Source organism: Pleurodeles waltl, chromosome 4_2 (genome assembly GCF_031143425.1).
Source record: "Pleurodeles waltl isolate 20211129_DDA chromosome 4_2, aPleWal1.hap1.20221129, whole genome shotgun sequence".
NCBI lineage: Eukaryota > Metazoa > Chordata > Amphibia > Caudata > Salamandridae > Pleurodeles > Pleurodeles waltl.
This window is the reverse complement of record NC_090443.1, coordinates 365,080,733-365,324,014: the sequence shown is the minus strand read 5'-3', so window position 1 is coordinate 365,324,014 and position 243,282 is coordinate 365,080,733. Positions and strand designations below refer to the sequence as shown.

Here is a 243,282-nt window from a genome sequence, read left to right as displayed (position 1 = left end):
GAATTTCTGCGGCGGGTCGGTCCCTCTATGGAGCTTTTTTTCAAAAATTCTCAAATCTTCTCCAAACTTCTGGGGCTTCACCCAGATGTCCTTTTAAAATTCTTTTGGGGTCCACAGCTCACCCCAAGCGTCCAGAAGGTCTGAGATGGTCCTTGGGGGGTGTGGACTACAACTCCCAGAATGCACCTGGCGCAAACTCCTTTTTGGCCACAGGGCAGTGGTCAGCTGGTCGCTTTCTTCAGGAGTTGGTGCAGGGGACTCTGGTTAGCAATTTTTCACCTGTAGCAAACAGGGAGTCCCTCCTTGAACCAGTTGAAGCCAGGCAAAGTCCTTCTTGTGGTGAAGCCCAAGTGTGCAGCTGGTGCAGTCCTTCTGAGTGCAGGTTCCAGGTGCAGGCCAGGGGTCCAGCAGGGCAGTCCTTCTTCTCCTTTAGTTCTTTTCTTCTTGAAATCTGGCGGGGATCTGAGGTGTGGGTGCAGGTCTGCCAGTTTTATCCTTGCTCCTGGGTGAAAAGCAGGGGGGTCCTGGTTCTCCAATCAGGTACAGGGTCGTCCCCCTGTGATGACCACTTCCTGGGAAGTGTGGCAAAAATCCATCCCAGTGGGCAACATTCTCTAGAAATCCAACATGGCTGAATCTGATTTTTGGAGGTTACATCTGGCTGAGCCCACCCACTGGTGTGGCTAAAAATCATAAACACACCCCTCTCCTGCCCTCTCCTAATCTAATCAAGGGGGCACCTAGCTGTCTGGGGTTGCAGGATGTGGGGGTGTTGCTGGTTGCTCCAAATGTCCTTCTCTGCCTTTGAAGACCAGTTTGGCAGCCCTCCCCCTTCCTGCCTCACCATCTGCTGAGGGGAGATTCTCTCCCACAAGCACATTCCTTTGTGTGAAGCCAGGCCACTTCACACTTCATCAAGGCAGCTTGACTAAGCTGCTGCAGGCTGGCCAATCAGAGCACAGCAGCAAAAACAATGCAGGGCTGAAATTGGCAACTTTTTAGGTAAAGTCTATAACTCTTTACCTGAACAAGTTATATTAAATCCAACAACTGGAAGTTGTGGGATTTATTACAACAATGAATTTGATACCAAATTCTTGGTATGCAACATTTAAGGAGACTTTAAAATTTAAAATAAAGTCTCCCCATTCTAGCCTATGAAGGCCATTTACTTCAATGAGGGAAAAACGAATTTGGCTGTTTTTACCTCACCAGGGTTTATAAATCTATTTTTGTAAAGTCCCTGCTTATAGTTACATGGCACCCAGCCCTAGGGGCACATAGGGCACACCTTAGGGGTGACTTATATGTAAAAATAAGGTAGTTTAAGACTTTGGAAGTACTTTTAATTCCAAAGTCGAATTTGCATATAACTTTAATTTAAAAGCAGCCAGCAAGGCAGGCCTGCCTTTAAAATGACACTGGGCACCTCAGCAGTGCACGTAGGTGTGCACCACCTATGCTGTGGTCCCTAAACCTACATGCCCTACCATATACTAGGGACTTATAGGTAGGTTAACTTAGCCAATTATAATTAGCCTAATTTGCATATCCATTTTACACAGAGCACAGGCCCTGGGACTGGTTAGCAGTACCCAGGGCACCATCAGAGTCAGGAAAACACCAGCATAAAGTGGGAAATGGGGGCAAAAAGTTAGGGGGCCTCTGCAATCGGCCCTGTTTTCTCACACAAGCCCCCCCCAGCCCACACGCCCAGGAGACTCAGCCCAACCCTGGGAGAGTCTTCCTTGCTTGTTAGGCGAGGAAGACAGTGAAGAAAACTGGCTGTCCCTTTGCAGGGCCTACTCTGCCTTACATCCTCCTGTCATGGTCACTCCCTCTGGGTAGTGAAGCCATCCCAACAGTGAAAGGACCCATCTCAAACTGAAACTTCCCTCTAGGGGGGTCTTCCTCCTCTCTCTCTGCCAACTTGGGTAGTGAGGTGCCCACCTCCCCTACTCCTAACTTTGCTAGGGCAACACCTAGCTTACCCAAAGAGGTCACCCAACACTTGAGCAACCCCACCATGACCAACAGGGTCAGGGGGCCTACTTTGCTATTGGCCCTGGGGTCTGCCTCCCAGGCCAATTACAGTGCTGCCAGGAAGGCTAGCACCCAGCAGAGGCTACTGACAGCTGTCAGTACCCAGACCCACACCCTAAGCTCTCCACTGACAGGTGGCTGAGCTGCTTTAGGGGCAACTTTGGGGTCCTGGCACCCCTCTTGCTGTCTAGAGTGGGGGGCTACCACCTTCTGTGGCAGACACCCTCCTTCCACTCTCCCTTCTGTCAGTGCAGGGGCAACACCCTGCATCTGGACAGCTGCCTGACTACTCAGGACTTCCTTGGGGTCAGGGGAGGCCTCACCAGTGCCAACTCTGGGCTCCCCCCCTTCTGGGGCAGAAGGCCTTTGGCTCCCTGGAACTCTCTTTAAGAGTGGCCTACCCTTCCTTTTCTTCTTTGCTTTTTTTGGGGACCCCTGTCTCCTAACTGTAGGGACTGACTCCCCAGGACTTTGGTTTGGGGGGGCGCCCTGGGCGACCGCCCATCTGGGACCAGACCCACCTCTGGGAGGTCATTGCCCAGGACACAATCTAGGAGGAGGTCAGCACTGACTACCACCCTAAACCAGTCAAGGATACCCTCCCTCTCTAGGGGCACTATGGCTACAGGTTTGGTGGTGACCTCCCCTGTGGCTATCCTGACTTTCCTTGTCTCTCCTGGGACATACATGTCTGGGGTCACTAACCGGTCACTCACTATAGTGTGACTGGCACAGGTGTCTCTCAGGCCAGTGGTAGGGATCCCATTCACCTGAATGGGGTGGAAGTGCCTACTTCCACCCTCAGGGATCACCAGCTTACCATCTGGTCCTGTCTCCCAGCTCAATGCTAGGAGGACTTCATCATCTGAGGAGTCCTCCGCCATGGCTACACTGGACAGCCCAGTGCTAACCACCTTCTTTGGACAGGCTGCATCTCCTCTGAAGTGACCTGTCTGCTGACAGTCAAAGCAAGCCCTACTGTCCAAGAGCTTTTTTAACCCTGGGTCTCCCTGTCTCTGCTTGTCAGAGTGGGAGTGGGATTTACTCTCCTCCTTCTTTGGGTTCTGGGGTACAGAGGAAGTCTCTGTGGTGGGCTTACCACCTCCCTCCTTAGGTTTTTGAGGACCTGACCCCCCCTTCTTTGAGTCTCCCACCTGGGACTTGACAACCACCCTGGTTCTCAACCACTCATCAGCTGCCTCCCCTACCTCTCTAGGGTTGGTCTGCTTAGAGTCCACTAGATGCTGGCGTAACCTTTCTTGGGTACAATTGGTCAAGATGTGCTCTCTCATGATCAGATTGTATAACCCCTCATAAGTATTTACTTTGTTACCAATAATCCAGCCCTCTAGTGCCTTTAGTGAGGTGTCTACAAAGTCAACCCAAGACTGGGTACTGACCTTCTGGGTGTCCCTGAACTTCATTCTATACTGCTCTGGGGTCAGACCAAACTTCTTGGTTAAGCACCTCTTCATACTAGGGTACGAATCTGCCTCCTCACCCCTTAAGGTCAGAAGCCTATCCCTCCCTGAGTTGGGGACCAACTCCCACAAAAGGGAACCCCAGTATTGAGGCCTAACCCTTCTCATTTGGAGTGCCCTCTCAAAGGCCTCCAACCACTTGTCTACATCATCCCCCTCTACATAAGCAGGAATTACCCCCTTGGGTAATCTGGGGCAAACTCCCCCACCCATGGACACCTCAACTTCTCTGTCGCTGCCACCATCTCTTTTCTCCTTGTTTGCCCACTTTTTCTTTTATAGGGCCAGCTTGTCTGCTTCCAAAGCTATGTATGCTAGCTGGGCCTCCAGCTCTCTTTCTCTGATGGATGGGTTCTCTCCTCCTGAAAGGACCCCCTTCCCACCACTAGCTTTGGGCCTGCCCCTAGTGACTGTATTTACTGAGGACCGTTCTTCCTCGTCCTCACTTAGGCTCAGATGCCTTCCCTCCCCTGAGTGGTTAGAGCTAGCATCCTCCCCTTTTTCTCCCTCCTCTGGAGCTTCCTCTGAGCCTACCTCTTGGGCCTCAGCCCATGCTGTCAGGGATTTGATCAGGATTTGCTTTCTGAGATCAGTGGTTGCAGGCAACCCTCTTTCAATACACAACCCCCTAAGCTGGACTACTGTCAGTGTGGGTAGGCTAGCCAGATCAAGCTCCATGGTTCCCTGGTTTTGTGTCAACAAAAACTTTTTGCAAAAATTGGAAACAAGAATTTAGAAAAATTAAAAAAATTCAATAATTGAAATTAATCCAAATTAATTAAAAAAAAATAATAATAATATTTTTTTTGCACTAGGACAATTTAAAGGATTTTTAATTTGTTTTACTTAAAACTGTAACGTGATACTGAACACAAGTGCAGGATCCCACCGCTGCCACCAAAAATGTTGGAAAATGGGTTATTGGTAAGGGCAGGTAGGTACCTACACCTAGCAACAAGCCACCAACCTACACTTAGGTACAGTTAGGTCTCAGTAAATTAATCCCAGCTCAACCCTTGGTAGCTTGGCAACGAGCGTCAAGGCTTAATTTAGGAGACAGTGTGTAAAGCATTCAAATATCACAAAACAGTAATTAAATAAAACACAGGAAACAGTTTAAAAATCCAAAACCAATTTATAAAAATAGTTTCTATTTTTATCTTTAAAATGACACAAAAACGAATAAAATCGGATAAAGGGAACCGGAGATATGAATTTTTAAAGAATTATTACTTTTCTAGCGCTTAGAAACGAAAAGCGCCAATCGGGTCATCTGGTTGCACCACGACCGGGGCAAAGTCAAAGTTTCAGGCCAACCGCAATGGAGCCCTGCTCGGCTACAAGTCGCGGGAGGCCTCGGTTAAAAAGTTACCTTCTGACTTAGTCTTTATTTTGAAGATTTTCCTCAGCGGGACGAACCTGCCAGTCGAATCCGACCTCCTGGAACCCTTGTCCGGATACGCGATGCTGGATTCCTCGGTGGAGATTTTACCTTCGGACTTAGTTGTTTTTTCGAGGTGAAAATCCTTCGACCGGGGTAAACCTGGATCTTGATCCGACGTCCGTGGAGCCCTTCTCGGATACGATGGCTGGGAGGTCCCGGTCAACTTTTTACCTTCGGACTTAGGCCCATATTTATACTTTTTGACGCAAAACTGCGCTAACGCAGTTTTGTGCCAAAAAAATTAGCGCCGGCTAACGCCATTCTGAAGCGCCATGCGGGCGCCGTATTTATTGAATGGCGTTAGCCGGCTTTAGCCGACCGGCGCTGCCAGGTGTGCGTGAAAAAAAACGACGTACACCAGGCAGCGCCGGCGTACGGAAAAATGGCGTTTGGGCGTCCCAAAATGGGGCAAGTCAGGCTGAGGCAAAAAAATCGTCTTAACCCGATTTGCGCCATTTTTTTTGGGCGCCCAGACGCCATTAACATGACTCCTGTCTTAGCAAAGACAGGAGTCATGCCCCCTTGCCCAATGGCCATGCCCAGGTGACTTCTGTCCCCTGGGCATGGTCATTGGGCATAGTGGCATGTAGGGGGGCACAAATCAGGCCCCCCTATGCCACAAAAAAAAAAAAAAAATACTTACCACAACTTACCTTTTCTTCCCTGGGATGGGTCCCTCCATCCTTGGGTGTCCTCCTGGGGTGGGCAAGGGTGGCAGGGGGTGTCCCTGGGGGCAGGGGAGGGCACCTCTGGGCTCATTCTGAGCCCACAGGTCCCTTAACGCCTGCCCTGACCCAGGCGTTAAAAAGAGGCGCAAATGTGGGGTTTTTTGCCCCGCCCACTCCCGGGCGTGATTTTTGCCCGGGAGTATAAATACCACGCACATGCCTGGGAGTCATTTTTTAAGACGGGAACGCCTACCTTGCATATCATTAACGCAAGGAAGGTGTTCACGCAAAAAAATGACGCTAACTCCATGAACTTTGGCGCTAGACGCGTCTAACGCCAAAGTATAAATATGGAGTTAGTTTTGTGTCGAATTTGCGTCGAAAAAAACGACGCAAATTCGGCGCAAACGGAGTATAAATATGCCCCTCAGTCTCTTTTTCGGAGATTTTTCTTTACCGGGACGAACCACCAAATCAGGCCGGGTCGTGGTTGAGGCAAGCCGGCTAGAATTTCTGCGGCGGGTCGGTCCCTCTATGGAGCTTTTTAAAAAAAATTCTCAAATCTTCTCCAAACTTCTGGGGCTTCACCCAGATGTCCTTTTAAGGTTCTTTTGGGGTCCACAGCTCACCCCAAGGGTCCAGAAGGTCTGAGATGGTCCTTGGGGGGTGCGGACTACAACTCCCAGAATGCACCTGGCGCAAACTCCTTTTTGGCCACTGGGCAGTGGTCAGCTGGTCGCTTTCTTCAGGAGTTGGTGCAGGGGACTCTGGTTAGCAATTTTTCACCTGTAGCAAACAGGGAGTCCCTCCTTGAACCAGTTGAAGCCAGGCAAAGTCCTTCTTGTGGTGAAGCCCAAGTGTGCAGCTGGTGCAGTCCTTCTGAGTGCAGGTTCCAGGTGCAGGCCAGGGGTCCAGCAGGGCAGTCCTTCTTCTCCTTTAGTTCTTTTCTTCTTGAAATCTGGCGGGGATCTGAGGTGTGGGTGCAGGTCTGCCAGTTTTATCCTTGCTCCTGGGTGAAAAGCAGGGGGGTCCTGGTTCTCCAATCAGTTACAGGGTCGTCCCCCTGTGATGACCACTTCCTGGGAAGTGTGGCAAAAATCCATCCCAGTGGGCAACATTCTCTAAAAATCCAACATGGCTGAATCTGATTTTTGGAGGTTACATCTGGCTGAGCCCACCCACTGGTGTGGCTAAAAATCATAAACACACCCCTCTCCTGCCCTCTCCTAATCTAATCAAGGGGGCACCTAGCTGCCTGGGGTTGCAGGATGTGGGGGTGTTGCTGGTTGCTCCAAATGTCCTTCTCTGCCTTTGAAGACCAGTTTGGCAGCCCTCCCCCTTCCTGCCTCACCATCTGCTGAGGGGAGATTCTCTCCCATAAGCACATTCCTTTGTGTGAAGCCAGGCCACTTCACACTTCATCAAGGCAGCTTGACTAAGCTGCTGCAGGCTGGCCAATCAGAGCACAGCAGCAAAAACAATGCAGGGCTGAAATTGGCAACTTTTTAGGTAAAGTCTATAACTCTTTACCTGAACAAGTTATATTAAATCCAACAACTGGAAGTTGTGGGATTTATTACAACAATGAATTTGATACCAAATTCTTGGTATGCAACATTTAAGGAGACTTTAAAATTAAAATAAAGTCTCCCCATTCTAGCCTATGAAGGCCATTTACTTCAATGAGGGAAAAACGAATTTGGCTGTTTTTACCTCACCAGGGTTTATAAATCTATTTTTATGAAGTCCCTGCTTATAGTTACATGGCACCCAGCCCTAGGGGCACATAGGGCACACCTTAGGGGTGACTTATATGTAAAAATAAGGTAGTTTAAGACTTTGGAAGTACTTTTAATTCCAAAGTCGAATTAGCATATAACTTTAATTTAAAAGCAGCCAGCAAGGCAGGCCTGCCTTTAAAATGACACTGGGCACCTCAGCAGTGCACGTAGGTGTGCACCACCTATGCTGTGGTCCCTAAACCTACATGCCCTACCATATACTAGGGACTTATAGGTAGGTTAACTTAGCCAATTATAATTAGCCTAATTTGCATATCCATTTTACACAGAGCACAGGCCCTGGGACTGGTTAGCAGTACCCAGGGCACCATCAGAGTCAGGAAAACACCAGCATAAAGTGGGAAATGGGGGCAAAAAGTTAGGGGGCCTCTGCAATCGGCCCTGTTTTCTCACACAAGCCCCCCCCAGCCCACACGCCCAGGAGACTCAGCCCAACCCTGGAAGAGTCTTCCTGGCTTGATAGGCGAGGAAGACAGTGAAGAAAACTGGTTGTCCCTTTGCAGGGCCTACTCTGCCTTACATCCTCCTGTCATGGTCACTCCCTCTGGGTAGTGAAGCCATCCCAACAGTGAAAGGACCCATCTCAAACTGAAACTTCCCTCTAGGGGGGTCTTCCTCCTCTCTCTCTGCCAACTTGGGTAGTGAGGTGCCCACCTCCCCTACTCCTAACTTTGCTAGGGCAACACCTAGCTTACCCAAAGAGGTCACCCAACACTTGAGCAACCCCACCATGACCAACAGGGTCAGGGGGCCTACTTTGCTATTGGCCCTGGGGTCTGCCTCCCAGGCCAATTACAGTGCTGCCAGGAAGGCTAGCACCCAGCAGAGGCTACTGACAGCTGTCAGTACCCAGAACCACACCCTAAGCTCTCCACTGACAGGTGGCTGAGCTGCTTTAGGGGCAACTTTGGGGTCCTGGCACCCCTCTTGCTGTCTAGAGTGGGGGGCTACCACCTCCTGTGGCAGACACCCTCCTTCCACTCTCCCTTCTGTCAGTGCAGGGGCAACACCCTGCATCTGGACAGCTGCCTGACTACTCAGGACTTCCTTGGGATCAGGGGAGGCCTCACCAGTGCCAACTCTGGGCTCCCCCCCTTCTGGGGCAGAAGGCCTTTGGCTCCCTGGAACTCTCTTTAAGAGTGGCCTACCCTTCCTTTTCTTCTTTCCTTTTCTTGGGGACCCCTGTCTCCTAACTGTAGGGACTGACTCCCCAGGACTTTGGTTTGGGGGGGCGCCCTGGGCGACCGCCCATCTGGGACCAGACCCACCTCTGGGAGGTCATTGCCCAGGATACAATCTAGGGGGAGGTCAGCACTGACTACCACCCTAAACCAGTCAAGGATACCCTCCCTCTCTAGGGGCACTATGGCTACAGGTTTGGTGGTGACCTCCCCTGTGGCTATCCTGACTTTCCTTGTCTCTCCTGGGACATACATGTCTGGGGTCACTAACCGGTCACTCACTATAGTGTGACTGGCACAGGTGTCTCTCAGGCCAGTGGTAGGGATCCCATTCACCTGAATGGGGTGGAAGTGCCTACTTCCACCCTCAGGGATCACCAGCTTCCCATCTGGTCCTGTCTCCCAGCTCAATGCTAGGAGGACTTCATCATCTGAGGAGTCCTCCGCCATGGCTACACTGGACAGCCCAGTGCTAACCACCTTCTTTGGACAGGCTGCATCTCCTCTGAAGTGACCTGTCTGCTGACAGTCAAAGCAAGCCCTACTGTCCAAGAGCTTTTTTAACCCTGGGTCTCCCTGTCTCTGCTTGTCAGAGTGGGAGTGGGATTTACTCTCCTCCTTCTTTGGGTTCTGGGGTACAGAGGAAGTCTCTGTGGTGGGCTTACCACCTCCCTCCTTAGGTTTTTGAGGACCTGACCCCCCCTTCTTGGAGTCTCCCACCTGGGACTTGACAACCACCCTGGTTCTCAACCACTCATCAGCTGCCTCCCCTAGCTCTCTAGGGTTGGTCTGCTTAGAGTCCACTAGATGCTGGCGTAACCTTTCTTGGGTACAATTGGTCAAGATGTGCTCTCTCATGATCAGATTGTATAACCCCTCATAAGTATTTACTTTGTTACCAATAATCCAGCCCTCTAGTGCCTTTAGTGAGGTGTCTACAAAGTCAACCCAAGACTGGGTACTGACCTTCTGGGTGTCCCTGAACTTCATTCTATACTGCTCTGGGGTCAGACCAAACTTCTTGGTTAAGCACCTCTTCATACTATGGTACGAATCTGCCTCCTCACCCCTTAAGGTCAGAAGCCTATCCCTCCCTGAGTTGGGGACCAACTCCCACAAAAGGGAACCCCAGTATTGAGGCCTAACCCTTCTCATTTGGAGTGCCCTCTCAAAGGCCTCCAACCACTTGTCTATATCATCCCCCTTTACATAAGCAGGAACCACCCCCTTGGGTAATCTGGGGCAAACTCCCCCACCCATGGACACCTCAACTTCTCTGTCGCTGCCACCATCTCTTTTCTCCTTGTTTGCCCACTTTTTCTTTTATAGGGCCAGCTTGTCTGCTTCCAAAGCTATGTATGCTAGCTGGGCCTCCAGCTCTCTTTCTCTGATGGATGGGTTCTCTCCTCCTGAAAGGACCCCCTTCCCACCACTAGCTTTGGGTCTGCCCCTAGTGACTGTATTTACTGAGGACCGTTCTTCCTCGTCCTCACTTAGGCTCAGATGCCTTCCCTCCCCTGAGTGGTTAGAGCTAGCATCCTCCCCTTTTTCTCCCTCCTCTGGAGCTTCCTCTGAGCCTACCTCTTGGGCCTCAGCCCATGCTGTCAGGGATTTGATCAGGATTTGCTTTCTGAGATCAGTGGTTGCAGGCAACCCTCTTTCAATACACAACCCCCTAAGCTGGACTACTGTCAGTGTGGGTAGGCTAGCCAGATCAAGCTCCATGGTTCCCTGGTTTTGTGTCAACAAAAACTTTTTGCAAAAATTGGAAACAAGAATTTAGAAAAATTAAAAAAATTCAATAATTGAAATTAATCCAAATTAATTAAAAAAATATATATATATATATATATATATTTTGCACTAGGACAATTTAAAGGATTTTTAATTCGTTTTACTTAAAACTGTAACGTGATACTGAACACAAGTGCAGGATCCCACCGCTGCCACCAAAAATGTTGGAAAATGGGTTATTGGTAAGGGCAGGTAGGTACCTACACCTAGCAACAAGCCACCAACCTCCACTTAGGTACAGTTAGGTCTCAGTAAATTAATCCCAGCTCAACCCTTGGTAGCTTGGCAACGAGCGTCAAGGCTTAATTTAGGAGACAGAGTGTAAAGCATTCAAATATCACAAAAGAGTAATTAAATAAAACACAGGAAACAGTTTAAAAATCCAAAACCAATTTATAAAAATAGTTTATATTTTTATCTTTAAAATGACACAAAAACAAATAAAATCGGATAAAGGGAACCGGAGATATGAATTTTTAAAGAATTATTACTTTTCTAGCGCTTAGAAACAAAAAGCGCCAATCGGGTCATCTGGTTGCACCACGACCGGGGCAAAGTCAAAGTTTCAGGCCGATCGCGATGGAGCCCTGCTCGGCTACAAGTCGCGGGAGGCCTCGGTTAAAAAGTTACCTTCTGACTTAGTCTTTATTTTGAAGATTTTCCTCAGCGGGACGAACCTGCCAGTCGAATCCGACCTCCTGGAGCCCTTGTCTGGATACGCGATGCTGGATTCCTCGGTGGAGATTTTTACCTTCGGACTTAGTCGTTTTTTCGAGGTGAAAATCCTTCGACCGGGGTAAACCTGGATCTTGATCCGACGTCCGTGGAGCCCTTCTCGGATACGATGGCTGGGAGGTCCCGGTCAACTTTTTACCTTCGGACTTAGGCCCATATTTATACTTTTTGACGCAAAACTGCGCTAATGCAGTTTTGCGCCAAAAAAATTAGCGCCGGCTAACGCCATTCTGAAGCGCCATGCGGGCGCCGTATTTATTGAATGGCGTTAGCCGACCGGCGCTGCCAGGTGTGCGTGAAAAAAAAACGACGTACACCAGGCAGCGCCGGCGTAGGGAAAAATGGCGTTTGGGTGTCCCAAAATGGGGCAAGTCAGGCTGAGGCAAAAAAATCGTCTTAACCCGATTTGCGCCATTTTTTTTGGGCGCCCAGACGCCATTAACATGACTCCTGTCTTAGCAAAGACAGGAGTCATGCCCCCTTGCCCAATGGCCATGCCCAGGTGACTTCTGTCCCCTGGGCATGGTCATTGGGCATAGTGGCATGTAGGGGGGCACAAATCAGGCCCCCCTATGCCACAAAAAAAAAAAATATATATACTTACCACAACTTACCTTTTCTTCCCTGGGATGGGTCCCTCCATCCTTGGGTGTCCTCCTGGGGTGGGCAAGGGTGGCAGGGGGTGTCCCTGGGGGCAGGGGAGGGCACCTCTGGGCTCATTCTGAGCCCACAGGTCCCTTAACGCCTGCCCTGACCCAGGCGTTAAAAAGAGGCGCAAATGCGGGGTTTTTTGCCCCGCCCACTCCCGGGCGTGATTTTTGCCCGGGAGTATAAATACCACGCACATGCCTGGGAGTCATTTTTTAAGACGGGAACGCCTACCTTGCATATCATTAAGGCAAGGAAGGTGTTCACGCAAAAAAAATGACGCTAACTCCATGAACTTTGGCGCTAGACGCGTCTAATGCCAAAGTATAAATATGGAGTTAGGTTTGCGTCGAATTTGCGTCGAAAAAAACGACGCAAATTCGGCGCAAACGGAGTATAAATATGCCCCTCAGTCTCTTTTTCTGAGATTTTTCTTTACCGGGACGAACCACCAAATCAGGCCGGGTCGCGGTTGAGGCAAGCCGGCTAGAATTTCTGCGGCGGGTCGGTCCCTCTATCGAGCTTTTTTTCAAAAATTCTCAAATCTTCTCCAAACTTCTGGGGCTTCACCCAGATGTCCTTTTAAGGTTCTTTTGGGGTCCACAGCTCACCCCAAGGGTCCAGAAGTTCTGAGATGGTCCTTGGGGGGTGCGGACTACAACTCCCAGAATGCACCTGGTGCAAACTCCTTTTTGGCCACTGGGCAGTGGTCAGCTGGTCGCTTTCTTCAGGAGTTGGTGCAGGGGACTCTGGTTAGCAATTTTTCACCTGTAGCAAACAGGGAGTTCCTCCTTGAACCAGTTGAAGCCAGGCAAAGTCCTTCTTGTGGTGAAGCCCAAGTGTGCAGCTGGTGCAGTCCTTCTGAGTGCAGGTTCCAGGTGCAGGCCAGGGGTCCAGCAGGGCAGTCCTTCTTCTCCTTTAGTTCTTTTCTTCTTGAAATCTGGCGGGGATCTGAGGTGTGGGTGCAGGTCTGCCAGTTTTATCCTTGCTCCTGGGTGAAAAGCAGGGGGGTCCTGGTTCTCCAATCAGGTACAGGGTCGTCCCCCTGTGATGACCACTTCCTGGGAAGTGTGGCAAAAATCCATCCCAGTGGGCAACATTCTCTAAAAATCCAACATGGCTGAATCTGATTTTTGGAGGTTACATCTGGCTGAGCCCACCCACTGGTGTGGCTAAAAATCATAAACACACCCCTCTCCTGCCCTCTCCTAATCTAATCAAGGGGGCACCTAGCTGTCTCGGGTTGCAGGATGTGGGGGTGTTGCTGGTTGCTCCAAATGTCCTTCTCTGCCTTTGAAGACCAGTTTGGCAGCACTCCCCCTTCCTGCCTCACCATCTGCTGAGGGGAGATTCTCTCCCACAAGCACATTCCTTTGTGTGAAGCCAGGCCACTTCACACCTCATCAAGGCAGCTTGACTAAGCTGCTGCAGGCTGGCCAATCAGAGCACAGCAGCAAAAACAATGCAGGGCTGAAATTGGCAACTTTTTAGGTAAAGTCTATAACTCTTTACCTGAACAAGTTATATTAAATCCAACAACTGGAAGTTGTGGGATTTATTACAACAATGAATTTGATACCAAATTCTTGGTATGCAACATTTAAGGAGACTTTAAAATTTAAAATAAAGTCTCCCCATTCTAGCCTATGAAGGCCATTTACTTCAATGAGGGAAAAACGAATTTGGCTGTTTTTACCTCACCAGGGTTTATAAATCTATTTTTATAAAGTCCCTGCTTATAGTTACATGGCACCCAGCCCTAGGGGCACATAGGGCACACCTTAGGGGTGACTTATATGTAAAAATAAGGTAGTTTAAGACTTTGGAAGTACTTTTAATTCCAAAGTCGAATTTGCATGTAACTTTAATTTAAAAGCAGCCAGCAAGGCAGGCCTGCCTTTAAAATTACACTGGGCACCTCAGCAGTGCACCTAGGTGTGCACCACCTATGCTGTGGTCCCTAAACCTACATGCCCTACCATATACTAGGGACTTATAGGTAGGTTAACTTAGCCAATTATAATTAGCCTAATTTGCATATCCATTTTACACAGAGCACAGGCCCTGGGACTGGTTAGCAGTACCCAGGGCACCATCAGAGTCAGGAAAACACCAGCATAAAGTGGGAAATGGGGGGCAAAAAGTTAGGGGGCCTCTGCAATCGGCCCTGTTTTCTCACAAATAGGCTCCAAAATATACCTCAAACAGGATACTACTTTGGCATGCAATAGCCATTGGCACCACAAGATCCCTCTGCTTATGACATGTAGGACATGCATGCACACACTGATCAAATGGTTGTGCCGAGTGCTGATGTGCAGTAAGGTGACAAGAGTATCTGACACGTATGTACAACAACAGGCTGTGTACTTTGACACATGCAGTTACATTGTGAGTACGTAAAGAGTTATGTCACGGCCCCACCATGGAATTACAGTAGTTCATACAGGAGATGTTTCATACATTTCTGTGTGATCTGAGTGAGCTATCCCTTCCTCCATTCTTACATATGATACCTAGCACATGCTAATTCTATGTAGCCGGGTGTCCATATATGCGTCCTTGCCAAATCAGGCACCCAATGTTGTGACACAATACCTCAGTTGCAGATTTCGCTCATCTCACTTTGGCTAATGCCAATTGAATCGAGGAAATTGAGGGATGCTTAAGGGACAGATGATCATTTCAACATGAAGTGTGTACCATGCCATGGTCACAAAACAGCATTGTTCCTAAGCGTACTCAGTGTTGACATCCTTAGATGTTCTAAGATGGTGCATTTATGTTACGCAACGTTTGCTTTGCGTTGATACTTTGAGCAAAGCCAGTAATATAGAAGATAATAGATATTAGGCAGACGTATGATCACTTTGACCTTCAAGATATGTTTTGGATATGGAAAGTACAACATGTGATGTTTGAAGATAGGATTAACGTATGATGGTTGATGTACATTTCCCAAGTTATCCTTTGTATGATGTGTTTTCTTTATGTTTAAATAGAAACTATGACCCCAGAGCAGAAAAGGCAGCATCAGATCCAGATGGAGAGGTACATTCCGATCTTAAAGGTCCACAAGGCCTATCACAAAATGGCCAAAACATACGAGAAGGCATCCGGGAAATGGGGAGCATTCCCACAGGGAGAACAAAGTCTTGACAGGCCTACCACCATCAAAGCTTGAGGAGACGACAAGGGTGGTTCTGCAGGTGCTGGACCATCCACCTCTACAGGAAGCCACATAGAACCACATGTCTTCCAAGCGCCACCACCAGGACTCACCGCAAACTTTGAAGAGGACATACATAAGGGGTATCAGACCTCATATTTTGTGTAGTGAGCCTGGAGCACAAAATGGACAATATGTCATTCTGCTAAATTAGATCAAGCAGGTAACACAGAGACCCTAGGAGGCAAAATGAGCCACAGGGACCCTTTCTTCATTTCCCCTTGTACATAGTTGTTTTTAGCATAGGAGTCTGTATACAACTAGGTTTAGGTTAGTTAATGTAGTATAGGATAGGTTGTGTCATTTTAATAGGGATAGGTATATTTTTAGGGTTTTGGTTTCATTAGGATTTTTAGTGAGTGGGGGCTTGATGTATAATTTATGTGTTTCTACAATACGAAAAATTATAAAATGTTCCAATAAATACAAAAAATATATATTTGTGTATTTAGTAGATGGATAGATGTAGTTTCTGTTGTCTTTGTCTGAAGATATGGTTTAAGGAGGGTGGGGGTTGATTTTTATCATGTGGTGTTAAATGTATATAGTAAGGTAGGTTAAGGTAGTTGTATTTAGTATAAGGTACTGTAGGTTAGGATAGTTAGGTTTTGTAGGTTAGGCAGTGTAAGTTACAGATATTTAAGGTTTCATCAAATTTTTATGTTTGCTACATACAAGTCTCCATCATGATTTACTATGTAGGAGTTACCATGTCTGCTCAACTAATGTTAGTTACATGCCTTTGTCTTTGCTGTTTGACAACATGTAACTAGGTGATTTCCCTACGGACAGGTGCCAGTCAGGTTGGCCATGGAATTTCATGAGCTATCTATAAACATATTTGAGCACAGTACGTCACAATCTGGATGTGAATGCATAGACAGCCCAAAACGTGTATTCACATACAGTTGCTCTGTGTAGGTAAGTCATGGGACATGCACTGGTGGGATGTTGTAGTTATTGCACTTATCCTAATCCAAGGATTTTTGGCTCACACACTGATGCCTGCCTCTTATACACTCGTATAATTTGCTTGTCACTGAAATGTTGTTTGGTTGCTACTATCCATGTTTAGACCAGTCACCTGTGGTGTGACTTAAATCATCTTTAACAATGACTGCATGAGGCTTGTTACACTTTATGCTTGAGAGCTTTGGTAACTGTTTGCTAGTCAACTTACAGAACATGTTAACCAAATAGGTTTCACTCTGTATGGCTTTGTGCCTAGCTCCAATCCACACACGTCCCTTTGGCAAGTAGTCAGTGTATTGGCTTAAAACAATGCAACATGTTCAAATTAGTCCTGCTTTAGTCACAGATATAACAAACAGGTTGTACTTAGTGCTTTTATTTACTTGTGCAAAATGATATGATGCTCAGAGGAACAAATCATATGACAACAACCCCAACAGATGTTTTGAGCCAGTGGATGTCCAGACAGGGTCCATAGGGGGGGAACATGTAATGAGAAATGTGTAGGAGAGGGGTGTTTCAGTGAGAAGAAGGACCACATTGTCATTAGGATAGACTGGCCTTAATAACAGTCACCAAATGTGTAAGGTCAACAGAGGGCGAATGCAGTAGAGGACAGTGCCAGTTGATTTGATACTAGCATATTCTTAATCACAGGGCAAAGGAGAAAGTAGGCATGTGCCACCGAGAAATGCTACTGGGCACTTTTGCGGTAAAAGATGTGCAATCCACATCTTCTTCCTCTGATGTATGCAGTGCTTCCTGTGAGAGGGGTGTTGTAAGTGTCGGGGTAGAGGGAGGTACACACATATCAGGGCCTGAAGATGTGGATCCTATGTCCAAGGCAGCTTTCATCAGTGGCAACACATAATGCAGCACAGCAGCAAGGGGGATCTGCTGGTTTTGCAACCACTCAGCAGCGTCACAGTGGTAGGCACCTATGGTGGCAATGAGGGAGTCCTGCTTCTACTCGGTGGACTCCAAGATGTTTCTGATTCCTCCAGCTGGTTGGCAACCTCACTGGTGCTACTTTGGCAGGGCATTTGCTCATGCCTCTGCCTCATGACACCAATAATGTTAGCCAGGGACTGCTGGAGGCCATGGAGTGGAGAGTAGGTGCCTCTTATGGCAGAGAAATTGTCCTTATTTGGACTGAGGCACCTATGGACTGCCTCTTGGGTGCCCGCCATGGTCTCCACCCCTCCCCGTACCTGATCTGCCAACTCCCGCTGGACTCCTATTGCAGTCTGTTGAAATGTTAGCTGGAAGTCCTGGGAGTCCAGAGCTCTGGGTGGGCTGGCAGGTGGTGTCTGATGGTTGTTAGGTGGGTCATCTGTAGAACCCACAATGCTGTCATGCCTCCCAGCAACCGCAGATGGTCTCTGAATGGTGCCCAGGATTTTCTGGAGGGTGTCTGGGTTGATGGTTTGCAGCTCGTCATCCACATCATCAGTAAAGTCCAGGACAGTCTGCTGGCCAGGAGGTATGGGATCATCCTCTGCAATGAGATAGAGAAATGTTAATGGTGAGCCCTGTTGGATGTTAACATGAGTAATCAGGTTGACATTCAAGCTTTCAGATTTAGCACTTTCAATTCAACAGTGATGTTTAGTACACTTGTTTAGCATGGGTATTGATATGAAATGTCACCGGATTTCCATTACAGATAACAGTATCTCTGCATTGTTCTCATATGCACTGTGTGCCTACACTGAGAGATGGGCCCTGTCCTACTGGGTAGATGACGATCACTGACATTCCCCACATTTTATCATGATCAGAGTTGTTTATCTGCAGTGTTACATGTCATTTGCATGTGCACATGCCTCCTCTGATTTCCCACTTTTGAGTCCTGGAACACAAGTTAGTGCCACACAACGATGTAACCCAGATCATACATTCATTCTCTCATGCCTATGACACATGTATTATGGGTGACCATATCAATGGTGCTACATGTTGCTTTGTTATTGAAAGCTATGGGTCAGGCATCACCTCACATGGTAGTAGTGCTGGTAATAGTGTCTTGTACCTACATATTACTCCCACATCACTAGGCCCACTCACTTCAGCCTGGGATCTTCCATGACTCCCATGTGTGGTAGCTAAGTAGTTCTTAGTATCCCTTGTCAGGTCCCTGTCTGACATCCTCCAACTTATACATGTGGCACTGTGAGACAATGTTGCATAAGACTCCGCTTGGCACATGCTACCTCTTCCCCCAGATCCACATGACATGTAGGTTATCATACCCCAAAGGCCTGTTCTCTACCAGGTATGACACAAGTGTGGCACAGTCGGACCCAACAATGCATGTGTGTTTGTGAGGCTACATTGTAGTGCACATGTCCATTCTTACCGCCCCAGTATGCACAATCTCCCCATTCGGAGCAAACAAAACTTTTATATGCACAGTCAGCACCTCCCATGCACAGCAACTGCAGTAGCCCACCAGCCCCACACATCATCATTAGTTTGTACATGGTCCTCCGTTGTGCATCTCTTTCTCCCCCGCACACACCCAGTCCGATTTATTAGATGGGAGGAGTTCATGTGGTCCCTTCTATGGCAGCTGACACCTGTGTACTCTCACTCTGCAAGCCAGGTCAGCTGCCTATAATGCAGTTTCATGCAGAGTATTATAGACATGTCTCATGCCATTTCCCTATGTGTAGATACTTCCTATAGTCCACACCTGACTCCCCACTCAGATGAGTTGTTTCTCCTGTGACACAACCATTCCATTTCGAGGCTCTACAATCTAGATTTGTGTGCATGCCCCCAAGTGAGACCAAGTAGCTACATGGTATATGGTAGCCTGCACTCTCACTGTAAGGTTCTGCAGGGTAGCAGTGTGCATGCTGGATGTATTGTTCCAGTCCACATTTTTTGTTGTGTATTCTGGGAGCTGTAGTTGTGGTGAGTTATGTTGTAAATTGACTGCAAGTGACAGAATACAACGAAAGGTAAGTGTGGACTGATGATGCACTTCACACATTGAAGGGAGTAAGATGACGGAGCTGGACTGAGGTGTTCAAATTGTGATTGGTCAGTGCGAATTACATTTATTTTATAATACTATCTAAGCAAAGGGCAGCGGGTTGTAGCTCCATGCACCTAACCATTGTCTCCTAAAGTATACTTGAAACTCGATAAAGATTGAAGAATTGCTAATGTGTGCACTCATTCCAACACATGCTGTAAAGGTGAAATCCTGAGAAAGAACTATACGCAATTCAATTACTGATGGTGCACCACACTAGACAATCTTACGAAGTCCAATTCATTAATATAAGTTAATTCTCTTAATTCTTCTGATCTTTAAAATTAGCAAACATTCATAGCAGAAACAGCCATTTATTTGATGTTTAGCCATAAATGAGCCAGTATACTACCCTTTGGCCTGCAGATAGTGAGCTGGGGCCCTGGGACATAGTTGCCTGCATCTTACATTACCTAGTTGCTACATTGCCCGTCGCTGCAACTTACGTGGTTCTTGATCATCAGAAGCTGCAGTGTCCTGTCGGGGACTCCTGTCACCAATTCCTCAGAGATTACTTATTTTTTATCTGTTTTTTTTTACTGAAGCTAGGATGGTGTGTGTTGGTTTATGTGCCGCCATTCAGCCTAGCGTCACTTTTGCAGCAGTAGCGTTCATTTTCCTTCTGAGGCAGTGCACAGACTAGTGTCAGTTTTTTGACAGCGCCAGGATCCTGATGCAATAGTGTGCCATATTGTAAATACAGCATAAGCATGGTGTTAGAATCTGCCATACCGCAGCGTTAAAAATGTTGACTCATTGCTGCGTTACATCAGCGATGCATCATTTCTTGTTAATGAGGCCCTTTATTTGGTAATGCACAAATGATAAATATTCAGATGATATTTCATGAATATTCCAAGAAACCTGATTTCCGCACTAAAAATTGGACTGCACTTTTACGTTAGGAACCATGCTGGCTTTTTATCATAATGTCAGTTTAAAGCACCCTGCAACCAGCAGACACTTCTCTGGCACCATATCGGTTGTCAGTGAGGCTGCAACAGGCCCAACTAGACGCAAGGGAAATGGGCTTCTCTCCAAATAGCTTAGAAGTTAAAAAAACAATAATTGTTGTGTAGTGGACCTGATGCACTTGACCTCAGGAGGACGAATGGATGAGTGGACCCTCCAGGAATTCAAACCTTCGGCCATAAGGTCAAGCACAGATCCTGTTGTTTTTTCTCCTGTTACACCTGTGCTGAGATTATGTTTCATATTTTTACCTTAAGAAACAGTGTTTAGCAATCCCACAGCTCAGAGCCTAAAATGTAAATGGCAGGAAGACAAAAATATTTATTTTTGACTTTGTGGAATGCAATGTTGGGCAGGGCACTTCAGTGTTAAAAGATAATGCACACATTTAGATGACTGCTAGACATGACAGCCTTAGCGTGGTCATCCCCCAACTTTCTGCCTGCCTGCCTCCACTTTTCTGACATTGTTTTTGCTGGTTTTAGGACTCTGCACACTTTTTCCACTGCTAACTAGTGCTAAAGTGCATATGATCTCTCCCTTAAACATGGTAACATTGGTTCATCCCCAATTGGCACATTTGATTTACTTATACGTCCCTAGTAAAGTGCACTACATGTGCCCAGGGCCTGTACATTATATGCTACTAGTGGGCCTACAGCACTGATTGTGCCACCCACATAAGTAGTCCCTTAACCATGTCTCAGGCCTGCCATTGCAGGGTCTGGGTGTGCAGTTTCACTGCCACTTCGACTTGGCATTTAAAAGTACTTGCCAAGCCTTACACTCCCCTTTTTCTGCAAATAAGTCACCCCTAAGGTAGGCCCTAGGCAACCCACAGGGCAGGGTGCAATGGAGGTAAAACGCGGGACATGTACATATGTGTATTATATGTCCTGGTAGTGAAAAACTCCTAAAGTCGTTTTCCACTACTGTGAGGTCTGCTCCTTTCATAGACTAGCATTAGGACTGCCCTCGTATACTTTTTGAGTGGTAGACTCTGATCAGAAAGGGGTAGTCAGGTCATATTTAGTATGGCCAGAATGGTAATAGAAAATCCTGCTTATTGGCGAGGTTGGATTTTATATTACTATTTTAGAAATGCCACTTTAAGAAAGTGAGTATTTATTTGTACTTAAAAACCATCTCTGCCTTACAGCTTGTCTCCAATCAACGTCTGGGCTGGGCTGGTTGACAGCTCCATTGTGCATGTCACCCAGACAACAACAAACACAGGACACTCAGCCTCATCTGCATACTGAACGGTTCTTCCTGGGATGGAAGGGTGGAGGGCCAGACACTTACATTTCAAAGGCTAGTGGCCTGTCCTCACACAATGGACTGCCAAACCACCTACTGGGACCCTGGCAGACAGGACTGTACTGAAAGTGGAACTTGTGCACTTCAAAGCCGCTCTTTGAAGTCTCCCCCACTTCAAAGGCATTTTGGGTCTATAAACTGGGTCTCTGACTTTTTTACTTCTGTTTTTCTTTCCATCTCTCTTCCTATTCCCTGCCCCCCTTCTGTGCCCTCCTTGCTCCTGCGAAGCACCTTTCCTGCCCTCCCTCCTCCCATCTGATGGTTCCCCCCACCCCTCTCCCCTTCTTAATGGCGGCCACAGCGCTGTGAGAGGGCAACTGCATTGACCTCCTGGTCAGCATCTGCTGCCCTCCCCAGCTTCTCTGGCTGCTCCTGCTGCCTCAGCTTTGCCTGAGATGAACTGAGAGCATCCAGACTCTCAGTTCGAGGCCCTCCTCCACCCGCAGACTCGTCCCTGCGCCTCATCCCTGGTGGTCTAGTGGCCATCACAAGTATCTTCTCTCTAGCTCTCTTTCACTCTTGCTTTTTGCTGCCTTGTTCACTCGTTTTACTTTTTACTTCTGTTTTTCTTTCCATCTCTCTTCCTTCTTTCTGCCCCTCTCCTGTGCCGCTCCAGCCACTGTGGCCCCACCCCCTCCCTCCACAAAGCATCTTTCCCGTCCTCCAGCCTCCCAGCTGACTGCTGCCCCCACCTCCTCCCCTTCTTAATGGCGGCCACAGCACTGTGAGAGGGCAACTGCACTGACCTCCTGCTCAGCATCTGCTGCCCTCCCCAGCTCCTCTAGCTGCTGCTGCCTTTGCCTGGGATGAATGGAGAGCCTCCCGACTCTCAGTTCGAGGCCCTCCTCCACCTGCAGGCTCCTCCCTTCACCTCATCCTTGGTGGTCTAGTGGCCATCTGAAATTAGCTGAAATCACGCCCGTAACGCTGCTTAATACAAACAGGTTTATTTGAATTGTTATCCAAATAAAAATCAACACTCCTTTAATGCTGTTTAATACAAACAAGTTTATTTTAATTGTTATCCAGATAAAAATCACCCCAGTGCAGTGCGAGCCGTCACACCCTTGTTCATTCCAACCGCCCTTCTGTCCGATCTTGGTATAAACCATGCAACACTGCACGCGGCAACTGAACATCGAAAACAGCGCATCACGTGCATAAATATATCTTTGTTCAATCGCCGCATGCAATTGAACAACAAACTCATAGTTTACATACTACACCATCACAAGTAAGTATCTTCTCTCTATCTTTCTTTCACTTTTGCTTTTTTTTGCCTTTTTCACTCGTTTTTCTTTTTACTTCTGTCTTTTTTTCCATCTCTCTTCCTTTTCTCTGCCTCCCTCCCGTGCCGCTCTGGCTCCTGCGGCCCCACTCTCCTCCCACCGTGAAGCACCTTTCCCACCCTCCAGCCTTCCAGCTGACCGCTCACCTCGTCCCCGTCCCCATCTTAAGGACGGCCGCAGCTCAAGCCCGTCTGCTCCCAGCGCCAGGAACCCTGGACCTCCATTAAGCCACCCCCTGGGCAGCCTACGTTACGACGCCGAACCCTCCACCGCCTTAACACTGGACGACTCAGCAAGTGCTGCACCATCTCCCCAAGGACACCCATAGACCTTTCACCTGCAGGAACTGCAACTTCAGCACCAGCCTCAACAAGCTAAAGGTACTGTCCAAACACAGAAATACCAACATCCTCCACAACCCCATCAACTGCCTGCTCCTGAACATCCACCCCTTCCACAAACATGCCACCAAACTGTGATTTGATCAACACCGTCCGACCAGACATCGCCTTCCTTACTGAGACCTGGACTAACCCCACCTCGGGACAAGATATCGCCATCGCCCTTCCCGAATGACCAGCCCTCCCGCCCGGGTGAAGGACTCGCCATCGTACACAAGTCCTCACTACTTGTCAAGGCCGTCCCAGAAGAACAATGCACCAGCATGGAACACCTTCACTTCCTGGTCCACTCCAACCACAACTCCTCCATCCACGTCTCACTGGTGTACAGGCCACCTGGCCCCTGTCCATCTTTCATAGATGACATTGTAGACATTGCTACCCCCCAGGCCCTGGCGTCAGACGACTACCTCCTCCTCAGTGACCTGAATTTCCACCTCGAGGACCACGCCAAACCAAGCACCACCGCTCTCAGACAGCTGGTCTTCGCACCCACACGCATTGCAGAACACACACTGGACCCCATATTCACCTCAAGCAACTGGATCACCATCAAGACCATCTCCACCCCAGACTGGACCGAACACAGCTGCATACATTTCACAATCAAGGCACCCAGCAGCCGCACTCACACACCAGGTCCCCCCACAGGAAATGGAACAAAATCACCAAGGAGCAACTCACCTCATCTCTCGCCAAATCCCTCCATCCGATAACGCCAACACTGCATCGCGCAATCTCAACGCATGGATCACGGAATATGCTGACACTCTAGCCCCTCTCCGGCTGACATCGGCCAAACGCGTATCTAATAAAGCCAGCTGGTTCACCACCGAACTCCAAGAATCAAAGCATACCAGCAGAGGTTTAAAGAAAAACTGGAGGAACAGCCAAACCAGTGAAGACCTCGCCTCCTTCAGAGACGCAATCACCACCCATCGTCGAAACATCAAGAACGCAAGGAAGGATGCACTCCGGGACCGCATCAACTCCTCCACACACAACTCATAGGAACTCTTCTCAGTCATCAACGAGTTCACATATTCCCTCCGAAGCCACCAGCATCCCCCCGTCACATGACCCCTGCGACAAACTTGCCACCTTTTTCCACAGCAAGATCCAAGACATCTACGACAGCTTCCTCTCGGAAAAACTTGGCACCGGAACCTGTGACTGACCCATCCCCCAGAGCCCACCCAGGCCATCTACAGCTGGTCCATACTCACCACGGAGGAAACAGTCAGCATCATTAACAGCACCCACTCTAGAGCCATCACGGACCCCTGCTCACACCACATATACATCAGAGCCAGCACATCCATCGCCCGAGCTCTGAAACAAGATGAATTGCTCCATCAACACTGGCACCTTCCCCGGGGACTGGAAACATGCCGAAATACGCCCTCTCCTGAAGAAATCCTCGGCCGACCCATCAGAACTAAAGCATTTCTGTCTCATCGCGCTGCTAACCTACCCTGCCAAAGTACTGGAGAAAGCAATCAATGCACAACTACTACCTGGACAGCTCCCAGTCCGGTATCCGCAGCAACCACAGCACGGAGACAGCCCTCCTGGCAGCCACCAATGACATTTGATTAGTCCTAGACCGCGGCCACACCACAGCGCTCATACTCTTTGACCTCTTAGCAGCCTTCAGCAAGGTCTCCTACAGCACTCTTCACACCAGACTACATGACATAGGAATCCGCAGACGAGCCCTGGAATGGATCCACTCTTTGCTCTCTGGGAGGACTCAGAGGGTCAGACTCCCGCCCAACACATCCTGACCCACAGGAGTCAACTGCAGAGTCCCCCAAGGATCCTCACTGAGACCCACACTGTTCAACGTATACAGGGCCCCTCCTGCAGCCATCGTCAGAAGCCACGGAATGAACATCGGGTCATACGCCGATGACACACAACTCATCATTTCCCTCACTAAAGACCCAAACATGGCCACAAAGAACTTCCATGGAAGCCTTTGCCACCTGCATGAGAGAAAGATGCCGTAAGCACAACTCCAATAAGACTGAGCTTATCATCTTCAAAAATGCCACCTCAGCTTGGGATGACTCCTGGTGGTCAATATCCCTCAGCGCCCCCTCTGCACCGACTTACACGCCCGCAACCTAGGCATCATCCTTGACTCCTCGCTATCCATGGTCCACTTGGTAAACTCAGTAACCACCTCCTGCTGGCACACACTCCGCAAACTTCAGAAAATCTTCAGCTGGATCCCAGTAGACTGCCGCAGGACAGCCACCCACGCCATAGTCACAAGCAAGCTCGACTACAGCAATGCCCTCTATGCCAGCACCTCGACTAGAACCATCAAAAAACTACAACTCATCCAGAATGCTGCCACCAGACCCATCCTGGACCACCCCCACTGAGAACATATCTCCCAACACCTGAGGACCCTCCACTGGCTCCCGGTCGAGAAACGATTCACCTTCAAGCTACTCACCCACACATGCAAGACCATACACAACGCAGGACCAGCCTACCTGAACCACTGCGCCTCCTTCCAAACCCCTGAGAGATCCCTCCGCTCTGCCCAGCTGGCCCTGGCCACCATCCCTTGCATTTGTAAAACCACCGCCGGAGTACGATCCTTCACCTACAGCGCAGCAAAGAGCTAGAACAACCTCCCCCTGCACCTCAGACAAAGCCCATCGCTCACCATCTTCCAGATGAACTACAAGACATGACTCTTGAGATGAGCCCCCTCCCCTCCCACCCAGTGCCTTGCGACCCTCACGGGTGAGTAGCCGTGCTTTACAAAAACGGATTGATTGACCAACTCAAACACTTCTGGACCTACACCTGCATCCTGTCACCAGGAACTGCCTGGCTGCCCAAAGGACTCATCTGCACTGCTTTGCTGTTAAGAACTGCTGCCCTGCTGGCCTCTGACTTTGCTGAGAAGGACTCTGCCTTCCTCAAAAGTGCTCTCCAAGGGCTTAGTTTGAGCTTGCCTTCTGTTTTCTGAAGTCTCAGGGACAAAAAGACTTCACCTAGACTTCACCTCTACAAAGAACTTCCTTGTGCGTTGAAAAGTGACGCAAAACCTGCCGGAAACAACGCAAAGCCTGCTTTGTGACTGAAGAATCGCCACACAGCCGACCAGAACGAAGCAGTCTGACCTCCCGAGTAGAAATTCGACGCAGCGCCAGCCTTGCGATGAACAATTTGACGCATCGCCTACCGAATCGACACAGTGCCCGTGCCTCCTTTCAACGCGTCAAGGATTTTCCCTGCATTGTCCCTGGGCGTCAAAATAACCCTGCATCGCAGTGAGGAACCAAGACTGCATGCCGAAAAATGACGCAAGCCCCTTGTAATGTGAAAAGAAACAACGCATCGTCTATGTTGTTTCGGAAAATCTGAAGCACACCTTATTTTTCCACACATCTCCTCCTCTGTGGTCTCTGCACTTCGTTATTTTTGACGCATATCAGGTACTGTGTGTAACAGAGACAGCTGTTGATTTCTAAGGATTAAGACTTTTAAAGCTTGCAAAAGTGATATTTTAACTTGTGCTTATTGAATCTTTGTCGTTTTTACCTTATTTTATTCAGATAAATATTATCAATTTTTCGAAACCTGTGTGGTGTATTTTTGTGGTGTTGTCACTGTGTTACTGTATGATAAATTGCACAAATACTTTACACATTGCCTTCTAAGTTAGGCCTGACATCTCAGTGCCAAGCTACCAGAGGGTGGGCACAGGATAATTTGGATTGTGTGTGACTTACCCTGATTAGGACTGTGGTCCCTACTTGGACAAGGGTGTATACCTCTGCCAACTACAGACCCCATTTCTAACAATTATGATTTTTGGCTGGTACACAAGGGGTAAAACAGCATGAGGGAATCGCACACAGACTTTGATACATCAAGAAAAACATGTTAAATGCCACTTCTTGGTTTGTTTAAACATTAAGCAACATATTTAAATCTTAAGGCAACTGTTTAGCCTTGGGCCCCGGTGCCACTGCACCTGCTGTGCTATGGATAGCTATGGTGCAGAGAGGACTATATAGTGTTAACACCAGCCACTCCTCCCAAACACATAAAAGGCCTTTTTAGGTCAAGCATAGCAGCGTGCAAGCGCTGCTTTTCGGACATGTTGGTATGTAACAGGGCTTTTAACCATGCCCACCGCATGCCCATCACTATCACTCGTTCATGGGCTTGCCTTTTAAAAATCCTTTGTTTTCGCTGGTAACTGCTTTATGTTTGTCCCTCCTTAGGGCAGTTTTGTTACCGCCTTGGCCATCGACCCTGTTACATGGATAATTGCACTTTTGCTGATAACTTTGACTGCTAGCGAACTTCTTTTTAGGGTTGAGAGCAAAGAGCTCTGTATCTCGTGTAATCTCTCTGTGGGCTTTTAACCAGGCCCATCAGTTTGGTTGGTTGGTTCGTGGGCTTGCCTTTTAAAATGTGCTTGATTTAATTAGTGAAACGCATGCATAAGTCATGCCTTTTCCAGCATTTAGCCCGCCTCGAGCGAACCGGCCAACTACTGAAAACAAAGGAGGCGCCCTGTTTTCGGAATGGTTTCTGGACTACTTTTTCTCTTTAATTCGTAGGCAGCGCAATCTTGTTGGGCAGTAGTTGAGCACTTCGCATGACATCGACCCTGTTACATGGATATGTGCACTTTTGCCGGTTACATGGATAATTACACTTTTGCCGGTTACATGGTTTATTACACTTTTGCCAAAACGATTCACTGCAAGCGAACTTCTGTTTCGTTTTGTGTGTCTGCTTATGACGCCAGTCGGCTTGCTTATATGAAACTGTTTTACTTTTACTTTTCAGTTATGTGGCAAGAAAAGTCCAGCTAATTATGTGAAACTGTTTTACTGTTCATTTTCAGTTTATGTGGCAAGAAAGGTCCGGTTAGGAGTTCACAACGCTAATAGCTTAAACTCAAACAAATGCTTGTTTCTTTTTGTCTCTCTCTCCGCGCTCACGGCGGCACTTTTGAATCGGCCCGCTTATGTCAACTGTTTGACTTTTTTCAGTTTGTGTGGCAAGAAAAGTCCAGTTAGGAATTTACAACGCTAATAGCTCTACCTCGAGCAAACGCGAGACATATTACATTGCAAATGCTTGTTTAAAATGGAGCCACCTAATGCATTTACACTTTGTCTGCTTCAAAATATGTCTGAGCGGGAATTTTCATTTTCTCATTTGATTATCCTTGGACTTCAAAGAGAAAACCTAACGAGAGGTGGCCACGCGAGACCCTAAAAAAAAAAAGCTTAGGTTGGGAGCACAGTGGTAGGGTCAGTCTTAGGGGCGCGGCTTTGTTATGCTTCTCTTGCCTGCTGCAGAGCAGTTTCTGTGCTAGACGGTTAGTGTCAGATTTTAATTACTTACAGAAAACACCAAAGTGACTTTCCCGCAGGTATAAATTAAGGAGCAGGCGGTGTTTGCATAATATGCCTTCTTCTACGTTAAAGCCTGCCCTGCTCATATCTAACAGTAACTCAACAATACTGTTTTAGAAAGGGAGATACTCTGCAACACAGCGCTGTATTTAAAAAGAAAGGGAGTTACTTGGCAATACTTTATTAAATTACCCAAACCTCCTTACCATCTTCAAATCTTGCTGCTGTCTTCAGGGTTCGATCTTCAAGGAAAAGGAAGGGTAGGGCTCGGGAGGGACGGGATGCAGACAGCAATCAACAAAGGGCCTCTCGTCTCCCTTTGTTCTCAGAAGTGCAGACTGCTGAGGGGCAAGGTGAGAAAGTATCCCTTGTGTGCTGCAGCATAACAAAAGGGCAGAGGGCGAGTGTCCTGGAGCCAGGTCACAGGTCAAGTGCAGGGCCAGTATAGGTAGCGCTTTCATGCGCTAATGGCCCTGCGAATTACAGGAGAAGGGAAAATTCTTCTGTCCCCTCGTCCCCCCCACCCTTGTCCCCCGTATCCCCCCACTCCAAAATCTGGGGGGGACATATCCCCGCGCCCCCCACACTTCTTACGCCCATGCCCCCACAAGACTCAATGACCTTTCACGGAGCAATGAGTCCTGGCGTGCACCTAGAGAAACCTACAAGGCGTTCATTTTAAATGAGCACTTTGTAAAGTCTCTCTCTCTGCATGTTTGGCATACGTGCTATATTTATTTTAAATGAACACTTTATGAAGTCCCTTCCTGCACGTTCGCGCTCTAAAAAATAACCTGGGTGCTTTTAAAAGGAATGGTGCGCGCACTCTAAAAGGAAATAGGTCACAAGTACTTGATCCACCCTCCAACACAAGATAAGTACATGATAGCCACGTGCCGTGACAAACGGGTTTAAACAACTGAGAGCAACTCTGAAGCTAACAAATGGTAAACTGTGGGAGGGCTGTAAGTTCATTGTATGTAAACAAAAGTCTCACAGAGACAGCACATTCGCCCTCTTGCTGGAACCTAAAAATAGGGCAGAGTTTAGGGTACATATCCAATCTACTTTCTAAAGATTAACAAGGGCTTGTGGTAGCAGATTTTAGCTGAAAATTGGAGTTATTTGAAGGAATAATTCTTGCATCAAATTTTAACAAGCCATCTCTCACTAATAGGTCAGCTACATTTAGATGACTTTAATCTTATTGTTCAATATCCGATGAGACACGTGTGGTATTAGTGATGTCATATCTAATCACTGAATAAAAGTGTCTCACACTTATGACCCAATGTATGGCCTTATTTTTTAACGAAATCTAGTTTTTCATCTATGCTTGAGGTCATTTAGCCACAGCAGCCATATACACTGAAACCTTCATAGACTTCCTCACCGATTTAAAAAAAGACTTTCCTCATTCTGTTACCATATCTTTTAGACTATAGATTGGGCTTATCTCGACCATTATATAGTGCATTATTTGGGGCAGCATGCATATGTGTTAGGGATTCTCTCCACCCTCCAAATATCCGCTTGCCCAACGGTGTGGTAGAGGGAGTTTGTCTGCAGTGACTTCCAATAGCTTGTTGTACTAAGAATTATTCTATAAGGCCCTTTTCAGGTGCTTTTCCACTAACACTGGGGATGAAAATTGGTCAGGTTCAGATTGTATTTGCTAGTAGTTTCAGGACCAATAGGAGAAAAATGTTTACTTGCCTGGTTGGTACCGCTATATATTTTCGTGGTAATGCATACATCCTGTTACTTTTACATTAGATTTAATGTACTATTTTCCCTGTTCTATGTATTTTACCCTTAGCACCAAAGTTTTGTGGCTTTGTTTAATTCATCAATTTTCGAAAAATAAGAACTAGAAAACTCGCTGGTGGGTATCTTTGCAGGACGATTGTCGAGGCCTTCTTTCAGATAGTTAACTGTCATAGTTACGTCATAAGGTGCATTTACAGGAGAGGCTGGAACTTCAGTGGTTCCTATAATCCACAGTTGGTACAATGGTTAAGCCTGACCTGCCTGAATTCTCAGGTAGAGATGGATGAGAAAGTATAAGTTGTTTACCTTTGTCTAGAGTCTTAGTTGGAATGCAGTTAAAAATACTTAAGGCCAGATGTACTAAGATTTAATTTGCAAATTGTGCACTGGATGTTGGGAAGGAAAACAGATTTTGTTCACTGATAGGTCAATTCACAAAATCACCATTTGTAGTGTGTCGCAATTTATCCTACCTCATCAATACGCATGAGGTCAGTTGTAAATTACAATTCACTCTGATTCAATGCAAGAGACACGTGGATGGTGACCTGCTGGCGTAAGAAGACCACCATGTCCTTGATATTTAAACAAAGTACTTTTTTTTTTAATGAAGATTGTTTTCCTTAAAGGAAACTGGTCTGTATTTGAAAAATAAAATACTGTTTTATAAAGTTTGTTTACACTGGACACTCCTAAACAAACCATTTTTTTCCATTCACAAAGGGGAAGTAGAAGATGTAGCAGCGGGACCTATTCTACTTTGTACATGTGTTATTACCTCCTTTGAGAAGTCTGTAGCCTAACTCTGGTTTGCAGCCGAAACTGCAGTCACAAAACATTGATACACAGCATTGCAAACCAGAATTTAGAAGCAACGTCCTAAACACTCTCCCTTCCAAACTGAGATTCGTAAAGCATTTCTAAACTCATTTTGTGATTCAGTTGAGTAACCCATTACCGAATTGCAAAATGGGTTTAGTATATTTGCACAAGCCGTTTAGCAGTCACAAACCCTTTGATTTAAAAAAATTGCAGGCTTTGCGACCACTAAATGGCTTTGCACATTTCGCCTGAAGTTTGCTTTTCCAGTGGTCTCATTTCTTTTTTATGTATAGAGCTTTTCGTTTTTTCTTTCTTTTCTTTCAATTAAGACACACGTCTAATTGGTCCTGGTATTTATATATTGGGGTCATTTAATTCGAATTTGCAGTAGCCAAGAGGGATTCTATCTCATCCAATATGGTGGTCATTTTGGAAACGTGGACATCACAGCACCTGTGTAGCTTTTTCAAATTATTATCCACTATATCGCACACACAAATGGGGAGGTGGAAGAAGGTTGTCCAAAGGGGTGGAAAGGGCGCATTCATAGAGTGTATCACGTCAGTGCTTTCATTAAGTGTCTCGCTGTCTATGAGGGTTGTTGCATCTCCTACGCTACATGTATTTCTATTACACTATTTAAGTTTAGCAATGAACAATACATGACCGTTGATTTGAAGTGACTCTGCCATCTTATCTGCTAAGGTAAATATGGTTTATTTTAGTGATGTGACTGTCTTATTAGTACACATAAATTAATAATATATGGGGCAACGTGTTTGTTGAGCATCAAAATGTACTAACTGTAAACTCCATGATAAATTGCTGTTGATTTGTTTCATTCAGTTTGTTAGTTATAAGAGGTTAGCAAGGTGAAGAGCAATGAAATAACCAATCAGTGGATAGAAATTGGACAAGTACATTGAATATGTATTGTTCACTAACAGAATATCTGTGTCTTTATGTAATTTAACTAATAGGATTTCTTAAGTAATGGATACCTACCATTCAAACAAAATTCACGCACACCATCCAACCAAATTCCAAGTTTGGGAAGGTATCTCAAGGCGTGGTCTGAGATCAAAGGCCCTGCCTTCTCTAAGGAAAATATCCTATACATTTTGGTAAAAATATAAAGGGCCGTAGACTTCAGCGTTAAAATAGATAATGATCTGAAGCATTCGCAGGAAAAGGAGAAACTGGGCCCACAAACTTCTAGTCTCTTGACACAATAAATAATGTGGGCACAAATAAAAGGGTTTCTAAAATAAGGACTTAAACCCCGAAGAAAGAACAATTTGTTGCAGGACAATTTAGCATATGAAGTTCTTCTGGTACTGACGGAGCAGTCACAATTGATTATTTTACACATAAACTGGACAATTTAGCACCAGAGAAAAATGTGTTGCTCTACTACACTGTTTTTCATTTGGAACAAAAAAACTCATTTTTTATGTCATTACTTAATGCCAGTGTAATAAGATCAGGGAAATGTGTCTTGGAGACACTGTAGTCTGTGGGGGAAACACAGGGGGATCAAGGGGAAGTGGGGGCTAAGACATCTAAAATGAGATCATACATGATAAGCAGATGGTCTGTCCAGACTGAGGAAAATGTGAATAAGGTCATACAGGGCAGTTAAGGTCTGTGTAGTGCTGGGGTGTTGGAGGGTGCTAAATTAGATCATTCGGAAACGCCAGGAGCTATAAGAGGTGGGATGGAGGAGAGAAAGAGCTGAGGTCATCAAGGGCCACCATAAGGTACTGTGAAGGAAGGGGTTGCTAAATAAGACTATTCAGAAATGCCATGAAGTCTGTGGGGAGGGGGTGGAGAACGAAACACTGCTGCTTTTGTTATTTTGTTAATGGGGACCGATATTGCAGCACTGTTACAAAACCCGTACTTAGTAACAAAACTGTCCCCCACAACTAAAAATACAGCCCCCACCCTTCCAGCCTACTGGGAAAATGCCCGATGCCTGCTCGGCCAGTACGGCCCTGCCTAGAAGATACGCAATTGGTTACTTTTTTTCAAGCCAATGGCCTTGTCAATGCCAAGGAACATACGTAAATGTAGGGCAGATGTATCCACATTATGCTGTCTATCATATTGGTAAAAAATACATTGCCCAATGTATGGGAATTTCTAAAGGGGATGAACATTTCTGCAGACATATCACTGTCTTGGTTGCATGCCAGTTCTGTCTTCTATGATGATCTTTCAGGTGTACCTTAGATATAGTGTTGTTCTTTGTCTAGAGTTTTGGTCCTTGATTTTTCCATTTCGAAGACAAGGGAAAAGTACTTGGAAGTTGTCCAGAGTGGCTCCAGGTATTTTGTTGCTGATAGACCCTAAAGTCACTTACTTTATTTAAAGGCAATGGAGATGGCAAGTACTACTAAGGTAGTTTGCAACCCATGAGATTTAAGACTGGAAACTCCAGCCGTGAAAAAAAGCTCAGAACATGGATTTAGCCCTTCTCAGGATGTGCTAAAAAATGAAGAGAACTCAATTCCCCAGAAACTGTCTTTTAATCCATTGTTTGCTGCCTTCACAAAGAACCTGAAGCAGCTACTTTTTGTTATACACCGATCCTAGCCGCAACGTCATATTGACCCATGCCTTGATATCTTACTATCTATCTCTTATGTGTACAAATCGACATTTACCTCCTAACTCCCCACAGACTGTAATAAGCATTCCGTTAAAGGTCACTTGCTATATCACCTATTAGTTCTGGATCCAGCTCGCTGACCTTACTAGATGAATACATGATGCAGGCTACATTCAGAGTATAAGAAGAATATGAAGGAGCACTCACATTTCTTATGTTAATATTTCAGCCTTGAAAAAGTGCACTGCAAAGCCATGAAACTCTTGTTGACTTATGAATAACTGTAGGGATTATGAATCTACTGACTACTGTTTATCGATAATTGATTGTGAATATGTTTCGTTATGGACTCATTGGATTTCCCAAAATCACCAATGGTACATTATTGAAAGCTAATGTCATGTTCATCTATACATTACACTCACACTTAATCAATGTTGATCTATATGAATATATACCAAGACTATATTGGGTTACTTTATTATTAGGGAAATACATATGGAAAAGTATAGATTTATTGTTCTTAACTCTACATCTACAGATCTTCTTGATATAATGATTAGCAATATTTCAATATTCTTGTAGTTCGATATTTCAATTAGGGTATAGTGACTCTGTAGCAAATGGGTCCTGCCTGTTTAATCACCCCTGGATTCTTTTTTTTTGACTACCTGGTATTGGACCATCATTGTGAGTGAGTCTCACTAGCAGAGTCTCACTCACAGTAAATTCTGTGGAAATAAACTGAGAGTGCTAACCACCAGTCTGTCTTTTAAGAGAAGGGCGCTGCTTCACAGCTAGGGTAAGAGGCTCTGGGCTACTTACACATGAACACCCACATGTGTGGGCTGCACCTGTGGGATTACAGTCTTGTGCAGCCCAGTGCTGGCTCACAGGTAGCCTGTCACAGAAGGGACCTTTCAAGTATTGTGGCTGCCCTGAAGTAGGCCATATAGTGTTAGTGATCATTAATAGTGTAGGTCTGTAGTGTTTACTGAAAGTCTGTGGTGCCTAACTGAATTACACATTATCAGTGAAATCTGCATCAAAGTACAAGTTTGCCGCACTTGTGCCTACAGGGCCAAGTGAGGTATCAATACTGGGGTAAACCTGTATCCAGGGTGTGGAACCACAGTCACTTTTTTTGTCATAACTACACTCCATTGAGAAACGTAATTTCTGATGGATACAACTACCTGTGGATTCCTCACCTAATGAATTCTCCCAATGCGCCGGCATTCGATGGAAATTTTCTTCCCAGCTCTGCACGTCGACGAGGACGTCACAATTGACCGACTTCACGCGATGGCGTCTGACGTCATCGAGGCAATAAGAGGTCCTCGCCGGCGTGCTGACGTCAGTTCCTTTTTTTCCGTGCCTTCGAGTAAAGTTTTTTTCTCCTGGCTCTTGGGGAGCTACTGTTTCTCAGAAGAGATACTTTCCAGTTAAAATGTCTCCACCTCGGAAGTCCACCTTCAAGCCTTGCAGGGAATGCGGAGGTCGTATGTTGGTCACGGACCTGCATAATGACTGTTTATGGTGCTTAAGCTCAGAACACGACGTGGAAGAGTGTGGCTCCTGTCAGCAAATGAATCCAAAGGCATTGAAAGAGCGTGAAGCCAAGCTCTTTTTAGCGAAGTCGAAGAAGAAGGAAAAACATCGACATCGCAGATCTTCTTCAAAATCTTTGCACAAAAAACTGCGCCGTCATGACTCTCGGCGTCTGCATGATTCCCGACGTCGTTCGGGGAAAGATCGATCTCGTTCGAGGTCTCCAGCTGCTCGGCGTCGCTCGGCGTGGGAGGTCAGTCCGACAGTGACGCCACAGCCTCACAGTCCTCAGGCGTCACCGGCACCGTCAGTGTTCGAGGTGGACGAGCCTGCCCAGAGTCCTGCCTTCTCACCTTCTCAGTCAGAGGTGCCGGATCCAGTACCGATGTCGCAGTCGGCACCGATGCCGCAGGGGTATCCTGCCTTCCCAGATCCGGCAGCCTTCTTAAATGCAATGTTCAACATCTTTAGTGCCATGGCTCCTGGCGGTGCACCGGCTGGTCCCTCACGTCAATTGGCTTTTGATCTGGGTGTTCCGGCTTCATACAAGTCGACCCCTTTTACGCCTTTCTGCCCGGTAGAAGGGTCTGGTCCGGTACCGGTGCCTTTGAAGTCGCTGAGGAGACCTTCGATGCCGGTGGTTTCGGCTGTTCGGGTGTTCCACGACTCCAATCGACGCCGGCGAAGAGAGCTCGACTTCCCATGGCGCCAAAGGATCCGGCGTCAGCCGAATCTGAAGATCAGCGTCAGCAGGGGTCGTCGGCGTCGGCTAATTCTTTATCGACGCTGAGGATAGAGGCCAGGTTGTGCTCGAGAAGGAAGGCCTTCAGACTTTTGGAGGAGCAAGATTATCAGAGACAGCTCCTAGAGGAAAGCGAGAACGCAGAGCCCCCGGGGGATTTTCAGGGCTTGGACTCTGCCAGCAGTCTTGATACTTCCCCAGAGTGGGACTTGGCCTCTCCAGGTGAATTCACTGAGGAGGCTGCTTCACTTCACTCTGTGGTAAGAAAGGCAGCAGACTTTTTAGATCTCCTGTTACCTGCAGCTGAGGTGAAAACCAATATTCTCACAGAGGTTTTACATCCGGCTTCAGCTGCTGCAGAGCCACTCCTGCCGTTTAATGAGGCTCTCACTGAACCGATTATGGAGGTTTGGAGGAAACCAGTATCTTCAATGGCAGTTAGTAGATCAGTGGCGAGACGGTACAGAGTGGCCCCTGGGGATCCGGGCTTCCTCTCTAAGCATCCGACTCTGGAGAGTCTGGTGGTTCAGGCTTCATGCTCCTCACGTTCAGCTCCTGGTTCGTTCCCTGGGGGTCCTTCAGACAGGGAGTCGAAAAGGATGGAGCAGTCGGCCAAGAAGGTCTTTTCATCCTGCAGTATGGCCCTGATCTAGTAAGATCTAGGGCCATATGCACGAACACATTTTCCCATAGACACAGAATGGGCAAAACTGCTTGCTACATCTGGCCCCTAGTGTCTTAAAATCCCCATTCCCATTTGATTCTACAATGGAGGCTAAAAGTCAATGGTGAATGCTATATGAGCCCCCAGAACTGATCACTGGGGTGAGAGAACTTCACCCAAGGCGTAGATCAATGGCTCCAGATTCCACCTTAACCGAAGAAGGCTTCAGCAAGACTCTCTGATGCTCTGCAAAGCATCTTGCCTTCACTAACTCCTTGACCTTGTGCTATAAATAGGTGGCAGGCTGTTCCAGTCAGACAACAAACCATGATGCCACAGGTACACGCACCAACTCTGAAAACATGAAAAATACGCTTTCTATTTATTCATTAGCTAGAACTAGCATAGCGCCTAGAGATAGCACAGTTAAGGGCTACAAATCATAATGTTACAAATTTTCCTTATTGTTTTTGCTGTTCATGAAACACTTTACTGCTTTTATTTGTTATCTTCTGTGACGTTACCAAACAATATTTTGTGCACTAGATTCAGGAGTTTTTAAATAACTATTTTAAAATAAAAATGTAAAAATTTAGAATGTAGAAATGCATTTCCCTTTTCAAGAGATCTTTGAGTATGTAACTCATTATCAAAAGATTATTTCGATTACTAAAGCACCCTTGAACGCTTTAAGGGACTGTTAGCAAACCAGTAAGTTTGGACACCGCACCAGCAGGTATGCACAGGGAGTTGTGTGGGGCTACAAGAACCTCATCTCCAGTGCACAAGCGATGGTGCTCTGAACTCTGTGGCCAGGTACCACAGGTTGGAGAAGCCACACCTTGTAGACCTGGGTTACAGCCCCAGGTCATGCAACAGGAGAGGACAGGTCTGAGAAGGGAGCAGCAAAACCAAACTCCATAAGGACAGTCACACTTAGAAGGCATAAGGCTTGAGGAAAATAGTCCTGATGGCTAGGACTCACTGCCAAGAGCAAAATGACGGCAAGATCAGCAAAATTAGCCCTGTGAGTGGCTGGAGAAATCTGCCCAAGAAGCTTGGTTCCCTGGGGGACCAAGTAGGGAAGGAAGCAAGTAGAGAAGGAACCACATGTGAAATTTAAAGCTGCCCATAGGGTGGGCTAAGGCCAGTGGTTTGGCAAATCCTCAATTTATTGATAATGTGTGGGGAAGGGGCACGATCTCCGATGGCCCTGGGGTCCAACGTAATCCTTTATGTCTTGGGGCAACATGACCCAGGATAAAAAGGACTGCTCGTGTGCTTTCCTGTTGGTAATGTGCCTGTGTCTTGGAGGAGAGGGGCGCACATGAGACAAGCACTGCCCACCTGCCAGGATGTTGGCTGGAGAGTTCAGCTGCTGGTTCCCGTGCAGCACAAGTGTTGCCAGATTCCCACGCCACCCTTCAAGGCATGTGGGGAGCCGGCAGAGGCTGTGGCGGCGCTGGGGCCCCCAATGAAAACTCTGGCTACAGGTGCCACAAATTAACTGAAGCAGGATAAATATTGGAACAAATTATAATGCAGGAGCACTTGGAGGCTTATGGGCGTATTACAAATGTGCCTTCAGGACATTTTGTGCTTACCTTGAACATTTCAAACAGATGGGGGCTGCAAATCCTTTTGTATCCGCTGATGTAATGTTTAAGGAGGAGCACATTGCATCCCCGTGTAACGTCAATGGAGTATCCCTCATTGGCGTTGGTGCATAGCCCCATGCAGAGGAGGGAACATGATTGCTCCTGAAAATTAGAAAGTTGCAGTTCTGTACTCTGAAGCCAAACATTTGAAAAAACTGATGAAGGCCTGAACTGCTGAAGATCTTCCAACCACCAACTACATATACATTTTATTCAAGATATGAGGTAAAAAATGACTACCGATCACTGGCTTCAACAAACATTTGGAAGAGAAACATTTCAAAATGGCAGTCAAGTTAAAGATGAACTCCTGCATTCAAATCAGAACCTCAACAAAACCCTCTTCTTACACAAACAACCCTATCCCAATAAACCTATAAAACAAGCACTCACTTCATTGCCCCATAATCCACAGGAAAATCAACATCTCTTTTGGTAAAGATATATTCCCCTACTCTGTCAAGCCTTTATAGATTACACTCCTGCTGAAATAAATGTGGACACTTATGACTTTTCAAACCTAAGAATAATTTAACAAACTAGACTTCCTTGGAACAATTCCAGAAACAACTAATTCAGTTAAAAATGTCGCTCACAATTAAAAAAATAACCAGGTAAGTTCCTTCCATTCAGGATTCTATTCTTTATGGAGCAGGGGAATAGCCATCCTTTAAATACTTGATGATCCAGTTGTAATGTATGGCTGAGGCATCTTCCTTCTGCTACAGTTAGGCTTGTCAGCAGCATTCAACACAATAGACCATGGTATCCTACTGAATATTCTGTCCGCCCAAACTGGAATGGAAAATACCGTTCCAACATGGTCCTCATCCTTCGTCTCATCTAGATGTCAATTTGAGAAAAGTGATCACATCCACTCTACTGCAGCGTAACACAGATTTCTATTCATTGATATACACTGTATTCCATGGATGACCACATCCAAACCTTGTTTTTGACCCTTTAGTTTGTAGCTATTCTTTTAATCTGCCGATACACCTTTTCCTCCCATTACTCCCTCCTGTTACTACAAACCGACCATCAGGTGGAACTGACTAGCTCCCTAATTATGTTCCGTTTGAACTATTGTACAACCATCCACACTGGCCTTTTCAAAATGCTCTTTGCCAGGCAACAAAGACCAGACAGCCAGAATGTGCATTAACCTACACAGGCAAGCCCACATCAAGCCAAGGCAGCCCTGAAAGCACTTCATTGACTACCAGTCAAAGCCAGGATTGAACTCAAAGTTCTATGCACCGTTCACTAAGCCTTCTGGGGGAAAAGGCCAAAATTACTGCAGATCCTAGGTACACCCAGCCAGAAAACCTCTGCTCATTGGCTTCTAACAATCCAGCAACAGAAATAAGTGAGACGACAAGATTAGAGAATGCCCCAACCCTTACTTGAGATGTGAACCAAATGACATTTCAGGAAACTCGTGAAACAGAACTTTCAGACATGCTTTTAAACAGACCTTCCTAGGTACCAAAACTGTCACTTCAGAACAGCATCTAAGGGCATGTACGCCATGTGATTGTGTACATTCTGCCTTTTTTTCACTTCAGATTGGACAGTTTTCTATCAGCTTCTACATTCAAAAGTAACTGAAACGTTGCATTTTGTGTGTTACAAAACTTTCAAATATATAAATAAAATTTGCTTCACGTTTGTTATTGGAAGCACCATAACGTGAGTTGTTTTTTCATTCTGCGCAAGCCATGTTGCTTTGATACTTTTAGGTACAATTTTGGCCCCATGATATCCTTGAAACATTTTATTTTTGTTTTGAAGAAAAACAAAAGCATTGCTTAAAAAGAGCATGAAGAATATATCGAAGACTTAAAAATTTTGAGTTTTGAATAGTAGACCTGGTGTTGTGATACAGTTATTAAAAGCCTTTTTATGTCTGAATAGCTGCAAGGGCACTTTTGTTTATGCCACAATTTAGACTTTTTCATGGTTTGTGGCAAAGAATTAGCTTTGCCTGTTCACACGCTTGCAGAGTGTAATAGTCTGACCTCACGATTGCTGCACTAAATCCCAGGGAATGAATGGTTGGCCTGGCACTCGGAAAGTTCTTGCGTCTCTTGAGGACGCACTACACATAGACACTTTAACACCAATTCAAAAAATATGTTGCCCAAGAGGTCACAGAACTCTCATGATATTTGGAAATGCTTGCAGCCTTCTTGAATTATTCAGTATATGTTTCTGCGTGGTCCAGAGCATCCTTGACAATAGATCACTGATAACATAGATACTTTGTTGCTGCAGCCAGGGCCTTGATACCAGACAAAGTGAAAACATTGGAGATAGTTTCAGTTTAGAGTCTCGGCTGAGTAGAGAAAATTATTCTAAGGAATTGCAGCAACAGTCAGTGCCTTCCTGAGGCTGGTGTATTCTTGATGTGTTCATTATGTACCACACATACAAAGAGGTAATTGCCTTTAAGCATAGGATTTGCACAGAAAGGGACCCCTTTCAGTCTCGGCTGGCGACTCGGCATGGTGGCGGGGTGGGGGGAGGCCAAACAAATACATACATACATACATATATGTATATAGACTGTTTAACAAATTTTTGAGTTGAATTCTAGTGATAATGGTACATTGGTGGTAAATGTGATGAATGGCAACTTGGCCATAATGGTGGCGATTACTATATTAGCCCATGGTCATAGTCTTTGTTAAAAACTCAAAAATTTGTTAAACAGTCTCAAAAAAACTGAAAGAAAATTCGAAAAAGTTCACATTTCGTGATAATGATATTTTTGATATATATTTTGGAAATAATTGAGATATTAATATCAATTTTGACTGATTGTATTTTGATTAAGATTTGGATTTATTTGTGGTGTTTTTTCAAAATTGTTTTAAGGGTGGGTTGTTGTAGAGTTTACTTTATATAATGATCTGTTTTCTATGTCTAGGGAAACCATGGGCATATTTTCTAAGGGAGAGGGGGCTTCTGTAAATAATTTGGGCTGATGAAGAAGACCACAATGGTTGAAACGCGTAGCCTTTGCAAGTTGAGGTATTGTTTCTTATAAAAGACTGTGACAGCCTTGAGTAAATAAATCATTGGTTGTGTGGAGTGCCATAGTTTGGATACTTTTTGTCGTTTTATAATCATTAACGGGTCTTGCACCCATAAACGTGCACTGGCTTTGTCTGTCTCTGTCAGCTGAACAGCAGAAACCATTATCTCTGCTGAAGAAAGGATTGACCTTGAAACACGTGTCCAGAGATGATTTTATAACTTAAGGCCTGGAATAATGAAACTGCTTAAAGAATTCACTGTGATTTGCTGGCTTTGCTTTTTCTTCCCGTTTATAACCTGTTGGGAGTACGCTTTCACATGAGGACAACTTCGTTTTTGATAATTAACCGGCCTGTCCAGCCGGGAAGGCAGCACCACTGTACATCGAAGCAGGTCTGTGTGACTAAAAATGGATTGTCACATAAGAGCAATCAGGTTGGGTTATTCACAGCCAATCTGACAATTTTACTTTGGATTCGCCTACAAAGGTTTTGCACTTTGGGTCATTATTTCGTTTGGCTCCAGCAACCCACTTGGGGCAAAATGAAAAAATTGCAGGACCACCACAACCAGCATGCACTGCTCACTTGAGAGGCCCACTGGGGCGGACTATTGTTTAAAGAGACTAATCAGGTGCCTGTAATTAGACAAGCTGAAGCCATGCCGGTCTTTTCACTAAGAAAGAGATGCCTGGAACACCTCCAGCACTGGCTGCACCTATGAGGGTGAAACACTTTTATATTTTTCTATGCTGAAGAAAGGATTGACCTTGAAACACGTGTCCAGAGATGATTTTATCAATCAATCAATCAATCATTCGCATTTATAAAGCGCGCTACTCACCCATAAAGGGTCTCAAGGCGCTGGGGGGGGGGGGTGGTCAGTGCTCGAAGAGCCAGGTCTTGAGCTGCCTTCTGAAGGAGAGGTGTTCAGGTATGGCGCGAAGGTGGCTGGCAGAGAGTTCCAGGTCTTCGCTGCCAGGAAAGAGAAGGATCTTCCTCCGGCGGTGGCTTTGCGGATGCGGGGTACGGCTGCCAGGGCCTGTCCGGCGGATCATAGGGTGCGCGGAGGAGTGTAGAAGGAGACGCGGTTGTTGATGAGTTTGGGTCCGAGGTTGTGAAGGGCTTTGTGTGCGTGGGTGAGGAGTCGGAAGGTGATCCTCTTGTTGACGGGGAGCCAATGGAGTTTTTTCAGGTGTCCTGAGATGTGGTGGTGGCGAGGGATGTCCAGGATGAGTCTTGCGGCAGCGTTCTGGATCCGTTGGAGTTTCCTCAGTAGCTTGGTGGTGATGCCCGCGTACAGGGTGTTCCCGTAGTCCAAGCGACTGGTGACAAGGGCGTGGGTGACGGTCTTCCTGGTGTCGGTGGGGATCCAGCGGAAGATCTTGCGGAGCATGCGTAGGGTGTTGAAGCATGCAGAGGTCACCGAGTTCACCTGTCTGGTCATGGTGAGGGATGAGTCCAGGATGAAGCCGAGGTTGCGCGCGTGGTCAGTGGGTTGGGGAGTGCTGCCTAGGGCGGGGGGCCACCAGGAGTCATCCCATGCGGTGGGGGTGGGAGTGGGGCCGAGGATGAGGACCTCCGTCTTGTCGGCGTTCAGTTTCAGGCGGCTGTCTGTCATCCAGTTCGCCACTTCCTTCATTCCTTCATGTAATCTGGTCCTGGCTGAGGAGGGGTTGTTTGTGAGGGATAAGATGAGCTGGGTGTCGTCGGCGTATGATATTAGGTTGAGTCCGTGTTTGCGTGCGATGTTCGCCAGGGGGGTCATGTAGATGTTGAAGAGAGTGGGGCTACGGGAGGATCCTTGAGGTACGTCGCAGATGATCTCCGTGGCTGTGGATCTGAAGGGGGGCAGGCGGACTCTCTGAGTTCTTCCGGAGAGGAAGGAGATGATCCATTCGAGGGCCTTGCCTCTGATGCCGGCGTTGCTGAGGCGTCGTATCAGGGTGCGGTGGCAGACCGTGTCGAAGGCTGCGGAGAGGTCCAGGAGTATGAGGGCCACGGTCTCACCCTTGTCGGTCAGGGCTCTGATGTCGTCCGTGGCTGCGATGAGGGCGGTTTTGGTGCTGTGGTTGGTCCTGAAACCGAACTGTGTGGGGTCGAGGGAGTCGTTGGTTTCCAGGGCGTTGGTGAGTTGAGTGTTGACAATTTTCTCAATCACTTTGGCGGGGAACGGCAGGAGAGAGATGGGCCGGAAGTTTTTGAGTTCGGTGGGGTCTGCTGTGGGTTTCTTTAAGAGGGCGTTGAGATCTGCGTGTTTCCAGCTCTCCGGGAAGGTGGCAGTGGTGAGGGAGACGTTGATGACATCTCGGAGGTGCGGTGCGATGATGTCGTCGGCTTTGTTGTAGATGTGGTGCGGGCAGGGGTCCGATGGGGATCCGGAGTGGATCGAGTTCATGACGTGGGTGGTCTCCTCGGTGGTGGTTGGGCTCCAGGTGAGGATGGTGGTGGTGTCGGTAGCGGGTTCCGGGGGGGGGTTCGCGTCGGTGGTCGGGAAGCTGTTGTATATGTCGGTGATCTTGTGGTGGAAGAAGGTCGCGAGGGAGTCGCAGAGGTCCTGTGATGGAGGGATGGAGTTGTTCTCTGCGTCCGGGTTGGAGAGTTCTTTGACGATGCCAAATAGTTCTTTGCTGTTGTGGGCGTTGTTGTCAAGTCTGTTCCGGTAGGCTGTTTTTCGTGCGGCGCGGAGGTGTTGGTGGTGTTGGCGGGTGGCGTCCTTGAGAGCTGACATGTTCTCTTCGGTCTGGTTGAGGCGCCACGTCTTCTCGCGGGCGCGGCATTCTTTCTTGGAGTCCTTGAGGTCGGGGGTGAACCAGGAGTTTTTCTTGTGGTTGTTGGTGCTGGCTTGAGTTTTCAGGGGGGCCAGGAGGTTGGCGCAGTCGGAGATCCAGTTGGTGAGGTTGTTGGCGGCTTCGTTTGGGTCGGTGGTGCTGGTGGGTCGGTTCTGGGAGAGGGTTGATGCGAGCTGATCCGTGGTGATACGATTCCAGTGTCTTCTTGGTGATTGCTGGGTGTGGTGGAGCGCAGTGGTCTTCTTGAAGATGAAGTGGACGCAGCTGTGGTCCGACCAGGTGAGTTCGGTGGTGTGGCTGAAGGTGATGTGTTTGCTGGAGGAGAAGATGGGGTCGAGCGTGTGTCCGGCGTAGTGGGTGGGGGTGTTGACTAGCTGATTCAGTCCCAGGTTGGCGAGGTTGTCCAGTAAGGCGGTGGTGTTGTTGTTGGTGAGGTTCTCCAGGTGAAAGTTGAGGTCTCCTAGGAGGATGTAGTCGGTGGACGAGAGTGCGTGAGGGTTGACGAAATCTGCTATGTCTTCGCTGAACTTGGTGCGGGGTCCTGGTGGTCTGTACATGAGGGTGCCTCTGAGGGTGGTCTTGGGGTCGCTGTGGATCGTGAAGTGGAGATGTTCGCGTCGGGGAGTGAGTTGTCGGTGTCGGTTGAGATGCGGATGGAGTTTTTGTGTGCGATGGCGATGCCTCCTCCGATGCGGTTGGTGCAGTCTTTCCGGATGATTTTGTAGCCGTCGGGGATGGCTATGGCGATGTCAGGTGCCGAGGAGGGATTCATCCAGGTCTCGGTGAGGAAGGCGATGTCCGGGTTCGTAGAGTTGAGGAGGTTCCACAGTTCGATGGCGTGCCTGTGGACGGATCGGGTGTTGACCAGGATGCAGTGGAGATAGCTTCCGGGGGGGTCGTTCTTGGCGGGAGCGGTGTTGGTCCGTAGGCAGGTGAAGTGACAGTTGCTGCAGGTGAAGGGTCCGTGGGTCCGTTTGGGGGTGGCGCGGTGGCAGCCCGGAGAGCGGCCGGGGTTGAGGTTGACGAGGGTGGCGGAGTCGTAGGTCAGGCGGGGGGTGCGGGGGCCAGGGGTTCGGGCGCTGTGCGCGGTCCAGGCGCGGACGGGCGCAGACGGGCTTGCCTTAGGCGCGTCTTCGGCGCGCCAGCGGCGCGCCCGCTGCGCGGCCTCGCAGCAGCCGCCATTTAAGGGGTAGCCGGGGAGGCGGAGTCAGCTGGGAGGCGGGAGGAGGGCGGGTAGGGGGAAAAAAGCGGCAAAAAAAGCGGCGGGAAAAAGGCTCCGAAGGCGAGGAGGCCTAGAAAAATGACAAAGTGCCGAAAAAGGCGCAGAAGCAGGAAAAAAACGAGGGGGAGACGGCGGGAGGGCAGGGGGGGCGGCACTCAGAAGATGCAGGCACTCGGGGATACAGAAGGAAACCAGGGGAGCGCGATCACACAGCACAGGCACTCGAGGATACAGAAGAAAAAAAGGGGAGCGCGAACGCAGACAAACGGCAACACAGACACTCGGGGCACAGGCAGCGATGCAGGCAAAAGACAAGGCAGAACAGGGGATCTGGATCTGGTGGCGCTGTGAGGACAGGGGAGCGATTTTATAACTTAAGGCCTGGAATAATGAAACTGCTTAAAGAATTCACTGTGAGTTGCTGGCTTTGCTTTTTCTTCCCGTTTATATTAACCTGTTGGGAGTGCGCTTTCACATGAGGACAACTTCGTTTTTGATAATTAACCGGCCTGTCCAGCCGGGAAGGCAGCACCACTGCACATCGAAGCAGGTCTGTGTGACTAAAAATGGATTGTCACATAAGAGCAATCAGGTTGGGTTATTCACAGCAAATCTGACAATTTTACTTTGGATTCGCCTACAAAGGTTTTGCACTTTGGGGCATTATTTCGTATGGCTCCAGCAACCCACTTGGGGCAAAATGAAAAAATTGCAGGACCACCACAACCAGCATGCACTGCTCACTTGAGAGGCCCACTGGGGCGGACTAGTATTTAAAGAGACTAATCAGGTGCCTGTAATTAGACAAGCTGAAGCCATGCCGGTCTTTTCAGTAAGAAAGAGATGCCTGGAACACCTCCAGCACTGGCTGCACCTACGAGGGTGAAACACTTTTATATTTTTCTCTGCTGAAGAAAGGATTGACCTTGAAACACGTGTCCAGAGATGATTTTATAACTTAAGGCCTGGAATAATGAAACTGCTTAAAGAATTCACTGTGAGTTGCTGGCTTTGCTTTTTCTTCCCGTTTATATTAACCTGTTGGGAGTGCGCTTTCACATGAGGACAACTTCGTTTTTTAAAAAAACAACATCCACGACGTGGAGGGACTGGAAATTAAATCCGCCCGAGAATTGACGAGTCTCCGTCACTCCAAGGAGAAGAAATAAAGCTTTTATTAGGCGATGTCCCAACGCGTTTCGGAAAATACAATTTCCTTGTTCACGGGTAAACGTGGACTGGCATCGTCTGGCTCTGTCAGCTGAACAGCAGAAACCATTCTTTGTAATATATATATGTATATATATATATATCTATATATAGATATATATATAAAAAAATGACTTAACTCATAGCCGCGCTAATCCAGCGTCGCCACCATAGCACTCCAGGCACAGGCTTCCAGCCTGCCTTGCGCCAATATGATGACGCTGCTCAAAGCAGCGTTAAGATTAGCTGGAGCGCCCCGGCTGGGTGCTCCAGCACAGAATGGGAGCCTGTGCAGGCTCTCTCCAACTCTGCACCACAGTGCCGGGTTGGAGAGAGCCCTTGCGCACATGTGTGTTTGGCCGGACGGAGGCGGCCAAACATACATGCGCACTGAGGGGAGTGCTCTGTGCACTCTCCTCCATGCTCGTCACCCCCATGGCCCCCCCTTTCGAAACAAAACAACAATAAACAGCGTTTATTGTCACTTTGTTTCTAAAGGTTTCAGCTCTGCTGCTGCTGGCGGGGGGGGGGCGATGCTCCTCTGCCCTAAAGGGGGAGCCGCCCCTGACCCCTTCTGGCCAAAAACGATGCTGACATTGTTGCAACAGTGGCAGCTCTTTACCAGGGGCTTCAGTTCACAGTCCTGCCTTTTAAGAGGCCCCACAATCTACCCCTTGCCTCTCCCAACACTGTTCACTATTTAATTTAGCAGCGTTTATGTCACAGGTGTGCATGGCAGTCCTCTTGGCCTCGTCTCCTGGTTTCCGATAAACCAGAGGAGGCTGAGCAACAATCCAACTGCAGAGTGTTGTTTAAAACAGAGCTCTATGTAGGTGGATGTCTGGATTGCCCATAGTTCAACTACAAACACCTCAAACAGGAGCAATCCATTTTATTTTGCAAGTATATGTGCAGGATTAAGACAGAACAGTATATCTGCTCAAATGTAGCTAGGGTGTACATCAGTGCATCCCCAAGGCCAATGAGAAGCCACACATAGCAGCATGGGCAGGATTACCAGCACTATCACATTGACTGAGGTGGGTCTTCCCCCTTTCAAACCTAGCTGTGTTGCACTGTCTGGCTTCTTGTTGGGAGTCATGGCTTGCTGGTTCCAACATCCAGTGCCAGACCCATGCCCTGCTCTGCTGCTGCCAAGGAACCTCCGTGTTGCTAGCAAAGGAAGCAAGGTAAGGAAGAAATGTTGTTTCTCAGTGCATGTGTTTGTGTGTTTGGGAGTGAATCGGAGTTTGACAAAATGAAAGTGAGTGTGAGGGAGTGAGTAAAGGAGAGGAAGTGAGTCAGGGGTGTACAGCTGTCAATGGTGCAGCACCAGGGCTAAGAGTCAGTGAGTGTGAAGTGGTGAGTGTATGTAACTGTGCTGGTGAAAGTAAGAACCAGTGAGTATGAGTATGTTTCTGTGTGAGTATGAGTAAGGATGAGTGTGAGTTAGAGGGGGAAGAGAGTGAATGTTAGAAAGGGAGTATGAGTGAAAGTGATGAGTCTTTGAATGTTTTATGATTGTAAGTCTGCCACTGGTCACAGCATACTCAATATAATTTTGTGCTTATAGCGACACAGGCACCCAAGGTAACATGCTGCCTCTGGCATACTGGAAATACGTCTTGGCATAAGGAAGGGCACTCATGGCGAAATGCCATCCATTGCATACTAGAAGTAATTCTTGGTATAGGGGCCTGTGTGGAAAAATGCAGGCACTGGAGGAAATTCTTGGCTGGGGCACCAGTAGCAAGATACTGGGACATTGCAGGTAAATGTTGGCATAATGGAGGGCAACCAAGGCAAAATGCAGACCCTGAAATACTGGAAGTAATACCTGACATAAGGGGGCACCCACAACAAAATGCTGGTGCTGGCATATTGAAGGTGATACTTTGCCTCAGAGTGGGTAGCTGTGGCATATTGGGCATGGGAGGGGCGGGTTGGGGGAAGCAAACCATGCTGGCTCTGAAATACTAGAGGTAATTTTTGAAATTTGGATCACCCATTGTGTATGGACTGTATCAATGGTATATTTCTGGTACTGGAATATTTTAAGTAATTCTTGTCATAAGGGGATACCCATAACAAACTGCTGGCATGGGCACAACAAAGGTAATTTTCAACATGGGGAACTGTGAAGGCAAATTTTGTAAGAAAGGGGATCATGTCCTGTCAGGTATTATGCCTTTCGAAGATCACCAGCCGGCACTACCTCGCACTTTGGCGCAAGGGTATTTGTATTGACCCATGGATGCTGAAAATGCGCCAGTGAAGGGAGAGAGCAGGACAGCACCATTACTTTGTAGCTATGGTGCAGTTCTGCTGTCTTCAGTTCACGCAACGCAACACAGCAACTTTGCCTGATGCCCCCTGCATTGCCTCAACTCTTTGTAAGTCTGGGCCTTGGATTCTGAACGACGTGAGGAATGGAAACGATCCTGATTAGCTTCAAAGACAGCTGATATTTTACGATGCACTTCTTAGTAATATAGTGGGATGTTCTTAGGACAGTGATGCACTTCTGCCAGTAAGCACTATATACCCCCAAAGAATGCTGATTTAAATTTTAGTTTAAGAACCTACCTTGAAATTCCAGTAGAACCCAAGAGTGTGTGTTTACAAAAACAGGAGGCAGTTGTCTTTACCGGAAAAAAGAGTGAGGTTGTAGTTTCTTACACTTGTTTCTAGGCCTGTTAGGTTAGCTTTCTTTAGAAACACGTACATACCAAGTGCTTGCACAGGTTTCCGCAGTTAGCTCACCATACACTTCACTGTATCCTGCATCTGGGCATTCCGTGTTGCATTCAGATTTTGAGATGTTACCCATGTCTCTTACCTCTCTGTCGGATGCTGGTGTGTGAGCTCTGTACACATTCTCATTACGGAGTCTGCTAGCTCTTACCCCGTTTTTGTGATGAGTACGAGAGCCTACTGGCAACCCATCTAGCTGTTGGTGCACCAAGGATTCATCAAAAATGGTTGCCTAACGTACATTTTGGTTACCTTTAAGTTTTAGGAACGTCAGAGGTCCACCAGTACACCAGAGAATATAAAGCATAGAGGTGTTCTGGATGCATTTCATATCGTTTGTTCTAGCAAGAATTCCACGTGTTTGCACAAAGATATATTTTTAAAGACAATAATCTTGTTTTCGCAGCAGCCAGCAGGGTGGGCGAGACAGAGGGTGCTATCCAGTGTCTCTGTTTATCCTCTCATCTGCTCCCCTTAACCCTGAACTGCTCCTAACCATATTAGACCTACCGTGCATGACTGGCTGTCGATTTGGAGAAAGGCGGGGCATTTCATCACTCCAGTTGGATCCAGAAAACTCGTAAGTGCATTCTGACAAATGAATTATTTTATTTTACAGCCACAAGCGATAAATCTATCACTTACCAGCAGTTCATAATTTGTAAATAAAAAGGTGCCTGTGCCCAAAGCCCTCGTCTTAAATTCGCGGCTGCAGCAATTAAATGTTTGAACACGGAATACTGAGGCGGCGTAATCCTGAAGCCATCTCGGGCCTCTTCAATCCATATAAAGCCACTCCCTGCCCCTTCAGGTCACCCCAGCAGCTTTCTACTTTCTCCCTTTGTGACGCTTTTTCGTTTTTCCCTCCCTCCGTCTGTCCCATATGTGTCTTTTGCTCGCAGCAAATGCTTGAGGCAGAAGAATAAGCCCCGGCCCTCAAAAATAAGTGCCGGTGCTCAGCACCGGAAACAACAAGCACAAATTAAGCAGTGCTTTACCAGTCGATACACCCAAAGCTATGATCTTTGTAGTGTCACTTCTCATGTACAGCCCACTGCTGGGTCTTAACTAGTGGGGTTACCCTTTCCAGTTTAAGGTTTCTGTAAAATTTGACAGGACACTGGTACCAATATCAAGACCACAAACCTGCACGTGTATCAGCCCCAGAATATCGTATTGCACCAGACCACCAAGGCAAGTAAATGTGGAGTTAGAATAGTAAATGTATACTTTCATATGTATGCTTACATTGGTAATTTGACAATATGGTGGAAGTCTGTACTTTGGAGTCGATATATACGTAGGCTGGTATCGTTGCCTTCAAAATCACAACCAACAGAACAGAACGGCATTCAGTAGATTGATTTGTTGACGTACTCTGTCAAATGAAGGTGAATCATTCGTCATTTGAGTTTTTTATTATGCATTCGCCCTCTTGTTCTTGGTGATAAAAAATGCAAAATAAAATAACATAGGAGGAAGTGAAAATGATTAAACATAGAGGAATTGGAATACCAAACCTAGGCATTATTCAGCCATTGTGTCTGATCAATGGGACTTGTCCCAGAACTCTGTCTGACTGAGCTTGGTATCAGGTGAGATGAAGAAAAGTAGGACCAGTCACACAGGCCACTCAATGTAACGGTGGCACCTCATGGTCTCACGGAAATACAAGGGCTGCACGTTAAGCTTTTATCCAAACAAAAGAGGGAGGGTGTCTGTTTAGCCTATACTACGGCATAGCACAAACGTATGAAAAATTAAACAAGCAGAACGTGTTCGGAGGTAGAAACGTCTGTGGCAGAGCTTTATAGGCTTTAGTCTGGCAGTCTTCACGTCCTCCAGGAGTGAATCTTTCTGGTAATAAAATCTGAATATCACTCAACGAATTCAAGATGCAGCCAAAGTGCGCAGCTTAAAGTTTCAGAAATGCTTCCTTTCATTTGAAGACACCCACAAACAACATATTAGTTGATTGATTATATGGCATAACTATGTACCCCTGAGTCATCCAGAAAGATCTCGAAAGTTGATTGTTGTGTTGATGGTGCCTAATTTCGTATCAAATATTGTGAGACGTTGCTGCCTAGCAACTACAAGAATTCAGACTTGAGGGCTTCGGCACACTATGTTCTATGTTGATCGTGTGAATGTTTCTTATATCTTATGGTATGATGACTCCAAAGCCAAACTTCAAATAGAGCTATGTCAACAACATATTTTTAAGGCATGTCGGGATTCAGCCCGAGATTGTTTTTGAATATTGGGAACTACTAAATGCTGAGTCTCAGGAGTCATCCCACTGAGAGTAGAATTTTCTATCCCGGTCATTTTGGATTTGGGGCTGAAAAATAGCACCTTTTCTCAGAAGCTCCATAGAACCTTGAATCAGCTGTGGGCTTTGAATTGTCATTCTGCACTCGGTCTCACTTTAGCTGCTGCTTCTTCCTGTCTACCTATGGGAACTGGGTAGTTTGGGGGGCTTCGTTACAGGAATGCATCTTTCTGGATGACTGTCCTTCCCCATTAGAATTCTGGAAGTAATTAGCTTCATCTAAGTTCGCCTCTTATGCCCTGACACGGCTAAACTTGGATTCTTCCCCTTTCCTGTCTCCACAACTCAGAGGAGGAGTCTTTGATGCCCGCACAGTTTGATATAACACTTGTGATCTGTTCTTTGGTAAGTTCACTTGGATCTTCCCCTGGTGTTATCTTGGGTTTTTTCTCCTGCATTGTTAGTCTACCCACTTCTGCGTCTGAAGGCACATACAGTCTGTTCTAGGACGACAAGCTGGGGGTTCCTTTTCTATATTGGTGTTGGCCATTAGCTGACCTTGCCCAACTTAAGTTTTTTCATAGAGCTGCCTCCTTCTCAGGTCCTGTCGCATAGTGCTAACTGGACTAGCCATAGGTGAATAGACAATGGTCAACCACACAGGTTGTCCCCATCATCTTCGTTGTCATTCTTACCTCTTCCAAGAGTTGTTGTATTTTGTTTAGTACACAGAACGATTTCCTCTACTAGCATGGGCTGTTGAGGAGGAGTTGGTGGGGCATTGGGATTTTGAAACTGCGGAACCTGGTGAACATCAGCAAAATTCTTGCAAAGGAAGATTTTTGCCCCAGTCTAGGGTTAGGAGTTTTGGCATTTCAGCTATCCACATGGAGCCTAAAGAAACTGTATGCTTGACTCGAATCTTCCATCTCTCACTGCCAGTCAATACCTTCTTGGCCTGTTGTTTTGTTTGTCTATAAGCTGGGAAAGGTAGAGTTCTCTAAAACATGAAATAGCTAAATCATGAATTGTAAATATCTTATGGGTTTAGCAATATGTATATTGTGACCTCCTAAGCTTGCTGCTGTGGCCACTGTCCTGATGCCCACAAATCAAGAGGCAGGATGGACAGCAGACCTCCAATATAATGTGAACCGTTATTAGTGTTCAACAACATATTGAAATAGTCTGAGAAGCTAACTACAGTGGGAAATGTGAAGAAGCAGACAAGAAAAACAGTGGGAAAATGGCAGGAAATTATCTTCTTACGGCCAGTTAGAAACTTCAGACCAGGATTCTGCTGGGTTTTCTTATCAGACCGTCACGACCAGCATGCTCACGCTCAAACGCTTGCCCTCTTGCCCAGGTGACAGGTTGAGTGGTTGTATGCCAAGTGTTGCCTGGCGCTGAGACTACCCTGATGTCCTTCTTTCATGACAGTCAACAGCCTGTTGAAGAATTATTGGTGTTTGCTGTTTTTGGACTAGGGATGGCTGGGAAGACTTCCTGCAAGGGCACTTCAGATCTGCTCATGGACCATCCAATGTGCATGTATTCCAAGCCACTTCCTCAGCAGGACCTGTGTTCATCACAATACCTTCATAACGCTAAATATAGCATTTTACTGGAGTCTCTGATGTGTCAGTTTCATATTCAATGTGACTAGAACAGCATAACATGATTGACATTATTCAGTGCTATTCTTCAACACCATGCCTCTGATGATCCATTTTCTTCTGTCAGTTCATCTGAAAGTTTTATTAGTCACTTGAACAACTGGGATCTACATGTCTCATAGTACTAGGTGCCCTTGGTTATTTGGCATAAATGTCCTATTTGCAGGCCAATTACAAAAACAAAGGTACACTAATCATCTTCAGCTTCAAAAACACCATTCAGCCATACTCCGCTTCAGGAATGTGCAGTAGCTTTCTGTCCACGTTAGAAGTGATTTCAAGATACTATCGCTCACGTACACAACGGGTCAGCACCAGCCTACCCACAGAACAGAATTGTACACTACCATCCAGGCTGCAATCCCATTTAACCTAGCCAACATACTAACAACTTACAGAACCCACTGTAAATCAAGAGGAGATACTATTTTCTTAGTCAAATATCTTGCACTGCTCATGACTATGGAATGATACCCACTCCAGCCTTTGCAATAATCCCCAACTCACAGATTTCAGGGCAAAACTAAAAGAACGAGTTAGTCACATTTGGTAACACTCTTTCAGGTGGGTACTCTATCCAACCCCCAACTCCTCACCAGAGTATTCCACCAGGTGCCAGACTGGATCTGGAGAATTGTGTGGCAGTGCTCCAATTTGTTTAGAACAATTGTGGTGTTGTCATTTTTTTAAAATGCCCGCAGTTCACTCAAGCAATGAGTGGATATAATCGCAATGAGAAAGTCTTTAAATTCAGGAGATACAGAGAGCACCTATGGATATCCTCCCAAGGCGTACACATGAGGAATGCTAAGATCAAGTTAAGGCCCCTCTGAGGCATCAAGACTGGCTTGGGAGGGAACAAGTCAAACTTTTCATAAACCTCATGACAATAGGTGAGATAAAGAAGGACGTTTGGTCTGACAAACCTAGAGAGCGGAAAGGGCTTACAAATGCTTATAATGCCTACTGCAAGACCTTGCTGGGCTAAAGACAAAACAAACACAAGGGGCCCAACAGCTTCACCTGTAAGGGGTCAGCACCCCAGGCATCACACAGGCTTCGAATCTGCTCCAGGCCCAGGCATAAATAGATTTTGTGGAGGGCTGTGTACCAGCAAGGATGACATCTACCACTTCAGGTAGCAGATCGAAAGAGTTAATTGCCACTGCTCAAATTCCACGCATAGAGTTGTATAGATTTGAGTGGAGGACTGTTCAGTTAGGAGATCCTCCCAAAGTTGTAGCCTGATCAGAGGACATATGCTCATGCTCAGAAGATCCATGTACCACACTCTCATGACCCAATGTTAAGCCACTAGGATAAATTGGGCCCAGTCATTCTAGATTTTCATCAGAAGCTCAAGCAAGAGACGTAGTAGCAGGAAGGTTGGCAGAAGGCCTTTGTCACATTTCAGCTAGAATGCATCTCATAATGAGTGTTCTGGGAGCAGAAACTCCAATGCTCAGGGATGAAGGCGCCACTCATGACCTGCCAGACTAAGGCCCTCATTCTAACCCCGGCGGTCTCAGACCGCCGGGGCCAGGGTCGGCGGGAGCACCGCCGACAGACCGGCGGTGCCCCGCAGGGCATTCTGACCGCGGCGGTTTGGCCGCGGTCAGAAAGGGTAAACCGGCGGTCTCCCGCCGGTTTACCGCTGCCCTTAGAATCCCCCATGGCGGCGCAGCTTGCTGCGCCGCCATGGGGGATTCTGACACCCCCTACCGCCATCCTGTTCCTGGCGGTTCGCCCGCCAGGAACAGGATGGCGGTAGGGGGTGCCGCGGGGCCCCTGGGGGCCCCTGCCGTGCCCATGCCAATGGCATGGGCACGGCAGGGGCCCCCGTAAGAGGGCCCCACAAAGTATTTCAGTGTCTGCCTAGCAGACACTGAAATACGCGACAGGTGCAACTGCACCCGTCGCACCTTCCCACTCCGCCGGCTCAATTCTGAGCCGGCATCTTAGTGGGAAGGTTGATTTGCCCTGGGCTGGCGGGCGGCCTTTTGGCGGCCGCCCGCCAGCCCAGGGCAAATCCCAAAATACCCTCAGCGGTCTTTCGACCGCGGAGCGGTATTTTGGTGGGGGAACTTCGGCGGGCGGCGGTCACCCCCTAAATGTGCTCACTTAGTCTACTCTGACATTCAGGGACCCAGCAACATGGTTGGTGACCAGAAAGATACACTGGTGGTCGAGCTAGATCCCAAGACCCAAAGCCTTTTGGCACAAGATTCAGGACCTTACAACACCCTTGGTGCAGTACCACATAGCAGTGGTGGTGTTTGTTAGGTACCAGCCTCCCTTTGATGGACAATAGGAAAGCCATCAGGGCCAAATGAATGGCCAAGAGCTGCAATATGTTGATGTTGAACTTGCCCTCTACTGGAGATCAGAGGCCTTTGATCTCCACCTCCACCACATGACACTCCCAACCCAACAGCAATGCATCAGTCATCACAATTAGCAGTAGGAGAGGAAGGGAGAGTTGCCGGCGGCAGGAAAGATTGTGACCAGTTAGCCACTACTGTATATCATGAGCCATCTCCTTTGAGACCTGGATGGTGAATAGGCGCTTTGATGCTGGACTCACTGGGATTCCAAGCTCCACTACAGAACTTGTGCATCTGTGATAGAATTAGGAGGGACTTTGGCTTGTTTGTGACAAACCTAGTGCTTTAAGTGGGATAAAAAAAAAAGGTGTGTGGGTCTCTAAGAGGGGTGTGGTTAAAGAAGTGTAGCTAGGGATGTACTAATCACACTTTCTGTTGCCGCCAGAGGACCAGCAAGGGGACTCCTGGTCCCAGACCCCATTGCGCCAGGAGGCGTTGCCTGTGAGGGGGGAGCTACCCGACACGCTTTAAAGTGCTAACAGGACTCCCACAGTGCAGGATGCACAAGAGCTGCACCGGGTGAAGCCTGGGCCAAGAGCAGGCCCGTCCATGCCCATCGGAGGCTGGGCCGGGCCACCCCCTTAAGATCTGCTGTTTCTGTTAAAAGTACTGTTGGACTTACAAAAACGGGTCAGCAGAATGCTGCACTCGCTGTCTGCCTCACAAATCTATAAACTATTGCTGACTTGATTGCGGAGTTTATCCATTGTCCATTTGATGTATAATTACCCCATGGGGTTTTAGGGAGCACTACTGGTATACTTGACCAGGCAAATTAACAGGGAGAATTTCCCAGGTTTTGCGCAGGAATAGGCCTGAGTGTGTATTGTCCTGCAAACAATACTTATTTCCATCTGCTAAAGGTCCCTAAACGTGAAAACCAAGAATGGGCAAACCTATATCCCCCTCCCAAAGCACATTCATCTATATTAAAATAGCCAGGCGGATTATCCTGAATACATTGCAGGACTGGGTGGAAACGAACGACATCCTGACGGACCTGCAATACGGCTTTCGCCCTGGGGTAGGGATAGTAGAACAGGGTCTGAACCTGAGCATACTTATTGGAAATTATAGTAAGAGTAAGAAAGGGAACTTATAACTGGCCTTTGTAGACTTGTCATCCGCATTCGATTGTGTTGTTCATGGCAAACTATGGAGTATCTTGGCAGATCTGGGGGTAGACCAGACAATAATTCATTTCATAAGGCAGTTGTATTCTGGATGTAGAGGTAAGGTTAGATATGGGGCAAGTGGGGAGTGTACTAGATCATTTAGTGTATAGAGAGGGGTACAACAAGGCTGTGAATTAGCACCCTTCTTACTCTCACTATATATAAATGGTCTAGAGACAGAGTTAGTAGACAAGTGCAAGGATCTCCCCCAAATTGAGCACCGCGCCATCCCAGCTCTCCTCTATGCAGACAATGCCGTTTTTATGGCACAGACTCCAATGGCCCTCCAGCGACTTCTTTCAGGCTTTGGTACTCACATGCTGAATCTAGGTGTTAGGGTCAATCGATCCAAAACTTGTATCACGAAATACAGCTAAGTGCCATGATATGACAATAAACAATTTAAAAAATTGACACCACAGCAACTTTATCATATTTGGGAATTTTGTTTGATAGAGAAGGCATTCGGTCACTGTGTGTTAATGCCAGAAAACTACAGCTGACAAGGGCTAACATGGCTATAAAGAACTTTGCCAAGTGGTTGGGGATGAATTCCTGCAAAGATATGTTAAAAATCTATTGAGCAAAAAGTGTGCCTATTGCCACATACAGGGCGGGTGTCTGGGGATACACCAAGTGCAATGCGCTGCTAATAGTGGAAAACGACTTTCTGAAATTTCTTTTATCTGTATCAAAAGGAACCTCATCATTTGTCACACAGAAATGGGAGATACCTTTTAACTGACTTAATAATGGTACAACCAGTTCTTTTATGTCAGAAAGTTTGGACATCGGAGTATGCAGGTCTAAATTGCGCATTTTGAGGGATTGTTTAGATTCAAGACTTTCTTTAAGAATCCCTTGGCTGACGTACATTAAGAATTTCTTTAATGACTTGGGTCACTCAGATTACTATGAGATGCCTGAATCACTGGCTGCAATAAGTAGAAAAGATCTGAGAACTGAGTGTTCCACTCATTTAGCAGATCTTAGGTGGTCTGTAGAAGTGGGCTAACCAAGTGTCTTAAGGAATCAATTTATGTTGACTACGGATGGCATGCAGCCCTACTTACAGCATGTAATGAATACAAGGCACCGGTTTGTTTTTACTCGCTAAAGATTGAACACGTTTAATTGCTTGATTAGCTTCCCTGTTATGAATGATTGGAGTGCAACATTGATGAATTGTCCTTGCGACTGTTTCACCAGAAGTACAACTCATTTTGTCTTACTTTGTAAATTGTATATCAGTCAGAGGAAGCGTTTTGTAATTCCATTATTAAGATCCTCCCACTTACGCCAATGGCGCCCAGCTTATTTATACTTACAAACTCTCCCGACCACCGAAATATGCTGCTGTCTCTCAAATTACCTATGTACTGTATTCAATGCTAGAAAAAGATTAAATTATTTGAAAGTGGATATGCCTGGAACAGATGATTAAACTGTAAGATGAAGTATGAATAATGATCTGTAAATAACGTGTTTGTATTGTATTTTTAGGACTTATTTTATGGGCATATCCAAACAATTTTATGTAATTATTTTATGATTTGTATCTAAAAGATTCGACTAAAGCTCTATATATATGTACACACTTTCCCACAATTACATTTGGCACATATCCCACCATCACTTTGTGTGCCCTGAAGAGAGGCCAAGGATTGCATGTCCATGTAGTCGGCACACCTTTATGACTCATTGATAGGCAATGTGAGAAACTTGCACTAACTTAAGCCTCAACTTCAGAGCTATACATCTTGTGCAGTTGTTAACTAAATCAGCTCAGACACCTAGTGAAGACTCATTTGAAAGTGTGGTTTACACAGAAGTCATACATTGCTTGAAATGAAACCACTGAAACATCTTGAAAAAAGCAAATACTCATTGGGAATTCAAGAAGAAATAAAACATGTGAAATGCAAACAGGGACTGCATTGCGGCCATGGAATACCTTAAGGATTTTTATAATCACTGTTGAGTTTTTATGCCAGTAAAATTAGGTTCATGACTATAGAGACCAATAGGGACCTGTTTCAAAGCAGTTTTTTAATTACTGTCTGGTCAGAGCCCCGGCATGTGCCAATCCACTTAAAGCCCTAATTAAACTCCAATTATGTGAACAGCTCTGTTATCATTCATAAGTGGCCCACGAATGAATGCCACAGGTGCTTCTTCAGCACCCTTTCCTCGAAGTACAGGAATATAGGAACTCCCGACCTCCTGAGATGGGAAGCAAGCACCATTATAATTTTTGTGAACACCAGAGGGTGCTGGGGAGGCCGAAGAGGAGCATGACAAACTGAAAATGGAGCTGGCTCACCTTGAAATGCAGGTAATGCCTCTGGGACTGTTTGACAGGTACATGAAAATAGTCCAAGGACACCATCCAGTCTCCTGGGTTCAGATAAGAAAGGATTTGAGCCCATGTGAGCATTTTGAAGTTCTCCTTCTACAAGAAGGCATTCAGAGGTTAAAGGTCCAATGCAGGGCTCCCTCCTTTTTTGGAAGTAGTAAAAATAATAAGCCCATCGTTCTCCAAGTCTGGTACAGTATCTATGGCACCCTTAGAGAGCAACCAATGTATTTTCCTTAGCAGGATGGGGACACTCGCCCAAAATTTGCTTTGGGTTGGGAGGGATACTGGGTGTATGAGGGCAGAAATGCTAAATTAATTATATAGCCTTTTTGAATAATCTGCAAGACCCCTTTTGTTGGATGTGATGGATCGCCAAAAAAAGGAATAAGTGCTGGCTCCTTCTTCTGAGGGCAAACTAACGTGGCTTGTTAGGCACTGTAGTAGGGAGAGAGAAATTGGAGGAGTGGTGCCCTGCTGGCCAATGCTCTGTCAGCTGGATGCGTGTCCCTGGCCCCAAAAGAACAGGGCTTTCTAGTACGTCATAGTCTGGGAAGGCTGTCTCTGACTGCATGCCAGTCCTCTAGAGTAGCCCCTAATTTTTCCAGTACTGATGTGGAAAATGATTTGCAGGGGTCAGCAGCCTCAAGTAAAGGGCTGTATCTCTGCCGTCTTTATGTGTTCAAAGGTAAAGTCTACCTTCATTCCGAAGAGGCGAGACCCAACAACAGTCATACCCATGAGTGATTCCTGTAAATAGCAGGACAATGCGATGGACTCTAGGACTGTGGAGAAGATCTTCCTGCCCATGTCCCAAAAGGCATGCGTGTATCAGTGCAGAGACAGACTGTGATCAGGTAATGCAGAGCCAGGCTGCCAACAGAAAATATTTGTTTGCCAGCGGGCACAATTCTTTTGATGAATTCTCTATCCAGAGCACTGGTCAACAAAGAATTGGAGTTTATCTTACTGGTTAAGACCTGTACTATGAGACTCTATGGAACTGAGTGCTTCTAAGAAAATCAGGTGGCAATCTGCCGGCTAACAAACAGGCAAGAACATGGTTTTGACCAGTTAGCAATCATGGTATCTGTGAGGGCATCACTAAACAGGAGTAATGACTCAGATGTTGCTGGCACAGGCTGCAGATTTTATGTCAACACATTTGTCTTAATCTCAGCAGAGGTAGTTTAATTCAAGTAACCTAGTCACCCTCTAAATCACCAATGAGAGGGAGACATACGTTTCTTTTGGTGGCTCACTGGGCAAGAAAAGTTCTCCTCACTGCAGGTGTCAAGTCCACTGCTGCTCTGTAAACCTGCCTCAAAGCCTTGTATCATGCCTACTACTGTTCTGTATAAAGCATCATCAGTAATGAAAGGGGAGTAAATCCATCCTCCTCAAAATTATCTTCATCATCATCAGTATCCTGGGGTACTCCTTGCTCTGGCACGGAAGCAGAGTCAAAGCCAAAATGATAATGATGCCTGTGCATACACTACAGGCACAGATTTACAGTCAGGAGCATGACAACTGGTTGAGCTATATGCAATTTCGGAGTGCAACATTGAGTCGAATTCAAGCCACTGTCAGTATGGGATCCAACTTTGACATTGATTCGAAGTCCATCAGTGCTGGGAGATGACCATGTGCCAGAGTTGGGGTAGTGAGAACCAGCGTGGATTACTGGGCCTGAGTGGAAATATGTACTGAAGTTGGTATGGGCCCTGCAACAGAAAGTAAGGCGACAGACAGTGCCAGGAAGAGACCCACCTGAGGTAATCCAAATGGAGGTCCCAGAGATTCTGTGGAGCTTCAAGGCACACCAGAGGGATGCACTGAAAGTTTGCAGTATGGTCTCTTTGAATGCCTCACTCTATTGCGGGGTCAGTGACGTCTTGGGGAACTCAGGTGGGCTTAGGGCTAACAGGAATTAGTTCCATGTCCGGCGACCTTGATGGAGTGCAACTAACATCATGAGGCACCCCCAAGTTCTCTCTGGAATCAGAGTGGTTGGTGGGATGGGGCTGAGTTTTACTTAGTTTTTTCTAATTGTGATTGGACTAGGACTCACTCAAGGATTTCAAGCGGGAAGTGGAGTAGTCTTGGGAATAGCCTTGAGACCAGGCCAGCGAATTGCAGCTGGATCCCCGCGCAGACTGCTACGTGTTCTTGTGTTCAGCAACGTGTAACATTGACCCAAACTCTTGAATCGCCTTTTGGAACATTAGGGTGCATTTATTACAAGACATAGAGTGCTGCATGAAGCCCAGGCTCCATAGGCACAACTTGTGTCTGTGAGTGAAATCCACTTCCTGCAGTTACGGCACAGCTTCAATCCCGTCATGTATGTTGAAGACATCACTCTCTAATACACTATGGAAATGGTTTATGATTGGAGTGGAGCTCCAGATTGACATTGGAAGACAAGGAAAGAAAGGAAAAGAAGTAAATGTTCAATGGTAGCGCTTATATGCGGCTCTGCTTAATCACTTCTGGGGCAGTATGGAGTCAGTGCAAAGCCCCATGACACCTTAAAGCCACATGCAGGGACACTGCTACAACATTTCCTGGATCCAGTCTGGCATCTGGGGGATATTCTAAGGTGAGAAATCGGTTTGTAAAAGTACCAATCCAAAATCCACCTTTTCAACTGAACAAGCCCTGACATGAGGAAACCAGGAGAATGGTAGCACGTCAGACCTAGGCCCAGCAGACAAGCATTCAATGTCCAACATAAAGACATTCAATTCCAGGATCAAAAGAAGGGCCTCTTGAGTACTAACAACACACTATGCACCAAAACTTTGCACTGACACACCAACCTGGGTGACTCATTACTTTAAGCATGTGAATAAAATACAATAACTGCAGAAATGTAACCCCACCCACCAACATCAACATTATGAGCAACCTGTATCCCATTCAGTGTTAATCTGTCAAAGAGTACGAGAACAATTCAGTTATTTAGTGCGCACCATACAGTAAATAAACATAAACAATCAACATGTCTATGATTCAGCCATATGTGTTTGATTATTTTTGACTGCTACCCATATTTGTAGATCATATAGGTTGACCCTGGGATACCCAATTGACTAGATCTTTGCTGTTTTTGTGATTCTAAGCACCTTTCCCTTCACATTTTTTCTCATTGCTTTATCCACCACACATATACCCATTCAAAAATCTCTGATTTATTCTTTCCCTCGCCGCCAACAGTGGCCTGCCTGCCTAATTTCATTATGTGCAGACCTTCAGTTTGACCATAGCAGAGACTACTCCGTCTCTGCCGTGGCCAAACGTCTCCAATGACCCTGGGGAGTAAGGACCGTAGGAGAAATGGCTACGTATCCTGCTACACAAATTAGATGGTAGACATGAATCCATTTTTTACTGTTCCTTACTGCGAGGCACAACCTGATGTTAAGGAACAGTAAATGCTCCCCCCAACTATGGGGACAAAGATAATTACTAAGGGAACGGAGTAAATGACTATGTCCACATGGTGGAAATGCAGTCCACCTTATTTATGGCGAGGGGAGCATTATTATTTTATTTTTTTACAAAAAGAAAATCCTGCTGAGCTGGACTGCCTCTCCGCCATGCGGACAGAGTCAATTACTCCGTTTCCATGATAATTAACTTTGTTCCCATAGTGGTATGGCGGGCTGCCTGCTGTGAATTAAATCAGGCCCTAAGTTTCTAACCTTGGATAGCTCTCTGCTATGCCATGCTCTGAAGTAACCTCGTGGAAGTATGCAGCACTTTCACAAACCTCTTAATATATATATCATAAATCAAAAATCTAATTTGTGGCCTTCAGCATCCCTAGAACTCTCCTTGCCGTCAACAGAAATCTGGATTTTAGTATTACTATGAGGCAAATTCCCTCCTCCAGCCCTAGGGCTGTTACTCCAATCACTTGATATTTTGAGAATTTGCAAACTTCTCTCCTTTTCATGCGGGTAAACTCTGCGTCAACACCTAAGAAAGAGTACTGCAACAGCTTCCTCATTTAGTAACCTTCAATGCACAACATCTTCTTATCTTAGCTACAGCTATCAACCTTGCCACCTTTAAGCTCTTCAAATCTCTTAGTGACACACCAACCATCTCTTATTGCTGCCAAGTCGTGAGGCTCGCCAAAAAAATATAGCACACTACAAAATCCATGTCCCAGAACTTGAAAATAGGTGAGCACGTCATCTCAACCCCTAGCTTTCCAAGCCTCACCCGATTGTCCCATTTAGGAATGCTGCATTCTGCTAGTCACATTCTAGCTTTCATTAAACCACTCTGAGCCCAATCAAAAGTTGGGTTCTTCACCCTTTATGCCTTTCTCCACTAGAATAGCCTCCTTGCCGAAGTAGGAACGAAATCCTCCCCCTGCTTTTAAGTCAGTTTTAGATGCCCACATCTCCATTATTCAAGACCTAGGATAGATGACCATACCCCCTGCGCCCTACTCTGATCCAATTATATCATACATATTAATCAGTCAATAAACCTTATGTTTTCATACTGTCAAAATTCTTTGAAGGTAATCACTTGTCACAACACCTTATGCAACCACACTGCCACCTACAACCCAATGTACTGACCTTAATACTGTGTACAGTTCATTTAACAGTTCACACTTAAAATCCAAAAAATAAAATACAAAAGTGGGATCAGGATCTCTCTATGCCTGAAATATTGTTGTTTTCAGTCTATTTCTAATATATTTAGCTCACTGTTTTGTTGTGCCTTGCTATGTGTTTTTTGATGCCCTAAAAGAGTGTCCTTTCTACTGAAGCGTTTTCCACACACATAGCACGGATATGGTCTTTCCCCTGTGTGCCTTTTTTGGTGCCTGTGCAAAGCTCCAAGTTGATTGAAGCTTTCTCCACATATTTCGCAATGAAAAGGTCTTTCTCCAGTATGTACTCTCTCATGCTTTATAAGACTTGATATCGATGTAAACTTTTTTCCACACTCAGCGCATGGGTGTCTTTTTACTCTGGGTGGTTGCCGTCGCACATGATAGTTGATCGTTGGGTCCGTTTTCTCATTTTGTGGTTCACAATTCTGCTGTGTGTTTGATTCATATGGAGTAATGTTATTTCTCGCTTTTGTGTCGGATATATAGAATGGTTCTGATCTCTGCACAAATTCTGCCGTCTGACATGCGTTCAAAGAAGTATGTTCAGTACTATTGGGTTGCCAATGTGCAGGTGTCTCTACGCTTATTTTACAATCGCTTCCAGGTTGCATGTGGGTTGCAGAAATTCTTCTCTCTTGGTCAATTTGGGCAACATATACTTCACTTTTTTTAGTCACGGATTTGCAAAAGCTTTCTGAAACATGATGCTTTAAAGAAATGCTCCCTTTTCTCTTTCCATTCTTGTTCCGATTACCTGCAGGTATGAAATTAATGAACATTATAAATTTTTTTAAAAGGGGGGAAATGTGCAAAGATACAATATTCTCACAACGAGCATTGAGTAATGTTCTGCAGCCCTACAACAGGAGTGGATTACAATACAATATGACATATTCGGTTACAGGTCTTGTAATCTCATGCTTGAGATCTTGGAAAAGAGGGCCAATTTATGCTGTGAGGTGACACAATGAGGATACTGCAAGAAGACAACACTGAGAAAAACAAAAATTGATGGGTGAAATGCCTGAATTATTTCCAGACACCGACAATTAACTTCGGCCAGATCGTTTCTTTCCCAACATGCCAGTAAAAACAGGAGGCAGCCATTTGCAGATCAGCCTTGATCCTGCTTCCTTTAGAACAATTCAGCCCGAACAACCAGGCTAGCGCCGTAGTGAATGTGAACAAAAGCAACCCCATGCCAATTTGACTAATTTGGCTTCATCAGTGCATTCAATACCTATGCATAACTGAGACCAACAAGCAAGCACTGGCAAAGCCAATAGGTCTAACCCAACCAAGAGCTATTGGCTCTGCCAATATTTAATAGCCATGGTGCACACCAACGTGGCTACTGTTCAGCATGACTAAAAGTTAGTAGGGTATAGGAAAGTGGCATGTGGTGGCACAAAGTGGAGTAGAGTGGAGTGTTACTGAATGATGTGGAGAGGCACAGAATGGTGCAGAGTGGCATACAGAAGAGTGACGTGGGGTGTCATGGAGTGGTGTGAAGTGTCATGGAAGCAGTAGAGTGTCACAGACTAGAAGGTCATAGAATTGAGTAATAAAGAGTTAAAGAGTGCAGCAGCGTGTCATAGTGTGGCATAAAGTGTCATGCAGTGGTGCAGAGTGGCATAGAGGGTGTTGAGTAGAGTAGTGTTGCTGAGTAAAGTGACATAAAGCAGAGTAGATTGCCATAGAATGGAGTAGTATAGGAGAGTGGAATGGCATAGAGTGGAGTTGAGTGTTATAGAGTCGAGTGGTGGAGCAGCATAGAGTGGCACGATGTACAGTGGAGTGGCACTGAACAGAGTGGTGTGGAGTGGCATGGAGGGGTATTGGCATAGAATAAAGTGGTGTACAGTGAAGTGGCATTGAGAGGACTAGAGTGTCGTAGAATAGAGTGGAGTAAAGTGGCATGGAGTAGCATAGAGGGAATTGCGTAGAGCGTGGTAGAGTTGAGCACTGTTGTAGAGTGGCATAGAATGGAGAAGACTGTTGTAGAGTGGAGTACAATTTAATGGTGTAGAGGGTCAGAGTGGACTATTGTAGAGTGTAGTAGAGTCTTGTGGCTTAGAGTGAAGTAGCATAAGGTACAGTGGTGCAGAGTGCATTGACGTACAGTGCGGTGACGAAGCGTAGAGTGGTGGAGGGCAGTGGCATGAAGTGGTGCAGAGTATACTGCAATGGTGTAGAGTAGATTGTTTCATAGTAGAGCGAAGTTGTGTAGTAGAATGGAGCGGTTCTGTGTACAGTGCAGAAGTTTAGAGCAGTGTAGAGTGCAGAGGAGTAGAGTGCAGTGGCATGGACTGCAGTGGTGCAGAATAGTGGCATGTAGTGATGCAGAAGGTAGTGGCGCAGAGTGGCATAGAGTTGAGTGGTGCAGAGACAAAGTAGAGTGGTATCGAGAGCAGTGGCGTAGTGGTGCAGAGAAGAATAGAGTGGCATAGAGTGCAATGATGTAGAGCGCAATGGTGCAGAGGTCAGTGGTGCAGAGTAGAGTGGTGCTGAGTTCAGTGGTGGAGAGTGTAGTCTTGCAGAGTAGTGTTGTAGAGTGCAGTGGAGCAGAGTAGAGTGATGCAGAGCAGAGTTGTGAAGAGAACAGAATGGCAAAGCGCAGTGACAGAGTGCAATGGTGTATACTGGAGTATCTTGCAGCAGGGTAGAGTGCAGGCTGCTGTGTAAATTATACAGTTGCTTCCAGTCTCATGTGTGTTGTTCTCTGCAGTAATCAGCATTGTCTAGGTTTTTATGGCACTGTGCTACTGCACGTTGCACACACTTAGGTTATTGCTCATTAAGTGTAGTTGTGTAGGCTACACCTTTTGGCTGTTTGTTATTATTAAGAGTGCAGTATTATTAAAAGGGTTTGGTACTCTTGACTATAAACAGGAAGATCATTAGATATTCACTAGAGGGTCACATTCATCAAAAGCCAACAGTGCTTTGATAGAAGAACCTCGACATGAATATTTGGTGCTACAGAAAGCGTATGCCCCTCCTCCCTGCAGGCATGTGTTAAGGGTTATAGTACTGCCTTGTAAACTGTAAAACAGGAGCGGCATGAGCAGGCTCCATGGGGAAAGTTATCTGCATTCCTCCCACTTCCTATAGATGCTCTCACTTTGAAGTCACAGAAAGAAAAGTAAACACCAAGAAGGAGCCAGACTTTTCACCTTTGTGTTTAAATGCACAGCAAATGTGACAAGATAAGAACAAGATTTAAGGGTCTGTTTACAAAAAGGGAGATCTTGGAAGGATACAGTAAACAAGTTTAGGCAAAGGCAGGGACGAACTCAAGCTGGACAGCCTAAAGTAAATAGACAGTAAATAGAAAGCATGGAAATGTGAGTTACAAACCACATAGCCAATTATAAGCAATGGGCAGAATGCATTCTCAAGGAAGATTTCTTAATGTCCCCAAGATGTCTTCAGCAAGCTAGACAGCTGCACTTCTGGTAGGTTTCGCTCTAAAAAGTGATGTGTAGAATGCTTGAATTGATATCAGCCACTGATATTTACTCAGGTTGCATTCCAATTAATCTTTTTTTTGCCCACCTTGCCAATTCAGAATGAAATCAGCCACATGCAAATCAGCACTGGGCGTGCTCAGATATGAACAGAATATCTCAGTCTGCCAAACCAGGACACAACAGTGCTATTGGACTTTGACAACAGCACTATCTTTTGTAGAAGAAATCAAGGGCAGAGACGAACTTAAGCTGGACAACATAAAATAAATAAAGATAGCAAATAGAAAGCATGGAAATGTGAGTTACAAACCACAAAGCCAATGGTAAGCAATGGGCAGAATGCATTCTGAGATTTCTGAATGTCCCCAAGATGTCTCCAGCAAACCAGACAGCTGCGAATGAGTTCAGACACAGGCAAAGCAGCACTGGACCTGCTCAGGAACGGAATATGTCAGTCTGCCAAACTAGGACAAAACAGTGCTATTGGACTTTGACAAAAGCACTATCTTTTCTAGATCAAATCCGTTTCAAGTCTGATAAGAAATATGCATCATATTTATACCCCAGGAGTTAGGGAGCGGCCAATACTTAAAAATTGTAAAAATAAAGAAACAAGACAGACGCATGTAGTCTGCCACAAAACGAACATAATTATTTCAGTGTAGGCCATTAATCAGTGCTTAATTTGTGCTTGTTATTTCCGGTGCTGAGCACTGGCACTTATTTTTGAGGGCCGGCGCTTATTCGTCTACCCCAAAGCATTTGCTGCGGGCAAAATACACATATGGGAAAGAAGGAGGAAGAGAAAAACGAAAAAGCGTCACAATGGGAGAAAGAAGACAGCTGCAAGAGTGAGCTGGTGGGGCAGGGAGTGAGTGTAAATGGATTGAAGAGGCCCGAGAGGGCTTCAGGATTATGCTGCCTCTGTATTCGGTGCTCCCACATTTAATTGCAGCAGCCGCGTGTTTAAGAGGTGGGCTTTGAGCACGGCACCTTTTTATTTACAAATTAAGCACTGCCATTAATGCAATTAGACCTACTGGCAAAGGGAATGCATTGTTGGAGACCTGACAGTTTTTGTTAACACTTTATGAATAAATCTAGCAAATAAAGTATTTATAAATTTTCAAAAAGAAAGAAGCAGAGTGGAGAAAAGATGTGTGAGAGGAAGAAGCAAGAGGGCGCATGAAGGTGCAATTAACGAGGCTGAGGACGATTTGTTAGAGGGAAGGTTGTGTGAGTATGTGTGAGGAGTAGGGTGTCAAAGAGAAAAGTCTCTAAGTGCATCTGAGAAAGAGAGAGACAGCAGGTTGTAACAATAATGTATGAGACGGTGCAGTCAGAAAATATAAGATCGGAAATTCTGTGCAAAGAAAGAATGAGAGAGGGCGTCCCTCCTGAGTCTTTTTTCCATCCAGAGTTTTCCATATTTTACTCGGTACAGCGCAACACCTATGTGAAACACTAAGGGGGTCATTCCGACCCTGGCGGTAAAACCCGCCAGGGCTGTGAACGACGGAAAGCACCGCCAACAGGCTGCCGGTGCTTTCCTGCCCATTCTGACCGCGGCGGTAAAGCCGCGGTCAGAAAAGGGGATCCGGCGGTTTCCCGCCGGATTTCCCCTGGCTGGGCTGAACCTCCATGGTGGCGCTGGGGATTCCGACCCCCTTCCCGCCAGCCTGTTTCTGGCGGTTTTTACCGCCAGGAACAGGATGGCGGGAACGGGTGTAATGGGGCCCCTGGGGGCCCCTGCACTGCCCATGCCAATGGCATGGGCAGTGCAGGGGCCCCCTAACAGGGCCCCAGCATGATTTTCACTGTCTGCATAGCAGACAGTGAAAATCGCGACGGATGCAACTGCAACCGTCGCATCCCTGCAACACCGCCGGCTCCATTCGGAGCCGGCTTCTGTGTTGCAGGGCCTTTCCTGCTGGGCCGGCGGGCGCCCGCCGGCCCAGCGGGAAAGTCTGAATGGCCCCCGCGGTCTTTTGACCGCGGAGCGGCTAAGTGGCGGCGTAAGTTTGGCGGGCGGCAACCGCCGCCCGCCAAACTTGGAATGACCACCTAAGTCTTGAACAGGTGCAGTATGGGCTGATGGTGACACATGTCGAGTGCTTGACACAATGGCTGCTCCGGTCTCAGTGTGAGAAGAACCACTGTTCCTCTTCAAACCAGCTAATAAGTGTGAAAATTGTAGTTATCTTGTAGAAGGATCAAGGACCGGAGGGCCAGCCGATGCAGTTAACTCTGACATTTGTCTCCCCCCACTGGGCCGTGTAAGCAACCACTTTGAGGGAGATTAATATTCAAGCAAAATCAACTTTCGGGCAGGCCCAGGGGCAGTGGATGTATGGATGGCTGTGTACTTAAACCTCCTTCGTTCCCCAGGCCCAGGTAGAAGCAAAAAGGGCAGCTAGACATAAAACTCTTCCAGCTCACAAAAAAAAAGAAAAAACAGGAAGCAGACAAAGTTGAAAGAATAAGTAGCCCGCTTGAAACAAACACTAAACATTGATGAACCCATATCTGAAAAGGGCCTGGAAGTGGTCCACCTCCTTGAATACGTGATTGGAGTAAAAAACAAGTGAGACAATATTATAGAATAAAATGGTGACACTCTGAGATTTTTTTTTTTTACTGCATAGTGATGCAGTGGAATGGTATCACATAGAGCTTTTAATATCAAGACTACAGTACAGGAAATGGCGGCCTCACGTTATTTTAAGGAATCCACAAGCAACAAACTGTGGGAGCAGCTACCTTGGATTGTGCTGCCGTGCTCATGATGCATCTAGGCTGCTCCATATTATGGCACCCATCCGTTATGTTTCTTCTGGTTCCCTCTGCCACTTTCTGGTTCGTACAACATTTGTATCCCAGAGACAATGCGATTCTACTGGGAGTGGTTTTATTGTAACTAGGTAAGTCATAACTTCGGGGTTAACACAACAGTTTTAACCCAAAGGCTGAATCCATCAGAGAATTCCATAGATGTGCAGTACTGGAAAGTATTACCTACAGTTAACAGCACACATCTATAGTGTAAACTTTGTTGCAATAAATGCTCTTAGTACTAATAAATATAAGACATCAAACATATCACTTGTTTTTTGCTGCAGCTTCTATGCACATCGATCCACCATTCAATACTTTATTTCGAGTACCCATACCCATAAAACAATTACACCATCATAACGTCCTAAACAGTTTTTAAAACAATGACTAAAATCTTGCAACACCCTTGGTGTAAGGTGATTAATAAAATCACTAATAAATTAAGTTCATTTCAGACCCCTTTTCATGTTCCTCGTATCATACTGTAAAAACTCTTAGCTCAGAAAAATCAGGTGCAGTGGATCCTACGACTATTTATAAAGTGTTGCATATGTAGAACAAGATCTTTCTTAGTATTTTATATTATTAAAAAAAAGCCCTCTGTTTTCTACTAACAGAGCAGAAATAATGGTACAAAGGGCTAATGATAAACACTTGCCTCTAACTAACCGTACCAGATATATCAACTGTGATTTACCATAATGCCTGTTATGCGGACAGCTACCATAAAGTTCCTAATTCTCATGAGATCAAAAACTAGGACAATTAATTTCATTAAGAGTTTAGTAGAAAATGGACCTAAAACAAAGGGGGCTAGTGTTCTTTCTGTTTTGTTGCAATGCTGGCAACATATCGAAAGCAGTTAAACTCCATCCGGATTATTCCAATATGGTGATATGTTTAGTCTTTCAAACATTTGGCCTATGGCCAAAAACACGGACAAATTATATGGTTTCTTGTTTGTAAGAACCTTTAAAATAGCAGCTTTGTATAGTCCTCGTGCTACATTTCACCAAATTAGGGCCTAGTATAATAAGGGCCTTAACTCTGCATTCGGGATCCCTAGAGCCAAACACATAGGTACAGAAGGAATATGACTAATAGTGTTAGGAAAAAGTGATTTTCAACCACTTTCAATTTATCCATGTTCAGAACACTGCAAAGGTCAGATTCTTAACAGGCAGCACCTTGCGTCTGGTCTGGATAAACCTCCATAAAAGAAGAAAAGGCAAGGGTTCCCATCTTTCTGGCAAATCACAAAGTAGCAGTTGCCCTTTGGATGAATATAAGAATACTCTTAGCAACTGTTTTGTCCAAAAAACATTTGCTGCTAATAAGATGTCCAAATACTCAAAATCATTAATACTTTTTAATCTTGCATCCTCCAAAAATTTATACTGTTGGGATCTCTGGGGGTTAGAAACCTTCCATTTCGTTTTTGCTGCCTTAAAAGAAAAGCCCAGATTCTAGCCAAAATCAGAAAATGTATTCATAGGGATTTGTAACCCCACTGGAGTTTTAGGTAACAAGACAGTATTGTCTGCAAATACTGAGGTAAAATGTCTCCCCTGCTAATCTAGCACCTTCATAAGTTTAGTCTTTAAAATGGTCAACCACATTAATTAATATAAAGGATGAATAAGGTTTGGCACAAGACGCACCACTTGACATACTCTTCTAGTGACAGGAACAGGATCGGTAGTCTCACCTTTTAGGCCCAATGTTATTTTCACATAATTGTTGGTTGGCAACTGAATGATTACATTTAATAGATTATTTTGGAAAACCACTATCACAAAGCACTTTCCACAACCTAACATGTGGCACTGTATGAAATGCTAAACTTAAGTCAACAAATGCAACGTAAAGAACCTTATTGTTTTTTAAAAGAGCAAAAATCCATATCAATAAAGAAAATTGAAGATCTTTGTCAACCCTGCTAATGCTTTCTTGTAATCCTGCCTGAAGATGCGATAGTGTATTTGCCAAACCTTTGGTTCAGGTTTAAATAAATAAACAGGACTTTTGTCTAAGTCAGGTGCCTTGTCTGATTTCTGGCACATTACTGCGTCTACTGCATTGTCAATGGAAAAGTGAACAGGCGCGCCAGAGGCAAGCCCGTCTGCGCCCGTCCGCGCCTGGACCGCACCCAGCGCCACACCCCCTGGCCCTCGCGCCCCCCGCATCCGCTACTCAATCGACGAACTCCGCGCCTTCAACCCCGGCCCCTCCACTGAATGCTGCCGGGCATCCCCGAAGCACACTAAAGGACCTTTTTCCTGCCGTACCTGCAACTTCTCCTGCATCAGAACGACCAATCCAACTACTGAAACATTCAACCCCAACCACCTGAACTGCATCCTCATCAACACCCGCTCCGCACGAAAACATGCCATCGAGCTCTGGGATTTGCTCGACACCACTGCTCCTGACGTGGCTTTCCTGACCGAAACCTGGTGGAACGACTCCTCGTCTCCGGACATCGCCATCGCCATACCGGACGGCTACAAAATCACCAGAAGAGATCGAACCAACGGAATCGGCGGCGGAATAGCCATCGCTCACAAAGCTACCCTCAAAATCCACACCCACTCGGACGACACCCTCAGGACAGCCGAACACCTCCACTTCCAGATCCACACGGACCCCAACACGACCCTCAGAGGAACCCTCATTTACCGCCCTCCAGGACCAAGAGCCCCCTTCAGCGACACCATCGCCGACCTTGCAAGCACCCACGCCCTCGCCTCCCCGGATTACATCCTCCTGGGAGATCTGAACTACCATCTGGAAAATGACAACGACGTCAACACCGCATCACTGACCTCCAACCTCCTCAACCTCGGACTCCGCCAGCTAGTCAACACGCCCACCCACATCGCCGGACACACCCTTGACCCCCTCTTCACCTCAAGCAACCACATTTCCTTCAGCCACACCTCCGAACTCCACTGGACCGACCATCACTGCGTCCATTTCACCTATAAGAAAACCACAGAGCAACACCGCATCCAGCTACCTCCCCACCGCCGCTGGGGCAAAGTCACCCAAGACCAACTGACCAGCACCCTCATCAACAACCTTCCACCCGACGCAACCGACCCGAGCATCAATGGATCCTCGACTGCGCCAACACCCTTGCCCCTCTCAAGAAACCCACCGCCATCCAAGGAAAGAAAAAACCAGCCTGGTTCACAGACGATCTAACCACCTCCAAAAGCATCTGCCAGAAGCTCAAAAAGAAATGGATCCAAGAACGCACACCCGACAACCTCGCCGCCCTCAAAAACGCCAACCGTGAACACCACCAACGGATCCGCATCGCCAAGCGCGCCCACTTCACCGAACGCATCAACAACAACGCCCACGACTGCAAAGAACTCTTCGGCATCGTGAAGGAACTCTCCAATCCAAAAGCCAACTCCAACGACATCCCGCACTCCCAGAAACTCTGCGACGACCTCTCCACCTTCTTCCACCAGAAAATCGCTACCATCCACGACAGCTTCAACACCGGTCCACCGCCAGACCCCACCCCGACGTCTCCTCCCGCGACTGCCGCCTCACCGCCTGGACCCACGTGGACGAGGCAGAAACCATAACAACCATGAACACCATCCACTCAGGCTCCCCCACGGACCCCTGCCCACATCATGTTTTCAACTCAGCCAACGCCACCATCGCCCCCGAACTCCGCAAGATCATCAACCTCTCCTTCACTTCTGCCACCTTCCCGGACAGCTGGAAACACGCAGAAATCCAACCCCTCCTCAAAAAACCCAAGGCCGACCCCAACGATCTCAAAAACTTCCGTCCGATCTCTCTCCTCCCTTTTCCAGCGAAAGTCATCGAGAAGATCGTCAACACTCAGCTCACCCACTTCCTCAAAGACAATTCCATCCTGGACCCCTCACAATCCGGATTCAGACGAAACCACAGCACTGAGACTGCTCTCCTCGCCGCCACAGATGACATCAGACATCAAATGGACAACGGCGAAACCTCAGCCCTCATCCTCCTCGACCTATCAGCCGCCTTTGACACCGTCTGCCACCGCACCCTACTGACCCGCCTCCAGGAAGCCGGCATCCAAGATAAAGCCCTCCACTGGATCTCATCCTTCCTCTCGGACAGAACGCAGAGAGTCCGTCTCTCCCCTTTCCGCTCCAAAGCCACCAACCTCATCTGCGGCGTCCCCCAAGGATCCTCCCTCAGCCCTACGTTGTTCAACGTCTACATGGCCCCCCTCGCTCAACTGGCCCGCCAACATCATCTCAGCATCATCTCCTACGCCGACGACACCCAGCTCGTCCTCTCCCTGACCAAAGACCCGATCACCGCCAAAACAAACCTCCACGAGGGACTAAAATCCATCGCCGGTTGGATGAACAACAGTCGCCTGAAACTCAACTCCGACAAGACGGAAGTCCTCATCCTCGGGCGCACTCCCTCGACCTGGAACGACTCATGGTGGCCCTCCGTCCTCGGACCCCCGCCCACCCCTGCCAGCCACGCAAGAAACCTCGGCTTCATCCTGGACTCCGACCTCACCATGTCCAAACAGGTCAGCGCCGTCTCCTCCTCCTGTTTCAACACCCTTCGAATGCTCCGCAGAATCTTCAAGTGGATTCCAACAGAAACCAGAAAGACGGTGACCCAAGCCCTCGTCAGCAGCAGACTTGACTACGGCAACGCACTCTACACAAGCATCCCAACCAAAGACATCAAACGACTCCAACGTATCCAAAATGCCTCCGCCCGACTGATCCTCGACATACCCCGCCGAAGTCACATCTCCCCTCACCTAAAGGAACTCCACTGGCTCCCGGTAGACAAGAGGATCACCTTGAAACTCCTGACCCACGCTCACAAGGCACTTCACAACACCGGACCCTCCTACCTCAACACCAGACTTAACTTCTACACTCCAACACGTCAACTCCGATCCGCCAACCTCGCCCTCGCCATCGTACCCCGAATCCAGCGCAAGACATCCGGCGGCAGATCCTTCTCCTTCCTCGCCGCCAAGACCTGGAACTCTCTCCCCACATCTCTTCGCCAGACCCAGGACCTCCTCGCATTCAGAAGGCTCCTCAAGACCTGGCTCTTCGACCGCTAAATCAGCAGCGCTCCCCCCCCCCCCCCCTCAGCGCCTCGAAACCCTGACGGGTACATAGCGCGCTTTATAAATGCTATGATTGATTGATTGACACAAGTATCATCTACCATATAAATTATAACAATATCTCATACTTCATTATCGAACATTTAGCCTTAAAATTTCATGGGTTCACAACAATGTGTTGGATACATTTTTATGCATTTTGTGTGTTTCTGGTGTATTAAAGACAAAAACGTCTATGTGCTATCATGTGTCAAATATCTTTGGTGTCTTTAACCCCTTCGCTGCCAGGCTTTTCCCCCTCCTGTGCCAGGCCTTTTTTTGGCTATTTGGGGCAGTTCGCGCTTAGGCCCTCATAACTTTTTGTCCACATAAGCTAGCCAAGCCAAATTTGCGTCCTTTTTTTCCAACATCCTAGGGATTCTAGAGGTACCCAGACTTTGTGGGTTCCCCTGAAGGACGCCAAGAAATTAGCCAAAATACAGTGAAAATTTAGTTTTTTTCAAAACAATGGGAAAAAGGGGCTGCAGAAGAAGGCTTGTGGCTTTTCCCCTGAAAATGGCATCAACAAAGTGTTTGCGGTGCTAAAATCACCAGCTTCCCAACACAATTTTGGCATTGTACTGGGACATACCCCATTTTTATGATTTTTTGTGCTTTCAGCCTCCTTCCAGTCAGTGACAGAAATAGGGGTGAAACCAATGCTGGATCCCAGACACCTAAACATTTCTGAAAAGTAGACAAAATTCTGAATTCAGCAAGGGGTAATTTGTGTAGATCCTACAAGGGTTTCCTACAGAAAATAACTGGAAAAAAAAATATTGAAATTGAGGTAAAAAAACAGCAATTTTTCTCTACGTTTTACTCTGTAACTTTTTCCTGCAATGTCAGATTTTTGAAAGCAAAATATACTGTTATGTCTGCTGGACTCTTCTGGTTGTGGGGATATATAGGGCTTGATGGTTCATCAAGAACCCTAGGTACCCAGAGCCAATAAATGAGCTGCACCTATCAGTGGGTTTTCATTCTATACCGGGTATACAACAATTCATTTGCTGAAATATAAAGAGTGAAAAATAGCTATCAAGAAAACCTTTGTATTTCCAAAATGGGCACAAGATAAGGTGTTGAGGAGCAGTGGTTGTTTGCACATCTCTGAATTCCGGGGTGCCCATACTAGCATGTGAATTACAGGGCATTTCTCAAATAGAAGTCTTTTTTACACACTCTCTTATATTTGGAAGGAAAAAATGTAGAGAAAGACAAGGGGCAATAACACTTGTTTTGCTATTCTATTTTCCCCCAAGTCTCCCGATAAAAATGATACCTCACTAGTGTGGGTAGGCCTAGCACCCGCGACAGGAAATGCCCCAAAACACAACATGGACACATCACATTTTTTGACAGAAAACAGAGGCGTTTTTTGCAAAGTGCCTACCTGTAGATTTTGGCCTCTAGCTCAGCCGGCACCTAGGGAAACCTACCAAACCTGTACATTTTTGAAAACTAGAGACCTAGGGGAATCCAAGATGGGGTGACTTGTGGGGCTCTGACCAGGTTCTGTTACCCAGAATCCTTTGCAAACCTCAAAATTTGGCTAAAAAAACAAGTTTTCCTCCCATTTCGGTGACAGAAAGTTCTGGACTCTGAGAGGAGCCACAAATTTCCTTCCACCCAGCGTTCCCCCAAGTCTCCCGATAAAAATGATACCTCACTTGTGTGGGTAGGCCTAGCACCCGCGACAGGAAATGCCCCAAAACACAACATGGACACATCACATTTTTTGACAGAAAACAGAGGCGTTTTTTGCAAAGTGCCGACCTGTAGATTTTGGCCTCTAGCTCAGCCGGCACCTAGGGAAACCTACCAAACCTGTACATTTTTGAAAACTAGAGACCTAGGGGAATCCAAGATGGGGTGACTTGTGGGGCTCTGACCAGGTTCTGTTACCCAGAATCCTTTGCAAACCTCAAAATTTGGCTAAAAAAACACGTTTTCCTCCCATTTCGGTGACAGAAAGTTCTGGACTCTGAGAGGAGCCACAAATTTCCTTCCACCCAGCGTTCCCCCAAGTCTCCCGATAAAAATGATACCTCACTTGTGTGGGTAGGCCTAGCGCCCACGACAGGAAATGCCCCAAAACACAACGTGGACACATCCCATTTTTTGACAGAAAACAGAGGTGTTTTTTGCAAAGTGCCTACCTGTAGATTTTGGCCTCTAGCTCAGCCGGCCCCAGGGAAGGAAATGGGCTAAAATAAATATTCCCCCCAACCCCCCCGGGGAGCGACCCTTGCCTACGGGGTCGCTCCCCCTGCGTGATATTGGCGCAACAAAAAAGATCCCCGGTGCCTAGTTGTTTCTGCCCCCCTTGGGGGCAGATTGACCTAAAATCGACCGATTTGCCCCCAAGAGGGGCAGAAATGGTCTAAATACAATTTGCCCCCCAGGGGAGCGACCCTTGCCTAATGGGTTGCTCCCCATCTCTAAAAAAAAAAAAAAAACAACACAAACAAAATTTGCCTAGGCGCCTAGAGGTTTCTGCCCCCCCTGGGGGCAGATCGGCCTAATAACAATACACCGATCTGCCCCCAACGGGGGGCAGAAATGGCCTAAAATACTTTTTGTCCCCCCACCCACCCGGACCCACCGGGAGCGACCCCTGCCTATGGGGTCGCTCCCCTTGCGTGACATTGGCGCAAAAAAAAAATCCCCGGTGCCTAGTGGTTTCTGCCCCCTTTAGGGGCAGATTGACCTAAAATCAGCCGATCTGCCCCCCAAAGGCGGCAGAAATGGCCTAAATACAATTTGCCCCTCCAGGGGAGCGACCCTTGCCTAAGGGGTCGCTCACCATCTGTAAAACAACAACAACAACAAAAATCCCGGTGCCTAGTGGTTTCTGCCCCCATTGGGGGCAGAACTGCCTAATTAAAATAGGCTGATCTGCCCCCCAGGGGGGCAGAAATGGCCAAAAATGAATTTGCCCCCCAGGGGAACGAACCTTGCCTAAGGGATCGCTCCCCTTGTGTGAAATTCACGAAGAAAAAAAAAACTCCCTGGTGTCTAGTGGTTTCTGTCCCCCTTGGGGGCAGATCGGCCTCATAAAAATAGCCAATCTGCCCCTAAGGGGGGCAGAAATGGCCTAAATGTAATTTGCCCCCTAGGGGAGCGACCCTTGCCTAAGGGGTCTCTCCCCACCTCTAAAAGAAAAAACAAAAACAAAACAAAATGATCCCTGATGCCTAGAGGTTTCTGCCACCCCTGGGGGCAGATCGGCCTAATAATAGGCCGATCTGACCCCAGGGGGGGCAGAAAATGCCTTCCAAAAAAAATGGCCCCCCTGGAGGCGACCCTTGTCCAAGGGGTAGCTCCCTTATGCCAATTTCCATATAAAAATAAAATCCCTTGTGTCTAGTGGGCGTTCCAAAAGCCGGATTGCTTTGCCTTTGAAGCCTCTCTCGGCCTCCTCCACGTGATCGGAAGAGAAAAGCTGAGCTTCCAGTGCCAAGTAGGAGGTCTCTGTGACGTCACAGGGGTGGGGGGCCGGGGGTGGAAGGGGAAGGGATTCCCCTTCCATCCACGACCGGGGGGTGTGGGTGGGGGGCACATGGGGGGGAGCGCTAGCGCTCCCCCGGTTCCCGGGTGCAGGACGAGGTGATCTCCTTGTCCAAGGCACCGTAGGGGTTAAACTAGGAGCAGTATGTTTATCCACTACTGGATCTTCCATTTTCCCTTTTTGGTTCTCAAGATCGCTTTATAAGATTTAAATGCTTATTTCATCTTTATCATGTGCCCTAAGAGCAGAAATCAAACTGCACTCTGCCTTCTTTCAGTCTGTTATACAAATGATGCTGCTTCATTATAGGTACTTTCCCATTTCCTCTGGCCTTGGAGGAAAACTGGGCTACTCAATGGAATCTAAATGTATTTACATCCAGAAGGTAGGGGTCACAGAAGGACTTGTATAGAACTGATTCCAGAAAGTGGACACCAGTGCTGTAGATGACAGGGAAAGATTCAGATTTCATTGTTGTGTCACATTCTTCTTCAGTTGTTAGCTAATTGAATATTAGGTCCTTTCTGGGAAAAATAGGAGACAGAATTGGTGATAACAAAACGTTCACCATTTAGAGTTAGAGAGAGCAGTTCACAGTTGCTCTTTGGCCTTTCAGGAACATGAATCATGATAAAATCCGTATGTCTTGACTACTGATCCTTCTTGTATGTAGGTTTAATTATTCCATCAGAAATGATACTTCCATTATAGGCAATTAGGCATCATAGTATTAGACTGTATCAACCCCGGCAGCATTAATTTGGGGGATGCCCCAGAATTTATCTTCTTACTAGTGGAATTCAGCTAACGGTTTGAAAATGAAGTTGAAATCTCTGGCCACCAGTACCACTGCGGCAGATACTTGGTTTGAAGGTGTCTAGTCTCGAGAGTTTGAGATTCTTGGGCCTTGCAGTTACTGATAATGTAAATATCATAAATGGTAAATAGAAATAACAAGGTCACTGTTGAAAAATAACTTTTAGGCATTATTGTCTGGACTACATGTCTCAATCTCTTCTACTAAATAATTTAGATTAACCTTAATGCAGGTAGTCTTTATTAACAGTGCAAGCCTAAGTACTATATTTACTTTAGCGTTCTATAAAAACACAAGTGTAGCAACTATTATAGAAGACCAGCAACATTCCACAAAAGTATTGCAATAGAGTCAGTCACACACCTCCTTCTTAAGGATTCCTACTATAAACTCTGTAGAAGAAGCTTTGGACAACAATGGTTGGGGGCGGAGGATATTGAGGGTGCATGGCCAATCTAGTACTTCAAAAGCAACAAGGGCTCCTGGTATCTTTATAGGTAACTAAGGTTATTCTCATGTTATATAAATCAGAGATGCTAGAATGTTGTCTCAATGAGACTTTTACTTGAGGTCTAAAAGGGGTGCAGATTTTAACAGAATATAGAAGCCATTTGAAGGAATTACTCCTGTATCAAATGTTAACAAGCATTCTCTCACTACTAAGTTGGCTGCAATAAGTTCACTATTATTACAATATTCAAGATCAGATGAGATATGGTATTAGTGATGTCACATCTAATCACTGAATAGCAGTGTCTCACATTGCAGACCCAAAGTATGGCCTTGTTTATTAGTGATCTCTGGCCTTTCATCTTCCCCTCAGGCAATTTTGCTACCCCAACAATATGATCTGAAAACCTCACGGACTTCTTGTTTAATTTATAAAACTTACCCATATGGTTGCCTTATTCCATAGACTACATACTTAGCTTAACTATTACATAGTAAAATATTTAGGAAGGGGTGGGTGTAATGAATTCTATCGACTCATCCACCTATCCGCTTGCCCAACTCTGCAGTGACTTTCAAAAACATGTAGTAATAAGGTTGATTTCATAGAGACCTTTTCAGCTTTTCCAGTAACCCAGGGATGAATATTAAGCAAGGGTTCAGGCTATAATTACTATACTAGTAGTCTCATGGTCACTACGAGAAACATATATAAATACCTGGCTATTTTTTCTAGGGAACACCTACATCTGCTACCTTTACCTAATAATGACTACACTATTTTCCTCGTTCTATGTATGGGAACTAAATCACCAGCTTTTTATGGATTTGGCATATAACAACTAGAAAGCTCCCTGGTGGGTATCTTTGCAGGGAAATGTTCAGTACTTCTGTCAGGCAGTGTCAATCATTGTTAGTTCAGAGGAAGAATTTTCTTCAGAGACTAGAACTTCAAATGTATCCTTATAATTCACAGTTGGTACATTTGTTAAGCCTGATCTGACTCAATTCTCAGGTACATATTTATGAGAATCATAGGCTATTTGTCTTTTCTTAGAGTCTAAATTGGACCAGAGTTGAAAATACTAAATTTCAGTGGTTTAATTTATTCTTTTATGTATAGCTCTTTTAGCTTTTTGAGTTATTTTATTTCAAAGTAAGGGACATATCTAATTTGCCCGTAAAGGACCACCAAAAGAGATTCTACTTCATCCAATAAGGTGATCAATTTGAAAAGGTGGAACTCGAAGCATCTGGGTAGCCTTCTGCTAAGGTAAACATGTTTTATTTTAGCGATGTGACTGTTTTCTTTATCAATACACATAAATTAACAAAAATATATGGTGGAACGTGTGTTGTGCATCAAAATGTACTATTCACTGCTTACCAAAGTGGAACGGATATTGTTCCTTTCAGATTGTTACTTATAAGAGGCTACTGGATTGCAACCTGGAAGTACATTCAATATTCACTTTTCACTAAGAGAATATCTGTGTTTTAAATTATTAAACTGGATGGTTACTGAAATAATGGACACCTATCAAACACAGCCCACGTCTACCATTCAGTTAAGGTACGTCTGTGAAGGCATCTCAAGGTACCAATTTACCACCATAATAAAAATGTGACGATATACTGAACTGTTTTTCATCTGGAAATAAAAATGTCTTCATTTTATTTGAGTTTTTATTTAATGCCAGAATTATGGGAATCAGCATGGGGTCATGGAGTCTGAGGGCATATGATGAGGGCTGTCGTTCTGAAAAACGTATAATAAGATTATTCAGGGTCAGGACAAGGCCAATGCAGACAAAGAAAAATGTAAATAAGGCCATGCAGGGCTGCTGAGGTCTGTGTAGCCTTGAGGTGTGAGGGTGCTAAAAGCAATCATGCAGAACCCCCATGAGGTATGCCGTCATGATGTTGCTAAGTGAGAAATGCAGGAATGGCTTGCAGCCTGTGCAAACTGCGTGATGAATAAAATGAGGCCACAGGCCTGCCATGATGTGTGGATTAGGCCATCTATAATGGAAATCGATCGGAGTATCACATGCTGTCACAAAAGGCTGAAAGGGCTTCTAGCCTGTTTGAGTGCTAACATGTCCAACTCCGATACAGCAGCAATCTGACCCAAGGCAGGTGCTATCTGCCATTTTCAAGTTGGTAGCTTCATGATACCCATTTCAAAATTGGTCAACCATAGTGATAATAAGTACCTGGTGAATTTCAGTTGTGCCACCTTTTAATGCCTAATTGTTCATTATTTTTATCAGGACAGTGGTCTTATCAATACCCACACAAATACATACATGTGAGGCAGATAAGTCAACATTCTGCTACTTACCATACTGGCAACAAGGCAATGCCCAGTGTATCGGGATTTCTAAAGAGGATGAGAACTTCTACCAAAGTATCACAGTCTTGGTAGCAGTTCTGCCTTTCACAATGGTCTTTAAGATGCATCTTAGGTGTGGTGCCATTCCTTAAACGCAGCTTGGATCCTTGACTTTTCAGTTTCAATGTCCAAGGAAAAGTACTTGGACGTTTTCCAGAGTTGTTGGAGGTTTTCAGGTGCTGATGGACCCTAAAGTCAGAGATTTTTTTAGGGGCAGTATGGATGGCAAGTACTATCCACACAGCAGTTTTGCAAAACCTGAGATTTTCTGAAAAAGGTTGTGAATTCAAGTCCCCATGAACTGTCTTTCTAATCCATTGTTTGCTACCATCAAAAAGAAACTGAAGCAGATTTTTAATACAAACCCATCCTAGTGGCGATTTATTTTTGGCCCTTACCTTTATAATTATAATTTCTGATGGATACAACTACCTGTGGATTCCTCACCTAAAGAAATTTCCCCCACGTGTCAGATTCAACAGAAATTTTTCTTCTAGCTCTGCACATCGATGATGACGTCACAATTGCCCGACTCCACGCGACGCCGTATGATGTCATCCAGGCAATAAGAAGCCATCATCGACGTGCAGACGTCAGTTCCCTTTTTTCTGTGCCTTCAGGTAAAGGTTTTTCTTCAAGGCTACCAGGGAGCTACAGCTTCACTCCGGTGTAACTATGTCGCAACCGAGGAAGTCGGGTTTTAGACCCTGTAAACACTGTGGGGGTCGAATGTCGGTCACGGACCCCCATGAAAATTGCTTATTGTGCCTTAGTTCCGACCATGAGGTCGAGTCATGCGGTTCATGCCAACGCATGAATCCTAAGGCCCTTAAGGAACGAGAAGTAAAATTATTTCTTGCTCGTCCTAAGAAGAGGAAGGAGAGGCATCATCGGTGAGAGTCTTCTTCAAGATCTTCGAAGACTCATCGGCGCCATAGGGACTCTCGGCGTCGTCATGACTCACGGCGCCGATCGAGCAGAGAACGTTCCCGTTCAAGAGATCAGTTCGGAGCCGGCCGACGTGGGAGATCAGCCCGACTGTCTCAACTCCTCCTCCGATGTCTCCACTGTTGGTATATGAAGTGGAACCACATCAGGAGTCGAGGGCTTCTCCGGAGCAGGAGATGCCTGGACCATCATCGGCTTCCCCTTCGGCGCCGGTTCCTCAAAGTTATCCGGCTTTCCCGGCGCCGGGCACGGACCCCGTAGCATTTTTTAATGCAATGTTCAATATTTTTGCCACCATGGCGCCTGGTGGTGGGCATGCGGTCCGTCAGGTCCTTTGGCCTTTAACTTGGGTGCTCCGGCTCCGTACAAGCCGACACCCTTTATGCCCTTTCTTCCTTCTGGGGGAACTGCTTCAGTGCTGATGCCTTTGGCGTCGCCCAGAAGGCCGGTGACGCCGACGACGTGCGCTGTCCCGGCGCCGATGGATTCGCCACGGACCCAGTTGACTGTGAAGTTGCCTGTGGCGCCGGAGGGTCCCGCGTCGGATGGCTCCAAGGGTCGGCGCCATTGAAGATCTTCGGCGTGGGCCGACGCCTTATCGACGCCGGGGCTCGAGTCCAGGCTCCGATCCGGGAGGTTGGCTTTAAGGCTGCTGGAAGAAGAGGAGTATGAGAGGCAGCATTTGGAGGAAGGTGAAATCGTGGAGCCTTTAGGGGACCTGCAAGGCTTAGATACGGCAAGTGGCCTGGACACTTCCCCGGAATGCGACCTGGCTTCCTCGGGGGAATGTACGGAGGAGGCTGCTTCATTTCATGCTGTGGTAAGGAAGGCAGCAGACTTTTTGGACCTTCCACTTCCTGCTGCGGAGGTGAAGACAAACCTCCTGACCGAAGTGCTGCATCCAGCGCCAGTGGTGGCGGAGCCTCTTTTGCCTTTCAATGAGGCTCTTCTGGACCCTATTAAGGACATTTGGAAAAAGCCAGTGACTTCGGCGGCCGTCAACAGGGCGGTAGCGAGACGCTATCGTGTAGCACCAGGTGATCCGGACTTTCTGACCAAGCACCCAACTCCGGACAGTTTGGTTGTCCAAGCGTCGTGCTCCTCCCGTTCTGCTCCTGGTTCGTTCCCTGGGGCCCCTGCTGAGAGGGAGTCTAAGAAGATGGACCAGGCAGCAAAAAATACCTTTTTTCTTGTAGCATGGCTTTAAAGTCTACCAATGCGACTTGCATTTTGGGGCGTTATATTCATGCCCTTATGGATGAGGCTAAGGGCCACCCTGGTTTGTCACAGGAGGTGTTGAACCTGTTGTCGGACGCTCAGGTCTCAGGTGGCGGCAACCCAGGTGATTAAATCTGGGCTGGACACCTCGGATTCGGTGGACAGAGCTATGGGCACATCCATAGCGTTGAGACGGCAGGCCTGGCTGCGATCGTCAGGGTTCTCCCCTGATGTTCAGACTACTCTCCTGGACCTGCCATTTGATGGAGACAAACTTTTTGGATCAAAAGCAGACTCTGCTCTAGAACGTTTTAAAGAGAGTAGAGCCAAAGCGAGGTCATTGGGTCTCCAGGCAGCCACTTCCTCTGCTTTCAGATCGTTTAGGAGGTTTAGAAGTTTTGGTCGTGGAGCTTCCTTTCGTGGCAGGCTCCATGCGGCAGGACAACAATCTGCAGGAACTCTTCCTTACAGATCTTTCAGGGGCAGGGGTAGAGTACGCACTAGAGGGGCCACCCAGCAGCACTCTGCCTCTTCCTCTTTCTCCGGAGGGGTGCAGCAGGGAAAGCAGCCTTAGTCCTCCACCACTCCCTGCTCACACGTCTCCGGTAGGGGGGAGACTTACTCACTTTCTTCACATGTGGGAGTCCATAACATCAGACTCCTGGGTCACCGGCATTGTGGAGAAGGGGTATGCGCTTCCCTTTCGGTAATTTCCCCCTCTTTTCCCTCCCCGCCCCTCCTTTTGTTATAGCAACAGGAGGTGATGTCCCTTTTGTCAAAAGGCGCAGCGGAGTTGGTTCCAGAGCAGGAGAGGGGTCAGGGCTGCTATTCAAGGTACTTCCTGATCCCCAAAAAGGTTGGTCGGTTGAGGCCAATCCTGGACCTGAGGATTTTGAATTGGTTCCTCAAGCAGGAAAAGTTCAAGATGCTGACCCTGTCACAGGTTCTTTTGGCGTTGAACGAAGGAGATTGGATGGTGTCTGTCGATTTGCAGGATGCGTACTTCCATATTCCGATCCTCAAGTCGCACAGGAAGTATCTCTGGTTTGTGGTGGGGTTGCAGCACTATCAGTTTGCGGTCCTTCCGTTTGGTCTTACTTCGGCACCTCGAGTCTTTACGAAGGTGATGGCGGTGGTAGCAGCGGAGCTCAGAAGAAAGGGAATAGCAGTATTTCCTTATCTGGACGATTGGTTGATCAAAGCCAAGTCTCCGGAGCACTTGCAGTGTCACCTGCAGTCGACAACTCAGTTGTTGTTCGACCTGGGTTTCTCAGTGAATGTGCCCAAATCTCACCTGGAGCCCTCTCAATGCCTCCTGTTCATAGGGGCAGTACTGGACACAACATTGAATCAGGCCTTTCCTCCGCTGCAGCGGATTCGGGACATTCAGGGGTTGATTCCAAATGTTTCAAGATGGAGCGGTCGTTCCAGTCCTCAAGGTCCTTGTCTACTTGGTTTGTTCGCTTCTTGCATTCTGCTGGTCATGCATGCACGCTGGCACATGAGGGCTCTTCAGTGGTGCGTCCGCAGGCAGTGGTTTTAGCACAAGGGAGATCTTGAGGATTCGATAAGGATCACCAGAGACGCTGCAGCAGATCTTCAATGGTGGGCTGCGGTCGGCAACCTGTCGCAAGGAAGGCCGTTCTCGCTGCCTTCACCAGTGGCCACGGTTGTAACGGATGCTTCCACTCTAGGGTGGGGAGCTCATCTGGGGGAACCTGGAGATCAAAGGTTGCTGGTCTCCAGTGGAACAGAGGTTTCACATCAATCTGTTGGAATTGCGGGTGATACGTCTGGCTCTCAAGGCCTTCCTCCCTTCCCTTCGCGGTCAGTCGTTTCAGGTCCTGATGGACAACACTACTGCGATGTGGTATATAAACAAGCAGGGAGGAGTGGGGTCGTATCTTCTCTGCAGAGAAGCTCTTCGACTATGGTCCTGGCTTCAAGACCACAAGATCTGCTTGGTAGCAAATCATTTGGCCGGAGTTCTGAACATGCGTGCGGACGGTCTCAGTCGGCTCATCTCGACCGATCAAGAGTGGCATCTTCATCCGGATCTGGTTCTTTACATCTTCCAGATGTGGGGGCTTCCTCAGATAGATCTGTTTGCCACTCAGGAGAACACGCACTGCCCGTCGTGTTGCAACCTCCAGTATACGGTGCAAGGAGCTTTGGGGGACGTGTTTCAGATGTCCTGGAAGGGTCAGTTGCTTTACGCGTTTCCCACCATACCCTTGATTCCTCGGGTTTTGAGGAAGATCCGCCAAGACTGGGCCCAAGTCATCTTAATAGCCCCAGATTGGCCAAGAAGGGTGTGGTATTCAGACCTTCTCCAACTCTCTCTGTGCCCTCCGCTCCGTCTCCCTTACAGGGCAGACCTCCTCTCGCAGGGGCAGGTTCTACACCCCCACCTCCAGAGCCTGCACCTTCATGCCTGGAGAATGAACAGGGCAATCTGAGTTCATTTTCTCTCCCGCCGGAGGCGGTGGATGTTATTTTATCGGCCAGGCGACACTCCACCAAATCGCTCTATGCAAGCAGGTGGGCCAGATTTGTCTGTTGGTGTGGAGAGAACCAAATTGATCCCTTGAGGGCTCATTTGTCTGATGTATTGTTATTTGTTTTAACCTTGGCGCAGAAAGGTTGTGCACTTGCCACAGTTAAGGGCTATTTATCAGCGCTGTCGGCTTTTCTGTGCCTCCCAGACCAACCCTCTCTGTTTAGGTCACCTTTGGTATTGAGGTTCATTAAGGGTCTCACTAATACGTTTCCGCCCACTCTGTTTGTTATACCACAGTGGGATCTTAATTTAGTATTGACCTTTCTTATGGGATCGCCATTTGAGCCAATGCACTCTTGTTCCTTACGATTCCTAGTTTTAAAGACTGTGTTTCTAATGGCCATAACATCGGCCAGAAGAGTGAGTGAGCTCCAGGCTCTTAGTGTAGACTCCCCATATCTTTCCTTTTTTAGAGACAAAGTGGTGTTAAGGGCCAAGGCGGCTTTCCTCCCGAAGGTTGTTACACCCTTTCATTTGGGGCAGTCCATTACTCTCTCTTCCTTTTACCCTCCGGCTCATCCATCCAAGGAGCAAGAGAGGCTTCACCGGTTGGATCCACGAAGAGCATTGAGCTTCTTTGTCGACAGGACGAGGGAGTTCAGGCAAGACAATCAGCTCTTCGTTGGATACGTGGGGAAGAGGAGAGGCAGTGCAGTCCACAAGAGAACGCTGTCCAGGTGGGTCATTCTCTGTATCAAACTTTGTTATTCCTTAGCAAAGAAAGAACCCCCTGTAGGACTCCCAGCTCATTCCACCAGGGCTAAGGCTGCTTCATCGGCCTTGGCTAGGGGTGTTCCTGTGGTTGACATCTGCAAAGTGGCAACTTGGGCGTCCGTCCATACTTTTGTCAAACATTTTTGTTTGGACTCTGAGGTCAGGAGGGATGGCCATTTTTCCCGCTCAGTGCTGCAGGATTTCTTGGTTTGACCATTCAGGCACCCACCTCTGGAGATGGTACTGCTTTGGGACTCTATTCTTTAGGTGAGGAATCCACAGGTAGTTGTATCCATCAGAAGAACAAGTTACTTACCTTCGGGAAGGCCTTTTCTGGTGGATACATTAGCTACCTGTGGATTCCTCACGGTCCCTCCCGCCTCCCCGTTGCCTGATTGGTCTTTACCACGAATTCCTTGGGTGAGCACCGGTGTATTGTTTATTGTATATTTGTATATAATAAGGAGATGTATATATATATATATATATATATATCTTTCTTTATATATATATATGGTATTTTTCAAAGGAAACATGTTTGAATATGGATATGTATATATATGTTTTTGTTTCCATATGAGTGTGTTGTTTCCATTAGTATCGTTTTATATTATTACAATAAATGTTGGAATATAATTTTATTTGATGTAATTATATTTCTCTGCAAAGTCAATGTTCAACTGTTCACCTCAAAGGCACATAAAAAAATGGTGATAACTGACGTCTGCACGTCGACGAGGGCTTCTTATTGCCTGGATGACGTCATACGCGTTTCGTGGAGTCGGGCAATTGTGATGTCATCGTCGACGTGCAGAGCTAGAAGAAAAATTTCCGGCGAAGCTGGCGCCTTTGGGAAAATTCTTTAGGTGAGGAATCCACAGGTAGCTAATGTATCCACCAGAAAAGGCGTTACCGAAGGTAAGTAACTTGTTTGTCTCTTCTTATGTGTACAGATTGGCATTTGTATCCTAAAGCTCCCCCCACCAAGACTGAAAAATGAACTACATCCCTTTAAAAGTCAATTGCTAGTCCACCTATTAGTTCTGGGACCAGCTCCTTGACACTTTGTATATGGATAAATGACACAGGTTACATTCGGAGTTTGAGAAAAATATGAAGAATCACTCAAAATGTGTTTTCAATATATATTTAATCTATTAATATTTCAGCTGTGAAAAAAGCACAATGCAAAGACATGAAACTTTTACATCATGAAGGTGAAGACCTACAGCCAAATGGTCAACAATAAAAAAAAAAAAAAAAGACGACACTAAAAAACAACAAAAAGACTGCATTCGGAACCCAACCACTAGATGGTGAAATAATGCACACCGTTTAAATCCAGAAACTCTTCAAGCTGCAAAAGTACTATTACTGGTAAGTAACCATTTTGTTATGAGCAAATGTAGTTATAAATCTACTAGCTAACTTATTGTTTATAGATAACTAGTTGTAAATAAATGTAATTAGCATTCATTTGATTAGGTTTCCTAAAATCACCAATGGTACAAAGCTCATTTCAAATTCATCTTCACATTATTCTTACATTGAATCAATATCGACCTGTAAGACCTTTAAAAATACTGGCTGCCACTATAATGTCAAGTCAAGTATATACAGAGTGTAGAATTACTGTTCTTAAATCTATATCTGATTCGCTTCTAAATATAGTGGTTGTCGCTATTGTGGATGCAATTTCCTTGTACAATGATTTTTAGAGCATGATGTAGTGACCCATCCTCAACCCGCTTAGGTGCGAATACAGTTCACAATCAATGATACATTGACTATTATTGAGTGTGATTACAACCTCAGCGTTTCCGCTTTTCTTAAATAATGCATATAGAGTACTTCCCACAAGTATTCCCTCTTCTTTAAATTATGTGTTGTGAGAACTTACATTGAGGACAAGCTAAGAAGACTAACGAGTGGTAAAAGGCTCAGTACTGTCTCGCCTCCTGTTTAGTATGTATGTGTGTTCACTTCCCATAGATATTACAGACCACTGGCATGGCTGTTCTCTGACAAAACCTTGGGTAGGACTCGGTGAAATATAAGCTGCACATTATAAGTGGTTTAAAATGGATTAGTTAGAAAGTGATAGCTTTGAATTCAAGGTCCTGCTAATGAGATGAGATCCGTACATGGCCCTTTCATTGAGCTATGTTACTAGGACAAGCTCGGGGTACAGTGTCAGGAATGTCAGCTTCATTTGAACTGAAGATTAATGCAGCTGAAAATAGATTTAGTTTGATCTGCCTTACGTGACTAAGGTAAGCGCAATGACATGGAAGAGGCAGGCCCTTTCTGATCCAAAATAAAATATACTCATTATTACAGTATTTTACTCCCCCTAAAAAATCTAGTAAGAAAATCTTTTGTTTGCAGAAGCAAAGCATGAAGTTATTTTTTTGGCTTAAAAATCAACTGAAATAAGATTGGGATGGCAGACTGTAGGAGCACTTGGAGGATCATTAGCCTTATTATATACCTGCCAGCAGGATGCCATGAACGTGTACCCATTTTGTGCTTCCCTAAATCACTTCTAACAGAGGGGGGTGCAAATGCTTATGTGGACCATTATGCAATAATGGTCATGGAGGTGCACATGTTTGTGCCTGTGTGATTTCAAAGGGGTGTTCCTCCTTGGCATGGGTGCATTGCCCATTGGATAGGAGGGAACGTGAATGCTTCTAAAAGTCAGAAAGACCAGGTTCTGCACACTAAAGCCAAACATCTTATGAAACAGATATAGGGGGTTATTACAACTTTGGAGGAGGTGTTAATCGTCCCAAAAGTGACGGTAAAGTGACGGATATACCACCAGCCGTATTACGAGTCCATTATATCCTATGGAACTCGTAATACGGCTGGTGGTATATCCGTCACTTTACCGTCACTTTTGGGACGGATTAACACCTCCTCCAAAGTTGTAATAACCCCCATAGTTCTGAACCGCCCAATGATCTTCTAACCCACCAAATCATGAATTAATTGTACTCAAGAAACTATCTCTATGAGCAAAAGTAAAGCCAAACATCTTATGAAACAGATATAGGCCCTCATTCTGACCCTGGCGGTCGGTGATAAAGCGGCGGCCAAGCCGCCAACAGGCCGGCGGTCTAAAATATGCAATTCTGACCCTGGCGGGAACCGCCAACACAGCCCGCCAACTTAACACTCCGACCGCCACAGCGGTACAAACAAACAGCGCGGCGGTTCCCACCAACAGCCCGGCGGCAGACAATGTACCGCCCACCCTATTACGACCCACCAATCTGCCACCTTTTCCGGGGCGGGAGCACCGCCGATAAGAACACGGCGGAAACAGACTACGAACGGGAAAACGCTCACCTCTACGCACTCCACGCGAGATTCCGGCAGTATGGAGCCAGAGTTGCAGGTCATCCCCGCACTCCTATTCCTGCTCATATACCAGGAGCACGCCCGGCGGCGCGGAAGACATCGGTGAGTACTGCACCTACGACACAGGGGAGGGAAAAGATTACCGGCACACACCCACCCACCCACACCCACTACAACACACACATCAATGCATTCCCATAGATCACTGTCACAACCCACAAACCACCCCCCTCCGAAATAATGCAAAGACCAAAAGAAGAGATCATAAACGGGCAGATATATTGAAATATGTACACCAGTAATCCCAATAAATAAATAAACTATGTACAAAATATATACAGCTACTAAATGTAGTCCAACCACTGTCCGTGGATCACAGGGGTCCTGTGCAAAGGGGCAAGGCCCAGTCCCACGACAAGAACTCCACGGAGAGAACACTGCAGGGGCATCAGAAAGAAAATAGGACAGGCACCTCAGGGGGAAGGGAAGGGGGGGCACCTCAGCCACTTGAGTACACGACGCCAGATCCACGAGGGGACTCCATGACCACTGGCCCATCCTGGGGAGAGCAAAGCCACAGTCCAAACAGTCCATACAGTGGGTGGCCTGCCCACTGGGCCATCCTGGGGAGAGCAAAGCCACAGTCCAAACAGTCCATACAGTGGGTGGCCTGCCCACTGGGCCATCCTGGGGAGAGCAAAGCCACAGTCCAAACAGTCCATACAGTGGGTGGCCTGCCCACTGGGCCATCCTGGGGAGAGCAAAGCCACAGTCCAAACAGTCCATACAGTGGGTGGCCTGCCCACTGGGCCATCCTGGGGAGAGCAAAGCCACAGTCCAAACAGTCCATACAGTGGGTGGCCTGCCCACTGGGCCATCCTGGGGAGAGCAAAGCCACAGTCCATACAGTCCATACAGTGGGTGGCCTGCCCACTGGGCCATCCTGGGGAGAGCAAAGCCACAGTCCATACAGTCCATACAGTGGGTGGCCTGCCCACTGGGCCATCCTGGGGAGAGCAAAGCCACAGTCCATACAGTCCATAACAGACCCCACTGCCACTGGAGGAGGCAAGTTGGCCAGAGGACATCCTGCAGCCCTGCCCGAGATAGATCCTGCCCTGCCACGTCTGCCAAAGGGCCAGCGGTTCTTGCCCTGAAGGGCCCAGTTCAGCGGTTCTTGAGACGGCGGGGCCCAGTTCAGCGCTCCTTGCCTTGAAGGGCCCAGTTCAGCGCTCCTTGCCTTGTAGGGCCCAGTTCAGCGGTCCTTGCCCTGTAGGGCCCAGTTCAGCGGTTCTTGAGACGGCGGGCCCAGTTCAGCGCTCCTTGCCTTGAAGGGCCCAGTTCAGCGGTTCTTGAGACGGCGGGGCCCAGCGGAGCGGTGCTTGAGACGGCGGGGCCCAGTTCAGCGCTCCTTGCCTTGAAGGGCCCAGTTCAGCGGTTCTTGCCCTGAAGGGCCCAGTTCAGCGGTTCTTGAGACGGCGGGGCCCAGTTCAGCGGTTCTTGAGACGGCGGGGCCCAGTTCAGCGGTTCTTGCCCTGAAGGGCCCAGCTCAGCGGTTCTTGAGACGGCGGGGCCCAGTTCAGCGGTTCTTGCCCTGAAGGGCCCAGTTCAGCGGTTCTTGCCCTGAAGGGCCCAGTTCAGCGGTTCTTGAGACGGCGGGGCCCAGTTCAGCGGTGCGTGAGACGGCGGGGCCCAGTTCAGCGGTTCTTGAGACGGCGGGGCCCAGTTCAGCGCTCCTTGCCTTGAAGGGCCCAGTTCAGCGCTCCTTGCCTTGTAGGGCCCAGTTCAGCGGTCCTTGCCCTGAAGGGCCCAGTTCAGCGGTTCTTGAGACGGCGGGGCCCAGTTCAGCGCTCCTTGCCTTGAAGGGCCCAGTTCAGCGGTTCTTGCCCTGAAGGGCCCAGTTCAGCGGTTCTTGAGACGGCGGGGCCCAGTTCAGCGGTTCTTGAGACGGCGGGGCCCAGTTCAGCGGTTCTTGCCCTGAAGGGCCCAGTTCAGCGGTTCTTGAGACGGCGGGGCCCAGTTCAGCGGTTCTTGAGACGACGGGGCCCAGTTCAGCGGTTCTTGCCCTGAAGGGCCCAGTTCAGCGGTTCTTGAGACGGCGGGGCCCAGTTCAGCGGTGCGTGAGACGGCGGGGCCCAGTTCAGCGGTTCTTGAGACGGCGGGGCCCAGCGGAGCGGTGCGTGAGACGGCGGGGCCCAGTTCAGCGGTTCTTGAGACGGCGGACGGTCTATGGCCAACTGCTAATTGCCTGGTGGTGCCCTCCTGGGCAGCGGGGATGGTGCTCCTTCACTGCCCACCTGGGCTGTGGGTGGTGGGGCCCTCCTGGCCAGCTGGGCTGGGTCCTCCCTGGGCAGCGGCTATGGGGGTGGTGGGCTCTCCCGGGGCAGCTGTGCCGGTTCCTCCCGGGGCAGCGGCTATGGGGGTTGTGGGCTCCTCCTGGGCAGCAGGCCTGCTGCCTGACCTCTCCGACTTGCTGCCCTTGCCCTCCTTAGTCGTGGGCCTGTGGCCCTTTCCTCCCTTTGGAGCTGTGGCTGGTGACTGTCTCTGGGTGGTGTCCGGGGGGGATGTAGAAGGCGGGCTCCTGCGGCGACCCTTCCGCCTTCTGCTCCTCTTCCCAGGGGGTGGGCTGGCTGTCCCCTTGCTGCTGGGCGAAGATCCAGACATGCGGGCTGGCGGGCTCCAATACCCCTGCACCCTTGTCAAGGGGGCTGCAGGGCTGGTGGTGGCTGAGGTGCTCTTCTTACCCCGACGAGAAGGAGGGGGGGGCTCAGGGTCAGGAAAGAAGTTAGTAGTGGCGAGGAAGAGCTTCTTGGGACAATGGAGAGTGGTAGGTACAGTGGGAATGGGAGTGGAGGGAGAGGATGTGGTTGTAGGTGAGTCACGTTTGCTGTCTTTGGGTGCAGGTGCAGGAGGGATAGGCTGTCGTGAGGTGGATGGCTGTTGGGTGGGTGGGTGGCTGCGTTTGTGTGGTGTGGAAGAGGGGGTGACAGACACAGTGGGAGAGGACACAGGGGACGTGTAAATGGCAGTGGGGGTGGTGACTGCACGTGTGCGGACTGGAGTGGAGGGTGTGCTGGTGATGGAAACACTGGCTGATGGTGAGGTGAATGGAGGTGTGAGTGTAGACGTCACAGGGAGGGAGGAGGGAGACGAGGAGGTGGGGGTCACAGAGGTGGTAGTGACTGTTGGCATGTCTGCATCGGAATGTTGCGTGTGTGAATGTCTGCGTGATCTGTGGTGCTTATGTTTGGATGAGCTTCTCTTGGGTGTTGAGGTGTGTGCAGGCTGGTCTGATGGTGTGGGTGGGACAGGCAGAGGAACAGGAGACTGGGAGGAGGGAGTTAGTAGAGGCAGGCAGGAGACAGGGACAATGGCTGCCGTCAGTGCTGAGGCCAGAGCCTGGAACGATCGCTGATGGGCAGCCTGACCCGAGTGAATGCCCTCCAGGTACGCATTGCTGCGATGAACCTCCCTCTCCACCCCCTGGATGGCATTCAAAAGGGTAGTCTGCCCAACAATGAGCGTTCGGAGGAGGTCAATGACCTCCTCACTGAGGGCAGCGGGGGTAACAGGGGCAGGGCCTGAGGTGCCTGGGGCGAAGGAGATGCCCGGCTTCCTGGCAGAGCGGGCACGGGGCGAACGCTGAGGGGCTGCTGGGAGGGCGGAGATGGTGTGCTGGGTGGCGGCTGTACCTGTAATGGCGGGGGGCACGGATGGTGCCACCCCCGCAAGGGAGCCCCCTTCCGAGGACGTGTCCGTGTCGCTGCAGGGTCCAGTCGTCCCCGTCGTGGAGCTCCCCTCGCCCTCCGTCTCACTGGTCCAGTCTGACTCTGTGGCATGGCCCTCCTGGGCCATGTGAGATGCAGCTCCCTCCTGCCCCGATGCCACTTCTCCTCCGCCTGATGATGCTGATGCACACAAGCACAGAAAGACAAACAAAAAGGGGGGGGGAGAGAGAAATAAAGGGATATTGAGTACATGGATCTCCGGTACAGTTAGCGGACATGACAGACACAGATGCCCCCTGCACTAAGTTGCGCACTTGGGGTCCGCTACGCATTCCGTGGAACATGCCCTACACGCCTAGAGTTGACAACTGCACCCATGGATGACACGGCCCAGGGATGGCTGTACTGACAAACTACTGAGGGTGGTGGCTGGGGACACAGGGGCTTACGGGGGTGCCCAGCCTACAGATATCTCCCTGGCCTAGGGGGACCCCCAGCCCTCCTCCCCCACCCAGACACCTCCACTGCGCGACAACAGAGTAGATAATGCTTGGACTCACCCCCTTGTGTCTGCTGTGCTGCCCTCACGCGCCCATCCAATTCAGGGTAGGCCACCGCCAGGATCCGGAACATCAGGGGGCTCAGTTGACGGCAGGCACCCCGCCTACGTTGGGAGGCCATCCCCAGCAGAGACTCGGCGGTCTTCTTGGTCCCGCGGCGGATGTCCTCCCACCTCTTGCGGCAGTGGGTGCCCCGTCGATGGTGGACCCCCAGGGTCCGGACTTCCTTGGCGATGGCACGCCAAATCCCGATCTTCTCATGGGCGCGGACCTATGTGACACGTACAGGGAGGGAGAAATACCACGTTCAAGTTTCTCAGCATTTTCCTTTCCAGTGGCCCAACGCCCCCCATCCCCGCCAGGCCCCCCGCCATGCCCCCCGCCAGGCCCAACATGCCCCCCATCCCCGCCATGCCCCCCGCCAGGCCCAACATGCCCCCCATCCCCGCCAGGCCCCCCGCCATGCCCCCCGCCAGGCCCAACATGCCCCCCATCCCCGCCAGGCCCCCCGCCATGCCCCCCGCCAGGCCCAACATGCCCCCCATCCCCGCCATTCCCCCCGCCTGGCCCAACATGCCCCCCATCCCCGCCAGGCCCCCCGCCATGCCCCCCGCCAGGCCCAACATGCCCCCCATCCCCGCCATGCCCCCCGCCAGGCCCAACATGCCCCCCATCCCCGCCAGGCCCCCCGCCATGCCCCCCGCCAGGCCCAACATGCCCCCCATCCCCGCCAGGCCCCCCGCCATGCCCCCCGCCAGGCCCAACATGCCCCCCATCCCCGCCAGGCCCCCCGCCATGCCCCCCGCCAGGCCCAACATGCCCCCCATCCCCGCCAGGCCCCCCGCCATGCCCCCCGCCAGGCCCAACATGCCCCCCATCCCCCCCGCCAGGCCCCCAAGCCAGCCAGTGGCCCCAAATCCATATTGAATTAAACTCACTTGTTGGTCTGGAGGACCGTAGAGTAGGGCATACTGGGGGAGGACCCCATCCACAAGTTTCTCCAACTCCTCTCCAGTGAAGGCAGGGGCCCTTTCCCCAGGCGCAGCAGCCATTGTCCCTTCCAGACCGAGGTCACAGCAACACTTGCAGTATAGGTCCTCTCCTGTGAAAGTTCAAGTCGCAAGTGGATAAGTAGATAGAAAATGGCGGTGACGTCCGCGGCGGTGCGTACCGCGGCGGTGCGTCCCGCCACCGCCGGCGCCCTTCGCCATTGGCTCCTGAAACCCATAGGCTTCAATGTTAACCAATGCGGCTTTGCGCCGCGGTCTTCGCCCGCCGCCCGCCGCGGTGTGCCACTCCAGCGCATTGACCTCACATCCCATTGTCACACTTCACAGGTCAGGCAGCCGCCATTTCCAGGGCCCACATGGCTCAATTTCAACAGCGTCACACAGGCCTAGGCCTTGCATAGCCACTCAGACACGCCATTCACTGCATAGAGAATCGTTTACTGTGCTAGCTGTGAGTACGTACCTGTGGGTTGCTTGACTGTGTGCTCCATGTTGTCCTTCCTAGGCACCGTCCGCTGGGTTGGGCGAGGAGACGGATGAATCCTCCCGTGTACCGACCGCTGGTGGACCTGTCGACAATGGAAGAACGCCACATTATCCTGACCTACCGTCTTAACCGTGCCACTATCCATGAACTGTGTGCCCAGCTGGAGCCCGACCTGATGTCCCCCATCCGCCAACCCACAGGGATTCCCCCTCTGGTGCAGGTCATGTCAGTACTACATTTCTTGGCAAGTGGGTCATTTCAGACAACCGTGGGAATTGCTTCAGGGATGTCTCAGCCCATGTTTTCGAAGGTGTTATCCAGAGTGTTGTCTGCCCTGATGAAATCCGTGAGGAGCTACATCATTTTCCCTGAGGTGGGCGAATTGGCTACAGTGAAGGGTGATTTCTACGCCCTTGGACATATTCCCAACGTAATTGGTGCCATTGATGGGACCCATGTGGCTTTGGTTCCCCCAAGAGACAGGGAGCAGGTGTACAGGAACAGAAATAATTACCATTCAATGAACATCCAGGTGGTGTGTTTGGCTGACCAGTACATCTCGCATGTAAATGCCAAATTCCCAGGGTCAGTGCATGACGCCTACATCCTCAGGAATAGCAGCATCCCTTACGTGATGGAACAGCTACAGAGACACCGTGTATGGCTAGTGGGGGACTCTGGGTACCCCAACTTGTCGTGGCTACTGACCCCAGTAAGGAATCCCCGGACCAGGGCAGAGGAACGGTACAATGAGGCCCATGGGCGTACTAGGAGGGTGATCGAACGCACCTTTGGCCTCCTAAAGGCCAGGTTTCGCTGCCTGCATATGACAGGTGGATCCCTAATGTACTCACCTAAGAAGGTGTGTCACATCATCGTGGCCTGCTGCATGCTTCACAACCTGGCTTTGCGCCGCCAGGTGCCTTTCCTGCAGGAGGATGGTCGAGACGGTGGTGTTGTGGCAGCGGTGGAACCTGAGGAGAGTGACGAGGAGGAAGACGACGGGGCTGAAACAGACAACAGGGACAGAATCATTGAACAGTACTTCCAATAGGACACAGGTAACATTTCAAAGATAATTTAGTAAATGTTAACTACTCTCCAGCATCTCTGCTGCCTGTCTATTTGCCCCAGTGTATGATGACTGAGTTTTGGCTTTTCCCTCCCTATTTCAGATCTGGGGTCCCCACTACGAGTCCTGTGCTTCGTTTCCCCATGGACTACAGCTTTGTGGCAGCTGTTTGTTGACTTCACCATGTACAAGGACATATTTGCACTGTCATGTCAATTACAATCTATTGAAATCACAGCCAGACTCATGATATTTTGGTGCAAAATAGGTGTTTATTTAAGTGCTCAAAATGGGATGGGTGGTTTCAAGTGGGTGGGGGCTATGGTGAAGGAATGTCCATGGCAGAGTCCAGAGTAACAGTCACACAGGTGCATTGTCCAGAGGCCTGTGGAGAGATGGAGCATGGGCAGTTCAAGGATGGACAGGGTGACAATGTGGGACAGTGGGATGACATCAGGTGGTATCCATTGCTGGCGGGGGTCTTGACATCCTACTCTGTCTTCTTGCGAGATCTCAGGGCCCTCTTGCGGGGTGGTTCTTCTCCTGCAGGAGGTGGGGGTCTGGTGGGCTGCTGCTGTGCGGGGGCCTCCTGTCCACTAGCGCCGGCGGAGGTGGTTGGCTGTTCTTGGTCCAGGCTAGTGGCAGGGGCCCTTGGGTGTTGTTCAGTGTCCGCCCTGTTGTTGACGAGGTCCTGCAGCAGCCCTACCATGGTAACCAGGGTGGTGTTGATGGCTCTGATGTCCTCCCTGTACCCCCGATAGTGTTCCTCCTGCAGCACCTGGATCTCCTGGAACCGGGCCAGTACCGTCGCCATCGTCTCCTGGGAGCGGTTGTATGCTCCCATGATGGTGGTGAGGACCTCGTGGAGAGTGGGTTCCCTGGGCCTCTCCTCCCCCCCCTGTCGCACAGCTGCCCTCCGAGTTCCCCTGTTTCCCTGGGCCTCTGCCCCCTGGCCGGTGTGCCCACTACCACTGCCCCCAGGTCCCTGTTGTTGTTGGGGTGGTGGGTTATCCTGGGTGCCCTGTAGTGGTAGACACACCGCAGATTGACGCGCCCTGGAGACAGAGGCATGGGCCCGCTGGGTGGGAGCTGTGCTGGTGTTCCCAGAGGGGTTTGGGTCTGTAGTGGCCTGGGCCTGTGTGAGGGGAACCGACTGTCCAGAGGTCCCCGACGGTCCGGGCTGGTCATCGGTGTCCAGGTCGACAGAGCTGCTGTCATCGCTGACGGCCTCTTGGGTGGGGGGTGTGGAGAATTCTGGCCCCTCCGCCGCGGTGTGTTGACGGTCGGGTCCTGCAGGGGTATAGAGGTATGGTTATAGTTTCAATGTGTGGCATATGGGTGTATCTGTGGGTTCTCGTGTCCCCAAGTGCTGGCATTCGTGTGTGGGGGCTTTGGTGAGGGTGGCTTGTGGGGGGGATGTGTATATGCATTGGGCATGCTTTGGTGATGGGTGTCCATGCTTAGTGGACGCATGCAGGCCTAGGTTTTGGGATGTGTGGGTTGTGATGGTGAGACATTGGCGGGGAATAGGTGTGCTGGGGGTGGGGGTGAGGATGGTGGTGGGGGTGAGGATGGTGGTGGGGGTGAGGATGGGGGTGGGGGTGAGGGTGGGGTTCGAGGATGGGGGTGAGGTTTGGGGTCTGATTTGGCATGCAGGTGGGGGGGAAGCAGTATTGAAGCTTCAACTTACCAGTATCCATTCCTCCGCCGACTCCTGCGAGGCCGTCAGGATGCAGGATGTTCAAGACTTCCTCCTCCCATGATGTGAATTGTGGGGGTTGAGGTGGGGGTCCTCCGCCAGTCTTCTGCACGGCGATGTTGTGCCTGGATACCATGGAACGCACCTTCCCCCGTAGGTCGTTCCATCGCTTCATGATGTCTTCCCGATTTCTGGGGTGCTGTCCCACTGCGTTCACCCTGTCGACAATCCTCTGCCATAGCTCCGTCCTCCGGGCAATGCTGGTGTATTGTATCTGTGTGCCGAACAGCTGGGGCTCTACCCGAACGATTTCCTCCACCATGACCCTGAGTTCTTCGTCTGTGAAGCGGGGTTGTCTTTGGGGTGCCATGGGGTGGTGTGTATGATGTGTGGGGTGGAGTATGTGTATTTAAGTGAGTTGAGTGTGGTGGTGTGTGTTGTTTTGTGTGTGGATAGTGTGTGGGTGATGGTGTTGAGTGGCTGTGGCTGTTATTTTTTGGATGCTGGTGTCTCGCTCTTGCCTTCTTGACGAATTTTTTAGCGTAGGGGTTTGTGGGTGATGTGGGTGTGTGTTTTATATTGTATTGTGTGTGTGGGAGTGGTGTGTGTATGTGTATCAGGTGTGTGGGATTCAAATCGTCCAATGTGGCTGAGTTTTGTTCGTTTGTGTGTATTCTGACCGCGGCGGTGTGTCCCGCCAATGGAATACCGCGTTTGAATGACCGCCGCGTGGATTCGTGGGTCGTAATGGGATGGGCGTATTTCTGTTGGCGTGACGGTGGAGGTTTGGTCACCTCCACCTTTCCGCCGACCGCTGGTCTGGCGGTCTGTTGTGGCGGTCGGATTTTCGGAGGTTTGCCTTCTGCGGGTCAGAATGACCGTGGCGGGTTTCCGCGACCGCGGCGGGATTATGGAGGATTTCTGACCGGCGGTAGGCGCCTTTTACCGCCGAGGTCAGAATGACCCCCATAGTTCTGAACCGCCCAATGATCTTCTAACCCACCAAATTATGGATTAATTGTACTCAAGAATCTATCTCTATGAGCACAAGTACAATTGTAAACAATTTTGCTAACTTTCTCTCAGAAAGATGAAAAAATCATTGTGAGATTAAAAGACTCCCCATTATTGGCTTCAACATATACTTGGGACAGACACATTTGGATATGGTCATTAATTAAACAAATTACCATGAACTCCTTTCTTCAAATCAGAACCTCAATGAAACTCTCTTCATATGCTAACACCATCCCTATTAACCTGTAAAACTAGGGCTCAGGACATTACCCCGTAATCATCAGGAAAATGAACATCAACATCTTTCTTGATAAAGATGCAGTCCCCTACTCTGTCAAGCCTGGACAGATTACACTTCTGCTGAAAATAAATGTGGTCACTTATGATTTCCAAAATCTGAGTCGACCTGTTTCAGCCTTTTTGATCGGCCATTCAGGGTCATAGGATTTCACCAGGAATATGATTTGTGCCTTTGGATTATTAATGTTGTAATTCAATCGCTAGTCCTTTCCCTATTATGTCAGGACATATACACAGTACAAAACATGCATGGGGTTTACTTGCCCTCTAATTCTTGTGTCTTCATCCCTATTGTGGTGTAATTGTATGTGTCACAACAAGGGTGGGGGGCATATCCCTGTAGTCAGACAACCCTCAAGGGTACCATGCCACCTTTAGCACCTATTTAGCATCCCTTTCTTTTCTTGTTCCCATAAATGCCCCATGACTGTTTCTATCCATATCACAGACTAGGACTGTGAAAGGGAGCTGGGAGTTTCAAAGGCATTTTTATTGTGTACTCTGCGGGACCAGGATGAGACACGATGATGAAGCATGCCACTAATGGTGGGTGAGGATCTTAAAAAAGAACCACTAAGGGTCCAGGTGGGTTCTCTTTCATCGGCTAGCTTATGGTTTAGGTGCATGAGCCCAGTGATATAGGGTATAGGATACTTTTCGTATGTATGTTATTGAACTAGGGAGATAGTGTCCTATGTCCACAAACATTCTCTCTCCCTCCGAGATTATTCAATCTTTGGTCACAATTGGCTGTCAGTAATGCCATTCCAAAACCAGAGACCAATCAATAAGCTACCCTTCCTTGGAAAACTTGAGCAAAATGTTATTTCTGCACAAATTGTCTCCCACATTTCAAACAATATTCTGCTATATTAATTCCAATAAGGATTGCATGTCAGGACCAGAGGCAAGGATTATGCTCATCTTTCGATCCTTTATTACTTTCGGCAGTTGTTTAAAGACAAAAAAAAAAAAACATTTCCCATAACCCCACTGGAAAGAACTACGAAACAGCAAACAATCAACTTTCTCTGAAAGGAGGTTATCACCCCATCAATTCTACACCCTTGAGGATTCCTCAGCAACCTGTGTGCAGTGGATAAACTGGATGGCGGAGAACAACCTGAAGGAGTTCAATAGCTGGTTGGTCTACCACCATTTCAAAATGCAGGGAATCCACCTCCTTCACTACTTGCTGCGTTCTGACGACTGGATGGTGCGTCTAGACCTCAAAGACGCATACTCGACAATCCAGATTTTTCCACCACACAGTTGATTTTTACAATTCCAATGGTGGGGTCTGATCTATGAGTTCAAAACCGTTCCCTCCGGTTTTTCTTCGCCCCCTTGGTTTTTCACCAAGCTTCTGAAGCCAGTAGAAGAGTACTTACAGCTACAGGGATGCCATATGATCATTTATCCCGACGGCCTCTTCCTGGTGGGTCAATGCCCGTTCAGGATGCGAAACCAACTGCAATACATGATTCATCTAGAGAGCCTAGGCTCCTCATCAATGCCAAAAAGTCGCTTTTGACGCATCGAAACAGACCACCTTTCTGGGTTTTGACATCAACTCAGTTGACAAGACTATCAGCCCTCTGAAAAGATTGCGAAAATTCACAGGAAGTTGCAAAAGACTCTGTCCAAACCCTCAACTTCCTTCTGCCAAGTGGCTCGGATAGTATGGCTCCCATCCTCTATCCAGGCAATATTTCCGGGCCCTCTGCATTACAGGGCCATGCAACTGTTTAAAGCCTTTCACTTATGCAGCGGACGTCAGCATTCAGAGCAAATTCCCCTGACAGAGGAAGTGAAGACCGAAATGCATTAGTGGTTGTCCCATATAGAGGTGCGGAACGGCCACACCATTTTTGGCTCAGACCTAATCATCGAATTGGATTGTGGCAGTAAAATCCTCAAGTTTTTTGCATGCTCAATTCTTGTTGGGGCCCTCTCACAGTAGATCTTTTTGCCTCTTGACTGGGTCATCAGATCTCACTGTATTTCAGTTGGAAGCCAGATCCTCAGGCTTCAGCGACAGACGCCTTCTTGCAAAATTGGTCAAAAGAGAAGGGTTATGCGTTTCCTCCCTTCGCCATGATCATGAGGTTGGTGGCGCAGGGGAGGAAACAGCCTGCAGATGTGGTCTTGATCACACCAGTGTGGAGATCTCAAGTGTGGTTTCCAGTCCTTCTGAAACTTTCTTGGGATTTTCCAGTCCCTCTTCCCCACACTCCCGATATTCTTAGGGAACCCGTAAGGTCCAAAAGGGTGCATTGGTGTATTCAACACAATGAGGATCTCTTTGCGTGCGACAAGGTCCCAGTCTGAAATTTTTAAAATCATTTTTAGCATCTAAGGGCATGGCTTATTGTACAGTTAATTCTTACCGGTCAGCTATATGTGCAAGTCACTTCCTGGTTCAACGACTCCAGGTGGAGGAACACATGCTAGTATGCAAGGTTCTGCGAGGAATTCACCTTGTCTTGCCACCGGAGCCTAGATATTCCAACTTGTGGAGCGAATAGTCTTGAATCTTTTTCAGTCACGGCAATGGAATGAATTTCTTTCACATACGGAATTTTCAGAAAAACTTGCAATGCTCTTGTGTCTAATATCTTGACGTAGGGTCTCGGATGTGAGAGCTCTGGTCATTTCAAACAGAGTCTTTACTCCTCAAGGAGTAACGTTTTATGTTTCCAGGAGAACCAAAACAGATTCTAGGGTGATTTCTTAGCCGGCCTTTGACAAATTTCATAAATTGTGTTGCCCACTGTTTTAAAACGTATGAAAACATGAGGAAGATGTGTGTCCTCCAGAAAAACGTTGGCTTTTGATACCCTTAAAAAAAACCTTTCAAGGCAGACGCATCCCCCAACATTGCCCGCTGGGTCGGCTGGGTTATGCAAGAGGCAGGCTTCAGTGTGTCACTTTTCAGAGCCCATTCAGTCAGAGGAGCTATGGCCTCAAAAGCCTTCTCTCTAGGGGCTAGATTAAAGAATATTTTTAATGCGGCCGATTGGTGCTCAGACTCTATGTTTAAGACTTTTTTTCAAGCCAGTGATGTATATGGTGTCTTTGGTGGTGGATAAGCTTTAAACAAGCATACTCCTCGCCTCCGGTCCTGATAGAATGAAAACTTTACTAGCTAACGTAACAGAAAGTTTCAATTCTATCAAGGACAGGGAGGCGAGGATTCATTTAATTTTTTCTTTCCTCCCCAGCATGATGAAGGTTATTTCATATACTTGTTAAAAGTGAGTATCGTGTTTCCTCTCTTGGTGTTGTTAATGAGTTTGATTACTGTTGTTTTAAAGTGGATATGATGGTCTTTTAGTGCTTATGTTCATGGTATTATTTGATTTTCTTTTCACGGATGTTGACGAGATATATTTTGGAACAACCTCAGTTGGACACCTTAGTCAGTTCAGATTTGCTTTCCTTTTTATTCAGGTAACGACTCCACAAAAGGCGAATAATGCAGATGATGTTATACTGTTGTGACAAGAAAAAGGAAGTGCCTGTGGAATGGGCTGCATAGAAAAGGGACGCATTAAGGACTGTTGATTGGTTACTGTTTTGAAATTCTTTCCCTTGGGAAAGGTGTTTTTTTCACCTCTAAACAACTGCTGGAAGTAATAAAGGATGGAAAGATGAGCATAATCCTCGCATCTGTGTCCTTAATAGAATTGATATTATCTGTTACGTTAGGTAGGAAATATTTCACTGCGTTCTACATGCAGCATGGAAACAGCCACCCTTTAAATCCTCGATGATATGCTTAGTCTAAAGGATGGCTGAGATATTTGCCTTCTGGTTTTGTTGGACGTGTCAGCAACATTCACCACCATTGACCCTGGTATCATATCATACTGAATATCCTGTCCATATAAAATGAAAAATAAAGTTACAAATTTTTTCTTCTTCTTAATCTCATCTGGATGTCAATTAGTGAGAGCTGATCACACCCCTGACCTACTCTACTGCAGTGAAACACAGTTATCTATTCACTGACAGACATTGTCATCCGTAGATGACTACATGTAAACCTTGTTTTTGAGCGCATGTTTTTCAGCTACTCCTTTAATCTGTTGATACACCAAAGCCTCTCATAAGTCCTACCCATTACTTCAAACCGACCATCGGGTGATGCTGACTGAATTGCTAGTCATGTCCGTCCTGGACAACTGTAGCACCATCTTCTCTGGCCTTCCCTAAGTCTTCTTTACTCGGCAACAAAAGCTGCAAAACTAGATAGCCAGAATGAGCATTAACCTACACAAGCAAGCCCACGTCACGCCTCTGAAAGTACTTCATCAGCTACTAGTAGAATCTATGATCAAATTCAACGTTCTCTGCAACATCCATAAAAACTTCTGGGAAAAGGGCATATTACTATAGACTTTATATCCTTGCTACACCTCAACTAGAAACCCCTGCTTATTGGCTTTTAATCTGATCCAGTACCAGAAATTCCAGGAAATGAAACACACAGGCAGATCCATAGGAGTAGAGGGTCCAAGACAAAGGAATGGCCTCAAGCCTTTCTTGAGAACTGAACCATATCGCGTTTAGAAAACTCCAGAAAACTGAACTTTTGGAGTTGCTTTTTAACAGACATTTCAAGCTACTAAAACAATGACAACAGAACATTAGAGATCGACATGTACACACTGTGATTGGATGCATTATGCCCTATATCATTTCACCCAGGTCGGTGCTTCTATCCCCCTTCTACACTCAGAAGAAACAGAAAGGCTATATTAGGTGCATTACAAAACTTCCAAACATATAAATACATTTTGTTTAACGTTTGTTATTTGAAGCACCATAACAATTCGTTCACATTGCGCGAACCCTGTAGCTTTGATACTGTTCGGTTCATTTTTGATGCCATAATTATCATTGAAACAATTTATTTCCATTTTTAAAATCATTTTTACATCAGTATTATTTTAAAAGTGCATGAGGAAATTATTGTAGACATCTTAATTTTGAGCCTGGGATATCAGACCTGATGTTGCGATACAGTTATGAAAAGTCTTAAAGCTTTCTTATATCTTTATAGTTGCATGGACATTTCTGTTCCTACCATAATTGACTGACGTTCTTGCATGATTTATGGCAGATTTAGCCTTCTCTAGTCATGCACTCTTCAAGTGCAATACTCTGGACTCACAAGTGCTGCACTCATTCCAGGGCAATGTTAGCACAGGCCACAGAACTTTCACAATTTTTGGATATGTCAGCAGCTGTCTTGAAGATCAAGAGTGCAAGCTTCTGCATTGTCCAGAGCATTCTTGCTGGTTAATCAAGATACAATGGTGCTGCAGCCATTACCTTGTTACCAGATCATGTGAAATCCTAGGAGCTGGTTTCCATTTGGAAGTTAAGGCTAAAAACGTATATGTATTCTAATGTATTAAGTGGGTTTTGGATATACATTAAATTGTTCAAAGTATTGCTTCAGAGATAACCTGCAGAGACCACTGCAAAAAAGGAAAACAAAGTCAGAACCAAAATTTAGAAAATTAATAAAAACTATTCTTTTGGACAAAATGTTCCACTTTAACAGGGGGCCCGATTGCTATCTTAGCACTGGAAGGCCCTTTTAGGTAGCCACACGCTTTACAAATCCTGGAAAATAGAATAGAATAGAATAACCTTGAAGGGATGTAAACTTTACACTTTTTTGTACATCTATATTCTACGACGTGAGGAACGGAAAAGATCCTCATATTTTTAAAGACTGCTGATATTTACGATGCATTTGTTAATATAAATATAGTGGAATGTGCTTAGGAATGTGATTCCTTTGGAGCAGTAAGATAATTTACTCCTTAAGAATACTGGTTTATATTTCAGTTTAAGAAGCAATCTTAAAAATATAGCAGAAGATGCGAGTGTGTACTTGTAAAAACAGGAGGGAGTTGTCTTTACCATAAAACAGAGTGATGTTGTAGTAGATTGTACATGTTACAAGGCCTGTTAAATTAGCTTTCCTTGGAGACTCTTATGCTGCAAGTTCTGGCAGTTAGCAAACAATACCACATTTCACTGTTACAGGCATCTGTGCATTTTACTATTGCGTTCTGATTTTGAACAGTTAGTACTGTGTCTTACCTCTCTGTCAGAGGCTGATGTACGGACTCTAATACAGACATCCTTACATTGTCTGTATTTCGTGATGCATTTTTGTGATGATAATAACAGCCCACTGCCAACCCGTCTGTTGGTGTAACAAAGATTTGGCTAAAAAAGCTGTCTTTCCATAAAAGATAGTGGTGTTAATGTAGATTTTGTTTATGTTTCAGTTTTAGGAATGTCGGAGTTCCACCAATATCCTAGGGAGTCTAAGGCACAGGGAATAATCTGGAGGCATATCATATCATTTGTTATAGCGAATGGGTTTGCAAAGAAATAAGTTATTAAAGTTAGTAATCTTCACTATACAGAACCTAGCAGAGTGACAAGATATAAAGGTGATGTCCACTGCCTCTGTTTATGATCTTATCCCATTTCTGGTTATCTGGATCTACTACTAACAATAATATTCCTACTGTGCATGGCCCGTCGTGGATTTGGAAAAATGCATAACATTTCATCACTCCCCTTGAATCAAGAAATCAGGTTAGCGCATTCAGACAAATATTTTATTTTGTTTTAAAGTCAAAAGAGATAAAACTGTTTCTGACCCGATAATGAACCCAAAGCAATGATATTTTCTGTAGATACTTCTCATATGTAGCCCACTGGTGGGTATCAACTGGCATGGTAAATGGCAACTGAAGGTTTTTATGTGAATTTGTACCGAAGGTTATGGTACCAACATGGAATTTTGAATATAGTACGGCACAGATACAGGCTTCACGATATCGAGTTGAACCACATAGTCAAGGTAAGTAAATGTTGTATTATGATAGTAAGTCTAGATTTTCACACGTATGGTTACCAGGGTAGCTTAACAATGTAGTGGAAGTCTCTGTGTAGGCAAGGGATCGCAATTTTGACATTAAACCAACACAACAGAACCTTATTTCGTAGGATTGTGCTAATACATTGATGTATAGTACGACTTTCTCAAATGAAGGTGAACTGTTCATAATATTAGGTTTCTATTATGCATGCGCCCTGTTGGTCTTTGTGTACAGAAAATAAAACAACATACAACATGACAGAAAGCAAAACTGTCAGAACTTGTTGCAGAACTCTGCCCCTCTGAACTTGGGCTAGATATGAATTAAAGTGCATAATGCACAAAGGTGCATCCATTCATACAGGCCATTCAATGTAAGGCTACACAGATTAACATTTTTGTCTACAGAAAAACGTTAAATCCCAAAGCTTCCCTGGAAGGGTTTCTGTTTAGCTTGCACTGTGGCACGGCACAACCTTAAATAAAATTAAAACCAACCAATGTGGGAAATGTCTGTGGCAGATCTTTGCAGCTCTTAGTCGGATAATTTGTGAGCTATCCAGGAGTACATCTTTTAGGAACTAAAGATGAGTATCATTCAACAAATTGCAAATGCAAAGTGTGTATTCTAAAGTTTCAGAAATGCTTCCTTTCATTTGAGGACACCCACAAACCAGTTATAAGTTGATTAATTACATGCACATCTAGGTAGCCTCAACAAGTCAAATAATCTTGTACGTTGAGTTTTGTGATGATAGTGCCTTATTTAGAATCAGATACTGTGGGGAGCTGCTGCCCAGCACCTCACAAGGATACCGTCTTGAGTGTTCCAGGCATGCCAAACTTCTATGCTGATCCTGTAGACATATTGTATATCCTACAGTTTGATTATCAACAGCCTAACTTAAAATTGAGACATGACAGCAAATTATTCCTTAAGGCTTCTATGGGTTTAGGCCAAGGTAGTTTCAGAATGTTGAGAATAACTATACATTGTCTCAGAAATCATTGTACTAAGAGTAGAATTTTCTATCATGGTCATTTTGGATTTGGGCTAAAAAGCATCCTCTTTTGTCTCAGAAGCCCTTTGGGTCTTTTGTGGTCTTTGAACTGTCCCTTTGCCTGCTGTCATATGTCAGCTCCCCCTTCTTCCTCTGTCTATTGTCCTTAAAGCAATGCTTCTTTCTGTTGATTCTGGGTGAGTTCCCTTCCCCATGAGATTTCTGGAGGTAGATAGCATCAGCTGAGTGTGCCTCTTTATGCCTCAACATGTTTAACATGGACAATTTCCCCCTAGTCCTCTGTCCCCAACCTAAGAGTTTGATGCTCGCACAACTTGATATAACACTAGTAATCTGTCCTTTGGTTAATTCATTGGGATCTTCCCCTTCTGCTGTCATTGAGTCCTTTTTTTTTGCGTTCTTGCTCTACCCTCTTCTGGGCCAGAGGCACATATTTTTTGTGCAATGATGTTGGCCATAGGCTGTGTTTGCTCACAATAAACACCATATCCCAGTGTTAGAAAAGGTTTGGATTAGAAACAGATGCAGTTTTCTTTGGACTATTGAATGAAGCTTCAATACAAGCTATTTCATACAGCTGCCTCCATTTTGTGTAGCAGTGCTCCTGTGTGCTGCTAGATGGAATCATGTGACTCTACGGAGACTCCACACTGCCCTCAATGTGATAAAAGGGAAACGTATATAAGCTCCTGCACGCTAAAGGAAGCTTCCCTTTTCGCTCCTTCAGACACAGAACAGGAATACATATTAATAATGGGGTGCTGATAACTAGGGACTGAAGGTTAGTAGCTTGTTCTTCTGACATACATTTAACCACAGATTCCTCAACTGGGAATAGATACCAAGGCATAGGGTATAAGGAGTGGGCTCTGACGAAAACTAATTGCAGAATTGAGCAGGCAAAATGTCCTTCCCTGGCAGTCAAGGCATTAGTTCTTTTTTGAAGTAAAAATGACTTACCTTAGTAACCCTCTTTCTAGTGGATAATCTAATAAACCACAGATTCCTCACCTTGTGGATATTCCCTTCCCAGGCATCAAACAGAATCTGGAAACTCAAAAGCAGTATTCCTGCATACCAATAAGTGGCATTGTGCAGCTCTGCACCAACACTGTTCCTCTAAGTAGGTGACGAGCAGGGCCACAAAGAAGCGTCACCAAACTGCATTAACATCAGTTGCTTTCAACTAATTCTTTGCGCCCTCAGACACTGTGCACATTGACAAATAGGCTTTATCAGTGTTACAGATCTCTAATTTGGGACCTTTTTAGATGGGAAATAATCCATTCTACAGAACAGGGAGGTTTGAGGCTCGTGAGGAATCTACAGTCAGATGGCGTATCGACCAAAAAATGGATTCCGGAAGGTAAATCATTTGATTTTCTAAACAAGACTTCTAACCCTATATTCCTCTTGTTGTGAATAGATACCATGTAGTTTTTCCCAATGGTGGTGGGTCTGTGGAATGGCTCAGACCAAAAGGTGCCCATCCTGAAGGACTAGCAGGGCAAAACTGCTTTGTGAACTTGTGCAGTGATGCCCAAGTAGCAGCCTGATAGATATCCAAGACAAGCAGTCTATATACCAGCAGTAGTAGCAGCCTTGGCTCGAGTGGAATGAACCCTCCATTCTTCAGGAGGCTGCTTCTTGGCTAGTGCATAGCAGATGTAATGTAGATTATTATCCACCTAGAGATGGTTATTTTTTTGCCCTGCCTCGGCTTTCATTGTTCCCAAGAAGTCCACAAAGAGTTGTTGGTCCACCCAATGGTCTATGGTACAATCAATGTAGAAATGGGTAGGGTTTCTTGGGGGAAGACGCAGGGGAAAGTATGCGAGAAGGGTGATGGTAGGAAGGCCTTAAACCCCACGCGGATCACCCGCAACTCTCAACAAATTGATGTGGAGGTGGTTTCCGATGGAGTTGACAGTCCTCTGATCTCCACCTCTCCCAGATAGTTATCCTAGCTCAGCAGTGATGCATTCATTACCACCTCCAGCTCTGGGTAGGGTAACGAGAGGGTATCTGACACTGGCCCAAAAATGGTATAGCAGAAACCACTGCAGATCTTTTACAGTTGCCTTCAAAACCTGGATGGAATCCGATACCTGTGCCGTCTGGTGGGGTTGACTAACAGGCTGCAGGAGATTAATTGCCCCAACAGCCTAAATGTCATCCTCACAGAAAAGCAGAACATAGGCTGAAACATCAGGATCATAACCCAAATATCCTGGACTCGCTACTCTGGGAGGAAGGCACAAAACTGTAACATATCCGGGATGGCTCTGATGAAGAGGAGTGTCTGCAAAGGAATAAGCTGTGATTTTGCCACACTGATAATAACATTGTTAGAAGGTTTGCAGTCTTCTGAAAATGTTCTACGCTGTAATCTGGAGGTGCAAGTCAGCGTTCAATAGCCAGTTGCCGACGTAGGGTGAGACTGGCAAATCCACTCTCCGAAGGCATACTGCAGTCACGGCCATAACTTTCATGAACACCCCAGGGGTATTGGTAAAAAAGAGCACCACAAAATTATAAATGCCCACTATAAACTGCAGATAATGCCTGTTGGCCTGCAGGACTGGAATACGGAAATAGGCGTTCTGCAGGTGCAACGTTACCATCCATCCTCCAGGCTGGAGGGTAGACAAGACCTGGGCCACAGTAAGTATATTTAATATGTCCTTCCACAGGATGGAGTTTATAGGGTGGAGCTCTAAAATAGAATGAAAGCCACTATCCTTCTTTAGCACAAGGAATTAAAAGGGGTTACACCCAATTCCTACTTTGAAAGCCGGAACCCTCCTGATGGCTCCTTTGACCAAAAGTGCTTGCAGTGTGTGACCCTTGGTCAGCTGCACTGATGGGGGTAGAAGGTGTGGCAGAGTAGAAAGAAATGGGATGGCTCTAGTCCTGAGGGGACAACCTATTTGTCTGAAGTGATGTCTCACCAGCCAATGAGGAAAAGTCCAGAGGCACTCTTGAAGGAAATGGTGATTCACTTAATGGCATGTCAATCAAAAAAGCCTAGACATCTCCTGAGAAGACTGTAGACCTCTTTTAAACATGGTGCCGAGGCACCACATTTGTACCCTTTGCCTGACCCAGGAAATCAGTTGTGTCCAGACCAGACCAAATAATACATTTTGCTGCATCCCAGCCATCCTGGATTGTTTGGACTAAAGACATCCGTAGCTCTTCTGGAAACGCCAGTAATATTTCACCTACCAGGTCCCACAAAGCAATAATGTATTGGCCCAGAATGCAGCTGGCATTGACAGATGATAAAGCAAGGCTGGAAAAAGAGAACACGTGCTTGCCAAATGTCTTGATGCGGTCAGGAGGGGTCATACGCAAGGCATTAGGGTTTACTCTGCGTGTGTACGCCTGTACCACCGAACTCACCAGAACTGGGTGTTTAGTCAGGAAGTCAGGGCCACCCGGCGCTGGTCCATGGTGATGAGCTACTTGCCTATTGACTGAGGGTTCAGAACATGGTTTTGCACAAGTGCCCAAGAGGGTATCCAGGCTGGGGAATCTCTGAGGAAATTGGTCTTTACACCCATGAAAGGGCGAGGCATGTCAAGGACCTCTGCAGCCCATTGCATAACAATGTCGAAAGAATACCTCTATCCTGTGGCAGGACCAGAAGAAGTGACCAGTCCAGTGTCTGGGAAGGTCCAGACCACCTGCATCCTGTATTTCTGTATGCATACTGTGGGCCAAATTTTTCCCCTGAATCATTGTCATTATTGTGGGAATCAGAACCACAGTGCAAGTGTAATGTATGAGTTCTGCTGTGTGGTAAAAGCCAATTTGTCAGAGTTAAAGGGTTGGCTATTGGCTGCTCTCCTGTGGGATCTGAATGTGGCCTCGAATTAGGTTGATAGGAAGCTAGGTCAGAGTCATAAACTGCTGTATAGGCTCTGGATCCTCTTTCGGCAGCATCAATTTCAAGGGAACTGCTGCAGGAAACGGCACCGGAGCTGAAGTCAGCACTAAAACCACTGCGGAACCCAAAGCAGTTTCAAGAGGTATAGACAGCACTAAAGGTAAACCCACTGGCAGGACAACGGTTGGAGGCAGCTTTGAATCCTTGGGGCCTGAAGGCTCACCAGAGGTATCCAAAAGCATGCCAAATATGCACAACATGGTCTCCTTAAAGGCCTCGATCAGCTACAGATTTGCTAATAGATTAAAAAATGTGGGTTACATTAGGACCAGATTCGAAATCAGCTCCTCAGAAGTTCGGGAGTGAGACAGAGTGGCACGTTGACCCTCTAGCGCCTTCTCTGGAGTTCAAGAATGGCAGGAAGGCGCAGATTCTCGTTTGAACTTCTGTACTTCTCCTTTCACTTACCCAAAGACCTTGACTGCAAAGAGGATCTGATGCAGGAATGACTTTGACCGGTCACAGTGATAGTCTTCGGACATTTGGTGACAGAGATTGGCCTTATGGTCCTGTATGGCCTAAGAGTTCATCTGGTAGTCCAACCCTAGACACTATAGGAATACCTCTTGAAGATGTGCCACAGTCATCTGTTTGCCACAGTCCCTACAACGTTAAAGTCTTGACGTTTTGTGAGATCACATATCTCCTTTGCATACTGGTACAAACATTTTTTGGGGGGGAAAGGTTAATCAAAGACGGGAGGAGTAGAGCTCGGGATCTGGGTCTGAAGGTGCAAAAAGAAAGTAACTGATGTCAGTGCACCTGGGTGGTGCTTACATGTAACTCCACTTGTAACTTTAGGACCGGAATGACACTGGTGCAGAACTGTATGACGCCACCTACTGATGCAGAAGAGTACTGCTTTTTTCAAGTTTCTGGATGCTGTCTGACGCCTGGGGGAAATATTCACATGGTCAGGCAATTGCATTTAGAAGTATCCATCAGAATGTATGCACCACAGCCCACGTTGGAGCTTGGCAGATATCAAAAATATGAACCACTCACACCAATGCAGCGGTAGCAGCCCTACAGCCTTGCACCAGTGGAATTGGCTCTTACACCTTCTGGGCTCTGCTTCCTAGCCAGAAGGCTGCCTCTTCTGCACAGCCTTCCCTTTGTGTGCTCCAGGGAATCATACAAAAATTTGGTCGCCTTCTCAATGGTCAATGGCCATGACCAATATAAAGCAATGCACTTTTGGTAGCCTCTTCTGCTCTTTTCAGGAGGAATGGGGAGAAAAGAGCTCTGGGAGAGATTTATTGCCCAATGTGGAAAGGAGTCACGACTTTAGATGATAAAATGGCCACCCAAGACTCAGCACCTATTTGTCTGGAAAAACTGTGGCATAAGGAACCTGCATTGAAAGTGTCTGTAGTTCACTCAAGCAATGAATTGACATAATCACAATGAGGAAGACAGTCTTCAAGGTCAGAAAATGCAGCTAGCAGCAATGTATAGGCTTCAAAGGGGTACACATGAAGAACGTCAAGACCAAATTAAAGTTCTAGTGTGGCATCACAAACAGCTTGGGAGGAAACATGTGTTAAACCTTTAAAACGTTTCATAACGGGCGATTTAAACACAGAAGGACAAATGACCTTTTACAGTGATAAAACTGAAGGATGTCCAAAAGCTTCGCCTGATGGGGGCATCAGTGCCCTTTTCACCACAACAGGCTTCAACTTGACAAAGCTTCCTGCATAAGTGAATTTTGAAGATGTGCATCTAGCAGTAAGGATTTAGGTATCAGAGCGAAAGTAGTTTATTTCTACTTCTCCATCTCCGTGCATGGAGCTGTAAGTTGTGTAGATTCAAGTGGAGAATCCCACCCTGCTGCTCAGACATGATGTCCTCCAAATCTGGTAGCCTTATCAAAGGATAGATTCTTATGCTCAGGAGTTCTGGGGAGCACACTCTTTTGTGGAGCCACCAGGATGAATTTGCCCCAGTCGTCTCTGACCTTCAGGAGTGGTAGTGGTAGGAAGGTGTATAGGAGTCTCTTGTCATGTTTCAGCTTCTAATGAGTGTTGTTGTAGAAACTCCGGTGCGCATAATTGTTGATTATTGTGGAAAAAATATCCAGTCAGAACTCTCCGTACCGGTGTAAGACGTCCTGGGCTACCTTGGGTTGTAGAAGACCACTTGTGGTCTGCCAAAAGAAATGTAATCAGATCAAGGTGTTGAATAGGTCACCTTGATGCTGGGCCCACTGGGATATCAGGTTCCACTGCAGGGTTGAAGTAGCTGACAAAGACGATGCACAAAGCTAAGAGGCCTAGAAGCCTCGAAGGCACCCTCACCTGGATTGAGTCAGAAACATTGGGATCATAACCCAAATGTTCTAGACACACTGAGGCAGAGAAAAAGCCTTGAACTCCACTGTGTACAGAATCTTCCCAAAGAGCAAGAGCATCTGTGATGGAATCAAGTGGTGTTTTGGATCATGGATGGTAAACCGCAGACATATTAGGTGGTTTGCATCGTCCAGTGCCAGTCGTTGAAGCCTTCAGCAGCCAGTGGTTGAGGTATGAGAAAAGAGAAATCTCCAACCACCACCATCACGTTTGTGACAACAAGAGTGGTGCTGGTGAAGTCAAAGGGAGGCACTGCAAAATAAAAAATGGTCCTGCCCAATCTGAACCTCAGGTAACATCTGTGGGGCTGCAGGATGGGTATATGAAAATACTCATACTGCAAGTCCAAGGACATCATCCAGTTTCCCAGGTTCAGAGCAGAAAGGTCTGAGCCAATGTGAACATTCTCAATTTGTCCTTTTGCAGGAAGGTATTCAGAGACTGAAGGCCTAAATTAGGCCTGAGGTCGCAGTCCTTTTTCGGGATGAGGAAGTAGTGAGAAAAATAAATCCCACATCCCGCTCCTCCCCACTTTCCTTGTTCGGGATCCGCTCTGTGGCACCCTTGGAGAGAAAGAGGTGTACTTCTCTGAGCAGGATGGACAGATGTTCAACCAAAACTCGCTGTCCTGTTGGGAGCAGTTTTGGGTGAGGAGGAGAGAAAAGGTACAGAATTGTCTTTCTGAACCTTTTGTAGGATCTATCAGACGTGATAGTTTGCCAAAGTGGGAGGAAGTGCAGGATCCTGCCTTACCGTCAGTGGACATGTATCTCTCCGGCGGAACTAAAGCAGCATGTTAGCTGTAGTCGCAGGGGAAGAGGACTGGAGGACTTGTGCCCCTGTAGATTCACGCACTATTTGTTGGATACATGTTCGTGACCCTAAACAAACTGAACTCTCGATTACAACACAAGCAAGGAAGACTATCTCTTATGATAAGCCAGCTCCGTAGAATAACCCCTTAAGCTAACCCCTAAGGAAGGTACTGTAAGCTTTGCTGTCTTTAAACATTGCAAAAAGGTGCCTGCCTTCTTTCTGAATAGGAGAGACCCATCAATGAGCTATCAGGAAAACCTGTACATAGCCGGAGTATGGAGTGGAAAGGACAATGCTGGTTCAAAATGCCCTAATAATGCAGTCTGAGGTATTCAAATAGGCATGAATAACAAACTAGACCTTTTCCTGCTCATCATGGATCAACTGAGCCAGAGAGCCCCAATGATATCCTGGGACTGCTCGCAAGATAACACTGGCCATGGCCCAAAGGGCATGAGGATCGGTGTAATAGACAAATTGTGTTCATGGATCGGTGGAGTGGGAAAATATGCTTTTGCCAAAGAGATCAATCCTTTCAAATTCTCTATCCAGAGGACTGGTTGGAAAATAATTAGGATTCATCTTACTGGTTAAGGAATGCACATTGAGACTTTCTGTAGTTGAGTTCTTGGTGAGAAAATCTAGATTACCCGGCACTGCTCTATGGCGTCTTGCCACCTGATGGCTTGTGGGCGAGTAGGTAGCTATCACAGTATATGCCCTCAAGTCACAATGTAAGCAAGGCACTTTCTTCCACTGGTTGCAAATGTTACGAGTCAAGCTCTGTGTCACAGGAGGTATCAAGCCTACTGCAATTTCATAAACCTGTATCAAGCCCACTGCCTTCCTGTATAAGACGTCCTCAGTGTAATGAGGGGGAAGCAAGCCATTCCCCTCAAATCATCATCATTATCATCAATATCCTCGGGTGCACATGCTCAAAGTCAGAATCAAAAGAATAATGGAGAATTTGCTGATAGCTGTGATGCAGTAGAGGCACAGGCTTATAGTCAGGTTGCTTGGGAAATGTTTGTTCTTGAGTATTTTTGTGGTGTGACTTAGGTCTAGCTCAGGCATACGTCTGTTCACGATCCAGCATGGCTGTCAGCACCTGGTCATCTACTAGCTTTGGAACTGGAGTTGGGGTAGCAGGAATTAATGTGGAGTCATGGGATGGCGTTCAAGACTCTGCTGGAGTTGATAGGGGCCTTGTAATGGGTACTACGGAGACAGACTGTGCCAGGAAGGGACCAGTGGCAATAACCCCCGTGGAGAACATTCCGATTCCTTGGGGACCTAAGGTGCAACGGAGGGTGCTGGAAGCATGCTGAAAATCTGCAGAATCTTTGAAGGCCTCAATATACTGCAGGGTCTGCTACGGACCTGGGAACTCAGGCTTGTCTGGACCAACTAAGGAATTGGTTCTATGGCTGGTGACCTTTGTGCCTTCTTTTTGGCATTAAAGTGGGATGGTGCGGAGTCCTGCTTTGTTTTCCTATGTTTGCGCTTGGACTTTGACTTGAGAGAGGATTTCGAGCGGGAAGTGAAGCGGTCATGGTGAAAGCTAGCTGACCATGACAGGGTCTGAGAATTAGAGCGGCAGCAGGATCTGCACAAAGACCATGGCTTCTAATCTTCGGCGCAGAATGACTTTGCCTCCATGTCTGAATTGCTTTTGAGTGCATAAGGTTGCATTTATCACACAAATGTGCCCAGGCTTCAAAGTGGGTCTGTGATTGACATGTTTCCGGCAGTCGAAGCACAGGTTAAATCCTGATGTGTTTGTTGGAGACATAGGTGGTCATTCCGACCTCGGCGGTCTTTTCAATAGACCGCCGAGGGACCGCCGTACGGAAGACCGCCAGTGCTGGCGGTCTTCCGCACGGGCCATTATGACCGTTGGCAGGGCTCTGCCCGTTTCCGGACGAAGAGCCGCCAACAGCCATACTGGCGGCAGCCGGGGAAGTGGAGGTAGCTCCACCGCCACCCCAACAGAACACCGCCCAGCGAATCACGACCTGTGATTCGCTGTGGCGGTGTTCTGTTGGCGTGGCGGTGTCGGCGGAGCTGCCCCCATGGGTCCCGTTCCCTCCCGGAGGATCACCAGAACAGGTAAGGTGACCGTACGTTAGGGAAGAGGGGTGGGGGGGGGGGTGTTGTGAGTTGTGTGCGTGCATGGGGGTGTGCATGTGTGTATGTTGAGGGGGCGTGTGAGTGCGTGCATGAATGCGGGGGTGAGTGCGTGCATGAATGCGGGGGGTGTGTGTATGTGCATGAGTGCGTGCATGAATGCGGGGGGTGTGTGTATGTGCATGAATGTGTGCGTGTATGTGTGTATGTGTGTGTATATGTTGGGGATCGGGTTGGGGAGGGGGGTCCTGAAACCTTTCGGGGGTTGTAGGGGTGGTGGGGGGGTAGGGGAGGGAGTCGGGGTGGGGTTGGGGGAGACCCCTATCAGTGCCAGGGAAGGGATTCCCTGGCACTGATAGTGCTTTCCGCCATGGATTTCATGGCGGTCCCAAACCGCATGAAATCCATGGCGGTAAGCCGGGGTCAGGCGGGTTGGAATACCGCCGGCGGTCGTTACCGCAGTGACGGTCGGAACGGTGAAGCGGCGGCTGGCCATGGCGGTAACTGCCATGGTCAGAATTCATGAAAAAAGACCGCCAGCCTGTTGGCGGTCTTACCGCTGCTTCACCGCCGACCGCCACGGTCGGAATGACTGCCATAATTCTCTACTAAAGTCTTAAGCAGCACTCCGGATCAACATTGGAATGCGCTTGCTTAAATAAAGGAACTGACCTAAGCGCACAAAGGTGGTGTTAATATGTGGCCCTGCTCCGTTATTTGCTGGGTGCTAGGAAGTAAATGCGGAGCTGCACAATGCCAAATAGCGGCAAGCGGGAGCACTGCTACAAAAGTCTTTGGATCCTGTCTGCCACCTAGGGATATTCTAAGGTGAAGAATGTGTGGCTAAAGGTATCTATCCAAAACCCATCTTTTCAATCGACCAAGTCCTGACATGGGGAACCCAACAGCATGGTAGAACAGCAGCTCCAAGTCCAGCAGACAAGCATTCAATGCCCAACTAAAAGACATTCAATTACAGGACCAAATGAAGGGCCTCTTGAGTAGTGCCAACAGAACACATACCAGTACTACACTGACCTACTAACCTTGACGACTAACCATGCACAAATGGAACCCCATATACCAACCTCTAATTTGAGAGCAACTTGGAATCCGTTCACAGTTGGGATCTCTCAAACAGTGTCAGGAAACAACACAGTTATGCATTTATATAACGAATACATTTAAACAATCAACCTGTCTGTGATTTCAGCTGTATCTGTTTAATTATGTTAATTTCTAACCAAGTTTTTAGATTATGTAAATCTGCCCTGGGATACCCTATGTCACTAAATCTTTGTATGGTTTGAGATCCTGTTTAGCCTCTCCTACCACCCCTTCACATATTTTCTCAAGTTTTCTATACAATATACAGGAAACCATTTTAAAATAAGAGACTTGTTAAGTTTTCTGACATTGGGAAGCTCTCTGCTACACAATGCTCCAAAGAACCTAGTTACTGTGTGTACTGCATTTACAAACCTCATAAATATATCATGTAAAACAAAAATCAAATTCTTGGCCTCCACTACCCCCAGACCTCTCCTTGCCTCTACGTCTTTTCCAAACCACATGGCTATTCTTCTTCCAAAAAAACATATGGCCATATAGTTTAACTTGTTTGTGAGGCAGATGTTCCTCTCCAGCTCTCATTCTGTGTCACTCCAGCTACTTATATATGGAGGGCTTCCAAACATCTCTTCGTTTATGCGGGCAAATCCTGTCCGAACACCTTAGGTAGAGCACTGCAACACCCTCCTATTTTTAGCACGTTTCAACGCACAATGCCTTTGACTCTTAGCTAAACCTAGCAGCTCTTCAAATCCCTTAGTTGCAAAACCACAACGTCTTACTGCTACCAGGTCAGGATGCTTGCTGCAAAATACAGGACACTATTCAAAATCATCGTCTTAAAAATTAAGAAAGCATGTGTCACCTCAACCCATAGCTCTCAAAACCTCACCTGAGAGGCCCCAATACAGATGCTGCGCTCACTGTCTAGCTTTGATTAAGTAGCCCTGAGCCCAATCAAATTTTGGGTTCTTCAAACTTTTAGCATTTATCCACTGGAATAGCCTCCTTGACAAACTTGGAACTGAATCCTCCCTCTGCTTTTAAGTTTTCAATGTTCACATCTTTGTTATCAAGACCCAAAACAGATAACCAAATTCACTGTGTCCGACTCTGACCAAATAATATCATGTACACATTAATAAGACAACAGTCTTATGTTTTCATATAGTCAAAATACTGTCCAGACAATCACTAATCATTCTCGCAACACCTCTGCAACCACTCTGCCTCTACAACCCAATGTACCAAACTTGATACTATGCATAGCACTTTTTCTTTTAACAATTCACATTTAGAATAGAAAAAAAATAAAAACGTGGAATCTGGACACCTAAGACTGAAATACTGTAGTAATCAGGCTATTTCCAAAGGTCACTGCTTTGTGGTGCCTTAGTATGTATTTTTTGGTGTCCTAAAAGAGTGTCCTTTCTACTGAACCGTTTCCCACACACATTGCACTGAAACGGTCTTTCCCCTGTGTGCCTTTTTTCGTGCCTTTGCAAAGCTCCAAGTTGATTGAAGCTTTCACCACATATGGTACAATGAAACGGTCTTTCACCTGTATGCACTCTTTCATGCTTTATAAGATTTGATATTGATGTAAAGCTTTTTCCACACACCGTGCATGCATGTCTTTTTACTCTGGGTGGTTGCCGACGCCCAGGATAGCTGATTGTTCGGTCTATTTTCTCACTTTTAGAAGTATATGGTTTGCAAAGCTGCAGTGGGTTTGATTTGCATGGAGTAATGTCATTTCTCACTCTCCTCTCAGATATATTGTATGTATCTGATCGCCGCACGCAGGGTGCCGCCTGACATACGCTGAAAGGAGTATGTTCAGTACTATCAATTTGCCAATGTGCAGGTGCCTCTACACTCATTTCACAGTCACTTCCGGATCGTATGTGGCTTGCAGAAATTCTTCTCTCTTGGTCAATATGGGCTACATTTACTTCGCTTTTTTTCGGTGCGAGTTTGCAAAGGCTTGTTGCAATTTGATGCTTTAAAGAAATGCCCCCTGTTCGCATTCCATTCTTGTTGCGATTACCTGCAGGTATGAAATTAATGAACACTATCAGTTTTTTACAAGCGAAAATCTACACAGTTACAATATTTTCACACTGATCATTGGGTAGTCTTCTCTAGCCCTACAAAATGGAGTTGATTGTGTAATACCTTATGAAAGAAGCCCAAAGAGGTGGTATGCTCTCTGTGGATGACAGAATTGCTAATGTATGCTGGGAAGTGAGCCAATGAGGGGATTGAATAGCTGTGTCTAAGAAGACGACACTAAGAAAACAAAAAAAGTGATGGGTGAAATGCCTGAACTAATCTGAGCCCTGTAAAATCATGGTGCTGCATTCCAGTCAATTATTTTTCCCCACTATGCCATCTCAAGGTAAGGGCCAGGAACTTGCAAATAAGCCTTGGTGCTCCTCAAGTATGAACATTTGAGCCTAAATGACCACTTTAAGTCCTCAATGAATGAGAACACAAAAGCAACCTCATACTGGTTTCAGCCGATTTGGGCTTTATCAATGTCGCGCAGCTTCACTTGCATAGCACAGTGAGCATGGGACCCACGTCTGGATATAACCAGTTGAGCTTGTCGATTCTCACTGAGAAAAATAAAAAAGTGATGTGTGGAATGCTTGAATTTACATCAGTCGCTGATAACTTCTCGGGCTGCATTCGAGTCAGCCGTTGAACCCCACTACGCCATCTCAGAATAGAATCAGCCAATTGCAAAGTCAAACTTTGCTCCAGTAGCTTTTTCGAAGCGTGCAGTGCCTCCGAGATGTTTTTACTCCTAAGTCCAATGCTGTTAAGACCTGATGAAGTCAGGAAGAAGGTGGAGATCACAAAATAGGTAGACTTCAACTCTGAGCTGGACCGACTAGACGTGTCAATGCCACTGTCAAGTGGGATGGTGTGATAGTGAAATACCTACTCACAGAAAAAAAATATGTCCCATTATTTTGCCTCCTAATATTAAATATATCCCCGGAGCTGAGTGTAGAAAATAAATATAATAGCTATAGACATCATTCAGTGGGAACCTGAATATTCATTACGGCTTCTCCGAAGAAACTATCTTAATAACTTATTACATAAAAATGCCTCCAAGAGGCAGCACAACAAAGTACACCATTTAGAAGCATTTAGAAAACCTACAGAATTAGGCAATAGGAAAGCATACAGAATTATTGTTCCCATTATATCAAAATACACAATCTGTTATTGGAACCTCGATTATCTTCAGGAGCCTTTTCTAAAAGGTCCAAATAGGAAATATTACTACTTGTGTTGGCATGAGTCAAAGTTTTAACGTATATGTTACTTTATATAGAGCTGATTTTTTTTCCAACAACTACCCTACAACAGTCACAGGTTCGTCAGTTGTCTCGTCCACAGGTACAGTGCACAAACCGCCATCCTCCAATTTTGCTTCAAAGTCTCCTATGGAGGAACTGCAAACCTTGATGTGCTTGAAAGGTTTAAAATAATCCACTCTGTGCCGTTAAATGGTCTTTTTTCACAGTACCTAATCCTCGACACATGGCCACACAGGATCCAGTGAGCATTGTTACTGACACACACAACAGTAGGTCTAGGAGACCAAGGACCAGCAACAGAATTCTTTAGACACCAGAGGCCAGATGTAGCAAAGGTTTTTACCCATTCTGTGTCTATGGGAAAAAGTGTTCGTACATATGGCCCCAAGTAACTCCTCAGATGTCTCGGCAGATATTGTATCATTGTCACCCTCTGCATGTGATGGATTACTCACCTAGACTGTTGGAGCTTTCCCCTCTCGGATAGTCTTGAATGCCAATAGGAGGGGTCTCTTCCTCTTCCTTAATACCGGTAAATGCAACTGCTGGTTTAAGCTCCAGATATTCACCTCTCCGGTACGGCTGGCTGCCGATGCGGTAGGTCTCTCCCTCTTCATTAAAACCAATTGGTGCAACTGGTGGTTTAACTTCTGGACTTTCACCTCTCTGGTACTCTTGCACACCCATGTGATACGTCTCTCCCTCTTCATTAATACCGATTGATGTAAGTGGTGGTTTAACGTCAGGCGCTGTTATGAAAAACACATCTTTTTTATTTTTACTCTAAAAAACATGCATTTACACACTTCTACCAATTACTATCAGTTCATGTATGACAAACTAATGCAAAAGAAAACCAAATGATAAAAAACTACACATAAGTAAAATGAAAACAGATGTTGCATTTTTCACTAGTGCATTCCTCTCAAATGTTTTTAGACCTTAAGTCTGCGTAAATCCCAAAAACTATTCACTGTTTTTCTTTTATGGAAATGCATGGTAAGTTGCCCAGTCAACCATGCAACCTATACATGTTATGTTCACTGTTAAACCAAACTCAGAGTAAATCTTAAAAAATGTTACTGTAATCACAGTGCCAAAAACGGCATACAGTGTAATACTTTGACACAATCCCACACAATACTATGATAACCACTGTCTCCAGCAACCAGTTATAGATCATGAGAGAATACCTTATTACAGAAAGGGAATTTTTTTGACATTTGGCCGCCATATGCAATTGTTACAAGTGTCTGGAGGGGAAGGACGGGAGGGTGGTGCTGGTGTGCTGGCTGCCAAGAGGGATGTGTGTTACAGAGTTTCATTTATCCAGCCCAGGGTCGAAGAAATAAACTCAGTGCAACTGAGCTGTGCCCACCTGCAAAAACAGAGGAGCAGTACCATGAGTCAGAAGGGGGGTTGGGCATTGATGCTTTTGCGACGTCTTTGTCAGGCTGCGCCACATTATGATCCCCAAAAGCAGAAGCTAGCCTGGCAGCTATAACAGCTGCTGGGGAGCCTGTGGTTGTGACCTTTTATTGGCCCGCAGAGTTGGGCCAATAGAAAAAATGGAGGGCGGATGGTTGGGTGAAGGAGGGTGGATATTGCTGAGAGGAATTGAGCTCTGTTTGCCCTGACTTTTTTCCTTAAAAGATGCTGAGTTAAGCGGTAGTCGGTGAGCTAGATCCTGGGCATTGGAGATGGTGACCTGTAATATTATAGGGAGGGGTAACAACAGGTGCATTCTTATGGTGTGCAGGTGTGAAACTGACCTCTTGTAGGGTGGGGACGTCTCCCCATACAGACTGGGGATGACTTCCCTCTTATAATCAGCTGCAGTGGTGTAGTCTTGGTGTGCCGTAGTAGAACGCGAGGCAGCATATCAATGGGCAATGCGGTCGCCAGACTGAATGGTTTCTTCAGATTGGGACTATTGTTTCGATATATGTCCCAGCAGCGATGGTGGTGGGATGCTTGGGGTGTATGGTGGGGGGGAGTAATCTATGGTCTGGATGTTGACGCCCTGGCTTTGGAATCTAGGGAGGCACAAAGGCATGGGTGCTGCTAAGCTCTTTTGCTGATTTTTGTACAGTTGTGAAAGCTTACTATTAAGGCATAAGCATTGTGTGTACACCGATCACCATTTGCACTCCTGGCATCGTCCTGTGGTGGGTTTACACGTGAGTCAGTGTTGCAAAGGGTATTGCTTAGTTATTTGCTTCTTAGAAGGATGGTATATGCTACCAGCACAAGACTAAAGCTGAGACATTCGGCTGTGCAAGGCTGCACCACACGTAGACTGACAGCACTAAAACTTGCATTGTGGCTGTGGCAGCAGCATTTACTTTACAATCCCGGTAGACAGCGGTATCCAAGTCTGGCCACTAGACAGTAGTAACTCCGTGAAAGTGGCTCAGATTTTCCGAATTTACTAAGCATGGCAGATTCTTGCCCTACCCTAAAAATGCAACAACATTAAACAAAGGGGTCAGAGCCCATAATGAGGCGATCACAACAGACAATGGTGCTGCAAAGGCCGATACTGATGTCCACTCTTCGACTGGATAGGAAGACTAGTCTGCACACTTCCAAAGGCAAGAGAGTTAAACAACGATCCTTGATCAAAAAGCAATCAATAAGGATTGACATAGCGCATTGAAGGATCCCAAAACTGCGGATGACACAGGTTTTTCCAAATAAAAGTAAATGGCTCAAAATACTAGGACCTGGGACACACGCTCCAAAATAGCATGCAGATTATTGGAATTCCTGTACAGAAGAAATTGGGGAAAGAGGATTCTCTGCTGAATCGGCTATTAAATATGGTAGAGGTACAATTTGTTTCACCTCTTCATAACTGAGTTAGCTCACCTCTCATTGACCTAAGGCCATCATCAGGGGCCCATGAAGGGCCAGTATCTGTGAATCCTGAACGACAGGGATCCCTACGCTGCAGTAATCCTAGTGAGGGAAAAAGTCAAGCTGCAGCACAAAACAACAAAGGTGCCACTATCGTAAAATACCTGGTTTACACCATACAACTGCAAGAGGTCAGAAGAGCATTCACATGCATCAGAGACTCACACAGCACAGGATCTCTTAGACCATGTGCATGCGGCACCCTGATGAACTAAGTCTAGTAAATAAAAATAAAAAAGGTGGAATTCGTAAACACAAGCCGCCATAACATTTGTGAATGCCTAGATTTAGAAGAGCCATAGCAGACATGGCTTCAGTGTGGCGGAGTGGGACTGTGGGGAGGACGGAAGGGTGGGAAGGCATTCAGCACACCCCAGATAGGCCAGTAGCGCAAGTGATGCAGAAATACTCTACTATAGCATACAGGTATAATCTGAGGATACGTTTGTAGGGTGGGGCATACAGATATAATTTTAGAGATTATTTTTATTGCTGTAACCCTAGGAAAATTGTGCTGCTTTAGTATGGGGTATTATAGTGCAGAATTGTGTTTCTTAGTGATAAGAGAAATAGGTTCAACACTGGGATGGTAAGACTGATCTTGTGATGCTGTACCGTTGGGTCAGAACTACACTGTAATCAGTAGCACTCACAGGTAAATAACTCACTGTTGTTACGTTTTGGTTCTGCTGCAATGTCACTCCATGGTTTGGCCATGGGCAGGTGGGTTAAAGCTCTACATCATGGTTGGCTACAAGGGTATTCATATCATATCCTTTCTTCAGGGATTTGATGTGAAGCACAAAGAGAGTGGGCTCCTAGGCAGGAAAGTCAGGGGCTCTACAACCAGTAATAAACAAGGCAGGGGTAAGCGTATGTAGGATGGCATGATGCTAATATACTTATGATGTAGTACACATGCCCGTCTTATTGAAGACAGCATCATTTGGTAATGAAGTGTGGGCATGACATATTCATTGCTTCTTATGTTACCTGTTTGAGGGAGGAGGAGGCCAAACTTATGCATAAAATCATTGATCTTACATCCTTCACAACCTATGAGGATGGAGAGGGAAGGATGCGTTTTTTGATACCACAAACGATCCAAACATTGATTCTTTGAAGTTCAATGATGCAAAGCTTAGTGAATGCTGTGAGAAGTGGACTCGTAGAATATATTATATGGGCGGTGACTTTAACACTACGTTACACTGGGCCTTCGATTCAGATCATCAAATTGAAGTCTGTCTTCTGTGGCATAAACTCTCCAATAGATTATTAACATGGTAAATGGGGTCGGTATTTAGAGGAAGCAGCATGGACAGAAGGAAGGTTTCTACACTTGCGTTCAAGACTCTATGTCACGTGTTGGATAGTAGTTCATTTGCGGAAACCTGGCACAATGGGCGAGTTGTGCTGAAATACTTGCCAACACAAAATCACATCACTTTCTTGTCACTTTGACAACTAAGGTTTTCAATAACATCCAGCTGTGTCATATTTAGTGGCTCCCTGGAGAGGCATTTCGTTGTGGAATTCTTGGAAACTAAAGTAGGCTTGCTTCTAAAGTACGGGAAGCACAGTATGGGAAGCCATCAAGGTCTATATGAAAGGCTTTTGTATCGCTAAACAGGACAGCGTTCTTAGAGTAAACAACCTGAAAGTAAAGAAAAACATTTTGCCGACTCAAAGGGAGAGGAACTATTAGCAGAGTTAAACTTGATACTGTATTTGTTGCATGAGCTGGACCAAGGTGCGTAGCACTATTTGGCAGGAAAACCAAGACCAACCCAAGCACGAAGAGCGAGAAAGATCAGGCAGTATATTTCACTTCTTAGTAAGCCTTTCACCCAGCATACTGTGCTGGGTGTGAGGGAAGAGGTCAGGGGAATCAGGTGAAGTGGTATTTGACAAAAAAGGGCAAACTTGATGTCTTAACCAAACATTACTCAGCTGTGTAAGACAAGGTCAGCAATGCATTAAGCCCAAGTCGTAGAGGGACTCAAGTTATCATTCTACAAGGAATACAGAGACTTGCATTCTCCTTGGCTACTAAGTTTTTATGAAGAAGTGATTGTGGATACATGTGTGCCAACCACCTTCTGGTTAACAGTCATGACTATCCTATTTATGCCCAGAAAGTACATCCTTCTCAGTCTAACCTATAGACTACCGTCAATAACAAACATCGATAGCAAGATATGATTACAGCCAACAGGCTGAATTCACTGATTCTAGGGTTGGTGCTTCTTGAGCAAGTAAGGTTTATACCGGTAATGGAAACAGAGCATAATTTATCAATGCTACCTGCTGTGTCCACCAACTTGTCCAAGAACTGCAGGCTATGTTTCCAGACACAGAGAATTCCCTCCACTTTCAATGGAATGGTCTTTTCTCGTAGGGAACTAAATTGGGGATATGGATTCTTCAACTCCTATCTCTGCTCTACCTTTGTCCTTCGGCCAGGGTCAAAATAAATTGACAACTGGCAGGGTCTTTCAAAATCACCAAGGGGACGAGGAACATATGTACATTACTGCTGCTGCTGTTCATCACTGGGAAGGAGCCACCGGAGGCATAGCATTTAGCAAACATGGTCTTTTACAATCTATCAATAGGCTGTAGTCCTTGTGAAGCTTCTTCCCTCTTTTCTGTGCTATTTCATTTGGCCAGTTTTCTGATTTGAACATCAACTGTTTCCTCCACGGTTGTCGAGCATGAGCACCCGTTCTGAATGGTGGTTGGATTCCACATAGTATTTTGGCATGTAGATGCAAAGGGAACTGTAATGTGGTTATCAGTGATAATTATGGCCCAGTGATTGAAATATTGGTCAAGATCCTGCTTTCTAGTAATCAAACTGCCCTGATTCCAATGGTTGTATTCCCTAAATTTCTATATTTGTATCGTAATATTCCAAACCTGCTGAACAAGGCCTTTTTGCGATACTGTGACCATATTTGACCTAGATAATGTGGCAAACCCCCTTACTCTGCAGTGAAATAATGTCAACAAATGAGAGGGATGGACTAAAGTTTCTGAATTTCAGCGTAATTATTATACCGGCCAAGCGCACTTTGCAGTGTTCTGGTATCAAGCACTCATCTGCCCCATTTGGTGGCTGAGATAGGCCAGATCGAGTACGGAACACTGCAATAGTGCTTTTATATATGATGCACATGCCCCCAAGCAGATTACCGCAGGGACAAGCACAAATATGACTTGGTACTGGTTGGCCAGAGTGCCCTGTACGACGCAACTCTATTTACAAGTAATTGATTTCCCAAATACACAATGCTGGTTGTTGTGCATAAACACAATGGCTGTTGTACAAAGTAAGGAGTTACTTAGATCTCTAAGGAACAACAGGCCACAGATGTAGACACAGACACCACTGAGGGGAAGTGAGAGTTTTGCTGTGCACAAACTGCCCCGGTCTCTTATGAATAGTAGACACACATTGATATACCTTATTTTTCTGCACTGTATTTCTTACATCCTTATGGATGTATGTAAATGTGACCCATCCTTGATTAGTGTCCCTTGTGCTGGCACTCATCTAGTGATCTAATTCACCAAGCCTGGTACTGGCTGTGGAAACAGCACTACTGTCCTAGAGTGTTCGATCTGTAAATCTGACTTTTTTGACTTACAAAAGGGTTTTTAAGAACGTCTATTTCTGTGTGTAAGCTACGCATACATGCAAATAGGTTTACTAATCATGCCCACCTTAGAGTAAGACCTGTTTTTATTAGCAAAAAAATGAAAACAGTAACTCAACCAATTTCGTATTTTGCTGAATGGTCTCCACTGTGGATTCTATATATTAAGTGAACAGTCAGAACAATAAGAGGCAAGACTGCCTAGCTCCACGTTTCAAGGAGAACATGATGGACATTTTTTCTATTTCATTCGCCAATTTAGCATCACATGTTTTATCAACAGTATGGTAAAAACTTGTATCCAGGCATGGTTCACTTTGGATGAGCCAGTCCTTCCTCCATCTACATTACTGATTAATTTAGAGGATTATGGAGTGCTGTCCTGGCCTCTATCCCTGTTCTCAATGCATACAGGGGGCAGGGTCAAGCAGAATGTAGAGAAGGCATGTTGGTTTTCAGCTCCAGGTACACCCCCTTGAATATGATTAAAATCCTTTATTACAACAGTTAAAGGTACACAACTTTGATGTGGCAACTTATGGGATCCGGAAGGTAGCCACTGGTGAGCATTAGCACTGAGCTGTAGCACTTGAAAAGGCACTGTGAGACAGTATAAAGAGGCTTCCTCCTCCCCGCCAGCAGACGGTAAGATGACACTGACAGAAGTGTGATGTAAGAAGGATGGGAAAGACGAAGCTTTAGACTACCTTCTGGTGTGGTGGGCTTATTGGAAAGCAGAGGTGCACAAGTGCCCAAGGACTGGGGGCCCAACTGAGATAGAAGATGAGCAGGAGTGGGTGCTGTGGTAAACGTGGTGATGCAGCTGTGGTTAGGGGAGGGGGATAGAGGAGCGGGGGCTAGGCAGAGCCTTAGCTATGAACAGGGGTGTGACATTGAGGTCCAAGAGGGTGGAGAATACAGTGGGCAGTGAGGGGTGGAAGCACCGAGTTTGGTGGACACAAGGGGTGAACAGAGGAGTAAATACACTGGGGAAGGTGCAGAGGAAAACGCGCACTCCCTTAAAGGTAATCTTGTGTTGGTGCCTTAGGGTAAGTAGCTTCACTACAGGACTGGAAGAGCACATAGCCCTTTAAAAAGATGGAATTACACATTACAAGTGAAGTGGCCCCACAAAAAGACAATGGGATCTCCTAGAGCTACCTACAGTGAAGCATGGTAGACCATGGGGACCATTACGTGTGAGACAATACACATCAAATAGCTATGGAAGTCCTGCAGACCCCCACCCATCAAAGGGAGGGGGGAAGTGTTTAGTGGTGGAAACCTTCTGCCTGTATTACACTGTGCAAGAGATAGAGCACAGTAAGCTCGGACAGTCTAACATGCTCAATGGAGAAGAAGCTAACTAGGCTGGCGCCGGCCAACAAAGTCACAATTATACCCAACAAATAAGCGCTGGCCAATGGAGATATGTTTAAGATGCTAAAACCAGTATCGCCAGTCCAGTGTGTTGAGCACTGCCCACAGCAGGAAGACAAACCTACTATAAAAAGATGTCCTGGCAGCTATCGCGGATATACGAACATCACTGGAAAGAAGAATAGAAACAAAAGCAACAGACAATCTTAGTTCATGACGATGGAGAGTAACAGTGGTGGAAGCAATGACAAATTTGATTTGAACCAGTTGAAAAAGATGATGTTGCCACACATGCAGAAGTCCATCAGATATTGGTGATGATACAGGAACATCAAGGAGATACTCCGAGTAGCAGTAGCTGGAAAGTGAGGGAGGGTGCACTGGGCAACGCAGCAATTATACAGTCAATGACCTGGAATATGAAAGAGCTTTATGTTCCCACCAAAGAGAGAAGAGTGTCTTTCTATATGAGACTCCACGGAATTGGGGTGACCTTTCTACAGGACACACATTTGTCAGATGCTGAGGAAAAAAGGTTCTGAAGAAGTGAAAAGATAGGTTTTATAATGCATCCTACACAACAAGTTCTGGGGGGTGGCATCTTAGTAACTGGGTGTCAGCTACAACAACGCTACTAGTTGAACAGCCCTCTGCGAACCTGTTGCGTAAATCTGGCCAGCTGGTAGGTACAGTTGATGGGACTGTAGTGGTACTATTGAATGAATGTGTACCCAATTAAGAATGAAGAAGAGTTTTATAATACCTTTTTTTTAACTTTTCTTTTATTGTTAATAACACAATATGACACAGAGTCAGTGGGATCAGGGTCCCGTCAATCGGGAGTAATTACACATCAGTGATATTAGGAAACCGAAGGAGAAGAAAAAACTCATAAGGCACAAACAAGGTATCAGTCATAATATAAAAACTTGAGGTAGAGTTCACTTCCAACTTATTTTAGGCTATGTGGGGGGGTTTAAAGAGGGTAAAGATATGAGGGTAAACAGTAGGTTGTACCTGTTCAGACGAAAGAACCAGGGAGTGCCACCCTGGGAAGCGAGGGATGTTGCTGCACGGATAATGGGTGTTGCAGCTCATGTCAACTCTGTGGTCAGTTTCGGTTGGGACCAGGTGACTAGCAGACGACATAGGGAAAAGGATGTCCCATGGAGGTCTGTTTGGAGCGTTGCTGGAAGGCGACGTTCGGACTCTAGTGGGTATTTTAGAAAGAGACGTGGGGATAAGGGGCGAGAGGGAGAGAGAAAGAGAGAGAGAGAGGAAAGAAAGTAAGAAAGAGGGAAAAGGAGAAAAGAAGAAGAAACAGTAGGAAAAGGGAGAGGGAGAAGGGGAAGAAGAGGAAAGAAAAGGAAGAGTGGGAGAGGAGAAAAGAATAGAAAAGAGAGGAAGAGAAGGGGAGATAAGGAGGGGGAGAGGGGGGAAATACAGAGGGAGGGGGAGGTACGGGAGCGAGGGGGAGAGGGGGGAAGAGATGCATGTGGGGGAGGGGAGGGAAAGGGAAGGGAGAAGGGAACAGTGGTGGTTCCGGGTAGGGCACTATTGCCCCCTTGTGAGGAAGGGAGCCCATACCTGTAGGAATAATTGAGCTTGGTCTTGTTATAGATGATCCGTTCATGCATAGCAGTGCGGATCATGGCTGTAATCCATTCCTCCGGGCTTGGGGGGGTCTCTGACCGCCAGTGTCTGAGTATGCAAATTTTTGCAGTAGCTAACGCTGTGTGCAACAGTCTCTTGTGTGGTCTAGGGAGGTCTGGTAGGGAGGTCGTATCTTGCAGAAGTATAAGGGCAGGAGGAAGTGGTGACGGAAGGGACATTACTTCAGCCAGAGTGGAGCTCACAGCATCCCAGAGTGGTCGTACTGTTGTACAGTTTACTAAGATATGTATCAGGTCACAGGATGTTTCTGGACATCGCCAGCAGTTCGCATGCGGGAGGAGTCCGATCCTATGCAGTTTCGCTGGGGACCAGTGCCATTCATGTAAGATTTTGAAGAGGCAGAATTTCAAGCGTGCTTCCCGGGTGCCTCTGTCTAGTGTCTCTAGGGTAGCTTCCCAATCATCTGGGTCTAGATCCTGCTGCAGCCTGGTTTGCCACCGTAGACGTAGTTTGTCCATTAGCGGTTGGGAGTAAAGCCGTCTAATAATTAGATCATATAGACCCGACATTACTCCCTTGTATTGTCCCCATTGCTGCAGGTAAGCCACTATCGGTGAGGGCAGGGATCCCCGCTGTGGAGGTGTACTCCCTTGGGAGAGACAATGCTTGAGTTGCATGTATCTCCATTCCTGGTTCGGGTGTAGGCCGAACTCCTCCCGTAGCTTGGGGAAGGGTTTGAGCACATTGTTCTCCAGGACCTGTGAGAGGGTGAGGATGCCTGTCTGTTTCCATTGCGGCCAATGGAGTACCTCGCCACCTATGCGTAGGCCACTGTTGTGCCACAGGGGCGCTTGGGCATGTATGAGGGGGTGGACCCCAAACAGTCGGTGGGCCCTTTGTCAGAATGCCCTGGTCGCCGCCAGGATAGGATTCACTGAGTTAGTGGCTGGGAGGTCTGCACGGTAGGGTCCACCGAGTCCTTCGTTCGCAGTCAGGAGTCATTTTTCCACTGCTATCCACAAGGGGGGGATCTGGTATATTCGATAGTGTATTGGATAACTGAGACATTTGGAGGGCTAAAGAGTAGTGTTCCACTGATGGGAGTCCCATTCCCCCGTTTATGCGGCGGGCCAAAAGCTTGGCTGGTGATAGCCGCGGCCGCATTGTGCCCCACACAAATGATCTAATTAGTGCATCAATGCCTCTTAGTGTGGAGAGGGGCACTTGTAAGGGCAGGAGACCTAGGATATAGGTGAAACAGGGTACCGTCACCATTCTAACCACTTGTACTCTGCCCCACATGGAAAGGCCTAACTGGGTCCATTTCGCAAAGTCCAGTTTCATCCGCGTGATGAGAGGGTCAATGTTGTCCGCAACCATGTGTGCCAGTCCAGGGTTAACAAGCACTCCTAGGTATTTAAGACGTTTTGGCGTCCACCGGAATGGGTAGCCTAGGAGTGCCGCTTTTGTGGTTACTCGCGATAGCGGAAGTGCCTGGCTTTTGTCCCAGTTAATACGGTATCCCGATAGGGCTGCGAAGTCCTCGATTACCTCGAATAGGGCCGGTATGGATCTTTCCAGGTCTGTGAGTGTTAAGAGGATATCGTCAGCATAGAGGTATATCTTGGAGGTGCCTTCGGGAAGTGGTAGGCCGGTTATGGAGGGGGAGGACCGGAGAGGTGAAAGGGGGCACCCCTGCCGTGTACCCCTTCGGATAGGGAAAGGGTCTGAGAGGAAGCCTCCGCAGTTGACTCTGGCCGCGGGTTGATCATAGAGCAGTCGTACCATGGAGATAAATTTGTTGCCTAGGCCAAATCTCTCTAAGGCTGCAAATAGGTAGGGCCATTCTATGCGGTCGAACACTTTTTCGGCGTCTAAGGACAGGGCCAGCGCCGACTCCGGGGAGTCTCTGGCCGCCCATAAGGTATGGCATAGGGTTCGTAGGTGGTTCCTAGACGTGCGGCCCGGTACAAACCCCACCTGTGTATAGTGTATTAAGGACTGGATTACTTTATGTAGTCTGTTTGCCAGGACGCTTGCTAGAATTTTGATGTCCCCGTTTAGTAGAGAGATGGGTCGGTAGCTGCCGCATAATAAAGGATCTCTCCCAGGCTTCGGTATGACAGCTATTGTGGCATTGTTGGATATGGCCCCTAATGTCTGTGTTTCGCAGGCTTCATTGAGGGCTTCGCATAGGATATCAATCGCCTCTGCCCATACCCATTTATAAAATTCTGCAGGGTATCCATCCTCTCCGGGTGATTTGTGGTACTGGAGGTCAGAGATGACTTTATCTATCTCCTGTCTGCTTATTTCCCCTTCTAATAGGCTACGGCCCTCGTCTGTTAGGGAGGGGAGGTCTAGCTTCTTTAAAAAGGTGGTAGCTTGCGCTAGGTTGGTCGTGGTTTCCGGCGTGTAAAGGCGTCTATAGAATTGGGCAAATTTGTTTGCAATGGCCTGCGGGTTGGTCAGTATGTCCCCGGACGGAGAGCGAATGGCTGGGATGGCTAGGGCGGCTGCTCTTTGACGGAGTTGGGCTGCGAGCAGTCGCCCCGCCTTCTCACCCTGTTCATAGTGTCTCCCTTGGAGTCTCTGTAATGCGAATTCGGCCTGGGTGGTGTATAGCTCATTAAGGGCCATTTGTGCTTGCTCTAAACTTCGGCGGCCAGGAAGGGAGGGGTGTGCCGTATATTGTCTGGTTAGTCGGCGTATGTAGAGTTCCAGAGCCGCTTGTTGCTCTTTTCTGTCTTTGTTCGCTATCGCCGCATCCCGCATGAGCTGTCCCCGTATCGAGGCTTTGGCTGCAGCCCACATAGTTCGACTCGAATCAACCGTACCAAGGTTGTCTTGGGCAAAAGTGGTCGCATGATCCTGTAGCTGCAACTTACCTTGGGGGGATCGATATCGATGGATCGCTAATCTCCAGGGTTTTCGGCCCGGGGATACCAGGCCTAAGCGGATGGCTATAAGGACTGGGGAGTGGTCTGATAGGCCTCTCTCCAGTATATCGTCCTCCAAGGTGTGGGCCATAAGATTGTGGGATAGGAGAAAGTAATCGATCCGTGATTGGGTACCGTGCACCGGCGAGAGAAAGGCAAATTCTCTGTCCGTTGGGTGAGTCAGCCTCCAGTGGTCAACCAAACCGTTATCCGCGAGTATATCAGACTGGATGGCCCTGTCTGCGTTGTTACTCGTGTCTAGAGGCCCCGTCCTGTCCAATGCTGCGTCCCTTGCTAGGTTCCAGTCTCCTCCTATAACGTAACGGGATGCCCCTATCTCGGTTAGAAGTCGATTGAGCTGGAGAAAGAAGAGGCGTTTGGGACCTCTTGGTGCATAGACTGATCCCACACACAATGTTGAGTCCCCGATTTTCAGTTTGGTAAATATGTATTGGCCCTCGGGGTCTGTCCACGATTTGACACCGTGAAAGGGAGGGTTTTGCGTAAGAGGATCGCCACCCCGCTTTTTCTTGGGACATTCTCTGTATCGGGTGTGGGTGGGGTGCAACTAAACAAGACGGTTCCCACCCAGTCACGTAGTAATCTATCAGATTCAAGACTGTCTAGGTGTGTCTCTTGTAATAAGGCGATGTCTGCCTGCTTAGAATTAAGGTAGGATAGGACTTTCTTCCGTTTGATAAAGTGGGTAAGGCCGTTTACGTTCCATGATATCACCCTGAGGGGAACTACCGGTGCTCCCATCTGGTTGGGTATCCTTGTTTCCTGTGTCCGCCCACCCGGGGGTATGAGCTCGGGGGAGTGGGGTGGACTCTGTGAACTGAAGAGGATGTCGGGGAGAGGGAAGAAGGGGGGGGGGGAAGGGTGGGTGGCGGGCGCGTTGGATACGAAGAGGAGTTGAAAAGAGAATAAAGAGAAGACAGTGGGGGGGGGGAGAAGAAATAAAAAAAAGAAGGTAAAGAGGGGAGACCGGGATACAAATCCCGAAGTACACGAACTTTGACCGGCGGGTCTAAAACCTAGGCCGAATGAGCTTCGACACCCGGCCAGCGGGCCCCGTGCTGGGGGGGGGGGCGGCGCCCACGAGGCGCCCCAGACCTCCGCGTGGATGCATCCAATTATGTCCGGGGGGGGTGTGGAATGTGTTTGTGACCAGAGGATGGGGGGGGGGGGGAGGAGGGGAGGTCGCATGTTGGCCGCGTCCCAATGCGGGGGGGTGAGGGGGGGGGGATGGGGGAAGCGCGAGGAAAGGACAGGGGCAAGTATTGTTGTTACTGAGGTCGCTTCCCCTTGGTTATTCTGAGGGGTTGTGGCATGTATATGCTCTGGGACTTGGCATCTGTGGTCTGTTCTGCTTTGTACCAACGCCCATCGTTATGTCACTATTGCGTTTGTTAGTAGATCGGGGTCTAGAGCTCAAAACCCAGTTCAGAATCGTTTTGCCCCAACCCTGCCAGGGCAAGCCAGTAGTGTGCAAGGGTATTGCGTCAGTTCCCATATTTTCCAGAGGACGCTATGGATCCTGATTCTAGATGGGAGAAGTGATACGGGACATGGAAAGTGTTACCCGGCATGAAAGGGAGGGACGTAGAGAAACAAAAGTAATCGGGGCCAACAAAAACTATCACACAATCCGAACAGTCTAAGCAGTCCGAGGCGGTTAAAGCCTTCTGGGGGGAGGGGGGGCGGTTCTCCGTGGTTCCATGTCTGAGGAGTGTACATTAAAGTAGAGTACTCATCATGTCTCTGTGTCTGGGCTTTTTCATCAAAGTTCCTATGTTTCCTGCAACGTTTCTATGGCAGTCTGTGGTTGTAGATATCGAGGGCTTGTAGGAAAACTGTGTCCATGTTGGTTTCAGGTAGTAGGCACCTAGGGTTTCAAAGGGGATCGGGACTTGTCTCTGTCCGGCAGTTGTGTGTGCATTGCCACCGCCTGTAGGACCTGGCCCCTGTCATCAAAACTTTTTGTTAACCTCTCCAGGTCTCTGCCCCTGGTTTGGGGGTCTGTAGTAGGTCTTCCGTCGGTGTCCAGAGCAATTTCCGATTGGCCCATTCCCCTGGTTTGGTTCTGTGTGTCTTGGGGGGTTGGGTTGTTGATTCCATGGATTGTGTCGGATCATGCAGCCCCTCTAGGAATGACTTCAAATCCTCTGGGTCATAGAAGGTTCGTGACTCTCCGTTCTTAGTTATCCACATCCTGGCTGGCTCGAAGAGGCCGAATTTAACGTCCAGATGGCGAGGGCGGAAGGAGAGAAAGGCTCTTCTTCGATCTGCTGTTTCTTTGGAGAAGTCTGCTGAAAAGGCGGATTTCGAGGGGACCGAGCCGGAGTGGGCCTTGCCGTCGGGACAGCTGTAGCAATTGGCGGACCTGCCCGTGCCGGAGGAAGCAGGCTATGATTGGACGAGGACGATCTTGTCCGTTTTGTCTCTGGAGACCAAGTCTATGCGCTCTTTGAAATTCCAGAGGGGGGTCAAATGTTATGTCGGCTAGTTTGGGAAGCGTGTCTCGCAGGTAAGAGAGGATATCTGTACCCTCAATGCCTTTCGGAAATCCAAGGAAGCGGATGTTGTTTCTGCGGCTTCGGTCCTCAAGGTCGGTTAACTTGCTGCGAAGGTACAAGAGTTCCTGATCTCTGTCAGTCTGTAAGACCACTTGACTTTCCACGGCCGCTACTCGATGGTCCAGTCTGGAGATTTGTGACTGGAAGCCCGCTATTTCCAAGCGCATGGATCTCGTTTCCGCTGTTAATGCTGACATGGCAGTGTCCATACCTTCCAGTTTGCGGCCTACTGCCGATATCTCCTGCAGTATACGATCCATTGATGCTCCTTGAGTATTGTCTGACATGGTGTCGTGTGAGGGGGGCGGAGAGGCTGCGGGAGCAGGATGTTTCTGTTGACGCAGGGCTTCAGAGAAGAGTAGTTGGCGAGCGGGTTTACACAGTGCTTTACCCGCCGTCTTGCCTCTGGGCATTGCGGGTTTCTCCCTGCAGGTGGGGATCCCAGGGGGTGCCTGTCCGTGTCTCAATGAGGGCGATCAGCGTGGGCGGCAGAGGAGAGAGGGTGGCGGGTGGGGTTCAGAGTTCAGAGGGGTACCTCTCTGAGTGGCCTGCTGGGGAGGGCTGTCGTTGGTGTATATGTACGAGGGGAAGGATCACGGTGTTGGCTCTATAGCATTCAGCGTCCCGCAGGGCTGTTCCGTGGAGAGAGGGGTTGTTTTGGAGCCGAGCCGAGGTCCGATGTTACTCCTGGCCCTCTTTGCTCTTCATGCCTCGTTAGTTCCTGTTAGTGTGGTATTGCTTCTTTTGTTGTTATGTTTGTGTTGATCGTTTTCCTTTCTCTTTTTTTTTTCTTTTTCTCCTCTTTTTTTTTTGTTTTCTTACTCTTTGCCCCCTCTTGTGCTTGCCCCTCTTTTTATTAGGTAGTTTGCTCCTTTACTCTTTGCCTTCTCCTCTTCCTTTCGTCTTCCTTCTCTCTCCGCTCGTTGTTATATTCCTCTCTCTCTCTCCCCACTCCCGGCCCCTCTCTCACTCATCCACCACCCTCATCTCCGTACGTCTCTCATCCTCCCTGACTCACCGGCTCGGCTCTCACCTCTCCATCCTCTTTGGGGCCTCTGTCGTTTCTCAGGGGGTCTTCTCTGGAGCAGGTAAGGCTGGGGGGGTGGGGGGGTAGCCGTCCGTTGCGCTCCGCTGGTGGTGAGGCCTCTTGTCGCCGATCCCGTCACCCCCGGCAGAAAGGGGAAGGGTGGAGAGGCACTGGGAGACGCGTCGTCAGCATTGGGCCACCTCCTGTTGTTGTTCCGGGCCCTGATGGTGGTCGGCTCCGTTCTCCCCCTTCGGCAGCTATCGATCAGGAGGGAGGGAGGGGTCAGGCGGCGTCCCGGCCTGTTGCCGGCTCCGGGAGCCGCAGTTGAGCCGCTGTCAAGGCGCGGGTAGGGACGAAGGGCGCGCTCTCTCCCACTTCAGGCTTCAGCGAGGGACGTGTCTCTCCGTGTCGGGGTGATTCCTCACTCAAGGCCGCGGCTCAGAGGCCTGCTGTAGGCCTCAGGCCTGCTCCCCTCGTTCCGTTCGGCGCCTCCGGGGAGGGCGCTCCCCCCGCGTCACAGACGTTGGTCGTTCACTGTCTCCAACTCCTATGTCGGCCCCGGCTGCGTTCGGGGGTCCCGTGGAGCGCCTCCAGCGCCGCCGCCACCGCCGCGTGGCCTGCCGCCGTGCGGAGCTTGGCTCTCAGGCGGCCATTATGGATCGCGGCCAGACCACGCCCCCCTTTATAATACCTTAATGGAGAAGTGTGAGCCACGGATGGGCATGTTAGCGGTTTGAGTGGGCAAATTTAATTGCATATTAAAAGGAAGGTGCCTACCATCTACAATATGTGTCATGTTAAAGGATGAAACATTAAGAAAGGGATTTGAATAAAATGGATGTCTGAAGGCAACATCATGTGGTGGAAGAGGTATAGTCATTTTGTTCATCAGTACCTGATATTCATCCTAGAATGACCGAGGGTCACCACAAATAGCACAAAGACTGCATGGCAGGGTAAGATGATGTTAGATGTTGGTGCACGGTTTGCCAGAGGTGAAAAAAGCTTCTATGGCGAAGAAAATGAGGGGGTATAGAGCTTTGATTTAAGTAGTTTTAGCAGGTATTCAACAGAACTTAGAAAGAGATATTACTTGAAAGAAAAGGTTTTAACTGGACCCAATTTGAGCAATGGCTCCACAGAGAAGGAGAAAAGCCTAGTAAACGTATGTCTTGGATTTTAAGATGGAAGAAATTAAGTAGAAATATAGGGGGTTATTACAACTTTGGAGGAGGTGTTAATCCATCCCAAAAGTGACAGTAAAGTGACGGATATACCACCAGCCGTATTACGAGTTCGATAGGATATAATGGACTCGTAATACGGCTGGTGGTATATCCGTCACTTTACCGTCACTTTTGGGACGGATTAACACCTCCTCCAAAGTTGTAATAACCCCCATAGTGTTTATAGATGGTGGGGATGAGAAACAGTATAATCAAGTAATGGGGATAAATGTGGTATTTCTGAGACATTTGTAGTCTTTATACCATTTACACAGACATAGCAGATTTATCAGGATTAAGGGAAATATTGGGGGGGAGGGGAAGAGTAACAATGACCACTCTGATTGAAGATCAGGAGCGACTGGAGGCAGAAATAGACCTGGCAAAGCTGTTAGCCGCTATTAAATACCTAAATAGTGGTGAGAGCCCAGGAGGGAATGGTTTTCCAAGTGAAATTTAAAAATGTTATTGGCAGTACCGACTGAGCTACAGCTCAAAGGTATGCTAGGGTGCACTACAGTAATGATTAGGAGAGCACAGAATAATAACAGTGCCAAAGCTTAGCAGCTAAACCACAGATTACAAAAACCCAGGTGCAACATTTTGGTGCTGCTTAGGTGAGTGGGCACAACTGATGGCTTACTTTGACCTCAGATTGCATTGGAATAAATCAATTCTTTTTTCCATGGATGCATTAGGGAGGGTTAGTGGTAAGGGATTACTGACCCTCCTCCCCCTACATTAAAGGAAAGAGAAGCTCATTTTTGTACCTGGGGATAATGATAATGTTGTGGATTCATTTTAGAGCCTTGCTTTGGCACACATATTTTAGCTTAGGCCTGTGGTCTTTTACCCAGTTACATGATTTATTTGTATTTATTTATTTTAATTCATTTTAGCATAACTGGGTTTTAGCGGAGATGTTTTATTTTTCTAATCAGCTGCTATTCTGCAAACGTGTTGTTATTGCTCACAGTGCACAACACTTAACCGTGTACCTGTGCCCACGGCTGTTCAGGGCTGTACATGATAATCTATCTAGTACTGCTGCCACAAGAGTGCGCAGACAGCCTGACACTTAGACACATGATTTTGTCAGGCCTGTTTCTCAGAACTCCAACACGTTTTATTATAAAAACATCACACAGGCCAAAGGTTAGAGAGGCCATTCCATCCAGAGGATTCGTCCTGTGCTGTATGCCATTTCATTGTCATGTTGCTGACGTCAACTCTGTCTCTACAGCCAACCAAGGAGACGGCAGGCAGACCCCGGCATTTCAGGTATGGGGGGGGCAAAGGGGGGTGGGTGAGGTGTTCCTTCTATGGACTAAGTACGGTCAGAGAAAAGGGCTAACACTGGCAGGCTCTCACACAGATGCTAGGAAGTGCCTGGCACAGGTTTATTCCAATATGCTGGAATTGTTTATTTCTTTTCACTCATGGTAACAATCCTAATTGTGCTACATTTCATCTTCCTAATAATCGCAGCTCATATATTTTATTATAGACTGTAGTCCTTTCAATTAATATATTGAAAACTGTCCTGCATCTTTTTGTCTGAAATGTGAGAGAAAGGGGCAGGATCTGCTAACCACAACTTCCCTGAATGAGTCAGAGTGTCATGTGTCAGGCTGCCACAAATCATTTTTACTTTTAGGTTTGGTTGAGGTGCTGCTAGCTAGCCGAAAGGGTTAGGCTGACAGCTACCTGGCAGTGTCGGATTGACCCAGTCCCCTACACATGGTGGTGCTGCCGCCCGAAACCAGCAATCATGTCCCCATGACAGGAGTCCTAGACATGGCACCAGCAACCATGGTAAGGCACTAATTTTAGAGGTCTCCTTAATATCTTTCTCACACATGCTAAAGATACCCTAGGTACCATAAAACAGAGAAGTCTGTCATCTGATGGAAAAATCCTACTCATCTAAATAGGGAGTACCTATTTTAGGCTGTACGTTGTTCAAGCTTGAATCTTAAAAGGGTTCCTAGTTGGTGTTCCCAACTCCGATGCCTATCTTTTTATATGGCACAACCCATAAATATATCAGAAAGCTATAGACAACCCGTCACACAGTTTCTCCTAGCTAATGGACTAACCAATGAGGGTGGGGAAGTTACGTTTGTGGTTGAGACACACGAAGTATACAGAAAAGAAATATTCTACTCATGGGTCTCCTTTCCTGCAGTCAAAACATACTCAAATAAATTTCACACAGAGAATAGCAAATGTACAACAACAATACAGAGCATACCAATACTTAGAGATACCTGTAACTTATAAAGAATACCATGATTGGTTTTATGCAGCCCTCCCAAATGTAATACAGCCAGTTAGGTTAGGTTCTTTAAGTAATGATGGACTTACCTGGCCAACATTCAGGCCTCGAAAAATCATAAAAATGTTACTATACATGCATGTTGAGTAGCTTGAATAATCTACTTGACCTAACTGTAATGTACTTGCCCCGGAAACCTTTCTCAAATTGTGTGATTCTATGCAAATATTGTATTTTACAGAGTCGCCTTTTTCTTCATTCTCACGTATGAGCGCACCTTCAAATTCGGGAGTTCAGCATTTCTGCTGTAAAAAAAATCCTCTTTTTTTTTTAATTACATACACTAAACGTTTGCTCCATGTATAATAAATCTAGCCCACATATAGGGTACACATAATCCATAACTTGCCTCTTAGTTTACTAATACACTTTGTTATCAGGGCAGGAGCGGTTCTTGGTTTATGTTTAAACACTCACTTTTAATAAGTATATTACTAAAGCATGATGTGGTAGCACACTGTCATTTACAGGCAGTAGATTTCCACGAAATGTCCAAAACCGTCCCACTAACTTGCAGCTTTACTGATAAAACTATATAGTGTATCAACAATAATCTGTGAAAATTGGGTTTCAGAAAACATATTTATCGTTTGCACATCATCAAGTAAAGTGTTCTGACTTTTTTCATCCTATTAAAATATTTTTTTCATCACATACAAGTACAAAAAATTGTCTTTCACAGCTACTGAAATATATTTTGAAATGTTTGTAAAGTTGACTAAGTTATATAAATATTGCGTGTTAGGAAAAACCTGATACCAACAGACTTTCATTTCACATAGGTCAGTCAGTTCACCTTACAAAATACTGGAACTCTGCAGTCACAAGGAAAAGTAATTGCATTGCAAGAAGACAAACTGACTTTTGACTTCTGTCTCTGAACACATAGCAGATGTTACAAGAATAAGATTTCAAGGCATCTTAATTGGTAATTGAGTTTCTGACTGACTGGAACACCTGTTCATTGACAACTCGTCGGAAGGGGCGAGTAGGTTCTAAAAATAGCTCAACCTGATAAAATATGATTCGCCATAGTGAGTGGTCAAGTATATTTTTCGAGCCCTGACACTGGCTACATATACATCACATCCCAATGTACATATATAGACTTTATACAATGATCTAGTAGCTATATATAGATGATTAATACAATTCGGAATGCAGACTTCAAACACCACCTCAGCGAAGGTTGCTCCTGCTACAAATCAATTCACCGTTACAGGGATTAATCCAAAAAGCTGTCCGTTCAACAATGGGAAAAGCACCCACTGAGCAGGATAAGATTCCATTCTGGGTTGCACAAAAAAAAGAACCAGGTGAAAGCAGTATTTCCCCATATGGGACCCCGAAATAAACACAGAATTTTCACAATGCGGTTGCCTTTTAGAATGGTTCTCTCAATAGGGGATCGTGCCACTTGGGGCATAGTCTTTGCCGCAATATATACCACCACGCATGGTACACCGACACTTGCAAACTTACTGGAAGTATTAAAACAAATTCAAAATGAACCTGGGGCAGCCCTGGATTGGGGGATGAAACTGATACACTATTATTTTATGTAATATTAAAGGGGAAGTAGCAGCATTGGCAACCCACCAGAGATTCATAGAGATTTCTCAAAGGGATCAGTAACGCAAACTGCCAAATACTGTTTCAGAAACTTATACTAGTACTGGTCGGGATAATCTCGGGCCTGTGCCAACTAAACCACAACTATAGAGTACTTCCAGAAAGGAAAGTAATAAGCAGGCATAAGAGAGCTCTAAAAATGCTGGGATAAACAAAAACAAAATAAAGAGAGAAGAAGCCAAAAAGGAGAAAAGATACAATCTTAGAAGTAGGGAAACTTTAAAAACTCCTGACAGATAACAATATACTGAGGGTCAACTTGGATATTTCCATTTTTTTTCTGCAAAATTCAGGCACCTGAAAGCCACAATTTAAGCGTCTTTCCAGCGCTAGGCACACATAGCATACAATTCACATTTGTATTCCATTGCAGAACAACGTTTCACACCAATAGAAAAAATACTGACTACTGTTCAGATGGCGGTCATTAAGGAGAAACCTCTTTCCCAGGGAAAACGCATCATTGTCGTTACTCCAATAACACCCCTTGAGGTTGTCACCAAGGCTAGCGTACCAAACACAAATGCATTTCACACGGGATTCAATAGGCAACCTCACCGACGGTCACTGTTGTTGAGTAGGTTTTTGACCCTAAACTTCAGGCCCAAGAATTCCTTCAATATGAACTGGAGTACCCCATGTCCACTACCATCTTGCCTCTTGATCAGTACTGAATCATCTTTTACACTCATGGTTCAGCACGATCAGCTGTACATACCAAACATCAACATTTCGTTGCTTGCGCATCTGTTAGCTGAATAATGAGGGATGGTACATTCCATCCTCAACATACCTGCATGCAGACCCTAAGGGACTGCACAGCACAACTTGCAGAGCTTAAGGCTCTGATTTTTGGCAATGGAACACAAGGTTCCTGAACTTTCTACTTTGACTGGGTGTGATTCGTTCTATACCCTGTCCTTCTATGCTTACATTACTGCCACCTACACGGGTTCAGAGGTTCAAAAAGGAACACCATCAAACATAAATTCTTGTAGGGGAGGGTAGCAGATGTTAAAGACAGACTACCAAAAGCTCATGTAGTTCATACATTGAGCCATCAATTTGTAGGAATACACGTTGTAGAAACACTTTGGCTGATGACACTGCCAAATCTACAGTAGCTACAGCTTCCCCTGCTGCTATTACTCGTTCTCATACGAGACTGGATGATCAAATACAGGCTGCTGTGAAAGCCTCAGCTGACAGCAAGCCCTTTCCAAAAGTATGCCCTGTAAAATATTCCTACTACTTAAGTGCGCAAAATATTGAATTTGCAACAATTCCATGGGAGAGTGATTGCATGTTCCCCAAAAAAGACCAGGGATTAGATCTCAGTAAAGCAGCGCATGAGGGTGTTGCTACTGCCCATGCTGGTGTGGCGGTTACCATCTCACTGGAAAAAGCTATTGGTTGCTGGGTCTATACAAACAGACCAAACAGTCCTTTGCTGTGACACTCTGCAAACAAATTCAAGGGTCCACCATCAAGCACCCACCACAGACACCCCTCTTAGTTTCCAACAAACAACTACAGTGTGTGTACTTGGACCACTGTGGTCTCTGACAATCTGATGGTGCATACAAATACATCTTAGTTGCTGTAGATTCATGCTCCAGATTTCTGTGGGTATTGCCACAACGATCGGCTGACACCTGAACTGTCATTATAGATTTGCAAGTCTTCATTGGGACATATGCTGTTGCATCATTCCACTCGGACCAGGGCCCTGCTTTTGCCTACAGAGCATTAAAGGACACCATGGCGATGATGGGTTTTCAACTCCATTTCTCACCTCCATACAATCCTGAGGGAAATTCAGTCGTGGAGTGGAAAAACGAGACTTAAAGCAACCCTTAACAGTGAGGGTATTAGGTTCTGGTCGTAGCTGGCTTCATCACCTATATGGGGTCCAGAGAGCACTAAACAATCTGCCCAGAAGGTCCTTGGGAGGACATACCTGTTATGAGGTCTTATTTGGGATACCTATTTATGTACCAGATCTTGATGGACCTGGCGCGGTGGCAGCAGAAACACCCTTTGACATAAATGAACGTGTCGCTGTTTTACAGGAAATGCAACAATTCTGTGATGAAAATTCATCTGCCTATGGTGCCATCTTGGGAATGAGGGATTTGCCAACAACATCTACCAGCTGGATTCCTAAAGTTGGGGATCTAGTGCATGAAATAAAGGTTGCTGCAAAGAAAGAATTTGGCCCATCACATTGAGCACTGGTTCCAGTCCTGGGAATACACAGCACTAGAACTGTCATTCTACCAACGCTGCCTGGTTCTGTCTACGTAAAATTGCACCATGTGGCTGATCCTGCACAGTAGACCAAGAGGATTCCTGGGTAGCTCCCTTGCCTCTCTCTCTACCCCAAGGGATATGCATCTTCAATTACTCAACAATGCTTCAACATTCAACAATGCTACAATTATCTTCCTGAGCTTGGGGAGGGTGGAGAATGAACTTTTGTTGATTTCTGTCACCACTTCATTAACAAGAAATGTCCAAAATGTAGATCTCTTCTATTACAATGCAACACAAATGGATGACATTGTCTATTATGAACCACTAACTTTGGGTACATCTACCAGTTCTGCGCTGGCTCCAGTTTTTGCACAAACTGCTTCTGGTTACTTTGCTGACACTGTTGACTTTTCTTCAAACTCTTCAGCATCAGCAACTGCACCTGAATAAAGAGCACATAAGCTTTACAACTAGCATAAAAACAATTATTTGGTCTGTCCATGGTACTATCTATGGATACTAATACCACTGCCTGTCTTTCTGCTTTGGATTGGTTTTGTCATCGTTTTCTTCCTGCTCATAAATGGTCACTGTCTTAATGAAAGCTCTGCTGTTGAACTGGCGGATGAGGTTTCAACACCTTGCCTGCCTTTCCAAAAGGTCCAAAGAGACTTGACCTTTGTGAACATTTCAGCTGTTCCAATTCTTGATGGGATTGTTTGGGATAAATACCATTTGATCTTTAGCTCTACAGAAATAATTTACACCACGCATTCTCTGAACCCAAAGGGGCCCAGGAGCCCACGGACAGTCTCCCATGTACAGAGCTCTACATTGTTGGTGAACCCCATACTTTATTGTGGTAACTAGTCTTTCAAACAAGGGAGCTAGTATGGGACGTTTCCCACAAAATATATTTTGCTAATCTCCCTCTCAACTCTATGGTAGTGTGATTATGAATTATATTATTACACCTGGGGTTGTTTCTGATGACTGGGATGTAAAACAGTTGATTCTATACTTTCTGAGCTGGAATATTTTACTGTGCCTGAAAGCTCTGCTGTTGAACAACTACAAATGATGGGGAAATGCTCTGTTACCATCATTAAGGACAATGGACAAAACTTTCTGCACCAAGCTAGTACCCCAAGATCAGTCTATAATTACACACAATGGCAACACTGTAACTCCATCAGTGGGAATTTCCAAAACATACATAGACAAGTTTGCCTGTTTTACTGGGCAGGATGATAAGAACACAGAGTCATATTATTTCACATTTCCTCCCTCTAAAGCAAGAAAAATCACATAGATTTAGACAGATTCCTTTGTCTCCCAGCTGCCCATTGAAGGTTATGATCTAGTGCATGAAATAAAGGTTGCTGCAAAGAAAGAATTTGGCCCATCACATTGAGCACTGGTTCCAGTCCTGGGAATACACAGCACTAGAACTGTCATTCTACCAACGCTGCCTGGTACTGACAACGTAAAATTGCACCATGTGGCTGATCCTGCACAGTAGACCAAGAGGATTCCTGGGTAGCTCCCTTGCCTCTCTCACTACCCCAAGGGATATGCATCTTCAATTACTCAACAATGCTTCAACATTCAACAATGCTACAATTATCTTCCTGAGCTTGGGGAGGGTGGAGAATTAACTTTTGTTGATTTCTGTCACCACTTCATTAACAAGAAATGTCCAAAATGTAGATCTCTTCTATTACAATGCAACACAAATGGATGACATTGTCTATTATGAACCACTAACTTTGGGTACATCTACCAGTTCTGCGCTGGCTCCAGTTTTTGCACAAACTGCTTCTGGTTACTTTGCTGACACTGTTGACTTTTCTTCAAACTCTTCAGCATCAGCAACTGCACCTGAATAAAGAGCACATAAGCTTTACAACTAGCATAAAAACAATTATTTGGTCTGTCCATGGTACTATCTATGGATACTAATCCCACTGCCTGTCTTTCTGCTTTGGATTGGTTTTGTCATCGTTTTCTTCCTGCTCATAAATGGTCACTGTCTTAATGAAAGCTCTGCTGTTGAACTGGCAGATGAGGTTTCAACACCTTGCCTGCCTTTCCATAAGGTCCAAAGAGACTTGACCTTTGTGAACATTTCAGCTGTTCCAATTCTTGATGGGATTGTTTGGGATAAATACCATTTGATCTTTAGCTCTACAGAAATAATTTACACCACGCATTCTCTGAACCCAAAGGGGCCCAGGAGCCCACGGACAGTCTCCCATGTACAGAGCTCTACATTGTTGGTGAACCCCATACTTTATTGTGGTAACTAGTCTTTCAAACAAGAGAGCTAGTATGGGACGTTTCCCACAAAATATATTTTGCTAATCTCCCTCTCAACTCTCTGGTAGTGTGATTATGAATTATATTATTACACCTGGGGTTGTTTCTGATGACTGGGATGTAAAACAGTTGATTCTATACTTTCTGAGCTGGAATATTTTACTGTGCCTGAAAGCTCTGCTGTTGAACAACTACAAATGATGGGGAAATGCTCTGTTACCATCATTAAGGACAATGGACAAAACTTTCTGCACCAAGCTAGTACCCCAAGATCAGTCTATAATTACACACAATGGCAACACTGTAACTCCATCAGTGGGAATTTCCAAAACATACATAGACAAGTTTGCCTGTTTTACTGGGCATGATGCTAAGAACCCAGAGTCATATTATTTCACATTTCCTCCCTCTAAAGCAAGAAAAATCACATAGATTTAGACAGATTCCTTTGTCTCCCAGCTGCCCATTGAAGGTTATGATCTAGTGCATGAAATAAAGGTTGCTGCAAAGAAAGAATTTGGCCCATCACATTGAGCACTGGTTCCAGTCCTGGGAATACACAGCACTAGAACTGTCATTCTACCAACGCTGCCTGGTTCTGACAACGTAAAATTGCACCATGTGGCTGATCCTGCACAGTAGACCAAGAGGATTCCTGGGTAGCTCCCTTGCCTCTCTCACTACCCCAAGGGATATGCATCTTCAATTACTCAACAATGCTTCAACATTCAACAATGCTACAATTATCTTCCTGAGCTTGGGGAGGGTGGAGAATGAACTTTTGTTGATTTCTGTCACCACTTCATTAACAAGAAATGTCCAAAATGTAGATCTCTTCTATTACAATGCAACACAAATGGATGACATTGTCTATTATGAACCACTAACTTTGGGTACATCTACCAGTTCTGCGCTGGCTCCAGTTTTTGCACAAACTGCTTCTGGTTACTTTGCTGACACTGTTGACTTTTCTTCAAACTCTTCAGCATCAGCAACTGCACCTGAATAAAGAGCACATAAGCTTTACAACTAGCATAAAAACAATTATTTGGTCTGTCCATGGTACTATCTATGGATACTAATACCACTGCCTGTCTTTCTGCTTTGGATTGGTTTTGTCATCGTTTTCTTCCTGCTCATAAATGGTCACTGTCTTAATGAAAGCTCTGCTGTTGAACTGGCGGATGAGGTTTCAACACCTTGCCTGCCTTTCCATAAGGTCCAAAGAGACTTGACCTTTGTGAACATTTCAGCTGTTCCAATTCTTGATGGGATTGTTTGGGATAAATACCATTTGATCTTTAGCTCTACAGAAATAATTTACACCACGCATTCTCTGAACCCAAAGGGGCCCAGGAGCCCACGGACAGTCTCCCATGTACAGAGCTCTACATTGTTGGTGAACCCCATACTTTATTGTGGTAACTAGTCTTTCAAACAAGGGAGCTAGTATGGGACGTTTCCCACAAAATATATTTTGCTAATCTCCCTCTCAACTCTCTGGTAGTGTGATTATGAATTATATTATTACACCTGGGGTTGTTTCTGATGACTGGGATGTAAAACAGTTGATTCTATACTTTCTGAGCTGGAATATTTTAGTGTGCCTGAAAGCTCTGCTGTTGAACAACTACAAATGATGGGGAAATGCTCTGTTACCATCATTAAGGACAATGGACAATACTTTCTGCACCAAGCTAGTACCCCAAGATCAGTCTATAATTACACACACTGGCAACACTGTAACTCCATCAGTGGGAATTTCCAAAACATACATAGACAAGTTTGCCTGTTTTACTGGGCATGATGCTAAGAACACAGAGTCATATTATTTCACATTTCCTCCCTCTAAAGCAAGAAAAATCACATAGATTTAGACAGATTCCTTTGTCTCCCAGCTGCCCATTGAAGGTTATGAGTTTTGGAGAAAAAAAATTGATTTAAAGAGTGTGTGGGGGACATGAGATTAGTACATACAGAGTAGGGAAGCTTTATTTAGAGCATGTCTTATTCCTTGCAAATTATATTCTGAAATTACACCGTTCAGCAAACAACTTGCCGTGGGTTAGCAAAAATAAAAGAGCTGAATGCGCCCAGTATTCCCACCTTTGCAAAATTTGACAATTTGAAAAAGCTTTTAAATGTCACCGAAGAACAACTCAATAGTTGAGTTCAGACTAGTAACTTTAATTCATCACTTTCACGTTCTGAAAGGTGGTTATTGTGGCCAGTGGAGACAAATGGTTGTCATGCATGTTTTGTAAACTCCACACGGGTTTTGGAGCGAGTCGACTGGGCCCTCATTACGTTACCGCAGAACAATCAGGTAACATCACAATTTATAATGTGAGCAAACTGGGCCAACAGTAGTTACGCTCTTCCACATTAACAGCTGTAAAAGAACACCTTAGTCACCTTTCAGAAGATGTTGATTTGCAAAATTTCTTGTTCAGTCCTAGAAAGACACGCTCAAAATGTTTTTTATATGCCATCTAGAACAGTGGTTCTCAACCTTTCACTTCTGTGGACCCCCATTTTATCAATACTGGAGCCCGGGGACCCCCACTGAATCATTACTGGAACCGGGGTACCCCCACTGAGTCAATACTCATAGCTGGGACCTAATATTATTCAATTTTTTAAGCTGCCGCGGACCCCCTGACGAGGCTTCGCCGACCCCCAGGGGTCCCCGGCCCACAGGTTGGGAACCACTGATCTAGAATCAGATATGGAACCCTGTGTAAATGGAAGCAGCTGAACGCTCAAGGCAGATTGATAAGGAAAACAATGAGAAGGCTCTAGCCGTTGTCGATAGTAGCATGAACACTTCGTCCAACTGCATTTACACACTCAATGACATTGTCTCATCTACAACTGACATCATTCAAAATGACATGTCACTTTTATATCATGGCCAGAGTCAGCTTAGGTTCATTACTAAGCAGGGTTGGACGTTGCAAGTTCTCTAAAGTGGCTGCGAGCCCTGGCAGCACGTTAAATCCAAGAAGTTATTGGCCACATTTATTTCAACAAGACACAAACAGATAATGGCTAAGAAACAAGCGAGTTACATCATGCTTAATATCAAAAAGTTAGAAAAAGTTGCCTTTTACTGTGGCAGAAATTCCATTGTCAGTAGGGTTAATACATGGAGTGAAAATCTGCCAATTTCAACATTTCAGCTCACTTCATGTTTAAAACCTTTTCCTGTAGGTAGATTTGAGTGTTTAGGGGACAGTTACATCCAAGAGGTGTGAAGTTTGTTTGAACGGCGAGACAGAGGTCTTTCTTAGCAGAAGCAAATACAAGACTTATGTTAGTCATTCTAGAATTTGCAAACAGGTGTCCCTGAGTGATACATGCAATGTGGCCATGACAACCTTGGCTTGCTAAATGAAGGGTACTCCTGTTTCTTTGATTTGTCCGGTATTCTGATACTTTTCAATGGAAGTTATTTGATGCTGAGTGATAAAGGCTACTGTGGGATGAAACCTGGAGTCGCCTACATCATTTTGGTTTCCCAAATTGTAACTTGCTACGGCAATGTGTTATTTACCCCAAAGGAGAGATAAAGGTAGAATTGTGGCCTCGCATCGCTACTTCAAATGTCAATTTTGACAAGCTGAGCAGACTGAAGGCTCTTCGGTTTCAAAAACATGCGGCTCTGACATCAGCCAGAGAGACCTGTGACCTCCAAGTAGCAAGATCATCTGCAGAAATACAGTCCCTATTAAATACCAACTTCCCCAAACACTTTGGAGAATTAGTGAGCGGGATTGTTATTGCATCTAATACTGTGGAGATTGTACACTTTTTGAAAGGCTGTTGGTTCTGGATTCATTAGCACTTTCCACACTGAATGTGGAGTTACACCTTCAGACATCCACTCACTTTTTTCGGTGTCTTTGGTGGATTGCCAATAACTTTCGCACTGACAGGCATTATCCTTCTGTTGCTATTTTTGATTTGCAATGGCTGTCTCATCTCAACAAAGGGGAGTGATGGAGCTCCCACCACCCCAGAGTTGTGACCACTTGATGTAGTATTTCGGAGCTTCACTGTTGGGGGATCTGGAATTGAATTGGTCACTGTCATTCAGACCAATTCTCACTTGTGTGCAGAAAATGTTCCATTGCTTGTGGAGCTGTTTCAAATGTGTAGAGAAGGTGTGTCTTGCTGTGCAGCCTGTGCCTTCTTTGGACACGGATCTGCTGGTGTTCCCAATGAGAGTACATTCACAGACTTGCCCATTGAGACTGCGGTTGTAACGCTAGGCATCCTATGAGCTGTCCCTTGTGGATGTCCTGGCTCCTTCTACATCCGGCACACCACAGAATGCTTCCCTTTCAGTCGGTCCTATTGCTGAGGCATCTGCACAAGTGTGCTCTGTGGATCTTTCATCTAACTAGCTGGTCAGCTTATCGCCAGACGAAGCAGGGTCCTTCCTGGCTTGCATCTCTAATGATGACATTGGAGATTTCCTGCAGGACCATGACGAATGTTGAATTAGACCCTTGGCATTTCTTGATTTCAATTCTAAATTGTCCTTTTAATTTGGCTTGCTTATCAGCATGCCTTGCTTGTCAACTTCGATATTGTATCTCTTTTTATGTACATTTTAATATGTTTTTAGTATTCTAGCTTTAGAGAATACTTACTTTTAGGTCTTGAGCCCTGCACTCTTGTACCAACAATGGGGAGGAAAGTCGTGGGTTCATTTTAGAGCCTTGCTTGGAAACACATTTTAGCTTAGGCCTGTGTCCTTTTACCCAGTTACATGCTCTATTTTCATTTAAATTCTTTTTAGCATAACTGGCTTTCAGCAGGGATGTTTTATTTTTCTAATCATCTGCTATTCTGCAAAAGTGTTGTTATTGCTCTCAGTGCACAACATTTCACCGTGTACCTCTGCCCAAGGCTGTTCAGGGCGGATTATCTAGTATTGTCGCCACAAGAATGCGCAGACAGCCTGACACTTAGATACATGATCACGTCATGTCTGTTTCACACAGACACAGACATGTTTTACTATAAAAACATCATACAAGCCAAAGAAGGTTAGAGAGATCATTCCAGCCAGAGAAGCCATCCTATGCTGTATGCCATTTTATTGCTTCGTTGCTGACCTCAACCCGGTCTGTACTATTAACCGAGGAGATGACGAGCAGACCCAGGCTTTTCAGGTATTGGGGGGTGTGTTCCTTCTATGGACTAAGTACGGGCGGAGAAATGGGCTAACACTGCCAGGCTCTTGTGTAAATGCTAGGAAGTGTGGGAAAGTTTATTTCAATATGCTGGGGTTGTTTATCCTCTTTTCACTCATCGTAACAATCCTGATTGTGCTACGTTTCATCTACCTAATAATCGCAGGTCATATATTTTATTATAGATTGCAGTCCTTTCAATAAATGTATTGAAAACTGTCCTCCATCTTTTTGTCTGCCTACGTGTGTGTGAGACCTGAGCTAATCTGAGAAAAGGGCGGGATCTTCCATCCACAACTTCACTGAGGAGTCAGAGTGTATCATGCGTCTGGCTGCCCGAAGTCACCTTTAATTCTAGGTTTGGGTGAGGTGCTGCTAGGTAGCCAAAAGGGTTAGGCCGAGAGTTATCAGATGGTGTGGGATTGACTCGGTCCTCTGTACGTGGTGGTGGCGTCAGTCCAAACTAGCAGTCTTGTCCCCATGACAAGATTCCTACGACAATAACAGCCACAGTACACCAGGGTACAATACAGACTTTTGACACATTAACAAACGATTTAAGGAAATCAGTGGAATTCTAGCTGACTCTACGATTGTCACCAGCAGGCTCATCACCATTGCCTAAGATTATTGTGTTTTCCTGTGGCCTATATATTACTGCAAAGCCCACAGGTTAGCCACTGCTTCTGAGGAGGACTGCTCTACAGTCTGTGCAAAGCATGTGTATCTACAGTCACACATGCCTCGAATGGAAAATGTTACTTACCCTGTAAGCATTTGTTTGTGGCATATAGTGCTGTAGATTCACATGTGCCCACCCTCCTCTCTGGACATCTATGGTTGTGGCGGTTTTTAACTTTATATTCACAAGGACATCTCATTATATACACTTACTCTACACTTCATTCCCACCCATCTGCGAGAAAACAGCCTAACAAGGGAGTTGATGCCCATGCGTAATATCACCAAGAGGAGGAGTCACTCTACCTCGTGATTCGAAAGACTTTTGCGAAGAAAAACAACTTGCACACATCCAGACCCAACACAAAATGGCAAGTCTTAGGGGTATACAAAGCAAGTGTATCTACAGCCACACATGACTTGAACCTTGCGCTACTCAAGGATACTTCTAATTGCAGATTCCTCACCTTTAGAACAAGATATGACATCATTACTGCCCAAAGAAGGCAGGTCGGAGGAGTTGAGTCACGTTAGGAACAAAGTGAGCAAAACGCTTCACCCATCAGATTTGCACACCCTTTGCAAATGCCATTGTTGCAGCAGTGGCCCTGGTGGAATGAGCTGCATACTTCAGGGGGTTGCTTCTTGGCCTGCACACACCGGATTTTAGTGCAGAGAAATAGCCACCTTCATAAGGTTCTTTTCTGCAGTGGGTTTACTCCAGACTCTTTGCTCCAGAGACTCCTGCCAAAACATGATCCTCCACATGTCATTTTGTGTGTTCAATGTAGGAAGTCAAAAGTCCTTTTAGGGTCGAGCCGATGGAGCCTCTCCTACTCCTTGAGGGGTGAGGTGATGTAAAAAGACTGGCAAAGTGTTGGACTGGACAACATGAAAAGGTGTCCCAACTTTGGGCGAAAAAAAGTTTCTAAGGTGCTCAGACCTCATTTACACAAAAATAAACTGATTTAGGGTTGTTGTACACCCATGCGATGTTCAGTGGTGCTGGCAATCAGGAAACTGTTTTAAGTGTTAGTAGTCGCAGTGAGCCGCTGTGCATCAACTCAAAAGGCGTGTGTGTAAAAAATGTCAACGCCAAATCCCATCTCTGACCTCCACTTCTTTCAGGTGACCACCTCAATCCAGCAGGTTAGGTTGGTGAATGTCTGCCACCACACAGGATCCTGCATCATCTCCTAAGAGAGCTGGGTGGAGTAGTAGATGCTACCCTGATGCTAGGTTCACAAAATCTGAGGCTCCACTGAAGGGTCAGTATTTGCCATCTGGAGTTTGGGACGAGGAGGCTGCATAAGGCTAGCAGTCCAAGGAGCCTTACAGTTGTCCTCACTGAAGACCCAGAAATGACCCTGAAACATGGGGACCATATCGTAAACATCCTAGATTTGCAGCAGAAAGGAATTAAACACCACTGGGTTTTGGACAGATCTAGTGAAGGAAATCCTCTGTATGGGGCCCAGGTGGGACTTCAGCTCATTGATGGAAAACCCCAAATATGTCAGGAGTCCGTCAGCCATCTGGAGGTGGCCTACAACTGATTGCAGCAAGCCTGTCTTAAGCAACCAGTCAAGATATAGCAACAATGTATCCCAGACCTCCGAAGGTGGACAGCGACCATCACTTTCGCGAACGCCGACGGAAGGCTGAAAAGGAACATGGCACACTGAAGTGTTCCAATCCCTCAGTGAATGCAATTAGGACTGATATGTGAAAATACATGTTCTGCTAGGCCAGGGACACGACCCAGTCTTCTTCATCCACAGCAGAAAGATTCGGAGCCAGGGTAAGCATTTTGAATTTGTCTTTCTGCAGAAAGGCATTTAATGGGCAGAGCTCCAGTAAAGGCCCGAGGACTCCATCCTTCTGTTCGAGGAAGTAATACAAATAGCACCTCTCTCTTTCTCTCCGAAGTCAGTACCAGCTCAATAGCACCCTTAGCCAGTAGAAGGCTGACTTCTTGCAGCAAAATTGCAGAACGTTCTGCTTAGGGTGCCTTTGTTGTGGGGGGAGAGTGGGGAGGAGGAAACAGGGCAGAGGAAAAAGAAAGGGTGTAGGACCTTTGAATGATTACAAAGACCCATGTGTCCAATGTGATATATCAACAGTCAGGAAGTTAATGTCATATGCTGCCCCTTACTGGTTGAGTATGGGCTTGAAAGGGCACTTTAAAAAAAAAAAAACTTAACAGCCCCTGCAGTAGCAAAGAAAGGGTTAGAAGTGAGCTGTCTCTACTGGTGCAATAGAACTAGGCCGCTGCCACAAGCTCGGCCCTGAAAGGACTGGGTCCGTGGTTGCTATACAAATTTGGAGGGCTAGTGTTATCTGTAAGCTAGCCCCCTGGGAATAACCCATACATTTCCTGTAGCACCGGTGGAACTACATGGCAGGAGACAAGGACTGTACTTTGGCTTAACTTTCATTAAATCATTCAGGCGCTAAACCAGCCTTCTCTCCAAACAATCTGGTGCCATCAAAGATGCTTGACCATCTCCTGAAAACTCAGTTGATCTCATCCCAGCATGACTTCTAAGTACTGGTACCAATAGGTCTAACAATACAGTCTGTGTTGTTTAAGACAGCACATAAGACATGTTTTGATACATTATAGCCATCTTGTATCTTTTGAGTCAACAAGGCTTGAAGTTGTCTCGCTAGCCATGTACCATAAAGCATGGATGTACCTGCCCAAATTTAAAAATGTACTCAAGAATTGCGGAGCCAAACTAACCTAAAAGAACATTAGCACATTCTCTTTTTGAAGGTATCCATATATTTTGACTCTAACCCGGAGATCGGTAAGAAAAACATTACGAGTGAGTTCGCTAGTTGATGCAAGCACTTTGGGGCACTGCGCCATAATGTATAACAGTTGTCTAATATCATTGTTGTGCATCTGTTAGAATGAAACCCACTTGAACAGGATGAACCAGTCCCGTCATCAATGAAGTCAGCATATTGGCCAGACTCTCAGCCAGTATTTTATAATCAAGTTTAAGCATCAACAAGGGTCAATATGCATTAAGGGTTAGTGAATTCTGGTTTGCCTTTGGAACTGCAACTACGATCGCCTTGTTCAGATTGTGGAAGCCTTACATTATCATATGTTAAGTCATATCCCTCATGTAAGATAAGGACCACACTGTGGCATAACTGGAATAAAATTCTATTGGTAGTCCATCCCACATAGGGTTTTAGTTATAGCCATTGCTTTGATGGCGGCCAAGACTTCCCCAAAAGTCATCAAGTGCTCTTGATCCCCTTTCTGTACTCCATTCAAACTTCTGACTTCTGCATCTTCAGCAAAATTGGTCATGAGAAGTATCACAGGCACTCAAATTTTGATACAGGGTGCTCTAGTAATCTTGCATCACTGTATTGTGTGGTCACTACATTTCTGTCTTCATCTCTATGTGCCATTATCTGTCCCCTGCTGTCTTAACTTTTATCAGCCAGGCCAAAAGACGACTGGGTTTAACCCCATCTGCACGTTACCTAGCCAGCACCACTCTGTAATCCAATTTGCATATGTTATTTGTGAGTTCATGGTGTTTCTCTTTGACCTGCATCAGTGTTTCATGTAACCTTGTGTCCGTCGCCACCCTGCAATCAAGTTGGCCTATTTCCCTTTTAAGAGCACTAATTGTGTGCCTTAGCACTAAATTCATCCTATATAATGTTGTTATGCATATACCACAAATAAACGCCTTGAAGGTGTCAAGTTTTATTCAGGTGTCATTTTCTGAGACTCCAAATATAGTATCACATCAAATCTCAAGTGTAATTTATGTGTATTTCCTTTGCACCTGGTGAGGCAGCCACCAGGTATCCTGAAAATACCCCTGGGCCAGCCAGGCAGCAAGTGGATCCAAAACTATTGCTGTGCTCATATTAAGACGCAGTGGAAAAGCTCTATCTAATGCCTTATCAGGTACACTATTGAAGTCTCCACTCAAGATGATTTATGGGTGCTGGATATTATCCGCTGCTGTAATGAGAAAAAAGTCTCCCTTCATTGAATTGGGTGCATACATACTAACCAGAATCAGAGCTTTTTCTTTCAAACAGACATTTACAAACACATTTCTGCCCTCAACGCCTATGTTAACTTATTGTATTTAGTTTGGTGCCCCTATCCATAGCCCTTCTCTTTCCGTGGTACTTGTGCTGTGCTCCGAAGTTTTCCCATTTTCTTTAAGTAGGTACTGCTGACCATTATTCCTAGGGTATTTTACTTCCTCTGACTTTTGTTGGCAAGTGAGCAAAAGGCAAGTAGACACAAGGGTCTGGAGAAGATTGTTGATAGCCCAAGTTCATGAGCTGCGACTTTTAATCCAGGAGAAGGAGAGTGGATTGGCACATGTCTTTCATCAAGAAATCCTTTAATCAGTTCAAGTTGCAGACCTTCATTCCTGTATTCTATCGTCAGAGTCGGCATACATCCATGGGCAGATAAGTTTATGGTCAATAATCTATGCTTCCATTCAGGACTCACCATATCCTATGGCCCCAACATATTCCTTATATCTGTTCATGTAGATTGAGTGGAGGGCAGGCTCCATTCGCACAGTCATAGCATGTAATCCATTGACCTTTTTTGTACTGTCAGCCTCTGGTCCGCAGTGATTTTCCTTCATTTGAGGTTTGAGTCTGCAGTAGTGTCTACTGTTCCTCTCAACTCATGTCCTTTGTAGGCAGCTACTGGGAGGGTGGCCTGGCAGGATGATTCCATAACATTGCTCCTCGAACTCCTCCCCCGGCAGTCTTCACAACTATCCTGCCCCTCTGCCTGTTCATGGAGGTTTCACCTGCATCTTTTTTAAGCTTTTGATCTAAGGTTCGTGCTCTGAGGCGTCCACTTAGATAACCCACTTCTCTGGAGAGCATCCACAGATCCCACAGCATGCACAAACTCTGTCTTGCTTGAAAAAGGATAGGCCTGGCACCCACCATATCTCTCTGGCCATTTCTGCCTTACTCAGACAAGGGCAGGGCCGGCCCCAGTGAGTCCCTGCACCACCTGCCCAGCTAGCCTCTTTTCCTCCTCTGTCACACGCCTGACTCTCAACTATGCCGCAGTCTTAGTGTTCACAGCCATGGGTCTGCTAAGCTTCCCGGTCATCTTCGAGGTTCCCAAACAAACTGGGCGCAAACAAAACCTTCCTCATGGAGCTGGCCACCCCTGCAGTACTCAGAGATGACAGGAATAACGGCTTTGGCTCTGGAGCTCTGGTCTGACATGTCTAATCGGGCATATTGCTCATGCCACACCCAACAGCAGGTAATAATAAATCTACTACTTCTGCTGCCCTTCCCTACAAGTGGGGATCTTTCTTAGAGCAGTAATGCCAGCTTAGTCTTTTAAGAAACATTTAGCCTACTGGCATACTATAGATCCAGGTACAGCCAGTCATCTGTATAATGAGGAGAAAGTGGGATGTGCATTTCTTCATCATTAACGGTGTAGTGGGAAATATTTTGCATTCCCTGAACTGCGTCAAAGTCAGATAAGAATAAGGTCTCCAGTGTCTGATAATACTAGTGTTGATAAATGGGCTGAAGATTACAGTCTGGTTGTATACTGATGTGTTGCACTTTTGTAATCTTGAACCATGACAGGGCATGGAGTGCACTGAAAACAGCTCAGGATCAGAGTCCAACATCAGAACTGGGGACAGCGCCAACACGGTTGGGACTACTGTGAACACAGGGTGGTGGAAGTGTGAACTGGTGTGTGAAATTGGGTTGTTGATGGTCTAGGGTGCGAACCCTGGCCCAGCAGCAACCACAATACTTGTCAGGGTCACCCTCTGGTAGCTTGGCACAGAGCAGTCAGGTCTAATTTAAAGGCAACATGTAAAGAATTTGTGCAACACTTCAAATAATAAAAACAGTGAAAACATCACACAAAAATGATCCAGCACCAAGTTAAAAATAAAAGATAGTAGATTGTAATAAACAAAACAAAACCAAAATAACGAGAATCCAATCACTAGAACCTGAATTATGATTTTTTAAAGAATAAACTGTAGAATAACACATACAATCAAAAAGCACCAAACAGGGATATCTGGTCACGCCAGACCGCAACAAAGTCAACAGTTCATGCCACCTGGGATGTAGCCGAGTCAAAGATGCTTTGTGCAGCTAAGGCAATGCATTGGTTACTAGAGGCTGTGGTGTGAGGTCCTGTTGGGTTGTCATTGCATGCCCAGTCAACAGGATGCTCAATGTGAAGGCCGATGTCGGGGGTACATTGCACAGTTGTGGCGATGCTTTGGTTCTGATGAGCAGCAAGGCTGGGATGCGGATCTTTGGTGTCCTCAAGGCTGCCATTAACGAGGGTTGTGAGGGCCTGCTCCGGAGAAGCGCTGCACAGCGGCAGTTCCGAATGCGTTGCGTCAAACACAATATGTGGGATGCAGTGGTGATGCAAGTCTTTTGCACCAGGTCCAATCCACATAACCGCTGCAATATGTCAGTTCTGCTAGAGAATGCGCTGCTCAGCCGAGGAAATACGTGGGTTTTGCTTGGGGATGCGTCACTCAGCAGACAGGATGCGTCAGTTCCGCTGTTAAGCACCACTGGTGCATTTTTAAGGGTCCAGGACAGGGTGGCACCACTTGGCAGGGTGGATTTGCAGATGGCAGAGTCCAGGTGCAAAAGCAGAGTGGCTGGAAGTCTTTTATGACCATGAGACTTCAGATCAGGAGGCCAGCCAAATAATTTTTGGAGTCACTGTGTTCTGGGTTGGAGAGATGCAGATCTAGTCCTTCTCACTCACCGGCAAGAGGGCAGCACAGTAAAGCATGAGTCCACAGCAGAGTGCAGCCCAGCAGAGTGGCAATCCTTCAGCAGAACAGCCGTTCTTCTTCCTGGCAGAGTATCCACAGGTTCAGATGGGTACTGAAGTCTGATGTCCAGCTCTTATACCCTATGGTGCATTTTATGTGAGGGAGACTTCAGAAACATGCCTTTGAAGTGCACAGGTGTCCTGCCCTCCATGCCATGGTTCTATAATAATTACATGGGGTATGGAGCTTTTTGTGCGGGAACAAGATACAGACTATAAAGGTGTAAGTGAGGCTATGTCCAGCTCCTCTCTCCAATGCTGCACCGGATGGCCCATCCAATATGCCTAAGCTCCTACTGTGTGTGGATGTCTAGGAGGAATAAAGCCCAGCTGCCAACAACACCCAGTCATGTGACCAGCTGCCAACAACACCCAGTCATGTGACCAGAGACAGACTGAAGGAACCAAATGGCTAAGGCAAGAAAATGCCAACTTTATAAAAGTGGCATTTTCTGAATTTGAATTTAAAATCCAAGTTCACCTTTAAATTGTGATTTCAGATACCAAACTTGAAGGGGTTATCTCGGCCCACTTGGAAATTGCGCTTATCATTTTTAATAAGGCAATTCCAATCTTCACCTATGGAAGAGAAAGGCCTTGCGGTGGTGAAAAACAAAAAAGTGCATGTCCTACTTTTTAAGCACATTGCACCCTGCCATCTTTTCTGTCCAGGTCCTAACCTAGGGGTGACATATATGTGTTAAAAAGGAAGGTTTGGGCTTAGTAAAAAGTTTATTTTAACAGGTTGAAATGGCAGTTCACAACTGCTCCCACAGGCTCTGTAATGGCAAGCCGGAGACATGTTTAAAGGGCTACATAAGTGGTTGGCACAATCAGTAGCATTTAATCTACAGGCCCCAAGAACAAGTAGTGCACTTTACTAGGGACTTATGAGAACATTAAATATGTCAGCTGGGTACATGCCAATGTTACCATGTTTAGGGGGAGAGCACAAGCTCTTTAACACTGATCAGCAGTAGTAAAGTGCGCAGAATCATTAGGCTAGAAAAAAAGGCAGCAAAAATAGGAGGTGTGAAGGCAAAAGGTTAGGAGAATCCACACCAAGGATGCCAGGTCCAACAACTAACATCACAATGAGCCCACAAATGTGTTGCACAGTTAGTTGGTACAGAGTAAGGGCCTGCCAGCGGAAGTGCAACCAGAACCCACTGCAGTTCCATGGGGCCTGAAGGCAACCCAAAGGGAGTCAGCAGCATCTGAAAGAGGTGTAACATGGGCTCCTTCAAGGCCGCTCTTTGCTGAAAAGTCTATGATGAGCTGATGAGTTTGGAGCTGAGACTAGTTGCAGGACTGGATCAGAGTAAGAAGACGCTTGTGGTGTAAGTTCTTTCAATTGATGACCTCGAGACTTCTCGCTTTAATTTGAGTTGTGAGACTGGGTCAAGAGCTACATAGGAGTGGAGGAACAATGGTAATATCAGATTGGGAAGGTTTATTGGAATACAGAAAAAACACTCCCATCTTGTTTGGGCAGGAGAAAAGAGATTGTTGCTGTTCAGCGGCATACCGCTTGACACCCTCAGTACTCTACTGCATATCTGCAACCAGCTTCCCACGCCACTCCTATACGCCTAACCAAGGAGACGAGCAGCTCATCTACCTTGACATTGGTGCGGACTATAGATCACTCCTCCAGAAAAGAATGGAGCCAATCAACCCCCCCATCCCAGCCTGTAGCAGTCCCAGGTGAGATGCAACCAGAGAGGATCCTTGCGCCTCCCCCACCCAAAAACCTAGTGCATCAGCAAAGTACAGGTATAGGTTGGGTGAGTACATAAGCGTGGTCCACCGGGATCCCAAAAGTGTATGAACATATTAACCAATGGAAAACTGTTGCAACTGGAATATTCTTTGGAAGGGTTTGTAAAGTTTTAGTTTGGCCTTTTTTTAAGGATTAACTGATGTATCGTTTTGAAACAAGAGATAAGATGACAAACGTAAAATCTATTAATTTTCAGATGACTGAAAGTAATTGAAATCTCTTTATGAAGGAATACTATGTTCCAAAATACATAGAAAAAAGTTAGCTTACTGCAGCAGCTGCCTCAATGGGTGTAATGCACAATATTTTATGCATATTTTATGCATACATTTTGACAAACAGTACACTAATTGATTTCTCCAGTATTGGATCTTTCATAGATTCACATGCTTGAATCATCCCTGTTACACACTAGGCCCTAATGGCCCAAATAGGCACTTTTATAGCCTATCCATGTTCTTTTATAAAAAAGGAACCACACTTGAGCCACAGCCAATATGGCGTCAACACCCTCTAGAATACTCCAAACAGAGGCTGTTTCCCTCAGCTTTTCAACCATACATCGTGTGAAGGGAGTCTCCCTGAGCTCTGCTCAGTTTATTCTTCTGACAGGATTATTTCTCTCAGAGAACCCAGCTTTGCAGTGGACAATATGTCCCAACAGACTAAGAAAGGTCTTTTCAGAGATTGTGGCAGTTGTGGGAAGAAGAGACTTATTGATAATCCCCACAAGAAATGCATCTACTGCCTGCATCCAGATCACAAGGTGAGAGACTGTAAGATCTGTTGCACCTTCAGTCACAAAACCCTCAAGGACCGTGAGGGTAGACTCTTGTTGTGGCTACAAAGGCAGAAAGCCATGGAAATTCTGTCTTCAGATGAGAGTGAGACCTCATCTAACACTTCTCACTCCTTAAAAAGGCCTGGAGAAAGGGGAAAACTGCCTGCGGAGCCTCCGAAGAAGGTGGCTAAAAAGACAAAGTATACATCTGTGGAGAAGCATAAGCGCCAAGAGAGTGCTACCTCAGGATCAGAGACCCACTTAAAACAGGTTCGCTAAGAGCCTACTATGCCTATGGAAAAAAAGGCACCCCCAAGAAGTGCGTCTCTGTCCCTGTCGCTGGAAAAGGAATTGGTAAGATTCTCCTCAGATACTGCCAAAAAAGGCCCGTTGACGACGACCCCGTCGACAAACATGTCGACGGTCACTGGGACGACGGTAACGTCGACGTTTACTACAGCTGTGTCCCCGATGATAGTTACGTCATCGCCGTTTCATCAACGACGATCATCACTGCCAAGATCTTGAAAAAGGCATTGTTGACGACAACGGAAGCACCTTTGGTCCATCCGTTGAAGATGGCACTCCCATCGACGAAACACCTGTCGATGAGGATGAAGAAGGCACAGTCGACGAGCACACCAGTGATGACGGCACCGTCGACAAGAGGACTGTTGACGAGAGAACCGTCGACGACGAAAACTGAACTGTCGACAATATTAGATGTTTCGTCGGCGCAACTGTCGGCGACGGTACCAACCTTTGGAGATTTGATGGTGCAACAGGATTCGGCAAGATTCCTCCCTCTTTCTTTTATCACCATGGGGGATAAAACATTGCAGATTCTTCCGAGACCTACCTCTCCGAGCAAGGTATTGCTGTACCCTCCACAGCAACTCCTAGATGATGACGAGGACATTTATTCTCAGGAGGACGGAATGTTTGGCGCAGCCAGTAGTCCGTCACCATTGCATGTAAAATGCCAGGACTTGGATGAGGAGGATGAAGGTCAGGAACAGCCCAACTATTTGTCGACTACATTCCAGCAGGATCCATCATACCCAGCAGTAGAGGCAGAAGCTTCCTTTCCCGTGCCTAGATCGTTAGTGTCAGATCTCCAGGGCATGTTGAAGGATTACTATCAAAGGTTTTCACCGTCGATGCCTGCGACTCCATCCAGGCCTTACAGCCAGCACACGCCTCTGCAAACCGCTGTGACCAGTCACCCGGGAACGCCACACAGAAGCGTCCAGTTTGTTCACCAACCACAGGATGATCATCTTTCTACAGATGACGAGAGGGAAGAAGGTGAGATAATGGAGGCAGCTCCTAATGAGTGGGATGACTACCTCATCCCCACACCGCCACCACCGCCGGCAGGGCCAGTTGATTCACTCCCTGAGGATATAGGGGGCTTCCATAATTTGCTGGAAAGGGCGGCCAAGACATTTGACTTACCCATTACCTCTCAGGAAACGGATTGTTTCTCATATGACTTCAAAGAGCCTTCAAAGAGGTCGGTGAGGGCTATTCCGACAGTGGATTTTCTATGGCAGGAGGGGTTGAAGGTGATGAAAAATCCGGCAACAGTGCCTTCCCAGATGCCGAGGCTGGAAAAGAAATAAAAAGCCCCTGATAACACTCCGGCCTGCTTGGTGTCCCAACCGAAACCAGATTCAGTAATATCTCAGGCGGCACAGCGTAGCTCTAAGAACCCTTCAGCACCTATTGCATCGCCTCCAGACAGGGACGGAAGGCGGTTTGACAATATTGGGAAGACATTTTCCTCTGTGGCGTCAATCACAGTGAAAGCGGCTAACTCTTTGGCCATTTTAGGAAGGTATGATCGCCAGATGTGGGCAGACATGTCTGCTTATTTAGACCTCTTGCCTGGGGATGCCAAGTTGGAGGCAAACAAGGTGCTGCAGGAGGGTGAGCGGATTGCAGCTGAGATCATAGATTGTGCAATCAAAATTTCGTTGACAGGTTTCCAACAGCTGGCAGGTGCAGCGGTCTTGTGTAGACAGGGGTGGCTGAAGTCTACTTTCTTCTGCCCGGAGGTTCAGAGCAGAATTCTGGACATGGCGTTTGATGGAGAAAGCCTCTTTGGGAAGCATGTGGATGACATGCTACAAGCCATCAAGACTGATACGGACACAGCAAAATCCCTTGGTACGTTACAGTTCAGGAAACAGCCTTTTAGAGGTGTGAGGGGTAGAGGAAGTTACTCCTTTCGAGGTGGTTTCCAACAGTATAGACCGCAGTACCAGTCCTCTTCGGCAGGACCCTGGCAGCAATACAGTCAGCAACAGCAGCATTATCGGCTGCCACCTACAGCTGCTTATAGACACCCCGCAGAGGGAGGATCGGCTGCCCGTGGAAGAGATACTGGCATAAAACAATGACCGAACGGCCATACCAGCTTCCTACACTACCCGAGGCTCGAGAATTGGGGGGCGCATCACTTCTCACTTCCTTCGATGGTCAAGCATAACATCCAACAGGTGGGTGCTGGATATAGTGGCGAGGGGACATACTCTACAGTTCGTTCAGAGATCACCAAACATCCCTCAGTCAGGCCCACAGCCTCCACAATTAAAACAACTCCTCAGGGAAGTGGATGTGATGCTGCGCAAAGTGGCAAAATAACTGGTCCCTACTCCTCACAGGAACAAGGGGTTCTATTCACACTTCTTTCTGGTAAAGAAACCTTAAGGAGACTGACGCCCCATTCTGGACTTAAGATCATTGAACAAGTTCCTGAAGAGGCAGTCGTTCAGGATGGTAACGTTGTAGGACATCTTGCGCCTCGTAAATCCCAGAGATCACAGGTCATCCCTAGACCTCCAGGATGCGTATTTCCACATCCCAATACATTGAAACCATTGCAAATTCCTCAGGTTCAAGGTGGCTGGTATGCATCTACAGTTTTGTGTCCTTCCCTTCGGTTTGAAATCAGACCCCAGAATTTTTCCAAAGCTGCTCGCTCCAGTGTCAGCGCACCTACGCCACTTGGGCATGCAGGTGTTTCCTTATCTCGATGACTGGCTCATCAAGGCATCCTCAAGAGCTCAGGTGGTACGCCACACAACCGCCTGCCTCCAGTTGTTCGAAGATCTCGGACTTACCATCAATTACCAAAAGTCACACGCTCACCCCACACAGAAATTGAGTTTCTTGGGAGCAGTACTGGACACCACTGTCTGCAGCAAGGCATACCCGTCTCAGGAAAGAAAACAAAAGCTAAACACCTTGGCCCGCAGTCTCTCGACAAAAAAGTGCATTTCAGTTTGCACGTATAAGTCATTACTGGGAATGATATCGTCATGCATTCCGCTGATCCCAGATTGCAGACTACATATGTGACCCCTACAGAAGCAATTGGACGCTCAGTGGCTTCAGGTACAGGGCTCTTTCGAGGACAAAATTCTCATCACATCGGCAATGCGGACCGCCATGTCTTGGTGGGCGACACCGGCCAACTTGACCAGCGGTCTCACGTTTCTTTATCAGGTGCCCTGCTACATAGTGACAACGGATGCCTCCCTCGAAGTTTGGGGTGCCCACCTTCAAGATCTACAGATCAGCAGGTCCTGGACTCGAAAATACAAACAACTGCACATAAACCAGCTGGAGCTCAAGGTGATAGATTTGGCTATAAAGGCCTTTTTACCAAGGCTTCAAAACTCGAATGTTTTGATCAGGACGAACAATACTACGAGCATGTTTTATCTAAACAAGCAGGGTGGCACAAGGTCTCTACAGCTCTCGCAACAAGCTCAGAACATCTGGAAATGGGCCATAGCAAACAACATTTCTCTGAGGGTGGAGCAAGTACCAGGACAGACCAACATTCTGGCGGATACCCTGAGCAGGACGATTATCCCGTACCACGAGTGGGAACTAGACCAGGAAGTTCTCGAATAACTCTTCCGGTTATTGGACAGACCAAATCTCGATCTGTTTGTCACATTCGAGAACAAGAAATGCCCTTATTATGCAAGCTGGCTTCCCCAAAAAGGGTTGTGGGGGAATGCGTTTTCGATGAGATGGTCAGGAGTCTATGCCTACGCCTTTCCTCCGATCCCAATAATACCAAGAGTCATCAGCAAGATGTAGACAGAAGGATGTCGCCTTCTACTAATAGCACTCAGGTGGCCCAGGCAGGTGTGGTTCACGGAACTCCTCATGTTCTCGGAACAGCCACATGTGCTACTCAGACGGAAGCCGTCATCTCTGCACTTGTCGGCCTGGCTCCTGAATTCAATGAATACACTTTAGACATCTCATCGGAATGTAGGGCAATTCTAGCCAGGGCGGAACCACCAATAAGACCTACAGGCTGAAATGGAAGCGTTTTTATGTGTGGTGTGCAGCGGAAGGAATCCATCCTATCTCTTCTCTTCCGGAACAAGAACTTCCGTATTTGTTGCACTTGGCAAAGTCTGGTCTCTCGTATTCCTCCATCCGAGTGCACGTGGCAGCAATTTCAAGGTACCGCCGATCTCAAAACACTGCCTCGTTATATTCTACAAGGATTGTGAAGCAATTCCTTAGGGGTCTGTTTTGAGCTTTTCCACCGGTGTGGAAACCTCCGCCGTTATGGTCCCTAAACGTAGTGCTGGGGCAACTCATGAAACCCCCTTTTGAGCCAATCCACAAGGCGGAACTGAAATTAATCTCATGGAAAACTGCGTTGTTACTGGCTTTTACTTCGGCTAAGAGAGTAAGTAACATACAGGCCTTAACCATCAAAGAGCCTTTTCTTCAGTTCACCACTACTGGCGTAATTCTTAGGACGAATCTTAAGTATATTCCGAAAGTGCCCTCAAGTTTCCATTTGAATGAGCCGGTCATCTTGAAAAGCTTTTTTCCTAACCCGCAGACGATAGCAGAAAAGGCGTTGCATTTGCTGGATATTAAGAGATGTTTGAAGTTTTACCTTAAAAAAACACGGAACATACGCAAATCAGACCAGTTATTTGTGGCCTTTGGAGATGCGAGGAAGGGCTTCCCAGTGTCCAAACAGACTATTGCCAGGTGGATCGGCCTACCGATCCAATTCTGTCATGCTCAGGCTGGTAAATTGCTCCACAGCAAAGTGAGAGCCCACTCTACAAGGGCGGTAGCCACGTCTGCAGCACTCTTCGCGGGAGTGCCCTTGCAGCATATTTGTAGAGAGGCCGCAAGGTCCAGCCAACATACTTTCACAAGACACTACTGTCTCGAAGAGAAGAATAACGTGGACACAGCGGTGGGGCAAGGATTGCTGAGGCGTTTATTCCGTTAAGGTGAGCCTCTCTGGTCATCCTGCCATCCATAAAAAAGGTATGTGCATTACGTTTCCTTAATCAGGTCAAGATTAACTTTGCTACTTTCAATGATTATAGTGGTTATTATTATGGTAGCTAGCTTGATACTTATCGTGATGCTGATGATGATCGTTATTGTGCCTATTGTTATCTTCAGGTGAGAATTGGTATATGGCTATAGAATAATGACTAGGAGTAGGATAACTCTTATTATTATTATTATTATTATTATTATTGTGCTTGTTATGAGAATACAGCTGGTACTAATACTGGAGAAGAAAATTAGTTACTTACCTGTAACTGTGGTTCTCCAGTATTGGTATCTTTCATAGATTCACATGCGATCCACCCTCCTCCCCTCAGAGGCTTCCTTATAGATGAACTTTCTGCTTCACACTTGTACTATACAATCTGAGGGAAAGAAGCCTCTGATGGGAGTATTCTAGAGGGTGTAGACAACTGATCGGCTGTGGCTCAGGTTTGGTTCCTTTTTATAAAAGAACATGGATAGGCTAAAAAGTGCCTATTTGGGCCATTAGGGCCTAGTGTGTAACACTTACTGCTATATGTATTTCAAGTTACCGTGAGGCTCCCACCTCGATGACAGGCATGATTCAAGCATGTGAATCTATGAAAGATACCAATACTGGAGAACCACAGTTACAGGTAAGTAAGTGTAGGAAAGTACCATCTTGCCTGGCATGTTACCCACATTTTTACTTGTGTGTCAGTTTGTTTTTGCCTGTCATACTGGGATCCTGCTAGCCAGGATCCCAGTGCTCATAGTTTGTGGCCTGAATGTATTCCCTGTGTGGTGCCTAACTGTTTCACTGAGGCTCTGCTAACCAGAACCTCAGTGCTTATGCTCTCTCTGTCTTTAAAATTGTCACTGCAGGCTAGTGACCTTTTTTACCAATTCTGATTGGCACACTGGAACACCCTTATAATTCCCTAGTATATGGTACCTAGGTACCCAGGGCATTGGGGTTCCAGGAGATCCCTATGGGCTGCAGCATTTCTTTTGCCACCCATAGGGATCTCAGACAATTCTTACACAGGACTGCCACTGCAGCCTGAGTGAAATAACGTCCACGTTATTTCACAGCCATTTTACACTGCACTTAAGTAATTTATAAGTCACCTGTAGGAAGTTGGCTCTGTATGTACTATTTCAAAGTAAGAAATAGCATGCACAGAGTCCAAGGGTTCCCCTTAGAGGTAAAATAGTGGCAAAAAGAGATAATTCTAATGCTCTATTTTGTGGTAGTGTGGTCGAGCAGTAGGCTTATCAGAGGGTAGTGTTAAGCATTTGTTGTACACACACAGGCAATAAATGAGGAACACACACACTAAAAGACAATTCCAGGCCAATAGGTTTTATATAGAAAAATATATTTTCTTAGTTTATTTTAAGAACCACAGGTTCACGATTTACAAACAATACTTTAAATGAAAGGTATTTCACTTAGGAACTTCAGGAACTTTGAATTAGCAAAATAGCATATACAGTTTTCACACAAATGGCAATAAGCTATTTTAAAACTGGACACTGCAATTTTCAACAGTTCCTGGGGGAGGTAAGTGTTTGTTAGTTTCGCAGGTAAGTAAACCACCTACAGGGTTCAAAGTTGGGTCCAAGGTAGCCCACCGTTGGGGGTACAGGGCAATCCCAAAGTTACCACACCAGCAGCTCATGGCCGGTCAGGTGCAGAGGTCAAAGTGGTGCCCAAAACGCATAGGCTTCAATGGAGAAGGGGGTGCCCCGGTTCCAGTCTGCCAGCAGGTAAGTACCCACGTCTTCGGAGGGCAGACCAGGGGAGTTTTGTAGGCCACCGGGGGGGACACAAGTCAGCACAGAAAGTACACCCTCAGCGGCACGGGGGCGGCTGGGTGCAGTGTGCAAACAGGCGTCGGGTTTGCAATGTAGTTCAATGGGAGACCTAGGGGTCTCTTCAGCGATGCAGGCAGGAAAGGGGGGGGGGGCTCCTCTGGGTAGCCACCACCTGGGCAAGGGAGAGGGCCACCTGGGTGTTGCTCCTGCACTGGAGGTCAGATCCTTCAGGTCCTGGGGGCTGAGGATGCAGTGCCCTTACCAGGCGTCGGGTTCTTAGAAGCAGGCAGTCGCGGTCAGGGGAAGCCTCTGGATTCCCTCTGCAGGCATCGCTGTGGGGGCTCAGGGGGGTCAACTCTGGCTACTCACGGGCTCACAGTCGCCGGGGAGTCCTCCCTGTAGCGTTGGTTCACCACAAGTCGAGCCGGGGGCGTCGGGTGGAGAGTGCAAAGTCACACGCTTCCAGCTGGAAACGTGTGTTCTTTCAAAGTTGCTTCTTTGTTGCAAAGATGCTTCTTTCTTGGAGCAGAGCCGCTGTCCTCTGGAGTTCTTGGTCCTTTTAGATGCAGGGTAGTCCTCTGAGGCTTCAGAGGTCGCTGGACCCTGTGGAACGCGTCGCTGGAGCAGTTCTTTTGAAGTGGGGAGACATGCCGGTAGAGCTGGGGCCAAAGTAGTTGGTGTCTCTGTCTTCTCTGCAGGTTTTTCAGCTCAGCAGTCCTTCTTCGTCTTAGGTTGCAGGAATCTAGTTTCCTAGGTTCTGGGGAGCCCCTAAATACTGAATTTAGGGGTGTGTTTAGGTCTGGGAGGGCAGTAGCCAATGGCTACTGTCCTTGAGGGTGGCTACACCCTCTTTGTGCCTCCTCCCTGAGGGGAGGGGGGCACATCCCTATTCCTATTGGGGGAATCCTCCAAAATCAAGATGGAGGATTTCTAAAGGCAGGGGTCACCTCAGCTCAGGACACCTTAGGGGCTGTCCTGACTGGTGGGTGACTCCTCCTTGTTTTTCTCATTATCTCCTCTGGACTTACTGCCAAAAGTGGGGCTGTGTCCAGGGGGCGGGCATCTCCACAAGCTGGAGTGCCCTGTGGCATTGTAACACGAAGCCTGAGCCGTTGAGGCTCACTGCTAGGTGTTACGGTGCCTGCAGGGGGGAGGTGTGAAGCACTTCCACCCAGAGCAGGCTTTTGTTTCTGTCCTCAGAGAGCACAAAGGCCCTCACCACGTGGGGTCAGAAACTCATCTCTCAGCAGCAGGCTGGCACAGACCAGTCAGTCCTGCACTGAACAATTGGGTAAAATACAGGGGACATCTCTAAGATGCCCTCTGTGTGCATTTTTTTAATAAATCCAACACTGGCATCAGTGTGGGTTTATTATTCTGAGAAGTTTGATACCTAACTTCCCAGTATTCAGTGTAGCCATTATGGAGCTGTGGAGTTCGTTTTTGACAGACTCCCAGACCATATACTCTTATGGCTACCCTGCACTTAAGGTTTTGCTTAGACACTGTAGGGGCATAGTGCTCATGCACCTATGCCCTCACCTGTGGTATAGTGCACCCTGCCTTAGGGCTGTAAGGCCTGCTAGAGGGGTGACTTACCTATGCCACAGGCAGTGTGAGGTTGGCATGGCACCCTGAGGGGAGTGCCATGTCGACTTAGTCATTTTCTCCCCACCAGCACACACAAGCTGGCAAGCAGTGTGTCTGTGCTGAGTGAGGGGTCCCTAGGGTGGCATAAGACATGCTGCAGCCCTTAGAGACCTTCCCTGGCATCAGGGCCCTTGGTACCAGGGGTACCAGTTACAAGGGACTTACCTGGGTGCCAGGGTTGTGCCAATTGTGGAGACAATGGAACATTTTGGGTAAAAGAACACTGGTGCTGGGGCCTGCTTAGCAGGGTCCCAGCACACTTCTCAGTCAAGTCAGCATCAGTATCAGGCCAAAAGTGGGGGGGTAATTGCAACAGGAAGCCATTTCCTTACATCACCTATATGTCTAACCCTCACCTAGTGAAGGTTAGGTGCAAAGTTACTAAGTGTGAGGGCACCCTGGCACTAGCCAAGGTGCCCCCACATAGTTCAGGGTAATTTGCCCAGACTTTGTGAGTGCGAGGACACCATTACACGTGTGCACTACATATAGGTCAATACCTATATGTAGCTTCACAATGGTATCTCCGAATATGGCCATGTAACAAGTCTAAGATCATGGAATTGTCCCCCCATGCCAAATCTGGGATTGGGGTGCCAATCCCATGCATCCCGGGGCTCCAGCCTGGACCCCGGGTACTGCCAAACTAGCGATCTGGGGTTTTCACTGCAGCTACTGCTGCTGCCAACACAGACAGGTTTCTGCCCTCATGGGGTCTGGGCAGCCAAGTCCCAGGAAGGCAGAACAAAGTATTTCCTCTGAGAGAGGGTGTTACACCCTCTCCCTTTGGAAATAGGTGTTAAGTGCCTGAGAGGAGAAGCCTCTCCTGGCCTCTGGTAATGCTTTGCCTCCTTGCATAAACCAGTCTTCACCGGTTCAGGGATCCCCCAGCCCCTGCTCTGGTGTGAAGCTGTACAAAGGAAAGTGGAGTGACCACTCCCCTGTCCATCACCACCCCAGGGGTGGTGCCCAAAGCTCCTCCAGTGCGTCCCAGACCTCTGCCATCTTGAATGTAGAGGTGCGAGGGCACAATGGAGGCCTCTGAGTGGCCAGTGCCAGCAGGTGACGTCAGAGACCCCTCCTGATAGGTGCTTACCGGGTTAGGTGGCAAATCCTCCTCTGAGGGCTATTTAGGGTCTCTCCTGTGGGTTTCTTGTCCGATAACGAATGCAAGAGCTCACCAGAGTTCCTCTGCATCTCCCTCTTTGACTTCTGCCAAGGATCGACCGCTGACTGCTCCAGGACGCCTGCAAAACCGCAGCAAAGTAGCAAGAAGACTACCAGCAACATTGTAGTGCCTAATCCTGCCGGCTTTCTCAACTGTTTCCTGGTGGTGCATGCTCTGAGGGCTGTCTGCCTTCACCCTGCACTGGAAGCCAAGAAGAAATCTCCTGTGGGTCAACAGAATCTTCCACCTGCTAACACAGGCACCAAATTTCTGCATCACCGGTCCTCTGGGTCCCCTCTCATCTCGACGAGCGTGGTCCCTGGAACACAGGAGCTGGATCCAAGTGACCCCGACAGTCCAGTGGTCCAGCTGTCCAAATTTGGTGGAGGTAAGTCGTTGTCTCCCCACGCCAAACAGTAATCCTGTGTACTGGGTGAACTGCAGCTGCTAGGGCTTCTGTGCACTTTTGCAAGGAATCCTTTGTGCACAGAATAGCCCAGGTCCCCAGCACTCCGTCCTGCATTGCTCAACTCGCTGAGTTGACCACCGGCTTCGTGGGACCCTCCTTTGTAGTGTTGAGACGACCGTTGTGCTCAGTTCTCTTGAACCTGTGTTTAAGTGCTTCTGCGGGTGCTGCCTGCTTCAGCGTGGGCTCTCTGTACTGCTGGGCTCCCCCTCTGTCTCCTCCTCCAAGGGGCGACCTCCTGGTCCTTCCTGGGCCCGGGCAGCACCTATTTTCTTAAACTAAGACCTTTGCAGCTAGCAAGGCTTGTTTGCGGTCTTTCTGTGTGGAAACAACTCTGCATCCTCCAGCACGCCGTGGGACATCTTCTCTGCAAAGGAGAAGTTCCTGGCATCTTCCATTGTTGCAGAATCTTCAGCTTCTTCCACCCAGAGGCAGCCATTTTGCACCTTCATCCGGGGATTAGTGGGCTCCTCCCCCCCCCCCGGACATTTTCGTGACTCTTGGACTTGGTCCCCTTCCTTTGCAGGTTCTCAGGTCCAGGAATCCGTCTTCAGTGCTTTGCAGTCAGTTGTGGTCTTTGCAGAATCTCCTATCACGACTTTAGTGTGTTTCTGGGGAAGTAGCGACCCTCTACAAACTACACTAGGCCTGGGGTCCCTAAGTGGTTTACATTCCACTTTCTTAGTATATGGTTTGAGTTGCCCCTAGGCCTATTGCATCCTACAGGTTTTGCACTACTTTTCTGTTTACTTACCTGAGTTTGGTTTGTGTGTATATTTTGGGTATTTTACTTACCCCCTAAGGGAGTATATCCTCTGAGATATTTTTGGCACATTGTCACTAAAATAAAGTACCTTTATTTTTAGTAACTATGAGTATTGTGATTCTTATGATATAGTGCTATATGATATAAGTGGTATAGTAAGAGCTTTGCATGTCTCCTAGTTCAGCCTAAGCTGCTCTGCTATAGCTACGTCTATCAGCCTAAGCTGCTAGAACACTACTAATCTACTAATAAGGGATAACTAGACCTGGCAGAAGGTGTAAGTACCATCAGGTACCCACTATAAGCCAGGCCAGCCTTCTACAGTAACTCATTTTCTTATTGTTTATTACGACATAGAAGAAGCTTGCTACGCAAACCAAGAATACACACAGTAACTCTTACAAAGTGAACCTTACCTAAGGTAGGGTCTGTGCTGCTTCCTCCATCTTCTGAAACACAAGGTTTCACTGAATCCAACTCAAACTCTTCATCCACCCTCAAAATGTTGTCAGACGTGATAACTGAATCACCTGTTAAAAAAACACAAGTAGTGTCATGGATATTGATGCAACAAAATTTTAGAGGCAGAGGATTTTAAATCATGTGTCATTTGCATTTCAAAAAGATGTGATGCCTTTAATCAAAATTATTTCACAGAAAGTAAAGTCACATGATCGGTGATCATTAGATACTGATGAGACTAGGAAAGGTTGCAAAAGAGGAGACACTCTAATATGGATCTCTTCCATTATCCAAAACAGTGCAGACCTGATAATAATCCCATGGTTTACCTCAGCTTGTCACACTCTGCACTGCGCTATCCCACAAAATTCAATCATCTCCCTGCCCTGCTCATCCTCTACATCATGGCCTTACCCAACCAGATCAGATTATTCAATCTCACATGTTACAGTTATGCAGAGGTCACAGAGGTTATCCCAAAGCTGGAAAACACGACTGACCTGAAATAGAAATATCTAAACGAGATGAGAACCTTCTTGCCATTGATGGAATGAATGATGACCAACCATTGTATACTCAATTCCATGAAAACTGAGATCATGACCTGTAGATGACGGAACAACTACCAATCTACACCAACAACAGTGAGGGAAGTAAAAAAACACATTGAAGCTATTTTGGACTCATAACTAATCTTGACCCTACTGGTTGATGAAACAATGAGGAGAATTTTCTCCACAATGCGAATGGAAAGACTAATCTTCTCTCCCCTGGTTTATCATCAAAAGCTACAGGTCATTCTCACCCTTTTACGATTGTACATTTTTTACACTAATTGCTGACTGATTCATATTACAACTATAGGATCCCAAACTCTGCACCTAGACTGCTATTACTACTAAAATCAAGGGCATACATGACACCAGTACTTCGAGCACAACAGTACCTATTGATAGTCAGATGCCCGGCCATTAAGGCAGAGCCAATCAAAGGAAAGGTTTGCGATAATCACAAGAGAAACTCCACCAATATTGCTAGAACAGTACACTACGCTTAAGACTGGTACCACGATTCATCCTTCCTTTGTATAAGGAATAGCATTTTCAGTAGAGATAGAAAATCTAGAGAAACTCCCTACCAGCCAGGATCAGAAACATACAGTGCCATCTGAAAGTTGTTAGAGAATGGAAACATAGCTCTCGCCAAAATGAAGATCTATAACAAATGGGTCTGCTGACAAACAAAATTCATGACCAGAACAGAACACCCTTCACAAGACTGCCTGAAGGTCACAGGAGCACCACAACTGGGCTCTATCATGGCCAGCTGCAATCGGTACAGTCAGTTTGACAGTGTTCCCCAACCGGCCCAGCAATCCCAAAACTGGGCTCGACCATGGTTGATGTTAATCAGTGCTGGCTCGGTGACAGTTGTACCTGATCGGCAGTCCTGATAAGAGACTGATGGCCAAATATCATAGAAATTATAACTGGACTTCACCACAGCCAAATGCAATCAGTGCATGATGGATGACAGTTATACCCCCTTCTGGACTGTTGGCTTACAAGACTAAATCTAACTTAGGACACAATAATATGACCAGAAAACCACTAAGTATCCACCACTAAAGCACCTAAAACGCCAGCCTACAGCTTCAGATGATCCTTATATGATAGCCTGTTGTGATGAGAGGTGATGGATGTGGATGTGATGGTGATGAGGAAAAGAGTTTCTGCCACTGACCCTAGACTCCTCTGCACTGCTGTAGTGTCAGAAGGTGACAGGGTGGACCATTAAAACATAAACATAGCACTGAAAAGTTCCAAGCATGCTAAATTTGGAAAGATGCCCACACTGTGGTCCAGTTCCAGACAGGAGGCAAGAAGACTATGGTGGGTCAGAGGTAAAAACAGAGATTTACAGTGCGCAAGGAAGAAAAGGTTGACAAGCCAGTGTTAAAGATAATAAAGTATAAGCCGAAAGAGGCCTTTTGTGCCACTGTAGCAGTTCTGTTCATCCTATCTGCTACTTTACTGTTTCGCAATCATAAACAGTAGAGGTCAGTAAGACTTTGGTACCTGGAAACCTGTGCGTAAACCTCAGCTTCCATCTTGATCAATTACACAAATCATTAACTCTGTTGTCTCCACTTTCCCATCTTCCAAATATTAGAAACACCTACAGGCCATTCACCTCTCAGTATGCTCTATCCAAGAAAAGCATGCACTCTATGTCCCCTTTGCACAGATGGCAGCGAATTTAAATAATTTCTGGTCTTCTATATTGGACACAATATCATAGCAATCAACGTGTCAGAGTTATCCTCCCATAAAGGAATCCAGATTAAAATGTTCACTGGAGAGCATCATACCACATGGATACTGCTGCACGATACAAAATGTAACATGTCAATTCCCTACTTAATTGTAAAATGAGTGTCTTGAGAGCTACGAACTGTTAATTGCTTGGGACATTCCTCGTGAGAAAGGGTGTTCTTCAAAAAATATTTTCTACAACAGAGGGCTAGGTATTTTATAAAAACTAATATGATATGTGGTGGTAGAAAAACGTAGGACAGGAGCAAATAATTCTTCTGTTGCTGACAAAAAATAGCATTTTCTGACATTTCGGTGTCTACGCTCTCAAAAAACATTGTTGCAGTTGGGAATAATGGCTGCCCATGGAGAGGGAAGAAAGCCACATCTTATACTTAGTAGAATGTCCTAAACATTTGGTGTGGTTTGCCACACCACTCCTTTCAAATGTGCTCACATCTGCACATCAGCTGCAACACAAGCTCCTTAGCATATTCAGAGTCTGTCCCCTCCTCCTTGCCGATTTTCTGTGTGCCTTCTACCTGTGATGCAGTAAACTAGAACAGAGCCAGCCCAATAACCACATGGAACAGGGGGCACATACACACAACAAGAACAATGATTTTTGGTGGATACAACAATAATTTTACATCACAAATTGACAAAAAGCCGGAACCAATGGTTAAATGTTATAAAGCATGTAATTCTTTCAATTATAAGTCTACAAAACAAATGCTCTGTGCTTAAATGATGATAAGATCTACAATACCAAAACCAGTGCAAATGTGGGTATGACAAAAAAGGCAATAAGAATTCATTGGTTAGGACAAGGCGCAAATCCTAGTATATAAAAAATTAGAACAATTCATCAATTTAGTGTCCATTATGCCACATTCGTTGACGGCGTTTCAACACAACTGTATTTAAAGGTTATCATCAAGACTACAAATCAAAAAAAGAATTCCAGAGCAAGATATACGTTTGATCAATGAATGGAGTGGCGGAAAAATTATGACCACCAAAAGATCGAGTTTGGGTGAGCAGGCATGAGTCAAGGATCACTCGGCAGTTGTGCATCACTGTTGATGCCAGCAGTGTAGATTTGGGAGCCGTGTTGTCACAGGGAAAGGACAACAATGATCATACCATTGCTTTTCCATCCAACACGTTAAACAATCATTAACGCCAATACTCTGACTTTTAGGAGATTCTTGCTTGTACCCAGGCAGTCAAGAAGTTAAAACCTCATGTTTGGGTACGAAATTTAATTTATTCACAGATCACAAACCTCTCATGTCAATTCTGAATGGTCGTAATGTTAATTCCACAAAGGCAACTGCTAAATGGATACGTCTTAGTTCCAAACTATTGGACCATCATTTGGAAATTGAACATATACCAGGGGGAAAATAAGAAAGCCTTTCTCATTTGCCTATTTCTGACGATATACAAAAAACAATGGAGGATGAAGTGAATGTTTGGTTGCTATTGTATGTTGGTTTGAAAACAAACACATATAAAACAGAATGGAGAGATGAAATTACCAAAAATCCTGAAACGATCAAAGTTGTGGAACTTGTTGTTGAACGATGGCCTCCTGAGAATTCCTTGTCACATTACATTCAACCTTACAGTAAATTTCAGAATGATCTTTCACTAGAGAATGTTTTCTTTCTTAGAGATGTCTAAATAGTTTCACCATGTAGTATTAGAGGATTACTTGAAATTAATGAAACATTCAAAAGGTGATGGGAGGCTGCTTGCAATAAGTCTAATCACAGGCAACAGCTCAGGGTAGCACTCCAACCCATCAACCTTTTGCTCACTATGCCACCTCAGTTTGGTCCTAGTCATACGCAAATCAGTCTTGACCCTACTCCTCATGGCAACAATTCAGAATGAACTGCAAAGCCAGGTCGTCCGTGAACCAGAATACAAGCAACCTAGGACCGGATTCACCCTAGTTATGGGCTCATCAGCCAGGTACAGCTTTGGTCCAGTGACACAGGAAGCATGGGACCTATGCCTGAGCATACCCATGCCACTTAGGAAGGTGCATGAAACATACATAAGTGTGTCTTAGTGTTACTTAAGTCCCACTGTTTGTGGCTCTGAGGGGCCACATAGCGAATGACAAGTTATTCCCTAGGTGGTTATGTAGAATTAAAGCCAAGTTAGAAGTTAGGTCAGAATGTGATCAGAGTAGAATGTCTGCAAATGACAGAAATACATTTTTTTTAAAGTCACATGAAATATCAAAGTAGGTATGAAATATTTAATGGGACACAGAACCTGGTCAGTTGGTAATCTGGCACATATTAAATTGCCTAGTAACATGGTGAAGAAAGTCAGTTTGAAATATGCACCTGTTGAGGAACTTTCTGAAGTGAGTGCTAGTGGATGGTGCGTCAAGGTAATTAATGGTCAATGGTGGGATTACGAACGTGTAGTGAAAGTTGGAGTAAGTCAGGAGAAAGAAAATATTTCATGTGGCGTTCAAGGGGAAAGTGATGTGGATTTTGCTTCAACATTGAGTTTGCAGAGAGAAGAAGGCTTGGGTCATCGTCCTCATGAAAGACAATTACCTAACAAATTCAAGGATGTTGTTATGTCTAGGAAATAAGATAGTAACATTTCTGCCAAAAGCTATGTTAAATTTTGATGTCACAATATGCTCTTACTGTCTTGATGTACCAGTCTATGATGATAACAAGTTCACGGACTGCATTATAAATTTGGAAATGAAACTGGAAATATTTATTATACATTTTGATGTCATAAGATGTTTTAACATATTATATGTCAATAGATTTGTTGTTGGGAGGTGTGTTGTGATTTAGTGTTATGCGAATGGCTGATCATTTTCAGAATTCTTGGTATTTGTGAGAGACATTGAGAATTCTGGAATGATGAGCTTCGAGGGGAGAAAAGTGACAGTTGAAACTGGATGCAAGCTCAGTAGTACTGTTGGTTTTTTTGCTCCATTTTTACTAATTTTCTAATAAATATTACCTTCAGTTAAAGTGAATCATGTGAAGATATTTTCTTTTCGATACCTGCTGAGCTTGCAAGATGAAAAAAACGTTATCATCATACAGGGGTGAATGTGAAGGTGGCTTACAGATGTTTTTCATAGGCTACCACTGTGGACGTTTCTTTGTAAGAACTGACCAATTGATCTAAGATAAGGATTGTACCTCCACCCAAACACAGACCTCAAATGTCTCTAAAAACATTTTGTTCTGAAATTAATTTAACATCATGGTTCTGGCCACTACTGTTAAGCCTGTAATCTTTCCAAGTAATGCTGCAGAAGCTTCATGCATCAGATTCACAAGGGGAAGTATCTGGAGAAAAAGATTATGTCCCAGACATTTTATAATTCTTGCAAAGGTGTTTTAAATGTTATCTTTTGGTGGATGGTTGTCAAGGGTGAACGTCCACGTTTGAAATGTTTTCTATATTAGCACATCTGGATGATGTCAAAGAATTGCCTACTTTCATATATCAACTTGGTCTGATGGGGTGGGTCCCACAAGTATATCAAGATGGCTCAAGCCACATGTGAGGCTTTTTGCTTAGACGTTTTGTCTTGTGCAGTCTCCTGCACTGGAGTTGCTCTTGGTTCACTGTGGTTCCTGTTGCTAACTGCTGACTATGGGGCAATGGGTTCCACCAAAAGGCTCTACTGGCCTTTAAAGAAAGAGTAGTGGCTTACGCCACTAACAATACTGGATCCTGGGCTCTGATTTAAAAGTAAACAAAACTCAGACCTACATTTAAGATAGAAATTAGGCAAATATGGTATAAACAACAAGAGTAATGTTTTGAAAAATAACAATAGAGGCGAGGGAGAGTTTGCCAATGTTTCTTTACCACCAAGTAAGCAAATGTTATACTTGTCAGTTAATAAAGCATTAGACAGAAGCCTGTAAATGTCACTAATTTTTTCCTAAATGCACTTGCTGTAATTCTGCACAGATAGGTATTTTATGACTGTGTCCCTAAATGGGTCATTGGAAATGGCCCATTGTGAAAGAGCAGGAACAGACATATTGCACGGATCCTTTCCAGCAATTGATTACTTTGAATAATATAGTTGCTTCTTTTACTAAATGCAATGTATTATGAATGGATGAGTAAATAGAAGGCTTTGGGAAAGAACATTCATGTTTAGATGTTGAACCCATCAGAAATATTGGAGTAGATAGATCGCTCGAGTACCACAGGACTACTGGCAGGGTCCTTTAGCAAATCAGCAGGAGTTATTTCAAGAAGAAACCAAACAATTCCCGAAAAAAACAGAAAGGAGAAAAATGTTGCTACCATACATTTAAGTGTAGTCTTTTGAGGTGTCTTCCTGATGTATAACCTGGGGCAAGCCACCAAAAATTACTGTAAACCCACCACACCTTGCCTCACGTATCCTGCTTTCACAAGTGATAGGTTTGAGGATTCAGCTGTTGCCCATGGGGTTGCTGTGGCTGCCTCTGAAAATTATGGTATCCAACCAACTTCAATGTTTTAACAATGGTTTTCATTTTTACAATAGCTTCATCCGTATTATATACAAACAATGAAGACATGAAGAATGTGAGGTCAAAATATTTTGCAGTACATTCAGACTGCAGGATGCAGAACCTGTTTCAGTATCACTCAAACAATAACCCGATCCAGTGTTATAATCCACTCCTTCCGAATTTCCTTCAAAACCTTCTTTCAATTTCTGGGAAGAAACTTCATGAACACTTCCGGAGAAACCAATAAAGCGCACTTAATAGAGGCCCATGAGCACTGTGGAACATGCTGCACAGAGGAACATTGATGCTCTCTAGCAGACCTTGTTTCCCAGAAAATCCACACACCTGTTCCATTTGAGAAACTAACAAAGTTGACGATTCCTCTGGATCCTGGTCAGGATATAAGTAATTTGCAGAGGTAAGTGGTGTGTCCTGTTCTTTTTTTGCAGGCCTGCGAGCTCTCAGACTATCTCGTTCTAGGTACAGAGGCTGACGTCTAGGTAAAATATTGGTGTTATGTCAATGGCAGAAAATGCCGTAGTAGTGAATGCCATGGAAAACTATGCCTAAACACCAAAAAAGATAGTTTTTCAGAGTCAGAAATGGCCAGCCAGTTTCAGAAGCAAATGAATACCTCTCATGGAACTTCTTCTGATTTGAGAACCTGATGCTAAAGGTTCTCATTTTCCCCCAGAAACTACAACTTGGCCCGCTCACAAGCTTCCTGTCTTTCAATGTACTGTATGGACTCTCATTACAAATGCAGTTCTCAATGGTGTGTGAGTCTGAAAGATAAAATGGCATAAACTGAGTGTACATCCTTCTGAAACTACCACAATATGAACCATAGGGACCAAAGGGAAGCTGAGAAGAAAATGACACTGGAAAGTGTAAAAAAACAAAATTCCCCTATCAGATTGCTTACACAAAGTTGTTCAGTGCAGCACAAAACTCCATTCACACTTGCACTTGCTTTCTTTAGAGAAAAATATTGCTAAAACAAGCAAAGCTATGGTCAGAGATTCTCACTTTGTCTAGCAGACAAATTACCTGCCAACCTGACACTTAGGTGCATTCCGGAAAGTGGATCTTATAGAATCTGGAAGGGGAAGTGTTATAATTTATTCCATTTATTACTTATAGACCACTTCGATTGCTTTTTTTGTCTCTGGAAAGAAATATAGATACATTCTTCAGCCGACTGCACAGTTTTTAAAAATTATCATTTTATCTGACAAATCGTGTATCGGTTTCCCACGCTGGAGATGTTCTAAATGAATCAAAGAAAATTTCATAAAGGAAGTACCGAATTAGTTGGTTCTAATATTACTTCCATCAATGTTATTTGAAAGATTACCCCCTTGTTAAATTGGCAGGTGGCACATCTAATGTGTTTGAAACAACATGAAATAAGAAGAGAGATGAGACCCGACTTTTCTCTTGAATATTCAAAGATCACGCTTGCCTCCTTCCACTTACCTGAAAAAGGGTTAATTCTGTCTCCTTCGCATAATTCTTGAGGACACAGGCCTTCCTTTTTTTTTGGTTTTATTGGTTTTAATGAAAAGACAGAGGTCGCAATCAGAGGACCTATTATGATAAAGAACACCAACATTAAAAAAGGTATTGTTAAAATACTAAATATACTAGTAGAGATTGGGGCAAAGATAGATCTTCCAGTGTTCACGTTTCAGTGTTATTATTCTCAACACAAATGCTACCAAGGCTGTACATTACATAACGTCGGACCTGATTTAGATCCTGGCAGAGAGAATACTCAGTCACAAATGTCACGGATATCCCATCCGCCATATTATGATCCCCGTAGGCTACAATGGGGTCCTAATACATCAGATGGGATATCCGTCACGTTTGGGACAGAGTAACCTCCTCCACCAGCATGTAAATCAGGCCCTTAGCTAGATGGTATAAAATAAATATATCAGAATACAACTTCAATACCTTAAGTAATTGTGTGTGGTGCTGAATATTAATACAAGCTGTGAACAAAGGGACGTTTGTGCATGGATCTTAATTCCGTATTTCGCAGCAATGAGCATAGCCCAAACATTTACCCATGGTAATTTCACTGGGAAATGCCTGACAACATTTGTTGAGGTAAAGAGCTGGAAAAAGAAATCACAATATGCAGAAACCGGTGCTGTAAGCACTGATTCTGCATGCTGTGCCTGATTCCTACCTGAAAAAAACTGCTAAGAAAATATTTTCCCTATCAAATACATACACTATCCCAAGGGTACTAAATATCACCCTATTGTGCTCGTGAGCAATTGATGCATTAGTCTTTTTGTAAAGGAAGATATTTGAAAGAGAATCCAGGTTCAGTTTTGTTCAAGGTGTTAATATGGAAAAGCACTTTTGCCTCTTATCTGATCTCTTTGACAAAGACAAAATGTCTAGTTGTTTAAACATTAAAATTACACACTACTTTCTCATTCTAAGATATAAAGTGAAATAATATTAAAACCAATTATACTTATGCAGTCCAATAAGTAGAAATAATCAATTCTCAACAGTTACATGCAAATCATTAATTGAAATGCAATAATGCACTTTATCATACCAAACGTTAATTATCACTCTTTCAGAATAAAGTCAAAAGTATCAAAAATGTGGGGAGGCCTCATTAAATGACAAACCTTTTACATGCTTATCACCAATAAGAGATTGACAATGCCACTGTAATTATGAGCTACTATAGTGCTCTATTTCTCAGGAAACTGCTAATAACCCCTTACAGTCGTTTTTGTTTAAAACGGCATGGCTACAATTTGTCAGGAATATGAATGAGCCCCTGTTAACTTTATGCTGTGAAACCACTTTTGTTATGCACCTTGGCTCACTAAAGTCCAAAAACTTTCCATGGCACGAATGCTAGAAGGAAGCATTACATTGGTTCTCCTATGGACATCTGCAAAGGTAAAATACTTAAAAACAGAAGAAAACAGTAGCAGCATTAAATGAGAGACATGTTTAGTATGTTTCTCAAGAGAGGCAAAGTCTCAAGACTCTAAACAGATCACTGGTGAATCACTATTGAGTAAACCCTCTTTACATGCAACCGAGCTCAGATAGCTTTAGACACATTTCATTAATTCCCTATTTATCAAACATTTTGGAGAAGGCAGTAATATTACAGTTATAATGCACTGTCAAAAACTGTAAGCTGCCAGACCCTGCACAAGACGGTTTTTGGGAACAGATGGAGGCAGACTTAGACATATCAGCTATCAATGAGCTTAAGATAATAGCAGACAGCAGCGGTACTGGAGCTGCAATTTTACTAGATCTCATTGCAGCATTTGCTATTGTCAACATTACCTTACTCGTTAACACATGGGTAGTTTAAATATTAAAGCTAAAGACCTTAAATGACTCTCCTCCTTCCTATCAGAAAGAACACAAGCAGTCTGGCTAGATAAATAGGCAGTACCACTGGGATTCCTGTTATCGCCCTTACCTTTTAACCTTTATGTCTTCCCAGTGGCCCAAATCCTTCAATAATTTGATATTAGTTCTCATTAGGTGAAACCTACCGAAAGTGCAAGCTGTCTGGGTTCAAAAGCCCATCATCTGTTGTTTTTGCATTAGTTGCCCTAAGTGGGAAGGACATGCCCAGACATGGGTCCTGTGCTTGCTATGCTCCCAGATTTAGGCTACGCTGGCTGATGAGGGACGATACCCTGAAGCCAGTTCCAGGATGCTTGATTCTGGCCCAGGAGGACCTGGCTTGGCAGTTTGGGCTTGACTGTTCCATGAGAAGCAGGGTCAAGACTGATTTACATATGGCTGGGTCCAAACTGGAATGGAGAGCCAAGCAAAAAAAGATGGATTTAGGCCCCAATCTGTGATTGGGGGTGAATGTTTGACATTGTTCAGCAATCCGTCCATCTTCTGTTTTTGCAAAAGACCTATTGTTAGCTTACTAAGATTTTACAATGGGCTTAAAACCACCCACTACTTTTTATTAGTTGTCTGTGTTATCAATATCATTTCCTTGCTTCTAATTCAAGCGCTTGCCTTGTCTAGATTGTGTTTGTCCCTCCTTGGTGCAATTCCTCTTTACTAATGCCCTTCCACAGCTCACTTTTAGGGAATTATTTTTTTCTTTTGCTTAAGCACTAAACAAGAGTGCATGTGTTTTCCAACTCTCTCCCCCATGCATTTCTGTGGCCCCTCCTACTCGTTTGTTCTCTCTCATTCATCTATTGATTCTCACTTGTTTCATTTTGTTAAAGCACTCCAAAAGTGCATGTTTTCCAACCGTCTCCCTTGTGTGCTTCTCTCTCCTTTTCCACTACAGTGTTGCTCTTTCTCATCCATGTGCTTCTTTGTCCCCACCCTGCTCTCTTTGTCGGTGTGCTACTCTCTCCCCACCCCAATCTCCATGGTGCTCTAGCATGACTGTGTGCTTCTGCGGTGTTCTCTCCCTTTTGTCTTCTCCCCTCCTCGCCTTCCATGTGCTGCTTTTCCCATTCCTCACCCCCACCCAGTCTTCCCTATCTTGTCACAGTTCCCCAACACCAGCAATCCCTTTTGTTTTTAATTGCTGCTTTTGTGCTTAAAGAAACATTTTTTTTAAATTTATTGATCCAACTGTCATACGCCATCTATGATCGTAAACCAAAGGCAAATGGCGCCCACATCATTCAGCTGGCATATTCTGACACATGCATGTGTCAGTAAAATGACAAGGCCGTCACTGCACCTTTTTAATTTTGATTAGCCTGCACAGCAACCCAGCAATGTACAGCACTGCTAAGAGCAATTGTGTACATCACTCACATCAATGTATCACGTTTTATATTATTATCATATAAGAAACACACAGTGTATTTTGCATTTTTTTAATTTTGCTCAATGGACTCTCACCATCAATGCTTTCATCCACTTCAGACTGGATTTTGGAAATGCTGTCGTTTTAGGCACGCCCGCAAAAAATCTTTACCCCTCCCGTCTCCCCCTGAACCCCTGTATATTCAAAATACAGCAGCCATACTACTGCCAAGGTTGGGAGAAATTCCACCAAAAGTCTGAGCATCTTTAGTGGCTGCCAATGAGAAACAAATGCAGGGTTCAAGGAGGCCTGCACTGTATCCTGCGACTGCCATATGGCCAGCCAAATCTGCTCTTTGGAGCATGCAGCCATTTCCTACTGTGCAAGACTGAAGGATATACACAACAGTGGTTGGATGCCCAGAGAGTGGGGTGCAGGGCCTGGCCAGAGGTGAGGCCCTAAGCCTTACCCTGGTGCACACAGCCATAGGATGAGTGTAACGGGGGCTGTCGCCTGTGGAAAGTGGGGTGCAGCCTATGGTTGAAAGTCATGTGTAGCTGGGGTAGAATGTCCATTGAGGGTGGGGCACGGGTTTGGGAACAGGGTCTTGCGAGTCAAACCCGGGTACAGCTAGTCTATGAGGCATTGCAATAGAGCTCAAATTACAAAAGGTCATGTGTTGTAGGGGTAAGCAGCCCACTACAGGCTGTGGACAATGCCTACAGCCAATATCAACTACTAACAGCCAAAGTCTCTCCTCAGTGAAGATTAGCTGTAAACAGAGAATGAGGTCAACAAAACAGGAAGGCTGGCAGTTAGCCACAATCTAACCCTCTGCAGATGCGTGACCACAGCTGCGCATGGCCTTTGGGTAATGTGCAGCAAAGTCGGCTGCAGGGCCTGGCCTCTACTCCCTACATCCAACAATCCACAGGCATCCACTCCTCACATCGCTAGGCCTTTGGCGATTTGCAGTTGTGGTAAGACGGAGGCCTGGCCCTTAGCCAGGCTCTGTGTGCAACCTTCTGTGGAAGGCAAACCCTGCCTTGCACACCCCTCAACCAAGCACACTGGTGGGTTAGCTGCTCAGCATGGTGGTGGGTTAGCTGCAGGGTGAGGACTGAGGCCACACCCTGCTCTCATCCTACCTCATACAGCCAACCCCATGTTTGACTGGTAACCAAGAGTAGCAGTAATACACAAAATACTTTTTTCTTCTTACTTTTTACAGGATTTGTGAATTCTGCAATGCAAATATTTGTTGATACTTATTTTATTGCTTGGGGCCCCAGGGGAACCCTCACAAGGTTCTTGGGGAGCAGGTTAGGTGAAACCCACCCCTCTTACTCTGCAATTCTTTTTATTTTCTCCAACTGATGCTTGTTGCAGCTTGCTGATAATGGTGGCCGCAAGAAAACTTTTTCTGAGATGGCCAGCCATTCAGTGTGCAGCAGATTTATGAATTTGCAGCCAGAATAGTGAATCAGCAATGCGCAGAGATAAAGCTCCATTGTCCCATGATACACCTTTTAAAAAAAATAAAAAAAAAGATTTGTGAATACTCTATGGTCTCACAAGTCAAGATATCAATTTAACCTCTTCATGCACAGACAGGAATACTTTTTGAAAGCTAATTTCTCGAAAACTACTACACCAAACCAATTAAAGGCACTTCCTTGAGAAAAACGATATTTGCATGCCAAGTTTGGTGTAATTTCATGCAGCTGTTTTTTAAAGTTTTAAGCAGCTTAGAATCCTATGCGAGTTAAAATGGCAAACGCCACTTTTGGGACCTTACCCCAACTTTATTTAGGTCCTTGCTTGATGAATCTGCTTGAAACTTGTCATGAAAAACCCAAAGTGGATGCACGTTTTTCTTGAAAAGTTTTGTACAGATATGTTGAATGGCACCAAAGTAATTAAGAGAACAAACAAGCATTGGCAAATGCAATAGGACATGCCAATGTGAAATCTGTTGAAGTTGTTAATGTTTTTAAGAGATGCTGCACAGCAGCGCATGACAAAATCATGAAAATAAATGCTATGGCATGGCCAACGTTGACCGTGTCATATTTCTTTTTTTATAAAGTCATGTTGCACAGCAGCCCACACTGCTGTGCAATATGTCTGAAAAAGGCTGGGGGGTATAGGGAAAACAAAACAAGGGAGGTGGGAGTACAAGGCAGGGGAGTGAGGGAGGGAAGAATAAATAGTAGGTCAATCAAATCGGGAGCAGCTGACGGGCACTGATTAAGATCTTTAAGGCTCTACTGCAGCCCTGTTAAACATATATACATGGTGGTAATAGCACCAGTGTAGTTATAGTTTGATCTGGCTTTCAAGAGGAAAGGAATTTTTTGCTTCTTTATCAACCTGGCTGCCGTTTGACGAATATGCACTCAGTTCAGCTCAATCTTTGAAAGTTTTGTACTGATTCATCAAGCAGTGGGCAAGAAAAAAGGGGTGGAAGCAAAACACTGATTTCCCTTATCCCATTACAGATAAATGAAAAATGGCTAAACAGAATTACATCAAATTTGGCAGAAAGTTAGAATGTTACTCAGAAAGTTTGCTTTTTTATTATTATTTGGTGTAGTCTTCAAGAAATTTACGTTTGAAAAAATACTAGGGTTGTCATCACGAGGTTACTCTCCTAGAATAGTTATTGATATATGGACTGCTATGTACCACAGGACTCTAACAGTACAGAAAATGAAAAAATATTTGAATCCCACTGGCTAAGGAAAGCTCCCCTCCCAACAACCAATGGGGAACTGCGGTACCTAGAACATTATTGCAAACTAATTGGCCAGTCATAACATCTTAGCAAAATGTGGCAGTGGCAATTACAGAACTGGGGAACTTGGCCCTTCTGTGAGGTACTGCCATAATCTTCTGGGACTAACTGTACAAATATAAACCCTATGGTACACCTGTACCATGTAAGCTTTCCTGACCATGCATGAAAAATTGCACAGCTGGTTCTGCGAGAGTACTGTGGTATCTGGAAAACTTTAAAAAGAAAAAAACAAGAAGAGAATGCAGGTTGGGCGCAGGTGGTCGAAGGAGGTGCAATTTGGGGGCTGGTTGCACACGTGAGGGGCTGAGCCAAATGCCCGTAAGGCCAAACCCTGCACCATACAGGCGAAGGTTTTGCACAGCATAGGTTGGCCCCGCATGCTAAGGGTTGGCCGTTGATCTAATTTAGAATCTGATAAAAATAAAAAAAAAGACTGACTGAAAAAAAAAAACAATTAAAATGACGTTATAGTTAGGTGTTGACATGAGCTAACATTTCAAGACCCAAAAATCACTGAAATACACCAACCCGAGTTTAGTTGAGTAAGTTGACCTTGCACCCCCCATCATTCACTGCTTATGACTTCACATTTTACATCACGTATGACGTGTTAAAACATTAAAAAAGAATGTGAGTTTGGGGGCTTTGCGAAGAGATGGGTGGTTTTTCTTCCATGCTGGATAATAAATAAGCTTCCAGCAAACTTTGTCAAATGCTTACTAAGTGACTACAAACTCAGCAGTGGAAGTATTCTTTTCGACTATCATCAATGTACAAGCATCTTCACGCTTGGCACCAGAGGCAATTTAATGTAGTCAAAAGAAAAAAGGCTCAGAAGAGGCAACAGAGACTAAATTGTCATCTAAAATGTCAAATGTAACTGATATAACTTTGAGAACAAGTACCAGAAATTTTGTTTCCGAACGAAGCAATTTCGTTAGCTTGTACCAGGTGTTTTTTTTTTTTTTTTAGCAAGGAATGCAGATTTCTTTGTAAAAACGGCTTTATGCATGATGGTGAGAGCTTTGAAAGTAATACATTTTTGTACAGATAGCCAATGCAACATTCTTAGAACATGGGAAACCAAAGCATGTTTTTTGAGGTCTCGGAGCCGGCGAGCAGACACATTTTGAGTAAGTCGAAACTAGGACAAGAGGTGAAAAAAGCATATCTTGGACATTTTGGAAACATGAGAATTCAGTCCAAGACTGAATCAATAAGTATGTCCAGATTGCGGACTTGTAAAGCACCAGCCGGAAGGTGGCCAGTAAGAACCTGGAGCTGGTTTTGTTTTTGGGGGGTTGGGGGCGGGGGTTAGAATTATTTCTATTTTGTTGTGTTTAATTTTTCAGGGGGGTTAGTCGTCATCCACCAATGGGTTAAAAGTTTCCACTTTCAAAGGAGAGACCCAGCTTTCCTCAGAAAAGATGTGTGAAATAAAGCGAAGTATCACTGGTGGACACAGAGAGTCATACTTTCATCTGGTTGAAGAGGTATGCCAATGGTCTCAAATAAATGGTGAAAAGCAAAATGGATAAGATAGAACCCGTTATGTACCACATTCAATGGTTCTTGGTTCTGAGGAAAAAGGGTTAAGCATATCTGATGAAGTGGCTCCAGGTCCTTTGTATTTATTAGTCTTCGAAAATCATTTGCAGCAGAGGCCATTGTCAATTCAGTGCTCATTTCAGGGCTGAAACCAGTGTGAAGAGGATCAAGTCTATAATTGGATTCCACAAAATCCTAATGTTGGACAAAAACCCATTTTCCCAAATAATTTTGGCAACTGGAGCAGCAAGAAAACAAGTCTACAGCTATTTGGGTCTGAGGGATAAAAAAATAAAGGTTCTATTACAGTGTTAGAAATGTTGGTAGTCGGTTTGCACCCTGTCCAAGTTGGGACTCTCACTCTAATTAGGATAAGGGAGATACCCAGCTCAGAGAACCCCTGCTCACCCCCTTCCTAGCTTGGCACGAGCAGTCAGGCTTAATCCCAGAAGCAATGTGTAAAGTATTTGCACATAACACATAGTAATACCGTGAAAACACTACAAAATGACACCACAACAGTTTTAGAAATAGACAATTTTTATCTGTGTAAAACAAGACGAAAACAAGAAAAATACAACATACAGTAGTAAAGATATGAGTTCTGCAAGAATTAACTTAAAAATACAGTTCCTTGAAGTCAATAGCTCCACCTGGGGCCATTACGTTGTCCTGAACAACAAATCCCACCGTTCAGGTCGGCCATGAATTCTCGGGCCAGCTACAGTGTAGGGAAGACCCGCAAACAGTATCTTGGAAATGTAGGCCGTTTTGATCCTCGCTATGAGATCTGAAGTGTGGCGTCGCTGGCATTGGTTCCGGAGGTTGTGCAGGGGCCATTGGGCCCTTGAAAGCACACACGCTGCAGATCGAACTCCGGGCTGATGACAAAGTCAGGAACACTGGCGTTGATGGCGTCGAGGCTGCGGTGTAAAGCGGGACGATGCGATGTGAGGTGCCCACAGGTCACGATGCAGGCAGAGGCTCGGTGACGGTATCCTGCGGCGTCGGCGAGACCAGGGCTGCAGTGTGGTGTCCAGGTCTCCAGGTTGCAGTTCAGGCACTGGCGGCATCGTTGCTAAAGCGCTGTGGGAAACTGCACTTAAAAGATATTTAAAGGCAGTCCCTATGTTAACCTATGGGAGAGGTAGGCCTTACAATAGTGAAAACCGAAATTGGCTCTATTTCACTATCAGGACATGTTAAAACACAACAGTACATGTCCTACCTTTTAAATACACTGCACCGTGCCCATGGGGCTACCTAGGGCTTACCCTAGGGGTGCCTTACGTGTACAAAAAGGAAAGGTCTGCAAGGGTGTCGCAGAGTTCCTGCACACACAGACACTGCAGTGGCACGTCTGAGACATGTTTACAGGGCTACTCATGTGTGTGGCACAATCAGTGCTGCAGGCCCACTAGTAGCATTTGGTTTACAGCGCTGGGCCCACATAGTGCACTTAACTGGGGGCTTCCTAGTAAATCAAATATGCCAATCATGGATAAACCACTCACCAATACAATTTACACAGGCAGCACTTGCACTTTAGCACTGGTCAGCAGTGGTAAAGTGTGCAGACACAATAAACCAGCAAAAGTGATCTGAGAAGATAGGTGGAAAAAGGCAAAACGTTTGGGGATAACCCTGCAAAAAGGGCCATTTCCAGCACAACCCCCTCCCAGCCTAAAACCAGGGAAGGCCAATCAATACCTTGCTGGACTTCCCTGCTTAGGGCGACAGAACCTGGACAATGGTCCACTACTGCAGGGGCTCTTGCCAGTTCTACGCCTCTCTGAACACTGGTGAATCCCTCGGCCAAGACTCTCAGGGACCACTGAACTAACCTGGGCGGAACCCTTCGCTTCATCTGAGGACTCCATCTGTACAGCACCTAACCTTACCTTGCTCACAGATGCATCCCAGTAGTCACGAAGTACCACCATGGCCAACAGTGTGATGTGGCTCCTTTCACCCCTTGGGTCTGACTTTAGTCCCCACCCCATGGTAAACTCTGACTACAAGGAGACAACAACCAACAGAGGCCACTGACAGCTCTCAGTGACAAGAGCCAGGCTCCAAGCCATCCTAGGGTCTCAAGCCTCTGTGGATTCGAAAAGTGAGAGGAAGTAACTCAAGGTGACTTGCACCCTTCTTCTACTTCACCTCCCACCGGTTCAGAGGTGGAATGCTGAGACTGGTTACTCAACTGAGCGTCTGTACCCTCAGGATGAGCCGAGTACAGAGGTGGGCTCTCCCTCCCCCTTCTCTCTTGCTGGGGTCCTATACCTTCCAATTTGGAGTGGTACCTTCAGAAAACTAAATTGTTAGTGCGCCTTTGGTGGTCGCCCTTCCTAGTTCCCGACACCTGGGGCAACTCATTCCCAAAAAGGCAGTCTATGGGGATCTGGGGACTAACTATGATCCTCCTCTAGGTCGCCTCCCGACCCCACTCTAGTGATACCAGGCCCATACAGCTGAAGAGGTCTTGCCCATGGGCTGGTGTCACCCAAAACACCTGGCAGGTGTATTGCTCTGGTGAGACAAGCCTTGCCACCATCATGGTATGGCTAGCCCCACTGACCCTCAGAGCAGTGACAGGGACCACGTTCAATGTCACCTGGTGGAAGTGACGATTCCCACCCTCAAGGATTACCAACTCACACTCCGAGTCCACCTCCCAACTAAGGGATATCATGGAGTGATCTATGACCTGCCCCTGGGGACTACCTCCCCCTAAAGCCACATGGGCCACTCCTGTGAAGGGGCCACTCCTGTGAAGGGGCCACCAGTCGCGGGTTTCTTAGGACAGACAGAGTCCCCTTACTTGTGTCATAACTGGAAACATTCAAAGCACCAGGGTTGAAAATTGGGTGCCCTGGGCCACCGCCCACCAGAACCACCCTCCTTCCTGTCAGAAGGGACATGGGACCCTTTTTCTTCCCCCTTATCCTGGGACCGGTCTGTGTCTCCCTTGACCTCCCCCTCCTTCTCACCTCCATAGCAAGCTTCCTGGGGTCAGCCAGCTTGCTATCACTCAAGTGCTGGCGCAGCTCTGCAAAACACACTAGACAAGTGCTCCCATGCTATTAAGTTGTACAGCCCCTGAAAATCTGTGACATTGCTGCCCTTCACTTAACCATCCAGGGCCCTGCTAAAAGAATCCACACATTCTAACCGGGTCTGTGGATCAGTTTCCTTACTTCTCCTAAACTGATCCCTTTACTTGTCAGGAGTGAGACCATACTTAGTGAGACGAGCCCCCTTCATGTCAGAATAGATAAGGGTGTACCCCTTATCGAAAGCTAACAAGGTGTCCTTCCCCTCTTCTGTGAAGTGGTTCCACAATCCTGCTCCCCAATTCTTCGCAGGGACCCCTTTAATGTGAATAGATGCCTCATATCCCTGAAACCACCTCTGGATATCATCTGTTCTTGTACTCCCTTCCTACATTCTTGAAAATCTGTACTATCCTGTTAGACCTGACAGCCTTAGGGTGGTCATCCCCCATCTTTTTGCCTGCATCCCTCCACTTTTCTGATACTGTTTTTGCTGATTTTAGGACTCTGCGCACTTTACCACTGCTAACCAGTGATAAACTGCATACACTCTCTCCCTTAAACATGGCAACATTGGTTCATACCCAATTGGCATATTTGAATTACTTGTAAGTCCCTAGTAAAGTGCACTACATGTGCCCAGGCCTGTAGATTGAATGCTACTAGTGGACCCGTAGCACTGGTTGTGCCACACACATAAGTAGCCACTTAACCATGTCTCAGGCCTGCCATTGCAAGGCCTGTGTGTGTAGTTTCACTGCCACTTCGACTTGGTATTTAAAAGTACTTGCCAAGCCCTAAACTCCCCTTTTTCTACATATATGTCACCTCTAAGGTAGTCCCTAGGTAACCCTTAGGGCAGGGTGCTATGTAGGTAAAAGGTAGGACATGTAAATGTGTGGTTTATATGTCCTGGTAGTGGAAAACTCCTGAATTGGTTTTCCACTACTGTGAGGCCTGCTCCTTTCGTAGGATAACATAAGGGCTACTCTCATATATTGTTTAAGTGGTAGACTCTGATCAGAATGGGGTAACCAGGTCATATTTAATATGGCCAGAATGGTAATACAAAATCCTGCTTATTGGTGAGGTTGGATTTTAGATTACTATTCTAGAAATGCCACTTTTAGAAAGTGATAATAATAATACGTGTTCACTACAAGGAGGAAGTAAACCTAGACTTCCGGGAAAAATATTTTGATTATATTCAATACATCCAGTCTCCTTGGATTAATTTCTTTTTTTTAATTTCTGTTATCAACTCGATTAAAGTCCTCTAAAAGACTCAACATACATTATTTCTTACTGAAGAATAAGCGATGTATAATTATAGGTGCTCCTATATTTATAAACCCAGTGAAAGTGAATATTGTGAACAAAAGTGATGGTGTTATGTACAATATATACAAAATATGTGGTTAAAAACAGTGCGAACTTCCAGTGGCTCCGTCAATCCAGGAGTCCTGAAGTCACTTAGAAAACATGTAATGTCAATCCACATTCAATTTATGTCGACGTTTTGACCCTGTATATAGATATGAATCAACAACGAGTCATCATCAGGACTGGGAATCATTCTCTATAGTGTAGCACCTACAAAATAATAATTAAACATCTAATTTAATCAGGGGACTCTATTCATAAAAAACATTGTATCAATTATCCGGATAAGAGTAGTAACTCACCCAATAGTTCAAATTATAGATTATCATTTCTTGAAAGAGTCATCTTCCTAACAGAGACATAAATGCTGTGAGCAAATAAAGTTTCTTAAGCTAATATTGCAAAAAAGTGAATAAACAAATAATGCACCGTGTAGACGTACTTACAATATTAATGGTTCTGCACAGTAAAGCTTATTCAACGAAGCCTCAAATTAGGCTGTTCATCAGGAAAATAGTCTTTCCCTTAATTCCTTTAAGCCGCCAGTATTGGCAGGACTCTTTTTATTGAGGAGATAAAGGATTTAAGGGAAAGACTATATTCCTGATAAGCAGCCTCATTTGAGGCTTCGTTGAATAAGCTTTACTGTGCAGAACCATTAATATTCTAAGTACTTCTACATGGTGCATTATTTGTTAACAGAAAGGAAGGGGGGGGGAACACTCCCCACATCCAGATGTCCTGGGGCGCAAGAGGATCCCCCAGTCTTTTGTGCTCTTTCCATACTCTTTTCCTCTTTGTTGGGCAATCACTGGTCCACCATCCTGGAAGTCCTTTATAGGGTCTGTTGCACTCCCGACTTCATCTTTTCCCTCAGGAGAGTGGTCTCTCCTATCTTGTTCTCCCCGGTGAAAGTCCAGTGGGGGTGGGGGAGGGGGGGGTTGTACTTGCACTGGAGGGCAGTCACCCCGAAGCACCCCTATCCCCTCAGCCACTTGCCTGACCATTCAGAGGTTGTCATCAAATCTTTCTATTAAGTTGGCAATGTTTAAATATGTCTACACTTATTTAAACACTGCAGTTACGTTCTATTACCTTTTTATAAATGCGCCCCCCCTCCCCTGGGATCACTTGAGGCCCCCCACTTTGAAGACCTCTGGTCTAAAAGGACCAGTGAATGCTTCTCAGATCCAAAATGGCGTATATATATATATATATATATATATATATATATCCAAGCAAAAGGTCAGGATCATGATCTCAGCAGTGCACTCAGCTGCAGGTGCCGGTGACAGAGGAGACCACCATCGAAATATTTATGTATCCAAAAGAATTATTCACTGCACTCCAAAGAATCATTTACAGCATTTATTGTTCAAACAAACAGCAACAGTATATCAAACAATAGCATGATTTGTGTAAATTAGTACTCGAGTTGATATAGCGTGCTATAATATGAAGCTCCAACTGCTGTTACCTGTGTTAATGGTCTCTGTCTGGATTACAACACTAATAAAATAAAAAGAATATATAAAATAAAACAGTAGTGCTGTCCATTTTAAAGGTGTAGTAGTGAAAAATACAGTGGCAGGTGCATTAGCCATACAACTATAAATGCTATGAAGGAAATCAAGAAAAGATTCAGCATGTGTAAGTTTCACAGGAAAATAGTAATGAAAATCATTTATGGTGTTTTAAAACTAAATACTGACCAGAAGTGGTTTTCCAAAGAGGTGCATTAACCACGTATAGGAAACTGGGTTATTAGCTGGGGAGGATGTGAGCATTTTCCAAGCAGTTAGTCCAAAATCTTTTCAGGTGCACACACAAGTTCAATAAATAAACTTGGCCTCAACCACTGGTACGAATGGATAGAACAGACAGGCTTAACTTAAGGGAAAGTGTGCCAAATAGTTAACAATATCAACATAATTAAACGGCAGACCACAATACAATGAAGATCCCACAACCAATTTCTAAAAATAGATAACATTTTATTAGAAAAATTATGAAAAAAAGATTAAAATCGAATACGGGGAACTAGAGAATTGAATTTTTACATTTTTAGGATAAAAAGCAGTAAAAAAAGACAAAGCAACCATCAGAGGTAGTTGTTCATAGTTAACTATGACCTATATGCGATTTCAGGCTCATAGCAATAAAGCAGAGGTCAGATACACTAAATGGGTCATCCAGGTGTAAGATTCTACTTTCTTAATCCCTGAAATAGATATCGAAATCCTCCAGCTTGGCAAGGTTGCAAGGCTGTATCTGGTGAAGTCCTCCTGAAGGCGGACAGAAACCGGACGAGGTTCAGCTGAAGCTGTTGGTTTGGTAGGAAATGCTCAGAGTGAGAAAATTCCAATTTCGTGTCCTAAGTCCTTGTGTCAAGCAGATACTTTTAGTGCCTTTGCCCACTGAAGATTTCCACCTCTGGACATAGGGCCTGATTTAGAGTTTGACGGAGGGGGTTACGCTGTCACAAATGTGACGGATATCCCATCCGTCATATTACAATTCCATTATAGTCTGTGGAGATCATAATAAAGTGGATGGGATATTGGTCACGTTTTTGACGGAATAACCCCTCCGCCAAACTCTGTAGCAGGTCCTAAGTGTCTTTTTTGAAGTTCAAATTCCTTTATTGGGGAAGCTCAAAGCTATATCCAACAGAGTCCTCTCAAAATCATACACGTTTACTGCAAGATCCAGGTAAAGATCCAGAGGATTTTAAAGACTAAAAATTTTAAAAGTCCCAACATTTCATATTTTCTGGAGCAATTACTCTTTTGCACACACCACCAAAAGGGTCTGCTTAATACTGGTTAGCTGACCAGCTCAGGAAAAAGGCCTATCACAGCTTCAGGGCTATGAAATTCTTGTTGTCCAACGCCCAGGAGGATATCGTTTGGGGATCAAAGACAAGAAGTTTTCATGTTTATTTGGTCCACTGGACAAGTAAGCCCAACCCACTGCAGCACAAACCCATTGGCTGCCAGCTTACAGTACCACAGCATGGATCTGTAAAAGGCACTGCCTGCCACAAAGGCAAGATGTGTATCCATACAATTAAATAGTTCAAACATGCGTATATGAATCATTATTACAAAAGCCTTTACTATGATGGTGAGTGCGCTAAAGAAATGCAGTGAGATGACCTTGCATCACCGACAGTAGTTACAGTGAAAAAACGTTTACAAATGTTTGCAAAATTTAACAAGTTGTAGCTACTTATAATGTTCCAAAACTGACTTCTGATTAAATTTAAATACCTGCAGAAGCATGCAAGCAAGGCTACTTTAAAAATATCATGTATACAAACAAACTTTAATATCATTCCCCTGAGGCATCATTTAGTAGGAGGTATTGGGTTAATGCCATTTAAAAAAAAAAAAAAAGCTGCTTTGGTGCACTCACAGGTATAAGTCCTTGCATTACTGCAGATTTAAAATGTTTAGGAATTCACAAGAATTTATAGAAGTTGACCTAGCAAAACTTGTTTTATAGATTTTCTCATGAGCTATTGTGCACAAGTTTATTTGATATGTGAAAATTTGCTAAGCAATTGAAAGTTCACTACCCACAATGAAAAACTGTAGCTTTTGGATTTCCTTAAACATGTAGATGTGTGTACCACTTGCTGTCTACTTCCAACCCCTGTATGGCCGGATTAAGAGTTGCAAAATACTGCTGGATTTTTAAATCCACAGTGCTAAAAACTGGTGTCATACAGTAACACCCCATCAATAGCGGGTAATTATGGGGTTATGCCCATATAATAGCTATTAATCATGCAGACCTGGTTTTATCAGGTGGGATCATGCACAGTATTCCTCTTTCCATCGGTATTATCACTCACATTCGCCACCTGCTCTGGGAAGGTTGTAAACAGAAGTGAGAGGTACTGAGGATCAAGGAGGACGATGGCAGAGATATTGGAGGAGGGCAGAGGAGACAGCAGTCTGGCAGATAGGAGCACTTTAAACTCCCCATGTGCTGTGACTGTGGGCCGATTGGGGTCCATGCTGCAAAACAAAGCTGTGAAGCGATTTTACTGGCCAGTAAAATCAGGTCTGTTGTTCTTGCTCCAGGCAAATCTGAGGGCAGGAACAACAGACCACTTATTATTAAGCGGAGTGGAATTCCATACAGGAATTCTGTTCCCCTCAGCTTATATTTGGGGCCTATGTAGATTTGCAGAAAGGCAGCAAAATCAGAACCTTGCTGGAATCCAAACCAGGGTAACTTTATGTAATGAAAAAGCTACTATAATTTATCACTTCCTGCATGGCAACAAAAGGCACAAAGGGATTTTTTTGCAGGTCAAGTAGATTACAAAACCATCCCTTGTAGACAAGTAAATGTTTTATAAATTCTGCACCTTTTAGGTCTCCAGACAGGTCATAAACAGCAGGTCCAGGCGTCTTGTTTTCTTCCGAAGAGCTAGATGTGTTATGATGAGCATGGTGAGGTGTCATTAGGACTTACTAGCCAGTAAGTGTGACTCCTAGACACTCTCTAACCAATGAGAAACAAGTTCCTAAAAAGGAAACCTCCCAGCTTTTTGCAGCACATCCTATTTGTCTTGCTGCAACATTTTCCACTGCTCACTACTGGGTTGAATCCAACATGGCAGAATAATTGGGAACCTGGATGTGGCTGGTTTCCTATTCAGGGGTGTGCCTGGGGAAATGAGCAGTTCCCTCCTCCTCAACCATTCCAAATTGGTTCTGCAACCAGCTTGCCCTCTCACTGGGCTTCCACCAAATCAGCTATACTGTACCCTTGTGTCAGGCCTCACCTTACACTTAACTAAGAAAAGGCAGGCTTCATCCTGATCCCTTTCAAGTTAATTAAGTTTCTGAACCCTACCCAACTGCCCTTTCTGAGAGAGGATGAGTCACATAACTAACACCCAGGTCATCCTGCCAAAAGGTTCAAACCTTTAATTCTGCTCTGAGAGCACACCTCACCAAGTGAAATGCACTGAAGTGGAGGGCTGCTGCCAAACTAATGCTAATTAGCCTGGCAGGCAAAGTCCAACTTTTTAAAAGTTACTTCTATTAATTGTTCATCAAAAATCCAACTTCACTACTGATTGGATTTTATAAATATTAAAACAGTGACTCAATCATTTCTGAAGCTTATCCCAAACCAAAATTAGCAAAAACAGTATTTTAATTGCACTTTTCATCACAACTTCACCTACAGCCCTGTACTGTGACAATACCTTTTGGGGGCTAGTCACTGTAGGAAATGCCAAAATGAAATTTTTACATGTTCCTCTTTTAAGTACTAAGTACTCTACCTAGTGGCCTACGTGGTCTACTCAGGGAAGATACATTTATTTTGACACGTTTACATGCAGATTTAAAGGCAACAACAGCCAGGCTACACATGCAGGCGTGAAGCAATGTTTTTCCTTGTCTGCCTAGTGGATGATTATGTGCTTTAATCCATGAGTGACATTTAACTTTTCAGGCCACTGGTGTATTTCCCTGCACCATGTACTAAGGCTTTATTGAACAGTTAAATATGACAACTGCGGATTAGTCAATATTACAATGTTTTATGGACAGCCCACAAACACTGAGGACTAGATAGGTGTACCCCAGTATGCAGCGTTCAAACACCAGCAATACTAGTCAGCAACAAACAGGGATGACCACAATTTGGTGTACATTTATTCAGTCATTTTCAAGAATTTAGCATTTAAGAAGGGGCTCAGCGTGGGACTGAAGGAGCTAAAAATGTAGCTGCATCTGGACCGCTGGTCCCACAGGACTCTTGCTGTACCAAAAATGAAAAACAATAGGGCCTCCTAATTGGCAGAGGGAGCTTTTTCTCCTGCCAGCCATTTTGGTACTGCGGGACCCGTCCCGATGGACTGAGCAATCTGACTGACTAGCCACAACACAGAAGAAAATGTAGGAGCTGTTATTACAAGACTCTCTGGCGGTCCCCGTGTTTGAAAAATAGAGCATGGGGTGACTGGTTAGGGAGACCCCTGCCCTAAAGGAACAACCCTGGTGGGTAAACTTCAGGTTGCGGGTATTGAGGTACTCCTGCAGGACCCAGATTGGCCTTCCCGTGAGCTAATGTGGTAGTCCCAAGGGAGTCACAACTCAAGCTTCAACCCCCACAGCAGCACAGTACCGTGAAAACTTCAAAGAGGAAGCTTGCGCAGTATTGCTGCCTCATGGAGGTGAAGACTGTGTTGCATGTTCTGCGGGATTAACATGGTACCTTCCTCTTGTAAAAATAAAAGAGATGGCAAGTTGAGTGTCTGAGGCTTGGTTGGATGTTTGGTGGGTAGTGTGCAGCAGGAGAGATTGGTCACTCGAGGGGGGATGGGTGCCAGCTGCAGGGTGCACAGTGGGGGTGTCGGTTGGATCTCTAACCAGGCCCTGTGTCGAACCACTGTTGCCAGTGCCCTGCTGAGCACAACTAAAGGACATGTGCAGCAGGGACTTGGCCACAGGGCATAGGCTTTATTTAGTCAGGTCCTACTCCCAATCCATCATCAAGGACCCAACACCCTGCCGCGCATAGCCAAAGGCCAGGCCCAGAGGACAAGCCCCTGTTACGCACAGTTCAAGGCCTCCAGAGTCAAATCAAAGTTGAGTCCATTGGACCTCATCATTAAGGCCTGAGATGCATATTTCCAGATTGTAGGTCCACTACTATTCAAGGTAGAGAAGTTTCCTTTCAGTGTTTTCAGTGTTGGAGAACACTTGCTCACTGACTGTCCATTCAAGATCCTTATCAGTGTGGCACATTTCCACAAACATCTGCCTTAGTTTTTGGTTGTCTTCTAACATCTTATGGTGCTCCTGTGTTCATTGATCCTAATCTGCTCTTTATAGGTCGACATCCCCATACATCCCAAGCCACAGGGACGTGTGATTATGTACATTAGGTTTGAAGAAGGCACATAAGGAGAATGGCTCAAAATTGGAGGAAGGTTCAATGTTGTAGTCAGTGTATTTGGATTGTTGCATGTCTAGAGTCTTGTATGCATCAATATGTCCTTAAGGGGCTTTTCCCGTTTAAAGGAGAACTCTGTGTCTGTTTTTCAAATTTAAGGGAGACCGAAGTTAGTATCTGCCAGTGTTTGTTAGCACTTTTCTTTATAGTGTTAGAAAAGTATGTATCTCAAACAGATGCATTATAAAAGCAATTTAAATGATCACTGTCCATTTGCATGAAGTGGTTCAAATAGCTGTTCTCTATATACGCCCTGCTTGCGTACCATTTAATAGACGCACTATTCTAAAAACGTTAGTTTATGACTTGGTTCATTTGCATGCTGTGTTTTAGCAAGTCATCTGGTATAGGTTTCCGATTCTTTCTACTACAGTAACATTATCACCCTGAAATTCAACAGAGAGGAGTGTATCACTTACATTTATACATTATTATACACTGTCAAATCATACTGCAAAACTAATTAAAAAGGTTTGATACCCTCACCTACATTTAGGACAGCCTTATTATTTATCAACTTTAATTATCAAAAAGTAAGATGGAATTATTAATGATTCGTCCCTTATAACTATTTTTATTTGCTCTTCATTGGGTGACTCCTGTGGAGGTACCCCCTGCATTACGCCCCTGCTGGACATTCATACCCCAGAACAGGGTAAGTACTGAAAGAGCAAGGTATGAATGGATTTTGTCACTTACACTTAAATACATAAATATAGTGTCTTACAGTATGAACTCAGACACAAGAAACACACACACTTGGCTTGTTGATTTGCAGTGCCCACAAGTGTGATGAGTATCCTGTGATAGTTTTTATTTGGGAAACATGTCACCAACAAGAACTGGTAGAAGTTACAGATAGTAATACACACTTCTTTAAGATTTTTAATGTATTCTTTAATCTATTTTTATATAGCGCCACCTGAAGGTGCCTACGGTGGACTACAAAAAACAGTTATGAGAGCTTACGCCCTATTCACATGCATGGGATGTATGCATTAGTTAGGCAGGGAGATCCTAACCCCTGAAGAAGACTGTTGACCTGTAGGGTCTTAAGATACCCGTCAAAACATGTTGGCAACTGTACGAGGATAGGTGAATTATTGCTCTTCACCATTTACCCACTTACACCATGTTTTAACCATACCAAGTGTACCTCTAAATAAAAAGAACCCCCTTGGGTTTATCCTTAGGGTTCTTTACTTTTCACATGGTCCCCTGCTACCATCCCGAGTCAGTATCTAAGAACTCGTTAAGGTTGTGTGGGGAAGATGCCAAGGATGAAGCATGCCACGATAAGCTGTGGGTGAGATGACCTCCCCAATATCTTGCTTGATCCCCTCAGGTGAGCTTTACTGCAGATTGTAGTATACGTTATTCACTACTCAAGCACCAGTTGTGATATATATATTTGCACTCAGACACATGCACGAAGAGGTAGACTGAAGGACCTGAATATGCACACTCTCATAATCTATGTAGCACATTAGAATATTTATGGATGAAAGATGCTACAAGGAATAAGGTAAAATAAATGACAAACAGATTACTGATGAAAACTATAAAAATGTTTGGACTGAAAACTCACACTATATTTTAAATGTAGGTCTAACTTTCTAGTACAAAGCACTATTAAATTTGCATAAAAAAGAACAGTTAGAGGCTTGGTTCTCACAATAATATAAAACCACTGAAATTCAAACGTTATGGTCAGTGCCACTGGAATTATGTGGCAGGAGAGGGTCAAATTATTTGGCTTGGTTGAATAAATTATGCAGCAAGAAAAGGCAAATTACGCAGCATAATGCAGCACATTTTATATTAGTACTACTCCATTATTTTGTCATTTTGTAACCTGGTAACACGGTCTTGGCATTGGTTGAACCTCATTAGTACCAGTTTAACACCCAAATATAGCAACAAGCAACAGAAAGGTGACCAGTCCAGCTTTGTAAAGGGCCTTCCAGTGTGCTGCAACACGTCACTGCATTTTTAGTAACTTCTGAACAGTTTGAGCTCGAAGCACATTTTTTTTGTTTAAATCTGCATATGACGCAGCAGATGACAGATAATGTGGCAAGTCTATAATTATGTGAAAATCACAGTGGCCACACAACAGCATAATTCCGGTGGCCCTGGTTATGGTTTACAGTGCAAAGAACATGTAATGTACCCAATGTTACTGTACTATGGCAATCACATGGAATTTGGCCTTTGCACTGCAGTAATAAAATTTATTAGTACAGTTGCTCCAAATATGGTAGTGGACTACATTCATTTTCACGGTCATGGCACATGTAGTGAACATTCAGATTTGCAGAGTGTAAAATGTTATTAATTACCACTGCTTAGTGTAGAGAAGGGTCATGAGTCATAAATAGGTGAAACTATCGAGCGGGTCATGATGCCCTTCCTTCTCATCAACAATAATAATAAACAGCATATTACGGTTAGCAGATCTGCATGCATGTTTATGCCATACTATTTTCATGGGCATTGTTCTAAACAATGATACGTAACCATGCACGGAGCACAAGATGTTAAATTCATGCAGTGAAATAGAATCACAAAAACTAAGGTAAAGCACAATTTTCATCTTCTGTCAACTGAATATAGAATGGAATCTCTGAGACTATAAGCATAGACTTCTAAAGTCAGTTATGCTGTATGTACTGTGGTACTAGTGAGCAAGTTGGCCTTTGCAGTGTATTTATAAATGAGTTAAAATGTAGCTATGAGTACACTTTTCCGAATAACGTTATTTGGCCACATTTATTTTCACTAGTATGGCATAAATACATACATATGCATAAATGTTATATATGCAAGTACATACAAACATATTTTTGTAAGAAGATTCTGAAAACAGGGAGGATTAGGCAAAATAATCAATTATATATATATACACATACATACATACGCACACACAAATATAAAGCAAAATAACTTCACCCAGAGTAATCAAGACTTTGTGGATTTCCTTCATCACATTCCTGTAAAGATCTTTTTGCCAGAGATGTAAAAGCTTCCACTCATCCTCAGAGAAACGGGCAACAACATCACAAAATGTAACTGGATCCTGGAACACAAAATGTAACACAACAGATTTAGCAAACTCTTCTCTTTCCTCTCTACATTGTTTTGATGACAACATGTATAGTCATGTTTCTTTTATCTCTGTTTAAAGAGCTCAGACATCCTTTCAGACGTATAAGTGGTAGACAAAATGTAAAACAAGCCTTGGCAAAGCCAATAGGTCTCGCCTACAAGAGAGCTATTGACGATGTCAATGTCTTTTAGCCAGATGGTATAACAGCTGGTGGATTAGTTACAAACATTAATTCTTACTAACCTGCTACTACTACATTAGGAACCACACAGATAGTAGAGCATGCCAAATAAGCACAGTAATAACTCATCAGTGAATCATCACAGCATCAGTAAGGTCCCAGTCCGTTAATATGTCACAGTATGATATGGTTTTACTCAGAGGTATGTGACAGCAGTCCGGGGTCACAGCTCGTGCTGCACATAGAACCTGAGATAGGCAGCCCTGCTTTCAGTGTGAAATATGGGGTTTACTTTGAGCAGTGCAACAAAATATCTAGAAGTTAATTTAGCAAGTCAAACGGTGAGAGGACGTGTTCTACGGTCATAGCTGCCAATCTTGCTACTGAGAACAGGATCGTGGTCAGATGTACAAAGCTATTTAGCGGTTGCAAATGGCAAAATTTGCCTGTTGCGAGTACTAAATGGCATTGCACCACGTACCAATCTTATTTTGCGAGTCGGTAACCTACTAGAGAGAGGAAAATTCTAGAAAACCCCTCCCATGCTGTCAATTGTTGGTAAAAATGCTGGCTAAAGCAGGTCAGTTTTGAAAGAAAGAAGTTGAGACTGGCCAAGATCCCAAGGTGCTCTCCCAAAACTAAACCGTTCCCTGCCGTACCGAAAATATCATCCTATTACATCCTTATCTCACTCTGACTCCCCCATATTATGTTCTAGCCCTTGGTAAGAAAGAGCACGCAGAGTGAAAACATGAGCAAAAACACATTCCATAACATGTGCATGGAAAAATACCTGCATGGTGTTTAAAGCTACGTTACGTACATAATGGAGTCTGTAATCAAAATGGAGCTGGTGGTCGCCAATGTGACAGTGTGCAGCTAGGCTAAGTAAAGTGGAGTCAGTGGTCAAGATGGAGCAGTGATTAAATACAGATATCATTACAGTCTCAGCATTTGCCCAGCGACCTGTGGTTCTGGGTAACGAATGAAAGGAGCTGTGTTTTGAAATCACATGTGCATGCACACACACAACAATAAACAGCAGTGGCATGAGTACGGTGCGAGAAGTAATGTGGCCACACATGCAATGGCGGTGGGAGGAGTCACGTGCAGTTGACCTGTCTCTGCTTGCGAGTCAATTCATTTGTAACCTTGGTTACTAGAATTCCGCCATCACACAAGGGAGGTCACAGGAGGTGGCCAAAGCAGGGGGGTGGGTAAACCAACAAAGCGCATGAAGGAGGACGTGGTGGGTTAAAAGCCAGGCAGAGGGGGATTTGTTAAAAAAAGAAAAAAAAGGGGGGTAACATGCTGTGGAAGAGAGAAGACGGATGCAGGTGCACTCTTAGGGGGTGTTTGCTAAGTGTCCCTGTGTAATGCAATTAGAGTTTATGTAAAGCACTTCAATCCCTTCAGGTGGAGTTTGTGCTACATAAATGCATGTTGAACATGAATAAATAATTAAATGAAAGGCAATACAGTGTGAGTCCCTGTGTAATCTAAAGTTCTTCAATCGTTTTGGGTCGAATTTGCACTACATAAATGCAGGCTGAACATGAATAAATAATTAAATGAAAGACAGTGTGGTGCGTGTCCCAGTGTAATGTAAGTGGTGCTCAAGTAAAACTCCTTAATCCCTTCATGTCGTAAATGCGCTACATAAATATGCGTTAAACATGACTAAATAATTAAATAAAAGGTGATGTGGTGCATGTCCCGGTATAATGAAAGTGGTGAACATGTAAAGCACTTCAATCCCTTCCGGTCGAGTTTGCGCAACACAAATGCACGTAAAAACTTGAATAAACGATTAAATGAAACGCACTGCGGCACGTGTCCCTGTGTAATGTAAATGGTGGTCACGTAAAGCACCTGAATCCTTTTGGGTCAAGTTCACGCTAGGGAGGACCAACAATGGGGATGCAGGACTAACAAACAAATATAAATAGAAAAAACAACAAACAACGAAGGGGTCAGGGGATGCAGTACTAATAAACAAGCAACACTGGGACCTTAATTTAAAAAAAAAAAAATCCTCTCACTTTGAAGTCTGGGAAAGAAAAGTAAACAGGCACCCTCACAAAATAGCATCTGACATTTGACCTCGGTCTTGAACGCACAGCAAATGTGACGAGATAAGAACAAGATTTACATGCCTGTCTACAGAAACAGAGCGAGCAAAAACACAAGTGCTCTTAAACAAATAAACAAGTAGTTCCTAAAACAGTTCCTAAAATGGGAGCAGGAAAAGGCATGATGCATGTATGCCATGGACAAATAGGGAGAAAGAATATGGAAGCGACAATTGAGCCAGCAAAAGGGAAGCCTATGGACGGGCTGAAGCCCACATATTGAATACAACACTTTCTTCGAGACAGTGCATGTGCTGTCTAGCCAAGACCTAAAAAGCGCTATGACGGATACATCATAACACTTTTTTTTTTAAACATTCAGCCACACTGCTGTCTGATAGAGCTAAAAACAATTCACAAAGCCAAAAGCTCTCTCATAGGCACAACCTATTAGCTTTACCAATGCTTGTTTTGGAGATTTTCTTTAAGTCATGGAAAAGCTGTCTTTTAACAGTGATCCCAGGGGTCCGCAATAGCGGAAGGACAGGTTGTGATTCAGCTGAGGAGGCTTGATCAGTACTATCTTTTATCAAGATTTATCCCAATGTCGTGAACACCTGCCTCCCCTTTTAGTGGCTTTAAGTTGCACCATGGTGGTGCAAGTTATGCTCACTCAAAGCCAGTTTCTCATAGTAGGTCCTTACATCAGCATAATATATTGCCGCCAGCCAAATAATGGCTGCCAATTTTGCAGCCCCCCTTAGTAAAAAAAAAAATTCAAAATCAACTAATTGAATCAAGTTCACAAATGAGTAATTCCATTTTAATACCAACATGATTAATCTGACCTTCTGTAATGTAATCAGGTTGTCATGTAAAGCGCTCTTTCTCCATCAGGTTATTTTGCACTTTGAAAAATGCAAAAAGGGAGAGTGTGAGGCTGGTGAGGAACATTACGCGAGAGGGGGCAGTGGAGACAGAGCAAGATACAACAACGGGGGGCAAGCAAAAACAAAACAAGACAAAGCGACGAGGTTTTCCTTGAAAATTATTGAAGTCAGAGGTCTGTGTAAATGAACGCAGAACTCCTCCATTATGTTCCAACTGTGATCATCACTTAGTGGATGCAGTCGCTGACTGCTACCGTTCCCTGCTCTGGGACCCAGGCTGGCATGCAGATTGCACACAAAGACACACTTGTCGTGCACACATGAGCACTGATTAGCTTTTACTGTTTTCTAAGCTGTTGAGGCACCGGGTTGCTGGGTGTCAGCTAGGAGCAGGGATCAGCCAGCTGACTGACTTGAAAATACAGTGTTGCTTTAGAGGCTGCCAAGGCCTATGCCCTTCATCTCAAACCAGTTCCCTAACTGAAGCCCACACAGCTAGAAAGAACCCAGATACCCAATTTCTCTTTTCTACCCACCCTTTTCTCACAGCATCCTTCACTGGAGCCGGAACCTACTCCCCAGTCTGAACCCAGCCCTGCTCCCAACACTTACAAACAAGCAACGGAGTGTGCAGAAAACATGGCAGGAAAAAACATGCATTTGCAATGCAATGGGTCTCACATTTCTCTGAGTTAGAGCTATTAGCAGTTGTAAACTCCCAACCTGACTTTTCTTGCCACATTAAATGGGGAAAAAAGAGCGCGATCGCGCTGCTACAGTTCGCTCGTAGTGAAAGCGATCGGTAGAAGTGCAAATATCTACGTAACCGGCAAAAGTGCAATTAACTATGTAACAGGGTCGATGTAATGCAAAGCGCTCGACTTCTGCCAAGCAAGATCGCGATGCGAAAAAAGATAAAAAGTAGTCCACAAACCGGACGGAAAACAGCAAAGGCATGACGTATGCATGCCTTCCACTAAAGAAAGCAAGCAGATTTTAAAAGGCAAGCCCACAAACCAATGAAAGACACTGACGTGACATGGACGGGGCTCCGAGCCCTTTTCTAACTACTAAAGCGTCTTGCAAGCAATAAAACAACTTTGGAACTGAGGAACCAGGTTCGAGCCTCAGCGTAGGCTCAACATCATGTGATCCTGAGCAAATCACAATCTCCCCATGCCACAAAAAAAATGAAAGTGTCTTTTGAAAAATAAATGATGATCATGAGAGACACTCCAATGCATTCAGGTCAAGTCTGTGCTATATATATATTTTTAAATAATTGAGGCGGACTAAGGGGGTCAGAAGGGACAGATGGGTAAAATGCGCAGGACTGGAGGGGTGAGGGCAACAACCACACGGGCAAGAAGCAACAAAGTGTGCAGGAAGGATGGCAGGAAACAGCAACGATACAGGGGATGGCAGTGCAGGAAAGACAGGGCAACAAGCAATATAGCAATAATGAGCAACAGCGGGGAAACAAAAAAGGAGAGAGAAGTATGGGCATGGTGGGGTTTCACAGAAGCAAACAGCATTGCAAAACACAAGCACTCATATGGAGCGCTTGACCCTAACAAAATAACTAGCTCCAAAAATGGGACAGTGGATTGACTAAAGTACTTAGTCCATGCTCTAGGGGAGGGCCAAACACAAGAAAACGCATGATGCATGCATGGCACGGACAAACAGGAACGAAGGATACAAGAGCAATGCTGAAGCTCACCAATGGTAAGCTATGGGTGGACTATGAGCCAACTGATTGTAAATAAAATGCTCCGAAGAGACAGAGCATGCTCTGTCTATGCAAGACCTAAAACAGGCATTTACAATGCAATAGGTCTTGCATTTGTGAGAGTTCGAGATACTGGTGTTGTAAATGACAATGTTTTGTATATATGTGTTTTGGTTTGGAGTGTAGGGGCTGAGTGTGGTGTGTAGTCGAAATTTATATTGCAGAAGCAGCACCATAAACATTTTACTATAAATAAACAATCCAGACCTTGTAAACCATATAACATCGCAAAAACGCGTTAGTCAGGAAGCCATCCCCAAAAAAATAAAGGCAACCCAAACGCCTTTTACTGAAAAGAAATGAAACAAGTCAGATGTAAAAAAAAAAAATGCCATTCCAATGGCGCGATTAAAGGAGATAATCCAAGAGCGTTTTACTAAAAACAAATAAAACGAGCCAAAGCTCCAAAACAAAAAAGGCATCTTAAAAGTGCGTTAGTTAGAAATGGAACTAAAAAACACAAGCGGCATAACATTATACCAAAACAGGAGCCTTTGAAGCCACATGCGTCCACAATCAAGGCTCTTAAGAGTGCTGCATCGCAACCAGCTTCAAACCGCTAGACACGCATCGCCCTAAATACTTACTTAAATGGCAAATACAGTGTGGTGCCAGTGAAATATATAAAGCCCAACTGACAGTTACTAAATAAATCACACAAATGTTTTTCTAAGCAACACGTGTTGCTGTTTCCTAACTAACTTTTCCACCATGTGAGCTACAAAAAAACATATTCTTTTTGTTCAAATATGCATATTATACAACATATGATGGATTATGTAGTAAATATATATTTAAGCAAAAATTGTTGTGGCCGCATAATAAAAAATAAAAAAAACACTTAATATACACCGCCTGGAGGGCCAAATTAAACAGAAAATATGGTAAATACCAGAACGCGTACTATAATACCCAATGCCTCCTCTATAGAGCCCCTACAGCGCAGCAGAAAAAGGTACACTTGTTTAGTAAATATTCTTAAATTAATCAAAATAAATCAAGAAGATAACCTGTAAAAATTCTGCTCCCTATGTACCTGAAAGAATCGCAAACCTTTGAACACTAGTGGCAATAAATATTCCAGCCAGCTTAATGAAGCATCTGCTTCCTGTTCATATCAAGGTAATGAATACACAACTTTAAAAACATGTAATAGTCACACTTACAATACTCCAAAAATTGTGATTTACATATAATTTATATGTTTAATGTACATTGTTCAGTGAATTAAACAATAAAAGTATAACAGTGCTTATATATTAGAAAGCTCTGACTGTTTTCCAGGTTGTCAGTTTAAAAAGCACCATGTGACCATCTTTATTCCATTTTGGTACTGATAAGAAAAGAACAAATGCGGCTAAAACCAATATAATCCCTTTGCCCTAAAAGAACCACTACTGTAATCAACAAATGATCCCTAAAATATCCACAAATGTCGGGTTTACAGATTAGCACTAATGTTTTCTAAGCGTAATCCTCTGAAGCCATTTGGCTTTGTGTACGGCCCCCTGTAGAGCCACAGCTGTGCTGGCTTCAAAAACACTAAGGTGGTCATTATGACCCTGGCAGTCTTCTGACTGCCTGGGTTAACGTGGCGGTTTCACCCCCGACAGGCTGGCGGTAATGACTGCCAAACAATGACCATGGAGGTGAACCCTCCCATAGACAGCCAATGTACCACACCAGCGCGGTGCGAACACTGAACACAGCAGTAGCCACCTACAGGCGGAAGACAAGGATCTGCCCACCATATTATGACATAGCACACCGGCGTGATTTTCAGGGCGTTAGCAACGACACCAAAAGCCTGGCGGAAACACATCACATAAAAGGAGACACTTAACTCCAGGGACACACAGGAGTCGGTGGACTCCATAAAACCCGAACTGCAAGTCTTCCTGATTCTGTACCATGCCATGGCCGTCCTGGAGAACCAACACTGCCGTAGACGACGACAGTGAGTGCAGCCGCCTAGCACACAAGGGAGGGAGGGAAGGGAGAGTGACATACACGCACAACACACACCATACACACACACACACCACACACCCAGAACCATCTGCAGAGCAAAACAACAGTAACAGATCCCCAGAGCAAAAAAAGCCAGGAAACATACACTGTTCAACCACTGTATTCCTGTTGGATGAATATTCAAAATGTAAAAATATACACAACTGCATATATACATACACGCAAGCCTAAAGGCCAGTCCAAAGTCACAAATGCCCACATGGCAAAGTCCAAGCCCCAACTTGACTACTGACAACATCGGGACTCCACTGTTCAGGGGAATCATGCTGGAAATGGACAGGCACCTGAGGGGAAGACATATCATTGGGAGGGGGCTCCTTGCCCACTGGTTCTTGGGGGTGCTCCTTGCCCACTGGTTACTGGGGGGCTCCCTGCCCACTGGTTACTGGGGGGGCTCCCTGCCCACTGGTTACTGGGGGGGCTCCCTGCCCACTGGTTACTGGGGGGGCTCCCTGTCCACTGGATCTGAAGGTGGGCTCCCTGTCCACTGGATCTGAAGGTGGGCTCCCTGTCCACTGGATCTGAAGGTGGGCTCAATGTCCACTGGATCTGAAGGTGGGCCCCCTGCCCACTGGTTCTGGAGGTGGTCTCTCTGCCCACTGGTTCTGGAGGTGGGCTCCCTGCCCACTGGTTCTGGAGGTGGGCTCCCTGCCCACTGGTTCTGGAGGTGGGCTCCCTGCCCACTGGTTCTGGAGGTGGGCTCCTTGCCCACTGGTTCTGGAGGTGGGCTCCTTGCCCACTGGTTCTGGAGGTGGGCTCCTTGCCCACTGGTTCTGGAGGGGGCTCCTTGGCCTATGGTTCAGGATGGGCCTCCTTGTCCTTGGTTTTGGATGGGGCCTCCTTGAGCTCAGTTTTGGGTGGGGCCTCCTTGGCCTTTGATTTGGTTGGGCCTCCTTGGCCTTTGATTTGGGTGGGACCTCCTTGGCCTTGGATTTGGGTGGGGCCTCCTTGGCCGTGGATGGGGCCTCCTTGACCTTGGATTTGGGGGGCTTCCTTTGGATCTGGGTGGGGCCTCCTTGGCCCTAGGTTTGTGAGGTGGCTCCATGGTGTTGGCAGTCTGTTTGGGAGGGGCCGGCATTTTAGCCCTCCGTTTTGGGGGGAGGGCGAGTGGTAAGACGAGTGTCCTTGGTGGCCGGGGCCAACATTGCACTCATGTGCCCCTTAGTGGCAGCAGGAGACTTTGGGGGTGGAGCAGTGTCAGACTAGGTACTTGAGGTATTGGGCTAGGGAGTGGGACCTTCCTCTTACGGGCGGTGGGGAAGAGGTCAAGGCGGGCAAGGAAAAGCTTCTTAGGGCCAATGCGGCGGGATGGGGGAGGAGGGAATCGGAGTGGAGGTAGAGGGAGTGGTTGGAGGAGAAGGTGTGCTGGACTTGGGTGCAGGTGAATGGACCATGTGTGAGGTGGATGGATATTGGGGGTCAGAGTGCGAGCGTTTGTGTGTGTTAGGAGGGGGGTCAGACAGGGTGGGGAGGGCAAACATGACATGTGGATGGATGTTGTGGTAGTGTCTGCATGTGAGGTGGTGATGGTGACTGCGCATGTGGTGTGTGGGATGCATGTCTGCGGGTCTGCTGTTCACTGTGGGAAAGGCTGTGCAGGTGGCAGGTTCAGGGACTGTTGATACGGTGCATGCAGGTGTGAGTGCAGATGTGACTATGAGGGAGGAGGAAGAGGGGAGATGATGGAGGCAGTGGATGATGTTGTGTGTGCAACTTTGTGTTGGATGTGTGAGTGCTTGTGGACTGAAGTGTGCTGCCTGTGTTTCTCTGTGCGAGTCGTGTTTGATGTTTTGGGTGCATGCTTGTCAGAATGTGTGCGAGGGATGAGTTGGGGGTGAGGAGACTGGGCGGTGGTAGTTGGAGGGGGAACAGATGAAACAGGGACACTGGCTGCCATCAGTGAAGGGGCCAGAGCCTGAAACTATCTCTGTAGTGCCGCCAATCCACCATGAATGCCCTCCAGGAACGCACTGCAATGGTGCATCTGGGATACCGGCCCCTGGATGGCATTCACTATTGTTGACCGCCCTACAGAGATTGATCTCAGGAGGTCAATAGCCTCCTCACTGAGTGCAGCAGGGCTGACTGGGGCAGGGCCTGGGGCAAAGGAGATGCCCACCCTCTTGGGTGAGCGGGCACGGGCAACTTGGTGCAGGGCTACAGGGAGGGCGGTGCTGGTATGGGGGTGGTGGTAGAACCAGTAGCTGGGGTGGTCCCAGAGGGGTCAGCCACCACCAGGGAGCTCCCATCGGAGGACGAATCAAGAGTCAGTGGTATCAGCTCCTGTCCCCGCCGTGGTCCTCCCTTCGCCCTCTGTCCCACTGGTCCCCTCAGCGTTGGTGGACTGTGCCTCCTGGGGCCCATGGGCTGCAGCCCCCTCACTCGCCGGTGCCCTTGCTCCTTCGCCAGATGATGCTAATGCACACATGGACAGGATGACAAAAAGAAAGGGGGGGGGGGGGAAGGGAGCACAGGGTCATTCACAGCACCAATAACAAAAATGGCATACGTATCACTGTCACACACTGAGACTGAGAATGTGCAGTATGAACCACACTGACATACCATTGGCTAAGTACCACAGCAGGTAGGAGCCAAACACTGCCAGCTACACACCAACTGGGACCAGCTAAGCCCTGTCTGACATGGGAAGCCAGCTACCTAGCTATCAAAAACATGCATTTCACCCTATTAACCTAAACTGGACCACGCAGCAATGTCTAAACTGGATATATGGGCATCCACTGACTAGTACCCTGCACCCAAATCCCATGCCACGCAACGGAAACAGTTGTCAAACACACTGTACTTATCACCTTGTGACTGCTGTGATGCCCATCCAGCTCTGAGTAGGCCACTGCCAGTATGCAGGCCATCAGGGGGGTCAGGTTCCGACGGGCACCTCTCCCTCGTTAGGAGGCTGTCCCCAACTGGGCCTATCCACGGTCTATCAGGCCCAACCTCTCAGGGCCTCCCACAGTTTCCTGCAGTGGGTGCCCCGCCTGCAATAGATCCCCAGGGTCCGCACGTCCTTGGCGATGGCACGCCACAACCCCCTCTTCTGATGGGCGCTGGACCTCAGGGGAAACACAAATAGTGGGACAACATTAACCAGACAATCTAGCCTGTCACACATATGGCTTAAAAAATGCATTATCCCCTCATCAGGCACACACATGACCCGTATCCCTGCATTAGCGCTGCCACCAACAATACCCCCCACATATGACACTGCCACCACACACACACACACATATCTCCATGCAACATACCCATGGTGTACTCACCTGTTGGTCTGGAGCCCCATACAACTGCCCATACTGGGGTAGGACCCCATCCACGAGCCTCTCCAACTCCTCTGACATGAAGGCTGGGATCCTTTCTCCTGTTGCACGAGCCATGGCAGGTTCCAGACACAGGTCACAGCAGCACACGCAGTGGAGATGTCGTTCTGTGGAAAGTCAGAAATCAAGTGAAGTGGTAGAAATAAATGGCGGTCATGTCTGTGGTGGTGAACACTGTCACCTACAGCGTTGATCATCACTGGCTCCCATACTCCATATAGGGCTATGTTAGCCAATGAGGAATTGCACAGCGGTGCAGACCGCCTCCCGTCATGATGTTAAAGGAGTTAGGTCACTTCCACCTGTCCATGCATACAGGACAGGCGGGTGCCATTTTCTAATGCTGGTACACATGTACAGATTGATAAGTGCGTCATTGTAGTTGAATGTTCTCACCTATACAATTCCAATGTCCAACATACAACCATGCTCTGTGTACACTGCTGTAGTGTGTTCATGGTTCCTGTTGTCATTTCCTTCTTACTTTTGGGTCCCTTAGGCACCAACCACTGTGGAGGAATAGGAGGAAGAGGCAAGCACCCATGTACAAACCTCTTGTGGACTTGGCTACACTGGAGGACAGGTACATCATACTCAACTATCGTCTGAACAGGGCCACAATCACAGAGCTGTGCGCACAATTGGAGCCTGATCCGCTACCTGCTATCCGTTGCACCAAAGTAATCCCCCCTTGTGCAGGTACTATCAGTGCTCCATTTCCTGGCAACTGGCTCTTTCCAGGTGACAGTGGGCTTGGTTGCAGGAATGCCACAGCCAATAATCTCTATTGTCCTTCCAAGGGGTTTGGCAGCCTTGCTCAAACACATGTGCAGCTACATGGCATTCCCCCAGGTTAATGATTTACCCGCTGTGAAGGCTGGATTCTAAGCAATGGGACATACACCGCATGTAATTAGGGCCAATGACGGGACCCATATTGCCTTTGTCCCCCCCCAGGGCAAATGAACAAGTGTACAGGAATCGGAAGAGTTTCCACTCATTCAATGTCCAGATGGTGAGCCTTGCTGAACAGTACATCTCGCACGTCACTGCCAAGTATCCAGGGTTGGTGCATGATGCTTTTGTCCTGAGGAATAGCAGTGTACCACAGCTGATGGCACAACTACAGAGGCATAGAGTGTGGCTAATAGGTGAGCCTGAGTCCCCACTTAAAGTATGTCAGTGTATGCCTTCAGGAGCGATAGCCCATGCCATTGTGCAGAGCTAAAGTGTGTCCCTTACTTCTTGCAGGTTATTCCGGCTATCCAAACCTGTCCTGGCTCCTGACCCCTGTTAGAAATACGAGAACAGGGGCTGAAAAAAGGTACAGTGATGCTCATGGGTGTACCAGGAGGATTGTTGAAAGGACCTTCGGGCTCCTGAAGGCTAGGTTCAGGTGCCTCCATCTGACAGGTGGATCCCTATGCTACTCCCCTGAGAAGGTCTGCAGAATTGTTGTTGTGTGCTGTATGTTGCACAATTTGGTCTTCAGACGGCATGTGCCCCATCTGCAGGAGGTGGGGATAACAATGCAGCTGTGGCAGCAGTAGACACTGAGGACAGTGAGGAGGAGGATGTGGACAACAGGTCACATATGATCCTGCAGTACTTCCAATGACACTCAGGTAAGACTGTTGAACTAAACATTTATACATTTTAGTGTTGTGCTGTGTGACTGTAGCATAATGCAAGTCATTACCTTTGCATCCCACCAAACTGTCACCAAAGCCTTCCCTTATTGCAGATGTTAGTGTTGTTCCAACTTTGATGTGTACATACTGCTGAGACACATTTGTAGGATGGGTCAACAGGTTACTGGACATTTACACAGGATCATGCAGTTCAATTCAGTTCTATACATTGTACATTACCTGTAGATAAAGCACTATTACTCAATTTGTGTCCAAGGGTGTTTATTGAAAACTGGTATACAATGGGAAGTGCAATAGAGCAGGGTGATGGTTGGGAATAGCCTAGTGTAGTGGGCCAGTCTGTTTGTAGCACAGGTCCAGTGTCCAAGGGGCCAAAGGAAGGGGAGCAATGGCAGTTCAAAGTGGACAAGGTGACACAGTGGAACACAAGGAGGACATTCAGGAGGGCCTCATTTCCTGGTGGTGGTCTTTGTTTTGGCAAGTGTCTCTGGTGTCTGTCTGGGTCACAGGGACTGTTTGCAGGTGGTTCACCTTCTGCAGGGGGAGGGGTGCTGGTGGCCTATAGGTCTTGTGGCAGGGCCTCCAGTCCACTAGCTGCAGCAGATGTGGGGGGCTGGTCAGTACACTGGCTAGTGGAAGGGGCCCGCTGGTGTGCTGTGTAGTCCCTCATGATGTTGGCCATGTCACCCAGCACCCCTGCAATGGAGACCATGGTGGTGTTCAGGGCCTGCAATTCTTGCTTGATCCTCTGGTAGTCAGGAATCTTCAAGGTGCGTCCTGCGTTATCTGTCAGCATTCCCAGGAATTAGGGTTAAATCATATCTCTGTTCTTGGTTAAACCTTCATGTTTCTAAGTAAACATAACGTGCTGTGTTACACAATTGGTTTTATCAATGCTTTTTTTACCAATGCTTGTTTGCTAATGTGAGCAGGTGTAGTAGACATGTGCTTCTAATTGGGTGTGGTGTAGACATGTGCTTCTAACTGGGTGTGGTGACTCATCCACATGTGAAAACTCAACTGCTTTTCTGATTGGCTATAAATAGCAGAGCTCCCTGCTTAGCTTTGTTTTGCTTCCTGATCTCAGCATCTGATTTGGCAGTCCAGCCCCTGCTGTCATCCTCGTATTCAGGACTTTTGAGGCAATTCTTTTCTTCGTTCCTGTACCAGCTTGCACCAGGCATTCCTCCAGCACTCCAGAAAAGACTGCAGCTAAGTGACTAGTATTCTCCAGGGAGTTTGTTCTTTGAGCGCCGCGCTTTCCTAGAACAGCTGGTGTATTTCAGACCTCGTATTTTGGCAGAGTGCTTATCTTTAAGAGACAAATGCATTTCTGAACATTCTACATTATTATTGTAGTTACTTGCCTAAATGTGCTTCAGGAAATCAGCTTGACCTCAAGTACTACAAAAAGTGACAGTGCAATTTCGAAAGAGCATTTACATGACTTTTCTTTCTCCAATAGCATAACTCTTGGATTTAAATTGTGTCATTCATGCCTGTGGTTCAGGTTTGAGGAATTTGCTTTTGAAGGGTTTTTCACACACACAGTGAAATCAAACCAAACTGTGCCACCCTAATTGTTTAAACCCAGAGTGGAAATTTGTATTTCCTGGATTGTTTTTGTTCCTTTTAGTTTAATCCTATGCATGCAGGAAAGTTATATGTGATATAATTAATGCCCTTGTTTGTCTTTCTTGTGCATGATAAGTACAACCACAGTTCTAACTGTAGTGTGCAACAGTGGATCTCTGTGAAGCCAGCCCTAGTGTCGCAGTACTTATTGTTATGGTACTCAGTTTGGGTTTTTGGTAATGCAGTGTTAGTAACTGTGCCAACAGTTATTATCCAACAAAAGTGCTGGAGCATCCCGGTGTTCTTCTACCACTCCTGTGCCCACATCAGAAAGAGAGATTCAGTTTCAAGGAAGTGGAGTGCACTAACTCTACTATCACTCTGTCAACAACGACCTGCCCCCCGAAGATACAAGGTGCCTGGCTGGACCGGCAAGACGTGGCAGTGTTTTGTCTCTTTCTCTTTCATTCCCCATTTCCTTTTGGGACACCTGCTGGGGTTTCTGTGTCCACCAAGAAGTGCCGAGAGGTGTTCCAGGAGGTCAGGGGGCATACCATCGCCCCTGCAGACATCCTGCTTTTCAGGTGAGTGGCCCGTCTCGACACTGGTGGTGTTCCACCTGCAGCCGTTGGTTTTCCTGCATGATGTTTATCACCTGACTCATCTTGTCCTGGGATTGTTGATATGCCCCCAGGTCATTAGTCAGTGCCTCCTGGGTCTGTCCTCCCCTGGCGCACAGCTGTCCTCCGACCGTCCCTGGCCTCCTGTGCCTGTGTCCCCTTAATGGTGTGCCCACTGCCACTGACCCCTGGACCCTCATTGTTTTGCCTGTAAGGTGTGGACTAGGGTCCCTGTGCAGGGGGGTACACTGCTGATTGATATGTCCTGGGGACAGAGGTCTGGGGACGTTGGGTGGCTGGTGTGGTGTTGGATACTAAGGATGGAGGCTCTGTGGTGGACTGGATATGGGCTGGGGTAGCCGACTGACCAGTGGTCACTGATGGGCCAGGGAGATCACCCAGATCCAGAGCTCCAGAGTTGCGGTCATCACTGGGGGCATCTTCTGGTGGGGAACTGGGTAACCGTGGCACCTCCTCGCCGTTGAGATTGGTTGGGGCACCTGTGGGGGTGTAAGTGGTGTATTATGCTACATGTCTGACATTCTGCATCCCTAGCTTCCCCTATATTATTGCTGTTGCCCTGCCACCTTTATTTGTGTATGGTGCTGGATTGTGGGATTGTTAGTTCTCCATGCTGTGCATGCATTGGTGGGGCGTGTACAGGCAGGGCTGAAAAGGATATGCATGCAGTGGGTATGGCATGCAGGGCTTGGCATTTAGGTTTGTTGATTGTGGTGGTGTACTGTGTGGGGTGAAGGGAGTTAAGGTGGGGTGGGTTGAGATGGCATGCAGGTATGGGGGTGGTGATAAGTGGTAAATGCTGACTCACCTGTGTCCAGTCCTCCGGCAACTCCAGTGAGTCCCTCAGGATGCAGGATTGCCAAGACTTGCTTCTCGCCTGCTGTCAGCTATGGGGGAGGAGGTGGGAGTCCACCGCCAGTCCTCTGGAGAGCGAGCTGGTGCCTTGCTGGAATGCACCTTCCCCGGTAGGTCGTTCCACCTCTTCCTTATGTCGTCCCTTGTACTTGGATGTAGTCCCATGGTGTTCACCCTGTCCATGATCCTCCCCCATAGCTCCATCTTCCTGGCAATGGATATCTGCTGTACCTGTTCTCCAAACAGCTGTGGCGCTACCCTGATTATTTCCCCAACCATGACTCGCAACTCCTCATCGGTGAAACGGGGGTGCCTTTGTGGGGACATGGGTGTTGTGTGGTGTGTGTAGGTTGTTCAGGGGTGATGTGTGACGTGGTGGGGTGTGTGGTGCATGTCGGCTGAATTGGTAGTTGTGATGTGTGTGCAGTTCTCTTTTGGATTGCCCTTGCAAAGTGTAGCTGATTGTCGTGTTTGAAGAAGTTTGTGGGTGATGTGGGTATCTGTTTTATAGTGCTGTTGTTGGGTGTATGTATTTGTGTCAGGTGTGTTTTTTTGTTCTGGCCAATTTTGTCTTGTTTTGTTTTTGGGTGGCCATATCTGCTGCAACAATGTTCACCGCCGATGGCTTACCATCACTGAATGTCCTCTGTGCTGATTGGTGGGTCATTTTTTGGAGAGCATTGTATTGGAGGTGTAACGGTATGGGTGGTAGTTCTGTCAGTTTATCACGTTCAGTGGGACTGACGGAGCTGTGGCTGTTTTTTGTCGGTTTTGTGTGTGTATGTGTCATAATCTGGCAGACAGATGTTCGCATCTGCATCGGTATGTTGGTGGCAGTCACTGCGGCGGAATTTGGAATTTACTGCCAAAGTCATGATGAGGGCCTAAATGTTATGGAAGGACTCCTAGTTCAAATAAATAAAAAACAAATACTGTACACACGGGAGTGCTGGAGTTTAAAGCCCAGTGACTCCACATACCAACCCCAAAAGCACTGTAGCCACAGATACACATGGTTAACGAATACTCAAAAATTATAATGTGAAACCAGCAACCAACATAAGTGCTCGGTGCACGTTCACTTTCATGAAAACATAGGAAATACTTAACTACTAGCTCACCCAAAAAAAAGTAAAACACACTACCTCGCAAAGCATCAGAATAATGAAAAACGCGGATAATACACAGTATATGAACAAGTGCCCGCTCATCATGCCCGCAAAAACACACAGAGATAGTTCACAGTCCTACTTGCTATAGGAGCCAGTACTTTTTAACAAATTAGCATCAAAAGCAGAAGCGCCACATTATACCAAAGCTGGAGCCTTTGAAGCCATATGCATCCGTATTTAAAGCTCCTAAAGCGCTGCAGCATAAAAGCTTCAAGCAGCACCATAAACAGTTTACTATAAACAATCCAGACCTCAATCCAAATAGCACTGCAAAAGCGCGTTAGTTAGAAAGCCACCCTCCTCCAAAAACACAAGCATTTGCAATGCAATGGGTCTCGAGTTTGCTCGAGTTAGAGCTAGTAGTGTTGTAAACTCCTAACCTGACTTTTTTGCCACATAAACTTATAATAAGTGAAACAGTGGAATTATCCATGTAACAGGGTTGATGTCATGCAAAGCGTTCGACTTCTGCCCAGCAAGATCAAGCTGCGCAGGAAATAAAAAGATAAAGTAGTCCAGAAAGCAGCTGAAAACACGGACCCTTGTATGTTTTCAGTAGTTTACCAGTGCGCCTGAGGAGGGCTAAACACCAGAAAAGGCATGACTGATACATGCCTTCCACAAACAAAAATCAATCGATTTTTTAAAAGGCAAGCCCACAAACTAATGAAAGTGACGGGCGTGACATGGGCGTGATTGGAAGCCCAGATAGAGATTATAACATGGTCCGGAGTGCTTGCGTCCGCTCGACCCTAAAAAGGTAATTCAAATACGTTTTACTGAAAAGAAATTAAACAAGCCAGACTTAAAAAATAAATTGCCACTGGAAAAACGCGATTAAAAAAAGGTAATCCAAGAGCATTTTAGTAAAAACAAATTAAACAAGCCAAAATTCCAAAACAAAATGTCATCTTAAAAGCGCCTTATTAAAAAATGAAAGAATAAATAAACCAAATGCATTTTACTAAAAAAAGAATTGCAAACGCGCATTTAAAAGGAAGTAATAGAAGCACATTATCAAAGAAAAAAATCATAGCAAACCCAACATCCAAAACAAAATAGCATTGCAAATGCATGTTCATAATAAGAAAGGTAAAAAAATAACCTCCAAAATGAAATGGCATTGTAAAACTGCGTTCATCAGAAAGGCAAAAAAATAACCTCCCTAACGAAAAAGCATTGCAATAGAGCATTATTCAAAAACACTACTCAAACCCTAGATAACCCAACCACTACTCTAACATGAGCTAATCCATAAGAAACAAAAGAGTTCACCAAAGTTACTATAAATAAACAAAGTTTGAAGAGGACATGTAACAGGGGCAGTCTGCAGGGCAGGAATCCAAACAACAAATAAGAGGGCCTACAAAAAGAATGTCAGCATTTAGAAGCAAGAATTTTTAAAGGGCACTACAAACTATGAATCACAAGAGAAGGGCATGAAAGGGCATAATCAAAGCCTACAGACTGAACACATCACAAATTGAAGAGACAGCGTATGCGGTGAGTTGGCGAAACCTAAAAACAGTGCTCATTACATGCTAGATGGAGAACTACATCAAAACATGAAGAAGAGGTTCCCACTTTCATTAAAAAAAGCCCGATTCTATGTCAGAACCGGTGCTCCGATTATGCTTTCTCTATCTTTACTACTCCAAAATGGCAGACAATCAAAAACCAGTAAACATATTAATAAAACACATTTCCCATGAGGCTTTGAACCATGCCTCCAATCTTCCGCCACCAGGTGTGAGGCATAACCTATAAAATAGTGAAACACCATCTTGACTGCCTCTTTCTTTGCTGCTTCGCAGTCAAGATAAGTGTTCCATTATTTATTATTATATTTATAATTATTTTGAAAGCATTAAAATGCATATTTGGTCATTTTAAGTGTGCGCTTCGCGCTTCAACAGATTGACTATTTGCTGTTGTACGATTTATATATTGTCTGGCTTCTTCAGGAATGCTCTCCAGTCCGTTTCCTTCGCGTTCTCTTGAGTGCGTGTTGCTCCTCCCCTTCCTTCCTTCCATCCATCCCTGTATGCGCTGTTTGGTCTCCAGCTGCTTAGCAGCAGCCTCTGGGAGCATGTGCGTGCTCATAGCTCTGCTACGAGCACGTACACTGTGACTTGCCGAAGCGAAGCGCATTCTCAGCTCATCAACTTTGCTGAAAAGACATTGGTGACACCTGGCCTGGGAAGTGATAATAGGGAGAAGTCAGCAGGCAGGTTTCTAAATTTTGGGGCATATTTATGGCACAATGACTCAATTTTCAGCTCTATTGACAAAATCCTCCTGTGGGGGAAATCATTTTTGGACACTTTAATAACTAGTATCTTGGCCTGCCTCCAGCTAGCTCCTGTGATGCTATGGGCTAAAATAAATATAGACTGTTTTCTGGTTAAGTCCCCTCCACCTTTGTTTTTCTACTCGCTACTCACTTGACCTTGCTTCCCACTGTGGACCTTTGATTGGGAAGTTCCTTCCTCTTGATACTATGGCTGATTATGACCAATACGAGCAGGGCCCTGAGGCCTATGGCCACAGTGAAGATGAGGACTACTTTTGCGATGATGGCTTTGTGGAAGTCATTGATAATTCAGTCCGGTGCTCTCTGGACAAAGCTCTTTTCTCTACTTGTCAACCCATTACTCTTTCAGGCAGTCCTTCAGCCCCTTCCCTCCCGCCCCATGTTGGCCCTTCCAACCCTTATGAAGTTCCCACCGAACTCAATTGGCCTCATCCCCTTACACTCTCACAACTGTTACAAGAAATTTCAGGGGAGCATACTTACAGCGCTACAAAATGCTCAAAGCCCCCTTCCACTTCAACTAATACTGATACGAACACAGATTCCTCCTCCTCGCATCAATCCGAACCTTTCTAAGCACTCCAAGAAATGTACATGCCCTTCCCCGGCTCGTAATTCTGCCCCCCCACCCCCTTCAACTTTGAGCCTTCTAACATTATCCATCCCAGGTCTTCAGAATTCTAACGCAAGTCAGGGACCCAGAGTACATGTAGCAACATCTGCAGAAAGGTTTTGAGAAAGAAGTCCGAGCCAGACTCAGAGCAGAATATCTTTGCCTCGATGTGCCACACAAAACTACTCAATCACCAGATATAGACTCAATATGCTCACTTTTCTAAAAGATATGCCAAAGACCCAATAAGGGGATTGACAGAGCCCTTTGTGCCTGTCAAGATAAAGTCTTGGATATTTCAGGTCCACTCGCTAAAATCCAGGGACTGGCTCTACATGCCCAAGTAACGAGTACCCCCATTGATCGAGAAGTTCTAGCAGGCTGGACCCTATGGGCAATGTATCTTTTGGCCAATGTAAATTGTGCTTTAGCCTCCAAATGGAGAAAATCTGTTCATTTATGCATTGATCCTCAATTTGAGAAATCGTCCGCTGCTGAACCTGGTCCTTTAGCAGAAGGACAGTTATTTGGAGATCATTCCATAAAAGATCTGAGCAAATTCGCGAACACATTTGCTTCATTTGATAAAGCTCAACCCTCACTAAAGAAAGAGCTGAATCCCCTTTTAGCAAGGGCTGGTCATGGCAGAGGATGTGCAACCAGCCACTTTAGCTAGCAAGGTTGTCAATGTGGATTTGCCTACAGGCGTAGAGGCTTCTGGCAAGACCCACACAGGTGGGCTTCTTCCCCTTGAGGTCCAGAGATTCATCAGAGGTGTGGCAGGGGTAACCAGGACTCCTCCTCTCAATCCACAGATAATGGTTCCTCTTCCTTCAGAACTTCCTTTGGGGGGCAGACTTTGTCATTGTTTAGACAATGGGGCACTACGCTAACCTCAACAGATTGTTAAGTCTTGAAGACAGTTTAGGGTTATAACATAGAACTCTCTCAATATCACTCCCAAATCTCACCCCCTCTCCTTTTCTCCCAACTTGACATTAACTTCATAGACTCAGAAACTCAAGAGCTTTTATCAAAACAAGCTATTGCTCCATCCTGTCGACACCTCAGAGGTCTTTGTCGCAATGTCTTCCTGGTTCAGAAGAAAGGAAGTGGTCAGAGATTAGTTCTCAACTTCAGGGAATTCAACCCATGGGTTACCTAACATCAAGAAATTGAAAACTGACTTGGAACAGCAGATAAGCGGGCATCTCTCTTACCACCCCCCCCCCCCGAAATATTTAAAGAGAAAAAAAGTAGGAGAGTTGAGAAACATTGTGCTGCTTGAACAAACTGACTATGAAAAGTCAAAAGAGAGTGGCAGCAGTGCACACAAATTACAGCGTTAAGACAAGGGAGGAATTAAGTTTACATCATGTTTTGTATTACATTGTACACTCTACGCCTTTATAGGCATCATAGACTGCTGATACAAATATCTTACTAACACCTAAGAATAGGGAGCACTATCTGGCAAAAGGAACCGACATATAAAAACAACTTCTTTATTACCTGTCAAGATAATTTGGTGGTTTGAAGTGATCCCACAAGATCTCCAAAATAAGGTATAACAAGACATAATGGACAAAAATGTGACAAATATTGAAAGGCACCACAAAAAGAATGAGGAAAACACACAAAATTATCCGAGAGACATCTGGGGACGGAGGATATGACAAGTATACAATTTAAGGTACTTCTGACCTTGAACGGCAAAGATGCAACTGTTGCAACTTGGCAGAACCAGCAACAGGTAGCACCAGTACTCAGTGAGATACACATATTTGCCCAGTAGGGGAATGCAATTCAGCTTGGAGAGCCAGAAAGATATCCCACCATATTACTCTCCCCTAAAAAGAAGAATGATGCCCGCAAGATAACTTTAAGTATACTCAAGGGAACAATCAATATCATGGAGTCTAAGTCTGTACCAAACCACATAATTAGGCTGGAATTCAATAATCTAAATGAAAGGAAATGTATTATTGGCTCCTCACAGCATCAAGATGCGGCTAGAGATTGGAGTTGGTCGATTTCCACACTAACAGCCCCTGGTCATTCCTAACAAACATTGAAAAGACAGCTAAAATGCAGAGGAACAACAAATATCTGAAGATCTCATGGAACGTTAAGCAAAATAACAGTGGATAAATCAATTATTACCGAGGCTAAAGTAAGAAAGGCATTACAATCAATTAGACAATGTGGAGCACCAGGGCCATATGGTCTCTTATGTTTCCTATTTAAAGCAGGCATTGAGCTCTGGACCAAGTGGTTAACCCCACTCTACATGTCATCAGTTCCTCCTTGCTGGTGCCGGCCGGACCTGCGGTGGGGAGGCCCCCACCCGCAGAATACCTGTTGGCCCGGAGCGGCTTTGAGGTGCTGTCTTCTCTGACCCTCTGAGGGGCCCGACTGCTGTCCTGTGATGCTAGGCCTGGGAACGGCCTGGCGACAGACGCGGAGTGTGGATGGCGCAGAGATAGAAGCGAAGCCCGGAGAGAGCAGTGGTGAGGGACTGGCGGTTTCTGCCGGCCTGCCTGTCGATCCGTGTGGAGCTGAAGAGCGGTGAGGAGGAGGTGAGGCCCTAGCTGTCTGCCGCCCCATGGAAAGTTGGCCCGGTGGGCCTAGGTCGGCTGCAGCGAGGTTCCTGACAACCCGGTGGCCGAGAACTAGTGCCAGCTCTGGGGTGAGAGAATCGCCCCAGCCTCCTCCCCCCCCAATGATCTGCTGCATAAGAAACGGGGGAGTACAGGATGAGAGTTCCCCTCTCCCCACCTTGAGGAACACACCATCGGGGCGATGAGGAAGTTGGGGGTCCACCGTGGAGGCCACCGCCCCCCCTGAGAAACTCCCTAGCTGGCTGCCTCGATGCCCTAAAGCTGCTTCATTTGGCTTGGAGATACGCTGAGAGACCTGTCCACTTCAAACTATAGAGTGTCATGTGACAGGACATGGCCTGCTGAGGGGCAATAATCAAAACCTTCCGGAGGTCCTGTCTGGTCTGGCCTATGGTTCAACCACTGGAGGCCTCTTCTCTTGCACGTTTGAACAGACCACAAAAGCGAACAACAAGATTCTTACGGTTTCGACTAGTGCAGGGCACACAGCTATACTGTTTTCCAGAGGGGCCTGAAAGGTTTGTCCGAGAGTATTGTTCTGACTCGGGCTGCAAAACCCAACAAAATATCCTTGAGGTACGGCCTGGTGAATGCTCAGCGTACGTGGAAACTACCACATATGAACGCAACAAGATGGGGCGTAATAAAACCAAGCCTCCCAGACTGGATGAATGTGTGCAGCACATGCTCCCCACCCCTGGAGGGCTCACTGGTCTCAACTCAGGTAGACTGTATTCCCCCCACTCGGGCAGAGCCTCCGGTCGACAAACTGGATATTATCCTGAAGGAAATACGCAATTCTAGAATAGCCATGGAAAGGATACTCGGAGCCCTTACCAAGGATATTAGTTTGCTGAAGGATGCCCATCATAAGCTTGCGGACAGAGTTAAGTCAATGGAACAAACACTAGCTACCTTGACGCCGGAACACGCAGAGCCCAGTACATCGACCATCCAATTGCATAAACAGGTTGAGCAACTCCAAGACTGAGCTGAGGATGCCGAAGGCAGGGCACGCAGGAATGATATCCGCATAGTGGGTATGTCGGAGGGTTCCGAGGGAGACCGCCCCACTGAGTTTATTGAAACATGGTGGCTCAGGTGGGTCTGTCCACTCACTTCACAGTAGAAAGGGAGCATTGTGTTCCTGCTAGGAGGTCCATTCCAGGTGCCCCTCTGCGACCGATTGTGGCAAGAATATTGAACTTTAGAGACAGAGACTGGCTACTTCGTGCAGCCCGAGAACATGCACCGCTTACTGTCGCAGGATCCACAGTGTCTCTATACCCGGACTATACAATGATGGTACTGCGTCGGACGGCTTCCTTTCAGGAGATGAAGCGCAAGCTCAAAACTCTTGGGCTAGTGTATGAGTTGATATTCCCGGCCAAACTTAAAATTATACATGATCGGCACGCTCATTTTTTTGATACGCCAGAGTGGCTAGATCAGAACTTCTAGGGATCACAAGCTGGACAATCACCTGGGTCTGCGCCTCGGTCATCGGGCTGCTGGGTCTGGCGGAACCATCACAAATCTGATGATGTGATGGGCAGCAGAGTGGTGCCGTACCCTCGGCAGGCCCGGGTGGGTCAACTTGAAGCCATCCAACTTGCTATGACCTTCCTGGATCCCGGCTATATTTCGAGCATGAATCATCCTGGCTGGGGACTCAGACAGAAACTGAGGGTAGTACTGCCTTATTTCCACTTCTAACACCACAGACAGCCAATGACTTATGAAGGTCTGGAATGATATGACAGCCGGCTAGACGCTTTCAAATCTGGGCCACTGCCATTGATGTTATGGGGGAGATGCCCCCACACACTACAACCCATATTGGTGTACTGATAGCTGTTTACAGTTTTGATTGTTGCTCAAGTACCCAATAAGTGCCTCTAAGTATCTACATGCAATATTGTTATATTCTCTGCTGTGGTATGGGGAATTGTGATATGTGTTCTTAATAATAGATGAGGCATGGGTCTGAGCCCTCGGTAATGTGACATGACTTGACTTAGCCTGCGGATGTGCAGCATGGCGCAAAGACCACGACACCCCACCAGTGTAAGCCTTGCAGTTTCTATAGCAGTTCTTTTTTGTTCCGTTTGGTTGATTGGTCGAGCACAGTTTTTCACGCTGGACCACGTATTGGGTAACATTAGTTGTTATGCTTCTGTCACTTCTAGTACACAGATGGGGCACATAGGATTATTAAGGGGTAGTGCGGTGTTGCGTTTTCTACGTTAACTGTAATGGCCACAACTACAAATTGTTATTATAACATTGTCACTTGGAACGTTAGGGGCTGGGATCAATTTATTAACATCACAGAGTGTTGGCACATTTGCACTGGCGTAGTGCACACATCACCTTTCTACAGGAAACTCACCTTACTACACCCTGAAGCCCTAAAACTACAATGCAAACAGAATGGGCAATTATTACATACCTCCTTTTCTGCATATGCCCGGGGATCAGCTATATGGATTCGGGCGGGGATCACGTTACTAGCTCAAGACACAAAAATTGATACACCCGGCCGTTATGTTGTATTAAAGGGGCTCCTCGATGGCGACCAAGTAGTATTGGGATGTTATTATGCACTGAATCGAGAACAAGACTTATTCTTCGCTCATCTTTCCCACCGTGTTATCGGACTGGGCCCATCTTCCTTGGGTGCTGGGTGGGGATTTTAATGCAGTGCTTGATGTAGTCCTTGACCGCTCACATCCACTCTTCCTAAATACTGCATCGGTTAGACAGCCCAGAGCATCACGCCAGTGTGCTGAGGGCTGGGATCTTGTACATGTGTGGCGCAGTCGCAATGTTGATGCTAAAGAGTATTTCTTCTACTCCACCCCACACATGCTTCACTCCCACCTAGATCGGTTCCTGTGCATTTCCCTCTTGCAACCCCATATTACACATGCCACTTACTTAGCCAAAACACTGTCAGACCATATCCCACTTAAAATCACGCTCTCCTGGGGTCGTGTTCCCACTCCTATACCAACACTAGCAACTACTATTAATACATTCTTTTCAGAAAACAGCGGCACAGCCTCCTCCCCCCTGGTTGAGTGGGAGGCCTTTAAGGTAGGTGTGCGGGGGGCATCCATTTCTACACTGGTGGGAGCATGGAGGAAGTAATGAAAGACCTCACACAACTAGAAAATAAACTGGGTATTTTGGAGCATGCAGTAGCGCGAGGTGATACAAATGAGGCACAACTACAATTGGCCTGCATCTGACATGCTGAGCTTGTAGAGTGTTTTAGGGTCATTGACTATAGGTAGTACACTCAAAAGGCACATACGGAAGCAGACAAGCCTTGGACCCTCCTAGCTAAACTAATCAGGCTGCAGCAATTCCTTACACCTATACTAACAATACACTCCCCACATCTGGCCATAGTAGATACTCAATCAGGCATTAACAACACCTTTTGTCAATATTATGGAAATCTATATGCCGTGCCTCCACCTACTGAACATGACACTTTACACTAATTTCTACATCGTCATACACTCCCTCAAGTGACGGTCGCGGAGAGGGAGGTGATGAGAGCTCCGATTGCGACAGCAGAGATCCGGGAAGCACTTAGGGAGCTGGCTCGTAATAAAACCCCCGGCTCTGATAGATTGTCTGTGGAGTTCTACTCCAATTTGGCCAATCATCTACTCCCCCAGCTTGGAAAATTATATAATACGTTGCTAGAAGAAGGAATACTTCCTGTTACGATGCGGGAAGCAGTAGTGACCGCGCTCCTTAACCCCAATAGGCCCCCTTCAGAGATGTCCTTATATAGAACCCCGTCTATATTAAATACAGAGCATAAGCTCCTTAGTAAGATACTGGCACGCCACCTCCTGCCACTTCTTCCGCAGCTCTTGCACACGGACCAAAGTGGCTTTGTTCCTCACGTGGCACGTCGATAAACATTCGGCGGCTTTTCCAGCTGATGGATGAGATGAACCACCATTATCCTCATGCTGGCTATATTTCCTTAGATATGCGGCAACCTTACAACACCCTTAGCTGGGATTATATGTTCGCATCGTTGGAAGTCTGTGGAATAACCCCAGATTATTTTCATTGGGTGAAGCTCCTCTATTCAACTCCCACTGCCAGAGCTAAGACTGGGGTACATATCGCTGCGTCCTATGATGTATATATATCAGGGGACAAGACAAGCTTGTCTCCTCCCCCCCCCTATTAGTATAAGCATTGGAGCTCCTAGCACACCACCTTCGTCACAGGGCAGGATAGTGGGGAATAATGATCGGTCCCACCACGCACTCTTGCTCATTATACGCAGAGGATAGAATCCTTTACCATAAGGATCTGCAACAGATACCAGACGAGCGGCACAAATATTATACCAATTTGCAGTCCTCTCAGGGCTTCACATTAAGCCTGATAAATCATATATATACTCCTTTGGAGGCACTTACCCAGAACTCACTCTCCACTTCAGAGCCATGACCATTGCAACAACGCCAGTGTCCTTTTGTTATCTCGGTATCAGAGTATACCGCAATCAGGTGGATCTGTTAGAGGGCAAATATAACTCAGGCGATTACTTCACTCCGGTCTCAAACTGATTTTGGACCACTTTCACCCTTTCTGCATCAGGTAGGGTGGCACTTGCAAAAATGGAGATTGTTACCTTGGATCCTGTATTATTTTGTCAGTCTACCACTTTTAATAGTGCCGAATCAGGTATTTATGTCACTAAACTCATTGCTGATTGATCTGATTTGGGGGAAGGGCAGACGCCGAGCCGGTCTAGCGGAACTACAGTTGCCTTCTGCAATTGGAGGTTTAGGGGCCTCAGATTTCAAAGCTTACTGCATAGAGGGCCAACTACAATGGTTATCATATTGGCTGGCTGGCCATAATTTGGGAGAAATAAGTTGTACAGCGGCAATGCTGAAGAGCGCCTTCATACATTGACTGCTATGTCCAAGCCTCCCCAGACAACGACGGGTGCTACCTTCCAATTGCGTATTGCTTTAGCATACTGGAAATCAGCGATGCGATACATGTCCTCATTAGTCCCATATGCACCAAATGTGCCTTTTTATGGGCTTCTCACCCCTCAGGGACTATTACTACAGCCATGTTACATGAGTGGAAACAACAAGGAGACCTGTTCGACAGTGGCATGTTAATGCTGTATGCAGACTTTGTACAAGCTCACGGACTGCCTGAGGCTCTTTTTCTGACCCATGCTAAAATACTAGCCTATGTGCGTAACAACTGGACTCCGGACGGCTCTGAGCAGGTTACACATGAACTCCTCCAGGCTCTTCATATGAAGGTACACGGTAGACAGCTAGTCAGATGGCTGGGGAACCTGTGCACAGCTTAACATATCTTTAGATACGCTCAAAACAAAATGGGCAGCTGATATTGGAAGGGGCATCACACCTAAGGACTGGGCCTTCCTACATCAATAAGCTACAAACATTTCCCGCATTCTACATTGAAACTGATACAATTTTTTCTCTTTCATCATGCATATCTTACACCACACAGACTCAACACAATATTCCCCACAGGATCGGCTCACTGTCCTAGGTGCCATACTCCCAAGGCTGACCTCCTTCATATGCTATGGGCATGCCCTTCCCTCTAACAGTACTGGTCTGTAATAGGAGCATCACTTATAGATGTCACTGGCCGGGAAATAGCGCTAACACCCGATCTTTTTCTACTAGGATTATACCCTAGACCACGAGGCTCTAGAGTGCCTTCATACTTTGTGGACCTTGCAATGCTATTAGTGAAGTGACAGTTAACGAGGCATTCGAAGTCACCCCATGCTCCTTCCATTAGCTCCTGGAGAGAGGAAGTACAGCACTGGGAACAAGCCGAAGGCCTGGCAATCCAACGCGAAGAATATAGAGGGCTACGACAGAAACCGGTATCAGTAGAATGGGACGTATTGTTGGAGACATTCAGAGAACAGTGAGACCGAAGGGTCATAACACTGTAATTAGTTGAGCAACTAGCGAAGCGCTCTGGGCGAAGGCCAGGCCCAGGACATCAGGTCTTTCTATTTATAGATGCAGGTAGTTCCCACTCTTGCCCTCCCCCTTCCCCTCTACACCAGCAGGTGGTTAACATGTCAACAACTTTATACAGTCCTCTACACAAATTAACACTCAAATCCCCTCTTTGTTTGTCTGTGTATTTATCTGTGGATTAAATAAGACCAGCTACATGCATTGGTTTAGCTAGCAGTCAGTTGACAGAAGCTAGTTAGGGGGCGGGAGGGAGCATGTTGGCTTTATACCTCTTGACTGCTGGACTGTGCTGATGTTGGTCTGTTCTCTTTAATTGCCCTAGGAACAGGGCAACTTGTACTTTCCATATGGTTGTACACCAACGTTCAGTCGGAGTCAATGTAATGTAACCTTATCAAAATGCCAATAAAGTTTGTGTTAAAAAAAAAATTATATATATATATATATATATATATATATATATATATATATATATATAAAAACACACACACAGACAGGATTCAGGGGTAAATCTTCAACGCAGGACAATATCGTAGTCCTACATACATGATACATCGCTCCTCCTGCCTCCTCCTGCCCCCAGACCTCCATTGTTCACCTGCTTTGTGGACTATTTCACTGCTTTTGATTGAAATCTACTCTATCGGTCATGGTCTAAGCTTAAGAGCTGGGGTATCCAACAACCTTTACTCAAAGTAATAATCTCCTTGTACTCAGACAATTAGGTACAAGTTAAGCTAGAAGTCAGCTAGAAAGTGACCACACAAACTGACATAAGTCAAGGCTTGAAACAGGGCTGCATCCTAGCATCGATTCCATTTAAACTCTACTCAGTGGATACAGGAAGTGCATTATCAAAATCCAGTGGCTTTCCGCTGAGACTTGGCATGCATGTGAGTTAACTTATCCAGTACGCGGATAATCTAGTTATTCTAGATCAAACTAAAATAGATATGCAAGACACCTTGGAAACACTGCACAAAATAAATACAAACTACAAGTAAATGCAGGTAAAACCGAGGTAATGTTTTTTGGAAGATCAAAGAATAAGCCCACCCAATATTGGAACATAGGACAATTAAAGATAGGACATGCTGCAACAGATAACTACTTAGGAGTATGGTTCTCAAAAAACGGCATGTTGATTTATACATGGGAAAAAAAGGCCAGTGATCTAACATTTGCCCTCTGTAAACTCACTTCACAGTTACATAGGCCAATAGCTGAAGCAATACTTATGAAGTAGCAAAAACAATGCTTATCCCAATAATCTCCTACAGTCATATGGCATTCCATTCGAAACTCTCCCAAATGATTGATAAAATTCAGTGTATAACCTACCTGCCTATCTTTTGCCTACCACAAAACACAGTCCAGGCACAAATCCGACTAGAATTTGGATTATTAAGACAGGATTTGGAATCAGAACCATCCTCGATTAAGTATTTTCACCGGACAATGAATTCTCAACCTAACACACTTAAGAAGAAGATCTAAGCTATTTTTTATTAAAAGCGCAATCCCTACTCAAATTACTTAGTTGCAGCCATTAATAATTTAAATCTCATTCTGGATTCTAGTTTTCACACAACCCACTTGCCCCTTCTGGCGAGTTGACAAAGAACAGGTGTTCTGTTCAGTCAGAAAGTGAAGGAGCAATAAAGACACCTTTAAATCTTGTTCTTATCTTGCTCAGTGTTCAGAGACAGAGGTCAAAAGTCAGTTTGTCTTCTTTCAATGATGTTCCCTTCTGACTGCAGAGTTCCATGATTTTATACGTCAACTGTCTGACCTGCCGTAAAAAGAGTGCGAAATAAAAGGCTATAGGATGTCAGGTTTTTCCTAACAAAAACATTTAAATAATTAAGCTCCTGATTTAGAATTTGGCAGAGGGGGTTAATCCATCACAAATGTGACGGATATCCTGTCTGCATTTCAATTCCATTATAGCATATGGAAATTGTAATACAGCGGACAGGATATCTGTCAGGTTTGAGAGAGAGTAACCCCTCCACCAAACTCTAAATCTGGCCCCACGTCAACTGTACAAACATTACAAAATATTTTTCAGTAGTTGTGAAAGCCCATTTTTTGTTCTTTTGTGTAATTGTTAGACCTGGCATCTTTTTGCGTGTTTCCCCTGTCTTTTTGGCTTCTGACCTCTTGTTTTTATGGTATGCTGGTCTCTGTTTTGGCTGGCTTATTGTCTCTGCGCACTTTATCACTGCTGATCAATGCTAAAGTGCAAGTGCTCCCTATGTAAATTGTATTGGTGATTAGTTTAACCATGGTTGGCATATATGATTTACTCATAAATCCCTAGTAAAGTGCACTATGTGTGCCCAGGGCCTGTAAATCAAATGCTACTAGTGGGCCTGCAGCTCTGATTGTGCCACACACATAAGTAGCCTGTAAACATGGCTCAAACCTGCCACTGCACTGTGTGTGCAGTTTTAAACTGCCAATTCGACCTGGCAAGTGTACCCACTTGCCAGGCCCAAACCTTTCCTTTTTGTACATGTAAGGAACCCCTAAGGGAGGCCCTAGGTAGCCCCATGGGCAGGGTGCAGTGTATGTTAAAGGTAGGACATGTACTGATGTGTATATCTTCACACAATGCAGTTTCCGACCCCCTGGAGTGTGTCTGGGGCCAGGCCAGGACAAGGCAGGATCTTGTGAACAACAGAGGTTTTCCTTTGAAGTTTGCCTACTTCAAATGAAGAAAGGGGTATAACAAGTGGATCCAAAACCCCTGACTCTTAGAGCACTTCTGGATCAAGAGGAACCTCTCCCAAGGAAAAGAGCTGAAGAGCTGGTGGAGGAGTACTGCCCCTTTGCTGTGTGTACTTTGCTGGGTTGGCCTCCAGTTGTTGCTTCTCCCTTAGAGAGGGCAAAGACTGGACTTTGCTGTGCATCCTGCTTGTGAAGTATCTCCAAGGGCTTGTAGTAGAGCTTGCATCTTGTTGGAAGTTTTAGGGTTATCAAAGACTTCAGCTTCATCTGCTTACAGCACAGTGAACTGTGTGTTTTGTGCTGCAACAGAAGAAAAGCCACAGCAATACAGTCAACTACACCGCTGACTGCACCGTGACCTGACAAAGCCATGCAGAGCCACGCCCCCAGCCGCACTGCAACCCTGGTCTTCCCGACACCGCCACCTGACACCATCACCGAGCTGCTCCTTGGTCACCGTGACCCCTGCACTTCGCATTGCCTTGCTCACACCGCAGCCTTGGCATCCTTGGTGACAATATTCCAAGCTGACACCAACGCCGCTGCCTGCACAGTGGCCTGAAGACACCACTCGTGAGGTACATGACGCACCGTCCTGTCCCACACCGCAGCCCCGGTCCACCGACGCCAGCGACTCCAGCATCGCCAACAGACACCCGTCTGCACAGCGACCCCTGGGTGCTGCACGACTCCTGCCCCGCACCCAACCACCGCCTGGGGCCTACCAACGACAGTGCTTTAGCAACGACGATGCCGCTGCCTGCACTGTGACCTGGAGACATCGCACTGCCCCACTTCACACCGCAGCCCTGGTCTCACAGACGCCACAAGACACCGTCACCGAGCCAGTGCCTGCATCGTGACCTGTAGACACCGCACTTTGCATCATTTCACTTCGCACCGCACCCCTGACTCCATCAATGCCAGTGCTCCTGACTTCATCATCAGCCCGGTGTTCGATCTGCAACGTGTGTGACTTCAAGGGCTCGACCTCCGGAACTGTCGCTTGCAATGCGCACTCCGGATCTCATCGTGAAGATCACGATGCCCTACATTTCCAAGGTACTGTTTGCAGGTAGCAGGCCTGCGATGCCGCGGCCAGCCTGAACTGTTGGATTTGTTGTTCACAACGCCGTGACAGCCCCAGATGGAGCTACAGACTTCAGGTAACTGTATTTTTAAGTTAATCCTTGTAAAATTCATATCTTTATTATTGTATGTTGGATTTTTCTTGTTTTGGTCTTGTTTTACATAGATAAATATTGGCTCTCTTTCTAAAACTGGTGTGGCGTCCTTTTGCAGTGTTTTCACTGTGGGTTATGTGCAAATGCTTTACACATTGCTTCTGAGATAAGCCTGACTGCTCATGCCAAGCTACCAAGGGGGCGAGCAGGGGTTATCTGGGCTGGGTATCTCCCTTATCCTGACTAGAGTGAGGGTCCCTACTTGGACAGGGTGCAAACCGACTGCCAACTAGAGACCCCATTTCTAACAGTGATGAAGAAAATATTTAAATAGGATGAAAACAAATCAGAACACTTTACTTGGTGATGTGCAAATGATACATATCAACCCAATTTTCACAAATGATTGTTAATACACTATTTAATTTAATCAGTAAAGCTGCAAGTTAGTGGGAAGATTTTTGGACATTCTTGAAAACTTACTGTCTGTAAAGGACAGTGCACTACCACATTTTGCTTTAGTAATATATTTATTAAAAGTGAGTGTTTAGACCTAAACTGAGAAACACTCCTGCCCTGATGGCAATGCTATTAGTAAACTAAGAGGCAAGTCATGGATCATGTGTACCCTATATGTGGGCTAGATTCTTATTATACGTGGAGCAAACGTTTATTCTATTTAATCAAACAAAAGAGGTTTTTTTGTACAGCAGAAATGCTGAACTCACACATTTGAATGTACACTCATATGTGGGAATGCAGAAAAGGTGGCTCTGTAAAATAAAATATTTTCCTAGGATCACACTATTTGAGACCCGTTTGCAGGTCAAGTACATTACAGTTAGGCTGAGTAGATTATTCAAGCTACTCTACCTGCAGGTCTAATAACACTTATGATTTTTAGAGGCCTATGAAATCTTCTTTAAAAAATGCAAGTGCAACGATTATCCAAGGAAGAGGATTTAACAAAAATACTAACCGGGCCCTGATTCCAACTGATCTCCAAATCATTCACGGTTTTGCTAATTAAAGAGTATATAGCAGCGTGGGCTAAAAAAAAAAAAAATCTGCCTACGAGGGATGCAGACTTGGCAACTACGTAAGAGAATCAACAGCACATGTACTTTGCTCTTGCCCTGAAGTTTCAAGTGCGTGCTATGCTCTACTTAGGCCAATGTTTTTTAAGAAATGTAATTACAACTTGCACAGGTGTGTTAGCACTCCGCTTCACTACAAATGACACGACAGAACTTGCATGGTTTGGAAAGTTTATAACTACTGTAAATAATAAACTTAAATCAGCATTGCCTCACTCTGCTTTAAAGTCACATAACGGATGATCATTAACAACCAAATGAACTGACAAGGAGTATTAGTAACACTTTGTTTTTAATAATGAATTATTTTATTGAAATCTGAAATTAGAAATGGTGATTTCTTTTTACTGCAAGTATTTATTGTAATGATTTTAGTTAATCAAACCAATAGAATGTATTCAATCATTCATACATTCGTCCTAATGAAAGTCACCGTAATGTAAGGCAATGCTCTTAATATATCGTACTTGTATTTAAGTAGAGCATCATACCCACTATGGGGCATTCAAAAACATTATTGAACAACCTGCACACTACACGTGGGAGTGTGCTTTATGAGAAGAGTAGACTTGCGGCTGCCTTTGTGGGAAACATCTTGGTGCCGGATGCAAGTAATACTCTTAGAGCTACATTTATGACCCAGTTTGTGTAGCTCTTGCGCCACAATATGTGGTGCAACATCAACGCAAACCTTAAGTGAGATTTATGAAGCCACGCAAGGCCACCTTGCTTGACCCTGCATGGATTCATAAATCTCAAGTAATGTAATCCAGTGCAAATCGCTGTGTTACATTACTCTACATCAGAGAGCCATTTCCATGGGTGTTGTTTGGGTGTTCCCACGCAACACCCATGGATTCTGACGCATTACCAGATTTAAAAGTACTTGTAAACCAGGGAATGCACCAAAAAGATACACCTTCCCAGGAGAAGCGTAACAAGGATAAATATGTTTATTTCCCCTTGTTTTTCCTCTTTCTATGTGTGCTGCAGAAGCCTCTCAGGACTGATTTTTGTGCAGGCAGGTGCCCCTTCCTGCACAAAAACAATCCTGCATGCAACACATGCTAGGCTGCCAAAAGGGTGATAGCACAGGGAGAAAGGACATGAATGCACTGTATTGGATAAATACAGCGCATTCCTGCTCTTTCCCTATGGCACAGGGCTGCACAGCAAGATGACCATGCGGCACAAAGCCCATAAATGTGGGCCCAATTGTGTCTTGGGTCGCAGGTCTTACCAGTGTAATGGAGAAAGCCACGTAAGAGATAAGTGCAAGAGCGTTCAGATCATAACTTGGTGGCACCTACCATTTGGACTGCAGGTCCAGTGTTAAGTTTCTAGAGATTTATTTGGCTCCCTGTGAATCGTAGATCAATGAGACCATACACTCTGTAAAACTTGTTTACTTATTCAGACTTAGTTTTGTGATTGTATATACCACGGCAATCAGAGAGCTTTACAAGAGAATCGCTACCAAATATTCACACCAAAAATAAATTAAAGATGCTACCCAAAGTGTCTAAGATTAATGAATTCGGTAGTAAGTGGGAGATTCTCAGACAGTTACTGAGTCTGAAAAGGGAAGGGATGGGCAGAGAGATGGCAGAGATTCCTCTGTATGGACTGCATCACATTTTATGTTCTGCATATCCCCGGAAGTAAAGTACTCTAGCGAACACTTAGACCAACCGCAGGATATTTACTTACCTCATCTGCTTCCTGCCTAGACAACTGTTTTCTAGCAGCCATTATGACAAGCAGCTTCTTCCCGAACTGCCAGGACGCAGGCACGAGGCTCCTCTTTAATAAAATCAACTTATTAAAAAAAAAAAATCTGTGCGTCTGGCAGCGCAGAGGCCTTTCCACTGCACTTAAAAATCCTGGGCATGCGTACAAAATAAATACTTTTACCCGCTGGTTAAACCTTTTTGATCATGCTTGTTTCATGGACACTGCCTGCCAGTCACAGCCACTAAGACGCTGCTCGCCTGCGCATGCTCATGGTGACAGTGGCTCTTCCACTTGCTGCCGTGTTATCATTCTTAGCTCGGTGTGCTGCTGGTTCTGCCTGTGGAGATTGTGGTTTCCTGGGATGGGGCAGTCAGTACGGAGGGGCGCGAAGTGCAGACTTAGTAAATTCGCTCACTGTTAGCTTCTTGTTCCCCTGACTTACCGAATATTTTTACGGTAATACGCAGGCTTTGTCCGGCACATGGGTAATAGGGCCTGCTTCTTCAAGTTACGTCAAGCAGAACTATCAGGTAGCCTCTGTTGTGCTACGACCCGAGTCATTCTCGCTGGTCCTGAGTCCAGCAGCTTAGCATTTGGCTCTCTTGAATTGAGGGTTAGGCAGACGTAAAGTTTTGGATCAGGCCACGCCGTAGTCATCTGGGCATGTGAGCTGTTAGCATGTAACTACATACCATCCGTATTGCAGGCGAGAACGTTTGCTTTTTTTCCTGCAGTTTTATAGAGCGCTCTCTAGGCCCAAGGACGTTGGAGCACTTTACATGACCGCACCAGATTACACACGGGCAGCCTTTTTTTTCATAATGCACGGGAAGACTAAGTGATTTGCCCTTAATCACAGGTACTCGGACACGCTTTCCCGGCGTCAAAGCGTGGAGCTCTGCTCTTAAGCCACATAGCGCACGTTCGCTCAAGTCCTGTTTTATTTAAGCGAGAAGCGGGCGAGCCATCAGTTTAACCGAGAGAACAAGCCAACCGAGCAATGAGAACGTTTGTCTTCTAAATTGTGCAACAAACGTAAAAATATGATAAAGTCTCTTCAACTGTTTTTTTAATTTTATTTAAGATATCGTTTCTTAACATATAGAAGTGTTTTAACTTTAGTACATCAGATTGTATTACTACAGCGAGAGGCATTTATTAAAAGTCATATATATATATATATATATTAAAGAATTAATTATGAATCATTAAATGTATCCCTGTGAGGATTTAGGTGTGCTAAATCAAATGCCTGGGAGGCCTTACCATGCAGTACACTTGCAAATACTGTCATTGGTCCAATCCGGTATTAACTTTAAGCTCAACCCTACCAAGTATCACTCCTTGAGCGTTAGAGTAATGCATTTCCATATTTGACCCCGCATTACTGCATATAAATGTTATGGCACGCATTCCAGAGCTCCTCAGAGTAACTCACGACAATCTCAGTTCCTACTCTAAGACTGTATTATTACCAAGGCTGAGCTTGGACTCTATTAGATTCAAACCCAAGTTTGCTGCATTTCATAGGCAAAGCTATCGGGGCCGGGGAGTCAAAAAGTTAACATCCGTATCCAGAATTTTAGCCTCTTTTAACTATTGATATCTGCACCCAAACAGGAGGGTTCTTTGCTGACTTTCTGATTACAGTCTCTCACTCATACAAACCCAGAGCGCTGCAGTTCCGGCAAACTCTTACACATTTAGTTTAATTTCATAGTTGTTAACCCACTGCAGCCGAGGCACAGAAAGCAACTGGTGTGTTTGTCTCTGAGGTTAAGAAAGCAAGTCGGTCACCCAGTTAAACCACTAGGGGCCTCTGGAGGCAGCAAGTCCATTTATGTTTCTCTCCTCTTCATTGTTTGATTTTGCTTGCAGAAGGGTGTCACTCGTAGTCGTTTAAATGTCACTCATAACTTCATTGAAATTATGAAAATGTCACACATAGCAATCTGAAACCTTGGCAGGTATTGGTAGCTGTGGCTACGAGTAGTAATGCTTAGCAAAAGAACATTGTGTAAATCATTTAACAGCATCAAACAACAGAATAAGAAGATCACACGACACGAAAGAAACGGGACACCAACTGATAAAAATAGATTGCTTTTTATACATTTTTAGAGACCTTAAGCATCATAATCCACCAAGGAGTTCTGGAGTTACTGATTTTAGAATTCATAAATAACTTTTATATCAATTGCAAATAAGCATTGGCCAATAAAAAGTTTAGAAACTTTTGAAAAGTTTGTAAAAGTTAGTTTGACAACTCTGGCCCAAGTTGGGTAACCAAGTCTGGTAGGACCAGAAAGAATACGTTGGACAGATACCTGGCCACCAGAGCATTTTTAAAACCAGATCCAATCTTTACAGGCTGACCACCAAAGTCATTAATGGGGGGTCCTTATGCTGAGGGATGCAGACAAAATAATGCTCTAAGGATGCTCTGGTTTTGGTGCAGTTGACAGGGTTTTCCTTTGTGGTGATTATTCATTCCACAAGTGAAGTGGGGCGAACTTGGCCACAGAGGTCGGAGTCCCACAAAGTCCTCGACATTGCAGTAACCGGCCAGCTAATGCTGGGCTACTAGTCAGGCTGCACTGCAGGGCAGCTGGGCAGTCATTCTTCGGTCCTCTCTCCAATACCAGCATGATCCGAGAGTCAGGG

The 243,282-nt window shown here is 45.9% G+C and overlaps 1 protein-coding gene across 4 annotated transcripts; it reads right to left on the bottom strand.

Annotated features, from left to right (window-relative positions):
* Nucleotides 1-61,957: 61,957 nt before the first annotated feature.
* LOC138292722 (zinc finger protein 135-like) lies at nucleotides 61,958-240,815 on the bottom strand. Of its 4 annotated transcripts, XM_069231457.1 has the most exons (7): nucleotides 240,595-240,765; nucleotides 205,926-206,052; nucleotides 183,881-183,991; nucleotides 175,521-175,634; nucleotides 123,159-123,452; nucleotides 120,988-121,415; nucleotides 64,342-64,531 (listed from the first exon to the last, which is right to left on the bottom strand). In XM_069231457.1, the coding sequence occupies exons 1-7, from the start codon at nucleotides 240,634-240,636 to the stop codon at nucleotides 64,487-64,489; spliced, it is 1,161 nt and encodes a 386-aa protein (XP_069087558.1). In that variant the 5' UTR covers nucleotides 240,637-240,765; the 3' UTR covers nucleotides 64,342-64,486. The 4 variants fall into 4 exon arrangements, with proteins under 4 accessions (XP_069087555.1, XP_069087557.1, XP_069087558.1 ...); XM_069231454.1 differs by lacking the exon at nucleotides 120,988-121,415 and having other exon boundaries at nucleotides 61,958-64,531; nucleotides 240,595-240,772; XM_069231455.1 differs by lacking the exon at nucleotides 64,342-64,531 and having other exon boundaries at nucleotides 107,736-121,415.
* Between the last annotated feature and the right edge of the window lie 2,467 nt (nucleotides 240,816-243,282).

Coding starts and splice junctions, on each gene's coding strand:
- LOC138292722 (XM_069231454.1), bottom strand. CDS start 240,636: ATGGCTGCTAGAAAACAGTTGTCTAGGCAGGAAGCAGATGAG. Junction 206,053..240,594: donor CTAGGCAGGAAGCAGATGAG/GTAAGTAAATAT, acceptor TTTGTGTTCCAG/GATCCAGTTACATTTTGTGA. Junction 183,992..205,925: donor CAAAGTCTTGATTACTCTGG/GTGAAGTTATTT, acceptor TTATCATAATAG/GTCCTCTGATTGCGACCTCT.